This window comes from Triturus cristatus, chromosome 2_1 (genome assembly GCF_964204655.1).
Source record: "Triturus cristatus chromosome 2_1, aTriCri1.1, whole genome shotgun sequence".
In the NCBI taxonomy this organism is placed as follows: Eukaryota; Metazoa; Chordata; class Amphibia; order Caudata; family Salamandridae; genus Triturus; species Triturus cristatus.
Window position 1 is genome coordinate 960,098,780 of NC_140581.1, and position 288,358 is coordinate 960,387,137.

The 288,358-nt window shown below is 43.7% G+C and overlaps 1 protein-coding gene across 2 annotated transcripts; it reads left to right on the forward strand.

Moving 5' to 3' along the window:
- Positions 1 to 86,355: 86,355 nt before the first annotated feature.
- LOC146866124 (uncharacterized) lies at positions 86,356 to 228,309 on the forward strand. 2 transcript variants are annotated; one of them, XM_085640800.1, is made up of 7 exons: positions 86,356 to 86,597; positions 140,540 to 140,698; positions 142,439 to 142,498; positions 150,741 to 151,043; positions 195,874 to 196,006; positions 221,508 to 221,615; positions 227,770 to 228,309. In XM_085640800.1, the coding sequence occupies exons 1-7, from the start codon at positions 86,534 to 86,536 to the stop codon at positions 227,888 to 227,890; spliced, it is 948 nt and encodes a 315-aa protein (XP_085496926.1). In that variant the 5' UTR covers positions 86,356 to 86,533; the 3' UTR covers positions 227,891 to 228,309. The 2 variants fall into 2 exon arrangements, with proteins under 2 accessions (XP_085496926.1, XP_085496925.1); XM_085640799.1 differs by having other exon boundaries at positions 86,357 to 86,597; positions 140,537 to 140,698.
- Positions 228,310 to 288,358: the final 60,049 nt, after the last annotated feature.

Consider the following 288,358-nt stretch of genomic DNA (forward strand, 5'->3'; position numbering starts at 1 on the left):
GGCCAGATACGGGGCATATATCAACTGCTGGAACAAAATTAGACTATCGGCCCCCAAAACTCTAAATCAGCTTTCATGGCAAGATCTTCAGCAGAGGGAGGATTCTACTGCAAGAAGCTATCTTCAGGAGGCTCTTGCATAAACTGGACTCTTGGCCCTTTGGAACACGCAGATCCACCACTCAGCTTTTAAGGAATTAGTGTGAAAATCCTTGAAACAATTGGCGTTGGTGGGGGACAAAGCAGCTTTTTCAGTAAGATCGCATGCCTGGATGACTGTGAACAATTACAAAGTCTTGGCCCCTCAAAAATATTTCAATCTGGGCTACCCGAAAACAAAGAAATTTAAATTCTTAAAACTTCGCCTTGGCTTACTCCCGTGCACTCAGAACCTTCCACCATAGAAGAGGGAGCCATCTCGAACATCTTGTAGTCTGTGTAAAAATGGCCAGGGCGACATTATCCATTTATTATGCTACTGCAAGGAGCAGATACAGGAAAGGAGACAGCTGCTAAGAGTCCCCCTAAACCAAAGGAATATTCGCTCAAGGAGACAAGCAGTTTTGGTATGCTTTGACCCAGTAACACCTCAAGTAAACTGTAGACTAGTGGGATTCCTAGAGGCAGCCGAGAAAAAAATGCCATTGAACGCCTAAACTCCAACTAGGCTAAGGGGAAGCCACGACTACTGTGTGCATTCTTTTAACTATGACATGAGACTGCCACAAATAAGGTTGACTTGGGAAACCTCCATACAAGCACTTGGACTGGACTCTCAATAATGTCCCCTATTGGATAATTGTGAAAAGAAAAGTTGGCCAGAACCCTTAATATATATATATATATATATATATATATATATATATATATATATATATATATATATATATATATATATATATATATATGAATCATGTGATGTCCTGGGTTTGGGGGACGGCGCTCTTAGGTCTGGGGGGTGCGTGATACAGCCGGTAGGACAACCGGTATAGATAAGAAGCAGGAGACCTCTGAGCCCAGAGGTCAGGAGTACACGCACTCAGACGAAATCCAATAGTATAATTTGCAGTTCGTTTTTAATCCAAAAGAAAGTTCATCAGCACAGCCAGCCAACAACAACACTGGCCCAACGCGTTTCGGTTCTCACTCGAACCTTGATCACGGGTTACCTAACACAATGGCCAGACATTATTTATGTCAATTATTGCTGTTACTTTCTGTTTAAGCATTTGCAAAGCATGCTGGTCATTGTAGTCCGTGTATTTACGGATTGTGCTGGTGAATTTACAAAAGCAAAGTTTTACCAAAATTAAACTCAGGTAACTAGGGGAGAGAAAGCGAATGAAATGAGTTGGTCATAATTACAATCCTTTAGTGGACCACTTTAAACAACGCGGTAGCAAGTAAAGTAATGCATTAAGTAATCAGGTTAGCACAAACATAGTGTTAAACGTACTTGATGTGTGAAGACTGATATATGGTTTTTACCCTCTAGTGGGTTTAATGGTAAATTAGACAGTGTATGAAGGAATCAATTGCCATGTAAGACTGAAGGCACACATCATGAGGTCCCATCCCTCTGGTGGGGAAACACACGTTAACTCAAGATTGAAAATCAAATTGAAATAAAGAGATGGCCAAATCTCCTCCCTCTATTGGGTGTTTGGCTAATATTCATTCAAATATGTCAAATTCGGCAGATAAGACTCTTGTATAGGAGATTACTAAAAAATGTATTTGACCAACACTATTGTCTGTACGATAACACAGGGGTATGATACCCAGTCATCACAAAAGGGTTCACAGATGTACAAAGAGTTCCTCATCCTGATTGAGGCCATGAGGAGTCAAAGTTCTAAATGAAACAATATGCTTGGATTCTTTTTGGCGGAGGAGTTTTTCTCGGTTTCCTCCTCGTTCCAAAAATGGCACTTGTTCAATAGCGTAGTAGCGAAGCAGTTCCCATTTGCTGTCATGTGAATTTTCCATGTGCTTGGCAATGGCATTGGAGCGATCTGTGTTGACAGTGGCTCTGATGTGCTCAAGAATACGTTTCTTAATTTCACAAATTGTACTGCCTATATACTTTAGATTACAGGGGCATTCGACAACATACACCACATATTTGCTTTTGCAAGAAATGTGTTGCTGAATTTTCCAGTTTCCGCCACTTCTACCCTCCACCTCTTTTTTGGGGATGCCAATTTTGCAGGCTTTGCAGTTCTTACATGGCCAGAAACCCTCAATGTTAGTCCACGGTTTCTGTGGCTTGATTTTGAAGTGGCTGCGTGTAAGTTTGTCACCCAAATTCGGTGCTCTTCTATAGGTGACATCCGGATGATCTCCAATGAGGTCCGCAATGGTGGTGTCAAGTTTCAGGATGCCCCAATGTTTTTTCAAGATGTGGATTAGATCACTGGTTTCAGTTGAATAAGTTGTAATGAGGCGTATTTTTGTGAAATCATTCTGGGTCGCCTTTGGTTTGTTTTTCAAAATCTCCGTACGATTTCTTTCCTTTGCTTGTTTGAATTATCCTGTCAGGATATTTTCTTCTTTGGAATCTTACTGCCATTGCTTTGCTGTGGTTTTCAAAATCATTATCTGCGGAGCAGTTTCTACGCAGACGTAAGAATTCCCCATAAGGTATGTTCCATTTTTGATTAGTGGGGTGGAAGCTGTCCGTGTGAAGAACTGAGTTGGTAGCTGTTTGTTTTCTGAAGAGGGTGGTTTGTATAGTGTTGTTCTGCACATATATTTCGATGTCAAGAAATTAGATTTTGTTTGGACTGATTTCATAGGTGAATTGTAGATTGGTCTCATTATTGTTCAAGATTTGGTAATATGTTGCAAATTCTTCATTGGTACCATCCCATATTATGAATAAGTCATCGATGAAGCGCCACCATGCAATGATTTTTTGTACATGGTGGTCATTTTCGCTGTTCCACGCAATTTTCTGTTCGAACCACCCCATGACAAGATTTGCAAAATTCGGAGAAAAGGAAAAGCCCATGGCTGTACCCTTCATTTGCTGGTAATGTTTTTTGTTGAAAGTAAAGATGTTATTTTGCAAGCATAGAGTAATCATTTGTAACAACATGGAGTTGTGTTGTTTGTATTGAATGTTGCGTTTGCCTAAAAAGAAGCTGCAAGCTTTTAGGCCTATTTCATGTTCTATGTTTGTGTACAAAGAAACTACGTCCATTGACACTAGTTTATATCGATGGTTCCAGGGTATGCCCTCAAGTTTCTGTAGCAGGTCTGTTGTATCTCTAAGATAGCTGGTTAAATCTTTTACAATGGGAGCTAAAAAATGGTCAATGTAGTTGGAAATGGGTTCCATGATTGAACGGTTGGCGGAAATGATGGGTCTGCCAGGTGGTTTGTTTAGTCGTTTGTGTACTTTGGGCAGAAAATACATGGTAGCTTCAATAGGTTTTGTCACTGTAAGATATTTTTTCTCTTCTTCGTCAATTAGACCCTCATTGTGCCAGACATTGAGGTATTGATTGATGACTGCTTCAATTTCCTTAGTTGGATTGGTGCTGAGTTCTTTGTAGCACGATGTATCCTGCAACTGATGGTTAGCTTCCCATATATAATCTGCTTTATTGAGAATTACAACGTTTCCGCCTTTATCAGCAGGTTTGATCTCAATTGTTGAATCCTGCTGTAAATCTTTAAGCACTTGTCTTTCCGAGGGTGAAAGATTATCCTTTACTTTGCGTTGGTTCAGATGGTATAACTCATGTATGATGGCTTCATGAAACAAGTCAATCTTGTTGCCAGGTAGTAAGGTGGGATAGAAATAAGATTTGGTTTTTTTTCCGCTTGGCGTGACTGCTTTCATTTTCACTCACATCCTTGATGAGGATCATTATAAGGCCCATTGAGGAGCCCAAAAGGTGCTCACCCCATTCCTGCAAGAGGTCCCCACTGGTGTCCTGGTGGCTGGGCATTAATGTAAGGCGTAATCCTCGAGGTATTCGCTTTACGGATTGACCTCTACAAATACATCCGCAAACTCAAACTGGTTAAAATCTTTGCGGAAAAAACTAAACCCACAAAGGAGAAAATCGCCACGACTCACACCAGTGAATTACTAGTTGAAGACGAACAAGCTCTGATCACCCTTATAACAATGGGTGATGTAGAACAAACAGATCCCTGTGACAATCTGGGTGAAATACTTCCACCTCTGGGAGCTGGAATAAGCGGAAAAAAACCCAAATCTTATTTCTATCCCACCTTACTACCTGGCAACAAGATTGACTTGTTTCATGAAGCCATCATACATGAGTTATACCATCTGAACCCCTCCTTGCAGCACTCTGCAAACGTGCCCCCTGGCGAGTTGTAAGTTGGGGAATTAATTCCTCTTCAATACTGAGGGTCCCTGAGGGCCAACTAGCCCAACAGGCATCTCCAGTATGCCCCAGGGAGCTGCGCTGCAGACAGGTGTTCTGAGGCCAAGCCCCTTTTTAAACCTTTCTGCAACGCAGCTCTGTGGCGCTTACTGGAGGTACCTAGTGGTCTAGTTTGACCCTAGGGACCCTTAGGATTCAAGGGGACTTAATCTCTCAACTTAGAACAGCCACAGGGCGCGTTTACACAGTGGTGAAGGGAGGGGACGGGGCCTGAGGTGACGTGTGCAAACACGCACTATGGCACGTTTTAAATTGGGGATATAATTTCCCTTCAATACTGAGGGCCCTTGGGGGCTAACTAGCCCACCAAGTGCTTCCAGTAAGCACCACTGAGCTGCATTGCAGAGAGGTGGTCCAGACTGTGCCACTTTTTACACCTCTCTGCAACGCAGCTCTGTGGCACTTACTGGAGGTACCTAGTGGGCTAGTTGGACCCTAGGGACCCTCAGGGTTCAAATGAACTTAATCTCCCAACTAAAAACAGACACAGGGCGTGTTTACACAGTGGTGAAGGGAGGGGACGGGGCCTGAGTTAACGTGTGCAAAAATGCCCTGTGGCCTGTTTTAAGAGGTAGTTTTAATCCCCCTGCCCTATTATATACTAGGGGCTTACAGAGGAGGTCATGCTAATCACAGGGGGACCCCAAGGCATAATGTTCCCTAGTGTATGTAGGTGTTTTCACTGTATTCTAAGTGTCTTTTAACATAGCACTGGCTCTAGGACTGGTTAGTCAGACTCAGTTACCACCAGTATCCGTCTGAAAAAGTTGAGGGTACAGGATGATTTTGCAACAAGGATTCTTTCTGCTCTACTCTTTGTTCTTTCTGCACGTTATCCTTCTTCCTGCACTTTTCTTCGTCTTTGAGGACTTCTGTTGCTTCTTTCTGCACTTCTTTTTTTTCTTTCTGTGCATTTTTTCTTCTTTCTTCACATGTCCTATCTTTGTAGGCATAGTTAGAAATTAGCATTTAAAAAACCTTTGAAATTCACAGAAAAAAACATAGGTTTCAGGCACGTTATAGTTAGGAATTAGCATTTAAAAAACCTCAGAAATTCAATGAAAAAACCATAGGTTTCAGGGGCGTTATAGTTAGCTGGACTTTTCACTCGTACAAAACCATTGAAATTCCCCCGTTATAGTTAGTTCAGCTAACTATAACTCGCGTGCCCGCAATGCACTGCTGATAACGTCACATATTACATCACTCATGACATGGTCAGTATCATCACTCATGACATCACTGATGACATCTCAAATGACATCATCCTTGTGATAGAGTGGCAGACCTCCTCTAATATAACCTTTGATACACACATTCAAAAATAGAAACTGAAATTTTCAAAATAATGGACATACCAATATCAGTTACAACAACCTATTCAGTAATTCTAAGATCCACATATACATCCACTCATTCACCAACAGTCCTATACAGTCACTCATACATGTACTCACTCATCATATGTACTCATACACCTATACATACTGTTACACAACGCCATTCATCCATAGAGTTACTCACACACATAGTCAATCATGCTAACAAAGAATCAAACATCCATTTACTTGCATATACAGTTATACACACACCACCACACTTACTTCTACAGAAGCTTACACATACTTAGTCTTTTAAACAATCACTTATAGAAACACATACTTATTCATACAGGAACTCTTTCAATCTCTCACTCTCACATATACTCACTTATATACACCAATAGTCACATATACTAGTTTAAAACATATGTAGTTACTCATAAAGACACTATTGAGACAGCCATTCACTCACTAACACACCCATGCACACACTCATCCACCCATACAGTCCTGCGCACATGCTGTCTTCAACACATACAAACAATGAGTCACTCTTTCATGCACCTATGCACTACGTAATACCCCCCACCGAACCATACAGACACTCATACTGATACTCAAAAAACCAACTAATAACCTATATAGATACTCATGTAGCTACTCACCAACCCATGCAGCCACTTATACACAAAGTGAGAGACTGATACAGATATTTACATATTTAAACATTACTCACTAAGCCATGTATTCACTAAGATACACTTAATCAGTCAGTTATGCAATCAATTTTTCAAAAACAAATCATCCATTTAGACACTTATATACCCATTTATTCTTCCATCGACCTTGAGATATAAATATATAAAACATATGTAATTTTCAGAAAAACACACATTCACTGAATGATGTCATCAGTGATGTCATCAGTGATGTCATTTGAGATGTCATGAGTGATGTCATGAGTGATGTCACTGACCATGTCATGAGTGATGTAATATGTGACGTCATCAGCAGTGCATTGCGGGCGTGCGAGTTATAGTTAGCTGAACTAACTGTAACGGGGGAATTTCAATGGTTTAGTACGAGTGAAAAGTCCAGCTAACTATAACGCCCCTGAAACCTATGCTTTTTTCAGTGAATTTCTAAGGTTTTTTAAATGCTAATTCCTAACTATAACGTGCCTGAAACCTATGGTTTTTTCAGTGAATATATATATTACCTACTGGCGGTCGCCAGTAGGTAGTTATAGTTAGGACCACGTTTCCATAGGAAATCCGCAACATTCTATTTTGAATAACTTTGGCGCCGGTCGACGAATCCTCGCGAATTTTTCAAAATAGGTGGGGCGCTACGCTCCGCTCCTACCCTGAAAGTCTCGGGGGGATTCGTCAAGCGGGGGCTGAGATAAAAGGGGGGTCCCAAAACGCGTTTTTCCCATGCATTTTTCCATAGGACCTTTAGACAGGGCTACAGCCCGAACGGCTGAACAGAATTACTAGAAATTTGGCAGAGAGGTAGTCCTCAGGTCAAGGAAGTGCCTTTTGTAGGTTTGGTGTAAATCTGTTCAGTAGATTCTGAGAAAATAGCCTTTAAATCAATATATATATCTGAGCCAGCTTACGGTGCGCTTACGGTACGCTTACCGTACGCGTACGGTGGCGTGCGCGAGCGCGATTCTGATTGGCTCTTAGATCTTAGTAAACATTCGAATCGGCCGAAACCAGGAAGCGGCGGCCGCCATTTTCTCTCTCGCACTGAGAGTTAGGTTTTAAAATAAAGCCCAAAAACATGTAAAGGGGCTGTTTAGACAGCTCCCACACACATAGCCATGTTGAGGGAGTCCACAAAGATCCCCCAAGGGCAAAAATATAATTTTTATTTTTTCGCTAATTTCGCCGATTACGCTTACCGTACGCGTACGGTAAAAAATAATAAAAGAAAAAATTATCCACACTCTCTCCACCCCGTGTGCAAATGGTGCCCGAAGGGCACCATTTGTGCATGGCTTATAAAAATTACGAAAAATTAAAATATTACCTTTCAAAACGAAGTGCATCATATGTCCTCCATGTGCGCACGGTGCGCGAAGCGCATCGTGAGTACATGGCCCATCTAGCGTAACGTGGGCACGCGGTGCGCGTAGCGCACCGCGTGCCCACCGTGCATGCACGGCACTAACTGCGTAAAGTGGGCGCGCGGTGCGCGAAGCGCACCGCGTGCTTACTATGCGCGCATGGTGCGCGAAGCGCACCGTGCGCGCACGGAACGAACTGCGTTAAGTGGGCGCGCACGCCACGAATGGCGTAAAGTAACTTAGCATTTAAAAAACCGTACAAATTCACTGAAAAAACCATAGGTTTCACACACGTTATAGTTAGGAATGAGCATTTAAAAAACCTTGCAAATTCACTGAAAAAACCATAGGTTTCACACATGTTATAGTTAGCGGAAATTTTACTGTTAAAAAACCAGTGAAATTCCCCCGTTATAGTTAGTGCAGGCAACTATAACTCACGCGACCGCAATCTTCTGCTGATGACATATGTGTCTTTATGAAAAAAAAATATTTGTAATATATGTATAGCTAAAAATGTATGGAAGAAGACATGGGTAAATAAGTGTCTAAATACAGTATTAGCATCAGCAGAGGATTGCGGTCGCGTGAGTTATAGTTGCCTGCACTAACTATAACGGGGGAATTTCACTGGTTTTTTATCAGTAAAATTTCCGCTAACTATAACATGTGTGAAACCTATGGTTTTTTCAGTGAATTTGCAAGGTTTTTTAAATGCTAATTCCTAACTATAACGTGTGTGAAACCTATGGTTTTTTCAGTGAATATATATATATATATATATATATATATATATATATATATATATATATATACATTCACTGAAAAAACCATATGTTTCAGGGGCGTTATAGTTAGTTGGACATTTCACTCGTACAAAACCATAGAAATTCCCCTGTTATAGTTAGTTCAGCTAACTATAAATCGCGCGTCTGCAATGCACTGCTGATGACGTCACATATTACATCACTCATGACATGGTCAGTGACATCACTCATGACATCACTGATGACATCATCCTTGTGATAGAGTGGCAGACCTCCTCTCACCCTAATATAACCTTTGATACACACATTCAAAAATAGAAACTAAAATTTTCAAAACAATGGACATACCAATACCAGTTACAGCAACCTATTCAGTAATTCTAAGATCCACATACACATCCACTCATTCACCAACAGTCCTATACAGTCACTCATACATGTACTCACTCATCATATGTACTCATGCACCTATACATCCTGTTACACACCGTCACTCATCCATAGAGTTACTCACACACATGGTCACTCATGCTAATAAATAATCAAACATCCATTTACTTGCATATACAGTTATACACACACCACCACACTTCTACAGAAACTTACACATACTTACTCTCTTAAACAATCACTTATAGAAACACCTACTTATTTGTACAGGAACTCTTCCAATCTCTCACTCTCACCTATACTCACTTATATACACCAATACTCACATATACTAGTTTAAACCATATGTAGTTACTCATAAAGACACTATTGAGACAGTCATTCACTCACTAACACACCCATACACACACTCACCCACCTATACAGTCCTGCACACATGTTGTCTTCAACACATACAAACAGTGAGTCACTCATTCATGCATCTATGCACCACGTAATACTCCCCACCAAACCATCCAGACACTCAGACACTCATACTGATACTCAAAAAACCAACTAATAACCTATATAGACACTCATGTAGCTACTCACCAACCCACACAGCCACTTATACACAAAGTGAGAGACTGATACAGATATTTACATATTTAAACATTACTCACTAACCCATGTATTCACTGAGATACACTTATCAGTCAGTTATACAATCAATTTTTCACAAAAAAAAAAATCATCCATTTAGACACTCATATACCCATTTATTTTTCCATCGACCTTGAGATATACATATATAAAACATATTTAATTTTCAGAAAAACACACATTCACTGGATGATGTCATCAGTGATGTCATTTGAGATGTCATCAGTGATGTCATGAGTGATGTCACTGACCAAGTCATGAGTGATGTAATATGTGACGTCATCAGCAGTGCATTGCGGGCGCGCGAGTTATAGTTAGCTGAACTAACTATAGCAGAGGAATTTCTATGTTTTTGTACGAGTGAAATGTCCAACTAACTATAACGCCCCTGAAACCTATGGTTTTTTCAGTGAATATATATATATATAGATATATATATATATCCAGCTCTCGGGAAGGTCCAACAATTTTGACCGGGTCAGCGCGACTGTTTTACCAAATAAAGCCTTTGGGAAAAGCTCTTTTGTGTTCGATTGCAGCCCAATTGTTGGACCTTCCCGAGAGCTGGATATAGATGCGGCCGTCCTGCCGCAGGGCTGCACCACTTCGTAATGGGGGCCACGGAGTTCCTAATCAGGAGAGGCTTTGTTTGTGGGGCACAGAAGTGGATCTAAACCGCCACGCTGTCCGGGGCTCATGTGGAGCCGTAATCTGCAGTGAATTTGGAGCACCACCATCTGAGGGTTTTAACACGGACTACACCTCCCAGAACACAACGTGAAATCTCATACAGAGTTGTCCAATCAGGACTCACGATATGGTGGAAAAGGAAGGTGTGGCCACATGCGTGCTTCTGACTACACTTACCCTTTGAAAAAGAGAACTCTCGAAACGCGTCAGGGCTGTGGTCTGCTGCCTTATTGACCGGGTCAGCGCGACTGTTTTACCAAATAAAGCCTTTGGGAAAAGCTCTTTTGTGTTCAAGTGCAGCCCAATTGTTGGACCTTCCCGAGAGCTGGATATAGATGCGGCCGTCCTGCCGCAGGGCTGCACCACTTCGTAATGGGGGCCACGGAGTTCCTAATCAGGAGGGGCTTCGTTTGTGGGGCACAGAAGTGGATCTAAACCTCCAAGCTGTCCGGGGCTCATGTGGAGCCGTAATCTGCAGTGAATTTGGAGCACCACCATCTGTGGGTTTTAACACGGACTACACCTCCCAGAACACAACGTGAAATCTCATACAGAGTTGTCCAATCAGGACTCATGATATGGTGGAAAAGGAAGGTGTGGCCACATGCGTGCTTCTGACTACACTTACCCTTTGAAAAAGAGAACTCTCGAAATGCATCACGGCTGTGGTCTGCTGCCTTATTGACCGGGTCAGCGCGACTGTTTTACCAAATAAAGCCTTTGGGAAAAGCTATTTTGTGTTCGAGTGCAGCCCAATTGTTGGACCTTCCCGAGAGCTGGATATAGATGCGGCCGTCCTGCCGCAGGGCTGCACCACTTCGTAATGGGGGCCACGGAGTTCCTAATCAGGAGGGGCTTCGTTTGTGGGGCACAGAAGTGGATCTAAACCGCCAAGCTGTCCGGGGCTCATGTGGAGCCGTAATCTGCAGTGAATTTGGAGCACCACCATCTGAGGGTTTTAACACGGACTACACCTCCCAGAACACAACGTGAAATCTCATACAGAGTTGTCCAATCAGGACTCACGATATGGTGGAAAAGGAAGGTGTGGCCACACTTATCCTTTGAAAAAGAGAACTCTCGAAACGCGTCAGGGCTGTGGTCTGCTGCCTTATTGACCGGGTCAGCGTGACTGTTTTACCAAATAAAGCCTTTGGGAAAAGCTCTTTTGTGTTCGAGTGCAGCCCAATTGTTGGACCTTCCCGAGAGCTGGATATATATATATATATATATATATATATATATATATATATATTCACTTAAAAAACCATAGGTTTCACACATGTTATAGTTATCTGGACATTTCCCTCGTAAAAAACCAATGAAATTCCCCGTTATAGTTAGTGCAGGCAACTATAACTCACGCGACCGCAATCCTCTGCTGATGATGTCAGATATTACATCACTGTATTTAGACACCTATTTACCCATGTCTTCTTCCATTAATCTTTAGCTATACATATATTACAAATATTTATTTTTCAGAAAGACACATATGTCATCAGTGATGTAATATCTGACGTCATCAGCAGAGGATTGCGGACGCGTGAGTTATAGTTGCCTGCACTAACTGTAACGGGGGAATTTCATTGGTTTTTTACGAGGGAAATGTCCAGATAACTATAACATGTGTGAAACCTGTGGTTTTTTAAGTGAATTTGCAAGGTTTTTTAAATGCTAATTCCTAACTATAACGTGTGTGAAACTTACGGTTTTTTAAGTGAATTTGTACGGTTTTTTAAATGCTAAGTTATGTATTTATTAATATTTATTTTTCAGGTTTTTCACCGTGCGCACACCTCGCGGTATTTTGATAAAATAAAATAAAAAAAATTTCGCCCTGGGGGGTCCTTCAGTGATCCCCTGACAAAGGGTAGGGGGTCAGGAACTGTCCACCCTGCCCCCTTTTCACGTTCTCCACCTTTGTTTTTCACTGCCTCAGACTATATATATATATTATCTACTGGCGGTAGATAGTTATAGTTAGGACCGAGTTCCCATAGGAAATCTAAAAATTCTATTTTGAATAACTTTGGCGCCGGTTGACTTAATTTGTGAAATTTTCAAAACTAATGGGGCGCTCCGCTCAGCTCCTACCCTGAAAGTCTCGGGGCGAATCGTCAAGCGGGGGCTGAGAAAAAAGGGGGGTCCCGAAACGCGTTTTCCCCATGCATTTTCCCATAGGACCTTTAGTCAAGGTACAGCCCGAACGGCTGAACGGAATTACACCAAATTTGGCAAAAAAGTAGCCCTCGGTTCACACTCGTGCCTTTTGCTTAAATGGTGTAAATCCGTTCAGTAGTTCCTGAGAAAATCAAAAGTAAAATAACATATATATCTGGGCGGAGCCTAACAACACATCTCATCGTGAGATCAGATTAGCTGTCAGCACTTGATCCAAGAAGTGTTGGCAGCCATCTTGGGACCTATATACATGATAGCACCTCATTAAAAAGCATTGCGGTTAATAGAAGGTTTTAAGACTTTAGTTACATTATAAATCATTTGTTGATGGTACCATACCCATTTTAGGAATTGTGGTGTGTTCTAAGTGATTTTACCATGTGAAAAAGCCTTCTGCTGTGATATCATGAATCATGTTTGCGAGAAAACTATTTTCTCATGCTTTTCCCACAGAGGTTTGGAAGGTGATCTATAAGCTAAACTGAGAGCATATTTTCTGTAAATACACATTATCTTTCTCAGTCATGTGAGAATGAAGTCTGACATTCTCAGTAAAACATGTACATCCAACAAGGGCAGAGACTGTCAGTTGATTCCTTTGTGTTCTACTGCAGCTTCCCAGAGTGTTCTAAAGAACAACTAGAGCGCTAACAGTCCTACTTATGACAAATGTATGGCACACCTGAAGCCATCTTGGTTGGAATAAAGTGGTAACTCTTAAAACATTTAATTTAAAAAGGAACAAAATGAGGGGGTTCATTTTGCCATAGAAAGTAGGATTAGTGCTGCAGAAAGAAAATTTAGGGCACATTTTGAGTGACTTCTCAAATCCTCTTCTATTTAATTAAAAAATTCGGACATGCAGACTGAAACATGCACTTTCAATACCAGCAGCAGACTTCCCTGGTGAGCAGTAGCTTTACTACAGTGATCTAATAAGCAACTAGAGTGCTAACATTCTGAATTTATGGCAAATATGTGACACATCTGAATGCCTTCTTGATGGAATCTCTTAAAAAACTGAAAGTATTTCTTACTGAGGAGACTGTAGTAAATGAGGAAATTAGGAAACATAATAACAAATAAGTCTCCCAAAATGGCCACCAGAGACAAAAGAGCCCAAATGTAGCCCAAATATCACCCAGATGTAGCCCAAGTATAGCCCAATGACAGAATGTCCCAGAGTGTTCTAACGAACAACTAGAGCGCTAACAGTCTTACTTATGACAAATATGGCACACCTGAAGCCATCTTGATTGGAATAAAGTGGTAACACTTAAAACATTTAATTTACAAAGGAACAAAATGAGGGGGTTCATGTTGCCATAGAAAGTATGATTAGTGCTGCAGAAAGAAAAATTAGGGCACATTTTGACTTCTCAAATCCTCTTCTATTTCATTAAAAAACATCTGACATGCAGACTGAAACATGCACTTTGAATACCAGCAGCAGACTTCCCTGGTGAGCAGTAGCTTTACTACAGTGATCTAATGAGCAACTAGAGTGCTAACATTCAGAATTTATGGCAAATGTGTGACACATCTGAATGCCTTCTTGATGGAACCAAAATAAAAAACTGAAACTATTCCCACTGAGCAGACTGCAGTAAATGAGGGAATTAGGAAACTTCATAACAATAAATCTCCCAAGATGGCCACCAGAGACAAAAGAGACCAAATGTAGCCCAAATATCACCCAGATGTAGCCCAAGTATAGCCCAATGCCAGAAGTGTGCAAAACACGTATTTGTTGTGGATTTGCAGTTTTATATAGTGCAGACTTGTCAGGTATTGGAGTGCTTTACATGAGCATTGGTCACATCACACAAGATCAAATTCATTTTGGTTGTCGACATGGGGAGATTAAGTGATTTGACCAGAATCACAGAATGTTGAGCTGAAGCAGAAACTCCAACCTGGTTCCCCAGTTGCAAAGTCTGCAGCTCTGGAAGTAACACCACATCCTCTCCCCTAGGTGCAACATTTAATCAAGTGGTCAACTGGATAAAAAAACATAAAGATTACAAATAATTTAAAAGTTCTTTGTTGCTATTTGAAAACTCCGAAAATATGTCCTCATTTTAGTTTTTTAGTGCACTAACCATAATTTTGATGCAAATAAGAACCTCTCATATATGTAATTTCTAAAGGAAATACTCTAGGTATTACAGTTTTGATTACATCAAGATGACGTCAGGCGTTCCACACTTTTGTAATAAATATAGAATGTTAGCAATCTAGTTGTTCATTGGGATACTGTTGAGAGGCAGAGCCCAGGGGCACGGACTCTGAAAATTGAAGGCAGGTAGGAGAGTGCAGATGGAACAATTTGACCACACTGGGCAGGCAGGAAGGGCAGTGGCAGCACAACAGACTATGGAGGGCAGTGGAAAGGGGGCAGGGGCAACAAACCAACAATACAGTACTGGCAAGAGAGGCTGTGGCAATATAATAGACCATTGTGGGCAGAAGGAAGAGGCAGTGGTAGTACAAACATACATGCCAACAGACCCGTTTCAGCCAGGAAACGTCCAATGTTTTTAAGCTCAAATGGGCTTTATTTGATCTGTCTCCTATCTACAATCTCCTCTTTTTCAATGTAACTCAAAGGGGAAAATCAATACCCAGTTTATTTTCAAAATCTCCCTCTTACCAAGTTTAAAATGTTCGCAAGCATGGTACATTGGATCATGGTAGGCAGGAGGAATTGGGGGCGGCACATGGACTCGGATAACAGAGGGCAGGCATCAGGCTTTGCAGCAGCACAATACACCACACAGCGCATGTAGGACGGGAGTGCAGCACAACAATACATAGAAAGCAATAGGGAGGCGACAGGACCATGCACATGGACAACAGAGAACAGAGGGGAAAGAGGCAATGGTAGCTAGCTGACCATAATGGACAGACAGGAGTGAAAGCTGCAGCATAACAGACCATAAAGGGCAGGAGGGACGGATCAGGGGCATTACAATGGAACAGACAAGCCAGGAGGGAGGAAATAGGGGTCTGCACATGGAAAAAGAGGGCTGGGGGCAAGGGGGCAGGAGCAGCAAGATGACCATGGAGGTCAGGCAGGATGGGCACTAGAAGCAAGACACACCATGAAGAGCAACAGTGAGACTGTGATGGCATACACACAGACCATGGAGGGAAGGTGGGAGGGGGTCAGGGACAGCTAACTGACCACACAGGGAAGGTGGGAGGGGCCATGGCAGCACAGAAGACCATGCATGGCAAGTGGGAGGGTTAGTGGCAGCACAATGGCTATGATGAGCAAGAAGGAGGGTGCAGGGGCATGCACAAAGGACGATGGAGGATAGAAGGGAGGGTCAGGACCTGAGCACAGACAAGAAAGTTCAGGGGAAGGGGCCTCACAACAGACCGCATGGGGCAGGCAGGAGGAGCAGTTGCAGCACAACAGACCAGGGAGGGCAGAAGGGTGTGGCAGTACAATGGACCATGTAGGACAGGAGGAAGAGGATAGGGGCATGGCATGTGGACAGGCAGTGTGGAGGTGGCAGGGACATGTTACAGTCATCTGACAATGCTAGGCAGGTGGGAGGGGAGTGGCAGCTCAACAGAACACTCAGAGTAGATAGGAGTGGCAGGTCCATGGAACATGGTGGGCAAAAAGGATGGCGCAGGGGCATGCACAAAGACATCGGAGGGCAGGGGGAAGGAGAATAGGGGCAGCAAGCTAAGCACAGAGGCTAAGCAGAAGGTCAATGATGGGCCATAGAATTGGGCAATGGAGGGCAGGAGGAGTGGAATGGTACATCATGCTAAATGGAGGGCAGTGGCAGCACATCAGACCATGCATGGCAGGAGGGAGGAGGCTAGTCCATGGATTCAGACAACAGAGGATAGGGAGGAGGTGGATGGGGCAGCAGGCTAACTGTTCAGAGAAGGTGGGTATTAGGAACTTTATTGTTTTTAAAATGTGTGTCTGTGCGAACTACTTAAAATATAAACAAGTATGCAGCATAATCTCACTTTTATTCAGGAATAAGAGGACGTTTGTGACTGTGACTCCGGATTCACTTGGCATAAACACCCCCGGACCCTCCATCCCCATCACAAAATGTAATGCCCGTGAAAAGGGTAGGTGGACGCAGTGTTATATAGAACATAGTCCTGAGAGCACGATTGAAAATGAAAACTAGATATAGTATATGGTATAAACTATGCACCAAAAAGTGTGATATAAGATGAACTGGGGCGTGAAATATAATATGCAATACATTGTGCGCAATGACAGATTCATTGGAGAGCGCGAGATAGCACAGGCACTAGCGTATGCTATGCGATATGCGCCTTGGAGTGTAATATGCACAGGGTAGTGTTGTGTAACCTAACTAGTCTCTAAAGTTGTAATATAAAATATGTGCTGGGGAGTGTAACGTTGCATATGCACTGTGACAAAGATATGGATCCCAGATTGTAATATGTATGGCATAGCGATGTGCATTATAACATAGGCATCGAGGAAGGCACGTTAGATGGGGCAATATAACCCGTGCGAAGGCAAGTGTGGCATGACATATTCACGGGGTGGTGTTACAGTGCACATGGGCTAGAGAGTGTCATAGCATACGCACTAGCTGGTGGAATACAACACAGAGGTGTGAGGCACTCGGCGGGCACTGGTGGGTGTAACACAGCATTGGGCTCAGCCAGGAGCACGCTGTGACTCTCAAGTGAGGTTCGTCTCCTTTCCAGAGAGTAAAATAAAAAGTATTACACATCCGGCGGTGGATGTGTGTTTTATTAACCGTGAGGGGGGTTTCTTGCATAGTTTAGTCGAATTTTTGTCGAATCCGCTTTGAATGGCTTGGTGTGCGTGTATATTAAATGTGCCCATCAATAGCTACCCATGTTTGTATATATAAACGACAAGGGTGTCTACTTGGAGAGTACCCACCGGCGGGGGCGCTGGGATTAGGCCCGGTAGGGCGTCAGACACGTCAGAGCTTCACTAGCGATGTAAATACATTCCATGTGGATTCATTCTATGCATAGTCGCCTTTTAATGAATATCACGCAAATCGTCATGGTGATAGGTACATACGGTTTGTCCAGCATGTCCTAGGTTTTTCTATAAATATATTTATTAAAAAAATAATAAAAAACAAAGGCCGGCCCCGGGGGATGGGAACCCCGGGGCCATAAGTGGCCTGAGGAGGGGGCAACACAGCCCCCTCCTAAAGAATAAAAAATAAAAGGCCATGACCCGGGGGTTGGGGTCCCCGGGGCCGAGTAAGGCCTTGGGAGGGCCAAATTAATTTTTTTCAACAAAAAAAATTAGGGTGCAGGCCCTGGGGGATGGGGTCCCCAGGGCCAGTAAATTAGAAAAAGAAGGCGGGCCACACAGCCCTCCTTCTTAAAAAAATAAAATAAATAAAAGACCGGCATCGTGCCGGAGGCCACGCCCCCTCCGTGCAGCACTCTGCAAACGCGCCCCCTGGCCAGTTGTAAGTTGGGGAATTAATTCCCCTTCAATATTGAGGGTCCTTGAGGGCCAACTAGCCCAACAGGTATCTCCAGTATGCGCCAGGGAGCTGTGTTGCAGACAGGTGTTCTGAGGCCACGCCCTTTTTACACCTCTATGCAACGCAGCTCTGTGGCGCTTACTGGAGGTACCTAGTGGGCTAGTTTGACCCTAGGGACCCTTAGGATTCAAGGGGATCTCTCAACTTAGAACGGCCACAGGGTGCGTTTAAACAGTGGTGAAGGGAGGGGACGGGGCCTGAGGTGACGTTTTCAAACCCGCCCTGTGGCGCGTTTTAAATTGGGTAAATAATTACCTTTCAATCCTGAGGGACCCTGGGGGCAAACTAGCCCACCAGGTGCTTCCAGTAAGCGCCACTGCTCTGCGTTGCAGAGAGGTGGTGCAGGCCGTGCCCCTTTTTACACCTCTCTGCAATGGCGCTTACTAGACGTACCTAGTGGGCTATTTTGCCCCTAGGGATCCTCAGGATTCAAGGGGACTTAATCTCCCAACTTAAAAAACGGCCACAGGGCGTGTTTACACAGTGGGGAAGGGAGGGGACGGGACCTGAGGTGACATGTGCAAACACGCCCTATGGCGCGTTTTAAGTTGGGGAAATAATTCCCCTTCAATCCTGAGGGCCACTGGGGGCTAACTAGCCAACCAGGTGCTTCCAGTAAGCGCCACTGAGCTGCATTGCAGAGAGGTGTTCCAGGCCATGCCACTTTTTACACCTCTCTGCAACGCAGCTCTGTGGCGCTTACTGGAGGGACCTAGTGGTCTAGTAGGACCCTAGGGACCCTCAGGATTCAAGGAGGCTTAATCTCCCAACTTAAAACGGCCACAGGGCGTGTTTACACAGTGGGGAAGTGACGGGCAGGGCCTGAGGTGACGTGTGCAAATACGCCCTGTGGCGCATTTTAAGAGGTAGTTTTAATCCCCTGCCCTATTATATACTAGGGGCTTACAGAGGAGGTCATGCTGATCACAGGGGGACCCCAACGCATAGTGTTCCCTAGTGTATGTAGGTGTTTTCACTGTATTCTGAGTGTCTTTTAACATAGCACTGGCTCTAGGACTGATAATCAGACTCAGTTACCACCAGTATCCGTCTGAAAAAGTTGAGGGTACAGGATGATTTTGCAACAAGGCATCTTTATGCTCTTCTGTTTGTTCTTTCTGCACGTTATCCTTCTTCCTGCACTTTTCTACGTCTTTGAGGACTTCTGTTGCTTCTTTCTGCATTTCTTTTTTTTATTTCGGTGCGTTTTTTCTTCTTTCTTCACATGTCCTATCTCTGTAGGCATAGTTAGAAATTAGCATTTAAAAAACCTTAGAAATTCACTGAAAAAACCATAGGTTTCAGGCACGTTATAGTTAGGAATTAGCATTTAAAAAAACATTAGAAATTCACTGAAAAAAACATAGGTTTCAGGGGCGTTATAGTTAGCTGGACTTTTCACTCATACAAAACCATTGAAATTCCCCCGTTATAGTTAGTTCAGCTAACTATAACTCGCGCGCACGCAATGCACTGCTGATGACGTCACATATTACATCACTCATGACATGGTCAGTGACATCACTGATGACATCACTGATGACATCTCAAATGACATCACTGATGACATCACTGATGACATCATCAAGTAAATGTGTGTTTTTCTGAAAATTACATATGTTTTATATATGCATATCTCAAGGTCGATGGAAGAATAAATGGGTATATAAGTGTCTAAATGGATGATTTTTTTGTGAAAAATTTATTGTATAGCTGACTGATTAAGTGTATCTTAGTGAATACATGGCTTAGTGAGTAATGTTTAAATATGTAAATATCTGTATCAGTCTCTCACTTTGTGTATAAGTGGCTGCATGGGTTGGTGAGTAGCTACATGAGTGTCTATATAGGTTATTAGTTGGTTTTTTGAGTATCAGTATGAGTGTCTGAGTGTCTGTATGGTTTGGTGGGGGTATTACGTAGTGCATAGGTGCATGAATGAGTGACTCACTGTTTGTATGTGTTGAAGACAGCATGTGTGCAGGACTGTATGGGTGGATGAGTGTGTGCATGGGTGTGTTAGTGAGTGAATGACTGTCTCAATAGTGTCTTTATGAGTAACTACATATGTTTTAAACTAGTATATGTGACTATTGGTGTATATATGTGAGAGTGAGAGATTGGAAGAGTTCCTGTATGAATAAGTATGTGTTTCTATAAGTGATTGTTTAAAAGACTAAGTATGTGTAAGTTTCTGTAGAAGTAAGTGTGGTGGTGTGTGTATAACTGTATATGCAAGTAAATGGATGTTTGATTCTTTATTAGCATGAGTGACTATGTGTGTGAGTAACTCTATGGATGAGTGGCTTTGTGTAACAGGATGTACAGGTGTATGAGTACATATGATGAGTTAGTACATGTATGAGTAACTGTATAGGACTGTTGGTGAATTAGTGGATGTGTATGTGGATCTTAGAATTACTGAATAGGTTGTTGTAACTGATATTGGTATGTCCATTGTTTTGAAATTTTTTGTTTCTATTTTTGAATGTGTGTATCAAAGGATATATTAGGGGAGAGGAGGTCTGCCACTCTATCACAAGGATGATGTCATCAGTGATGTCATTTGAGATGTCATCAGTGATGTCATGAGTGATGTCACTGACCATGTCATGAGTGATGTAATATGTGACGTCATCAGCAGTGCATTGCGTGCGCGCGAGTTATAGTTAGCTGAACTAACTATAACGGGGGAATTTCAATGGTTTTGTACGAGTGAAAAGTCCAGCTAACTATAACGCCCCTGAAACCTATGGTTTTTTCAGTGAATATATATATATATATATATATACGGCCCAGCCAGAACCTTGCCCGTTGAGTCTAACTCCCCTTGTTACCCTTTTGGATAATAGCACTGCCCAGACAGAGTAAGGAAGACGGGCAGAACGCATAATTTACAATGATAGCTATGTGTATGATGAACAAAGTATTTTTTATTTGATAGTAATTTAACTGTTTTAAGCTTTTAAGGAGACATGAATTTTTCATATGTGTAATTATTATCTTATCATGAAATTCTATAAATATTAAGGGGCCTGATTGATTAAGGTAGTTGACACTTTTTAGTAAGTTAACACTTTAGAGTGCGTTTACTACTTTTCAGTGTTCACAAACTGCACTTTTGTAGTAACTTACACTTTTGTAGTAAGCCCAGCACTACACATGGCCAACCACTGGTACTGCAACACCCCACCATAGAAAATAATGAAGACAGGGACTTACTCAAAAGTGTAAATATCTACAAAGGTGTAGGTTACTGCAAAAAGTGAAGTTTATGAATGACAAAAAAGTAGTAAACTTACTAAAAATTTAAAGTCACAACAAAAGTGCAATTTGTGAATGGCAATTTGTAAGTACATTTTGTACTGCTGTAGTGCTACAGACTGTACTATAAAGTGCAGTTAGAGAATCAGGCCTTTAGTGTTACCTTATAAACCAAGTTGGGAGTGCTTGGCGGCCATCTAGCAACACAGACTACCAGCTTTGGTTTCCAGAGACTCCTAAGCAAATACAGAGGCATCTGAGCTGCCTACTGACAAATGAACACAATTGATAAGTCATCCTCTGAGTATATGGCCCCAGAATGAACCTGTGGATCCAAGACCAGGCTCAACAAGCTCATGGTCCTCTCAGGGGCTCATCTGTTGAGGCAGAGGCATGTTTTTGCAGAGCTTTATACTGATACCTGATTATAAGTAGCAAAGAGGATTCAGTTTCTCCAACATAGCCAGCCGTTTGCATGTGTGAGGTTGGCCCAAGCCCAGGGTGAAGACCTGCTTGCCTCCCTGCAGCAGTCTTCTTCTGACATAGCTCTAAACCAAAGTGTATTTAAACACTGTTTCTGGAGGCAGCTGCTGCCTGTGCCTGTATTTTGATGGCTTTTCTTCTCTTGGCTGCCCTTTCACTTTGCCCCCTCACCTTCTCCCTACCCCTCTCATTTTTTTCAACACACTAAGTTAAAGAGGCCAAATAAAAAGATGGCATTAAATTTGGTTTCGCCCAGGGTGCTCTCTGAGCAAAGGCCCTCTCAGTTGGAATGGCAGTGGTAGCGACCATGAAGGAAAGGGTGGGCTGAAGTGTGTACCCGGGGCAGGAAAGAATGGGAGAGGGAGAAGTGGATGAAGTATGCACATGCAGTGGAAGAGACCAGAAGAGTATTTCATTGAATGTCAGCATTCGCCAATATCAGACTTGGACCCAGAGCAAGAGAATAAAATAAGAACGAAGTGACTACCAGAGAAAAAGAAGAACCTATATGACTGATGTGACAAGACAATAAGTGTACAGTGGTGGAGAGTGTGGACTGAAGAGTAATCAAAACTAGACAGAGACTTTTGAATTGGCAACCCTGGCATTGAAGGCTCCTGCTCTGAAAAATATAGATAGATAGATAGATAGATAGATAGATAGATAGATAGATAGATAGATAGATAGATAGATAGATAGATAGATAGATAGATAGATAGATAGATAGACAGATAGATAGATAGATAGATAGATAGATAGATAGATAGATAGATAGATAGATAGATAGATAGATAGATAGATAGATAGATAGATAGATAGATAGATAGATAGATAGATACTAAGTAATACCAACAGTATATGCAAATATCACAAGAAACAACTAGAATTAGTTATTATCAGATCAGATGAGCAGCAACGTCACAGAAGTCAGAGAGCAGCATTTCCTAACCTATGGCAGCAATTTGACAAGATATGCACAGACTGTAAACAAAGATGTCACAAAGGAGGCAGATGGGTGGTCTCAAAAAAGTGGCACTAATGTAAGAAGAAATAAACTGAGAGTGAACAAAAATTATATAGGAAGCAGGTGTTAATACTGAGAAAGTTGATGTCAGTATATACATTCATGTATCAAAAATAAATTGCATCTTCATTAACAAATTTGCCTGTTGTGAACTCCATGTCAACCCAACTTTGAAATATGTTGTTAGGCAGTCCTGGAGACCCAGGCCCAAACTCACTGATTGATAGATCACAGATGGGGTGGCACGTAGCCAGCAGACAAATACACGAACAGAAAACTCCAGATCGACCCACAGATAGGCACAGCAAGACCACAATGGTCCAGGGTGATTGGTCCCAATAAAGCACACATGTCAAGAAGTGTATATGCGTTCCTAAAACACCATAAAGTCAGATGCCATGTGAAGTTCGGTACACATAGCCAAACAGGACACAGTATATACACCTAGTGATCACGCGCTCCCATGCCGGACATCTGTTACCCACTGGCCGCATTGTGTCCACAAAAGGTCGAGGCCCACCTGGATTCCTCATCGAGTAAATTAATTTATAGCTCCAAAGACAGTGGTACACATTCCTTACCCAAAAAGGATCGGCAAACTGTTTTATTACATTCAACAGATTGTAAAAACTCTATGACCGATCAATTGTAAGTTGAGACAATCTTAAGACCCTATGCCTGTAACTATTCTTCCATCAACACTGTTCAATTAAACTAACTGTTGCTGTTTTGTTAAACCCCTCTTGTCTCTTGTTTTTACAAGGTATTTCATGTTCAAACAACAAAGGCAATAGCAGTATCTAGCAGATAGTCGTACAGGACATGACATGATAAATAGTAGTAAAAATGCTTATTTCTGGCCCTATGTCCATAAACCATCCATGCAAAAAGTACAATTAGTAAAAAGTATTATACGTACAATTAATCTTCACATTTAAAATTGATACCAACTTTAAAACTGATCTAATAGATATATCAATATCAAGCATGCATAAAACGTTTGTGGGCTTGCCATTATTTTTAGCTAAAATTTATCTTTGCCACCTTGCTTTTCATCAATATTTGGTCACACAAACTGGGTCTTTATGAGTGAGCTTTTGTAGGAGTATTGAACATTCCTTTTAAGGGTTGAATTTTATTTGTTTAAAATTATTAATAGTCAATCTTTCCAAAACTGCATATTAAAGAAGCAAAAAGTAAACATTTTTAAGAAGAGGCCATAGGGGACCTGGGAATGCCTACTATATATACATTGCTTTGCCACGATTTTGCTAGATAGTTAGGGACATATTTATGAAATTATCATGCAGCAAGCCACCTTGCTGCGCTGCACTTTGTGATAGGTAAAGGGCAGGAATGCACTGTACTTAACAATATATGTCACACTCCTGTCATTTCCCAGCACTAGCGCACAATGTGCTGTCTAGTACCAATGCAGGCACTCTTGCACCATGGTGCAAGGCTGCCCGCATTGTAAGCAGGATTGTTTTTGTGCAGGAAAGTACCCCTTCCTACAGAAATTCAATCCTGAGAGGCATTTTCCTCCTTCTATGTGTGCTGCAGAAAAAGTAACAAGGAGCAATAAAGGTATTTCCCCTCATTACACCTCACATGCGAAGGTGTAGCATTTTGATGCATTCTCTGGTCTACCACTGATGGTAAATATCAGACTGCTCCAAAATCCATGGTTGGAGGCATGGATCATCCACGCTCCACCCATGGACCACATCCCTGGTGCAGAGTACCGCAACGCAGCAATTTGTGCTTCTTTGCGTTGCTCTAGATTTAGCAAGCTTTCTAGAAAAATCTAAAATCAGAAGTTGAGTGACAGAGTAGTTTATAGTTATTACAATATATAATGGATATCAATTGTAGTGAATCAAACATCTATAGAGAACTAAACACACAAATAGCTCAATTAATTAAAATGTATTCAAAATTGGCGCACATACAGGATTAAAAACATCACATAAAAAATCTTTTTAATTAAAAAACAATTCATTTAGACAATGTACATATATTATACAATTCAATGTAAAGAAAAAAACAAGTCGACGCTGTGTTTTGGTGAGAAGTGGATCGTTCACCTTCCTCAGGACAGTTTTCTAAATAATAGAGACATCATATTGTTATGGTCGTTACTCTTTGTTATTCATTCACTCAACTACATCAATAGCAATGTGTTGTCTTTTTCTATAAGCTATAACAACATTTGTCACTACTCAACTTCAAAAGAAATATAATAGAAATTGCTCATATAATTGCATAAGTATTTAGCATATAAACTCTATCTATAATGTTGCTAAAGGTCTGCAGATAAAAAGATAACATACCTAGATCATTCTCAGGTCTTAAGAGAAATTCAATCGATTCAGGATGTCCACCTGATATAAAACTTGTAGAATTTTGAGGGAATGAGAATAGTCCACTCAACAATAAGCCTTTATTAAAAAAGGGAACCGGAATAATATAAAATTATGATCGGTAACTCCGAAAAATCTCTTTTTGTTATTAAAGAGTGGAATCCTTTTTATATATATATACCTTAGGTATTGGCCAATAAGTTTGAATATGTTCGTTGGTGCCACCGGTTCAAATTGTGAGTTTCTATTTGACAGCTGATAAAGAGACATTGTTATTAATAATTGCACAAGTTATTTTATTAAGAACATAAACCTAAAACTGATAAAGAGGGCTTACCATAAAAAAGGGCAGGTAAGTATATACACCCACTGGCAGGCTGTAAGGTAGGTGTTGTACTATTCACTTGTGGATTTTCACCCTATTTAATTAAAATTCGTAGGGTACCTGGGCTGATAAAGTCGCTTTGATTTCCGCTATTCCTAGAGGTTAAAAACCTATGATAAAAACATAGTATTATGGGGATATCCATCCTTTAAAAAAGGAAGGAATCTCTATCCTTTAAAAAGGAACATTGTGGTCCGTAATGACCTTCTATACTGTCATTCATTTCTCACGTTCACAACTGTTACAAAAACTATTGCTTGGGTTCATGTTCAAATTATTACACAGTTTAGGACCAAGCAAGTTAGACGTGGGGTGACATAATATTAAGGTACATCCTCTGGTACTGATCACCTATCATATTAACCTACAAGGATTATTGTGTAAAAAAGAACTAGTACCTCGGAACGAGTTCTCGAAAATACCAGCTAAACTCTAACAACCCATAATTCAGGGTGAATAATTTATTACTATCAAAGAGGAATATTTGTCCGAACTGTATTATTGTGGCTGACCAAGACACTAAAGTCAGTGTCGAAAAACGTTATTGCACTTAATCTTAATGTAAAAAGTATAATGATCTAAGGAACAATATTAATTCTTCTTTACCAACTTAGACTATTTACGTACTACAAGCCCTCTAAGAGCACCTTCAGGGTGTTACTCACCTGCACACAGCGATCCGGCCTCCCTGCAACCAACGAACGAGTTCCGGGTTAGGATAAAGATCAGTGTCCAACCCGGAACCGCTTTAATATCCGTGGACGGGAGACACATGTTGTGTTAAACAATTAATGGAACGCTGGACGTGATCAGAATTCAACAAAAGAGTATTGGTGCCAACTCGATAGTTCGTCTCTCACATATTTCCTCAGGCCAACGAATATAAGATGTATATACTAGCCTATCTTTATATATATATATATATCACGCTCCTTTTCTCCACTTTCACCTCTGAGCGGAGCACTCGTGGACGGGTGCAGTTTGCGGTAGTGGACACCGCTAAATGTCAAAGCTCCAATTTCCCTTGTTTGTCAAGAAATAACGCACTCCGGGGGGGGGATCGTCACAGTTATTATTTAATTAACGGTAACTGCAAACAAAACAAACGCGTTTCGGCGTCAGCCTTCTTCTGTGTTCATTACACATTAGTGACGGCATGTTTAAAAAGGTTTGCTTAGTGCTCCTAACATAAAGAAAGGACAAACATTTTATACGCAAATGTCGGTGCCATATTGTAATGGTTAAAATCCTTGTTATTCTGCCGTTTATCGGCTTTTAACCCAAATGTAATTCAAAATATCATTACATTATTCAAAGTAAATACCACATCAATAATACTTTCAACCATACCATGGCATTAGCGTTAATGATCTCGCCGTGTATCGGCGTACATCCTTTCTTGAAGCACTCTTCTCAACAAACTATTGAGTTAACTCATCAAGTATAAATTCACAGTTTTAGCCGTGGATCGGCTGTAACTTTGATATCAGCACACCTTATTATGTTACTTTCTACACAATAACAAAGCGTAAATCCAAATTCAAAACTAGGAGAGAGGTGAGTCTACATAAGACACTTAATCAAATGGCTATGGGGAAAACAGTAAGACCCATTGAACCCAATTCAAAGATGTTAGCTTACCAACCTAAGTGGACCACTAATTCCTCCCCACGGTTCAATCCTCGTGGGAACTTGGTCTGAAGATCTATAATGAAGCTCGACTCAAGTTTTCTCAACTTGCGTGTTCTATTGCCTCCTCTTACATTTGCCGGAACAGAATCTAGGCCAAAATATTGTAGCAAATTCCTGTTACTCTGATGACATTCTGCAAAATGACGTGCAACTGGATAGGCTGCATCTGATTTATCTATGGCTCGTAGATGTTCTAAGATCCTAATTTTGAGTTGGTGTATAGTTCTGCCTATATAGCGCAGTCCACATGGACAAATCAGGCAATAAACTGCAAAAGGAGTACTACAGGTTAAGAATTTTTTGATAGGTCTAGTTATCATGGTATCAGGTATGTTGTAGGACAAAACCTTCTTGCTGGTGGAACACGCTTTGCAGCGTTTACATGGAAAGAACCCCTTCATTTCTTTCAGGGTATGACAACGCTCTGGTATTCTTTCGAGATGACTTTTTACAAGCATATCTTTTAAGGACCTAGCGCACCGTGCGCGCACAGTGAGCACGCGGTGCGCTTCGCGCACCGCGCGCCCACTTTACGCAGTTAGTGCCGTGCACGCACGGTGGTCACGCGGTGCGCTGCGCGCACCGCGTGACCACCTTATGCGGGATGGGCCATGTACGCACGATGCGCTTCGCGCACCGTGCGCACATGGGGGACATATTATGCGCATCTTTGTGAAATTTATTCTTTGTTTATTTATGATCTGTAATAAGCCATGCACAAATGGCGCCCTTCGGGCACCATTTGCACACGGGGTGGGGAGGGTGTGGATAATTTTTTTAAAAAAAAATTTTTACCGTACGCGTACGGTAAGCGTAATCGGCGATTATCCGAAAAAAAAAAAAAATGTATTTGGTCTTGGGGGTTGTTTGGGGACCCCTATATCAATGCTGGGTGGTTAGGATCTCAAGAAACTGCCTCTTTAGACATTTTTTGGCATTGTTTTTGCTGCCCAACTCAGAGAGCGAGAGAGAAAATGGCAGCCGCCGCTTCCTGGTTTCGACCGATTCGAATGTTTACTAAGATCTAACAGCCAATCAAAATCGCGCTCGCGCACGCCACCGTACGCGTACGGTAAGCGCACCGTAAGCGCACCGTAAGCTGGCTCAGATATATATATTGATTTAAAGGCTATTTTCTCTGAATCGACTGAACAGATTTACACCAAACCTACAAAAGGCACTTCCTTGACCTGAGGACTACCTCTCTGCCAAATTTCAAGTAATTCTGTTCAGCCGTTCGGGCTGTAGCTGTGTCTAAAGGTCCTATGGAAAAATGCATGGGAAAAACGCGTTTTGGGACCCCCCTTTTATCTCAGCCCCCGCTTGACGAATCCCCCCGAGACTTTCAGGGTAGGAGCGGAGCGTAGCGCCCCACTTATTTTGAATAATTCGCGAGGATTCGTCGACCGGCGCCAAAGTTATTCAAAATAGAATGTCGCGGATTTCCTATGGAAACGTGGTCCTAACTATAACTACCTACTGGCGACCGCCAGTAGGTAATATATATATATATATATATATATATTATCTACTGGCGGCCGCCAGTAGATAGTTATAGTTAGGACCGTGTTTCCATAGGAAATCCGCAACATTCTATTTGGAATAACTTTGGCGCCGATTGATGAATCCTCACAAAATTTTCAAAATAGGTGGGGCGCTCCGCTCCTACCCTGAAAGTCTCGGGGGGATTCGTCAAGCGGGGGCTGAGAAAAAAGGGGGGTCCCAAAACGCGTTTTTCCCATGCAATTTTCCATAGGGACCTTTAGTCCAAGGTACAGCCCAAACGGCTGAACAGAATAACTTTAAATTTGGCAAAGAGGTAGTCCTCAGGTCAGGGATGTGCCTTTTGCATATCCGGAGTCAATCTGTTCATTAGTTCCTGAGAAAATTGCAGTTAAAAGTACATATATATCTATAGGCGTGCACCGTGCGCGCACGGTGCGCGCACGGTGACGTGCGCGGGCGCAATTCTGATTGGTTGTTAGATGTCAGTAAACATTTGTCGAAATCAGGAAGTGTCGGCCGCCATTTTGTCTCTCGCAGTCTGAGGCAGTGAAAAACAAAGGTGGAGAATGTGAAAAGGGGGCAGGGTGGACAGTTCCTGACCCCCTAGCCTTTGTCAGGGGGTCACTGTAGGACCTTCAAGGGTGAAAACAACGGTGCGCGCACGGTGAGAAACCTTGAAAAAAAAAATATATTAATAAATACATAACTTAGCATTTTAAAAAAAGTACAAATTCACTTAAAAAACCATAGGTTTCACACACGTTATAGTTAGGAATTATCATTTAAAAAAACCTTGCAAATTCACTTAAAGCACCATAGGTTTCACACATGTTATAGTTAGCTGGACATTTCCCCTCGTAAAAAAACAATGAAATTCCCCCGTTATAGTCAGATAATACATCACTGATTACATATGTGTCTTTCTGAAAAATAAATATTTGTAATATATGTATAGCTAAAGATTAATGGAAGAAGACATGGGTAAATAGGTGTCTAAATACAGTGATGTAATATCTGACGTCATCAGCAGAGGATTGCGGTCGCGTGAGTTATAGTTGCCTGCACTAACTATAACGGGGGAATTTCATTGGTTTTTTACGAGGGAAATGTCCAGCTAACTATAACATGTGTGAAACCTATGGTTTTCTTAAGTGAATTTGCAAGGTTTTTCAAATGCTAATTCCTAACTATAACGTGTGTGAAACCTATGGTTTTTTAAGTGAATATATATATATATATATATATATATATATATATATATATATATATATATATATATATATATATATATATATATATATATTAGGAATAGAAAGTCCCTTGTGAACTCTAATTTAAGATTCGTGGCTAATATTTGAAGTATATATTTTTATTTATAGTATGGACGTTCAGAAAAGATTCTATTGTTTCTTTAGCGAAATAATAACCAAGTACCCTCTCCAAAATGGCCGCCATTCGGTACTCCTTCAACTAAAAAGATAGGTTAGTATATACATCTTATACTCGTCGGCCTGAGGAAATATGTGAGAGACGAACTATCGAGAGCCAGAACTCTTAAATACATAAACGCATTGAGAGTTCGTATCCCATACGGATACTTTATGTTAATTTCTGACTAATGAGTCCCCTTTCCAACATGGCCACTACGTTTCACCGTTGTATCGACGAACATCTTTAAAAAAAAAATGTTTCAAATAAAATTTATTTTAATTCACTTAATTATATAGTTGTGATTCGTGACACTATGTCCCAATACCTAGTTGGCACCAATAATCTTAAGTTGAATTCTGATCACGTCCAGCGTTCCATTAATTGTTTAACACAACATGTGTCTCCCATCCACGGATATAAAAGCGGTTCCAGGTTGGACACTGATCTGTATCCTAACCCGGAACTCGTTCGTTGGTTGCAGGGAGGCCGGATCGCTGTGTGCAGGTGAGTAACACCCTGAAGGTGCTCTTAGAGGGCTTGTAGTACGTAAATAGTCTAAGTTGGTAAAGAAGAATTAATATTGTTCCTTAGATCATTATACTTTTTACATTAATATTAAGTGCAATAAAGTTTTTCGACACTGACTTTAGTGTCTTGGTCAGCCACAATAATACAGTTCGGACAAATATTCCTCTTTGATAGTAATAAATTATTCACCCTGAATTATGGATTGTTAGTTTAGCTGGTATTTTCGAGAACTCGGTCCGAGGAACTAGTTATTTTTTACACAATAATCCTTGTAGGTTAATATGACAGGTGATCAGTACCAGAGGATGTACCATAATATTATGTCACCCCACGTCTAACTTGCTTGGTCCTAAACTGAGTAATAAATTGAACATGACCCCAAGCATAGTTTTTGTAACAGTTGTGAATGTGAGAAATGAATGACAGTATAGAAGGTCATTACGGACCACAATGTTCCTTTTTAAAGGATAGAGATTCCTTCCTTTTTTAAAGGATAGATATCCCCATAATACTATGTTTTTATCATAGGTTTTTAACCTCTGGGAACCGCGGAAATCAAAGCGACTTTCTCAGCCTAGGTACCCTACGAATTTTAATTAAATAGGGTGAAAATCCACAAGTGAATAATACAACACCTACCTCACAGCCTGCCAGTGGGTGTATATACTTACCTGCCCTTTTTTATGGTAAGCCCTCTTTATCAGTTTTGGGTTTTATGTTCCTAATAAAAGTACTTGTGTAATTATTAATAACAGTGTCTCTTTATCAGTTGTCAAATAGAGACTCTCAATTTGAATCGGTGGCACCAACGAACATATTCAAACTTATTGGCCAATACCTAAGGTATATATATATAAAAATGATTCCACTCTTTAATAACAAAAAAAGATTTTTTGAAGTTACCGATCATAATTTTATATTATTCTGTTTCCCTTTTTTAATGAAGGCTTATTGTTGAGTGGACTATTCTCATTCCCTCAAATTTCTACAAGTTTTATGTCATGTGGACATCCTGAATTGATTGAATTTCGCTTAAGACCTAAGAATGATCTAGGTATGTTATCTTTTAATCTGCAGCCCTTTAGCAACATTATAGATAGAGTTTATATGCTAAATGCGTATGCAATTATATGAGCAATTTCTATTATATTTCTTTTGAAGTTGAGTAGTGACAAATGTTGTTATAGCTTATAGAAGAAGACAATACATTGCTATTGATGTAGTTGAGTGAATGAATAACAAATAGTAACGACCATAACAATATGATGTCTCTATTATTTAGAAAACTGTCCTGAGGAAGGTGAACGATCCACTTCTCACCGAAATGCAGCATCGACTTGTTGTTTTCTTTACATTGTATTGTATAATATATGTACATTTTCTAAACGAAATGATTTTTAATTAAATATATTTTCATGTGATGTTTTTAATCCTGTATGTTTGATTCACTACAATTGATCTCCATTATATATTGTAATAACTATAAACTACTCTGTCACTCAACTTCTGATTTTAGATTGCTCTAGAAAGCTTGAGTTATAGTTCTCTTTTTTTCTGGGACTCCGTGTGTTTTTCCGAACTATTTACTCTGTCCCTGATTGACAAATAAGGGTACCTCCATCTTTTTTTGCACTAGATTTATCAAGCCATGCAAGGCCAAGTATGTATGTATTGCATGTCTTGACAAATCAAACTTAAGAGTTGCGCTCCTGGTGCACCCTGTACGTGGCACAAGGACGAGGCAAATCTTACCTGCTGCCCACTGCATCACAGCTCTTCTGCTTCCACTGCAGCACAGGCTGAGGCTCCCAGACCCTTACGGCCAATGCAGACATTGCCCTCATGCTTCTGGCAGCATGAGAGAAGAGCTGGGATTGGCATGAGCGCCCTGGCTTTACACTCCAAGAGAGACTAGGAGCCTGTGCCTGCTGTCTCCAACCCGGCATCGCAGCTCGACTTAACGCCGCTGTGTAAATATAGAACTGTATTATGTGTGAAAGGGGCGTGCAATGGATGTTGCTGTGTGTGTTCCACCACAACACCCATTGCTTTTTTACGCTTCCCAGATTTTCAAGGATGTGCAAATCTGAGGCAGCGCCAAAAACGAACACTAAAATATTGTTATTTTCCTTCATTTTTGCTTTTTCTATGTGTGCAGCATTCTGCAGCGCACATAGAAAGAGCAAAATGTCATTAATGATTGTTTATATGCAGGAAGGTGTCCCTTCCTGCACATAAACAATCATTAAATAATGACGATTTTCTACTTCTATGTGTGCTGCATAATGCAGCTTATATAGAAGTAACAAATCGCCATTATTGATTGTTTATGTGCAGGAAGGTACACCTTCCTGTACATAAACAATCATTGCCCGCAACTATGGTGCAAGGGTGTCTGTATTTGCACTAGGCAGCTATATTCACCTGCGCTAGGAAAAACACAGGGGTGTGTATTGTTGTAAACACAGCACATCCCTGTGTTTCAGAAATGGCAGAGCGCGGTGCTGCAAATTTTGCCTCAGCTAGGCCATTTCCCTTGTAGATATGCCCCTTAATCTCTTATATAGTAGAGCGGCCTCTAAACCGGAAAGCCCTTCCCTATCTTACCTAAAACAGATAATTATCTTTTATCACAGTATTATTAAGAAGATTAACAATGTGTCTTAAATATACTTTACATTTATGGATATAAATGTGTAGAAAATATCTTCTTCACAATATTTACATAAAGCAAAAATCAGAAAACATACACTAATTAGCATCATCCGCAGGAAACTTATAAACATACACAATTACATTAGGGTGCAGCTTCACTGTATTTGCCGAAACTACTGATGGGGCATTATTATAAAAAACCTGAATGGTATCCGTTGGTGGGGCTGGCATGGAGACAGTCCTCTTACCAGCTGCATTTGACCCTATAGCCCAGAGTTAAAACGTATCTGCTGCGCAACCCTACTAGCAGCTGGCAGCAGGAAACCAAGAACAGCCTGAGACAGCAGCAATAGTGCATCCAGTAACCACCACCTGACCATTCACTTGTGGAAACAGGGAGCATTGAGATTCTGGCTGCAAACATCACTGTTGTATAGCAAGTCTTTGTGGCCCTGTGAGATTTGTGTGGCTATGTATCAGCGTTGGCAGGCAAACTTTGAAAATCAGCTTTGCTGCGTGAAATAAGTAATCGTACCCCAAAATGAGGGTTCATGGCACCTTCTTGTCTCCCACTATGGAGACCACGCTAAGGTGCAAAATATAGACAGCTTTCTTGATGTGTGCTTTCAAAAATCACATTATTATTAATATATGTAGTTGTAGCATAGTAGCAGCAGTAGTAGTAGTAGTAGAAGTAGTGGTGATATATTTTTTAGATACGCACCCGGCGTCCTGCTCTCTACTGGTTTTCAAGGCTTCATTTCCTTTTTCGCGGCTTCCCAGGCACGTTGGCCCCCCGCTGACCCTAATTCCTCTTGCTCACACTCTTGTTGTCCTGATGATGATCTCTAACAAATGAGATCGCAAACACCGTTGACTTCTTTCTACAACCAAAACTCCTTCATTACACTGAATTATTTGGATTTTTGTTTATTGTTGTCAATGTGATGTATTTTTATATGTCACCAACACCTCACTTCACGTACTTTCACTATTTTTGTGTGAGCACCTGAACTACACCCTGTAATCAAGTGATTCTCCATTTATGCAGTTAATAAATGTGAGATCATTTCAACCTTGTGTCCCGTCATATACTGCGCAGCAAGTACTTATTTATTATTTTTGTTGCTCCCTTGACCTATGCATAATTAAGTAACTGTAGCCTAGGCTACCCGAGGACCTAGTTGGCCTCTCTAGTACCATTGTTCATTTCTACTATATAGATTACCCATGGTCTGACTATTGGGGTCCCCTTGTTTTTGTTAAAATATTTTTTACATAGGCTTTCATACCACACTTTTACCGCTATAAACAGTAGCCATTACTATTACCCCATTTACTGATACTCCATATACTGACCTCGGAAGGACAGAAGGCAGAGGTGACTTTGTTAAGATTCAACCTGATAGCTTCCACATCACAGCAGGTATCAACAAATGATGTTAATTAAATCTTGATGGTATTTCACGAGCCTTTGTGGATAACCAGATCATGCGAATGTCAATTGGAAATTTGTCTGCTTTGCTTAGGCATAGACCTCGGCAATGCACGGTTTTTTAGGGGTGTGCAAAGATTTTTTTTCAGCTCCCACAGTTTTTGGGAAGTTCTCGCTTATTGTCGTGTGACAGATTTGGGCAGTGTCATAATTTACTTTCACCTAAGCAACATTAGTTTTTCCACTGTTCACTCGTGTTCGTTCTATTCTAATCCAACCAATCTGGAAACGGTACAAGGTAGTTTTCCTGAAAATCCACTTTTTCAGAGATTTTCTGAGCTGGAAAGTATTGCACAAGAAATTACTACTGTGTTTTGCGAAGTATATGCTATGAGGAACCCCAGTGCCATTGTTAAAAATTGGTATGTACGAATGCATTTTTCCAAAGGCCATTTTACTCATGTGAAAGTGCAATTCAAAAAACTTTGCCACCCTCACAAAGTCGCAAGGATTTCTTTGGAATGATTGAAAAAATTATTTGCACAGATTAATGTGAACCTGTTGGTACACAGAGGAGGCATTTGGTATTACAGATCGGCCTGCTTCCGTTCCAAAAGTTCCATGGTAAGCAGTAACACCTTGCAACTGTTCCCTTTATTTCACTCCTTGACTGAAAGGCGTTTCTGGGTCAAATGGGTTCCAGGTGAAATCTCCCAAGATATCTCTGCACGAGGGAGCCTGAGTACCCGTTCGATGGACGAGAGTGATGGCAGTTCCTCTGGGACTTCGCTTTCTCCTCCCTTGCCATCTGCTTCTGTGTAGAAACACCCAGTAAAGCCCGCAGGGTGAGGTGATTACATACAAGGAGCAGCATCCGGGTTGCAATCTGGTGAACTGTTGCCAGATCATGTCTCCCTCTCATGCCAAAAGGAGATGTGCATCCTTATGACTGGTGGCAGTGATTTAGGCTGAGTGGGTGGGCAGAAGGTGGTCTTGGGGATCCCCTTTCAATGTTATTTGCTCTATCCTTGACATCTAAGAAGGAACCCTTAGAGAAGGGCTGAATTAAATCTAACAGAGAAAGTCAGATGCATTTATGGAACCACAATTATGTACAGCTTTAGATGGCTGTCAGAGGACAGTTGTTTCCAATACAAGACATATACTTAGAATTAGACTCACCGTCCTTCTCGCGAGTCGATGGCTTTATTGTGTTTGTCTCACCTAGGTGCATTTTGCTCTCACAGTGCTTTCACTAGATGATGTATCCTTCCGTTGCTGACTTTAGAAACTGCAGTGGATGAGAGGGACTATTTCCTTTCTCTCTGCTTCTCCCCACCTTCCTCTTTTTATAACTTCCTCTTTTGCCATCTCCCACCCAGTTTCTACTTGACCCCCTTCCCAGGTGCCTTGTCCTTTTAGCAAAGCCGTCCCTGCTATTGGTGAGTGACTATCCTATTTTTGTTAACAATTTCAAGACGCCCATCCACAAGCACACACAGCAGCTAACTTTGAATGGGCTTTCTTAAAAAAACACACATTGCATTTAGAAATGGTTGCTGTGGATACATGTGCATCTGAGGGGGTCATCTTTGAATGCATTTTCCAGTATCTTAAGACAACCCATTCAAATATGTCCAGCGCAGATCCACGCCCACTCACTGCGACCAGATTAAAAAAAAAACATTGGCTTCTTGACGTTTTGACTTTTCAAATACTTGTTTGTATGAAGAGATGACATTTCATACATAAAAGACTAGAGAAAAAGTATTTCTCCTAAAAAATTAGCAAAAACTCATTCATTAAATAAGTGTATGCTGGAGAAATATGTCCTCTTGCAAGGTACATACCACTCTAAATGATGAACAAATATATGACTCAAGTGGTTGTATAATTCTAGAGAAATATCTGTGAAAAAAGCAGCAAGAATAGCGGCTATGACGAGACACTGAGCCAGTAGCCTGAATATATAATGGAATAATATCGATACAATAAGCATTTTGTAGTTAAGATTAATTCTCGTATCTGAAAACTATTATTTACATGATTAACCAGAGCTCTTCTTTTGTCAAGCATACTAGTGTAACTACTCTTCATTAATCATACTACTGGAAATTATTGTTTCTTTTCAGTAAACTCAATGTTGTGGAATGTTAAAAATGTACACCCCTTGCTAATAAACATGCCTGTACTAACGTTCTGCCTCCTAATTACAACAGGATTCAAACATAAGGTTTTAGAGTGTGGGAGTAGAGGTTAATAGGGTACATACATCAAATACTATACATTTAACAGCATGGATCATTAGATAGATTACAGCGGGGTTGAGCTTCCTAAAATCTTAATCCTTGTCACATTTCAGAGATCAGCAAAATCAGGTATTTACAGTCGTACGGAATGTAAAATGTGATCATTCAGGACGAGAAAAAATGTCTCGCCTGAGATGTAGCATATTTTGAAAAGAAAATACAGTCCTTACAAAATAAATATTACAGGGCCAAAATCATCCAGCTCTACAATTAATAAAGGTTGCAGCACAGTTTTTAACCAGTGTAAGTGCAGCTTAAGTAAAGGGCGTTATGAGGTTGAATGCAAACAAGGCCAACTCGGAGGCTTTCATTCTTTTCGAGGCAGATAAACTGAGAACCATTAAAATCGGTAATAGTATATCATATTTTTATATCACTTACAAAAGGTAGGAACTGCGGTATCAAGCGTTATCTAAAAATAAATCATTATTAAAAGGCAATGTTGGGAAGAATATACCGTTTTCTGCTTTTAGGAAGAATTTGTGTCCTAATATATAGTAGATAAACAACAACTTACAAACAGTTTCATAGAAACCTATATGGTGGATGGTTTTTGAAGTATAAATGAACACCGAAGGATGCACGGAAATCTCTACTGCTCACTGTGCCTTACAATGGTTAATACTTATTTTTGTATATATACATGTATATACACAATATAAGTTTGTTTGAAAAAATTGTCAGTCGAACCACATACAAAAATACCATACTACATACAAGGTTTAAGTATGTATCACTTCACACAATTCAGACACTCTCTTGAAGTTATATCAGTAATCCAAATACCATAAAATAATAACTGCAATACTTTCCACTGGCTATCCATTCCCAGTTCTCTCCCCCGACACCACTGTCCGGACACAGAAATCCTTCCAGGAAACAAACTCGGGCAACGTCATACCGTAAGAAGGCCAACTGCGTGGCATACGCTTCCCTCACATTGGTCTCACAGGGGCCGGTCTTACATCTGTTTGTAAATTGCCCAACCCAGTTACTTGTGATTGCCCTGATTTACTTGGCCCAGGCCTTATATCATAAACTGCCCTCTCCTCATACCCATGTTTTTTATATCACTTTTTATTTTTGTTTGCCTTTTCAGAAGAAGTCTTCAAGATATGATATCCCATTCCCAGCTAAAACAAGGCAACATCAAGCTCCTTTAGAACTGTGCAATCGCAGTCAAGTTCCCTCACCACAAAAGGCCAATTTTTTTTCCTGGAGACATTTTTATCCACGTACCTCTTGATAAATCAACAGTCCAGGCTTAAAAAACGCGTTTCCAATCTCAAGCTCACAGCTTCGCATACTACCGTACTTTTAAAACTTCATAGGTCAAATTCAAAGCAAAAGGTGGCAACTGAAAGAATTTTCCTTAAATTTAAAACAAAATTACAAATTCTGTCTTCTACTCTATTACATATCCACTTCTACTTAGTGAGACTCTTTAATGTATCGCCTCTCAAATTTCAACTCCATATGAAGTTACTGGGAATACCTATTCTGAAAAAGTCTTATTGGAAGAACTGTTGATCCTTTGCCATGAACACAACATTATATCTAGCGTTTGTTTATATCATGGTTTTATGGGTGGCACCTAACTCCCTCTAACTAAGGGGGACATTATGATGGCATGCGGATCGCCAACGCCTGACCGGCGGTGGCGGTCCGCACGCCATAACTCCCCGCCCGACCTCCATTTACCCCCCACCATATTACCATGGCGGGGGGTACAGTGGCGGATGGAAAGACCGTCTGCCGCTTTTCCACCGGCAGGCAATCGTCACGATTGCCTGCGGGCGGAAAAGGCACACAATATGGTGGCGGTGCCTGACATCAATATTATGATGAGTGCGGTGGGCATGCCTTTCCATGACGGAGACTCCACCATGGAATAGGCATGCGGAGAATGACATTGGGGGCCCGTTCAGGGGCCCCGAGAAGGGGTGGGGGGTGGCTGCACTACCCCCTTCATTGCCATACACAAGGTGGCAGGCACCGCAATGTGCCTGTCACGTTGTGCATTGCAATGCACAAAATGCCCCTTCAACATTGCGGCAGGTGCTGTTTACAGCACCGCCTGCTGCAATGTTAAAGGCAAAAATGCGCCCGCCTCTGTGGCGGGCGCATCCTAATTTGCCTCATGGGACCGCCACACCTCTGGCGGTCGGTCCCATTTTCCGCTACGGGGCGGGCGGACTTTCGTAATGGGGCCCTAAGAATGTACCCAAATAATTACGTTTGTTGACCTCACCAAGCTGTTTAAATTCAGGTGAAATTTCCCTGCAAGGTAATTGCCCCCGAATCTCATAACTATGGTCTTTTTTTTAGGGTATTGTGAAGGTCGTTGATTGAAGCTAAATTACCCGTGGCAGAGATGATATACAAGAATCGACAAGAGGTAGAATGAGCCACAGAATTCATGAACATTTCTACAAAGTAAAAAGTAATATCTATAGAGTTGCCTGACAGAATCTTGAGGACAAAAGTATTGTGTCATCAAATTATTGTGGCAAAAATATTGAGGGATGACTATCGAGAAGGTAAGTGCAAGTAGCAAAGGGTCTTATTATGAGTTTTGCCGGTTCTGGAGTGGGCGAAATACCACCACTCCGTTCCAGGACCGCTGAAACTCACCGCCGCAGTAATTATGTGGTCTGGTGCGCGGGCGGCGTGGCAGTCTCACAGCTGAGCTATATATATATATAACAAGCAACAAGGCAGCTGAGACTGCCGAAACGCGTAGATGTTTTTCATCTAAATAAAATCTGAATGAACTAAACCCTCTGGAGTGCTGGACAGCTTCCTTCCTACCAAGGAGAATCTCATTTTTGAAAATAGATATATATATATATATATATATATATATATATATATATATATATATATATATATATATATATATATATATTACCTACTGGCGGTCGCCAGTAGGTAGTTATAGTTAGGACCACGTTTCCATAGGAAATCCGCAACATTCTATTTTGAATAACTTTGGCACCGGTCGACGAATCCTCACGAATTTTTCAAAATAGGTGGGGCGCTACGCTCCGCTCCTACCCTGAAAGTCTCGGGGGGATTCGTCAAGCGGGGGCTGAGATAAAATGGGGGTCCCAAAACGCGTTTTTCCCATGCATTTTTCCATAGGACCTTTAGACAGGGCTACAGCCCGAACGGCTGAACAGAATTACTAGAAATTTGGCAGAGAGGTAGTCCTCAGGTCAAGGAAGTGCCTTTTGTAGGTTTGGTGTAAATCTGTTCAGTAGATTCTGAGAAAATAGCCTTTAAATCAATATATATATCTGAGCCAGCTTACGGTGCGCTTACGGTACGCTTACCGTACGCGTACGGTGGCGTGCGCGAGCGCGATTCTGATTGGCTCTTAGATCTTAGTAAACATTCGAATCGGCCGAAACCAGGAAGCGGCGGCCGCCATTTTCTCTCTCGCACTGAGAGTGATTTTTAAAATATAAAGCCCAAAAACATGTAAAGGGGCTGTTTAGACAGCTCCCACACACATAGCCATGTTGAGGGAGTCCTGAAAGATCCCCCAAGGCCAAAAACTGAATTTTTATTTTTTCGGTAATTTCGCCGATTACGCTTACCGTACGCGTACGGTAAAAAATGTTTTTAAAAAAAAAATTATCCACACTTTCTCCTCCCCGTGTGCAAATGGTGCCCGAAGGGCACCATTTGTGCATGGCTTATAAAATATACAAAAAATTAAAATATTACCTTTCAAAAAGAAGTGCATCATATGTCCTCCATGTGCGCACGGTGCGCGAAGCGCATCGTGCGTACATGGCCCATCTAGCGTAACGTGGGCACGCGGTGCACGTAGCGCACCGCGTGCCCACCGAGCGTGCACGGCACTAACTGCGTAAAGTGGGCGCGGTGTGCGCAAAGCGCACCGCGTGCTCACTGTGCGCGCACGGTGCGCGAAGCGCACCGTGCGCGCACGGAACGAACCCCCCGTTATAGTTAGTGCAGGCAACTATAACTCACGCGACCGCAATCTTCTGCTGATGACATATGTGTCTTTATGAAAAAAAAATATTTGTAATATATGTATAGCTAAAAATGTATGGAAGAAGACATGGGCAAATAAGTGTCTAAATACAGTATTAGCATCAGCAGAGGATTGCGGTCGCGTGAGTTATAGTTGCCTGCACTAACTATAACTGGGGAATTTCATTGGTTTTTTATCAGTAAAATTTCCGCTAACTATAACATGTGTGAAACCTATGGTTTTTTCAGTGAATATATATATATATATATATATATCACATCGCCAATCCTACTTCCCCAAAGAAGAGGCACGCACACCGGTCTGTGAGTATGGGGCTGATTTAATGATGTTTCAGGTCACCCTCGATCCCACAAGAGAGAGAGACGCGTTTCGCCTGCGCAGCAGGCTTTATCAATCCAAATGACACCAGCACATTGAAGATATATATAGCACCCTCCCACTCCTACAAACATGAATAAACATGGTGGAAAGACTAGATGTAACGAGGTCACTGGAAATTTACAATTAAACTTTGCTCAGTGCCAATAATCCGAGTGTCAGCTAGTGTGTAAAGATCACGACATAATGTCTCATTAGCATACTTAGCTGCATACTATAAATGGATAACAGTTCTACAGTGTAATAGCACTGAGATTAAATAAACATCTGTTCATTAGTGGTGGGGGTATATGTTGTTTAGATGTGGTGCCATTTCTCTCATCACATGCTACCCTGTTTAGATGGATAGCAGAATAAAATAAAAACTGCGTAAAATGCAGTGTATAAAATCGGGCTGCACAATATTATGTAATACTCGCTGCACTGGAAATGCGAAGCAAAAAAACCCCCAGCCATCCAATTGTCATCAATTAGTCCCGTAAAAGTGGAGCATAATTAAATTGTCAATATGCAAATATGTTTGTGGAACGGATCCGTTACTGGCATCACATGGGAGTGTAGTCCAATATCCGTGGCGCTTTGGTTTTGCTGTTCCTTGGAACTACAGGACCCATAATTCCCTTTGTTGGCCTTAGAATGTCAAAGTCCGTTGGTGTGTGCCAGCAGAAGAGATTCGAAATTGCAAGTGTTCTTTAGAGATGCCCTAACTGAAACGGGTGTTTTAAATTTGATCCAAGGTTCAGTATGGAAAATAATAGTATCACACACCTGAATTCAGCAGCAGCGCGAAATGTGATTCCTTGATACACATATCATGGAGGTCGAGGGAGACTAGTATACATCAAAATAATATATATATAAATTCAGTGAAAAAACCATAGGTTTCACACATCTTATAGTTAGCTGGACATTTTACTGATAAAAAACCATTGAAATTCCACCGTTATAGTTAGTGCAGGCAACTATAACTCACGGGACCGCAATCCTCTGCTGATGCTAATACTGTATTTAGACACTTATTTGCCCATGTCTTCTTCCATTAAATTTTAGCTATACATATATTACAAATATTTTTTTTTCATAAAGACACATATGTCATCAGCAGAGGATTGCGGTCGCGTGAGTTATAGTTGCCTGCACTAACTATAACGGTGGAATTTCAATGGTTGTTTATCAGTAAAATGTCCAGCTAACTATAACATGTGTGAAACCTATGGTTTTTTCACTGAATTTGCAAGGTTTTTTAAATGCTAATTCCTAACTATAACGTGTGTGAAACCTATGGTTTTTTCAGTGAATTTGTACGGTTTTTTAAATGCTAAGTTACTTTACGCCATTCGTGGCGTGTGCGCCCACTTAACGCAGTTCGTTCCGTGCGCGCACAGTGAGCATGCGGTGCGCTTCGCGCACCGCGCGCCCACTTTATGCAGTTAGTGCCGTGCACGCACGGTGGGCATGCGGTGCGCTACGTGCACCGCGTGCCCACGTTACGCTACATGGGCCATGTACGCACGATGCGCTTCGCGCACCATGCGCACATGGAGGACATATTATGCGCTTCGTTGTGAAAGGTAATCTTTTAATTTTTCAGTGTTTTGCGCACCGTAAGCTGCCACAGATATATATATTGATTTAAATGCTATTTTCTCAGGAACTACTGAACAGATTTACACCAGACCTACAAAAGGCACTTCCTTGACCTGAGGACTACCTCTCTGCCAAATTTCAAGTAACTCTGTTCAGCCGTTCGGGCTGTAGCTGTGTCTAAAGGTCCTATGGAAAAATGCATGGGAAAAATGCGTTTTGGGACCCCCCTTTTTTCTCAGCCCCCGCTTGACGAATCCCCCCGAGACTTTCAGGGTAGGAGCGGAGCGTAGCGCCCCACCTATTTTGAAAATTTTGCGAGGATTCGTCGACCGGCGCCAAAGTTATTCCAAATAGAATGTTGCGGTTTTCCTATGGAAACAGGGTCCTAACTATAACTACCTACTGGCGACCGCCAGTAGGTAATATATATATATAGATATATATATATATAGATATATATATTAGAAACCAATGCCCACTCTCAAAAAGAATGAGCCTGACATATGCTGGCACACAATCCAGGATTTATTCTGCCAAAATTAAAAGCAAAGTTTTAGGAAACCCAGGCAGACGCGTTTCAGCGAGTCTTTGTGCTTTCTTCAGTGCCGGTTCTTGTTTCCCAAAAGAGCCTCACACCTGGGGATTATTTCAAGGTCTTGTGGCGATCTCAGGTCACTACCTTTCAAGTTGTTACTCCCCGCCTCTGCTATTGGCTGTGATGCCTCCCGTGTTGTTTTCGAGAACAGGAGCATGCTGGTTCATCGAGTCCAAAGTGACAACCCATACAGTGAGGGGCTGCCAAACACCAAGTGGCGTGTCTCGGCGACTCGCAATCATCTGCTTTGGCAAAGAGGTAGTCCTCAGTTCAGACTCGTGCCTTTTGCTTAAATGGTGTAAATCCGTTCAGTAGTTCCTGAGAAAATCAAAAGTAAAATCATAGATATATCTATGGCCTCAGAGGATCCGCGCACCCTCCCCGCACCCAGCGCGCACCCTGCCGTGCATGAGCTGTATTCTAATTGGCTGTCAACACTCCAGATCAGGAAGTGTTGGCAGCCATCTTGTGCCTCGGTAGAACCGAGGCACAAGAAACCTAAAAAACAAACGTGAAAAACGCAAAAAGGGGGCAGGGTAGAAACACCCTGACCCCCTTGGCCTGCTCAGGGGGTCCCACAAGGACCCCCAGGGCCAAAAAAAGAATTAAAAAAAAAAAAATGCGCGAATTTCGGCCGAAAATTTTTAAAATATTCAGTGTGGGCTCCCGCGCTGAATATTCTAATTTGCCCCCGGGGGCCAAATCCCAGGGGCATAAAAAAAAAGTGTGGGGGGGTCCCAATCCCCCCCACACTGCCCCGGGGACCACCGCCCCTCGGGGCTCGAAGATTGTATATGCAGGGGAGCTCACCGCTCCCCTGCAGCGCCGGGGACCGCCACCCCCGGGGCTTTGTTAACATAGGTGGGTGGGCTCACAGCCCCCCAGCCCCAGGGCCCGCTACCCCCTGGGGCTTAAAACAATTTGATGTGGGGGGGTCTCTCAGGCCCCCCAAGCCCCGGGGACCGCCACCCTCCATGGCAACTTGTATGTGTGGGAGGGGGGCCATGCGGCCCCCCCTCCTGGAGCCTTGTATTAGCCCTGGGGACCGCCACCCCCCAGGGCCGGCTCCTGCAGTGTCCCGGGGTGCCCACCATCCTGGGACACTGCTGTTTGCAATGGCAGGGCGGAAACCTTGTGGCTCCCACCCTGCCATTGCAAACTGCTTTGCTTCATTGGAGCGAGAGCAGGGAAACCTGCTCTCGCTTCAATGAAGCAAAGCAGATTGTTTTTCCACATGGGGAGCAGCATGTTAGCTTCTCCCCATGTGAAAAAGCAATGCCGGCTCCCGTAGGAGGCAGGGAGCCGGCTGGGACCGTGGGGGGATTGGGGACCCCCCCATGGTCTCCAATGAGAGGCAAGGCCCCGGGGGATGGGGTCCCCGGGGCCAGAAGTGGCCCGGGAGGGGGCCACGTAGCCCCCTCCCCCATTAAATTAAAAAAAAAAAACAATGGCTGGCCCCGGGGGATGGGGTCCCCAGGGCCTTAAAGTGGCCAGAGGAGGGGGGCTACGCAGCCCCCTCCATAATTTTTTTTTTTAAAAAGGCCCATGCCCCGGGGGATGGGATCCCCGAAGCAAATTATGACCTCGGGAGGGTGGCCACGCGGCCCCCTTCCCGATTTCTTTTTTTCATATTTAAAAATTGGGGTTAGGCCCTGGGGGATGGGGTCCCCAGAGCCAAAAAAATAGAAAAAGAAGGGTGGCTACACAGCACCCATTCTAAAATAAAGAAGAAAAAAAAAACGGGATCAGGATGGAGGCCACGCCCCCTCCTTACACCACTCTGCAAATGCGCCCCCTGGCACGTTTGCAGAGGGGGAACTAATTCCCCTTGAATACTGGGGGTCCCTGGGGGCCAACTAGCCCACCAGGAACCTCCAGTATGCGCCAGGGGGCTGTGTTGCAGAGAGGTGTAATGAGACCACGCCCCTTTTTACACCTCTCTGCAACGCAGCTCTGTGGCGCTTACTGGAGGTACCTGGTGGCCTAGTTGGCCGCTAGGGGACCTCAGGATTCAAGGGGACTTAATACTCCAACTTAAAACACGCCACAGGCGTGTTTGCACAGTGGAGAAGGTAGGGGGCGGGGCCTGACATGATACTGTGCAAACACGCCCTGTGTTACGTTTTAAGTTGGGGAATTCATTCTTCTTCAATCGAGAGGTCCGCTAGGGGCCAACTAGCCCACCGGGTACCTCCAGGAAGCACCACGGAGCTGCGTTGCAGAGACTTGTAAAAAGGGGCGTGGCCTCTTAACACCTCTCTGCAACGCAGCTCCCTGGCGCATACTGGAGGTACCTGGTGGGCAAGTTGGCCGCCAGGGGACCTCAGGATCCAAGGGGACTTAATCCCCCAACTTAAAACATGCCACGGGGCGTGTTTGCACAGTGGTGAAGGGAGGGGGCGGGCCTGAGGTGATATGTGTGCAAACACGCCCTGTGGCGCGTTTTAAGTTGTTGAATTAATTTCTCTTCAATCCAGAGGTCCCCTAGGGGCCAACTAGCCCACCAGGTACCTCCAGGAAGCGCCACGGAGCTGCGTTGCAGAGTGTTGTAAAAAGGGGCATGGCCTTTGAACACCTCTCTGCAACACAGCTTCCTGACACATACTGGAGGTATCTGGTGGGCTAGTTGGCCCCTAGGGGACCGCAGGATTGAAGAGGAATTAATTCCCCAACTTAAAACACGCCACAGGGCGTGTTTGTACACGTCACCTCAGAACCCGCCCCCTTCCTTTACCATTGTACAAATACTCCTCTAAAATCAGCCGAACTACAAATTCCGATTTACTCACCAGGAGAGAACCCAGGGCTGCATCTTTTAGACCAGCACTGACCCTGAAAAGTAATTCTAAGCGTACTTCCCAGTAACTTGTATTTCCTTCCATAGGAATCCATTGTGTGGTTTTCAGCAGAAAAGTTTCTAAGTGTCCATTTTTGAAACGTACAAATATTCCTCTAAAATCAGCCGAACTACAAATTACGATTTACTCACCTGTTATCAGGAGAGAACCCAGTGCTGCATCTTTTAGACCAGCACTGACCCTGAAAAGTAATTCTAAGCGTACTTACCAGTAACTTGTATTTCTTTCCATAGGAATCCATTGTGTGGTTTTCAGCAGAAAAGTTTCTAAGTGTCCATTTTTGAATTGTACAAATATTCCTCTAAAATCAGCCAAACTATGAATTACGATTTACTCACCTGTTATCAGGAGAGAACCCAGGGCTGCATCTTTTAGACCAGCACTGACCCTGAAAAGTAATTCTAAGCATACTTACCAGTAACTTGTATTTCCTTCCATAGGAATCCATTGTATGGTTTTCACCAGAAAAGTTTCTCTGTGTCCATTTTTGAAACGTACAAATATTCCTCTAAAATCAGCCGAACTACAAATTCCAATTTACTCACCTGCTATCAGGAGAGAGCCCAGGGCTGCATCTTTTAGCCCAGCACTAACCCTGAAAACTAATTCTAAGCGTACTTACTAGTAACTTGTATTTCCTTCCATAGGAATCCATTGTGTGGTTTTCAGCAGAAAAGTTTCTAAATGTACATTTTTGAAACTTAGAAATATTCCTCTAAAATCAGCCGAACTACGAATTCCGATTTACTCACCTGTTATCAGGAGAGAACCCAGTGCTGCATCTTTTAGACAAGCACTGACCCTGAAAAGTAATTTTAAGCGTACTTAACAGTAACTTGTATTTCCTTCCATAGGAATCCATTGTGTGCTTTTAAGTAGAAAAGTTTCTAAGTGTCTATTTTCCCAAACTAAAAATATTCCTAAAAAATCGTCTGTATGACTTAAACACATTCTTTCAACTGTTTATAGGAGATTCACCTGTGCTGGATCCAGGATCCACCACTGAGTAAGAAAAAGTAACGATAACACTACTTACCTGCTAAGTGAAGTTTCTGCCATAGGATAACATTGGTGATTCTATGTGAAAATGTTCTAAGTGTCAACTTTTAAAATACAATAATAATCCTTAAAAATCACTACTGTAACCAAAACGCTTTAACTCAACTGTTTACAGGACATGTCCAAGGACTGAATCTAGCATCCAGTCCTGTGGTTAGAAAAGCAATCCATAAAGTAACTAATTGCATTTGACTAGAAATTCACAAGGATCTCAAGTGATGTCATTTGAGATGTCATCAGTGATGTCACTGATCATGTCATGAATGATGTAATATGTGACATCATCAGCAGTGGATTACGGGTGCACGAGATGTAGTTAGTACAACTTACTATATCGGAGGAATTTCAATGGTTTTGTTCGAGTGAAATGTCCAGCTAACTATAACACCCCTAAAACCTATTGTTTTTTAAGTGAAATTCTAAGGTTTTTTAAATGCTAATTCCTAACTATATCAGGCCTGAAACCTATGGTTTTTTCAGTGAATTTCAAAGGTTTTTTAAATGGTAATTCCTAACTATATCAGGCCTGAAACCTATGGTTATTTCAGTGAATTGCAAAGGTTTTGTAAATGCTAATTCCTAACTATATCATGCCCGAAACCTATGGTTTTTTCAGTGAATATATATATATATGTATATATATATATATATATATTCACTTAAAAAACCATAGGTTTCACACATGTTATAGTTAGCTGGACATTTCACTCGTGAAAAACCATTGAAATTCCCCCGTTATAGTTAGTGCAGGCAACTATAACTCACGCGACCTCAATCCTCTGCTGATGAGGTCAGATATTACATCACTGTATTTAGACACTTATTTACCCATGTCTTCTTCCATTAATTTTTAGCTATACATATATTACAAATATATATTTTTTCAGAAAGACACATATGTCATCAGTGATGTAATATCTGACGTCATCAGCAAAGGATTGCGGTCGCGTGAGTTATAGTTGCCTGCACTAACTATAACGGGGGAATTTCAATGGTTTTTCACAAGTGAAATGTCCAGCTAACTATAACATGTGTGAAACCTATGGTTTTTTAAGTGAATTTGCAAGGTTTTTTAAATGCTAATTCATAACTATAACGTGTGTGAAACCTATGGTTTTTTCAGTGAATTTGTACGGTTTTTTAAATGCTAAGTTATGTATTTTTTTTTTTTTTTAAGGTTTTTCACCGCGCGCCCAAGTTACGCAGTTCGCAGAATTTTTCCGTTTCTACTGTACGCATACTCCGTGATTTTTCGCAAAAAAATTAAAGGAAATTTTGGCCCTTGGGGGTCCTTCTGGGACCCCCTGACAAAGGCTAGGGGGTCAGGAACTGTCTTCCCTGCCCCCTTTTCACGTTCTCCACCTTTGTTTTTCACCCCCTCAGACTGCGAGTGACAAAATGGTGGCCGACACTTCCTGGTTTCGACCGATTCGAATGTTTACTAAGATCTAACAACCAATCAGAATCGCGCTCGCGCACGGCAGCGTGCGCATACGGTAAGTTTTACCGTACGCGCACGGTGCGCGCTTATAGTTATATATATGCTTTTAAATGCTATTTTCTCAGGAAATACTGAACAGATTTACACCAGACCTGCAAAAGGCACATCCCTGACCTGAGGACTACCTCTCTGCCAAATTTCAAGTAATTCTGTTCAGCCGTTCGGGCTGTAGCTTGGACTAAAGGTCCTATGGAAAAATGCATGGGGAAAACGCGTTTTGGGACCCCCCTTTTTCTCAGCCCCCGCTTGACGAATCCCCCCGAGACTTTCAGGGAAGGAGCGGAGCGGAGCGCCCCACCTATTTTGAAAATTTCGCGAGGATTCGTCAATCGGCACCAAAGTTATTCCAAATAGAATGTTGCGGATTTCCTATGGAAACACGATCCTAACTATAACTATCTACTGGCGACCGCCAGTAGTTAATATATATATATATATATATATATATATAGGGAGAGAGAGAGAGAGAGAGAGAGAGGGAAAGATAGGGAAAGAGAGCGAGAGAGGGAGAGAGAGAGAGATTAGCAAGGTACATATATGTGTGTGGAGTGAAGCATAGTAAAACTTTGCTTACCCATAGAAACTTACCTTCACAAATTTCTTGTCCTCTATATACTTAACTATCAAAAGTAGCAGCATCACTTCAGCTCTAGCCGTCCTTGGTTTGATGTTTCTCTGGTTACGTTTTCGTGTTTTTCAAAAGTACACTTAATTTCAAAAGTTTGCTTTTGTGAAATAAATACGAAGCCAAAACCTAGAAAACATTTTCTCTTAGGGACATTTATTACCTACAAATCTGTATAATACACATTCACAAATATTGCAAACGGTTTTTTCCCCTATGGGTTATATTTTGATTCCCTGTCTCTATTATATTCTATAAAAGTGTGTTGCAGTACTAGTGTTGGGCATATGTGGTGCTGGATTTAGTTTACCACTGACCTGGAGTACGTTTACTACAGTTTTGTGTCCTTTGGGGTTGTAATACCTTTAGAAGTCCAGTTTGTAAATAGCAAGGGGCTTACTTATTCCTGGATGGCAGTATATCCCTCCATAAACCCCGCCATACTCCTCCATAAATCCCTTTTTTGTCCTTCCCAAACTCCTCCCATTTAATAGTATGTATACCTTTTTTCCAGCCACTCATCCTGGTCTCTGCCACATTTACTAATAAGTAGTTAACTTACATGTGTTAGAATCTCTCTAAAGAAAAGATAGAAAAGATAGAGGTGGAGACTTACACTTGTAGGCTTGCCAATTGCATTTTGTAGTAAGTAAGCGGTACTACTGCAGTGCTACTTTATGTACTACAAAAGGTTGTTTGTTAATCGGCTCCTGAATTTCTATCTTCACCTGGGAAAATGCTAGCAAAATGATTCAAAGTAATTTTTTTAATTAATGTAATTTCAGCTTAAAACAGATTGTTGACAATTTAGTGGAAAATAAACTTTATAAAAATGTACTTTGTGGGGGGCGTGGCTTGGCGAGCCAGCATGGTGGACGGCTCTTAGGTGAGCTCCGTCTAGCCCGCCACATATCCTGCACTTATCCTGCTCCCCTGGCCGAGTTTCCCATCGCCTGACACGGCGGAGGCTCGGGGATCGTGGCGCTCCTGTTTCCCGTGCTCCGGGACCGAAAGCGGCGCCTGACGGCAGTGACGGGCTGGTGCGGAGTTGGGGCCTAGAGTCGACGCAGGAGCCGCGGCCTCGATTGCGGGCCGACGGACGACTTTGGTGCGTGGCAGCGGCTACGGAGGGGCTGGGGGCGTCCTGACTGGGGCGCGGCAGGCATTCCCCGACAAGCAGCGGCCACCTGTGTTCCTGGTCGGCGGCCCCTTCCCCCACCGGGGTGAGACTGGTGACCGGTCCGAGGAACGACGGACGCTGTGGGGCGCACCAGCGCTGCGGAGGTGGTCGCCATCTTGGGCCCATGCCGGGGGAATCTGAGGTCTGCGGGCTGCGGGTCGTGGCCCCCACGTGCGGCAGAGCTGATCCAGGAGGGCCTGGCACCTGACGACGAGCGGGCAGCAGAGTTGGCGGGTGGACCCTCGCCCGGCGCGTCTGGCCACCTTGACCGCTGGAGACTGCGCCTGGGGACGACAGCTGAGTCGGGCTGCGGCGCTCGTGGAGGAGCTGCAGGGTGAGTGTCTCGCCCCCAGTGGCTGGGGTATCAGGGCTTCCCCCCCCCATCTCACTGACTTGTATGCATCTGGGGGTTCGGCGGTGCTGTCGGCCCGCGTGGGGGTGCAGGAGGGTGGCCGGGAGACCCGCAGCGCTTCGGGGATAGCCTGGAGGTATATCCTGCCTGTCCCTCTGAGGTATACATTGGACCCGGCGTGGGACCTAGTGACGTCTAAGGCCCGGGCGGCGTGGTGGCACCGGGATCTACGTGGTGACTCTGGGGTGCCCCGTGAGTCTTGGAGAGGCTGCGCGACAGGGAGTGGGGCCGCTGGCTCCGTGCTGACCGGTGCCACTTGGCTGGGGCCCCCATACGGCCACTTCGGCAGTTAAATCGAGCTGCGAGGCCCGGATTTGGTTTGTGGGGTTGGACCGCATCGCACGCGGGGGCCCGGCGAGGGACGCGGGAGCGGCGCCTCTAGAGGGACGAAGGACTGTGGGGAGTCGCCTTCCTCACCATGACGAGAGACAAACCTGGCGGAGGGCCTTCTAAACAGAGCACACTAGAAAAATACGCATGCCCGGGGGGCTCGGCTGGGGCGGTGGCTGGGGCCCCGGGTGCTGTCCAGGACACTGCTGCCATCCTACCAGCCATCTCCCAGTCCAGAGATGCCCTGGACGCCAAAATAGGAGCGGTGGGCTCCGATGTCATGCTGCTGCGCCAGGACCTGCGCAATGCTGTGGCGCGTATTACCGAAGCCGAGACCTGGGTCTCCGGGGTAGAGGACGTGGTGACTACCCTGCAGCAACGAGTGGCGGCCCTGGAGACTTCCCAGAGGGGCCTGGCATCTAGGGTTGAGGATGCAGAGGGTTGGGCCCGACGCAACAACCTCCGCTTCGTTGGCTTTCCGGAGGGCTGCGAGTCTGGGAATATGGAGGAATTTCTCGCGCGGTGGTTGGAGGGTTGGCTGCCTGCGGGCTCCCTGTCCACTTGCTTCGTGGTGGAGAGGGCGCATAGAGCCCTGATGCAGAAGCCTCCTCCTGGGGCCAGGCCGCGGCCGGTGATAGCGAAACTGCTCAATTATCATGATCGGGACGGGATCCTTAAACAAGCCAGAGCCCACGAACCTTTGCAGTTTAATAACGCCCGTATCCTCATATTCCCGGACTATACTAAACAAACTCAGCGACTGCGGCAATCTTTCCTCGCGGCTAAGGCCCGTCTGCGGGAGCTCAAGCTTCCCTATGCTTTGCTATATCCGGCCCGGCTGCGGTTCGCCTACCGCTCCCACACGCTCTTCTTTGACTCTCCAGAGGAGGCGTTCACTTGGATGGATGAGACTGTGCGGCTGCGTCCTCACTCTCCACCGGGAAAGGATCCTGACTCTTCCTCGAGTGGGGTGGCCCGTGGCGGGACTGGTGGCCGGGGACAGAAGTTTCACCGCTCGAGGTCCAGACGGCGGTCCAGGTCTGGGGGGGAGCATGCGGGTGTGGGGCTGGCGCTGGAACAGGTGGATTCCCTTGCATATGTAGGGTCATGCTTCTCGGACAGTCATATACGTTGTGGCCAGGGGAGCTCTGCTTGGGCTGCCATCCCGATTGGTTTTGCCAAGGAGGGATGGAGACTAAGGGTTAATGGACTGTAAGTTGGGGATCCATTGGTGGGCGTGGGGTGGTACCCCCTGTTGGGGTCTGCTGGCACTGCCTGCCGCGACAGGTACTTCTTTGTTCTTGAGGTACGGGGTTGGGGGAGGGGGGTGTAGGGGTTGCGTTGGGGATTGTTGCTGTTTTCTTATCGCACTGTCTTATCGTGGGTTGGGGCCGCACTGCGGGACGGGTCCTGGACAGCTGGGATTTGTCTGGTCTCTGATGTTTTGCCATGGCTGTAGACACGGGTAGATTGCTGGGTCCCTCGGGGTCCCTGCGCGTTTTGAGCTGGAATATCAGAGGTGCACTGGATAAGATTAAGCGTGGTGCTATCCTTAAGCAGGCCAAACGCGCAGGGGCGGATATCCTGATGCTCCAGGAGACACACCTTATGGGGACGAAGGCGCCTTGCTTTCAAAGATTTGGTTATGCGCAGGTGTTCCATGCCGGCTTTGTGCGGGGTTCACGAGGGGTGGCAGTGCTGGTCGATAGGCGAGTTCCCTTCAAGCATGTTAAAGCGAGGAATGATACACAGGGCAGATATATCTTTGTACAAGGGGAATTGTGGGGGGCCCCGGTGATCTTTGGGAGCGTGTACGCCCCACCACCGCTGTCCTGGAGTTTTGTTGAAAAGCTTTTGATTGTATGGGCGGATATACCGAAGGGACTAGCGGTGGTTGGAGGCGACTGGAACGATGTACCGGATCTGGCCCTTGACAGACGGAGGCCCGACGGCGCCCCGGCCGGGGGCGTCTCGACCAAACTCCATTCTCTCATGATAGGTCAGGAATGGGATGACCCGTGGTGCAGGTTGCATGGCGGGTCCCCGGGTTTCAGATACCTTTCGGCGGTCCACGACTCCCTCTCCCGTATTGACTGTATCTTTGTGTCTAGGGACGACGCGGGCAGGGTGGTGGCGGCGGACTTGCTCCTCCGAGGGCTTTCGGACCACTCGCCAGTAGCGGTTACGCTGCGTGTCGGCCCCAAACAAGGACCATTCCGATGGCGTTTCTCTGTCTGGAACCTCCAACAAGCGAAATATAGGGCACACATGGTGGACGCTGTGGATCAGTACCTGCAGCGTAATCTGGGGACGGTGTCGACGGCGGCTTCCCTGTGGGAAGCAATGAAGCCCACGCTCCGCGGGGTTGATATCTCCTACTGCGCCTCGGCACGCAGGGCCTGTAAAGACTCGCTTGTGTGGGCGGAGGCAAAGATTTTGGAACTAGAGGAGCGCAGTGGAGGTCCGGGGGGACGACAGGCCCGCCGCCAGTTGCTGCTGGCGCAGCGGGAGCTCTCCTCCCTTTTGCTAGATGAGGCCCGTCAGGCGTGGTTGGCGACCCGCAGCAGAATTTACCAGTGGGGGGATAAATCCAGTAAACTCCTGCATCGACTGTGCCAGGGGGCGACGAGGCCCCTCACTCTCCCGGGGGCCGTTGGGCCTGAGGGACTGCCGATATCGGACCCGTTGACAATCGCTGAGAGTTTTGCGGAATACTATGCGGACCTCTATGCGTCCCGAGAATGTTTGCCGGCTGAGACTATTGACCAGTTCTTGGATGATCTTCCACCCAAGGCCCTGACAGACGACGTAAGTGCGGAGCTTGACCGTCCGTTCACGGCGGACGAATTACCCTCCGCTCTTCAGGAGTTGCAGTCTGGTAAGGCACCGGGTCCCAATGGATTCCCGAATGAATTCTTTAAGAGATACTCCCAGCAGCTGGGCCCTCACTTTTGCAGAGTGGTGGAGGAGGCCAGGGAGGCGGGCAGCCTGCCCAGGGATTGGCGACACGCGGAGGTCGTGGTATTTCATAAACCCGGTTGGCCCCCTGAACATCATGTCTCGTATCGCCCCATCTCCCTTCTCAACGTGGAGGCCAATGTCTTGGCAAAGGCGCTTGCCAATCGCCTCCGTCCCCACATCTCGTCTCTTATACACCCCGACCAGGCCGGATTTATGCCCCAGCGGGCGACCCGCCACAATATACGCAGGGCACATGCGGTCATATCGGCTGCGGGTCGTTTGGGGGTCCATGCGGCATTATTACTTGCGGATATGGATCGGGCATTCGACTCCTTAAGCTGGACATATTTGTTTGCCCTCCTGCGTCGACTAAATCTAGGGCCTCGTTTCCTCTCCTATTTGACCTTACTCTACACGGACATTACTGCGTCTGTGCGAGTGGCAGGCTCTGTCTCCGCTGTCTTCCCTATTGGTCGCGGCACTAGACAGGGGTGTCCTCTGTCGCCCTATTTGTTCGCTCTGGCGATGGAGCCCCTGGCTGCGTGGGTGCGGGTTGACGTGCAAGTATCAGGGTTCGAGTGGGCGGATGGCCTGTCAGATCGTATTGCCCTCTACTCTGACGATGTGCTATTCTTTCTTACGCAGCTAGATAGGACTGGCCCGCGGCTGCTACGCATTATGCAGGTGTTTGGGGAGACTACGGGCCTGTGTATGAATGAGCGTAAATCTACCATTTGGGTTCTGGGAAGCGGGGCAGGTCCGGGTGCTTGGGCGTCTGCGGTACAGGTGGCGAGTGGAGGGTTGAAATATTTGGGAGTACTCCTGTCAGACGTTAGATTGGCCTCGTGGGAGGGGAATCTGGTGCCTGTGTGGAACAGAGTGCGAGAGGATGTTCACATGCCCCTCTCCATATATAGCCGCTCGGCCATCTTCAAAATGGTTGCCCTGCCTCGGATGCTATACCAACTGCAGAATCATCCATATCCTATTCCCGGGGGTTGGTTCCGCTACTGGGTCAGTTTCTCTGGGGTGGGGGGGTCGTGCGGGTGGCGCTGCGTACATGTTTTAAGTCTACATTTTGTGGGGGACTTGCCACCTCAGATATTCTATCCTACTATATGGCATCCCACCTGCTGGTCCTGAATGAATGGTGGTATGGCGACAGGTCAGATCCGGCATATAGCCTTGAACGCCGCCTAATGGGGGATTATTCGCTACATACACTCCTCTATTCCGCTCCGCTGCGACATTTATTACCAAGTGTGACGCAACTGGTCTTTCAGATTTGGAGGCAGGCGCTGCGGAAGATGGGTTGGTGGAATCGCCTCACGGGGGAGACGCCACTATGGAGAAACGGGGGTCTGCCGCAACTGGCGGCCCTCCCCGGATTTCGGGACTGGGATGCGATAGGGATTTCCACCTTGGGTGACGTTATGAGGGGGCCCATTCTGAAATCCTTCCAGGAGCTCCAGAAGGACTTTCATATGCCGCGTACCCAATTCTTTAAATACTTGCAGTTCCGGCATGCTCTTTCCCCCAGTCTGGTGGGTCTTGAGGAGTTGGACGATTTTAGTCCATTTGAGGCAAAGGTGTTCATGGGGGACCTACGAGACCACAAGATTTCGAGAATATATCAATCCCTGGTGACTCACTGCTCCCCATCGTTGCAGCATCTCCGTGTGGTTTGGGAGGTGGATGTGGGTCAGCTGGAGGAGGAGGACTGGACGGAGGCCCTGGCCTCGCCGCGTGGGGCGGCTGTCGCTGTGAGCCTTCGTCTCATCCAGTTTAAATATCTGCACAGAGTCTATTTCACCAGAGTTAGGTTGTATAAGGCGGGCCTGGTGGCCTCTCCGCATTGCCTCCGTTGCCTGAATGCAGAGGGGACGCTGCTACACACGGTATGGGACTGCCCTGTGTTAACTAGGTTCTGGCGGGGGGTATTGACCTGTTTGTCAGAGGTGCTGGGTTGGGATCTCCCACGGTCCCCCAAATTGGTGCTCCTGCATGTGATGGAGGATATAGGGGGCAATGTCTATAAGCACCATCTGATGCTCCTGGGTTTTACTCTTGCCAAGCGCGATATAGCGAGGGCGTGGAAGGCGACAGTCGCACCTTCAATATCTGTCTGGAAGACCGGTCTCGATTTTTGTATGGGACTAGAGGCCTCCATCTATGTGGCACGGGGCTGCCCCGTAAACATTATAAAATATGGAAGCGCTGGGCGGACTACAGGGGACTGGAATTAGAGCCCATATTAGAGGAATAATTGGATGGGTGGTGGACCATCTCCCTCCAGCTTTAAAGGGGCATGGCACACTGGAGTACCAGGCGCAGCCGGGTCTGGGGGTTATGGGTCATGGAGAGAACAGAATAGTAGTCGTGTATAGATCAGCTGCTTTGCCTAGATGGGCAGTGCGATGGGTGGGGGAGTGGGGTGGGGGTGGTGTTATGTTTTTTTAAGGGAGGGGACTGCCTTGGTTCTGCATGTCTCTTTTGTAGTCTTTATACGATATTTCATGAGGAAAATGTCAAAGCTGGTATGTTGTATCTTGCTATGGTTGAAGTCTCTGGGCCACAGAGCTTCGCTGAATGTGTCTTTGACGAATAAAATGTGTTTACAAAAAAAAAAATGTACTTTGTGCGGCCTGGGCAAAAACTAGGTTAACTGGGTTAAAAACTGTTTTGCTACTCATCTCACATTTAAAGGCTTAATACTAATTCTTGGCTGAAACAGTTACTTTGCTCTCTAGAGGCATTGGTTTAACCTCTTTGCACAGGAAGGCTGGGGCGTTATCAACAACTGGCCACTTAAGATGGATTAACTGCCTCAGAGGGGTTTAAAAACAGCTGGCAAACAAAGAATAGCTTACATGCTACCTCTTTTGACTGGAGATGATAAATGGGAATGGCAGAATTTGCCCTGATTCATTTCAAGGCCCCTATTAGACTCAGTGACTCACTGTCTTCATTAACAGGCACATCACTCTTAGACAATTTTGTTTACGGTCCAGGGAGGACCTGGCTTGGCAGTTCGGGCTGGACTATTCCCATGAGGCACAGGGTCAAGACTGATTTGCATATTGCCAGGTCTAAACTGGGTTGGCATGGTGAGCAAAAGAATGATGAATTTAACCCAGATCTCGTGACTGGGGGTGAATGTTTTGATTTGTTCTGCATTCCATCCATCAATTGTGTGTCTTTTGCTTCCTAGCATATACTAGGGCAGGGGGATTTAAACTACCTTTACGTCCCTAGTATATAAGAGGGCATGGCAGTTTAGAGGCCAAAATTGATAAAATGCAAAATATTGGCATATTAGGTACTTATAAGGAGGACTCCTATAAAAGAGGTTTTATATGCCATATGGATAGATACATTGTACATTTTATTTTTTATTTGGGGGGAGTATTATATAGTGCGAACTAGACCCAACAATTCGGGTATCAGAGCACTTTACAAAGCACCAGTTTTGTTACACAAGGACACTTTCATTTCTTTTTGGCACGGGGAGATTAAGAGATTTGCCCACAATCACAGGATGTTGAGCGTTGTAGCCGAGACTCAAATCCAGTTCCTCAGCTGTGACGTGGACCACTCTAGCCGTAAGGCTACATCCTCTCCCCTCAGTGTAGTAAAGTACTTCCCAAAGTTGACTTTTTTGCTAGGAGCACTGTGGGGTAATGATCTTCATAATTTCTGTATATTCAGGACCCCTAAAGTCTCCTCTAGGTGTCCCTGGGGTGGGGTTCATGTAGTTATAGGAGGGCTCCTTATAAAAGCAGTTACATAGGCCCTGGTGCTGGAAAAACTGAACATTTTGTTTTCCCCATTGTAGATGTTCAGCCACATAGGATAACATTGCAATAGTTTATAAATTCATAAATAATGCAAGGGGACTACTGAAAAATATAATTCAAGGACTTAGGAGAATGGTATTGATAAATCCAATAATATGCTGTTGTTGGATTAATCCTAAAATGTACAGAAAATATGTTATGAGTCTTTCTTGTCTGTAAGCCCAGATTCAGCCTTCCAGTGGTCTCCCCTAATTGGTCACAGTTAAATGGATTTGCCAGGCTGCTTTGATTATGTAAAATGTGGCAGCCAGGTGAGGAGACATCTGGGAGGAGAGGGCTCTGCTACGCAGGAATGCCAGAGCAAGGGGGAGGGGTAGTAAACCATGAGTTTCAAAGGAACAAGGGGACAGGCAGAGGAAGCCAGGTCCATCTACTACCAACACAGACAGCTGGCAGGTTTACGGAAGGAATGTGCAGATGCTAGGGGGAGGGAGACTATGGAGATGAGCCATCCTGGAGGTTGGTTTAGCTTGCTATTGCCTCTCTGCAGAGACTTCTACTATATTGAATTTTGGAAGAATAGTCCTTTCTGAGAGACCATTGTGCCAAATTGTGCCTAATGGTCATGCTTTAGGTGTGTTGCCTTGCACCTCATTGGGCAAGAGTGCCCTCCTGCTTGGCAGCAGATAACCCAGAATCTGAGAGGGGCAGAGCCTTTCAGAGCTTCTGCGGGAAACAACAGAAGTAGAAGAAGGGTCTATGCTGGAAGTTTGATTTACACCAACCAGTCCCTGCACAATCTGGAACTACAGCCCTGTGGACCTAACAGGTTTCAGGAGGAAAAAGAGTAGACTCTCTGAAAGCTAGAAGTTATAAGAGCTCACCTGGACCATCACCCCCAAGAATCCCCAGCCTGGAGTGACTCCAGTGGATTTGTATGGGTTTTGTTCGAGTGGATTGTGGGAACTGGAGTCCCAAACTTTCAAGGACCATCTCAGAGCTTCCAGACCCTTGGAGTAAGTTTTGGACACTTAGGGACCCTCAAAGGAACTTCAGGAAGAAGTTTCAGAAGTTTGGAGCAGTTTGGAAAAAAGCTCCATAAGTGGACCGACTCGACCTGGCCAGTCAAGCCGGCGACCCTCAACCGCGAGCCGGCCTGCCTTCCAGGTTTATCCAACTGAAAAGCTCTGGAGGAATGACTCTCAGAGATTGACCAGGAGCTGGTTGAAAGATAAGCAAGGGAATCCTCACCGAACCCGGCCTGGTGAAGACCATTGAGGGACCCCAGGAAAAAAATGCTCCGTAAAGGTTTCTCTAAGCCCGAAGGTAGAAGTCTTGACCAGCCCCAACCGTGAGAGTCAAGCCACTAACTTTCAAGTGCGAGCTGGCCTGGATCCCTGGTTCGTCCTGCTGGAAAGCTCAAGAGGTCCGACTTACATAGTTTGACCGGAAGCTCGTCGAAAGGCAAGCAGGCGAACCCTCATTAAATCCAAACTGGTGGAGAGCATCGAGGGATGCCAGCAGCAAAAGCTCCAGGAAAGTTTCTAAGTCAGAAAGTAAAAACTTTGACCGAGGCCTACCGCGAGGGTTAACTGCACAGGGCTCCATCACAGTTGGCCTGAAACTTTGACCTTGTCCCGGTCTAGCGCGACCAGATATCCCAATAGACACTGTGAGTTTCTATGTAGTGTTAAATCTTTGAAAATTCATATCTCTGGTTCCCTACATTGGGTTTTTTTACATTTTTGTGTCATTTTAAAGATAAAAGTATTTCCTATTTTTATAAATTGGTGTTGGAGTTTTATTATGTGTTGTGTCTCAACTATATACTGAATTTGTGTTTTTAAATGCTTCACATACCTGTCTCTGAAGTTGAGCCAGCCTGCTCACAGCCAAGCTACAAAGGGTTGAGCATGGGAATAATTTTCTGAGATCTATTCTGAGCCCTAGACTGTGTTAGTGGCCTTATTGCCAGTGGTGGATATATATTTACCTCTACTAATAACCCACTTTCCAACACTGACTCTTTGAAATAATGGTTGACACCTACTAAATTGCATCAGTGGAAAGTTTTCTTAGAGAACCTGGAAATTGGTAACAGCAAAATATTTGCAATTTTCATTTTGATGAACTGCAGTCTGAAACAATAATTTTCAAGAGGAATAAATGAGTCAAAATGGCATTATAGGAGAAGTTGAAGCAAAAACGAAAATAAAACATCCGAAACTCAAAAAGCAGGGAATTAATTGGTACACAAAAGTGAGGTGTGTTTCTAGATGAGGCATGGCCAAAGTAGTATGACTATGAATACTTTCAAACAGGCGTTCCCTTTGTACCTAAGGACATGGCTTACCACATGCAAACTAACATCTTGTACTTCACGCAGTGTACCACCTGATTAGTATTTAAGTGCCTCACTCTGTTTGTTGTCTGTTATTGCTTCCAGACACAGACCTGCACCTTAAGCAAGTCAATAAGTTTGCCTTTGCCAACACTTGTTATCAGATAAATGAGCAACAATATTATTGTGAGAAAATAGAATTGAAATTATTTCAAATTTTAGAACATTTGGAACTGAGGTCTTTAGTCTCTGGAGTGTCACAATCACCCCCGTTTGCCCCTCCACACCACTTTCCTGTGCAGATTTTGTAAAACATCTACACCGTTTTTTTCCCCACGCCTTTCTAAACTACGCCATCTGCATATTTCACTCCTCATCTCTTTTCTCTAACACACTCTCTTTTCACTCTCGCTTTCTGCACATACTTCCTTACATTTGCTTCAATTTACCTTCTCTCACACACATTCACCTGTATGCACTTTATTTTCCTTCACTTTCACGCTGGCAATATTTCAGCAGCCTGTTATAACTCCTTTACACACTTTCGCATATACTCATAATTACAAGTGGCACATGTCATTATTGCTCTGCAGAGGGCCCAGGGACTAGATTAGCATGTGTTTTGAGAACCTTTATGACACACCCACAGGCAGTGCGAGAACTTGCAATGCCTCCAGCCCCATATCCAGTGTTCTCAACTACGGCCCGTTATAAACACCCACCAACATCCTCAGCTCACACAGGCATCTACAGACGACCCAGTGCATTGTACACACAATACAAGATGAATATGCTGCATGAATAATACATAAAACAACATCATGAAAAACAGCAAATTAACAAAGTATATTAAGGATACAAAGGTAAATCTAAACAAGAGCTACCTCATCAATTTGGAGTACCATAATGATTTTTACAGTCATTGTTAAGATATTGTTGTTCTGAAACGGATCAGTGTTTTCCCTCATCAATAGAGCACCTAAGGGATCAGTGTACATTCGTTTTTAATTATTGCTGGGTCTAAGACCCTAAGAGACATGGCACACTTAAAGCCCTGCCTAAAAGAATAATTGAAATGAAAACGAAGCTTTCAAAATATACCAATCAACATCTCTCGTTTTACTTGCAGTTGTACTGCACTTAGGCCATCTGTCTTTCAAAAGTTTTACATCTTTGTGTTGTATTTTCCAAACTAGCTGTTGGCATTAGAAACCATTGCCAAGAGCAGATTCTGTTTTTTCACTAGTAGCTCAGTGGAAGTGCCAATGCAAAATACCACTGCACAAGGTGTATATTTATGCAGTGCTTAATTTGAGGTGGACGACCTAAAATAATGACCTGGGAGAGCCGAGGCGCTTGCACGTGCATGAGCCAAGCCCTGCAAAAGTTTGCTATGTAAATCATACAACAAACATCACATGAAATATGGTCAAGTGTCTTCAAAATCCATACAAGTGTATTTCTTTAACATGAGAAAGTTTTTAAATGAATACTTTAGTTTCAGCTTTGACACTTTATGCGGAAGGATTTCCGTCCATAAAAATAGCATACATATAACAAATAATAAATATTTAATCCAGTTAAATCATTAATAAATATTAGCGAAAGAGAAATGACCAATAGCAGCAATTTCATAAAGTGATAAAGTGCCACGTGCCCTCACAGCATGTCTTAAAAATTAGCCTACATGTAAGCATGTTTCACTATCAGACAATTGAATAACTGATAAAAAACATGGCTCTACACAGCCTGATGTTGTGGTATTTCTTTTTAAAAAGAAGGATCAAGTATAACCTAGTATGAAATTCATAAAATTTACAAGACCATAAAAAGTATGCCATAGTTTGACCTGTTTTGTTATCACACTGGCAGGGAATAGCAGCAAGGTTTGGCTGATACCCAAGAGGGAAGCACAATAAGTGTTTGACGGTGTCAGCTAGAAACCTAAATAACAAAGAGCGCTCCCATCTCCCACAAGGATGCCATAAATAAACGGGGGGAGACACAGAGGCACTCAAAAACAAATATGCACTGATCATGGGTTCCCCTTCTGTGCTTCTGAGATGCCTTTCCTGCACTGATTCATAAAATAATAAGGCTACTTTTCTTTTATTAAAACTAGAACATATGGTTGTCTCTGTAAAAGCCCTCTACATTAAATTGTACTTAATTCTGATTTAATGTATGCCAACCACAGGATTCGGAGGCCATTAACACTAGAGAGGCAGTTGGATATTATATCTCTAGGTACTACTGCCTTCTCGTTACTCCAAATAGATAACCAAAATAGTAAAGGCCTCACGCTAATAAAATCAATTATATATTGTAGGTTTAACTTTTTATGACAGATAATGTATGGAGTGGAAATTGGTACTCAAAGGAGTCGCCTGCAGAACCTATTTTCTTCATATTGTAAGGCTTCGCAGTTGGCAACCCTTCAAATTTCAGAACCATAGGTGGCAATGGAAACACACTGGGATTTATAGATTTGCAGTATGGCTCTCAATTGCCCCCCAAAGGTTCACTCAGTAGCCTATGCCTGGTGCTATCAAAGGTCGGGTGCTGAATACTAAGGCGGCAAAGTTTTTATTCCGCCTCATGCCTCTAATCAACCATCAGACACTCATTGTCTCTTTGTCTCACTCCTGCAGGTTCTTTTTTGTCCCTGCTTTCCACCTGGACACTGTTTTCATATTTTTCCTTTCCTCTTTCTTCCGCCTTTTGTAGTTTTTCCCTCTCTCTTGCTCTGAATAAAAGTGTGTAAAGGAAAAAAAAGTGCCGGTCCTAAAAGTAAGCACCCTTAGGCCCCACCTGCAACGACCGTCACAAATTAAGCACTTTTATACAATCTGGTTGCAGGCATCCGTGAAAAACGTGGCCAATAACTTTCAGTTTTCTACCTCTGTCAGATGGTTCTTGAAAGTGCTGGGATGCAAGGAGAACTGTTTTATGCAATGAACCCTGGAATCAAAGAACTTTTGTAAGGCTCAGCACGAGCCATTACGATTCTTTATCTAGAAATAGCTTTTGATTAAGGTCTGAGATATTCCAGATAGGGATCACATGCTGGAACCTTCAGTACACTTTTTCCTTGTGTAGCTAAGATTTATAAAAAATAATGTTTTGCAAATGCTCATCACCAGGGAGTCAGATGTCTCGAAGTTAACAAGTCATGCGATGGATTGCTGAGGAATTTGACATTCTTGCAGGTATTAACGCAACCAGTGGTGACCTGTGACTACCAGTCACGAGGTTATTTTCACCGCCCTAACGAGCGGCTATCAGCCCCATCCACATTTTTTGTTTTGTTTTGCAGTGTTATAGCCTAAAATCGACCCGAAGATATAGGAGCACTTTACACAAAGAGTGGATTAATTATACAGGGTCACATTTTTGCATATTTTTTTTTTTTAAATCGGCACGGGGAGATTAAGGGATTTGACTGAACTTGGTTTCCCAGTTCCAAGACGGCAACTCTGACCGTTAAGACATGTCATCTCCACTGTAAGGAGCCGAAGAACAGCAGACCAGCCTCAGGGCCTAACATTTCCCCCCGAATCAGCTTAGTGGTTTAGAAAGAAGCAGAATTAAAAAAAAAAAACGACTGGGAAGGGTTTTGGATTTTTGAGAAAAGCGACGCTTCCATGTTTAGCGACCTACCGAGAGGCAAATACTTTGAATTAATTTCTAAACGAGCTGGAAATGGGAGAACACGGTCAGACTGGACGTCATTTCACTTAAAGGGAATCAGACCAGTTTGTTTGTCTGTGGCACTCGAGGGCGCAGAGCACAATAAGGATACAGGCTGAATGGAGCCTTTCTCTTTTTTGTGACTGTAAAATATTTGGTTCGTTTGCCTTTCAAAGGGACAGGGGGGCAGATTTTTGTTGGACTTGTTCCACTTTTACGCCGCCGGTGCGTCACTTTTGTGACGCAGCGGCGGCGTAAACCCTGTGCCCTATTTACATCATGACGCATCTATGGAGATGTAAAGCCCTGCGCCACATGAAACCTGCGTCAGGTTTCATGTGGGTGTTTCTACGCAGGGGGGGCGTTCCGTCGCATGAACGCCCCTGAAAAGTGACTCAGTGAAATCTGCAAGATTTCACTGAGTCACTTTTCCAACGCTGATGCGTCAAAACCCTGCGCCTGCTTGAAGTAGGCATAAGGCTTGACGCACCACGTTACAGACAGGGCAAGTTGGAAGAGTGCTGGAGTTGCGTGTCGCACGCAACACTACTTCAGCACTGCGCCAACTTTACACCCCAGATGCAACACGCATCTGTTTATTCCTGCGCCATGATGCGCCGCATTGTAAATGCGGCACATCATGGGTGGCGCAAGGGTAAACTTGCATGCCGCATCTTTCCTGGCGCATCCCTGCTGATTTGCAGAGATGCGCCAGGCAACATTAATCTGCCCCAGGGTTTTTACAAAATCAGCTATCTGGGGCGTTACCAGCAGCTGCTAATTCAGCCATGCAATAACATTAGGGCTCCCGTTTTCATGGTATTTATTTTTTCAACATATCCGTCTGTATTTATCCATATTTATTTTTGGGGCATTATATATGTATTTATCCATATTTATTTAGTTTTTTGCGTATAAATGAAGTTGAAAAACTGTATTTCCATATTTATTTAACTGATAGACGTGCACTCATAATTTGATGTTTGGTGTGTTTTAGCTATTAAAGCTGTCAAATATTATATACCAATACATCCACTGGTAAATACTAGCTTTATACCATAAATATATGTTGACATATGCCATTATTCAAATAAATTTCATCCTGTTTTTTAATTTCCCATGCTGTTCATATTCTCAGCTGCTGGCCTATAATTCATCAAAGACAGCACGGAGAATCACTTAAAAAGAGCACCATTTTCTGTGTTTATCTACTTTTAAAAATAATGTAGAAATCCGTAAAAACGGAAAACAGGGAGCCTTAAATAAAATCAAAGATTTTGTAGCGTCAAATATTGGCCCCCTCCCAGAGGCGAAACTAGAGCCAAATTTTGGGGTGGGCTAGGAAAAAAGTTCGGGGGGGGGCTAATAGGCAGAGTGGAGATGCAGGGACTCTAAGAAGGGGTGAAAAATCAACAAAGCCTCATTAACAAGCAATTGGGCTTTTAAAGACCTGTGAAGTACTTGGGTGCAGCTGTGTGTGTGCCCGGGAAGCTGTATCAGCCTGGGCTGCCACACACGACGGGGGATCTGAAGCCCTTTGAGCCCAATGGGCGTTGGTCGCCTGCCCTCTTCCCGATGTGCTGATTCATCCACGATTTTCCTTTCAGGGCCACTAGAGCCCTGGCTTTTTCCAGCATGGCCTGTAGATCTGCGTCCAGATCCGGCCCCCCATTACCTCTTTTCCCCTTCTGGCCATTTTGGGGGGCCTCTGGGTGCCCCTGCGCCTCCCTAAAACATGCTGGCAGCCATGTCTCCCTCCCGGCTGCCCCACGTCTTCTTGCCATCCTGCTGCTGGACCTTGTCTCTAGTGGCGGCTCCTCCATTGGGGCGTGGGGTCATTGACTCACTGCTTTCTCGCAGTGCGAGAAGCAGAAACATAAAATGGTAAACCTACCATTTTATGTTTCTGCTTCTCGCACAGAAAACAGAAATGCCTGGTTGGGGGCGGGGAGTGAGTGGTCCTGCTCGAGGGCAGGGGGAGTGGCTTGCTCACTGTTGTGGGTACTGACTGTTTGGTCGGCCCCAGGGCCGACCAAAGCAGTCATGTACATTTTCTCTATTTAGGCTGCATGCAGCCTACATAGAGAAAATGGCCTCCCAACAGGCGCTCGGCTGGGGCGCGGTCCGCTGCACCACACCAATCACAACACCATTGTAGCATTGTGATTGGCTTACGGGAGGGGAGGGAGGCTGCCTAGGTTAAACGCGGCCATGAGCAGCAGGAGCTGAGGCAGCGGCGTGTGATCCGGATTAAGTTACGTTTTTTATTTTAATTACCGTCCCCCCTCACCCCCCGCCAGTCTTGCCGGCCTTGACTGCGGAAAACATTACAAAAGTCCTGATTTTTCACATGGCCAATTCTCATGTGTGATGCATAAAGCTCTTAGTACTGGCATGTATTATTGCGCGCTGTGCAAGCACAAAATTGTCCCGCTGATATCCCAGTGGGACTTTATTTCAGGATTTGTGGTAAGTGATGGACTGAACTTAAACAATAGTAAAATGTTCAAAGGGTCATGACCGTGTGGGATATCCTGCCTCCCCATAAGTCTTGTGTAACAGCTCTTTTGGGGGCCCTAACCTGAAGGGGTAAAGGTGCCTTGTGGTGGCAGCCCCCTTTCTCAGAGCAGACATGGTCTCTGAGCAGGACTTGTGAAAGTTTGGGCAGAGTTCAATTTTCTGTAGCAGGCAACTGGTGACTTCAGCACTTGATTCACAGAAAGTTGGATATCGGCGCAACAAATTTTAGGCCTCTGCATGAGTGCAAATTTCTGACTTTTAGGGAAATTCAGAATAGTTTGCCAGGATACGCCTGGGCCTGCAGCAGTGCACGGGTTTCCTAAGGTAACACGTTTCTGAATTTACCTGTACAACCGCGCGGTGGTATTTCTGAATGTTTAAGTGTTTTACTGTGCATAAGGAACGCCTTCCCAATGTGAAATTGCACCTTTTTTTTCTTCACAGGAAGTGTTTTCCTGTGATGAAACCCCTCTTCATATCTCCATTTTGGGGGTGTTACTTTCGCATTCACACCATGAAAAGGAACGTACTCCTGCTTCACGCCATTAAAAGGGATGTACTCCTGCCCTAGACGAGAAAGAATCTTCAAAAGTTTCCAGGGTGGGAATGTGTCGGAGGGAAGTTAAACTCTCTCGTGTGCTTGGATGCGTCTGTTCTCACATGGCAATCACCCTTAGGGCTCCTAGTCCCCTCACTCGCCCAAAAACAGTCTGCTAGTGAATAGTTTTGAAAATGTCAAACCACCGTTTGTATTGGTGAATTGTTTCCCATTTTTACTTACCTGCCCCTGTATTTAACACACGTCGTCCCGGCAGAGCCGTAAACTTTCAAGGAATTCACGTTGGGGTTCTCTTGGCAGCCCGGGCGGCCACGCCTGGCGCAGAATCAAACCTGCATTTTGTTTTCCATTTTAAATTCAGTTTGCTGAGCTCAAGATCCAAAAGTCTGGATTCAGAGTGAAAGAATGTAAAGTGCCAACTGGGCGGCATGGTATCACTGCGTTGTGCAGCAGCTTCGGGATTGGGAATGTACTTAGGTTCCCATGCCCTCGAAATACCCCTACAGCCCTTATGCTTTAGATGATGCAGAGTATTAGCAAGGCTGCAGCCAAGCAGTAAGCGTTTCCCAGCCATGTGCCATCATGAAAGAATCGCAGAGAAATCTAGTAGCTTGATAAAAACAAACATGCAGAGAAAAGAGAAATGAATTTAAAAAACGGGAATACATTTTCTGTTATATTCACTGCCCCCGTGGCTTTTCTTGTACGTCCCCAGTACTGCTTTGCTAATGGGCAATGAGAAATGTTATGTCCTCTTTCGTTTGGCTTGTGTTTGTTTGGGGTAAGTGGTTCATTAAGGCCCTGCATCGTTTTTATTGTGCGAGCAGTTCCCATTATGGTTCTACTCTTAATCCACTGGGTTTCTTGCTGATTTCTATGCCTACGCACTTGTGTGGTTTTCTCCATCATGGCCATCAGAACCCTGCCAGCAGTCTGCATGCATGGCAAGAGCATTATTTGCTAAGCTTTTCAGTGAGAGAGTTCTGAAGCCACGCCGTGCTGGTAACCTGCATCTTGATTCTAAAACGCGGAATTTATGGTTACTGGATGATTCCTGCTCGGGATTTGCAAGGGGTTGGTTACTTTACATTTCTTCAAAGGTCTTTCTAAGGTCAGTAGGAGAGCTTCGGATAGATCACATTGCGTCCATTTGTGTGAGCAGAGAGGATTCTTAAAGTAAGCGTCCCATCAACATGCAGGTGCTTGGGCCATGCAATGCTATGGAAACTAGTAGGGACTGATCACGTTCCTTAGTGTTCACAAAATGCTGGGGACAGGTCGTGAGGGTTTATGCTCGATAATGGATTGGTGGGGGATTCGGGGGCAAGTGTAGGGAGCGGGACTTCACATCCAGGAGCTGACGGTCCTCGGGATGTCTCCAGAATGATACAAAGAGGGTTAGTACACTGCTTTGACTCTTCCAGTACCTAGAGAAATATAATCAAGTACCAAATCTTCCTGTTTTATCTTCAAAGTTCTGGCATTTGGCTGTAAATCTGTTATTGTTGCTATCTCAGTTGTGAGAAGAAAGCAGTGGGAGGTAAGGGCATCAATTTCACCTCTGTCTTCTGGCTCTGGTTATTCAACCTTCGTCCTCCAGTTCTGGTTATTTATCATCTGTCCTCTGGTTCTTGTTATTTAACCTCCATCCCCTGGCTCTGGTTATTTGACCTCCGTCCTCTGGTTATTTAACGTTTTTTCTCTGACTGTGGTCATTTAACCTCTTTACTCTGACTCATTCTTAAATTTGCTTGAAAATGCACCATTTGCCCACTCTTTTTTCAAAATGTTCTTGGGGGGAGAACCCCCCTGAACCCTCCGTAGGTGGTTCTGATTCGCGAGAGCAGTGCAGTACGACAATTGTTTTACGTCTCACCAACTTCAAATGTCACCAGCTGCCACTGCCTGTCTCCTTTCCCTGAGGTCTGGCCGCCTTTCTCCGCTGCCCCCTCTGCTCTCCTGCCTCCTCGACTGGAATACCAGGTGACTTCTACTGCCCCACAGAGTTTCCAGCTACTGCTGCCTGCTGATCTCCTTACCGGGGCTGAAAAGGGGCCAAATCCATGCTCTTCTCTGCCGAATCGGTGAGGTGTTGACCCCCAAGCCTGCTTAATCACAATGTCAGTCCCCAGCTGATCTCCTTGCTGGGGCTGAAAAAGGGGCAAATCTGCTTGGTAGCAAGGTCCGTGCCCTCTCCAGCCGAGATTGTAATTTCTATCACCCTTGCTTTAAATGCCTTGTCCGTGTAACCTTAAAGGCGGGGTATTCCATTACCCTCACTTGCGGCCGCTGCCCACGTTGAAAGAGGCTCTTGCCCCTTTAATGGTTCTTGAGGCCGGCTCCGCCCTGCCGAGCCTCTGAGGTGTTTCGCTAGGGAGCTGCCCCCAGCTCCCTAGCGTTCTCATCTCTTGGCCTCGCTGCACCAGGCGGCCCCCTTTGCAGTCCTTCCGATGTGTGGTGTCCCGTCGGGAGGATTCACGCTACTGCCACTGCTGAATACCGGCTTCTGCTCCTTCCCGCCAGTTCCAGCCTTCTTCCCGCCGCTCCTTCTTCACGGGCTTCCATGATGGGGTTGGGGGAGAGGGCTTCCTGCCTCCGGGCTGTGTTTGACCCGAACCACCATCGGGTCTGGCTTTGCCCTCCCTGTCCCAGGCTTCGAAAGCTCTGCAGATATTGACAAAGTAGCTTCTCCTACATCTTTCTTAAAACAGTAGAGGCAGCAAACTCCTTGCTAATGTAGGTAAATATTCAAATAACAGAGGTTTCTAGATTAAACTAAAACCTGCCAGAGTCATTAGGTGTGACGCCCATATTGCTTTTGCATTTAACATTTGACTGATAAAGACAAGCAAAGACACAGGCCCAAATTAAGAAAGATTTTTCGGAGAGTTGGTGCCCCAAAATGACAGAACCTGTTCAAAATATCACTTTGGATTTGGTTTTGAGCGCAAACAGAAAAGTTACCTGGTAGTAAAGCATAGCAGCACAAAGCTGTCTGCATCAAGGGGGCGTTACATGGGTGGTGCATGGCAGTTCCCAGGTGTTCACCCATGGTTCTTGATGCAAAATCTTATCTACTATCAATAGTCAACAGGGTTTGGCACTAAAGAATAAAACCATTTGAAAGCAGGCATTAAAAAAAGAAATACTTTTATTTCTCCCAATTTTTCCTACTCTGTATGTGTGCTGCATTGTACACACATCTGAAGTGGGAAACTTTTGAAGGGGCATATTAGCAATAGACAGCGATAAATATCGCAAAGCGCAATTAGCGCTTTTTTATTTATCGCTGGAATTTTTCGCCAGGTTAGCGCGTTATTAACAACGCGTGTCACCGAGGCGATAAAAATTCCAGCGATAGAGGGGATATCGTCGTTTTCCATGGAACAACGCTGGTTTTCCAGCGATGTTCCATGGTAAATGGTGATAACTTTGCTGATACGACCCTGTGGTCGTATCAGCATAATCCACCCCCAATGGTAAGTATAGCTAAGTCAGGATTTTAGCAGAGGTTTTTTGCCAAAAACCAACGTCTGCTAAAATCCTGAGGGCCACCATGTCAATATTGTGATGTGTATGTAGCGATAATTTACAAGGTAGTACGTCAGGGGTATGCCCAGTGACGCCCACTTTGCATCTCATTAGAGATGCGAAGCGAGGCATCGGGAAAACGGGTGCTACATGCGCTAATGCATGTTAGCATCCCCTAGTAGATAGGGTTATAATCTTATCTCCACTTTTTTGGCTTTTAAAGCCAAAACAACGGAGATAAGGCCCTTGTTAATATGCCCGAAGTTTGTTTAGGTATATAATTTGTACAAGAAGGGCACCCTTGCAGTACAAAACCTATCATAGATTCACACAGACACCTTTGCACTATGTGTGCATGGTGCTCGGCAGCCACACAGTACTTTGGCGGAGAGAGAAGGCTAGTGCCATATCTTTGTGGATACGGGGCTTTCTTGCTCTCACCCTGTCATGCAATGCAGTGCAGCAACTTTGGGTGCTATGCTGTGCTGTGTGGAAGTTGTCTTGATCTAGGTCACAATGTCTCAATTTATGAAACCTCCCATGTGATTGCTTAACTGACTGTGAATTCACACGTTTCAATGCAATTAAAGCAAAGTGTGCCCATTTCCTTCGAGAATCACATGTGCATCCAGCAAAGCACATTGGGTTTTGCTTTCTTTAGACCCAAAACCTACTTTAGGAAAAACAACCACATGAACTTTGAATGCCATCACTGCATAAGCAAATTAGAATTGGGGCTGATTTCAAAATTATGGGCCATGAATTGCCAAATGGAGGAATGTCGTCACATATCATAAGGACGAAAGGCCACAAACTCATGTGCTGCTGTACCACTCCACCCATATTTTTCCTTTTGTCCCTGAAGTTACCCAATATTTTATGTTTGTTGGCAATGGTTTTAGGTCCCGGATCCTTACATATTTTTGGTTTGTCCTCAGTTTGGGAGAGCCATCTATGTATCTCCCTAATCTATAGCCTCAAGTCTTAACCTCCTTTCCTTTCCTATGTACAGTCAATGGCTGGTGGCAGCATTTGCCATTTTTACTGGGTACAATAGTGACACCAAGCGGGTCATACGTATTGGTTCTCCTACTCAATTAGGTCTAGTGGCCTGGGACAGATGGGGACTGTAGGTAAACCAACTTTTTCCACGTGCTGACATTTGTGGAACTCTGGGTAGTGAGAGCATGCTGAACACCTATAGCTACTTCTGCTTTCCTCTAAACATGCAGCTTGATTAGGAGATACTGATAGATATATTTAGCCTTTGTGTAAGTACAGGGTAACTATACAACACAACTAAGCTTGCCGCATAAACGTGAAATACACAATGTAGAATGCAGCATGGTATCACAGGACCTAAATGTAAGGTTACAAGTATGGCAAAGGGGATGACAAACAGTTCGAAAGACTGAAGCTGAAGCTGCAGCACTAACATGTCTTACACAACCCCGAGGCACTCAGTTGCTTTTATTACATAGGCCCCGGCACAATTATATTTGAAAAATATTACCTAGTGTTTGAAAAATAAAAATTCCGCTCGTGTTTGGAAACACAAAAAAATCCCATTATTGTGACATGATACTAATTAGACAATATATAATTCCTTACTGAACATAACAATTTAGTACACATGTTGGAAGAATAGTTTTTTAAAATACTAACCACTGCCCTTCCTTAGACACAGTCAAAACCACAGATTGAGGTTGTTGTCATGGATTTTACGATTTCCCTTCAACTCCTGAGCCCAAGGATCGGGTGCGAACTTACCTTCATGAATAGTTCTCTGACGGGAGCATATGATGTTTTTCAAATCACTGGCACTGTCCGTGGGTAGGACATTGGAAAGAAAAGGAAATTTGCTTGCAAGAATCCATCGCTGCTAGGCAGCTCAGCCCTGTATTTGGTAGACACTTTTGAAAGAAAGAAGGGGAAATATGACAGATGAATGGTACTTTGGCATACCAGCTACCTGTTACCCTATACATATGTCAAAGGAAAATCCCTAGAAGAATTATTATTGAACAAGCATTTACAATGCAATGGTCTCGGCATTGTTAAAGTTAGAGCTATTGGCATTGCTCATGACATTATTTTATTATTCAGATGCAATAACATGCAGCTTTCAAAAAGCACCCTGAATTGCACTGCAGGAAAGCTTATTTGCCCCTAAGATTGTGTGCAATTTCATCATAAGGAACAGACATGGCTAGCACGTACCCAACAGGGTCCCAAAACCTTCATTGGCTTCTCTCTCACAACACAGTGTCCCCTAACACCGAATAAGCTGCCGTTTCTATAAAATGCCACCTTTTGGGGTTCAAAAATCATATCTTCGTTTTTAGCTGGTACTTCCTCACTGGCATGCTCAGCAAAGCATGAGATATTGTCTTCCAGGTCTGTCTACAATGTAAGAGAAGCTTTTGCCAACTGACTGCTCCTTCTTTCGAGATGAGACACTAAAGCTCTTTTAGCCTCTGCGCGCACAATTCACAATGGAACTCTTATGTGGCCCATGTCTTTCATACAAGACCTGAATAATAATACAGACCAATCTATGAATCCCTTTTTACTACACAAACATGCGGATAAACAAACAGTAAATGCAAGGACACTAGATTTATAGAGACAGTCAAGCGTGACTCCTTGTAGTCACACGCCCCTGTGCTACGGGTATTCGAAAAGAGGTGAAATCAGCAGACCACAGGTTACTAGTCTAGATCGTACGGAGAAATAACGTGATCATCCCTCCTTTGACCTCGGAGTACCTATACTACCCAATTCCAGAGGCCTTGATTTACCTCTTGCTACTTGTTTTGGCGCTCCTTTTTTGGTCCGCACCAGGGCTAGTCCTCTGTGGCTCACTACTTACCCTGTCCACCTCCAGCACTCCTTCCGTGTCCACCCAGTGCCTTTTACATCTGACTTCATTTGCCATCATCACTTAGCTTCTCAGAACCGCTCATTCCCACCCCCGAACTAATTTCTCATACTTATGATCAACACTACTCCCAATTAGCTTCAGTGCATTTGCTTGACCCACCTTCAACCATTCCCCAATCTGTGTCCCAGTATGTGAACTTCTGTTCTCCCTAATCGGACTTCCAGTACTCTTTCCTGTACCTCTCTAACACCCCTAGTCCTATTCAAAACCTCAACCTAATATCCAGCCTTAAGGAACGTTCTCCCTTAGTACTTTCTGGCAGAAGGCCCGAGTACCACCTTCGAGTTCCAGGCGTTCCTTCTAATCTATATACTATTCTCGACCTTATAAAGAACATCGTCTTGGTGTCTATACAGATCTTTTGCCCTTTGTAGTGTTCTCCTCACCTTTATTAGGACGTTTTACCTGCATAAATTATATCTCCCATCAGCTTCCATCTTTGTTTAACCTCAATACCACAAGCCCCCTAACTTGCCACCCGCCTCATCAGTAACCGTGGTCTCTTCTTTGCATCACCCAGACTCTCTCCGGCCACAAACTCTAAAGTCAGCCAGAACAGCCTTCCATCTTTCTATAGTCGACAAACTGAATACCATTAGGCAGACTAATAACACATCCAGGGAACTTATAGATGACACAAGTGTGGTATAAGACCTACTCAGAGCAACGACATGTCCTCTCCAAATACCCTCTCTAAGCCAAAGTACCTCTCCCTTCTTGTTCTGGCCTCCTGCTCCTCCCGGACCCGGATGCGCTCCTGCATCTCCTGCAAGGAAGGAAACCACTCGTGCTCCTCTTCTTGCAGTTCCTTGAGCTGAAGCGGGCTCGGCCATAGTACTTCAGGCCGCACCCCTGATACATCCCCATGATGTCCAAAAAATCATGCTTTGAAGCGCGGACCCGTTCTCCAGGGGCACTCCGGATCCTCAGGGGGTACTCCGCCGAGACTATGGCGCCTGGGCTGAGTGTGGTACCCGGCAGCACCAGACGGGAAAAGGGCTGGAAAATTGCGAAAGCACCGGTTGAAGGACGCGAGCGCCGCCATTTTGAAAAGGGCGGAAGTAGCAACACCTCCATGTTACAGTGGGAAAAGGACAACTGTTCCCATCTAATGGTTCCGTCATTGGTAGAGCGGCCATCTGAAAGTGGGTGGAAGTAACAGTGAGGAGACGTAGTTTTACGGGTTAGATATTTTAAGTTGTAAAACCCTATCTCCAATGTTAGCTTTTTTGTTTTACTGCTTTTGGGTTGCGCAGCACCGACAGTCCGCAACACCCTTGGGGGTCGACACCTGAGGGGGTGTGTATGCCAACACTTGGTAGCAAACAAATATCTTAAGACTGAAAGAGGTTAAACTATTAGCTACTGACCCGGGTTGGAAATTGAGCTATTTTAGTGACCGAAAGAAGTCTGCAAAAATTGAAAAATAGTAAATGTATTCGTAAGGCAGTCTTAGAAGAATAAACGAAGAGCCAGTATGTGAAAGTTGTTGTTGTGTCTTTAAAGATCACTCGTGCCACGTATATGTTCCTGGAGATTTATTTGAGCAGAGATGAGAAACACTCAACTAGATTTCAGCCAGGCATGCATTTTTATCAAACAGTCGCTTTATTCCAATCCCGCAATAATGTCATACACAGCAGTCTCGATCCGCCTAACTGAGACTGCAGCCATCTCCGCGTGCGCTGACCCGGCTAAGAAAGTCACTGAGAGAAGAGAAGAGGTACCTACCAAAGAAGTACATTGCGACCAGACATGGGAGCCGACAGCAGGGTGAGAGGACGCCAGGAACACCACCGCCTCTCTCCGAGGTGAAGCAGAAATGCCTCGGAGAAACGCAGTGGCGTTTTCGGATTCGGGGGCGTGTTTTTCTTTTTCTCTCCTATTGCCATTGGCTGGAGGAGAGAAAAACACGCTCACAGAAAACATCGGAAAAAACACGCCCCCGAATCCGAAAAGGACGGGGCTTGTTTTGCGAGACAAACCTCTTCTCCAATGGCTGGCCAGCATTTAAGAGGCCAGCCAATGGAGAAGAGGAGAGAAGAGGGGCGGGTTAAAGCCCCTCTTCTCCAAGTCATTAAATCTCGCGAGCAAGACTGCGCATGCGCAGCCTTCGCTAGCCGAGACCTAAAAAGGACTTCCAAAAGGCATACAGGCACCCCACACAGAGGGAAACAAAAGAGAGTGACTAGTCCTGCTGTGTTTTCCTTGATGGGGATACAGCTATCCCTAATGTTCATGGCTAACATGTAGGTGGGTTTACAGCACTGGAAGAACAGAGTCTGGATGCCCCTCGATGTAGCTAATTTAGAAAACCAGAGAATTTTTGTTTTTTGACTGCTTTTTCCTCATAGCAAAGAAAATATTGCAAAAGATGGATAAGGTTTTACATTTATTTTAGCGGTGTTAGACATAGTATCCAAACACTGCTGCCCATCACGATAAAGAGGAGTTTCCAACAACTGGAAATCGGAACACTGCTGGAACCTTGGAAGACAAGAAGAGACTCCTGATGATATATCCCATTCACCTAAGAAAAGAATGAGGACTGAATCTAAATTTCTTTTGAATTCCAAGATCTGAAGTCTATTCTGAGAACCAGGGAACCTGACCTCCAGAGAAAGAGGGTTCAATGTACCTTTACAAGAACCAGTGAGTCCAATTAGGACTGAACCTTGGCTGGAACCCTGGTTGGAAAGAGTGGTTGTGGAGCCTGTCTCCCACTGCAATATTTGTCCCAGGAAGTTCTGGAACAATTGAAAGTATCACAAAGTAGAAGATTTTTGGGGGCTTTTTTTGGTGCAGTTTCCATTACCTGCGGATCAGGACAAGGCGATGAGGCGATCTGATGGAGGAGCACTTTAGGTTCTTGGTTTGTCCTGCTCAGAGCTTTTTGACATAAGGTTTGAGGTTGCTTCAGATCTTCTGAAACTATGTATATGACCTAGTGAAGCTCTGCCTAGCTATGGTGTCCAGCACTTCCCCACTGAAGGATTTCAGCTTTCAAAAAAGAGACATGGTCTCAAAGTCGAGAGGGGGCAAAAGCAGCAAAGTGCGCCTAATGATAACGCAAATTTAGTGGTTACATTTTTTAGGTTTATCCCATTCAGAGATGTTCATATCACACTTCAAAGCTTCAGTCAGACCATGGAATGGCCATTCCCCTCCTTGAAGAGCCTAGTTCAAGTTTCAAGTTTATTTATTTATTTGCATAGTTACTGAAAACCATTGCAATACAATAAACCAACCAGTAAAACCATTATTACACACGCTAGAAAATACAGTACAACACATACATATCTGATAGTGGTACCTTGAGACATAAATTGGCTAAAGTGTAACACGTTATAAAACATTTTGTTATTGCTATGATATTATTAAAAAAAGAGCAGCATTATCAGTAAAGAACTAGACTCTTTGCATTCAGCCAAACACCAGGTCGGTTATCAGGTGCTCGCAGTGGAAAAAGTGCTTAACCCGTTGTGTGCTCATGACGAGCCCAGCTCGTCATGAGGCACAGTGGAGCTGTGCTCATGATGAGCTGGGCTTGTCATCACGGTCGCGCCACTCCCACGCGTAATTGATTCCCCGCTTGTGCGGGAGAATCAATTAGTGGGCGGAGCCGTGACGAGCCCAGCTCGTCATGAGCACAGCTCCACTGTGCAGCATGACGAGCTGGGCTCGTCACGAGCACAGCGCCGCCGCCCCCCCCACCCCCCACGCCGCGAAGGGTTAAAGTGATTTTAAAAGTGCTAATGTCAGGTTTCATTCCCAACATGATTCGGTAAGCCTCTGTGAAGTCAATCGGTGCTGGGTGTAGTGTTTGGAGCTACCACCCACTGAGGTGCAGACTGCCAGTAGGTAGGTTAGGTGAAATTAATTTGCTGAATGGTTGATAAGACCCAGTGCATTAAGAACGAGTAGTTTACAGCAATGGGAATACATAAGGTTAAAATTTACATGTTTAAAATGTCAGTTGGAACATCTTCTTGCTTGTTTCTGTGATGGGTACTCAGTTTGCAATTGTATGAATGCTACTAATTGGCATGGGTTTGAGGCTTGAGAAGGTTCAGTTTCCAAAGATCCCACAGTGGGTGACCTAGTATGGCTTCAATCAGTTTTAAGTTTAGTTTTATTTCATTTGCATAGTTACTAAAAACCTTTGCAATACAAAAAGCATCCTGCAAAGCTCAAGGAGAAAAGTAAAAATGAAGTGTGACTTGCACATGACTAAATGTAGCGCAATGTGTGGGTCATAAAAACATTATAGATTGATTAGGTGAAGTTAAAAAAGTGTGCTTATAATTTAAAAATCAGGGTCTTCACATGAGGGACTCACGCCAAAATCTTTGGCGGTACACACTGTGCAGTGGATTCCTAGTGTACGTTCAGATGCTAGCCTAGCTGCCTCTAACAGTCGGAGACTAGTGGCATTTTTTGTTCAGCTAACATGAGGAATTTTACCAATCTGCAGTTCAATTGTGCGGCCCCTCGATCACAGCATGCCAGTACCGCTTGCCTCCTTGAGCAAATTCCCCTCTGTTTGAAGGGGGCCTTTAGTAGCTGTCTCCTTTCCTGCAATAGCTCCTTACAGGTGCAGAGTAAATACAAAATGTCTCTTGTTCCCTTGTCACACAAGCAGCAAGACGTTTTGGTAGGCGCCCTCAGCCAGGGTGGTAGGATCTGGGCGCACGAAAGGAGGCCCAGACGGTGCTTCAGGAATTTTATTTTTAGTGATTTGGGGTAGCCCAGGTTGAAATATTTTTGAGGTGCAAGCGTTTTGTAATTATTTAAGGTCATCCAGGTGTGGGGTCTGGCTGAGAAGGCGGCCTTGTCCTTCACCAATGAGAGTAGGTTTAAGGATTTCCAAACAAGTTTCTTAAAAGTTGAATGATGAATCTGTGTATTCCAGAGGTCAAAGTGTCCCGGAGTTGCCAAAGATTCATGAAGATAACGTCTTGCAGGCAAGGTATCCCTCTGCTGGAGTTCTTGCCATAAGAGTGGGTTTAGGGTGATTGGGGTGGAGGATCTGATCTTCTTCCAGCAAGTGATGTAGGCGCCGTTCCTGGACAAAGATTGTTTTAATATGCCGAACTCCAGCCTTATTTGATCTGTTGAGGTGTAATTTGGAAGACTGAATAATAATCTGTATGCTTTAACTAAGGTGCTGTCCAGTAGTTTAGCATCTTTGCAGCACTTCGATTCACTGCTGTAGGTTATTGTAGGGAGACGATTGACCTGTGCAACTTTCAGGAGAAGACTTAGTGTGGGCACCATCAATTTCAGCTTTTTGAGCGAGTTTCTTTGTTGTCCCAGGAGAAGACGGAGGTTTGGCGCCCCTGGATAGCGTCTCAGAGATCTTAGAAGGGTGTTTATTGATTTTTTGAGATCCTTTAGTTGATCCTTTCGTGATTTCGACATCCTATTTCCCAGTCTGGGTACTTGGCAAAGAAATTTTTTGGGTGTCGAGGCTTAAAGATCTGATAGTGTAGCAGTAAAACATTCCCAGTTAGATATGTAGCTCTTTGTACCTATTGCTTGTGAGTGAAGGAGCTTTATTGCTGTTGTTGACAAGGAGTTAATGTTTGTCACCACAAATTTGATTCTCTTAAAGTTCGAGGTGTAAGTGGAATCCAAGGCCACTGTTGGGTGAATACAGTGAGATGTGGTTGCTGATAGAAGGGTTTCTTGTGTTCGATGGTTGTTGTCACCTTTTTCCTCCATTCTGAACCTAACTATACAGGGAAACAGCGAAAGGCTTGCAAACGTGTACTCTAATATGGAACATGTTGAGGGGGAGAAGTGCGTAGGCACAGGGGGGTCTCCGCACAGGGGGGTCTCCAGGGAATCTTCCATTGGGAGCCCAGAGGTTAAGATGTTCTAAATCTTCCAGGAGGCGACTGTTCTTGATGATCTTTCTTCCATACGAAGGTGCGCATTGAGTCGGTATGTTACAGAGTGAAGTGTGCACTTCATTACCCCCCAATGTGCCAAAGAGGTATTGGTTTAAGTCCCCCAGCGAGGATAACATTTGGGGTTTCTGTCTCGTTTATGTAGCTTGTTAGTTGGCCAATTAACTTTCCAGAGTCTTTAGCTTTATGTTTTGGATGGATGTATGTGTTAACAAACGCCGCCTCATCTTGTCCTCCTGGAAGAGAGTGGATGATCTTGACTCCCGTAGCGGCCGCTTAGGAGGGGTCGACAAATGCTGCTGATGTTATACTGGACGTGGAAGTATAAGTTACCACCCTTTACGGCCGGTGTAGCAAAGCACATGAAACCATGTAGATGGAGTGGGTCTGCAAGCCATGTTTCCTGCAGCAAGATTATCTCAAATGAGTTGAGGTACTGCAGGAACTCCGGGTCCAAGATTTTTGTTGACAGGCTATTAACTTTCCATGAGCATAGGCGAAATGTGGTTTCCTTGGCCATTGTGTCTCCTTCCTTCTGTGTGTATTGTCCTTGAGTGTCAGAGAGAATGGTTATGGTTCTGGTGATTGCCCCAAGGCCTGAAGGTCTACTTCGGGGGGCTAGTGCTACCCAAGGTCTGTCTTGTTGATTTGCCCTTGGGCTTGCCCTCCATTGAGATGATTGTCCAAAGGCCCCTCTACGCACTGAATTGGTGCACCTGTGCAATTTTGTAGATGGGGGTCTTGGACTGGGGGCAAGCAGTGGTGATGGATATCCTGGGTTTTGATGAGGGGCGATGAAATGACGGGAAGATGACGATATAAATATATTAAGGTATTTATTAAATTAAGAAGAACAGGCGAGCGCCAGGCTACACAGTCTCCTCTCCAGGACATCAGCCAGGATCTGATGTTCTGGAACGGAAACTGAACGGAACCCACAGGGATTCCATGCCACGCTCCACACACAATGTATTGAATGTAAACAACACTGCCATAAGGCATACACTACACATCCCCCTCTCTTGGAGAAATAAAACAAAGAACAAAATGTGAAATACATAACCATAAGAAAGTTACATGACAATATGTATATAATAAAATAATAATGATAAAGATGGATGGAAGAACTTTTAGGAAAACAAAGAATTACCTCTCTAAGCAATGTGAGTATATTCCTTAAAACATTACTTGACATATTCCTTAAGCCATGCCGGTAAAACCCTCAGTCTCCTCTCCAGGACATCAGCCAGGATCTGATGTTCTGGAACGGAAACAAAATGGAACCCACAGGGATTCCCTGCCACGCTCCACACACAATGTATTGAATGTAAACAACACTGCCATAAGGCATACATTACAGGCGATCAGTGGCGGCTCGCCGAGGGAGTGCTGCGGGGTGGTGAGGCAGGATGGGGCAGATTGGGGAGGTAGTGGAGTCCGACATACAACGGACAGGAATAAGGCAAGTAATTAAATAAATAAAACTATTTACCTCGCACACGCTGCATCGTTCGATGTTATTTACAGGCATTAGGTCCTTTTTACTTTTTAAGCGTGGGTTTACTTATGGCGCTATACTGCTTGTTATTTCTTCATTTAAATGCATTATCTTTCTGGTTCCCCTACAAACGTATGCCTTCAACCAATAGGTTTTATACAAGACTCTGCGACCTAGCAGTTTTCCCAATAGAAGGAAGTAATGGAATCGATCTTATTATGGTTGTTTGAATATTTATGTTGCAGGCATTATCGCGCTTTCCTAGCTGCACATATTATGGCACTTTTGTTTTCTTCAAAAATTACTACATCTTTGGGGCGTACCTAGTATGGGTGCATGAAGGCTTTAGCGGTGATTGTGGAGGTTATATAATATTTACATTCTTTGAAGTCTCTAACCCCGAGGGGTCTCCCATAGGCACTTTCGCCAAGCTCTGGATATTCCCTAGGGAGCGACAACTGTATATTAACAATACACCATTGTGGCTATAATACCACACGTGCTCCAAAGTCTGCTGCATATCTCTGAGACCCATCAGGAATACGGATGGACATTTAACCTTTTATCTTATTCTTCCAATTGGATGATTTATTGGCTCAAACAGATGAGGTATGCCCACACATGATCCATGCACATATACTCTGCAATAAGGCTTTCACAGGTCATATATATCTCTACTCACATCTAGGGCCCCTATTGACGGTTCTTTTTTTATTTTCCCTGTCTTATATTTAGCTCAACACAAGGGTGCGACTGCCACCTCTGCCGAACTATACATATGCCCAAGGTTACTACCGCATTCATTCACATCTGATGTTCTACATAGATTCAACATTGGTAGGTACCCTTTTCATTTTGGCTGTATTAACACAGCGGCTAGAACTTTCTCATTGGGGTCCTTTTGGGTATACACTGTCTGGACTATCCTATCAGTAGGTTTCATCACGCACAAATTTGGAGTTTAAGACTTTGGGTTTAATGTTCAAATCATATTGGTCATGGGATGCTGGTGTCTATCCATCTAGTATAGACCACTCATTTACTGTTTTAACTGACATTTATATTCGTCTTTTATTTGGTTTGTGTTAATTTTGGTGATAATTGTCTACACTTTCGATGTCATCAGTGTTATTCTTTGTCTTCGTTTAACATGACTTCAATGTGGTGTTTATGTTCTTGTACAATTGTTCTTGATGTATAAAGTTTTTGGGTTTAACAAATGTTTAGGTATATGAGGTTTGTGGTGTATGGTCTCTTGTTTTAACTTTTTTAAATGTTTAAGATACGATTCTTGTCCGAATGTCCTATGTGATTCTATGTGTTTCTTTCGTGTTGTTCTTTATTGTTCATATATTTGGATCAATGTTGTTTGCACAGTTTTTTGTATTGTAAATGTAGTTTGTATATGTTTTTTAATCTACAGCTTTGAAGAAGTCCTGTGTCTAGGGATGAAACACGTTGGCTGTTTGTCTTTTAAGAATGAATCAATAAAGAAAAAGAAAACTTGATCCTTGTACAACTGCTTCGTGGCATCGTAAAAATCTATTATTCATATGAAATTTGAACATATTTTGTAAAGTGGTGCAGCTCTGATTTAGTTGGTTTTCTTTTTTCACACTGTCACAATGGTGATGGATATCCCATCCACTGAAATATAAATCCCGTATTATCCTATGAGATTTATATTTGGTCAGACAGGATATCTATCACCTTTGTGACAGAGTAACTTGTCCACAAAATCTAAATCAGGCCCATGCTCCTTAAATCATGTAGGAAATCAGATTCCCAGTATGACTCATCAGACCTTGACAGTCCCTTTTATCACACCTCTCAGGATCATGTCTTGAAGTTGGCTCCGTGCCCACAAATCCGTTCTGACAAATTCAACTCCTTCCACATGAGCTTGTGTTTCATCATTCAACCCTTGTACATCAGTCTAGTGTAGTTTCCTCACTCTCATCCTCCAACAATTTTCACACACGCCACTCTTCACTTCAGCTACCTGCTTTTGCTTATTCATTACAGCTAAATGAATGGTCTCTTTGATCACTCTATTAAAATGATCCGCTGCACTATTTCCCATTGAGTGATACACTGAGCCAATAAAATGTCAATACCGTTCTTTGCTAGCTAACCTTCTACCACAACAGATTTAAGCTGTGAACCATGCTGCTAGGGATCCTTCTATGCAGCCCGTCTCTTATAAAATCATGATCTAGGAATTTTATGATTGCTTTTGAATCCACCTTTGCAATGATCTCCAGTTCTACCAACTTAGAATAGTGATACACAATAACGATAATGCGCTCTCATCTAAGGCATCTTTTGGCAATCCACTAATCTAAAAGCCAGTTAGAAGATGCGTAAAGTCTCACAAGACTTGTTAAATTCTGAAAATTCACCCTCAAAACATCCCTAGTAGAAGTCTTTATTGAGTCGCCAATAGAAAACCTTGATTTTTTCCTGCATTTTACAATACCTGTAATGTCCCTCATGACATAAATTCAAACCTTTCTTACTCAAATTCAAAGGAGTAACAATCTTCTAACTCCTCATCATAAATTCATCACCCACATTTAACTCTCCTTTAACCTCCAAAAACATTTGAGTCAACCACTGAGTTTGTTTTTACTGGGCCAACCACCATTTATAAACGTTATCATGTCACATAAAATACTATCCTCTCTGTAGGCATTCGACCACTCCTCTTTATTGATACACCTTGTTTCCTCTGCATCTATAAGTGCAACTTTACAATCTTTACAAACAGGAGTTTCCCAGAATGGTCATATCAACCTACAAACATAATCAGCCACTCTATGTTCTTCTTCTGGCATATTACCCACCTTGAAATTAAAATCCTGTTACCTCAATTACAGCAGAGCAATGCACGGGGAGGCCTTCTGTAACCCACTGGTCGCTAACAATTTAGTATGTGGTTTATGATTTGATCTTATGTCAAACTCCCTACTGCAAGCAAAAGGATGGAAGTGTTCTAACCCACAGATGCATGATAAGGTCTCACACTCAATCACAGAATAAGACTCCTTTGTTGGATTCAAACTTTGTGAAGCAAAGGCAATAACAGTGTCCTTTTTGCAACCATGGCATTTTGGTTGTCTGGGCATCTGAGAACCACGGTACCTTGTGTGGTTTCGTGGTTACCAGGACTCAGGTAATGCAGCATGAAGCCCGTGGCTGTGGGCTGTGAGTTTCACTCACCTGGGACTCCCTTCCCTTGTGCTCTTGGGCACCTAGCTGTTACTCTTTGCTCCTCCAGCTCAAAAATGACCATCACCTGCCTGAGGGTACATAGCTGCTTTTTAAAGCTGCTCTGCAGCTAGTAGGGCTCAGGTTTTCATTCCTGTTTCCTTCCCTTAACCATCATGGCTGTTTCTTCCTTGATTCCTGTTAGATCTGTCATCCTTAGGGTGGTCTCTCCCTCAACTTTTTGCCTTTTACCTTCCATTTTTGCTGTGTCTTTTTGTTCGCATTAGCACTCTGCACACTTTACTACTGCTAAGCAGTGCTAAAGTGCATGCGTTTCTCCCCTAAAACATGGTGACAAAGCTGTAAAAATATCTGCAAGTTTCAGAGTCTGGATGTATGGCACTCACAGCAAATCCTTTTTTTTTTCCAATACAACTTAAATGCATGGATTGGGAGCCAATCATATTAGTGGGAAAACAAAATTACATGTTACAACGCAAACAACTATTGGCAGAACAAGTCAAAATTGTCTGAGGTCACACAGGGCCTGGAATCATTTGGTAGCTGTAGTTGACTACAGGGCATTGATTCTGTGCTACGTTTGGTACAATAGCACATTACTAGACTTAATGCGATGATCATGATATACATTTATGATATTGTAGCTTAAAAGTTTCAGCTGTAATTGCGTAGAACTGTTCATAATTTTAAGTTTACAGTTAAAATCCTGGTGAAGCCTACTCCACTTTGCATCTGTCTAACCTGAATAGAATGACTGTCATTATCCATCAGTTGCCAGAATATGTCATTGGGAAATGGCTAACCCAGTACTAAGGATTCCTTTAACATCATAGTCTTTCTGGTTATTGTAGTTTTCGTTTGTTCCAGTTCATCTACGAGCATACTACATTACACCATGGTTTTGCTCATAGTAGCATGATGTTTGGTGGTCGGACATTTTGTAGTGGCACACTTAGAAATGTTTTGGGCAGCTGCACTTATATTTATTTATTTATTTTATAAAGTAAGCACTTTAGAAGCCCTCTATTGAATGTTTTCGTCCGTGCCCTCTAGGGCTGCTTTTACAACCTGTGCCTTTTTTTCCAACTGTATCTGCAAATTGTCCAGTGAAAAGTACCATTTGACCTAATTATTTCCAAACTTTCTTGAGGAGGACTTCCACAGAAGCCTCTAAGGAAAATCGGACCTGCTTGTTACGCTTGCTCATTTACTGCAATTTAGGTCACCAATTTAAGCTCTACCAGTTTCAAATGTCACCAGCTGCCCTGTTGCCCCGCCTGATTTAGGACAGTGCAGACATCACTAGACTAGAGATGAGGTGGTACCTGACAGAGAAATCAAACAATGACCCCGACACACTGGGAGAAATTCTCCATGGCATTTTGCTAACAAGAAACAAACTTGAAAAGAAAAAACCTTTGCCAGGTGGCCGCAAAACATTAAACACTATCAAAGAATTTGCAAAAATCATCAAACCTTACCTGTTCCGTTATAGAACTGACATCCTCGGGGCGCCGCATTCTCTAAATAGTTTCAGGGAGGTTTTAATTGAACCACGTATGGCTATGCAACCATTAAAGGGTGCTTGTGACATGACAAATACCTCTCTGCCTTTGGCAAGCTCTGCGTCTTCGGGCATTTGGAAGCAATCTGTGACTTTCCAGGGTCTGGGCAGTATGCAGAATCTTGGAGAGTAGTGTTTGTTGTGGAGTCGAGTTGCGGCTCTGTGTGTGCTAAATACCAGGTCCGGGTCCTTTTTGTCCTCCTTCCAGTGAAAGTTGGGGAGTTCTCTTCAGTGCCAGCTTTTGGGTGCCCTGGATAAGCCCATCGTACCTACTTAATCCCTAAAGTCTGGAAGAACTCTTCTAAAAGAAAATGGCAATTGCTGCATTAAAATGGTGCCTTGTTATTGCTGGAATAACGCTCTGCAACGCACAAGGTGAGTCTCAAAAAAGTTATTATTATTTGGGAATATATTCCAGGGGCATTATTTGGCAAAACATTGCGGCAAGCGGCAGAGGCGCGGTAAATGCGCGGCCTTGATAGGTTTCATGTTGAGGTCACAATCTCTCTAATATACTTTAGAAGATTTAACTCCTTCCTTGTGCCCTTGGCATAAGACAAGGACCTGCTACAGCTAGCGGTTAAATGTAGAACAGGCATTGTTCCTTCTGGTGTGTAAATTTGCAACACTAATGGCAACTAATTTAGGAAATGATATGTTGTGTGCGATATTCCTCGATTTATTAAGCATTAAAAATACAGTCTTTGTGTGCAAGAATTTACAGAAACACCCAGGCTGTTATACGTGGAAACGTTATTGGTACGTAAGTTATGCGTGCAGTACAGAGTGTTGCTTCCTGAATACATTTGGTATGGCTTGTGATTTTGATATGACCACCATTGAATAACTGGATTGTTGCCTTTCTCCGTGCACCCATGCTTGAGCAGGCATTTCCGGTTGCCGTTGTTGTTCTGGCACCCACTTGCTGGTATTAGAGAAAGCTGTATGGGGCCGTAGCCTCCTGAGCACCACATAGTTCTCCTATGTTTTCATTTTTTCTTGAGTACACTCATCTTTCATCTGGTTCCGTGTCTACATCTGTCACACACAAAGCAAACAAAGCTCTTTGGGAGACGCAGATATTGTATTAGGTTTTTGGGAAAGAGTTCACTTACTAGCCCATTTATTTCTTTATTTATGGGGTTTTTTATAGCGCGAACTGTACCCCAAGGCGTCAGAGCGCCTTACAGTAATAAATACTTGTTTTTTGGCATAATCGTATTGTAAATTCAATTTGACTTTAATGTTTGTGTGATTTAAAAGCTAAGCACGGTCTTATATTTTGTTTATTAATACGAGGCCTACTTACTGCCCAAGGGCTAGAAGCAGCAGAAGTAGGTTATGGCTTCAAAAAGAACATGCAACATAGGCTATCATGATTATGTCCTTTGTAAGTGCCACGCGGTAAGAACCAAAAGGACCGGTGGACTTTCTCATTCATTGTCAAAGGCATGATGGGTAAATCCAGTAAATGTGGCTTCTACAAATTGAAAAGGTGGTTCAAAGCTTGAAGGATACACCAAACAGGCAGTGCCTGGGTAGTAGTCGTGGATTCGTATTCCTTAGGGAGCCAGGCTCTGCTTTGCCTGCTGTGTCAGTGCTGTGTCTTGGTGGGATTGGTGAACAACGTTTCACTATGTCCAATCTAAACAATTGATATTTTCAAGGGCAAGAGCTGGATACGAGAGGGAGTGCACAATATGATGGGGAGCGCAAGGTGAGTGGATAAGGCAGAGTCCCAGAGAGTTGAAGGTTGCAAGTGCGGGGTCACATGGTGCAAGGATGGAGTGTATGGTGCAAGTGGGGGACTTGAGAGGATAAGCGGACTATAGGGCGCAAGGAGAGAAGCTAACTGCAATGGGGTTTGCAGGATGCAGTGGGGCTCTCTGCTGCTACTAGTCTTTATAGCCGCCACCTTGCTCATCCCTTTCTCTCTGCTGTTCGCTCTCCCTCGCTCCTCTGTCTTTCTTTCTCTTCTGCTCATTTCTCACACTTGCCACCCTCACACCTTTCTGCCCTTTGTCTCTCGCCCACTTTCTGCCATTTAAAATTTTCCAATCTCGCTTTTGTTTTCTGCTTCTTTCCCCTTTCACTCTTGTCCCTTTCTACTTGTTTCATCACTAAATCTCACTCATTTCTGACAGTTTCTCTTGCCACTTTTGCGTATTCTTTTTGTCACTTTTTGCTCCTTCTTGCTCTTTCCTTGTTCTTAAGTCTTCTTGGACCTTTTCCTGCTTTTTCCTCCTTCAATCAATCAATCAATCACTGCATTTGTAAAGCGCGCTACATACCCAAGAGGATCTCAAGGCGCTGGGGAGGGGGGTGCTACTGGTCGAAGAGCCAGGTCTTGAGGAGTCTTCTGAAGGCCAGCAGGTCCTGGGTCTGTCATAGGATGGTGGGGAGAGTGTTGCAGGTCTTGGCGGCGAGGTAGGAGAAGGATCTGCCACCGGCGGTGGTTTTTCGGATGCGGGGGACTGTGGCGAGGGCGAGGTTGGCTGAGCGGAGGCTTCGGGTGGGGGTGTGGAAGCTGAGTCGGTTGTTGAGGTAGGTGGGTCCGGTGTTGTGCAGTGCTTTGTGTGCGTGGATCAGGAGCTTGAAGGTGATCCTTTTGTTGACGGGGAGCCAGTGCAGGCCTCTCAGGTGGAGTGTGATGTGGCTGCGGCGGGGGGCGTCGAGGATGAGTCGGGCCGAGGCGTTCTGGATGCGTTGGAGTCGTCTCAGGAGCTTGTTTGTAGTTCCTGAGTAGAGGGCGTTCCAGTAGTCGAGTCTGTTGGTGATGAGGGCCTGGGTAACGGTTTTTCTCGTGTCGAGGGGGATCCATTTGAAGATCCTGCGGAGCATACGGAGGGTGTTGAAGTAGGACACGGAGACGGCGTTGACTTGCCTGGTCATGGAGAGAGTGGAGTCGAGGATGACCCCCAGGTTGCGTGCGTGGTCCGTGGGTTCCGGGGCTGTGCCTAGTGACGTGGGCCACCAAGAGTCATCCCAGGCTGATGGGGTGGGTCCGAGAATGAGGACCTCCGTCTTGTCTGCCTTCCACACACTCCTTCCCACCTGGTGTCCACAGCGTGGATGCCCCGCTGGCAAGCCAATCTGCATCTGGCCATACACCGTTGACTCAGGGCATCAGAAATCCTAGTCCCCCACCCACCGCTACCTCACTCTGACCCTCCGTTCTCTAAACTCTGACCGCTGCTTGCTACACTTCTACCGCGCCACACCACACAACACTGCAGATGCATTTGCTTGCACCACCTGCAAATTCACATGCACCTCCCAACACCCATTGCTCAAGACTCACTCACTAACCACACCCTACAACCAACTCTCTCTCATCCACACTCACCACCCTCTGACAGCACAGCACACCTCACTCTCCTGCATCCTAGTTAACACCCTTTTACCCATCAAACATTCCAGAAAGGTGTAGGATCTGCTGTACGATCATGCAGTGTACCTGCTATTCCTCACATAGACCTGGCTGAAACCCCAATTGGCCCCAACATTGCCACAGCCACACCTACAAGCTGCCATCATCTTCAAGAATACCATGAACTGCACCACCTTCTCAGAAACAACCCAGAACAACATGGAACACTTCTCCTCCAAATTCCACTGCCAATTTCACCTTCAGACATTCAGACCTCCAGGACCACTCATCGACTTTCGTAATACCGTCACTTCTTTGTTGCTCCCCTCATCCTTGATGTGATCATTATCCTCCTCCTCTTAGACCTGAACTTCCACCTAGAAGACCTTGCAGACCAGAACACAGCAGCCTTGCTTTACAAGCTTGGAAACCTGAGAATCAACTGAGTGACAGTTTTCAAACACTGCATCGGACAGCTCCTGGACCCAATCTTCACCACCTTCTGCAACATCTCCATTGACAAGTCTATGCCTATCACCAGGGCTGACGACGCCCTCATGAAAATCACCATACCCATCCCATACCATCACATATTCACCACCACCAGGCCAGAACACAGAGACTATAACAGCATATCAGATGATGACTGGATGACCACACTCATGAAACACCAGTTTGAACACAACAGCAGCCTACCAGATGCCATCACCAACCACTACAATTGGCTCACCATCTGGGCTGACATCCTTCCTTCCCTTAAACATAGCAAAGCCACGAGATCCAGACCACAAGGCAGCTGGTACACAGAAGAACTCATGATGTCAAAACGTTTTTGCAAACAACCGAAACGTAGATGGGGATAGATCCAAGTTGACCTGGACAGGAACACTGTAACATCTGGTATGACACACCACCACTAGTAAATCTGGGCCACCAAATGCTCTGCTCTAGTGAACTGCATTAATGCCAGCTCCGCAGCAGCAAAGAGACCTTCAATATGGCGAAGAATTTTTATCTCCCCAGCTGTCATCTTAAAAATAATCACCCCTGCACAGCTTGGCTCTCACCCCAATCCTGAATGACTCCATCTCTTCAGCCATTTTCCTGGAACCATGTAATAAAATCACTGTTCTGACTCTGATCAAAAAAGCTTCTGTGGACCCTAGACCGCTTGCTAATTACAGGTCCATCTCACTGCTACCGTACCCAAACCCTGGAGAAGCTCATCAACAAACGCTTCACCAACCATATCAGTGACTACAAACTCCTTGACGTCACTCAATCTGGTTTTAGACCCAACCGCAGCACAGAACCAGCCCTCATTGGTGCTACAGGCTACATCTCCATGATCCCGTCCAGAAGAGATATGTCCTCCCTCATTCTCCTGGACCTCTCTACTTTGATATGTTATCCCACCCCATCCTCTTCTGATGCCTGCATGAGAACAGATTACAAGGACCCACTCTCCACTGGATCTGTTCCTACCTGACCAGAAGAACACAGTCTAGCAGTCTGTCCTCCTTCTCATAGGACGCCCACAACCTCATATGTGGAGTACCGCAGGGATCCTCACTCAGCCAGATCCTCTTCAACATCTACATGATCTCGCGAGCATCATCCAACAACCACAACATCAACGTCCTTTCATTCGCCAATGACACTCTGACAATAATCTCCCTCTCAGTCAAGAACCCAACATCCGGCCCAAGTTATCCGCCAACATGAACAAGATCACAGACTAGATGAAACTGTGTCAAACTCACCATCGACAAGACAGAAATCATGATCTTCAGGGATAACCCATTGTAATGGGACTCCACCGTTGTGGCAGGCCAAATTTGGACCCACTATCGCTCCCACCACCCATGCAAAGAACTTTAGCATTGGCATTGATGAGTGACCCCCCAAAGGCAACGCTGTTACCTTCTGGAAATTGGATTACTGGTTGAGGGGGGTGAAACCCTACACAAGCAGCAACCACAACCTCTGTCCAGGTGAAACACAAGCAAGCCCCAATTTAACCTGTGCTTAATCCTATGATAGCTTGGCACAAAAGCAGTTAGGCTTAACTTAGAGGCAATGTGCAAAATATTTATGAAGCACTTCAAAGAGTAATCAAGTGAAAACAAACCACAAGAAAAAAACAACATCAGTTCAGATGATTTAGTACAATTTAGTAAATTATTTGACACCAAAAAAACAAAAATCCCAACAGTAGAACAGTAGCTGTTCTGATGGATTACAATTTTAATGTGCAGTCCTATGAAGAAGATTCGCAGCAACGGTTCTGATAAATTGTTGCTGCGATGCAAGGCTATTCATTGAGGATACGTAATGCAGTGGCAGTTCCGATGAGCGTTGGCTGCAATGCCAGGATCTGCGATGGGATGCATCATGCAGTGGCCATTCCAACAACCTTACGGGGAGATGCATCACGCTGTGAAGCCTGTTTTGTCCCTGTTGTTTCAGAACAGGAGGTCAGGTGACTGACGCTTGGAGAGTCTTCTTGGAGTCCTGGGACACATAGGCAGACTGGAGTCAGCAGGTCAGGAGCAGCAGGGGAAGAGTTCTGGTGCAGCAAAATAGCCTTTGGGCAGAAAGCAGTCCTTGGTCAGCAAAGCAGTCTTGGGCAGCAGGGTAGACTTGACACAGCTGGGCAGTCATTCTTCTTGCGGGGTCCACAGATCTGAAAGTGATCTGAAGAGTTGGGTCTGAGGGTCCAATATTTATACTTGGTGCCAATTGTGAAGTAGGAGAAGATTCCGGACAATTATACCACCAGAGGTGCTTGGAATTTCCTGCCTCCCTTGTCTGGCCTCAGATTGTCTGGGGTCACAATAGACTAGTGTCAAACCATGTGCGAGTGTGCTTAGGCAGGGCTTTTGTTTTGTTCAAGTGTGATAGTGACAGCTCCTCCCCCTCACCAAGTCAGAGATGCCACCTCTTGTCGAAACCTATTGCCTTTGTTTCACTGTCTCAGAGCAATACACAAGACCAACTGCCAGCTTCACCAAGTCATGTGACCCAGTACACAGGCTACAGGTACCAAATGGGTAGGGCAAAGAACATGACAACTTTCTAACAGTGCCATTTTCAAAATTGTCACTTTAAATCCATCTTCACAATTAAAGAGGGCTTTACATCACAATTACTTAGACAGTAGACTTGGTACTCCTCCCTGCTCCCAAGTGAAAGTTATCACTTATTAAATGTAATAAGTTAACCCAATGTTACCCTATGGGTGAAATAGGCCTCACAATAGTGAAAACAAATTTGGGAGTTTTTCACTACCAGGACATGTAAAACTTAAAAGTACATGTTCAACTTTTTAAATACATTACAACCTGCCCTCTGGGCTGTTTAGGGCCTACCTACTAGGGGTGACTTATATGTAATAAAAAGGGAGCTGTGAGCCTGGCAAGAGGTTTACCTTGCCAGGTCAAAATGGCAATTTAAAACTGCACACACAGGCTGCAGTGGCAAGCATGATACACGTTTAAAGGGCTACTTAAGTGGGTGGCACAATGAGTGTTGCAGGCCCAATAGTAGCATTTTTACAGGCCCTAGGTACACGTAGAACCACTTTACTAGGGTCTTAAAAGTAACTTAAAAGTGCCAATTAGCTGTAAGCCAATATTACAATGTTTAAAGGAGAACTCACAAGCACTTTAACAGTGATTGGCAGTGGTAAAGTGTGCAGAGTCCTAAAAGCCAACCAAAAAGCGGTTCAGGAAACAGGAGGGTGAAAGCAAAAGTGTGGAGATTATCCTACAGAAAAGGTCAAGTCAACACTCTTCCTGCTTCCACACCCTGAAGATGCTCTGGAAAACTTTCAAATGCTCCCTACCAGCACCTGAAAAACCCTCACTCAAGCCTTAATCACAGGCAAATTGGACTACTCAGCAAACAACTGATTAAATGACTCCAAATCATCCAGAATTCAACAGCAAGACTTGCACCTAACCTCCCTTGCCATATGCATATCATACCACACCTCAGAGAACTCTGCTGGCTTCCAATAGACAAATGGGCACTGTTCAAAATCAACCTGCCTTACACAACACAGAGCCTGCCTACCTCAATAGCTACATCTCATTTCACAAACCTACCAAGCAACTCCCCTAAACCAGACTCTTCCTGCAAATATACCACTCATACGCAGAACCAGAGCTGGCCCACGGGCCTTCTTACACATTTCTCCCAAGGACTGGAATACATTTTTTTTTGCAGAGTTTTATATAGCGCGAACTTGACCCGAATCCAATCAGGTATCAGAGCGCTTTACACAGCACCAGTTACATTACATGAGGACACACGTTCAATATTTATTTTTTTGTTAGGCACAGGGAGATTAAGTGATTTGCCCAGAATCACAGGATGTTTTAGCATCGTTACCGAGACTCGAACCTAGTTCCCCCAGGTCCGAGGTTGAGCACCCTAACCGTTAGGCCAACTCCTCTCCCCATCCAGGAATGACCTGCCTTTACACATTCAAGTTTCCTCCTCCCTTCTTGAGTTCTGCAAGAAACTGAAGACCTGACTCTTTGAATTGCCTGCCCGGTAGCCCTCAGTATGGCATGCCGCACCTGTTTCAATGGGGGGATTTTGTGCTCTACAAACACATATAACATAACAACATTTGATCACATATGCTACGTCCTTTAACTTTGCTCTCCTGCCTACCAGGCAGGCTAATTAAGTATTCAGAAAGCCAAAGAGACAGCAGATGAAAAAGGAGCGAGAAGGAGGGAAGGGAGGAAGAGAATGGGGAAAAAAGAGAAAGTAAAAGAGGAAGGAGACAGTGAAGGTTAAAGAGAAAGGGAGTGAAAAATTACTGGATGATGTCATCAGTGATGCCATCAGTGCAGTCATTTGAGATGTCATCAGTGATATCATCAGTGATGTCACTGACTCATGAGTGATGTAATATGTGAGGTAATAATCAGTGTATTGCAGGGGCATGTGTTATAGTTAGCTCGTGTAACGATAACTGCTGAATTTCTCTCGTTTTGTGCGAGTAAAATGGCAGCCTAACTTTCACGTCCCTGTAACCTTTTTTCTCCCGTGAAATTTGCCGTTTTTTAAAATTCTAATTACTGACTATAACGTCCCTGTAACCTTTGATTTTTTCAGTGAATTTCTAAGGTTTTTTCACTCTATTTCCTAACTATAACGTCCCTGTAACCATTGTTTCTTTCAATGAATTTCTAAGGGTTTTCAAATTCTATTTGATAAGGCTCAATCTATAACAACAATCTTTGTTTTGACATGCATGGAATTTATAGAAATATTTGAGTGAACTTTACAGACAAAGGTAAAAGGGTGTTTCTAAGTAACCTGAAACTCTGCATCTGGTCTTATGTGTAGCTGTCCTATATACACTATCAACACAAAGGCTCTTGTCAGAGCCACCCTAGTACCTGCAATCTTGTTATTACTTTTTAATACAGATCCTTTTTTTAGTTTTTGGGGATCTTTGTGATGACGCAATGGTCGCAAATATTTTGCGAAATCTCAAAAACAAAAGCTGACATTCAACAGCCACCAGCATATGCAAAAATAATAGCTACAAAAAAAGCATTCTAAACATTCCACTACACATATTACTACATAAATGGTTTTTTGAAAAACATATTTAAACTCGTGTTTTTGTACTAAGTGCCTTTAAAAACCATCTCTAAAACCTATTTTCCGTTTTCGTGGCTATTCGCGGCATCGTTAACTGTGATGATCGTGCCTTTTTTATAAAGGGTAAAACACATATATGCACACATATTAAAGTTTTTTACATACTAGGGACCCGATTCACAGAATTAACTTAAGACAAAATCCTAAACTTACTACTTTTGGTATTCACAGAATGCACTTACTACTTTTGGTATTCACAGAATGCACTTACTACTTTTGGTATTCACAGAATGGATTTACGACTACTAACTTTACGTCCGCACTCGGGCCGGAAATTCCGGCCCGGAGGCAGGGCTTCCGGCCCGGAGGTGGGGATTCCGGCCCGGAGGTGGGGATTCCGGCCAGTGGTGGAGATTTAGCCATTGCCAAAATGTCCACCTCTGGCCCGGAAGCCCCGCCTCTGGGCCGGAAGCTCCGCCTCCGGACCGGAATTTCCGGCCCGAGTGTGAACGTAAAGTTAGTAATCGTAAATCCATTCTGTGAATACCAAAAGTAGTAAGTGCACTCTGTGAATACCAAAAGTAGTAAGTGCATTCTGTCAATACCAAAAGTAGTAAGTTTAGTATTTTGTCTTAAGTTAATTCTGTGAATCGGGCCCTAGAGTTTTATCACTGTATTGTCTAAAATCATGTTTGTCTAGTGAGTTTCTATAAAAAACATCTTTAAAACCTAGTTTCCGTTTTCGCGGTGACACCGGGCGTTGCGATAACATTGATACCAACAACAATCGTGGATACGTCGTGAAAACTCAAGAAACAGCAGGAATTCAAAAGCCACCACCACATTCAAGAATTATAACTGTATAATTCATGCTAACCATCACACTAGAGAAATCACTATCTTAATAAATCTATAAAAACATTTGTCAGTCTCTCAATATCTCTATAACAGTGTGTATTAATGATTCACTAGGTTCTGTGAGTGGGTGCATAAGTCTCCGAGTGGGTCTGAGACTAGATATATAAGTCTGTGAGTACATTCATGAGTCTTTGAGTGAGTCTGTGAGTGGGTGCAAGAGTGTTTGAGTGGGTTTCTGAGTGGGTGTATGAGTGTCTGAGTGGGTATGTGAATGGGTGTATAAGTGTCTGAGTGGGAATTTGACCAAGTACATGAGTGTGTGGCTGGACCTATGACTGGTTGCATAAGTATGTGGGTGGGTCTGTGAGTGGGTGTATTAATCTTTGACTGGGTCTGTCAGTGGATGCATACATCTGTGAGTGGGTGTTTGAATATGTACAAAAGTATTTGAGTGGGTCTGTGAATGGCTGTAATAGTCTCTGAGTGTGTCTGTAACTGGATGCATACATCTCTGAATGAGTATGTGACTGGGTGTTTCACTGTCTGAGTGGGTATACAAGTGAGTGCATGTGTCTCTATGGATATACAAGTGGGTGCATGAGTCTCTGAGTGGGTATGTAAATGGGCACAAAAGTCTCTGAGTGAGTCTCTGACTGGGTGCATATTCTTTGAGTGTATATATGAGTAGGCACATGAGTCTCTTACTAAGCCTATGAGTGGGTGCAGCTGTGTCTGAGTGGGTAAGTGAGTGGGTGAATGAGTGCATCAGTTGGTACATGAGTGGATGCATGAGTCTTTGGGTATGTGAGTGGGCACATGAGTTTTTGAATAGATCTGTGAGTGGGTATATGAGTCTCTGAGTGCATATGTGAGTAGCCAGACATGTTTCTCAGTGAGTCTCTGACTGGGTGCAAGAGTGTCTGAGTGGGCATGTGAGTGGGAGTATGAGTGTCTTTGTTGGATTGTGAATGGGTGTATGACTGTCTGATTGGGTATGTGAGAGGATATATCAGTTTATGACTGGATCAATGAGTGGGTGCATAAGTGTTTGACTGGGTGTATAACTGTCAGAGTAACTTTCTCAGTGGATGCATGAGTGCATAAGTAGGTCTATGACTAGAAGCATAAGCCTCTAAGTGGGTATGTAAGTGGGTTCATGATTGTCTTAGTGGGTATACGACTGATTGCAGGAGTTTTCTTGTATGGGTAAGTGAGTCAGTGCATTGAGGGGATATTTGAGTGGGCACATAAATCTCCGAGTGGGTCTGTGAGTGGCTGTGTAAGTCCCTGAGTAGGTCTATAAGTGGGTGCATAAGTATCTGAGTGGGTATATGAATGGGTGCATGTGTCTTTGATTGAATGTCTGAGTGGGTGTACAAGTCTCCGACTGGGTAGGTGAGTGGGTGTGTGAGAGTTTTGAGTGAGCTTGTCAATGGATGCATGAGTGTCTGAGTGGGTATGTGAATGGGTACGTGAGTCTGTGACTGGACCTATGAGCTAGTGCATAAGTGTTTGAGTGGGTCTGTCTCTTAGCGGGTATGTGAGTGGAAGCATAAGTCTCTCAGTGGATCTGTGAGTCAGTGTGTGAGTGTCTGAGTGGGTTTGTGACTGGGTGAATTAGTCTCTGACAAGGTCTTTGAAAGGGTGCATGAATCTCTCAGTGGGTGTGTGAGTGGAACCATAAGTCTCTCAGTGGGTCTGTGAGTGGGTGTTTGAGTGTCTGATTGGGTATGTGAGTGGATATATGAGTCTCTCAGTGGGTCTGTGACTGGGTGTATAACTATGTATGTGAGTAGTGTATGAGTCTCTGAGTGCATCTGTGAGTGGGTGCATGAGCCTCTGGATGCTTTCGTTTTTTCCAGTGAATATATATATATATATAAATATATATATATATATATATAAATATATATATATATATATAAATATATATATATATTTATATATATCTTATCAACTGGCGGCCGCCAGTAGATAGTTATAGTTAGGACCATGTTTCCATAGGAAATCTGAAAATTCTATTTTGAATAACTTGGGCGCCGGTTGACGAATCCTCGCGAAATTTTCAAAACTAATGGGGCGCTCCGCTCAGCTCCTACCCTGAAAGTCTCAGGGTGATTCGTCAAGCAGGGGCTGAGAAAAAAGGGGGGTACCAAAACACGTTTTCCCCATGCATTTTCCCATAGGACCTTTAGTCAAAGGTACAGCCCAAACGGCTGAACAGAATTACTTAAATTTGGCAAAGAGGTAGTCCTCAGGTCAGGGAAGTGCCTTTTGCATATATGGAGTCAATCTGTTCAGTATTTCCTGAGAAAATTGCATTTAAAAGTGCATAAATATCTATAGGCGCGCACCGTGCACGCACCATGCGCGCACCGTGCCGTGTGCGAGCGTAATTCTGATTGGTTGTTAGATGTCAGTCAACATTCGAATCGTTCGAAATCAGGAAGTGTCGGACGCCATTTTGTCTGTCGCACTGAAAAGGAAAGGTGGAGAACGTGAAAAGGGGGCAGGGTAGAGAGTTCCTGACCCCCTAGCCTTTGTCAGGGGGTCACAGAAGGACCCCGAAGAGTAATTTTTTTTTTATTTTCTGAAAAAAAATCGCGGGGTGCGCGCACGGTGTGCGCACAGTAAAAAACCCTTAAAAATAAAAAAAACATATAAGAACGTGAAAAGGGGGCAAGGTAGAGAGTTTCTGACCCCCTAGCCCTTGTCAGGGGGTCCCTGAAAGACCCCGAAGGGTGAAAAAAAACATTTTCTTTTTTTTGCAAAAATTGCAAAAATCGCAGGGTGCGCGCACGTTGCGTGCACGGTGAAAAACCCTTAAAAAAAAAAACTTTGGAAACTGTTTATAATTTTATAGAAGATATTAACTATGCTGTTCAACTTTATCCAAATTCAAAAAAAAAAAAGCTGAGCCATTCCAAATTACAGGATACAGTCAATCTATAACTATATACATAGGTAGTTTATTAAAAAAATAATAATACATATATAAATTAGCATTTAAAAAACCGTACAAATTCACTAAAAAAACCATAGGTTTCACACACGTTATAGTTAGCTGGACATTTCACTCGTAAAAAAACAATGAATTTCCCCCGTTATAGTTAGTTCAGGTAACTATAACTCACGCGACCGTAATCCACTGCTGATGACGTCAGATATTACATCACTGATGACATCATCTAGTGAATATGTGTCTTCCTGTAAAATAAATATTTTTTATATATGTATATATAAAGGTTAATGGAAGAATAAATGGGCAAATAAGTGTCTAAATACAGTGATGTAATATCTGACGTCATCAGCAGTGGATTGCGGTCTGCTCCTAGATCTCCTAGACATTCAGACACTTATACACCCACTCATTCTTCAATACGCCTTTCCCTATATATATTAAACATATTTAAACTTTACAGAAACACACAGTCACAGGACGATGCCATCAGTGATGTCATTTGAGATGTCATCAGTGATGTCATTAGTGAGGTCACTGACCATGTCATGAGTGATGTAATATGTGACATCATCAGCAGTGCATTGCGGGGGAGGGAGTTATAGTTAGCTGTACTAATTATAACGGGGGAATTTCTATGGTTTTGTACGAGTGAAATGTCCAATTAACTATAACTTTCCCTAAAACCTATGGTATTTTCAGTGAATTTCTAAGGTTTTTTAAATGCTAATTTCTAACTATAACGTGCCTTGAAACTATGTTTTTTTCAGTGAATATATATATATATATAAAACCTACTGGCGGTCGCCAGTAGGTAGTTATAGTTAGAACCTATTATCCATAGGAAAACCGTAACATTATTTTCCCAATAACTTTGGCGTCGGTTGACGAATCTTCGCCAAATTTTCAAAACTCATGGGGCGCTCCGGTCCGCTCCTATCTTAAAAGTTTCGGGGTGATTCGGCAAGGGGAGGCCGAGAAAAAAGGGGGTCCCAAAAAGTGTTTTCGCCACATTAATTCCCGTAGAAAACTTTAGACACGCCAACAGCCCGAACTGCTGAACGGAATTACACCAAATTTGATGACAAGGTAGCCCTTGGTTCAGAAAGATCCTTTTTGTTAAATAGTGTAAATCCGTTTAGTAGTTCATGAGAAATTAGAAAAAGAAAACGTTTCAATATCTGGGCGGAGTCTAACGACACATCTTATCGTGAGATCTGATTGGCTGTCAGCACTTCATCCTGGAATTGCTGGCAGCCATCTTGGGACCAATATACATGATAGTACCCCATTGAAATGCATTGTAGTGAATCGAAGATTTTGACGGTTACCAAAAGGAGAACTATAAAGGGTGATAACAGACTTTAGTTACATTAGAATTCATTTGTTGATGGTACCATACTAATTTCAGGAATTGTGGTGTGTTCTTAGGTGATTTTACCCTGTGAAAAACCTTCTGCTGGGATATCATGAATCATGTTTGAAAGAAAACTAAAGCTAAAATGAGAGCATATTTTCTGTAAATTCACATTATCTTTCTCAGTCATGTGAAAATGAAGTCTGTCATTTCAGTAAATCATGTACATCCAACAAGGGCAGAGACTGTCAGTTGATTCCTTTGTGTTCTACTGCAGCCTCCCAGAGTGTTCTAAAGAACAACTAGAGCGCTAACAGCCTTACTTATGACAAAAGTATGGCCCATCTGAAGCCATCGTGATTGGAATAAATTGGTAACACTTAAAACATTTAATTTAAAAAGGAACAACATGATGGGGTTCATTTTGTCATAGAAATTATGGTTAGTGCTGTAGAAAGAAAAATTAGGACTCAAGTGGGATCGCAAATATCTTCCTGTTATATTTCAACAGGAGCAGCCTGTCAGTTGATGCCTTTGTGTTCTACTGCAGCTTCCCAGAGTGTTCTGAAGAACAACTAGAGCGCTAACAGTCTCACTTATGACAGAATTATGGCACACCTGAAGCCATCTTAATTGGAATAGACTGGTAACACTTAAAACATTTAATTTAAAAAGGAACAAAATGAGGGGGTTCATTTTGCCATAGAAATTATGGTTAGTGCTGCAGAAAGAAAATTTAGGGCATGTTTTAAGTGAGATCTCAAATCCTCTTCTATTTCATTAAAAATTCTGACGTGCAGACTGAAACAATCACTTTCAATACCAGCAGTAGACTTCCAGTTAACTCCCTGGTGAGCAGTAGCTTTACCACAGTGATCTAATGAACAACCAGAGTGTGACACATCTGAATGCCTTGATGGAATCAAAGTAAAAAACTGAAAGCATTTCCTACTGAGGAGACTGCAGTAAATGAGGAAATTAGGAAACTTCATAACAAATAAGTCTCCCAAGATGGGCACCAGAGAAAAAGAGCCCAAATGTAGCACAAATATCACCCAGATGTAGCCCACATATAGCCCAATGACAGAAGTGTGCAAAACACTTTTTTTTTTTTTTTTTTTCGCAGTTTTATATAGTGCAGACTGGTCAGGTATTGGAGCGTTACATCTTACTTGGACCCCTTATTGCGTATTTTGCAAGAAGTACATGAGATTGATCTTGCGAAACATTGTAGTTTACGATTCTGTTAACCTGAAGTTGCTCTGAACCGGGCTTTGTAACACCTGTTTTTACCTACTGGTTTTAATTAATTCTCACTGTATTGCATTAGGAAAGAGGATTTACTGTTTGTATGTACACTTTTATGATCTATGCTTCTAAATCAGATCGAATAAAGTTTAATGAATTCTATGGCAGGACGGAGGCGAGGATTATGCATATATTTCCTCACTTTATTTGCATAGCAGTTCAAAGTAAACTTAACACAGTAATCATTAAACAAAAGACTACACAACTCATGAACCATTAGGGGGGTAGTCTCCAAGGCAACTATAGTCCAATCATATCACAGTCCATCGTATATAATACCGTGACGTCCCTTCTGCTTCCTCTTTCTTCACTATTCGTCAGTTAAGTGCATTCCTTACATTCTTGGCTTAATCTGACATTGTTGCTGTTTGTATAGCTGTTTCTTGTGCACGTTATTAGCATTATTGCCTTGGTATTGTTTCCTATTCCCTGCGCAGCAGGCTCTTGCCCGAGAGCGTTCTCCCCCTCACAGTTTCTCCCGCTGTGCGCTCTGCGCATGGTGAGAACCTGTCAGGCGCATCTGGTCCGAGCGAGGCAGCTCCATCGAGCGCTCCCGCTGGTCTTTACGCGTGTTTGGGAATCCGATCACTCCTTTAGTGTCCTTTTGATTCCCGACCAACCCTCGCCTAATTTTGACACCGCTACGCGGTAATTTCCCCACACAACCACATTAGTGACCAGCACCACCTGGTGGTGGTAATTGGTATTGCGCCTCAGTCTATTCTTATAACAGCTTTGGGGAAAGCCCAGCTGTTGGAGCACCGGAGAGGGGGCTGCCTTAAGGATTTTAAGGGCATTTGTTCTGTGCTCACACCCTCTGCTATCATGTCTTCTCCAGAAGACCATTTTTACTCCTCCCACCAGGAGGAGGAATGGCCCCCCAACTTCTCCCTCCAGCAGTGGACCAAGCCATCTCTCTGGCTATTTCTAGGGCGCTGGCTCCTCTTAGGGTCAGGTTCATAAGCTGGTGAAAAGCATCCCTGGGGTGTTCAGTGACCCAGATCTGGTGGTGGCAGGTCCCAGTAGCTCCCAGATGGGGAATAAAAGGTCCATTAAGCATAACTCAGGGCACTTAAAAGGATTTGATAAACTTACGGAGACCTTCCTCAAGAATTTGCGAATGCTAAAACATGCACCCGGCCGGGAGGAGGAGGTGTCCGGAGAAAATTGCGACGCTGTTACCCCGACGGTGGGTTTCCCTTAGAGGGAGAGGGTGTATCGGAGGACGATTTCTCCTCCGATGAGGATAAGGACTCAGGCCATCCCTGGCATCCAGAGTCCCACTACTCTCAGTCCAAGGTTGGGGACGAGGTCCACTCGGACATGTTCGAGCCTACCCAAATTTACCATCCTAGGTCAGCGGAGTGGACCCCTGACACCAAAGTGGCAGAGTATGTGGTGGGGAAAATCCATCAACCCCTTGAAAGGGAGGTCAGGAATAGGATGAGGGTAGAATGCCCCAGGCCCTCACTGAAGGGGAAGGTGGCACACACACCTGAAATTGATGAGAAACTATGTACCCTTTTCTCCAAGTATTTGAGGGATCCCAAGAAAGGAATTGCTAGGTCTTGGATGTGGTAGGGCACTTGACCCAAATTATTCAATTGGCGGAGCGTTCAAAAGAGTCAGGATCCCCTTTGTCCATAGATATTGTGGCTGGTTGGGCGCACTACCCTAAACCCTAAAACACTACCCCCTCCACTACCCAAACACCACTGCACTACCCTAAACCCTAAAACACTACCCCCAGCACAACACCCTACACTACCCAAACATAACTGCACTACCCTAAACCCTAAAACACTACCACCAGCATGACTCCCTACACTACCCAAACACCACTGCACTACCCTAAACCCTAAATCTACCCCAGCACAACCCCCTACACTACACAAACACCACTGCACTCTCCTAAACCCTAAAACACTACCCCCAGCATGACCCCTTCACTACACAAACACCACTGCATTGCCTTAAACCCTTAAACACTACCCCAGCATGACCCCCTATACTACACAAACACCACTGCACTACCCTAAACACTAAATCTACCCAAAGCATGACCCCCTACACTACACAAACACCACTGCACTACCCTAAATCCTAAAACACGACCCCCAGCACGACCCCCTTCACTACCTAAACACAACTGCACTACCCTAAACCCTAAAACCTAAAACACTACCCCCAACATGACCCCCTTCACTACCCAAACACCACTGCATGACCGTAAACCCTAAAACACTACACCTAGCACGATCCCCTACACTACTGCACTACCCTAAACCCCAAAACACTACCTCAGCACGACCCCCTAGACTACCCAAACACCACTGCACTACCCTAAACCCTAGAAAAAACCACCCCATGCCCAATCCCCCTTACCTCTCACTCCTCATGGTTCCTCTCTCCTTGTGGTTCCTACCTCACATCGTCTCTGAGGGGCGGTGCATGTCGTTGTGAGGAAACGGAATAGCCTCTGTTTCCTTTCAACAACGTGGATCGTCTACATGTTTTTTAGAATGCATGGTCATTTACCATACATACCTTTACAACAAAATTTGTTTTAAAGGAATGCGTTCTAAAAAAATGTGTAGTAATGACTTTGAAATCTACAACGCATGCGTGGTAATGCATGCGTTGTAATGGTATCGCGAAGTAAAAAAGTCATTGTAACGGCTGTTTACCGATCGAAGCTGGCCCCTGTTCGTCAGTGAGACGTCATCAGTGATGTCATGAGTGATGTCACCGACCATGTCATGAGTGATGTAATATGTGACGTCATCAGCAGTGCATTGCGGGCGCGTGAGTTATAGTTAGCTGAACTAACTATAACGGGGGAATTTCTATGGTTTTGCACGAGTGAAATGTCCAACTAACTATAACGCCCCTGAAACCTATGGTTTTTTCAGTGAATATATATATATATATATATATATATTATCTACTGGCGGTCGCCAGTAGTTAGTTATAGTTAGGATCGTGTTTCCATAGGAAATCCGCAACATTCTATTTGGAATAACTTTGGCGCCGATTGACGAATCCTCGCGAAATTTTCAAAATAGGTGGGGCGCTCCGCTCCGCTCCTTCCCTGAAAGTCTCGGGGGCATTCGTGAAGCGGGGGCTGAGAAAAAGGGGGGGGCCCAAAACGCGTTTTCCCCATGCATTTTTCCATAGGACCTTTAGTCCAAGCTACAGCCCGAACGGCTAAACAGACTTACTTGAAATTTGGCAGAGAGGTAGTCCTCAGGTCAGGGATGTGCCTTTTGCAGGTCTGGTGTAAATCTGTTCAGTATTTCCTGAGAAACTAGCATTTAAAAGCATATATATCTATAAGCGCGCACCGTGCACGTACGGTAAAACTTAACGTACGCGCACGCTGACTTGCTCGAGCGCAATTCTGATTGGTTGTTAGATCTTAGTAAACATTCGAATCGGTCGAAACCAGGAAGTGTCGGCCGCCATTTTGTCTCTCGCAGTCTGAGGGGGTGAAAAACAAAGGTGGAGAACGTGAAAAGGGGGCAGGGTGGACAGTTCCTGACCCCCTAGCCTTTGTCAGGGGGTCCCAGAAGGACCCCCAAGGGCCAAAATTTCCTTTAATTTTTTTGCAAAAAATCGCGGAGTACGCATAGCGTGCGCGTACGGTAGAAAATTCCGCGTACTGCGTAACGTGGGCGCGCGGTGCGCGAAGCGCCCAGCGCGCCCACAGTGCGCGCACGGTGCGCGAAGCGCAAAGTGCGCGTACGGTACGCGCACGGTGAAAAACCTTAAAAAAAAATAAAAAAATACATAACTTAGCATTTAAAAAAATGTACAAATTCACTGAAAAAACCATAGGTTTTACACACGTTATAGTTAGGAATTAGCATTTAAAAAACCTTGCAAATTCACTTAAAAAACCATAGGTTTCACACATGTTATAGTTAGCTGGACATTTCACTCGTGAAAAACCATTGAAATTCCCCCGTTATAGTTAGTGCAGGCAACTATAACTCACGCAACCGCAATCCTCTGCTGATGACGTCAGATATTACATCACTGATGACATATGTGTCTTTCTGAAAAAAAAATATTTGTAATATATGTATAGCTAAAAATTAATGGAAGAAGACATGGGTAAATAGGTGTCTAAATACAGTGATGTAATATCTGACGTCGTCAGCAGAGGATTGTGGTATAACTAAGTGTATCTTAGTGAATACATGGCTTAGTGAGTAATGTTTAAATATGTAAATATCCGTATCAGTCTCTCACTTTGTGTATAAAGTGGCTGCATGGGTTGGTGAGTAGCTACATGAGTGTCTATATAGGTTATTAGTTGTTTTTTTTGAGTATCAGTATGAGTGTCTGACTGTCTGTATGGTTCGGTGAGGGGTATTACGTAGTGCATAGGTGCATGAATGAGTGACTCTCTGTTTGTATGTGTTGAAGACAGCATGTGTGCAGGACTGTATGGGTGGATGAGTGTGTGCATGGGTGTGTTAGTGAGTGAATGACTGTCTCAATAGTGTCTTTATGAGTAACTACATATGTTTTAAACTAGTATATGTGACTATTGGTGTATATAAGTGAGTATATGTGAGAGTGAGAGATTGAAAGAGTTCCTGTATGAATAAGTATGTGTTTCTATAAGTGCTTGTTTGTGTAAGTTTCTGTAGAAGTAAGTGTGGTGGTGTGTGTATAACTGTATATGCAAGTAAATAGATGTTTGATTCTTTATTAGCATGAGTGACTATGTGTGTGAGTAACTCTATGGATGAGCAGCGTTGTGTAACAGGATGTATAGGTGTATGAGTACATATGATGAGTGAGTACATGTATGAGTGACTGTATAGGACTGTTGGTGAATGAGTGGATGTGTATGTGGATCTTAGAATTACTGAATAGGTTGTTGTAACTGGTATTGGTATGTCCATTGTTTTGAAAATTTTAGTTTCTATTTTTGAATGTGTGTATCAAAGGTTATATTAGGGGGAGAGGAGGTCTGCCACTCTATCAAAAGAATGATGTCATCAGTGATGTCATCAGTGATGTCACTGACCATGTCATGAGTGATGTAATATGTGACGTCATCAGCAGTGCATTGCGGGCGTGCGAGTTATAGTTAGCTGAACTAACTATAACGGGGGAATTTCAATGGTTTTGTACGAGTGAAAAGTCCAGCTAACTATAACGCCCCTGAAACCTATGTTTTTTTCAGTGAATTTCTAATGTTTTTTAAATGCTAATTCCTAACTATAACGTGTCTGAAACCTATGGTTTTTTCAGTGAATTTCAAAGGTTTTTTAAATGCTAATTTCTAACTATGCCTACAGAGATAGGACATGTGAAGAAAGAAAAAAAACGCACAGAAAGAAAAAAAAGAAATGCAGAAAGAAGCAACAGAAGTCCTCAAAGACGAAGAAAAGTGCAGGAAGAAGGATAACATGCAGAAAGAACAAACAGAAGAGCAGAAAGAAGCCTTGTTGCAAAATCATCCTGTGCCCTCAACTTTTTCAGACGGATACTGGTGGTAACTGTGTCTGACTAACCAGTCCTAGAGCCAGTGCTATGTTAAAAGACACTCAGAATACAGTGAAAACACCTACATACACTAGGGAACATTATGCGTTGGGGTCCCCCAGTGATTAGCATGACCTCCTCTGTAAGCCCCTAGTATATAATAGGGCAGGGGATTAAAACTACCTCTTAAAACGCGCCACAGGGCGTGTTTGCACACATTATGCGTTGGGGTCCCCCAGTGATTAGCATGACCTCCTCTGTAAGCCCCTAGTATATAATAGGGCAGGGGATTAAAACTACCTCTTAAAACGCGCCACAGGGCGTGTTTGCACACGTCACCTCAGGCCCCGTCCCCTCCCTTCCCCACTGTGCAACCACGCCCTGTGGCCATTTTAAGTTGGGAGGTTGAGTCCTGAGGGTCCCTAGGGTCCAACTAGACCACTAGGTACCTCCAGTAAGCGCCACAGAGCCCCCAGGGTCCCTCTGGATTGAAGGGGAATTATTTCCCCAACTTAAAACGCGCCACAGGGCGTGTTTGCACACGTCACCTCAGGCCCCGTCCCCTCCCTTCACCACTGTGTAAACACGCCCTGTGGCCGTTCTAAGTTGAGAGATTAAGTCCCCTTGAATCCTAAGGGTCCCTAGGGTCAAACTAGCCCACTAGGTACCTCCGGTAAGCGCTACAGAGCTGCGTTGAATAGAGGTGTGAAAAGGGGCGTGGCCTCAGAACACCTGTCTGCAACGCAGCGCCCTGGCGCATACTGGAGATACCTGTTGGGCTAGTTGGCCCTCAGGGACCCTAAGTATTGAAGGGGAATTAATTCCCCAACTTGCAACTGGCCAGGGGGCGCGTTTGCAGAGTGCTGCAAGGAGGGGGCGTGGCCTCCGGTGCGATGCCGGTCTTTTCTTTATTTTATTTTTTAAGAAGGAGGGCTGTGTGGCCCTCCTTCTTTTTCTAATTTATTGGCCTTGGGGACCCCATCCCCCAGGACCTGCACCCTAATTTTTTTTGTTGAAAAAAATTAATTTGGCCCTCCCAAGGCCTTAATCGGCCCCGGGGACCCCAACTCCCGGGTCATGGCCTTTTTTTTTAAAATTCTTTAGGAGGGGGGCTGCGTCGACAAACTATGCAAGAAACCCCCCCTCATGGTTAGTAAAACACGCATCCACCCCCGGATGTGTAATACTTTTTATTTTACTCTCTGGAAAGGAGACGAACCTCACTTGAGAGTCACAGCGTGCTCCTGGCTGAGCCCAATGCTGTGTTACACCCACCAGTGCCCGCCGAGTGCCATACTGCTCTGTGTTGTATTCCACCAGCTAGTGCGTATGCTATGTCACTCTCTAGCCCATGTGCACTGTAACACCACCCCGTGAATGTGTCATGCCACACTTGCCTTCGCACGGGTTATATTGCCCCATCTAACATGTCTTCCTCGATGCCTATGTTATAACGCACAGCGCTATGCCATACATATTACAATCTGGGATCCATATCTTTGTCACAGTGCATATGCAACGTTACACTCCCCAGCACATATTTTATATTACAACTTTAGAGACTAGTTAGGTTACACAACACTGCCCTGTGCATATTACACTCCAAGGCGCATATCGCATAGCACGCACTAGTGCCTGTGCTATCTCGCGCTCTCCAATGAATCTGTCATTGCGCACAATGTATTTCATATTATATTTCACGCCCCGGTTCATCTTATATCACACTTTTTGGTGCATAGTTTATACCATATACTATATCTAGTTTTCATTTTCAATCGTGCTCTCAGGACTATGTTCTATATAACACTGCATCCACCTACCTTTTCACAGGCATTACATTTTGCGATGGAGGGTGGAGGGTCAGGGGGTGTTTCTGCCAAGTGAGCCCGGAGTCACAGTCACAAACGTCCTCTTTTTCCTGAATAAAAGTTAGATTATGCTGCATACTTGTTCATATTTTAAGTAGTTCGCACAGACACACATTTGAAAAACAATACAGTTCCTAATACCCACCTTCTCTGAACAGTTAGCTTGCTGCCCCATCCACCTCCTCCCTATCCTCTGTTGTCTGAATCCATGGACTAGCCTCCTCCCTCCTGCCATGCATGGTCTGATGTGCTGCCACTGCCCTCCATTTAGCATGATGTGCCAGTACACTCCTCCTGCCCTCCATTGCCCAATTCTATGGCCCATCATTGACCTCCTGCTTAGCCTCTGTGCTTAGCTTGCTGCCCCTATTCTCCATCCCCCTGCCCTCCGATGTCTTTGTGCATGCCCCTGCTCCATCCTTTTTGCCCATCATGTTCCATGGACCTGCCACTCCTATCTACTCTGAGTGTTCTGTTGAGCTGCCACTCCCCTCCCACCTGCCTAGCATTGTCAGATGACTGTAACCTGTCACTGCCACCTCCACCCTGCCTGTCCACATGCCATGCCCCTATCCCCTTCCTCCTGTCCTCCATGGTCCATTTTACTGCCACACCCTTCTGCCCTCCCTGGTCTGTTGTGCTGAAACTGCTTCTCCTGCCTGCCCTGTGCAGTCTCTTGTGAGACCCCTTCCCCTGAACATTCTTGTCTGTGCCCAGGTCCTGACCCTCCCTTCTATCCTCCATGGTCCTTTGTGCATGCACCTGCACCCTCCTTCTTGCCCATCATAGTCATTGTGCTGCCACTAACCCTCCCGCTTGCCATGCATGGTCTTCTGTGCTGCCATGGCCCCTCCCACCTTCCCTCCATGGTCTGTGTGTATGCCATCATAGTCTCACTGTTGCTCTCCATGGTGTGTCTTGTTTCTAGTGCCCATCCTGCCTGACCTCCATCGTCATCTTGCTGCTCCTGCCCTGCCCCCTTGCCCCCAGCCCTCTGTTTCCATGTGCAGACCCCTATTCCCTCCCTCCTGGCTTGTCTGTTCCATTGTAATGCCCCTGATCTGTCCCTCCTGCCCTTTATGGTCTGTTATGCTGCAGCTTTCTCTCCTGTCTGTCCATTATGGTCAGCTAGCTACCATTGCCTCTTTCCCCTCTGTTCTCTGTTGTCCATGTGCATGGTCCTGTCCCCTCCCTATTGCTTTCTATGGATTGTTGTGCTGCACTCCCGTCCAGCATGCCCTGTGTGGTGTATTGTGCTGCTGCAAACCCTGATGCCTGCTCTGTAGGGTCAGTTTGGTGCACCTCTCCATGTCCCTCCTGTCCTCTGTTATCCGAGTCCATGTCCCTACCACAATTCCTCCTGCCTACCATGATCCAATGTACCATACTTGCGAAAATTTTGAACTTGGTAAGAGGGAGATTTAGAAAAAAAACTGGGGTATTGATTTTCCCCTTTGAGTTACATTGAAAAAGAGGAGATTGTAGACAGGAGACAGATCAAATAAAGCCCATTTGAGCTTAAAAACATTGGACGTTTCCTGGCTGAAACGGGTCTGTTGGCATGTATGGTTGTACTACCACTGCCTCTTCCTTCTGCCCACAATGGTCTATTATATTGCCACAGCCTGTCTTGCCAGTCCTGTATTGTTGGTTTGTTGCCCCTGCCCCCCTTTCCACTGCCCTCCATAGTCTGTTGTGCTGCCACTGCCCTTCCTGCCTGCCCAGTGTGGTCAAATTGTTGCCTCTGCACTCTCCTACCTGCCTTCAATTTTCAGAGTCCGTGCCCCTGGCCTCTGCCTCTCAACAGTATCCCTATGAACAACTAGATTGCTAACATTCTATATTTATTACAAAAGTGTGGAACGCCTGACGTCTTCTTGATGTAATCAAAACTGTAATACCTAGAGCATTTCCTTTAGAAATTACATATATGAGAGGGTCTTATTTGCATCAAAATTATGGTTAGTGCTCTAAAAAGCTAAAATGAGGACATATTTTCTGAGTTTTCAAATAACGACAAAGAACTTTTAAATTATTTGTAATCTTTATGTTTTTTTATCCAGTTGACCACTTGATTAAATGTTTCACCTAGGGGAGAGGATGTGGTGTTACTTCCAGAGCTGCAGACTTTGCAACTGGGGAACCAGGTTGGAGTTTCTGGTTCAGCTCAACATTCTGTGAATCTGGTCAAATCACTTAATCTCCCCATGTCTACAACCAAAATGAATTTGATCTTGTGTGATGTAACCAATGCTTATGTAAAGCACTCCAATACCTGACAAGTCTGCACTATGTAAAACTGCAAATACACAAAAAACAAGTGTTTTGCACACTTCTGTCATTGGGCTACATGTGGGCTACATGTTGGTGATATTTGTGCTGCATTTGGGCTCTTTTGCCTCTGGTGGCCATCTTGGGAGATTTATTTGTTATGAAGTTTCCTAATTTCCTCATTTACTGCAGTCTCCTCAGTAGGAAATGTGTTCAGTTATTTACTTTGATTCCATCAAGAAGGTATTCAGATATGTCACACATTTGCCATAAATTCTGAATGTTAGCACTCTAGCTGCTCATTAGATCACTGTAGTAAAGCTACTGCTCCCCACGGAAGTCTGCTGCTGGTATTAAAAGTGCATGTTCCAGTCTGCATATCAGAATTTTTTAATGAAATAGAAGAGGATTTGAGAAGTCACCCAAAATGTGGCCTAATTTTGCTTTCTTCAGCACTAATCATAATTTTTATGGAAAAATGAACCCCCTCATTGTGTTCCTTTTAAAATTAAATGTTTTAAGTGTTACCAGTTTATTCCAATCAAGATGGATTCATGTGTGCCATACTTTTGTCATAAGTAAGACAGTAAGCGCTCTAGTTGTTCTTAAGAACACTCTGAGACATTCTGTCATTGGACTATACTTGGGCTACATCTGGGTGATATTTGGGCTATATTTGGGCTCTTTTGTCTCTGGTGGCGATCTTGGAAGATTTATTTGTTATGAAGTTTCCTAATTTCCTCATTTACTGCAGTCTCCACAGTAGGAAATACTTTCAGTTTTTTACTTTGGTTCCATCAAGAAGGCATTCAGATGTGTCACACATTTGCCATAAATTCTGAATGTTAGCACTCTAGTTGCTCGTTAGATCACTGTAGTAAAGCTACTGCTCACCAGGGAAGTCTGCTGCTGTTATTCAAAGTGCATGTTTCAGTCTGCATGTCAGAATTTGTTTATGAATTAGAAGAGGATTTGAGAAGTCAAAAAGTGCCCTAATTTTTCTTTCTGCAGCACTAATCATAATTTCTATGGCAAAATGAACCCCCTCATTTTGTTCCTTTGTAAATTAAATGTTGTAAGTGTTACCACTTTATTGCAATCAAGATAGCTTCAGGTGTGCCATACTTTTGTCATAAGTAAGACTGTTAGCGCTCAAGTTGTTCGTTAGAACACTCTGGGACATTCTGTCATTGGGCTATACTTGGGCTACATCTGGGTGATATTTGTGCTACATTTGGGCTCTTTTGTCTTTGGTGGCCATTTTGGGAGACTTATTGGTTATGAAGTTTCCTAATTTCCTCATTTACTACAGTCTCCTCAGTAGGAAATACTTTCAGTTTTTATTTTGATTCCATCAAGAAGGCATTCAGATGTGTCACACATTTGCCATAAATTCAGAATGTTAGCACTCTAGTTGCTTATTACATCACTGTAGTAAAGCTACTGCTCACCAGGGAAATCTGCTGCTGGTATTGAAAGTGCATGTTTCAGTCTGCATGTCAGAATTCTTTAATGAAATAGAAGAGGATTTGAGAAGTCACTCAAAATGTGCCCTAATTTTTCTTTCTGCAGCACTAATCATACTTTCTATGGCAAAATGAACCCCCTCAGTTTGTTCCTTTTTAAAATAAATGTTTTAAGGGTTGCCACTTTATTCCAATCAAGATGGCTTCAGGTGTGCAAAACGTTTGTCATAAGTAGGACTGTTAGCGCTCTAGTTGTTCTTTAGAACACTCTGGGAAGCTGCAGTAGAACACAAAGGAATCAACTGACAGTCTCTGCCCTTGTTGGATGTACATGTTTTACTGAGAATGTCAGACTTCATTCTCACATGACTGAGAAAGAAAATGTGAATTTACAGAAAATATGCTCTAAGTTTAGCTTATAGATCACCTTCCAAACCTCTGTGGGAAAAGCATGAGAAAATAGTTTTCTTCCAAACATGATTCATGATTTCACAGCAGAAGGCTTTTTCACATGGTAAAATCACCTTAGAACACAACACAATTCCTAAAATGAGTATGGTACCATCAAAAAATGATTTATAATGTAACTAAAGTCTTAAAACCTTATATTAACTGCAATGCTTTTTAATGAGGTGCTATCATGTCTATTGGTCCCAAGATGGCTGCCAACACTGCTTGGATGAAGTACTGACAGCCAATCAGATCTCACGATGAGATGTGTGGTTAGGCTCCGCCTAGATATATCTGTCTTTTTAACTCTAATTTTCTCAGGAACTACTGAAAGGATTTACACCATTTAAGCAAAAGGCACGAGTCTACCTCTTTGCCAAATTTGGTGTAATTCCATTCAGCAGTTCGGGCTGTAGCTGCGTCAACAGCTCCTATGGGAAAATGCATGGGGAAAACGCGTTTTGGGACCCCCCTTTTTTCTCGGCCCTCGCTTGACGAATCACCGTGAAATTTTCAGGATAGGAGCGGACCGGAGCTGGACAAAAGTTTGGAAACTTTCGCGAAGATTCGTCAATCGGCGCCAACGTTATTCCAAATAGAATGTTGCGGATTTCCTATGGAAAATAGGTCCTTACTCTATAACTACCTACTGGCAACTGCCAGTAGGTAATATATATATATATATATATATATATATATATATATATATATATATATATATATATATATATATATATATATATATATATATATATATATATATATAGACAGAGAGAGAGAGAGAGAGAGAGAAAGAGAGAGAGAGAGAGATATATATAGATATAGATATATCTACTTCTATACATATACATATACATATATATATACACACACACACACACATATATACATAGATATATAAAGCGTTTCCATAAGAAGTGCATTTTTTGTGTTACAAGTAATCTTGGTGCCATATGATGAGTCCCCATGCTACTTTTTGACTTGTTTGTGCATGGAAAGTTTGGGGGTAATTTGTCAAGCGGGGCCGAGAAAAAAGAAGGTTCCCAAAATACATTGTCCCCATTCATTTTGCCATAGGAACTTTAGACACAGCTACAACCTAAACCGCTGAATGGATGTACACCAACATTTTCAAAAAGCTACAGTTAGGGCCAGAATGAGTGCTTTTAATGTTTTGTTGTAAATTTGTTCAGTCATTTTTGAGCAATAAATGCTCAAAAACTTTGTATATCTAGGGGCATGGAGCCTCCACAGAGCCCAACAGATCTCAAGCTGAGATCTGATTGGCTGTCACTACCTCAACCTGGAAGTGGTGGCAGCCATTTTAGGATTTTGGACTCAGTCCTGAGTCCTACAAAAAAAGAAAAAAAAAAAGTGATGGGGTAGGAATCCCCTGTCCCCCCAGGCTTGGTGGTGGCGTCCCAGAGGGACCCCGCCTGGGTACAAATGTGTTTTTTTACTTTTTTAAATTGCCTCAAATTTGTGGAGGATCCACAAACCCATGGCAAATTTAAAGAGAATTGGGTGTGCCAGGGCACTGATGCGGGCAGGAAATCAGATTCAAATGTTGCTCCCGCCAGGAGGAAGCAGCATTAATAGCTGTTCCTTCCAGATGGTAGCAATGCTGGCTCCTTCTTCATGCGAGGAGCCTGCCGGGCCATGACCCCCGATGAGTGTATGGTGATTGGACTGAGTGGACAGCGTGTCACCCACCTTTAAGAAGTGTGAGACCACGGGGATGGGGTCCCTCTGGCTGAATATTGTTCAGGGAGGGGGACTGGATGAACCACTCCCATTAATTTTAATAATTGCACTGGCGGCTGGGGGTCCCCACAGCCTAATGAGGCTCTGGGAGGAGGGCCATGCTGCCCACCTCCCCCTTTATGAAACTAAACGGTCCTGGGGGATGGGGTTCCAAGGGTCTGACAATGCTCCTGGAGGGGCCCCCTTCCCTTTAATTTAAAAAATGTAAGAAGAGAGGGTTAAACATGGCCTAACAAGGCTCGGGAGGGTGGACCCATGGCCCCCTTCTTTTTAATAAAAAACATCCCTGGGAAATGGGGTCCACAGGGCCTGAAAAGGCTTGGGGAGGAGGTCCATGTGGCTGTCCTCCCCTTTAAAATAAATAAGACCCTGGGACCCACAAGGCATAATGAGGCTCGGGGAGGGGGCCACGCAGCCTCCTCCTCTTTAAAAAACAGACTCTTGGGGATGGGGTCCCCAGCGCCAGGCCCTGTGGCCAACTCCCTGCCATGCCTGACTGAAGGTCATGTGTAGTGTGGGGCTGGCTGCCTTTTATAGTTATATTTATCTCAAGTAACTATAACTGGTGCACTAAGGTAACTATAACTCGCGCCCTCACCATGCACTATTAATTACATTACTTATGACATTTTCCATACCATCATTGATAATATCACTGCAACATTTGCAGTGAAATTATTGGTGAGAAAACTGTGCATCAATCTCATATTTAATTGAGATATCAATAACTATAACTACCACTGGTGAATTTCTGTGGATTTTAGCGTTTAAAACATTATGTTTTTACTAAACATTTCACCTAACTATAATGTTACTTTAACCTTTGTTTTTTTAGTAAAAAAAATAATAATTATATAAGGAGGAGATTGTATGAGACAGAGGTTTTGCTGTGAAATCAGTCCGTGACTGCACGGAGAGGCACTATCACTGTATGAGTGTCTCCGGATATGTTCCTGTTCGTCATTGAGGGAGAACATAGGGGAACCAGGGAACGGAGTGAAATGTTCCGGATTTACTCATAAGAACACTTATACACCGTGTCGAGGAATAATTAGCCCACTCACTATGAGGACTAGTATTCATGTGGCTAAACGGAGACAATTTTCCCGTCTGTCAAGAAAATGCCTGATGGGATATGCAGTTCGCTATGATGGACTGCCTGTGCTCCATTTCATTGACTGTGTCAGCTGTGCTTCCACCAATGTCAGCGAGGAAGCACTTTTAAAATTGTGGAAGACGAAAAACGCCGGTTTTAGGCATTTGACAAAGGCACACCCGCCGAAACGCGTTATGCCATGACAGCTATAAACCAAGTTCTCCTGTGACCCCGCTGTATCCCCATGTCTGTTTCTGAAAGGAGGAGATTGTATGGGATATTTGCGTGTAAGCCAGTGACATGCTAAGGGGACCCGTTCTGAAAGAGTCCAGAGGTAACATTGGCAAAGCTGTTAATTTAAGTTCCAAGGTATTGGAAACCTCAGGACAACCTCAAGTGAGAGGGACAAAGGTTTCGCTGTGAAATCAGTCCGTGACTGCACGAAGAGGCACTATCCCTGTATAAGTGTCTCTGGATATGTTCCTGTTCGGCATTGAGGGAGAACGTAGGGGAACCAGGGAATGGAGTGAAATGTACCGGGTTTACCCATAAGAACACTTATACACCGTGTCCAGGAATAATTAGCCCACTTACTATGAGGACTGGTATTCATGTGGCTAAACAGAGACAATTTTCCTGTCTGTAAAGAAAATGCCTAACGGGAAATGTAGTGCGCTATGAGGGACTGCTTGTGCTCCATCCATGAAATGTGTCAGCTGTGCTTCCACCAATGGCAGCAAGGAAGCACTTTTAAAATGTTGGAAGATGAAAAATGCCGGTTTTAGGCATTTGACAAAGGCACACCCGCCGAAACGCGTTATGCCATGACAGCAATAAACCGAGTTCTCCTGTGACCCCCCTGTGTCCCCATGTCTGTTTCTGAAAGGAGGAGATTGTATGGGATATTTACATGTAAGCCAGTGACACGCTAAGGGGACCCGTTCTGCAAGAGTCCAGAGGCAACATTGGCAAAGCTGTCAATTTAAGTTACAAGGTATTGGAAATCTCAGGGCCACCACAAGTGAGAGGGACAAAGGTTTTGCTGTGAAATCAGTCCGTGACTGCACAGAGAGGCACTATCACTGTATAAGTGTCTCCGGATATGTTCCTGTTCGTCATTGAGGGAGAACGTAGGGGAACCAGGGAATGGAGTGAAATGTACCGGGTTTACGCATAAGAACATTTATACACCATGTCCAGGAATAAGTTGCCCACTCACTATGAGGACTGGTATTCATGTGGCTAAACAGAGACAATTTTCCTGTCTGTAAAGAAAATGCCTAATGGGAAATGTGGTCCACTGTGAGGGACTGCCTGTGCTCCATTCCATGGACTGTGTCAGCTGTACTTCCACCAATGGCAGCGAGGAAGCACTTTTAAGATGGTGGAAGACGAAAAACGCTGGTTTTAGGCATTTGACAAAGGCACACCCGCCGAAATGCATTATGCGGTGACAGCAATAAACCGAGTTCTCAAGTGACCCCGTTGTGTCCCCTTGTCTGTTCCTGAAACGAGGAGATTGTATGGGATATTTGCGTGTAAGCCAGTGATACCCTAAGGAGACCTGTTCTACAAGAGTGCAGAGGCAACATTGGCAAAGCTGTTAATTTAAGTTCCAAGGTATTGGAAACCTCAGGACCACCACAAGTGAGAGGGACAAAGGTTTCGCTGTGAAATCAGTCGGTGACTGCACGGAGAGGCACTATCACTGTATAAGTGTCTCTGGATATGTTTCTGTTCGGCATTGAGGGAGAACGTAGGGGAACCAGGGAATGGAGTGAAATGTACCGGGTTTACCCATAAGAACACTTATACACCATGTCCAGGAATAAGTTGCCCACTCACTATGAGGACTGGTATTCATGTGGCTAAACAGAGACAATTTTCCTGTCTGTAAAGAAAATGTCTAATGGGAAATGTAGTCCGGTATGAGGGACTGCCTGTGCTCCATTCCATGGACTGTGTCAGCTGTGCTTCCACCAATGGCAGCAAGGAAGCAGTTTTAAAGTGGTGGAAGACGAAAAATGCCGGTTTTAGGCATTTGACAAAGGCACACCCGCCGAGACGCGTTATGCCATGACAGCAATAAACTGAGTTCTCCTGTGACCCCGCTGTGTCCCCATGTCTGTTGCTGAAAGAGGAGATTGTATGAGATATTTGCATGTAAGCCAGTGACACGCTAAGGGGACCCGTTCTGCAAGAGTCGAGAGACAATTTTGGCAAAGCTGTTAATTTAAGTTACAAGGTATTGGAAACCTTAGGGCCACCACAAGTGAGAGGGACAAAGGTTTTGCTGTGAAATCAGTCCGTGACTGCACAGAGAGGCACTATCACTGTATAAGTGTCTCCGGATATGTTCCTGTTAATCATTGAGGGAGAACGTAGGGGAACCAGGGAATGGAGTGAAATTTACTGGGTTTATGCATAATAATACTTATACAACGTGTCCAGGAATAATTAGCCCACTCACTATGAGGACTGGTATTCATGTGGCTAAACAGAGACAATTTTCCTGTCTGTAAAGAAAATGCCTAATAGGAAATGTAGTCCACTATGAGGGACTGCCTGTGCTCCATTCCATGTACTGTCTCAGCTGTGCTTCCACCAATGGCAGCGAGGAAGCACTTTTAAGATGGAGGAAGACAAAAAACGGTGGTTTTAGGCATTTGACAAAGGCACTCCCGCCGAAACGCGTTATGCCATGACAGCAATAAACCGAGTTTTCAAGTGACCCCGTTGTGTCCCCTTGTCTGTTCCTGAAAGGAGGAGATTGTATGGGATATTTGCATGTAAGCCAGTGACACCCTAAGGAGCCCTGTTCTCCAAGAGTCCAGAGGCAACCTTGGCAAAGCTGTTAATTTATGTTCCAAGGTATTGGAAACCTCAGGGACCACCACAAGTGAGAGGGACAAAGGTTTCGCTGTGAAATCAGTCCGTGACTGCATGGAAAGGCACTAACACTGTATAAGTGTCTCTGGATATGTTCCTGTTCGGCATTGAGGGAGAACGTAGGGGAACCAGGGAATGGAGTGAAATGTACCGGGTTTACCCATAAGAACACTTATACACCGTGTCCAGGAATAATTAGCCCACTTACTATGAGGACTGGTATTCATGTGGCTAAACAGAGACAATTTTCCTGTCTGTAAAGAAAATGTCTAATGGGAAATGTAGTCCGGTATGAGGGACTGCCTGTGCTCCATTCCATGGACTGTGTCAGCTGTGCTTCCACCAATGGCAGCGAGGAAGCACTTTTAAAATGGTGGAAGACGAAAAACGCCGGTTTTAGGCATTTGACAAAGGCTCGCCTGCCGAATCGCGTTCTGCCATGACATGACATGAACTGTGGTCCGTGCTCCGTTATTGGGTGGCATTCCCAATGTCAAGATGGAGTGCTGCCATATATATATATGGCTATTTACAGCAAATATGCAATAGGGGCGAGTGTACCATCTGATGTCCCTGTTAGGTTCAAATTGATTTTATAATACTCTGATGTGTTTACATTTTTGATGTTTTTCATTGCGGATTATAAAAATCTCTGACTATTGCAAGTTTTTAAACACTAAAACTCTTTTATCACATTATGTAATGTTAGATCTTAAAACCTTGATTATAGGTATAGATTTGCACACAAGGGTAAGAGTGATTTGGGAAACAGCTTCCTCTAGGCTGACACTGTTGAAATGTTGTAGATAATGATCAAAATTAAGTTTTGGTTTTGAGTATATCTATGTGTTTATATGTGGTACCCAGTGCATTTCCTAATAGAGACATAGAGTGACATAGTATCTTCATACAGCTATCCAGATTATTTTATAAGAATAATTCAGCCTTTTTATGATGTTTAGAGCATTAAGTATGATATTTTCATTTTTTGCACATTATACTGCGGATTTGCACATTCCTTGCTGTATTTGCACATATATGAACAATTTGCTTTATTTGCACATAATATGCGTTATTTGCACATACCCAGAGGGGAATGTTCCCATTTACGGGACTAATTATGACCTAATGCAAGATGCAATGCGTTACAGTGCAGGCACAATATATCAACTTGAGCTCTGTCAACGGTCTAGCGATATTTAAGCAGCATTATGCATTAAGTCTATGTTTATTGAATTTATGATTATGACTAGAATGCCCTATACGAATGTAGATTATTTATATTATTTTTCTGGATATGCCCTGCTATCATTTATATTGGATTTGTCTGTGTAAAGTTTTGCAGGTTTGTAACAACAGCCGGACTGAGTATGTTTTTTATGTCCATAGGAAATCACGTAACTGGGTACTCTGCACCTTTAAATAGTCACGTTCAGTGAAGTGAAGTCATGTGATCAAGACCGCTGTGACGGTCGAAATGCGTCTGGACTGAACCGAACAATGTTTGTCTGAAAATAAACTGAGCACTACTTTGCACCGGCGAATACGTGTCCGTGTCTTTAGTGGTACCGGCTGGCACTACGGAAGGTGGATTGGATATATATATATATATATATATATCAAGCCAATACTCCCTCTCACTAAGAAAGAGTGCGGGACAGCTCCGGAGTGCAGAAAAAGTGGCTTTATTTGTTAAAAAGCGCTGGCATTGCGAGTCCATGAAACGCTGGCAGACGCGTTTCAGCCTTCAATAGCTTTCCTCAGTGCCCGTTTCCATGTTCTCCTTCCATCTCTGGGGGTCAGCTACTACGATCTTTAAATGGCGACCACATCCAGTCAGCTGATCACTTGCCCCTCCTTCCGCCTCTATGACACGGCGGCACCATGCGCAGCTCTTCCCAGTCTACTGCATGCTGGTAGGTGGAGTCCTCAGAGCAATCCCATACAGTGATGGGGTATTGCACAACACCATGTGATGTCCCACTGTGTGGCTGCTGACCCTCACTCCACCGCAGTTGTCCGGAAAGCTCAAGCCATTCTTGGCACCCCTTATCAGGCGGATCAATCTCGCCTCCTCTCTCCCCAGGTAACGATAACGTCCCATTGGAAATCCACCATACCAGGGGGGGTGGCGTGTTGCAGTTTCATGCGACAACCCAAGTTGCAGGCACTACGCGTCACTCCTGACCGAGAGGGCGTCCCGCTACACCAGCAACCTGCACGCTGGTACAACATCAAGCCAATACTCCCTCTCACTAAGAAAGAGTGCGGGACAGCTCCGGAGTGCAGAAAAAGTGGCTTTATTTGTTAAAAAGCGCTGGCATTGCGAGTCCATGAAACGCTGGCAGACGCGTTTCAGCCTTCAATAGCTTTCCTCAGTGCCCGTTTCCATGTTCTCCTTCCATCTCTGGGGGTCAGCTACTACGATCTTTAAATGGCGACCACATCCAGTCAGCTGATCACTTGCCCCTCCTTCCGCCTCTATGACACGGCGGCACCATGCGCAGCTCTTCCCAGTCTACTGCATGCTGGTAGGTGGAGTCCTCAGAGCAATCCCATACAGTGATGGGGTATTGCACAACACCATGTGATGTCCCACTGTGTGGCTGCTGACCCTCACTCCACCGCAGTTGTCCGGAAAGCTCAAGCCATTCTTGGCACCCCTTATCAGGCGGATCAATCTCGCCTCCTCTCTCCCCAGGTAACGATAACGTCCCATTGGAAATCCACCATACCAGGGGGGGTGGCGCGTTGCAGTTTCATGCGACAACCCAAGTTGCAGGCACTACGCGTCACTCCTGACCTAGAGGGCGTCCCGCTACACCAGCAACCTGCACGCTGGTACAACATCAAGCCAATACTCCCTCTCACTAAGAAAGAGTGCGGGACAGCTCCGGAGTGCAGAAAAAGTGGCTTTATTTGTTAAAAAGCGCTGGCATTGCGAGTCCATGAAACGCTGGCAGACGCGTTTCAGCCTTCAATAGCTTTCCTCAGTGCCCGTTTCCATGTTCTCCTTCCATCTCTGGGGGTCAGCTACTACGATCTTTAAATGGCGACCACATCCAGTCAGCTGATCACTTGCCCCTCCTTCCGCCTCTATGACACGGCGGCACCATGCGCAGCTCTTCCCAGTCTACTGCATGCTGGTAGGTGGAGTCCTCAGAGCAATCCCATACAGTGATGGGGTATTGCACAACACCATGTGATGTCCCACTGTGTGGCTGCTGACCCTCACTCCACCGCAGTTGTCCGGAAAGCTCAAGCCATTCTTGGCACCCCTTATCAGGCGGATCAATCTCGCCTCCTCTCTCCCCAGGTAACGATAACGTCCCATTGGAAATCCACCATACCAGGGGGGGTGGCGCGTTGCAGTTTCATGCGACAACCCAAGTTGCAGGCACTACGCGTCACTCCTGACCGAGAGGGCGTCCCGCTACACCAGCAACCTGCACGCTGGTACAACATCAAGCCAATACTCCCTCTCACTAAGAAAGAGTGCGGGACAGCTCCGGAGTGCAGAAAAAGTGGCTTTATTTGTTAAAAAGCGCTGGCATTGCGAGTCCATGAAACGCTGGCAGACGCGTTTCAGCCTTCAATAGCTTTCCTCAGTGCCCGTTTCCATGTTCTCCTTCCATCTCTGGGGGTCAGCTACTACGATCTTTAAATGGCGACCACATCCAGTCAGCTGATCACTTGCCCTTCCTTCCGCCTCTATGACACGGCGGCACCATGCGCAGCTCTTCCCAGTCTACTGCATGCTGGTAGGTGGAGTCCTCAGAGCAATCCCATACAGTGATGGGGTATTGCACAACACCATGTGATGTCCCACTGTGTGGCTGCTGACCCTCACTCCACCGCAGTTGTCCGGAAAGCTCAAGCCATTCTTGGCACCCCTTATCAGGCGGATCAATCTCGCCTCCTCTCTCCCCAGGTAACGATAACGTCCCATTGGAAATCCACCATACCAGGGGGGGTGGCGCGTTGCAGTTTCATGCGACAACCCAAGTTGCAGGCACTACGCGTCACTCCTGACCGAGAGGGCGTCCCGCTACACCAGCGACCTGCACGCTGGTACAACATCAAGCCAATACTCCCTCTCACTAAGAAAGAGTGCGGGACAGCTCCGGAGTGCAGAAAAAGTGGCTTTATTTGTTAAAAAGCGCTGGCATTGCGAGTCCATGAAACGCTGGCAGACGCGTTTCAGCCTTCAATAGCTTTCCTCAGTGCCCGTTTCCATGTTCTCCTTCCATCTCTGGGGGTCAGCTACTACGATCTTTAAATTGGGACCACATCCAGTCAGCTGATCACTTGCCCCTCCTTCCGCCTCTATGACACGGCGGCACCATGCGCAGCTCTTCCCAGTCTACTGCATGCTGGTAGGTAGAAAGACTTAAGACACCGTGAGCGAAACGTCAGCACCCAAAATAGGAAAAATTGTGAAAATATACAGTAAAACACATTAAAGCCAAAATATTGTGACTTACGAGACCAATCATATAGTTCATAATTACATCAGTAAAGAAAAGGAAATCGCACCTGAAATAAGTGCAACCAGACAAGGTTTCAAGATTGCTAATTAACAACAAAATCTCTAACTAAGAACATCTGAATATATTTTCGTATTATCACAAGGAGAATAAGTTTAAGTGTAATTAAAGATCATGAAATGCCAGAGAAAAGGTTCAAAAATTGTAGTCATTCACGTACACAACCAATCTTTCTGATAAAGGGAGTAAAAACCTTTTCATAGAAAGAGGCATATAGAAAGTGCATGTGGTCCACGTAGGATCTTCTGAGTAGAAAAAGTGAGAAAAAATAAGGAAAGGAGGTCGAAGGCAAGACCAAAACATAGAAGTGGACAGATAAAGCGAAATGTGAAACAATCCAGTCACAGTGAAGGGAACTCTAACAAGGAATTACTGAATCTTACCATACAGGCAAAGAACGTGCACAGGTGAAGGATCTAAAAATTAGGAGAAAAAGTATGGGCCTCAGTAAGGCACAAAAAAAAGGTATATTAAAAGGATTCTGTGAACCTACAACTTAGAGAAGACGAGAAAGACACCGGCTCGCCTCTCCGCCGGTTATAATTCCGTCCCGGCTGCGCGGGAAAAGTATAAACATCCCAAATAGGGATAGTAATTAGGGAGTAACCCAGATGAATCAGGACCTATAGAGAGAGTAATGATGCATGAGTCCCAAGGGCTAGTAAACTACTACCACAAATTACATCATGACTCGTAATCATAATATCAAAATCCAAATACTACAGTGACAATTAAACGATGATGTATCCACAGTATAATTCAAAAAGTTACTAGAAAACCACGTTACTTAGTCTAAAACTGTGGGTCATTGTTAGTGCAGAAAGTGTGAGAAACGTAATTAAATAATGCGTCTGTAAAGCGCATGAGTAAAATGCAAATGGTGTCGGTAAAATCAGTAACACTAGCGTCACCACGTTGTATGCAAGGAGTGAGGATAAAGCAGCAGATAAACAAACTTGTCTTAAACAGCCTCAATTATGCTCCTAATCATTTAAAATAGTAGAGTCAGTAAAGTCAGTTAATCACATCATCTCCGAATACACAATTGTACTGCGTTATCAAGGACACCGTTAATCACGCGCAAAATCACTGAAAGAGTAGCGTATGTAAAGTCAGTTATTATATCTTCAAACATCATAATTAAAACAATGGAGTGGGACCTCCAATTGTGCCGCTTCTAAGAAAACACATAGGGAGTCTACTAAATAATCCCAACATTGTGAACAGAAGTCAGAGTAAGCCAAAAGCAAACAATTATTAATACCTCGAAGACGAGTGCATCCGAGAGTGTAGCAGGTATCCGGTAAGTCTACAACCAGAAGTGAATTGTAGTGCACGTTATAACGTTCAGCACACATGGACAACTAGAACGTATTATAGCGGTCGGCTCAATGATATCGGAAGTGAGGAAAAGGTGCAAAGCTATGACCTGCTTACACCACACCCTCATCATAGCATGTGAACGCGAAAATGTATTAATAGCGCAGGGTATTAAATGTCAAATAATTAGATCGTGCGCAGGAAAACCTAAAACCATCATGGTGACGAAACATGTAAAGCAGAATTAACACAAAGGACAACAATTGTTAAAGTGTTGTCAATAGTTAAAACAACAGCGTCCCCCACAATATATGAACGGATTGTAAAACCGGTGGTGAGTACCAGCAGGGAAGGAAAGAGAAAAGGCATGTAAGTATGTATGCCACGAGGAGAAATAGTAAAAGAGAAGGAGTATAGACCAAAGAGCAAGGACAAGAGCAAAGGAGGTAAAGTGTCAGGCTTAAAGGAACTTAAAGAGGCATATTAGACTTCAGGACACCAATGCAAGAGAATTACAACGGACGCCTAACAGAGGGGCTGGATAGATAAACAGGCAAAAAAAGGAATTATTGAAAGTACGTGCCTCTATAGATATATTAACAATTCACAAAGAATACATATACAGGTATGTTAAATGTGAGAATAAAGATTACTCAACAGTGCAAGTAGGGCAACATTCACTAGTTTGAGAGAAATACAGATGTCTCGAGTAATCTAGCGTATATAAGAAACAATTACTACCATATTCATTGTGCATGTTACATGGATGTTATACATTAGCAAATGGCATTAATACATGAAATTAAAACTACTTAAGAAGAAAGTAGAAAAACTGAATATGGCTTAATAGACAGAGAAACCTCATGTAACAAAGGGACGTTCAGATAAACGGAAAAAATTAGCTACCCAAGAAGAATTGCAGCTCATGGTCTGTATTAAGACCCCGCTCCACTGCATAAAGACGCATTATCCAAGTAGCCTCAAAACGTCGTAGTGCTAATTCTCTATTGGTGGTGGAGTGTGTTCAATACCAAAAAACGTAAAGCATTTATATTGACCTTGTGCAGCACTTTACTGATGTAATTATGAACTATATGATTGGTCTCGTAAGTCACAATATTTTGGCTTTAATGTGTTTTACTGTATATTTTCACAATTTTTCCTATTTTGGGTGCTGATGTTTCGCTCACGGTGTCTTAAGTCTTTCTTGCTATGTGTTACATGAATCATTTTGTAACTGTCCTACGTCTACAATGTATCCCTTATGTGTTTTTTTAGCCCTGAAGAAGTCGTGGGTTTCACACCCGGACGAAACACGTGTTGGCTGGGCAACGGAATCATATTAAATCAAGAAAAACGAAACTTGGTGGACTTTGTAATTTATGTCTAGACTGCTGCTCTAATGCTTACTCTCTGTATTGATACAGCTTTATTCACAACGTGTGCATAGGCATCCTGATTTGCTCTCATTGTTAGACTCTTGTCTACTGGAGGGGTTTAGGGTTTGTTTTCCCCTCGTCCTACTTGCACCGTGCCACTCTTCAGCCCTAAACGTTTACGTACAAACTGTGATCGCCATCGCATACCGCACAACCTAAAACCCTGCGTCAGTTTTTATATATATATATATATATATATATATATATATATATATATATATATATATATATATATATATATATATATATATTATCTATATTATCGCCAGTAGATAGTTATTGTTAGGACCGTGTTTCCATAGGAAAACCGCAACATTCTATTTGGAATAACTTTGGCGCCGATTGGCGAATCCTCGCGGGCGCTCGCTGGGGCTGCGGGGGCCTGCTGGGGTCCCCGCAGTCCCAGGACTTCACTCATGTTGGGAGGGGGGTTGCGCGGCCCCCTTCCAGGAGCCCTCCATGTGCTTATAACTTTGGTGTCGTTTGACGAATCTTTACAAAATTTTTCAGAAAGTTTTCTTTTTTGATCAGCTCATCTCTTGAAAGTTTAGGGGTGTATTGAGGACATACAAGGTTGGTTGTTGATTGAAAGCAAATTTATTGTGAGATATTTGCACCCACGACCGGAGCCATCCATCTGCGAAGACATATTACGGCGTGATAGGTCAAGGGGGGGGCTGAGAAAAAAGGGAGTCCGAAAAAGTGTTTTCTCAATGCATTTTCCATAGGAAACTTTAGGCAAGGCTACTGCTGAACGGAATTACGCCACATTTGGCAGGGAGAAAGGTATTTGTCAAGAAAGCACGCTTTTGTTGAAATGGTGTAAATCGGTTCAGTAGTTTTTGAGATATTAAAGGAAAAAAAGATATATATATCTGAACGGTGCCTAACTCCCAAGCACAAGCTTGCCTCTTATTGGCTGCTAATACTTCAAACCAGGAAGTGTTAGCAGCCATCTTGTGCCTCGCATCGAGGGAAAATATAAAAGAAAGGTCCCGGGTTGCAATTTAATATACCAGAGCTCTGTTTGTGCGAGATACCGCTTTCACGCTGCGTCTCCCTAAATCAGCAGGTAACGCACCCTTTTCCACCATCAACAGCATACCTCTAACAACATTCTTGGGCCTGCAAGTCTCCCTCTGCGAACCACTTGTCAGCTCACAGCTCTTCAGGTGAGAGTTCTCAGGTCCGCAGTTGTATCTGTGAAGCCAAGACTGGAAATATACTGCAGGTCTCTCTCTGCGAGATACGCTCTTCACGCTCCCTCTCCCCACATCACTGTTCCGCAGCTATCCCTTTGCAAGCTGACGGCCCGCACCTTTCCCTATACCAGTCGGCCCACAGCTGTTCCTCTGCGAGCCAGCCTGCAGCTCTCCCTCTGCGAACCGACGGGCCGTAGGCTCTCCCTCTACGAGCCAACCAGTCAGCTCGCAGCTCTTCATCTATGAGCCAACCCGCCGGCTCGCAAGTCTCTGGCAACAGATGTAATGGAGCCAACGATCATGCAGGTCAGACACCCAACACTGCTCCGACACCCCCCCCAGCAGCCCCTTGTCCGCCATCCTCCCTCACCCCCCACAAATTGGGTGATGTTCTAAAATTTTAAATATGAAGATGCTTGTGAGGTTGAACAAATAAGACTCTTAGTAATGTATGGATTTACATATACAAACATTAAACATTAAATCAAAACAACAACAAATAGAACTATGTACAGCCATGTCGTGTCATCGCTGGACCATTTGTGAATCACAGCCTGCAAGACAAAAAGAAAGATAAGATGGTGTGTCATGCGTCCAGCAAAGGAGAGAGAGAGAGAAAGAGAGAAAAAGTGAGAGAGAGGAAGAGTGAGAGAAAGAAAGAAAGAGTGACAGATAGAGGAAGACAGAGAAAGAGAAAAAGAGTGAGAGATAGAAAGAGAGAAAGAGTGAGACACAAGGAAGAGAGAAAGAGAGAAACTGTGTGAGAGAGAGGAAGAGAGAGAGAGAAAGAGTGAGAGAGAGGAAGAGAGAGAAATAAAGAATGAGAGTGAGAGGAAGAGACAGAGAAAGAGAGATAGAGAGTGAGAGAGAGAAAGGACGAGATAGAGAGTGAGAGAGAGAGAAAGAGTGTGAGTGACAGAAAGGAAGAGATGGAGAGTGAGTGTTGAAACTGTGCAAAAAATCCTCACAGCTCACCTTTCTGCCACCGGTGTGTCTCCAATCACGTGCCGGGATATAGGGCAGCCCTCAAGCTTAGTCATCTGAAACATAGTATGGAATCAGTAATGGATGAGTACATACAACTGTGCATGCCTAAATCGCTGTCCCGCCTTTGTGTATCCAGGCTAGTGTACCCCATCCACTTCCACTGCCCAGAGGTGTCTACTCGCTGCTGAACACCCAGGCTGCTGCACCTCATCCATTCCCACTGCCCAGAGGTGTATGACAGCCGCTGCGCACCCAGGCTGCTGCACCCCATGGACTCCCACTGCCCGGAGGTGACTGCCCACCGCTGCGCACCCAGGCCCCACTGCTCACCTTTTCACAGAGAGGGCACCCTCCGCATCATGAAGTCCCGCCCGCAGGCTAACAGGTCTCACATTTGGTGCTGCGTCTTGATTTTGCATGGCAGAGGACATACTAGTGCACTTATCATCATCGCAGGTTGCACACTCGCTCAGCCCTTGCGGTGCCACTAACTCAGTGACCAGTGAGGCCACGCACGTGGCAGTAGGCCTCCCTGTTCGGTGGCTCAGGCCTACATGAGGTGTCCGGACCACCGGGACGGGCCATCACTGTGCATGCAGTGGGAGCAACTCTAAAATGGCGTAGTGCATGTGTGCCTGGTCTTTTTTATTGGCAGGGTCACATATCCTGTGATGCCTGTGCTGGATGGGTGTGGTGTGGGTGTATACCAGCCATGAGGGAGTGGCTGTGTCATACTGACATCTAGACCTGTGACCAGCAGACCTTTACAATGAAAATCTGGGCCATGTAGCGTTGCTGTCCTTCCCTGTAAGCGTAAGCAGAGTGGGCTGGCCTGGCATATGCCAGTCCTGCGTGAGGCTGTGAAGAATGACTCCTGAGCTATGGGCATGGCTCTATCATGAGCTGTATGAGGAATCAACTGATGTGGCACTGTTGCCAGATTGGGCTAGATCACGCAAAATTGGGCTATATTTTTCCCAGTTGTGCTGTAAAATTTTGGTTTGTGCTAGTTGCCAGATTATAAATACATATACAGCGCCCCAGCAAACTAGTATGTTAAAGTGCTTTATTAGAAAAATATTTACTTAGCAGCGTGCTGCAACATTAATTCCAATGCATTCACCGCCTGCTTGACGATGTCCCTGCCCCTCCTTCCTTAAAGTAGCAATATTGGGTACTTTGGGCTACTTTTTGGTTGTCTTTGGGCTAGAGAATGCTTACCAAATGTGGCAACACTAGCATGCGGGTGTTCTTGTTGTAGTGCTGCCGTCATCCGGGTCGCAAGCGTCAATGTGTCACTCTGTGAGCCAAGTCCCACAACATGGCTAACATGGAAGGTACGGGGAATCACCGACCATACATTCATCCATAGTTCCACACAAGAAAGATGGTGGATATGACACATCTGTGTGGATGTGAATGTTTATTGCACATTCAGTAGAGTATTGCAGCTGTAGCAATACTGGGCCATGCAAAGTCCAAAATTCAGTTTTTGGGACCTGGAGGGCAGCCAATTAGAGATAAGTTCGGTGTCGGAGTTAGGCTGCGCCAACATATGTACTTATACAATCACTCCGCCAATACCCACGCACTTATAAATTCACTATACACTCTCCTTGCAGTACTGTAATTATCCAGTATTTACGTACGTACTTGTACAATGACCATGACAAAGTTACATAACCAAAGTTTTCTCCCACTGTCAAAGGCAAGTTGGTTGCATACGCTGTCCAGAGCACAATGTAATATAGTAGGGCCCAGGGGCAGCATGTTGCATACATAATAAACACACGGACACGGATAGATAGTGGAACTGGGTACGGGCACGTGCGCACAACTCCTTTTTATTACCAGGGTCACATGTCCAGTGACGTCTGTGCTGGATGCATGTGGGGTTAGTGTAAGCCAGCCCTCTGGGAATGGTTTGTGCTAGCAACAAGTAGAACAGTAATCATTGGATCAGACACAGAGACTCAATCATAAAGGGTCCATGATTTGTGATGCACTACGGTAGGGGCACCAGATGTGAAATAATACACAAAAGATTCTATTGTAAAGGGTCCATCACTTGTGGTACACTGAGGTAGGGGCACCAGGTGTGAAATTATACACAAAATATTGTATCAGAAAGGGTCCATGAGTTGTGCTGCACTGAGATAGGGGCATTAGAAGCATTCAGCGTGTGTGCAACCAGCGATGATGCGTGGTCCGGGTGGGCCGCACTGGGAGCAATGTCTCTTTCCTACTGGACTGAGTCATCTGCATTTTGCGACTCGATGTGAATTGTGAGCCCTGCAGTCCGCAATGTAGATGGAAGGCAGTAGTCAGCAAAGACATTGAGGAATGCTTTTTGTCACTTCCTCTTGACAAAATCCGAGGACATAGAGTACAATTCTGTCTGTAATTAATAAATCATGTCTCAATGTAAATTGAGCTCTGCTGACCACAGTGTAGGTAATAAAAGATGAAATATGTATGGAATACATTGTCGAAATGTGTAGGTTTCAGGGATGTTATAGTTAGTTGCCTACTGGACTCTGAAATTAAAGAATCAAGACTGAATTTGAATTGTGAGCCCTGCTGACCACAGTGTAGGCCGGAGGCAGCGGTCTGTAAAGGCCCACAGTCACGTGGCGTTGACTTTAGCGGCACAGATTGGGAGCATTTGGTTTTCTTAACCAATTATAGTCTCTTTCTTAATTTGCATCTGTACTAATCTTGAATTGTGAGCCCTGCTGAACGCAGTGTAGACTGGAGGCAGTGGTCAGGAAGGGCACACAGCCATGTGGCGTTGACTTAAGCTGTGTAGAGTTAGTGATAGCTGTGGCGCTCAGCGTGTGCACAGCCAGCGATGATGCGTGGTGTGGGTGGGCCACACTGGGAGGAATGTCTTTTGTCTAATGAATTCTGCCTTAATAAGGCCACGTGGCGTTGAGTTGTGGTGCACTGAGTTAGTGGTACCTCTGGCGCTCAGCGTGTACACAGCCAGCGATGATGTGTAGTGTGGGCGGGCCACACTGGGAGGAATGTCTCTTGCCTACTGGACTGCGTCATCTGCAATCACCACACCATCTGAATTGTGAGCCCTGCTGTCCGCAGTGTAGTTCGAAGGCAGTAGTCTGTACAGACATAATTCTGCGGTGCTGTGCTGCTGTGTTCGCAGGGGGCCTGCGTCGAGGAGGCCGGCGGATATGGCGGCAGCTACGTGGTGGGATGAGGGCCGCTGCTCTGGCAGACGCGTTGGCTTTCACACAAGTGAACCACACCCTGAGTCCCGGCCTATTTATTCACACTTCTATGCTGGGTTGGTGTATGTTGGACCAGCCCACTGCGCTTCCGCTTACAGGGGAGCATGATACAGGTACATGACCGAGATCTTCCCCACTGCCTGAGGTAACATGGTTGCGACCACTGTCCACAACACTACAAGCACCAGCAGTATATGTACATATTTAAAGGTTTGTGCTCTGCATATTGAGGTCTGTCCAGCACATCACCGCTACACTTGGTATTGTGGGCATTATTAATGGTGGGTGACTTGCGTCCTTCACACATGTTTGGTTGCCACATCTTGCAACATTCAGCTATTGTGTGGCTGAGGGGCCATGCCGTTTTTGGAAGGTCCACTATCCTGTTGTGTGCTGCCTCAGCGGTAGTAGGGGGGGTCCGAGGCGGAGGTCCTGAGGGTGGTGGCAATGGGTTTTGTGGCCTTCTTGGGTGTCGGAAGTGCATGATCAGTAGCTCTATGACATGTGTTCGTCTGTACAGATATGATTCTGGGCTGCGCTCCCTTTCACACTGTAGGTAGTCGTCCTACTTTACACCAGTAAAAGGCAGATGGTACATTCCAACTGCTAACGCAGTATGTTGCCTGTTTTTGGATCGCACCGCAGATTTGGCTGCTCATTTAAAACATCAGGAAGTGGTGTTTTTGTGTTATTGTTGTACAGGAACGCCTACTCTGCATATTATTTGCGTTAGTTGTTGCTTTCATTTGTGCCAAAAAAATTGCGGAAGCTATTGCTGGAAAACTGGCGATATCGCCTGTTTTCACCAGGTTGAAAATGGAATGATAATTTAAAATCACTGATAAAATCATAGGTTTAATGAACATTATAATTGGAAATTAGCATTTAAAACACCTTTGAAATTCACAAAAAAAAAACATAGGTTTCAGGGACGTTATAGTTAAAAAATTATCATTTTAAAAATCTTTGAAATTCACTGAAAAAATCACAGGTTTCAGGGACGTTATAGTTACAAATTAGCATTTAGAAAACCTTTGAAATTCACTCAAAAAACAATAGGTTTCAGGGACGTTATAGTTAGTTGCACATTTCACTCGAACAAAACCATAGAAATTCGGACGTTACAGTTAGTAGAGCTAACTATAACTCGCGCCCCCGCAATGCACTGCTGATGATGTCACATATTACATCACTCATGACATGGTCAGTGACATCACTGATGACATCACTAATGACATCTCAAATGAGTGAGCTGAAAGATTCTAAGAGCTTCTAGGAGGTAATAAACCGCCGATTGTTCTCGAGAGATGTAAGGGGTATGGATTCAGTGATAGCTGGGGATGTATGGGTACCTCACTTTTCAAAAATGTTTAACCCAAAGGGAATTACCCACCAGGAGGTAAGTCTAGATATCCCATTTGACTTAAGTTCCGCACATCAACTGACTTCTTCCCTGACAGTAGCTGAGGTAGAGGAAGCTCTGGAGAAGGGGATACGCTTGAAAGCCCCAGGTCCAGATGGGGTTCCACTTGATTTGTTTAACCTCCCCTCTGGGCATCCTTCCTGACAAATGTTTTCAGAGCAGCAATAATTGGACCCATTCCCATCATCTTGGAAAGAGGCCATAGTGGTGCTGGTGTTTAAAAATGTAAACAAGGATGACACGGCCTGCTATAGGCCTAATTCTCTAATAGACGCTACTGTTAAGGTTTTGGGGAGGGTTATTTTGGCACGTCTTGAGGCTTGGGCGGATTCCACTGGGCTTATGTCCCAAACACAATATGGGTTTCGGAGGGGCAGGGGGGCGAATGAACAGTGCTTAAATTTGGCATTGATCATGGGCAAGTACACAAAGGCAAGGAGGGGGTAACTCCACCTTGCCTTCATGGACTTGTCCAGCGCTTTTGATATGGTCAATAGGGAGAAATTGTGGGTCCAGATGGGGGAAATGGGCTTTGAAGAGCCACTTATTACCCTTTTACGTAGACTACACGCGTCCACTATGGTCACCATACGATTTGGCCCTGGGGGAGAGAGGACTAAGGCTATCGCTTCTATTGAAGGAGTTCGCCAAGGATGTATACTGGCCCCTTTTCTTTTTCTTTTATATACAAATGGGTTAGAGTCATCTCTGGTAGAGCAGGCCCTTGATTTTCCCAACATTGGAGGCAAGCCTGTTCCTTTGCTATTGTATGCCGATAATACGGTCCTAATGGCTTTAACAGCCAACAGCCTGCAGAAATCTTTTAATGTTTTTAATGATTACATGACAACACTTGACCTAAAAGTAAATTCTACCAAATCCTATGTATTGGTGTGTGGCCCGTGTCAAACCAAAACTAAAAAATTCATAGTCAAGGGCAAGGCCAATGACAAAGTGGCCAATTTGACATATTTGGGGAATGCTTTTAACAATAAATTGAATTGGGATCACCTCATCACGACGAGGGTACAGCACACTAGCCGGGCAGCTGAAGGCTTATTTCGTCTCGCCTGAACGTTGGGTCATAAGCCGGTTGCAGAACTAGTTACCCTATAGAAGGCAAAATGCTTGTCTGTCGCAACCTACGGGGCAGGTGTGTGGGGCCATCAAAAAAGCACCCAGCTTCAAAACAAGTTCATAAAAAGATCGCTGATGACCCCAAAAAGTGCCCCCACGGCCATTTGCCACTCTGAAGTAGGGTTGGGTTTTATTGAGGACCGAATTAACATTGCTCCACTGGTCCTCTGGGTCAAGATTTGGTTGTCAGAGGATCTACAGTTCTCAAGGGATATTATCAGGGACTGCAATGCTATGAATAATGCATTGGCCAGTCCATGGCTCCTACTTGTTAAATTTAAATTTAAAGAAATAGGGCTAGGGTATTATTACAACAACCCTGCCAGTATTCATGCAAACTCAAAATTGATTATAAAAGATGCATATTTTGCAGAGTCAACTAAATATCATCAGCAACCGGGTTTGCTTGGTCAGTACCCTTTACACCAACAATTTTATCTGTTTTTCACTAAGAACATACAGTATTGATTTCTTTTGACTAGGTTTCGACTTGTCACGTTGCACTTTCTTGTGGCCTTCCCCAAACCGGCTGGCTGGTGTGAGAATCTCATTCGCTGCCCTTGTAATAATCGGGCCCGTCAAAGCACCTTCCACTTCATGCTATTTTGCACACTCTACAAAGAGCCAAGGGCAAGATTTCTCGTCCCAATTTTAAGAGAAATGTGCCCTATTAACTATCAGGAGGGTTTTTATATCCTACGCTCTCTGTCTACTGTGGCGATTTGCACTGCTGTATTAAACTTCATTAGATCCGCACTTGCTATAAGGAAATGGTATGGATTGTAAATGTAAATTGTTTTTATTGGTTTTAAAACAAATTGCTTTTAAATCTGTCTTTTAATATCATAGATTTTATGTTGCCGCGGTATGAGCAATATTATGGTATAAATTGGACATGAAATTGAAAGATATTTGTTTGTAAATTACCTTTATGGTCCATTTCTTTGAACCGAATAAAGTTATTTTGAATTTGAATTTGAAATGCTAAGTTGGAACTATAACGTCCCTGAAACCTATGTTGTTTTCAGTGAATTTCAAAGGTTTTTAAAATGATAATATGTAACTATAACGTCCCTGAAACCTATGTTTTTTAGTGAATATATATATATATATACATATATATATATATATATATAAATATTTATATATCTGTTATATATATAACCTACTTGCGCTCGCCAGTAGGTAGTTATAGTATAGTTATAGTTAGGCCCTTGTTTCCACAGACAAAGCGTTTTTTGTTTTGCTAATAATTTTAGTGTCTTTTGATGAATCTTTGAGAAATTTTCAAAACTAGTGTACAACTAACTTCAGCTGCTATCTGGAAAGTTTCAGGGTGATTCGTCAAGCGGGGGTTTGAGAAAAAGAGAGGTCCCAAAACTTATTTTCCACATGCAGTTGCCCATTGGGATTTTGCATCGGACTACAGCCCGAACCGCTGAATGGAATTACACCAAATGCTACCTCTTGGTCTAGAAAGATCCCTATTTGTAATTTGGTCTAAATCCATTCAGTAGTTTTAAAGTTATTAAAGAAAAAAGATGTAGGGATATCTAGGGACGCGGAGGGTCTGCAGATCCCAGATCTCATTTTGAGATCTCTGATTATCTACAACCACTTCAGCCAGGAAGTGGTGGCCACCATCTAGGGACTTGGGCTCAGCCAAGTCCCAAGAAACAAAACAAAAAAAACAAAAGGGGTCAGTCCTGAGGGGACCCCTCCGTGGCCCAAAAACTTTTTTAAAAAATTGTTTTACAGCAAATTCAAGGAGGATCCGCAGATCCGAGCAGAAATCTTTAAAAAAACAAGGGCTGCTTTTGACACCGGGGACCACCACCCTCTGAGGCATGGCCGATATATTCAAAGGGATGGGGGCCTGGCTCTGCACAGAAAACAGGGAGGGGGCCGCCCGGCCCCCTCACTGAGCCATTAAGGGGCCTAGTGGTCCTATCCCCCAGGTTGAGCTCCAGCTATGCCCTGGATTGCCTGCCCCAGGACTTTTATAATTAGGGGTTAGGGTGTTAGGCCTAAGAGCAGCTGGGAGGTCAGGGCTGTTTTAGGGACAGCGCAGGTGTTGAGGTAGTGCATGCAAAGGGGAGGGGTTTTAGGCATCAGGGCAGGGGGAGGGGAATGGGTAGTTTTTAGGGCTTAGGTGCGGGCGGGGTAGGTTTTAGGGCTAAGGGGGAGGGTTGAGTAGTTTTTTAAATTAGGGGTTAGGGTTTTAGGCCTAAGGGCAGTAGAAGGGCTTGGGGATCTTTTAGGGAGAGTGTCGGGATGGGAGGGGTTCAGGGGAAGGTTTTGGATCTCAGGAAGGGAGGGCAGGTAGGGGGTATGTAGCGTAGGCCGGTGGTCGGAGTAGTGGCAACCTTAGCCATGCATACCCCTTTACCATTCATGCCTTTACCATGAAATTGTGTGGTAAAGGCATACGTGGTAAAGGAATGCGAGGGTAAGACGTAGTTGTGGTTCAGGTTGTGCGGTAGAGGCACACTTGGTTTAGCCATGCATGCCTCTATCATACAATTGGCTGCAGGGCCTGGCCTCAGCCAGGTCATGTGACCAACCCCCATCATGCACAGTCGAAAGGCGTGAGCAGCATGATGTTGGCTCCATGTGGGAGGTTGGCAGCCAGGCCCTGTGGGCAACCCCCCACTGTGTTAAAAAAAACGTAGAAATTCACTGGAAAAGCCAAAGGTTACAGAGACGTTAAAGTTAAGAAATCGAATTTTAAAAAATTCAGAAATTAACTAAATCAAGCAAAGGTTACAGGGGTACTATAGTTAGGTTCACCATTTACTCACACACACAACCATATAAATCACCAGTTATATTTAGAGTTATCGCAAGTAACCATAACTTGTGCCATAAAGTGATGTACATCCGTCATGACATCTTCTATGACATCATTGATAATATCACTGCAACATTTGCAGTTGCATTATTGATGAGAAAACTGTGCATGGTGGGGGCACAAGTTATAATTACCTTAGGGCATGAGTTATAGTTACTTAAGATTACTCAAACTGCTGAATTGTTATGGTTTTGTGTGTGTACATTTTGAATCTAACTATAATGCTCCTTAAACCTTTGTTTTTTGTGTGAATATATATATATATATGTATGTGTGCGTATGTGTGTGTGTGTGTGGATGTGTTTCCATGGTTGTAGCATTCTTCCTAGCAGAAAAATCATATAGGGACCTATTCACAAATGTATAAAATGGGAATATTCAGAAAATATTCATTTAAAATTAGTATATATAGAAATGAAGTATGTCATCTTTGTAATTTTACTTATAAAGACTTTTGCATTTCAGGACCGACTCACAAAGGCATGTAGGAGTACGTAAAAGAGTACTCCTGTAGTAATACTTTCAGTAATCATAAATGCTTTTGAAAATCGGCCCCAGTGTGAGTAAAATCACCTGATGATCATAACTTTGTTAATAGATTCAGTGGAACATTGACTGATAGCATTGTTTGAGATGGGAAATCAGTCAATTCTTTTAGGGCCAGATGTATGACCATTGGAAATTGCGCCAATCTGAGACACTGTTTGCGATTCCCAATGGGGTCGCAAATTGCATGCTTTTAAATAAAGCAGTTTTTTTTTAATGCAGTCCCTTTTCCTTAAAGGAAAACGGGATGCATTTATAAAAAGGAAACGTTTTTGTTTCATTTTTTAAGGGCAGGTAGTGGTCCCTGGGACCACTGACTGCTCTGAAAAAATGTTTGCGCACCATTCTCAAAGGGGAAAGGGTCCCCTGGGGACCCCTTCCTGTTTGTGAATGGTTTACCACCCTTTTGAAGAGGGTGGTAAACTGCGAGTGTTTTGCGACTGAAATTGTGGTTGCAAAACATTCTTACATAGGTGTTGGACTCGCTATTAGGAAGGGATATCCTTGAAACGCCCCTTCCCAATAGCGAGTCGCTAACCCTATTTTGCGATTCGCTATTTAATTAGCGACTTACAAAATAGAGTTAGTACATGGGTCACAGGTGTTTTGCTTGCGCAAACGGGTCTAAAACCCATTTGCGCACACAAGAAAGGTCGTACATGTGGACCTTAAAGGCTAGAGATATAAAAAAAAAGAGCAGTAGAGCTGAGGCAAAGTCAGTCATGTCACGTTATTAACTTTGCAAAAGTTCTACTAGATTTTAGAGCCATTAACTTCTCAGGAAATGTTCCTTTTGCCATCACGCTGTACTTGGCATAATACTGTGCGCAATGTCTAGACAGATTGCCCAGAAGTGGTTTGGATTACAGCGAAATGTGTTAGCAGGCATCCGTGTCTCTAAAAGGACAGTAGGAATGGGCAGACATATGTCAGGATCTGCCTGAATAACTTACTCAGCCACCTGACCTTTCAGCTTCATAAGTTTGCAAATGTCACGCTGTGTTGCACATGTCCAGACTGAAAAAAAAAACACAAGACACCACTAACAAGTGGTTTACTGGCCAATGGGTCTGAGAGCCCAGAAGGGCCGCGCTAATTGCATGCATGGCTGTGCACGAGGGACTGGACAACACTCACAGGCCTCTGAGATGCACTCTCACCAAACCATCTGTCTCTATATAGGCCGGGTCGCCTTTGAGAATAGGCTGTAGACGGTCACATGTTGTGTTGCTCTTTTCAGGTCTGAGTAAATATTAAACGAACAGGAAGAAGCATTGTAAACTTTGGGACATCTGCCAAGTTGCAAAGCAGGTCGCTTCTAAATGCAGAGAAAATTAATTGGAGGCGGCTTCGGCCTTCGCTGATGGAAACCCAATAAAAAGTCCGAAAACCACGTTTCCTGACAGAAATATAAACACCAGTAATTCCGGTTAGGATGACTATTAACAGCAATTGTGTTTCCTGTTTTGTTCTGTTATTTCTGCAGTCTATTAGGAATGTTAGCTTTGGCGTCTGGAAATCCAGTCAGGTAGTACATAACCACTAGCAGTTAATGTTATTGTTCCTTTACAAAAGTGACCCAGATATACACTGATGTTTACTACACATGAAACACCACAATGAAAGCACTATTTTGGGAAACAAAATGTGAAGCATATTGTATTTTCTCACCTCTTATTCCACTATTGTAATTTAAATATCACACTTTTCTCTTGGTGACACAATGCGTCGCAATGCCAAGACTGAAAATGCGGTTGTGAGGGAACAAGATAGATGTATCTTTTATTTAGGAAGTCATGACCTAAAATAAGGTCCTTGGTGCATACAGACTTTAACATCTGTTTTAACATTGGAAAATAAAACACTGGATTACAAAGCTGTGATATATCTGTTATTGTATTAACCTCTCACTCGAACTTTCCTTGCAACAAGTATCCAAGCATTATGATGAAAGACATTGATACATTTAAGAATGATATGGGATGGGCATGACACTTCTTTAAATCCCATTTAAGTGTATATTTCAATGTCTCCATGGGTCCAAAGTTAGCTAATATTCTTATATTTTTCCCATCGGGAATATTCAGTCCAATGTCTAAAAACATACCCTGCAAGTGGATGCAGAACAAAGCATCTGGAACTCTTCAGAGTCCACCTGGGTTTTTGCTAAATTGTTCTAAGAAGTACAAGCCTATATATTAACATGATGATCACCTTCCATTTTGGAAATGGAAAACATAAGCAATTTTGAAAATGGTATTTCACAAGAATAATGTGGCAAATATCTGTACAACGTAACCAAACACAGAATAAAGTATATTCGCCTAGACCCCACTTCCATATTGTGACACTAAGCATCGAATAATCCTCTTTTAGGCCCTTATTATCAGTGGCGGTATTTCATCAAGAGAAGTAACTCCAGGGAGAAACCTCTCCGAGTTAATACAAGTAGCCAGGTGCAGATGCGAAGTGAAAAGGCCAGGGACTCTGGTCAGCATCAGATCCTAGCCTGCCCACGACCTAATCCTTTTCTGAGCCACAGACCTCTCTGTCCCCAAACTCCATAGTCAGAAAGTGGAAGTGGGTTTGTCACTGGAATCAAGAAAAAAAAACGAATTGGACTTGGTATTGCCACGCTCATGTGATTATACCCTCTTCAAGGGACAAAACTCTTAATTGCTGGATTTTGATGCCTGAACAGCTGTCAGAATTGGGGACTCTGACGCCATATATCTCTGCACCAAGATTCATATAAGATTTTAATGTGGATATTTTAAATAAAGAGCAAACTTTGAAATCAATGTTATCTTAATGCAATATTTTTTTAGCAGAAAACACCTCCTCAACAGAAGTTTTGCCAACAAAGGCATCAATGTCAGATTCCAGTCTGGCAACTAAAAACACCACGGTATCCACCCTGATTGCAAGCAATGAGAATATAAGTACAGCAGTACCAACAATTCCACAACCAACCAACCAATCTACATCAGGTATGTTGAATGTATCTTTTGATTTATATCATTAGGTTCAATGAAATGTTAATAGGCATTTGAAGTCGGATGGCAATAGAAAACAGCCTGGGTTCTGGAGGTTTGGAAGGAGTACTAAACCTAGCCAAAGGTTCACATGTGAAATTTTCTCTACTTTTAGAATCCCTATGAATAGGACATCTCATTGATCAATACATCCAAGCAATTGGCACTTGCTCTAGAAATCAAAGGATTTCCTATTACTACTAAAGTCTAAACAGGTCCTGTGTCTTTACTTTTACCAGTTAACCAAGCCAACATAAAAACATCAGCATACCTCTTTGTTTCATAAGTTAGGTAGACTGGTGTAAATACATGTTTTATGGCCTGTGGAAAGCACCTCCCCATGTTGTGTCCCTTGGTGAGCTGGTGATCTGCATCATAAATTTTTCTTGCCCAAAACCACAAAATGTATATTACTGCTTCTGGCATATTTTATGACTAAGGCACGGATTTTTGTCTACTTAGATTAAAGACCAAGGTCTAAGTACCCATAATTGTTGACTGACTGCCTTTAAAATAGAGTAAGATTTTGTGAAGAGCCCTGCTCCCCCTCTAATTGCCACACCCTGACCAGTCATTAATGTTCAAATTAGGACTTTTTTATTCTTACCTAAAATGTAATGGATATTGTGTGATGGAAGCTGTTTACCTGCCAGACTTTATGTTTTTTTCTGGGAAAATATTTTGTAGGCTAGGGCATGTGAAGGATTTTTGCACAGTCAACAGCCTCTCACAGAAGCAAGGTAATGGAAAGAAAATTACGCTCTCGAAATGAAGGCTAACAGTTATCAGCACAGAGGTGGAACAACGCTAAACTCCAGTTAGGTCTCCTGCATTATTGTATATTGACCCACTCACTAGCTGCAACATCTGCCTCATTAGAGGACTGTGCCAACAACGATGATGGTGATGAGCGATTTAATGAATACTGTGTCTGTGAAAAAGGTAGAGCAGCTGCCCATTCTGTGTATTGTCCTCATGGTTATACATAAATAAAGACTCCCAACGTCGAGGGATGAAACCTCAATAGTTAGGTCACCAGCACATTGACAATCAACAACTGCAGCAATGAAAAGTATGATAGAGTTCATCAGGTTCTGCTGGAGGTTGGCCTAGTCATAGAGGGCTCAAGTCAATTTGCAGATGCAATTGAGCCTAAGATCATTGCTCTGTTGAGTCTTGCTGAAAGATAAGAAATTGTGTCTCATGTTCAACCCTCACTCAGTGTGATTCAGAGTATAGAATATCTTAACCTGGCACAAACTGAAAGCAAACAATGCCATTGGCTTTAGTTTGGAAAGACAGGTGGACAAAACAAGACATAATGCAAGGTATCTGAATGACAACACGTGGCAAGATTCAGGGGAAAAAGGCAGCCCGTGGGTCGGTGGAAGCATTTTGAAAAGAGAGAAAATCCTGAATGTATTTGCACCACTGTTGTTGCTAGTTAGCAGAATGTCTTCCAAATTAACTAATACTTCATGCCATGATAGCTGGCTGTCCCACAGAAATCACAGGGAACTGCATTAAGATGAAAGTTTTTTTAAATCAAAAGTGGTCTTCTGTGGAACATATTATTGAAGGGTATTGCACATCCTATCCTGTTTCTTAATGGACACCTCATTTCTCAAAAACTACTTAAGTACGTAAAGGAGGATACCAGTAAACAAGTAAAATGGGTTTTCTTCCTTTTCCTAGGACTTGAAGATCTGTTCTCCATGGAGGAGAAAGAGGAGCATCCAACAGGGAAGGGTCAAGGTATGCCATGCTCCTCATTTTCTACTTTCCTAAACATTCCAAGGGCTCTTATTCCTTTCCCTTTGCCATACACCACTTTCGTGTAAGAAAGAAATAGGAACATCAATCGGGAAACTGCCAAGGTATGCTGCCCACGTCCTTGGTCCGCTATTCCATATGGGTTTATTTATTCTTTCTCTAAGTGAAGGGCTTCCTTTCATCCACTTACTCTACTCATGAGTAGATGGGGATTTCAAGCTGCTGTATCTCATATAAAGGTGCAGTCAGAAGAGTTAGGAAGTGCATCTCATCTTCTGGATGGAAAATTCATTCTCAACAATAGAGATGAAGCCTACTTAGTGAAATCAACATGATCGGATTTGGTTAGGATCCTGACCCAATGCTTGAATCCCTACTGTAAGCCAGGATAAGGCCTTAAAAGAATTCTCAAATACAGTTTGTCTCTTGCATGCTTCATCATAAAGTATTTCATCCTGGTGACAATGAATATGGATGGGTTCAACCTCTGTGAGGGAGTTCTTGATTTATTTTAAGGGTCTTATGTAGGAAGGATGTAAGTACCTGGTGGGATATCTCATATGATGTGTTTATTCCTGGGTTCTCTTGCTAAGGTTTACAAATAAACTGGACCTACAAGTTAATGTGGAGAGCAGGCTAAAAAAGATTCTGAATTTGCAAGTTGAGGAGGGAAGCTGTTTAAATATTCTGGCATCATGAGGTCTAAATGTTATGCTTCCTTTTTCCATTAAGGTCATCTGACCAAAAATTCCCTACTAGCTTAAATTTACGAACTCAGCTGTGGTTCATTTTAGGGAATATGAGAGGCAAGCTTTCACACACTCATGCATAAGTATGCTCTAATCTTGGTAAGACATGGTATGGTATACTACCAAGATAATGACATCCAGGTTCCTTTTGGGGTTACAGGGTTTTATTTTATTTTCTTTTTTTGTCCTCATTTGCCCAGATTTTAAAAAAACTAAATTTTGCACTCAGGGGGTCTCCCTTTGATTAGCACCCTCCAGAGTTTTCTAATTCTTTCTAATCTGGAAAGGGTCACTCTACACCTCGCTTAGCATCCCCTATCATAGGAGGCTTTGTTATACTTTTCCGAGAGTGGTACCTCCACAGGGGTGTTTAAGCAAAGTGGTATAGAGGCCTAATCATTGGACAATACACATAGAACTTATTCTTCCTTATTTCCCAGTTCTCCTATGGGAGCCAAAAATCATTTCTCTTGTTTTTGGACACCCGATCCAATCTTTTGATGTATTTAATTGCCCTCAGCAAATCAATTTTATTTGGAGGGGTAACTTTAATCCAGTTCTTACATATTTCCCTCTGGGCAAGCAAAATTAGAAAAAAGATCAATTTCTTAACGTTCTTTAAGAAAGATACATGAATCCGGAAAAACAAGAGATTTGCTTACCTGGAGGCTCTCTCCAAGTACATCATATATGATACAACTCGCATCCAGCCAAAAGCTTTGGGTCTCAGGGCATTCAAAAAACATATGTATATCATCCCCTTTTTCCTTTCCACATTTTGGGGACGTAGATATAGTGCCCCTTCCCATATTTGATAACTTATATGGCGTCCAATGAACCCTGTGGAGACAAAAAAGTTGATTTTGCAGAACGAACTGTGGAGTATAGTATGTCGCAAGATACTTGCCATAAATCTTCCAACTACTCTCCCGGCAATCTCTCCTCCCACAATTTTGATGGTAGATTGAAGTCCTCATCTGCAAGTTCTACTAACAGCCAATACCACTCCGTCACTTCTTTCTTCAGTCTTATTTTGACCATCAAGCTGTCCTCCAAGTCATTTGATATTCCCATACTGGTACCGGCAGTGAGACTCCAGCTTTTCAGTTACATATATTTGAACCTGGACAGTTGATTAGTGGCAATCTCCAACCCATCCTCCTTTGAAATTAAGGCTCCATCGGTTATCAATTGACCCCAGGTTATTATCCCTGCTTTCTTTAATGGGAGAGCCAGACAATCTTTGGTCCATTCCAGGGACCCCGGTGAATCCCAGATGGGAGACATTCCACTAGAGTAGTTAAGCTTTGAGGCTTTCCTAACTTTGTAACAAGTCTCGGCAAAACCAACTAAAGTCTTGAGACGCACTTTTTTTTTAAAGCGTGGATGCCCGTATTTCGGCATGAAAGCAAGCTCTCCCCCCTTCACATCTCGGAGCATTACTCTAAACATTTTACCTATATCAGAACTGTCCACAGTACTGAATAACATCCTTCCTCCTTTCAAAAGAAAAAGCCAGGCATGATAAGAAAGATCTGGCAGTCGTAATCCCCCTTTATCATATTGATGTTTTAACTTTTTCCATGACATTCTATCTGCTTTGGAGGCCCAAATTAAACTAGTAATTTTTGACTGGACTTTTTTGAATCCATACCTCCTTAAAAGCCATGGGGATGTATTGAAACTAAAAAGTACATTTTGGAAGGAAGGACATTTTCACGAGATTGATTTTGCCATACATTGTCAAAGGGAGATGGGACCAGCTGAGCAGAAGTTTCCCACTTCTTTACTAATCTTTTGAAAATGTATTTTGGGTATTAATTCTACTTTTTGAACGATTTTGATACCCAGGTACCTCATTTCCTTTTTAACACATTCCAGCTGTGTATTTATGTTCCATGCCATTACAATCATTTTAGCTTCATTGATCTCATATCCTGAGATACGGCCAAAACTCAATGCTAACTTATATACTGCTGGTAATGCTGTAGTAAGTTCTGAAGTGTACATTATTAAATCATCCGCATACAACCCTACTTTTTTCTCCCAGGACTGATGTTTAAAAGGGAGTATGTTGTCGCTAATCCTTATCTTCTCCGCAAGGGGTTCAATATACAAATTGAAAAGCTGAGGCAACAACGGACATTCCTGCCTGGTTCCACGGTGTATGTTAAAGAATCTTGTGATGTTCCCATTAACTAAGATTTTTTCTGTTGGGTTACTATACAATAGCTCTATTGATCGGCAGAAATTTTCCCCTAAATTGGCTAATCTTAAGTTTTTTGCAAGTAAATCCAATTTACCCGGTCGAAAGCTTTAGTCGCATCAACTGTAATGACTGCCAACGGATTTTAAATATGGATGCTAAATCTATCACCCCGATTAGATAGTACGTTAAATCTTTCATTTCTCTCCCCCTCATAAAGCCTTTCTGATCTTCATTGAGCAGTATACCCACTACTCCCTTAACCCCTTCAGTGCCCATGACGAGCTGGACTCGTCATGGGCTGCGGTGGCGCTGTGCCCATGACGAGTCCAGCTCATCATGAACTCCGCCCGCTAATGCAAGGCGCGGCACTGGGCGGGGAAAGGGGCGGGCATGCAAGGGGTTAAGCCTAACCTCCAATATTTTTGTATAGATCTTGTAATCAGAATTTAACAGCGAGATAGGCCTATAGCAGTCACAGGAAATAGGTGATTTATCGGGTTTAAGTATTAAAGATACAACTGATTCATTCCATGAGAGTGGAATCTCCCTACCTTTATTGAAAATATCTAAAAACACATAACTGGAATTATGTATTCCTCTAATGTTTTATACATTTCCATTGGGACACCATCTGGGCCTGCCGCCTTGTTCGATTTCCCAGAAAGCAAGTCGTACCATATTTTTTTAGCATAAAGATCAATACCTGACCTACACGAGCAGATGTCATAGGGTTATTGAGACTGAGAGCATTGGGCCAATAAGAATTCATGTAATTCCATTAAGAAATACTTGGCATCTTGAGGATCTAAGATATACACAAACAATACACATTTTGGTGATGAAATTCGGAATGGCCTATAAAAGGATTATCTGTTTTAATTGCTTTAAATCATGCATGATTGTTTTCTATTCTATTCAAATGAATTTATTCATTAAGAATATGTTTATCCAAACCAAGCTTACAAATAAAAATAAATTCAACCTTAAAACAGGCAAAATAATCCAGTTTAACATGATTACAAGGTCAAACAGGTAAAATATTGAGACCATAAATTCCACAGCTTAATTGGTGTCTGATAGACTCACTAGAAAAATTCGCAACCATCATGCCTCAGCAGTAGATTGATTTTGCTCAGGGTGTAAAAGTTTGAGAGCAAAAGACACAAAATATTAAGGTGTGTTGAACTGATTGGCAGCCATGATATAGGAATTGCTCTTCAAATAATGGTGGTAACGTCATAGCTCCCCTGAACATTGAGCACAATAACCATATTGGTAGTTTAATTCATGTCACCAAAGTGGTGGCGAGCAGCTTTCCATCCTAAAATGGAGCATAAATGTCTGTCAATTATCCAACTATTGGTTCACTACAGAGCCCAGTTTATTCAGCGGGATGCCAAGTGTGGCTAAGAATCATATCTCCCAGTACTGGGTAAAAGTCAATTAACCACTTAAGTGCTGGGGCTTCCCCTGTTTCTCCCGTCTGCCCACCCCTGGTGGTAAGCCCTTTTTTGGCTACTTGGGTTAGTTTGCGCTTATGGCTCAATAACTTTTTTGCACATAAGGTATCCAAGCTAGATTTTTGTCCTTCTTTTCCAACATCCTGGGGATTCTGAAAGAATCCAAGGTTTGTAGAATACCCTGGAAGGGTGGAGAAGATAGGCAAAATATTGCTACATTCTGAGTTTCTTGGAAACAATAGGAAAATATTACTCTTGATAAAAGTGTTTGGTTTTTTCTCGTAAAAATGGCATCAACAAATGGGTTGCTGTGCTAAAGTCACCATCTTCTCAGCTTTCAGGAACATGCAGAGCTGCTTAAAAAAAACTAATTTTGTAGCACAGTTTTGGCATTTTTGACGGAGCTAGCCCATTTTTTCTATTTTATGTGCTCTCAACCTGCTTCCAGTTTGTGGTTGAAACCAGTGTGAAACCCATGAGTGATCCAGAATACTTATAGATTTCTGAAAACTAAGCACATTTATGAAATCAGTAAGGGGTCATATTTGTAGATCCCTCAAGGTTTTCCTGAATAAACTAACTGTTAAAATTAAGAAATACTGAAAATGAGTATGAAAAAACAGACATTTGTGACAATGTTCTCATCTGTTACTTTTAGTCACAATAGCCAATTTAAAAAATAAATATACCATTATGTCCACTAGGCTCTTCTGGTTGGAGGGATATAAAGGGTTTGTAGTTGTTTCAAGAACTCAAGGTACTGAGAGCCAACAACTGAGTTGCACTGTACAACGGTTTTGATTGTGTACTGAGTATAGACCAATTCATATGGTTAAATATGTAGAGTGAAAAATGGGTATCTAGGAAACCTATGTATTTCTGCAATGGGCACAAGATTTAGAGTTTAGGAGCAGTGGTTATTTGTACATCTCTGCATTTGTGGACAACATATGATCTAGAGAATATTTTTCTTTGGCCACCATTAACCACCCTTAAGTAGGGGTTGGCGGAGGGTGGTCAGATGGGAGGCGGGAGTGACACGTTGGGGGAAGGGGCCACAGGGGCTGCGAGTGGTGGAGAGTGAGGGAAAAAGGATCAGTATAGAAGAAAGAAAAAAAAAAGTAAAACTGAGAGAGCAAAAAGAGAAAGAGCAAAACAGAGAGAGCAAAAAAGAGAAAAAACAGGCACATATGACACCGAACAGGGCGGAACAATAGAGTGCTCGTCCACTAGACCACCAGGGATGAGGCACGGGCAGGAGAACCACGAAAACCTACCTGGCATGGAGCACGGACTCATTGGGCAGTCCCTTAACAGTGGAGCTGCACTGGGGGAGAGTAGTGGCACTGACCAGGAAGGTCAGTGGTCTTGCTCTTTTTGCCACGCAGCGGCCGCCATGAAGTAGAGGTTGGAGTGAGGGTAGTCAGTTGGAAGGTGGGAGCGGGAGCAATATGCTGGGGGGCTGTGGGGGCCACTCTTATTGTCCAAGCTATAAAACTTTGGAGCAGTGGTGCGGCTGCGTATCAATCAGCATAAGTAATTTCTTTTCCCACAGGGGACACTATGCGATTCCCTTTAGGGCGACCTATCTGCACTAGGGCTGCAATGGGAGACAAAAGCCTTTCGGTATTTAGGCATTATAGTTACCCACTCATTGGAGGGGCAGAGCCACTATAATATTGAACCATTGCTGAGAGGGTTGACATGGTCAACCCAGTTCTGGAACACACTACTGCTGTTAGTAGCGGGGAGTATAGCTGTGGCAAAGATGGTGTTCTGCCCCGATGCCTATACATAATTCAGATCTCGCTGTATATGTTGTCATGTGACATTTTTAAGATGCTAGTTATACTCTTGATTTAATTGGTTTTGGCAGAAAAAAAAGCAGAGTTGCACTACCACTACTTAAATTGGATTTGAAGGAAGGCATCATTGGCTTGCCACCAAGTTACAACATGCGCACATTGGGTGGCAGAGGACGATCATTGCCTGGGAGCTGGTCATGTGGGCACTGTTACCATTTAGTCGTATCAGCGCCGTATGATGATTGCGTGGGGGTGGTTGAGGTGCTGTGAAACGTTGGGGAATGTGTACCCCTGGGAGCTGTTCCTTATATTTGCAGAGTGCCTCAAGAGGCTTTTTCTATGGGGTGTGGCTAGTTCCTACAATATGGTAAATTAGCCAACAGGGAACAGCAAATTTGGACGGAATCCTGGAATCACTTCAGCAGACAGATACAGTGCAGGTAATGCTGACAGCTGGGACATCGCAACATTTAGTATCCCTGTTCTATAGGGCTCCTAAATGTGACAGAGTGAGAGTCGATCCCAGAGCCTGCCATGCATGGGAGGAGGAACTTGAAGTCCCCCTGACGGATGGAGAGACACGAATGACTTGTATGCTGTTGAAAAAGGTCTCATGCAATGCCAGGTTCAAATTGACACATTTTAACTACGTCCACCGTTCGTATCTGACCTCTATCAAGGTCCGAAAGATGTACAGAGGCAGGAGTGCTGATTGTCTGAGTTGTGTGGTGGATGTTGCCTCCTTCCTGCATCTGGCCTGGATATGCCCCACAGTGCACACTTTTTGGACTGTGGCGGTTCAGCCACTGAGAGCAGTGATCAGTATTGCCATAGACGAGGGCCCAACACACCGCATCCCAGGGGTCATGAAACCGCATAGATGGAAGAAAATGACCTGGAAGTTTTTGCAGTTGGATCTTGGTCCCGGCTAAAAGGCTAGTAGCAATATGATGGTGGGGCAACATAACACCCTCGGTTGCATTGTGGTATAAAGACACGACAGAGTGGGTACTTGCAGAGGAGGTGCACATAAAGAACAATACACTCATGCAGATACCAGACTTTATGTTTATGGTTTGACTTATAATGGTCCTTTTGTACTTCTGAATGCATTGGGGCTTTAGGATTTTGCGATCACGATCCACAAAATATGCATCACTGGGTTAGTCCAAGGAACCCTGGACTGACAAACTCTGTAAGAAAGAAAGAAAGAAAGAAAGAAAGAAAGAAAGAAAGAAAGAAAGAAAGAAAGAAAGAAAGAAAGAAAGAAAGAAAGAAAGAAAGGTGCATTTATAAAGTTGAATGATCTCCTCATTTCTACACAACCAATCAGTGTGGTGCGCAATTGTGTTCAAGCTAGATATGTAACGGATCCTCATTCGCATTATGGTACAAGACACTATAGAGGCACATTACATTAAAATGCAAAGTACATTAGGCGGGAAAAATTCTATCGAAATATTAAAGAGGTTGAAACTGTAGTCATTACTTAGGTAAGGCTGTAAGTAATTAGCCGGCCTAGTGGAACCGCATGTAATGCTGAAAAATACACACGTTGCATCTGTAACAAGAATACCATTGTATATTAACTTAATACTAGTAATAAATCTTTATTCGGTTATGTATCATAATCATAAAGGATAAAAAAAACATAAGATCTACATAAATGCATTAAAAAATATATATTAATTCCACCATAATAAGCCAGATTGCACAATCTATAAACGAACTTATACTTTGACCAATTTACAGTGACCTTAGAAGAGAAAGAGCAGTTCTGGGTCCCATTTACAGAAATATTTTTCAAAATGTTTAAACTTTGAAAAGGGTGTTTGTTTTGCAATGTTATAATTGCTTTAAATAAGGTAGGGAAAAACCGTGCTTGCTCAAAAAATCAATACCGTCTGACTGGCGGTTGTTCCAGTTGCTCTGACAACTTGAAAGTAGTCGAGCATTCAAAATGTGCAGTTTAATTTACACCTTTGTGCTACATTGTTTCAGGCCTCGTCCAGGACCCCACAGACACCCACTCTCCGCATCTCTCGCACCAGTCTGAAACTTCACATTTACCTCAGGATGGCAACGCAGGGGCAGAGGAGACAAATAAAGATTCAAACGACGTAAATGACATTTTCACTGGAGAAGATGAACTTTTGAACCTTAAGGAGGCAACCGAGAGCCCGGCTCTTGAAAACTCTGTCCAAGAATACGCCGTGACCTCTCTCCTTCTGGATCACTCCGACTCCCAGGACACGCTTCTTGGCGGGATAGACATCGATATCTTGTCAGAAGACCCGGAAACAGGTATGATCAAACCGTTTATCTTTCGATGATGAAGCATGAGAAAAAAAACAGGAGTGTCCCGTGCTTAATTTTTGCAGGTACTGAGTTGAAGCCAGGGCCGGCTCTTAGCCTGGGAGTTGGGCCATGGAGCTTCAGAGGGGCACAGGAGCTGTCTGCAGCAGTTTCCCTCAGAAGTGACTTCAAAGAAAAGTGTGTTACTCACTGTTTCTTAAGGTTGCTCCAACCGTGACTAAATGTTGTGGGGCAGATTTACAAGCCACTTGTGCCTGTTTTACACCGCCGTTGCGTCACTTTTGTGACGCAGCGGCGGCGCAAAACCAGAGCCATGCTGCGGGGTATTTACAACGTCACGCATCTGGGAGATGCGTCACGTTGTAAAGCCCTGCGTCAGAAGTAGGCGTTCCTGTGCAGAGGGGGGCGTTCCGTCGCAGGAACGCCTCCTAAAAGTGGCTGAGTGAAATCTACAAGATTTCACTCAGTCACTTTTGAGCCCATGCTGCGTCAAAACCCTGCGCCTGCTTGAAGCAGGTGTAAGGATTGATGCAGCATTGTGAAGATAGGGCACCCCAGAGCCTTGCTGGAGCTGCGTCGCGCTTGCGACGCAACTCCAGCAATGCGCTGGTTTTACGGCACAGATGCGTCACCCATCTGTCCGTTTTTTGCCCCATGGTGCGCCGCATTGTAAATGCGGCGCATCCATGGTGGCGGAGCCGTGACGCACAATAACTGGCGCATCCCTGCTGATATGCAGGGATGCACCAGTTATTGTAAATCTGCCCCTGTGTGTTTCACCCCTGGCTCTCCCAACTCTTGCCCCTCACTCTCCCTATCCTCCCTCCGTTTTTCAAATCTCCGACTACCAAAGTTAGTAGGCGGGTGGGGTGCCAACATTGGTTTCACCCAGTGTGCTTATCTGGGCAACTCTGGTTCTCATTTTTTGTGACCTGCACTTTTTGTTCAGTCACTGGCTTACATCTTTATTGACGATGTGATAAATTCTAGGTTATTGTCTGAGTCATCTTGTTTTTGTATATTTAAATAGCTAAAGAGATTTCTTTACCTTGTTTAATTATTTTGTTTACCTTGCTTATTTGGCGACAAATACGATAGTGGTTGAAATCCTCTGTACACGTATTTCCAAGTAGGACTTCTACACAATTTGGAAGAGCTTGATCTCTGTGCGTTCTTTGTCATTTGTACTCCCAAATACTCCCTGTACTCCCTGTCATATTACATTTGCGAAGAATCTCATAGATCACATGAAGGATCCCATACACTTCTCTATGAATGAAAAGAACAATATATTTTTTAAAACAGCAGCGAGCAAGTCAGCTGGTGCCTCCAGTCAGAAACTGTTGAGTTTGCCTGAAGTGCAGACATTCCAAGGTACCAGCTGAAGCAAGGTGGCAGAGAATAAGGAAATTATAAATCTATGGTGGTAAGCAATCGACGAATCAGGCGTGTGGTTCATCACCTTTCCCAAGCAGAGGCATCCTTTTACTACCCAAGACTATGCAAATAGTTGAGAAATTATAATTTTTTTTTAAATTAGGTAGAAAATGTGAGGATGATCTGTGTAGCTATGCATATTCCGCCCTGTTGAAATAACTGAAGACATACTTCTTTTAAACTCGTCTTTCCCTCACCTACAAACATCCCCGTCTTCTTCTTGTTAATGTTATTGAAATATTCATGGGGCATCATCGCTGTTCAGCGCTCTGTTGATTTCCAGCTAGGTTTGCCATGTACGGCTATCGCCCTGCATGCATACATTTACACATACACTCCACCAATATTTTCACGCACCACTGTGACAGAGCTTTTTCTGAATTTCGCTAGTAAGTACTAAGACATCGTTTGGCTTGCCTTGTGCCCATATAAAGTAAATGTTTTATTTCTTAAGGCATTCATGACCACTTTTTTTCAAGCTTCTTGAAACAGAAACACGTTAGGAGGCAAACTGGCCACGTAAGTTAATTCCCTCAGTGTGGGTCACCGGCATGCATGGGTTTGGGGAGCCCACGGGTGCTTAAATCAAGGTGGTAGTGGAGTTTAAGTAGAAATGTAAGGTTGATGCTCACATTTGCTGGCACAGCCCACCACTTTCATGCAGGAAATATATATTAAATAATATGTTTAGCATCTGCACACTCTAAGGAATCTGTCAGTGGATAATTGTTGGACATGGCCCTTTCTAGGGTGCTTTCCCTTGACTTTTTGTTTTTCTCCTTCCCAGTTTTCCGCTGATCTGGATGCTAGCCTTAGTACAATGAGAGCGTTTAACACTGGCATTCAGTGCCAACGCGCTGTGCTCGTCATATTTATCATGGTGATTGGTGTATACATGATTGGCTGATTAGATTTAGCTGTAAGTCCCTTGTCAAGGGGTAAGGCATATACCCAGGGCATGTATCTCAAATGCACCTCTGAGGAGCTGCAATTACAAATTACCGGGTAACCCAAGAAGGCCATAGCACCAGGGTAGCATATGGTGTGTAAAAACAATGTGGTCCTTCTGGCACGTAATCAAAGAAAGATGCAACCGTTAGTTAGCAATGTAGATGAGCGAAAAAATAGGATCAATGAATGAATCACACTTAATTCTGAGTCAATCAGTCACATTAAATTTGATGTTTCAAAACGTCAATTATAATATATTTACAAAACCTCCTAGAGTTTATTTCATAATGGTTGCTCCAAAAAGAGTGAAAAGCTAAATGTTTTTTTAGAAGTGCTCATGTGTGCAGTGCTCAGAGTGAAAAGAGAAAGGAAATTAATAACGATTCACAGAGTAATCATAGTTCAATGGCTCTGGCAATGAGGAAACCCAGTTAGCCAGGGCCAAGAAGCCTGTTTGATGAATTTGCACAATCTTTCTTTGCCTCTTGATTATTATTAATCCTCCTAGCCTGGATTGACTATTGATACCCCTGTGGGTTATGGGTTCCATTGAGTCACCACCCACTTATAAACAAGAAGCAAAGAAAGATTGTGTGAATTCATCAAACAGGCTTCTTGGCCCTGGCTTACTGGGTTTCCTCATTGCCAGAGCCATTGGACTATGATTACTCTGTGAATCGTTATTAATTTCCTTTTTCTTTTCTTTCTGAGCACAGCACGCATGAACACTTCTACAATCACTTTTTTATTTTCACTCTCTTTGGAGCAACCACTGTGAAATAAACTCTGGGAGGTTTGATAATATATTATAATTGATGTTTTGATACATAAAATTTAATGTGACTGATTAACCCAGTATTAAGTGTGATTCATTTTTGAAACATGTTTTTTTGCGTGTCTACATTACAAACTAATTGTTGCACCTTCCTTTGATTACGTGCCAGTAGGAACACATTTTTTACGTACCTCTGTGGGCCTGCAGCACTGGTTGTGCCATCCATGGAGGTAGCACATCGACTGTGCCACAAGTTTGCCCTGGTGAGGCCTGTGTGCATAGGTTACTGTTACTCAGCTTGGCATTTAAAAAGCTCCTTGCCAAGGTTCTGCATGTCTCTTGCTATATCAGAGTTCTCCCTGGTCACAGGGTGCAGTGTTGGTAAAAAGTAGAGTATGTGTGTGTTGCATGCAAGGGCCGTGAATGGCACCGGGTGGTGTGTTCGGTACGACAGGGTCTGCTTCTTGCATTGGATTAGCAAGGGGGTATGTAGGGAAAGGCACTGAGCAGTGCTTCCAACGGGCATAGTAGTAGCAGTATAGTGTTTGGTATTGAAGAGTTCGAAATGGTGAATGCTCTCCGGTAGTGTGAGTGGATTCGACATTACAGTGGTGAAAATATTACTTTAGCAACTTGGGCGTTTCCATGCCTGTGGCTCTGTGTGCCTGTCAGCCTGTCTCCAATTAACATCTGGGTGCAAGGGGGATAGCTAAATGTGCGAATTTCTGATAGAAGGACATAAGATAGGGCCTTAAGGAAAACTGAGGACCTCTGACTCGGTGCCTCTGTGGGATGGTTACATGGGGATGGACTTTGCACCTGCATTCCAAAGAGCAGGGTCTTGGCCCCACTAAAGATAGATATCACACCTCCTGGAGTAGGATGGCAGACAGGACAACATTTATTGAGGGCCTGTGCATTTCAAAGGTGCCCTTTTGAACTGATTGGATCTTCAAAGGCCAATGTGCGTATACCTTCTGGGGCTCTGGCCTCCGAAAGTAGAGACACTGTTGGACTTGGAACCACACTACGCTGGTTCAACGCTGGGACATCGACAAAAGGAATCCTTACTGCAGGAGGGACTGCAACTGGACTATCCGCAAACTTGTGGTGGCCTGGAGCTTGTTGTGTTCTAGGAAGGGGACTATCACTTGGTGGATTTTTCCTGGATGTTGCTGGCCTGCAGCTAAGTGCCAACTGTTGTGGTCTGGGTACATCAGTACTCTCCAAGGGCCGGTTTGCTTGCCTCCTGTCCATAAGATCCCAGGGACACAAAATATCTCATGATTTCCACAAGATCGTCAGGAACACACAAGCTGTGGCAAAAACGGGTGAAAGTGATCATTAGTTGGGACAAGTACTGTCCTGATGTACACTGTCATAACACTGTGCATAAGAGTGTTCTCATAAAGATCAGCAGCCACCTGAGGTGCCGGGACGTGAGGAGTTTGAGGAGTGTGGTGAAAGCGTGCAGAGTCCGAGGGATCCGTGCTTGCAACCAAGGGGACCTGTGCAAGCTTGCACTCTGGAGTGAGTGGTGTCCGAAGGGTGTTGGGGGAACCTGATCCAGAAGCTGAAACTGTCTTTGACCTCCAGATCAGGAGGACGACAGTACCTGACATCACGGCATTTGTCCGAGTTCTCAGGCTCCCTCTCCATGGACCCCCGCCACAATGTACTTTGTTGTGGAGAACATTAATACGAGGCCCAAGGGGGTTTTGTGTGTCTTGTGGGAACCTACAGCTGACTGTCCCGGGCTACGGCATTACACTACTCCGCTTGAGGGAAAAACATTTCTCTTGACCAGGGTCACCATCTGTTGTCTACAGAGAGGTAGCGATCCTTCACTCGTGCAGGTGCTGCTGGGTGCCTGGATGTCTAATCTGGATAGATGAAACTAAGTAACTGTTTCTTTCCGTGTTAGGTGGTTCCGACTGTCTAGTGAACGGGGCACCAGTAGGGGCAACATGTATCACTGGTTGGTGTAGTTGAGTGACTGAGAGGCTGCGTCACAAGGCTTAGTCAAGACCTGTTTGACCTTTCTGCTAATGGGAAAGTTTGACAATTGCATATAACTGTAAAGTCTATATACAATGTGTATATCGTTTTGAATTCAATGGGGAAGTTCCACAATTTCATATAACTGTAAAGTGCATATACAATGTGTATCTCCTTTTGATTTCAGTGCGTGTGCAATACAAGGATAAATATTTTATGGTGTTGTGCCAATACTTTACACTTGGACCCTGAGGATAAGCCTGCCTGCTCGATGCCAAGCTACCCAAGGGTGAGCACAGGTTATTAGGCACGAGTATCATGTTCATCCTATCTGGAATGGTGGATTTTGATTGGTTTCAATGCGTCCCAGCCAGCCCGAAACCGCTGGGTCTAGCAATAATCATTGCTGTGTTTGATTTGTTCCTTCAAACCAGTGCAGAAAAAACAATGTTTTTAGGTAGTCTGTAGTATTTCACAAAGGTTAAAAACTCCCTACAGCCTCCCTCCTGCAGGAGCATGTGCATCGCAAAATGTATCCCATATGTCATCACCAAAAGACCAGGAATTTAATATTTTCAGTGGGTATGTTAAACCAGGTACAGGACATAGTCCAATTTCAGGAAGCCTACCATCAATGCTGGTATGAGGGCTCTTACTTGTGGTCATAGAAATGATATCTTTCAATATGTGCACACCTTACGGTTTCCATCTGTGTGTGGCAGTTTTTTCTAACTCAGGTTGGTTGACCAAGAGACCACAGAAAATAATACTGCATCCAATTGTTTACTACATTTTCCAAACAATAACATTGTTGTTCAACCTGACTTATGTTTGACCATGTATATGCACCGGTTGGTGGCCCAAGTGAGAAAAAAATTCACATTTATTGGTTTTCAATGGATTCAAGTATACTAATACATTAAACCGGATGTAACAAAGATGGACACATTTTTAGGGTATTTAAGCAGAAATGCTGGCTTGGACATCCCATTACTTTGGTCACAGTTATCAACTGCTAGGCGTGGGGAAATATATGAAAAATCATATAATTTCAATGTCCATACAATAGTAACAATATATCGCTTGATCACAGATCTCCCTTGACCTGATATGTAAGCCTTGTGTGCACACACTTGCAATTCAATTCATTTGCAACTCAATAGGTCTTGCATTTTTTAGAGTTCAAGCAATTGGCATTGTAAATGGCAATGCCTTTTATATATGTTTTAAAAACAACACCTAAATAAAAGGCAGTGTAATTTACAATGCCAATAGCTTAAACTCTTGCAAATGCGAGACCTATTGCATTGCAAATGCTTGTAAAAGCCCCCCCATGCCAAGCTTTCACTTTAATGGCAGGCGTACCCCTTTCTTTAGACGAGCCGCGTCTAAAGAAAGGTGCTTGGCCGCCACTAAAGTGAAAGCAAGGTATGGGGCGCTTTTACAAAAAAAGATTTGTTTGTTAATTTGACAAACAAATGATTTTTTTTGTAAAAGCACCCCATGCTGCACTTTCACTTTAACGGCATTCATACCTCATTATTTAGATGAGGCTCGTCAAAAGAATGATGCTCGTCCGCCATTAAAGTGAAAGCATGTTATAGGGCACTTTTACCAAAAAAAGCATTTCTTTGTCAAGTTGGCCCTATTGGTAATAAAAATGTAAAAGCGGGTGCTGTGCTGAAACTGTAGCGCAGCGCCTGGGGGCAAAGCAGAAACTCTTGTAGGAAAGCACTTTGTGCTTGCAACAGGGGAAATCTATTAAGGAAAATAGTGCTCACAGACTGTAGATAAAACAGACCATGTAACAACATGAGTAAAATGTCCAGTCCTTCTGGGAAGTTACAAATGAAGACAAGGTGGTACTAAGGAGGGACTATTAAGCCTATTCATGAATCAAAAGCAACCATTTAGAAACATCAGTAACAGGAGCCAATTGAAAAGTTGAACAGAAAATGGGAAGAGCTTCAAATCCATTCCTGAATACAGCATGCCATGCAGAGCAGTGCATGCGCATCCCCGGCCCAACCTAAAAAAAAGCATATTATATATATTCTCGATCTAGACAAACAATATTTATAGGAGATCAGCACATTCTAAAGAATCTATTGGTTAGTAGCAGGCCTCTAGTGCCCTAATGGAGTAATTAGGACAGGCTGCACAGAAAAAAACGATTTTCAATTTCCTATAAATATTTCTCAAATGTGACATTTCCCTTCAGCCTCCATTGTTCAGAAACTTCGAATGTGGAAAAGATCAAGCCACATATCTATAAACCTGGTACTTACAACTGTGACTGAGCTGCATAGGCATATGTAGAGCTGTTGGTTTCCAGCTGCACATAATCATTTCTACACCAGATTTAATGTGTATAATAATGACCCAGCCCTTTACTCATGTAGGCAATAGTAAGAAATAAAAGCGCACCATAAATCATCTAGTCTTTTGCCTCTAAGGAAGTCATAAGTGTGCGAGGTGCCATGTTGGTACTGATTGGCTGTCTAGAAGACCACTCTGATCCTTTGTTTTTTGGGGATTCCCAGAAATCATGACTTATCAGGTCTAACTGGTTCAAAAAGTGCTAACAAGACGTAGGTGGCAAAAACCTTATCCACCTGTATCTTGCAAGTGCAAGGACACTTGACATCCATGGAGGCACAGAGACTGTGAGATGTTGTTGATGAAAACTTTTCCGGACGAAAAATGTTCTTAGTAAAAATGTAGCACATTACAAAAAAATCCATTTTGATGATCGTCAAAGTGCAAATTGTTCACAAGGATGTACCTTGCATAAAAATGTCACACAAAATTGCAGTAGGAGACTAGTTTGAGGAAAAAATGCCTTGTCGACACGAAAAACCAGTTTCACAGTCCCTGAAAGACATTTTCACTCAAATCAGCTTCTCATGAGGGGTTGGAATTAAGGGAAGGGAGGAGGGGTAGGTGTTAAGTGAAAAATTAAACTAACGCAAGATTTCACACATGTGATAACATTTTCAAACGGGCTAATTGTGAACCAACCTACACAAAACTGCTGTCATTCCTGAAATATCCTTTTGGACGTGATGTGGCCACTAGTCCTTTTTTTCTGACGAGCGACATTGCGATTGTAGTGAAAAAGCCAAACCATTTTCTGAGTCTGATCAGAGAAATACATTTAGTGGTGAGAGATGGAAAACTTGATCCTGATTATCCAGGAGATTTTGCACAAATACTGTTTCACAAACTTGCATGAGAAGGACACAGGAACACCATATTCACAAATGACTCCTGGCTAACCAATTAGGAACAGCAACAAATGTACTATTCCTAAGGCTACAAAGAATGGAAAGTATCAGAACAGCAATTATTTATGATGGTGTGGAGGCCAGCCACCCAATGCACACCAGTGCATGTGAAGTATGTCTACCTGCAGAAGACCCAAAGGATCAAATAACTAGGCTGACTTGGCTCTCCAACCTCTACGTTTAAAAGGCAGGCCTCACAGAATTATTAGATCTTTGGAAGTTCCATGCAAAGGAACAGAAAATGCATTTTGATGAGTGTTTCTAGTAAGCCATTCAAGAGTAACGAAGCCCACTACCCATCGTTATAGTCCATAAATTTATCAAATTGTACTTATTTATTTACAGAAACTGAGCATTTGCTTAAACACACAAGTTATCATTAAACTAGTGCAAAATGTCCATTAAGCAGATATAATCTTATGTAATTTGGAAATTTTGCGATACTCAGAAAGTCCGAATTTTTCACCATTCCACATAATGCAAATTTTCACGTTTTTTATTTTACCACAATAGATTAAGATTAAGAGGGTTGGTCCTGAATGTTGAGCTGTTAACTGTAGCGTTATCAGCTTTGGCAGCAAGAGACACAGAAAATAAAGCAAACTCATCTGTATAAAGCAAAACCAGCTTCAGGTTGCCAATGAATCTTAAGGGCAAACAAATCAGTAGTAAGTAAGAAGCCGGAGACGTCAGACTAGAATATATTTAATACAAATTTGTTTAATGAGCAACCAAGGACCTTCAGTGACTGGAACCTTGGCCATCAATACCCTTCTGTCTTACAGGTATTCCACCTTAATATCGACTCCACAATATCATGCTACCAGAATATCATGGACAAAATATCGAGGCCCAAAATACAGTGAAGGTAAGTTTATACAGGTAGGTATAGATTTACTTTACTTGACTCCACATATTTGTACCTTGATGAGATATATACAGCCGCGGTCATTGCAGGTAAGATTAGTGGGGCGGTGGGGCCAGGTGAGGGGATACGACCACGAGGGAAAATTAATTAATTATTTAATGTTCCCTTGTGGTCGTCTCTCGAAATCCCCCTCACCTGGCCCCACCACCCCACCGATCTTACCTGCAGCGGCTGCAGCTGGATATATATATATCTCTTCAATGTAGGTCGACGTGGAGTTAGGAAAAGTAAATCTATACTAACATACATGCACTTGCCTTTTCAATATTTTGGTCCTCGATTCTTTGGCCACGATATTTTGGGAGTACAATGTTTCTGTTGTTGATATTTTGACATATCATTTTCTATACATATCAAATATATGTTCATATGTTAGGGTGCTGCTATAATGGGAGATAAGACATTGCAGATTCTAAATAGTTTTTCTGCAGTTTCCCACCGAGCAGCACCTTGTGGATCCCATCAATGGGGGAGGACGTATTGACATATCAAACATGCATTTTCTATTGTTTGTTTGCGATGCGCTAAGGCAGCATGTGGCTCTGTATAAGGCCAGTATTTTGCCAATAAACATAAGGTGCAAAACCACTTTGGGCTTTGCTAATTACTCTATTTCTAAAAGTCTTTTTTCCAGTGTTGAATCATTGAGAAGCTGTCATGCAAACATTTTGTGGTGCTGTCCTTCCCGATCATAAGTAGAAGTATTCATTAAATAGACACAACTATAAGGGCCTGATTATGGGGCAGGAAGACTGGACTTACCTCATGGACTTCCCATCTACCTGAATCCGAATAGTTAGATTTATCCACATCTGTTTTTCCCAGGTGTGAAGAAACTGATTGGATTTTTCTAGGGGTGGGCGGAATTTGCGAAAGCGACTTTCGCAAATTATCGCGAAAATGTTTAAAATCTCCGCAAACACGCGGAAATATCGCGAAGATGCGGACGTTTTTTTCCCGCCCGTTTGCGGTATTTTCTGCGTGTTCGCGGCTCGCCAACTTAACCATGCTTTTGCTTGCGGGTGCGGCCATCTTGTTTTCACTCTTCTCGCGGTGCATGATCGCGAGAAGAAAGACGTGGTCGCGCGACGCATGACGTTACTGCGGGCGCGAACTGTCGCGAGACAGCGCAAATGGCTACCAACAATCCAACATCTCGTGGAGAGCGCGACCGGATCGGGAAAACTTGTCGGCGAACGCGGGGATTCAGGTAAGGCGATCGCGCGCGCGCGAGAATGTATTATTTTACAGCGCGAGCAAGAACCAAATTATCGCTAAGCTGCGGAATGCGGAAATTTTGACATTTTCGCGCTCTCCGCGGAACGTGAAAATGTCAAATTATCGCAATTTCCGCGAGCGGAACGGAAATTTAGCCCAGGCCTAGATTTTTCCAGCTGGTGAAAAAAGACAGAAAGGTTGCATGAGACTTTGGCTGCAGCAGCAAACAAGTCTAATTCTTGTATTATCTGCCAGGGCAGAGCATATATATCACCCCCTGCCAGAACATAAATTCCTGTTCCCTCCTCTACTTCTCCTATCCCCTTCCTTCCCCCACAAACCCAGTCACAGGCCATCGCATTCATATACTACTTGATTAGATCTGGTGGTAAATACAGCAGCAACACTTCATGAATGGTGAATTGCAGGAGGTTTATGGCCCAAACAATGTGTTTCACATGGTATGTCTCAGTTCTTTTGGGGTTTGATCGCACCGCATGGTATAGGTGAGAAATTACCACACAGTCTTAGCAAATACGCAGGCAGTTTTATAGTTACCCCTGTACAGTGCAATTTATAATCAGGGCCTAAATATTGTAGTCTACTCTGAAATATACATTTTCAGAAAGGCTATACTCATACTGCTGAAGTACACTGCTAGGGGTTAAGTTGGATTTTGTTAAGCTTGACCACCACATTTAATACCACCATAAGAGCTAGACACCTCAAGTTGCTCTTCTTGAGTCTCTTCCCTCATCTTTCCCTAGCCACCTCATGAATATGACTGATTCCACTGCAGGGGATGAAGCATAATGAGTTGCAATAATTTCTGCCCATAGTTTTGTTTCAATTCTCACATGGTAAGGAGAGCTTCAGATATTTATTCCATCTGAAGGTCTGTAAGAAAATGTTTACCAAAAATGACAGGCAGTCCTGTGCTGCAACATGAATTATATATCCACACAAAACATTTACCAGAATAAAGGTTTATTTTATTGTATCAGAGAACGATAGTCAGCTTTATTGATTTCATACCAGTTCCTATGGTCAGCTGACTCAGTGGTTTCAGCTTAAACTTTGACAATTGCACAAAAAGAGAACCAAACTCTAGCAATAAAACATTTGTTGCTCTGGTGCTGGAAGTAGCATTGAGCATCCATTTTTAATATTAGTTTAGGGCTTGAAGGTACACCAAAACATCAGGGCTCCAAGCAATGCTGGAGGAAGCACCAGGTGGAGGTAAAGTGAAACAGAAGGATGTCACAATCAACAGTCATGTACTATCAGGGTGCTAAGAGGATATGGAAGGTGGGTTACCACCTCACAGGTGAAACCGAAGTGTGACGGGTTATTTCAAAGGATCGTATGCTGGTCACAATTTTATGATGCATGTGACACTCCCTGGTCCAGTGACACCTATTAAAACTGTTATGGCCACCACCTAGTTTACACAGTCAGGTGTTTCACAGCACATCCCAGGGGCAGGTCTTTTTGGGTACGTTTGTGGAGATGCAAAAAGTTGGTTCCCAAAGCTTTTAGGGCTGGGGGGAATCACAAGTGATAAAATGTAATAGAGCTGTAATGAACAAACATAATTTAAGACTGTTGGTAAAAGGAAACACATTTTTCAACTAACTGCATATTAATAGATTTTGAACGCACATTGCAATCTATCTGGAACAATCCAAAAGGTTCTGGCGCAAGCCAGAAGGTTCAGGAACAAACCAGAAGATTCTGAAACAAGCCAGTAAATGGACATTGACAGCACGTGGCAATCAATCTGGAACAAGCCAGAAGGTTCTAAAACAGCCATGTGATGGTGGCAGGCATCTTTGATTTCAAGAGGGTATAAATACCACTCCCTTGGACCACACCCTTTTCTAGGCAATCGGAGTTCCAGTGAAGCTATCACCTGTGTTTCTCCCGCCAAAGCAGCTTATATGAACATCCAGGAAATATTCCTCTGTGAACCTTGCGCATCCTGAAGAGAGTTCTCAACAATCTGCAAGAGATGAAAGAGACAAGAGAAAGCTAAGTACATTTAATGTTTAAGTCCTTCATACGCACATCCAAGTCAGGAATTTGAGACAAAGGAATCATGATTGAGCATCAGTAAAAGAACCTGTTGGACAAAAATGCAAGATACTTCATTCTTTATAAGGTACTTAATTATTAATTTGTGAATTGCGCAATCTGCGCAAACCAGAGAGAGACATTAAGGAAACCATGCAGCATGCGCCAATTCCAGAGACTAGTTTTATTCTAGTGAACAAAAAATTAGAAAAGAAAGAACTAATGTTTTAAAGGATTCTTGTGTCAATTAACAGGTATATTGAGTCTAGATTTAGAGAAAAAATGTAAATGATTGAAACTGTAAATCAAAAGTTGGAAAGGTTTTTTTAAAACTAAATATTTGTTCTTGTTGTTCAGACACTCGCACTGAGAGGCAGATGACAGATGAGCCTGAAGGGTGATACAAAGAAGCTGTCATACAGTCAGCAGTTAGCTATCTTCTTATTTTGTCCCATTTTTCTTGGTGTTCCTCCAGAATGAGTGCTGTGTGCAGCTCGCATGGTTGAGCATCAGGGGGTGTGAAAGGACAAGCATCATGCATTACATCTGCCAGGACGGTTATCACAGCTTAGTCACTCTCTGTTCAGTAATAGTGGTATCTGACAATAACAGAGTTCACCAATCAAGGAATGTGTCAAGTAAACAAGTGCTGTTCATTGCTGTTGGGATGGGATTGTCCCCTACAAGGAAAACAGGCATGTTCTCATGTCAAATGGATTTCCTTACTTGTTTTTTGGCCCTGCCATCACCCTAATCAAGTATGTATACATAGGCATAGGTCCATCACTGGTACTGCAAGGTTTAGAATCTGTTCTGTTATCTGGAGGGGTGACTTAATGCATGTCATGATAGTAGGTATAGGAACTGCTCTCCATGCTTCGGGAATGTCACATAAAGCAGTGGTGGAAGTGCATTGAGTTTTAGTTAAGCATTACTTATGACCAGACTTTTTTCTGTGTTAGAGTGTGATCTACTGACTAGGGGTTGGAGGTGAACTCCTTTCCACTGGCGGAACTTGCAATGTTTTTGCCACTTCGCGCTCCACTTTTAGCATGAAGTTTGTCAAAAAACTCTGCCTCCCACATAGGGTAGCACCTGCCGGCAGCCCACCCCTAAAATAGTTGTCAGAGTTCATCTGATAGACAGACAAGCCTCCCACTTTTCTCAAAACTTTGCTTGACGTTGTAACACCACCTCTTTCTATTGTCTCACCTGTATCCCAGCGACAGGCGCCCGTACCAGAGATCAGAGTCATGGATGAGCATGTCTCCAAGGAAACCATCAACGGTTGTTCTATGTGTACGGAGGCTGTGACCTGGCTCCGTGCACTGGAGCTCCGGGTCTGGCGGTGCGGCCCTCACCGACTGACAGTAGCTCACGCCTCGGAGTCTCAGATAGATCTAGCATGGGTCTGAGTCCCCGAGGACACGGCGTTTCGATAGTGCTGACAGGTGAGCCAAGGACGCAGGCATGGCAACGGGACTGCTATAAACTATCGTAAAACTTGCTGGGCTTCTGAGAGTCCTGTTTATTCACAGCTCCTTTTGATTTCCATTGTTATAGAAAGCCACTGTTATTCTAGAAAAGTCTTCACACTTTGTAATTTAAAGGTAAGCACTTTTTATTCTAACGCTGTCATTCAACTTTTCTATCCTTCTGCTGTCCTGAGAGTGAAGAGTTGTAGGAAAATGTTTAAAATGTATTTTGACTTAAAATTGCCCAGCTGGCTTCATGGGTCCTCTGTCAGTTACATGCTCAAGGAGCGTGACCCCACGAATATGTGATGTTGCATGGTTTGTTAGGGTTCTTCCTCTAAAAGAAACTTCTGCCTGCCTTGTTGAAGCCAGTTTCTACAGAGCATGGGTGGACTGATGCTTGGTGTGAAGTGAGCAAGGAGGGAGTTGGAATTGGGATGGTTGGGGTGAGCGGACAAGGGTTGTGCAGGGTGGTTGGTGTTGTGGTATTACACGGATGATGTGCCTTGCAGGGTGGGTGGGTTGTGACATTTGGTGCCAGGGAGAGTTGGAGCAATTGGGTGGGGGCGGATGAAAGGAGGGCAGGAGATAAGACGAGATTGTTGGGATGGTCCGCCTCAACAGTGTAGCTTTAATTTGAATTAACTGAGCCTGGGGGCCAGTTATGGAAGACAAAGTGAAGTGCTGTTGAGTAGTAATTCACATTCTGGTAGTCCTTTTATATCTGCCAAATTACCATAAACTTCACACAGGTTGAATTCTGCATTTGATCATCCCACAGCCACTGTACACTATTACAAGAGCCAAAGAGTCAGCGTTGGCAGACGGAGAATAGCTTAATAAAACTGGCCTATTGAAAAAGAATGCATTATTTTCTATCCTTGGCTGGGCATTCATCACAGAGGGCGTTTACCGTGCATATAGTCCATGTCAGGTTTTTGTCTAGAGCGGAGCAGAGCTCAGCGGAATTCAACTAAGTTTTTATGCAACTCCGCAGCATTCTGCATAGTGCAACTCCGCAATCACAGCCCACTCCTGCTACTGACCTCACTTGTTTAAATGCTCTGCTGAATGTCAACCCAAGGCCCTTGCAGACATTCTGTGTGCATTTCAAGTCACCACTGCAACAGCGAGAGAAAGAGGAGGATGAGAAATGTGTTGGAGTATGGGTGTCTGCTAGAGCTGAAGTTGGTCTACACTTATGGGACCCATAGAAGGAAGCCCGGCCCAGGTCAGCAAACGAGGGGCTAAAAGAAATTATGTTAGGCAGAAGGGGGGAGTGCTCCTTAGTTAGACCATGAATCCAGAGTAAGGAGCTCTCAAGAAGCTAGTGATTTCCATAGTGCAAAGGAAATTCATGAAGTGCCTTTAGTAGGTCACTTGGACATACATAAAAGACCAAGGAGAGGTTGGACTGTTTGTTTTATTGACCGGAGATGTGCCTAGACACAGAGAGGCTCTGTAGAACCTACCCTACTTGCCAATTGGGTGGAAAGTCAGAAGGTAAGACAAAGCCATTGTTACTACAACTACCAGTAGTAGGTGTTTAATTTGAGCTGGCGAGCATAGCAATTGTTGGTCCATTTCAACCACCCACCTCCCAACGTCAAGCAACAAGTGTTAAAATGTAATAGAAATGTAACAAACAAACATAATGGCTTAGCTATGGTGGATCATGCACCCAGGTATCCAGAGGTGGTATCTATGAAAAGCTCAACCTCTAGGGTAGTAGTTAGGGGCCCACCGCATATCATTTTGGGGTTGAATTTCCAAACACTGTGGTTTCCTACGAGGGACCAATCTTTGTCTCCTCTTATGAGAACGGTGAGGGAGAAGGCTCACCTTACCTTCCTTCTCAGCTCACCATCCATAGACCAATGGGTTGGTGAAAAGGTTTAACAAGGCCCTTAAGAGCATGGTGGGAACTCTGCTAGAGGACATCGGGAAGAGGTGGAATTGTATCCATCCCTGTCTTTTCTTCATCTACAGAGAAATATCACAGAAAGAAATTGTTGTCAGTTCTTTCAAAGTTCTGTCTGTGTACCCGGAGGATCACTCATTCATCTTAATCAGGGAAGGTTGGAAAGGAATGTCAGAGTCATCTCAGCGGATAGTAAGGAAGTTGATGTTGAAATACATGAGCCAGTCAAAGAAAAACACCCAAGCAAACCAATAGCTGATGAAAGAATGGTATGACCAAAAAGCAATCCCTACTCAGTGCCAGTAGAGTCAGGTGGTGTTGGTGCTGAAACATCTTTGTCGTAGAGCTCTGGAGGATAAAATATGTGGGCCATACAAGGTAGTGCAGAAAGTATCTGGAGTAAAATACTTGGTGAAAAAGGGAGCTCAAGATGGTGTCCCATTTCAAGAGGGTCAAACCTTACCTCCTGAGAGACTTTACAGTGAACATCCTGACAATGAGCGATGAGGAAGATAGTAAACCTCTTCCTAATCTATTCCACAGTGATGAGAAAAATGGTTATGTGGATGGGGTAAAACTTGTCCCTGAACAACTCCCGAGCAGCAATTTTCAATCTCTTTTAGCGGACTTTGGGGTTCGCACCTGTGTACATGACATAGACACAGGGGACAACTTTCTAGGTGAGAATAAGGTTAACAAGATGTCAGACCAAGTGTAGGTATACAACAAATTGAAGGTTGCTAAAATGTTGGACATGGGAGTACTTGAGCATCTCCATGGTCCTTGAACTGGTTTAGTAGTTTTCTTCCTTGGAAATTATCCTTAGACTTGTGCTTATGTGGGGACTTCCAGGCCCTAATGAGCTGACAAAGATGCATAGATATATATATATATATAATATTCCAGAGCCAATTAGTTAGTGGGCAAACCAGGTGGTGCTCACTTCTTAAGTCCCTTTAATCTGATCTGTGACTATTGGCAGATCATATTAGCACCAACTGTCAAGGAGAAGATGCTATTCTCCATGCCAGAGGGATTGTACGAATTTATCGCCATGCTTTTTTGGGCTCAAGTAATCTCAAGCCATTTTCTCTTCGTTGTAGTTCTTCATGGCCTTCTTGTTGGTTAGGATACACAGAGCAAAACCAACAATCAAGGAACCAAGTGCCAGGTGGGTCAGTTCTCTTTAGTGTACCTTGAGGATCAGTTAATGCATGTAAAGATCTGCCCATTGGATGCTAAGGTGCATTCTATGTTTGGGTGGGAGGTTCCCACCAGCCAGTTTCAAGTGAGAGTCTGATTTGGAGTGCAAAGTGTTGAAGGCCTTTGAGGACTTAAATGCAGTGGTATGCAGTGTCCTTGTGTTGAAGGCACCTAACCATCAATCAATCAATCAATCACGACATTTGTATAGCACGCTACTCACCCGTGAGGGTCTCAAGGCGCTGGGGGGGAGGGGTACGTTACTGCTCGAACAGCCAGGTCTTGAGCTGCTTCCTGAAGGAGAGATGGTCTTGGGTTAACCGAAGGTGGATGGGGAGGGAGTTCCAAGTCTTGGCTGCCAGGTAGGAGAAGGATCTTCCTCCGGCAGTGGCTCTGCAGATGCGTGGTACGGTGGCGAGGGCGTGGCTGGTCGATCGTAGCTGGCGGGTGGGCATGTAGAAGGTCATGCGGTCGTTGAGGTACTTAGGGCCCAGGTCGTGGAGAGCCTTGTGTGCATGGGTGAGGAGTCTGAACGTGATTCTCTTGCTGACGGGGAGCCAGTGCAGGTCTCTCAGGTGTCCGGGGATGTGGCTTTGTCGGGGGATGTCCAGGATGAGTCGTGCGGAGGCGTTCTGGATGCGTTGGAGTCTTTTTGAAGTTTGGCTGTGGTTCCGGCATAGAGGGTGTTTCCGTAGTCCAGTCAGCTGGTGACGAGTGCCTGGGTGACGGTCTTCCTGGTTTCTGTGGGGATCCATCTGAAGATCTTGCAAAGCATGCGCAGGGTGTTGAAGCATGATGAGGAGACGGCGTTGACTTGTCTGGTCATCAAGAGGGAGGAGTCCAGGATGAAGCCCAGGTTGTGTGCATGGTCTGTTGGTTTGGGAGTGGTGCCCAGGGCAGGGGGTAATTGTTGCACTATCCCATCCTGGGTAGTGTCCCTCTGTACGCACAGCGCTAGTGGGTAACGAAGTTACCAAATATAATACCAATGGTAATTGAATCAAAGTTCGTTTATTCACGATATAATGCTCTTTTTACTTGTGTTTAGAATTTCACATATTATTTCAATAGCGGTACCAACGGAAATCCCCAATGCATTTCGGGTTGAAACCCTTCATCAGGAGGAATCCTATAAAAGAAATAGGAGACGATGTAGCATACCCCGTCAGGGATTCAAAAAATCAGTAGTAAAAACGAAAGCTGTGAGAGTCTCTAAAGTAAAACAGTGTAAAACTGGAAATAAAAGGCTTAGTTGTGAAGAATCACAAGGAGAGTTTGAAAATTAGACCCAAATATCCCGATGTGATCAACTTAACGCGTATGAACACGCCGGAAAGTGCACCGAAATGTAAGTGGTGGCAAGTTGAGGAGATAAACCAAAGGGTGGAATAGACCCGAGTTCCAAAACCAGATACGAAAATTAGTTAGAGAAATTACCTCGGTTCACGCGTTAGACAGGCATCATCAAAATGCTCCGATACGGAAAAGTGTTGTTGTGCGTGTGGCCGAGTTATACGCGGAAAACGAGTTGTGAACAGAAAGAGAGGCCTGAAAATATGGCGGCCATCTTTGAAAAGGAAAATGCGCTTAATGAAAATTTGACGATGTCAAACCGTGACTGTGACAGGAATTGTTAGAAAAAAGTGAGTGTGTGTTCAAAAGTAGTACAAAGTTCCGGGGTGAGGTGGAATGGTTAAAATATGGGTAGTAAAGGAATAGAAGTTCAAAATATAGGTTCAAAATACAGTGTGTTAGTTTAAAAGAGGTTATAGCGAGAACAAAAAAGTTAAAGAAAATCAGAAAAAAACAAAAACAGATCCGGGAATAGTTGGAATGAGATTGCTAATGCAGAAAATGAAGAGTAAAGTGAGATGAAGTTATCAATGATACTAAGAAGAGACTGACACGTAAATTAAATAGGAGTAGGTTAAGAGTGAATAGACAAATAAAAATAAAAATAAAATAAAAGTGAATATCATTCAAATGAAATTAAAAACAGAGCATAGGACATTTAAACATTAAACGTTAACACAGGCACCTATACAAGGTCAAATAAAGCAACTGAGTTCGATACGGTCATTCAGTCCAAAGGGTACCATGGAGTTCATTTTGTATATCCAAGATGTTTCTCTTTGGATCAAAAATTTTTTGTTGTCACATCCTTCTTTTAATGGAACAGTCTCACACACTAGAAAGCGCAGTTGGCTGACGTTGTGTTTGTGTTCATTGAAGTGTGCAGCTACGGTGGATTTAGGGTTGTTATTGCGAATGTTACTCTTGTGTTCATTCAACCGGGTTTTCATTTTTCTTTCAGTTTTGCCGATGTATGGCAAGCCGCATGGACACTTCAGCATATACACAACGTTTTTAGAATCGCAGGTCGCTGAAACAAAAAGCTTGATGTTATGGCCCTTGGTTGGATGTTGTATGCTATTGCCTAAGATGATGTTGTTGCAGTTTCCGCAATTGTAGCAAGGTATGGTACCCTTGTATTTAGAAAAAACCTGTGGGGAGCATGTTGGTTTCAATAACTCCATAAAGTTTTTGCTCCTTTCGTAGGCAAACAATGGTTGATCCGAAAAGATCTGATTGAAGTCAGACTCCATTTGTAGTAGAGGCCAGTGTCTAAGAACAGATTTCCTGATGTTAAAACTTTCAGTTGAATATTTTGTGACCATAACGATTCTTGTGGACGATTTTGAAGATGTTGATTGTTTTTCCAACAGTGTTTTCCTTTGTTTGTTTAGAGATTTGTCAATTGCTTTTGCAAAAATTTGTGATGGATAGCCTCGTTCTAAAAAGCGTCGTTCCATGTCCAAAGTTTGTTGTGTGAGTTGTTGGGGTTCAGACGTGATTCGTTTTATCCTGAGAATTTGTGAATATGGTAGGTGACGTTTGAGTGAAGGCTGGTGAAAACTGAGATAGTGTAACAAGTTATTTCTGTCCGTGTCCTTCCTGTAAAGTGTTGTTTGGATGTGTTGATCAATGATGTAGATGGAAACGTCCAATCTGTGGTGTCTTTAACGAAGGTAGACATGGACTGCACTAAAGGTTGGAGGTGCCTGTCCAGATATTTACCAACAGGTTCATGAAGCGAGCCTCTAGTTGAAACGATAGGCCGCATGGGAGGATCCAACAGATTTTTATGTATCTTAGGTAACATCCGTAGAGATGGGCTTCTAGGGAATTTAGAAATTAAGAATTTCCTTTCTGTGTCTCCAATGGTACCTGATAGGACCGCTTTATCCACGAGGTTCTGCAATGTTTTCAAAATGTCCATTGTAGGATTGTAATCAAGTTTAGAGTAGGTGTTGATGTCCAATACGTGTTCATCAAGTTTTCGTGTGTAGTGTATGGTATCCATCGCAACAAGTGCGCCTCCTTTGTCAGCATTAAGGAAGATGATATTGGGATTGTCAGCCAGTTGTTTAGGTAAAGATTTGTCCTTGGATGTGAAGTTCGGATGTCTGGGTTTGCGATGTTTGAATACAGACTGGAGATCGTGCTTAACCAAGGTCTCAAACGTATCCAGGATCTTATGACTCACTGGGGCTAAAAAGGTGCTCTTGGATGTAAGGCCTTTTAACGTATTTTCTGTTTGAGTCGTAGGTTCAGTGAGAACATTATCAAAAAAATGTCTAAGTCTGAGCTTCCGCATGAACTTGTAAAAACTGACTTCTGCTTCCATAAGGTTGCTTGAATAGGTTGGAACAAAAGATGACCCCTTTTGTAATAAACATAGTTGAGCTTTGTTAAAGGTGGTTTACGTTGGCTCCTTGTCGTTCTTTTGTCCATTGGTGGAACCGTTTTTAAAAACGGTTCCACCAATGGACAAAAGAACGACAAGGAGCCAACGTTAAATGACCGTGACAACTTGGTCATCAAAATTTCCACAACCACCTTTAACAAAGCTCAACTACGTTTATTACAAAAGGGGTCATCTTTCGTTAAAGACACCACAGATTTTTTGAACATTCTTCTCAACTTCAACACCCCATGGGAAACTGACATGTACCTTTGTACGATAGATGTTACTTCCCTTTACACTTCAATCCCCCCATGATTTGGGGTTAGAGGCTACGGAACATTTTTTGTTACAATCACAGACACCGTGTGATTTACAGGTTTTTTTGATGGAGCTACTACATTTTACACTGTATCACAGTTACTTTTGTCACAACAACCAATTTTTTCTTCAATTGAATGGAACATCCATGGGTAATTGTGCAGCTCCTTGCTACGCCAACCTGTTTATGCACAAGTTTGAGTTGGATCACATACTTCACACCACACCTTGGGAGAGTCATTTGTTACTGTTTGTCCGCTACATTGATGACATTTTTTTAATTTGGAGAGGTCCCAAGACCACATTGACCGAAGCTATTGTGAATCTCAATACCATCAACGACAGGTTGAAGTTCACCTCTCACATCAGCGATACACACATAAATTTTTTGGACGTTTCCATCTACATCATTGATCAACACATCCAAACAACACATTACAGGAAGGACACGGACAGAAATAACTTGTTACACTATCTCAGTTTTCACCAGCCTTCACTCAAACGTCACCTACCATATTCACAAATTCTCAGGATAAAACGAATCACGTCTGAACCCCAACAACTCACGCAACAAACTTTGGACATGGAACAACGCTTTTTAGAACGAGGCTATCCATCACAAATTTTTGCAAAAGCAATTGACAAATCTCTAAACAAACAAAGGAAAACACTGTTGGAAAAACAATCAACATCTTCAAAATCGTCCTCAAGAATCGTTATGGTCACAAAATATTCAACTGAAAGTTTTAACATCAGGAAATCTGTTCTTAGACACTGGCCTCTACTACAAATGGAGTCTGACTTCAATCAGATCTTTGCGGATCAACCATTGTTTGCCTACGAAAGGAGCAAAAACTTTATGGAGTTATTGAAACCAACATGCTCCCCACAGGTTTTTTCTAAATACAAGGGTACCATACCTTGCTACAATTGCGGAAACTGCAACAACATCATCTTAGGCAATAGCATACAACATCCAACCAAGGGCCATAACATCAAGCTTTTTGTTTCAGCGACCTGCGATTCTAAAAACATTGTGTATATGCTGAAGTGTCCATGCGGCTTGCCATACATCGGCAAAACTGAAAGAAAAATGAAAACCCGGTTGAATGAACACAAGAGTAACATTCGCAATAACAACCCTAAATCCACCGTAGCTGCACACTTCAATGAACACAAACACAACGTCAGCCAACTGCGCTTTCTAGTGTGTGAGACTGTTCCATTAAAAGAAGGATGTGACAACAAAAATTTTTTGATCCAAAGAGAAACATCTTGGATATACAAAATGAACTCCATGGTACCCTTTGGACTGAATGACCGTATCGAACTCAGTTGCTTTATTTGACCTTGTATAGGTGCCTGTGTTAACGTTTAATGTTTAAATGTCCTATGCTCTGTTTTTAATTTCATTTGAATGATATTCACTTTTATTTTATTTTTATTTTTATTTGTCTATTCACTCTTAACCTACTCCTATTTAATTTACGTGTCAGTCTCTTCTTAGTATCATTGATAACTTCATCTCACTTTACTCTTCATTTTCTGCATTAGCAATCTCATTCCAACTATTCCCGGATCTGTTTTTGTTTTTTTCTGATTTTCTTTAACTTTATTGTTCTCGCTATAACCTCTTTTAAACTAACACACTGTATTTTGAACCTATATTTTGAACTTCTATTCCTTTACTACCCATATTTTAACCATTCCACCTCACCCCGGAACTTTGTACTACTTTTGAACACACACTCACTTTTTTCTAACAATTCCTGTCACAGTCACGGTTTGACATCGTCAAATTTTCATTAAGCGCATTTTCCTTTTCAAAGATGGCCGCCATATTTTCAGTCCTCTCTTTCTGTTCACAACTCGTTTTCCGCGTATAACTCGGCCACACGCACAACAACACTTTTCCGTATCGGAGCATTTTGATGATGCCTGTCTAACGCGTGAACCGAGGTAATTTCTCTAACTAATTTTCGTATCTGGTTTTGGAACTCGGGTCTATTCCACCCTTTGGTTTATCTCCTCAACTTGCCACCACTTACATTTCGGTGCACTTTCCGGCGTGTTCATACGCGTTAAGTTGATCACATCGGGATATTTGGGTCTAATTTTCAAACTCTCCTTGTGATTCTTCACAACTAAGCCTTTTATTTCCAGTTTTACACTGTTTTACTTTAGAGACTCTCACAGCTTTCGTTTTTACTACTGATTTTTTGAATCCCTGACGGGGTATGCTACATCGTCTCCTATTTCTTTTATAGGATTCCTCCTGATGAAGGGTTTCAACCCGAAATGCATTGGGGATTTTCGTTGGTACCGCTATTGAAATAATATGTGAAATTCTAAACACAAGTAAAAAGAGCATTATATCGTGAATAAACAAACTTTGATTCAATTACCATTGGTATTATATTTGGTAACTTCGTTACCCACTAGCGCTGTGCGTACGGAGGGACACTACCCAGGATGGGATAGTGCAACAATTACTGTCATTTACCGACCTTGGTTTAGAGGTCGCTCCTCTCTCAGCACGCCATTACCTGTTCAAGAATCATCTACATTTGGATACAAAAACGGTGTGCGTGATATTCCAACTTCTGATTTTCTACTTCGCCCAGGGCAGGGGGCCACCAGGAGTCGTCTCAGGCGGAGGGGGATGATCCCAGGATGAGGACTTCCGTCTTGTCTGAGTTCAGTTTCAGGCGGCTGTTCTTTATCCACTCGGCGACGTTCTTCATCCCTTCGTGTAGGCTGGCTCTGGCGGTGGCGGGGTCGTTGGTGAGGGAGAGGGTGTTGAGGTTGTGTTGGCGTGCGATGGCTGCGAGGGGGCTCATGTAGACGTTGAAGAGGGTTGGGCTGAGTGATGATCCTTGTGGTACACCACAGATGACTTCGGTGGCCTCGGATCTGAACGGGGGGAGGCAGACTCTCTGGGTTCTTCCGGCGAGGAACGAGATGATCCACTCCAGTGCCTTCTCTTGGATTCCGATGTTGCTGAGGCGCTGCACTAGGGTGCGGTGGCAGACAGTGTCGAACGCAGCAGAGAGGTCCAGGAGGATGAGGGCCGCCGTTTCCCCATTGTCGATCAGGGATCTGATGTCGTCGATGGCTGCGATCAGGGCGGTCTCGGTGCTGTGGTTGGCCCGAAACCCGGACTGCGATGGGTCGAGGGATCCGTTCATCTCGAGGAAGGCGGCGAGCTGTTTGTTGATGGTCTTCTTGATGACTTTGGCAGGAAAAGGAAGGAGCGAGATGGGACGGTAGTTCTTGAGGTCGGTGGGGTCCGCCGTTGGTTTCTTCAGGAGGGCGCTAAGCTCGGCGTGCTCCCAGCTCTCCGGGAAGGTGGCGGTGTGGAAGGAGGTGTTGATGATGTCCCGGAGATGGGGTGCGATGATGGCGTCGGCCTTGTTGAAGACGTGGTGGGGACAGGGGTCGGTGGGGGATCCGGAGTGGATGGTGTTCATCGTGTGGATGGTGTCTTCGGTGCTGATCGGGGTCCAGTTGCCGAGGGTGGTGGTGGCAGGCGTTGGTTCGGTGGTAGGGTGCATGGTCTGTGTGTCGAAGCTGTTGTGTATGTCGGCGATCTTGCGGTGGAAGAACGAGGTGAGTGAGTTGCAGAGGTCTTGCAAGGGGGTGATGTCGTTGTTTCCGGCGCAGGGGTTGGAGAACTCTTTGACGATGCTGAAGAGTTCCTTGCTGTCGTGGGCGTTGTTGTCCAGTCGATCTTTGAGTGCTGTCTTCTTGGTGGCGCGGATCAGCTGATGGGTGGTGTGCTTGAGGGCGGTCCTGTTGTTTGTGGTCTGGTCGAGCCGCCAAGCTTTCTCGAGGGTGCGGCAGTTCTTCTTGGAGTCCTTGAGTTCGCCGGTGAACCAGGGGGTTTTCTTGCTGCCGGGACTGTTGGGAGGGTTCTTTAGTGGTGCGAGGTCATCGGCGCAGGCGGTCAGCCACTTGGTGAGGTTGCTGGCTGCTTCGTTGGGGTCCGTTGTGCTGGTGGGAGGGTTCTGGCTGAGGGAGGCGGTGAGCTGCTCGGCGGTGATCTTGCTCCAGATCCGGCGAGGAACCTGTTGCGGGTGGTGGTGGTTCATGGTTCTTCTGAAGCTGAAGTGCACGCAGCTGTGGTCAGTCCAGTGGAGTCCGGTTGAGTGGCTGAAGGAGATGTGCTTGCTGGATGAGGAGACGGGGTCAAACGTGTGGCCGGCGTAGTGGGTGGGGGTGTTCACCAGTTGCTTGAGTCCGAGGTTGGCGAGGTTGTCCATCAGGGGGGTGGTGTTTCTGTCATTGTTGTTCTCCAGGTGGAAGTTGAGGTCCCCTAGGAGGATGTAGTCAGCGGAGGGAAGGGCGTGCAGGCTGATGAAGTCTGCGATGTCTTCGCTGAATTGTGTGCGTGGTCCCGGGGGTCTGTAGATGAGGGTGCCTCTGAGGGTGGTCTTGGGGTCGGTGTGTATCTGGAAGTGGAGGTGTTCGGCGGCGGTGAAGGTTTCGTCGGAGTTGGTCGAGATGCGGATGGTGTTCTTGTGTACGATGGCAATGCCTCCTCCCGTCTGGTTGGCGCAGTCCTTTCGGGTGATCTTGTATCCATCCGGGATGGCTATGGTGATGTCGGGCGCTGAGGAGGCGTTCATCCAGGTTTCAGTGAGGAAGGCGACGTCTGGTGCTGTTGCATGGAGCAGGTTCCAGAGTTCGACGGCGTGCCTGTGGATGGAGCGGGTGTTGAGCAGGATGCACTTGAGGTGGTTGTTGCTGGTGTCTGGCTTGGCGGGAGCGTTGTAAGTCCGGAGGCAGGAGAATTTGCAGTCTTGGCAGGTGAAGGGTCCGTGGGTGCGTCTTGGGGTGGCTCGGTAGCAGGCGGGGTTCCGGCCGGTGTCGAGTTGAGGGTGGTGGGGTCGTAAGTCTGTCGTGTTGTCTGGCGTTCTCGGGGGCCAGGGGTCCTGGCGCTGGGCACGGTGGCGCGCCAGCGGCGCACCCGCTGCGCGTGGCCACTTCGCGGCCTCCATATAAGTGGGAGTGGGAGGGAGGGGCAGCTGGGAGGGGGGAGCGGGGTGGCGAATGGGGCAGCAGGGGGCGTGGCCGCAGGGTTCAGTGGCGGGAAGTTGGACGCTCGGGGGGGGGCGCGGGCTGGGGCGGGGTACACAACGAAGAGTGGGACAGTGGGGCACAGAGCAGGGCACAACAATGCGGGGGGAGCGAAAACAACGGGGTACAGAAACAAGCAGGTCACTGGGGCACAGAGCAGGGCACAACAAAGCGGGGGGAGAAAAAACAACGGGGTAAAGAAACAGGCGGGTCACTGGGGCACAGTGCAGGGCACGATGAGCGGGGACTCACTAGGCAGTGGCGGCGGCGAGAACAGGCAGCAGCAGGGCACAAGGAGGACCGTGTGGCGGCTGGGGGGGCGACCTACCTGCAGGCAGGGTCAAAGGTCGCTCCCTTCAGTGCTGCGCGGCCTCCATATAAGTGGGAGTGGGAGGGAGGGTCAGCTGGGAGGCGGGAGCGGGGTGGCGAATGGGGCAGCGGGGGGCGTGGCCGCAGGGTTCAGTGGCAGGAAGTTGGACGCTCGGGGGGGCGCGGGCTGGGGCGGGGTACACAACGAAGAGTGGGACAGTGGGGCACAGAGCAGGGCACAACAATGCGGGGGGAGCGAAAACAACGGGGTACAGAAACAAGCAGGTCACTGGGGCACAGAGCAGGGCACAACAAAGCGGGGGGAGCAAAAACAACGGGGTTCAGAAACAGGCGGGTCACTGGGGCACAGTGCAGGGCACGACGAGCGGGGACTCACTATGCAGCGGTGGCGGCGAGAAAAGGCAGCAGCAGGGCACAAGGAGGACCGTGTGGCGGCTGGGGGGGCGACCTACCTGCAGGCAGGGTCAAACCATGCTCAGCCCTTCATTGTACAGACCGGAGCTTCTGACAAGGGATTTGGAGCTGTCCTGGCTCAACTTGACAAGGGCAGAGAGGTTCCAATGGCATTTATCAGTTGTAGACAGCTTCCCAGGAAACAGGACTAGGCCACTAATGAAATGGAATGCTTTGCCATAGCGTGGGCTCTGAGGAGGGGTTCCAGTTCTACTAGTTTGGTACCAGGTTTGTGGTCAAAACAGGTTATGAGACTTTAGACATTGAAGTCAAAACCTCATTCTGGAAAATAAGTATAACAATGGGATCCAAACCACTTCATTTTATTCCAGTTCCAAGTTCTTCTTAATCAAAGAAGGCAGTACCCGTCAGAATACTTGAAATACTGCTCCGTGACCAGGTTGCTATTTGCCTAACAGTCAGTCTCCCAGATGTGAGGAAACATCACCCAAACTTTGAAATTTACAGGAGAAGAACAGGGCCTTCATAAAGTGCCTAGAAGCCTGCCTCCTGCCTGTACAAAGACAGAACAAGAGTGCCTGGTCCTGAAAGAGCAGAAGCCCTGAGTGTTCCAAGCATGAGGACTATACTGACCGCTGACAGGGAGCAAAGCAGGTACTGACCCGAAGTGTGAGGGGTACTCCAGACTCCAGGTGCAGTTCCTGACTTAAATTGTATAAAACATTGTGCACTAACTTGTCATATTACTGCTCGGTATTTCCACCCCAACTCGAAGGTCTGGGCTGAAATCGCCATTAAGAGGAGTACATTATACATGAGCAACTGCATCGACTTAGAGACTACAAATGCAAAAAATAAACACCCATCTGCATAGGCAACAGAGGTTGCATCTGCTGATGATGAACATACTCCTGCAATTGACCTAGAGGCTGCAACAGCGGCCATGCCAGTGAATTGCATTTTAAAACCCAGTGATCATAGGAGGTGCTCGACCACTATCCCCAGTCTCCCTTCTCTAGCACTGAAGCCCAGGAGGATGACCTTTGCCGCTGATTCACCACCCCGCTTGAACCGGAAATGCAGGGCTTCACCTACACAAACTGAAAGAATGGCCCTAATATGCAAAAATACGTTTGCTGCTAGAAGGCTAAGCATTACCAATTTGAACTTGTTGATTTTAAAGAACTATTGAGCTGACCGACAAGTTGGCATAGGGGATTATTTATAGTGATATGTAGCTGTGCCTAATCTATACTACACCAGTACTTTTGCCTATGTAATCCTAGATGAAGAGGAATTTGCCAGTGAGAGCGCAAACTGGAAGTGGGCAGTATAGAGGTAATATCATTTCACTGGACCTCGAAAGGAGATTTCAACCCTATACCTGTACCATATTTGGCGTGTGTAATATTTCATTTTGCTGAATGAGTAAAGTAAGATTTTTTAACTAAAAGATAAATAATGGGCTGGAAATTAGATAAATGTTTCTGTTGTTTGACTATTGAGTTCTGAGCACTTGCCCCCACAATAACTTGCTGCGATTTTGACAGTTCACCCTCACTTCCCTGCGATGGAAGTGAGAGAAGAGTGTACCTGGCCCAGTTTAGAGAGCCATAATTGAATGGACCCAAGGCACCAGTTTTATCACTCTACTACCACAGTTGGGGAACAGTAGCCCCTTTGCCCTTTCCCAGCCGTCACCCTTGCCACTGGGTAGTTATAGTCAAGATTGTGTGTCCTTGAGAAGTTTTTATGTTGCTTATAACTTTGGCATCATTTGACGAATCTTCACGAAACTCTCAAAAAAAGTGCTACGTTTTGCCTAGTTTGCACCTAGAAACTTTCAGGAGGATCCATCTAGCGGGAGCCGAGAAAAGGGGGGTGCCAAAATATGTTTTAAACATTTATTTTTTCATAGGAATTTAGACACATATATAGCCCAAACCACTGAACAGATGTACAGCACATTTGGAAGAAAGCTAAATCTTGATCTTTGTGATTTGGTGAAAATCTATTCAGTAATTTTGAGCAATTAATTCTCAATATCTTTGTATGTATATGTCATGATGCGGAGCTCGGCAGACCTGACAGATCTCATGCTGATATCTGATTTTCTGCTACCACATCAACAAGGATGTGGTGGCAGACATCATAGAACTTGGGACTAAGTCCTGAGCCCCAGAAAAAATGCTCAAAAAATAAATATGGGGGAAGGGTAGGATTACCCAGACCCCTGAGGCTTGGCGGTGGAGTCCCAGAGGAATCCCATCTAGAGTCATAAAACTTTTTTTTTAAGTGTTAACATGAATGTGCAGAGAATCTGAGAATCTGTGGCAAAATCTTTTTGAAAAAAAAAGTGAGCGCTACATATTATTTAAAAAAAAGAGGGGGACATGACCAGGGGGAGATGCATTCATGATGTAGAAAAAAAGGGGCATTCTGCCCCCTCCATGATCTTCTAAGATTCCCCAGAAAACTCTCCCCCAGTGCCCTTAACTTATAACATGGGAGGGGGTCTGCAGGTCCACCCATCCCTGAACCATATTATGGTCCCAAAGATCCATCTCCCATGGATGGCCCAGGGACAGTTTTCAGAGGTCCCCAACTTCCAGGACTCCATCTTTTCCCTGCCTGAGAGTGCAGGCAGTAAAAGAGTAATCCCTCCTACCCAGTGGGAGAACAAAGCAGCTCTCACCAGGTGGGAGCACAAAACGTTTCCCTGCCTGCGCTCTAGTGCAGGGAAAATACACTGACCTGCCCCTGCCTTGTGGGAGCAAAAGAGAACTGCTCCCGTGGGGTGAGAGCAATGCCTGCTCCCACTGCTCCCAGAATGGGCAGGTAGGGATCCAGCGGGCTGTGAGGGACCTGATTCTCACCTCGCAGACCCCAATGAGGAAGCAGCTGTGAGGTGCCCCGGGTGGGCACAGGAGTACCCCACTTAAAAAGAAAAAAATAAAGCTGGCTCCTGCAGGAACAGAGAGCTGGCGAGGCCGTGGGGGCCCTGGGGCTCCCTTCAAACCCCCAACAAATGGCATTGTCTTGGGTACCCTGGATAGGCACCGGGCACCCTTTATATAAAATAAAAAAATGCAGCCTCCTGTGCAAATTTATAGGTCCACTTGCAGGGAGCTGGTGGGGCCGTCTGTGTCCTGAGGCTTCCCATGTGGCCCCTAAGGAAAAAAATATATATATTGGGTGTCCCGGGTGGGAATGGGGCATCCAGAAAAAATAAAAAACAACTGACAAAAGTGAATTATAAATAAGCGGACACAGTCACTCATTTATTATTCACTGTTCCTTCGAGGAGTGTCCACGTTTTTTTGGGATGAGCACTAAAATGTATTTTTTTTATTTTGTGGGGGGCTGCTGGCTGTCCTGCTGCCCCCAAGAAACATCAGAAAAAAACAAGTAAGTCTCCTGGGTCACTAAAACCATGACCTCAAGAGAAATTACCATATTTATTTAGCACTTTCCAAGCTGGAGCTTTTGCTTTACAGATGAGAGTGCAGCACACTCTAGGGGCTGGTATCATGGATGTGTTTTATGTGGCCCAAAGATGTATAAAATATACAAGGGATACTTGTGATTGTTTTATGATTGCTTCTTTTGTGTTGAAAAATGTTAAAAGAAATATTCAGAGACATATTTATTTGATTTAAAACAAACATATATATATGTTTCTGACTATTTATTATCACATCTTTCACCCACTAAATATAATCTAACAAGCATTTGCAATGCAATAGGTCTCGCATTATTAAAGTTTGAGCTATTGGTGTTGCATTATTTAGCAATGCCAATAGCTCAAACTTTAATAATGCAAGACCTATTGCTTGTTGATCTTTTTAAGAAATATATACGTTCGTAATATTCTGTGTTTCCGGGTTGCATGAAAGCAAATCCGATTGTTGGACAAATTCTGTACGCCCCTTGAGTGTGAGAGAGTTGTAGTATGTAAAACGATCTATGATTGGAGCTTTCTCGGCATCTCAGCCAATCCCGGTGCATGCGTGGAACTTCTAAACGCTAATCGGCTGTGAAGCTACTGCTAGGCGTGAACACTTTCTCAGCTGTATACTCTCCGGTTCGGTGGGTGCCACGCAGGAGGGAACTGGCTGGCTGACCAGGTGCTAACATTTGGTCTGTAGGGCATGCGCGATACCGGTCACTTTCGCGTACCCAGTGGCGGTGCGTGCAGCCGGTGAAGACAGCGCCTGTCCCCTTCCGGGGCTCCCGTGGTGAAGAGGGAGCCCCGGCGCCAAAGAGGAAGTGCGGGAGCAGAAGTCCCGGGTGCCAGGAGGGGGCCTGGGTGAAGAGCGGCCAGTCGCTGTTCAGGAGGATTCCCCCCGCAGACTGGGTGAGTGGGGGATTCTCCATTCGTCCAGTGGTTTCTTTCCTGAGCGGAGCGGAGTTTAAAAAAAAAGCAAAAGTGAAACTGAATGCTGGCTTGCGAGGGAAGGGGGACAGGAGATGTGCACGACGCCAGGCGAGACCTAAAAACGATATAAACTGAAAGAGTCACAGATGTATTTTAATAAAACTTGATTAAATATTTCAATATTAATAAACATTGCATTGTGTGTATTCTTGAAACGTTCATTTGATTGACATTATCAGTGATTATTGGAGAAAGATGATAGATGTGCATTAAATATAAGGGGGTTGGGTGAAGGGGTGGGTTTGGTTGCAGGGCTTGGCCACATGCCAACCCCCGCTGTCCATGGCCAAAGGTCATGCGCAGAGGGAGGTGTTTGTCCGTGGGGTTGGATGCAGGTTCTGGCCACAGGTCAGGGCCTGTGGCCAGCCCCCCACTATGCTAGACCAAAGGCCATGTGCGATGGGGGGGTTGGCTTTAGGTATGATAATAACATATTACTTTATGTTTTAAAAAAACCAAGAAATTCACTGACAAACACAAAGGTTAAAGTGACATTATAGTTAGGTATGATAAAAATATCGTACTTTGAATTTTAAAAAACCTCAGAAATTCACTGGAAACACCAAAGATTACAGGGATATTATAGTTAAGTGAAAATGTCAGTTAAAACAAACTGTTTTAAACAAAAAAACACTGAAAATCATCAGTTATAATTATCTAATGCCCTAAGTTAACTATAACTCGCTCCCTCGCCATGCAATGCTAATTACCTTAAATATTACATCACGTATGACATCTTCTATGAAATTATTGGTAAAACATCACTGCAATAGTAAATTATTCCCCTCCGCTATCCAACACTTTCCCTACTGTTGCACTCCCTGGAGTGGGAATAGTAAATTATTCCCATCCACTATCCAACACTTTCCCTACTGTTGCACTTGCTGGAGTGGGAATAGTAAATTATTCCCCACCGCTATCCAACACTTTCCCTACTGTTTCACTTGCTGGAGTGGGAATAGTAAATTATTCCTCTCCGCTATCCAACACTTTCCCTACTGTTGCACTCCTTGGGGTGGGAATAGTAATTTTATGCTCTAGGCTATCCAATATTTTCCCTACTGTTTTAGTTAATGTAGTGTAAAACATTGTTTAAGGATAAATATTTGTTTTAATATTTTATTTTATTATATATAATTTATTTGTATATTTATCTTACAGGTTTATGTATATACATGTATATGTATTTATCATTTTTATTATGTTTTTAACTTTTAATAATGTAATTATTTATTAATATTATTAAGTAAATATATATAATTTTTTATAGATATATGTCTAATTCTTTTTTATATTACATTTATTATTTATAATTTTTAACAGTTTTAAATAATTCTATGTTTTTATTAATTATGTTTATTATTCAATGTATTTTATATTATTTTTAAGACAGTTAAAAAAACGATAGTTTGAACAATTATATTTTAAACAACGATATTTTGATTTCGATATTTTTGTACTTACTTTTGTAGAGATAGGATGTCGATATTTTGTCTATCGATATTCTTGACACGATATTCTGGTAGGTCGATATTGTTGTTGTCGATATTATGTCAGTGATGTAATTTGGCCTAGGGTGGGTGATCTGCCAAGAATCCCTGCTGGGTGATCTAACTCTCCATTACATGGGGGCAAATGTCATCAGATTGTCCGTCTTAGCGTAGAGCAGAAAATCCCTCATGGAGGAGACAGGAATCAGCTGAGCTGTAATTCCAGCGTGTCGAAACCTTGAAGTTTCAGCAGAGTGCTCCTCTGATTTTAGCAAGGAAGTATATTCGTATATATAATGAAACAGTGCCTAGGCACTCATGCTGAGGTCTTTACCAGGCCTTTATGTTAGCTAGATAGAGTCGTCATCTACCGGGTAACAATAAGCCATGAAATTTGTGTAGTGAACTCTATACATTGTACAGAATGCTCAAGGTGTCATGATAGTGTGCCTACGAAGTTGGAATGTAAGCAAATACATTTTCAGAGAATCCTATCCTGCAATGTCACATACAAGAATGTATGTCAACAGTCAATGTGTCGCAGAAAGAAGGCAACTTAAATGTGAGCATAAAGATGGCATAATTTTTAGACAAGACACATGACAAAACCATACAGTTGTCTTCCCACTTACCCATCTCCCCTCTTCGCTTTCTAATGTTACCTCTATCAAAGTAAATAACAGCACTACTATGGACTTGCAATCAGCCTTCATCCTTTCTTCTTTTGCTCCACTCTCTGGGTGTGAATATGCTAATTTTTTAACTCATAGTCTAACCCCACCCCTCCTCCTTCTAACTCACTTCTTATTATACACATTATACCTGTCTAACATTCCTCTTTTATTCCATCAGACCTTCTTCTTTGATCAACACTTATGTTTTCCATCGGCATTTAATTATGTGGCTGTTATTTCCATACTAAAATTACCATCTTTCGATCCTCCACTTCGTTACTGCCTCCAGCCCACTTTTTTTTTACTGAAAAATAGACCTATTTCAGCACATCCACAAATAGTATATGAAAGTCCAACTGAATAACAAATAGTGAAGAACCTGCGTTATTCAGAGTTCGATAGACATTTGTATACATCAAGAAATAATCAATAGAGGTCCCTAGTTCAAAAATGTATGATGAAAGGTCCACGTGGTATAGGTGGAAACTGTTCTTTTTATTCCATAGCTGAGTGTAAGTCCAAGAGAGCATACAGCCAACACGTGTTTCGTCAGTACTTATTGGTACTATTGACTTTCTCAAGGCTATTGATGGAAAATACGGGCGAATGTAAAAAGAGACAACGAATGTAAATATAGTGGTTGGTCCGCGTCAAGTTGAATGTAACAAGCAGGGAAGTCTTATAAAGTATAGAGGAAACATGGCCACAGGTATAGTAGTATATATCACCAGGAGGACAAAGTTCCTACAGGCAGGTGCAAAAAGTCACCCTGGCCCTACAAAAGAAAAAAGGAAAAAAGAGAGTGAAAGGAATCCTAGTTAGAAGACCCACTAAGGTAAATGGAAGACCACTCTATGTCCTCTGTTGCCCTCACACACCCAAAGGGTGTCATGCTTCATCATCGGGTGGTTGCTCCTCGTAGGGCCGGCGCTGCAATTCCCTACGGGCCCCCGAAGGGTCACTTTCACGGAGATCTTTTAAGAACCGCCGGATGGTGCATGTGGGTGTGTGGGGAGTGGGTTCTATGTAGAGGGTAAAAAGTAAAAAAGGTTCGTGCAAAATTGGTGAAAAGCATGGAGGGTCATCATGCAGCTGATTATATAGATGTACCCTGAGCAGATTTGGACTGCTCAAAAAGTTTTAAACCTGAAAGCACTTTATGCCCAGGGATCATTGATCATAGGTCAACATGTTTCGTGCCTCTTTCGCCCAAAAGGGTCGGTGGCGCTTCGTCAGGACCAGATTCTTAAAACAGAGTGCACGTGAAAATAAGGTGAAACAGTTTAAAATACCCTCCTTAACGGCCTGGGCAATGGCCTGTCCAACCTCAGTATGGTGACAGGTCGATGGTAAAAAAGGGTTTGTCACTGGCAAACGCAGGGACAGGGTCGATATACCGGTGTGTCTGCCCAGGCCTAGTTCCAGATAATATGCGGGTGGTTTTGGCGCTAAGCTGCTGGAGCACGTACTTCTGGCCAGTCAGATATTGAACTGGAGCAAACCTTTTTTTTTACCATCGACCTGTCACCATACTGAGGGTGGACAGGCCATTGCCCAGGCCGTTAATGAGGGTATTTTAATCTGTTTCACCTTATTTTCACGTGCACTCTGTTTTAAGAATCTGGTCCTGACGAAGCGCCACCGACCCTTTTGGGCGAAAGAGGCGCGAAACATGTTGACCTATGATCAATGATCCCTGGGCATAAAGTGCCTTCAGGTTTACAACTTTTTGAGCAGTCCAAATCTGCTCAGGGTACATCTATATAATCAGCTGCATGATGACCCTCCATGCTTTTCACCAATTTTGCACGAACCTTTTTTACTTTTTACCCTCTACATAGAACCCACTCCCCACACACCCACATGCACCATCCGGCGGTTCTTAAAAGATCTCCATGAAAGTGACCCTTCGGGGGCCCGTAGGGAATTGCAGCGCCGGCCCTACGAGGAGCAACCGCCCGATGATGAAGCATGACACCCTTTGGGTGTGTGAGGGCAACAGAGGACATAGAGTGGTCTTCCATTTACCTTAGTGGGTCTTCTAACTAGGATTCCTTTCACTCTCTTTTTTCCTTTTTTCTTTTGTAGGGCCAGGGTGACTTTTTGCACCTGCCCATAGGAACTTTGTCCTCCTGGTGATATATATTAAATTAAGGGAGCATGGACACTGGACCTTTTTTAGCTCCCAGATCCCCCATCTTGTGTGTTTTATACACAGGTATAGTAGATCAGTATAAAGTGCCAGAGTGTTGCTGCCACATCCTCAAAAAAGAAGTTAGAAGTGTCCTCCAAATACAAGCGCTTGATAACGCTCCCGAGTGACTTTTTTTTTACTACCCAATCTATCAATGATTTTATCAGTTATACCATTTTCTTTCAGAGCACAATTTACTTCCTTTATCTCAGTTGAGTTTCCATCCAGGTCAGTCTGATGAGTTGGCGCTACTTGCAATATCTAACTTCATTCTTCCTTCTCTTCAGAAAAAGCTGGCTTTTATACTGGTACTTTTGAATCTTACTGCTTCTTCTGACCTGGTGGATCATGTTTCCCTTCTGCCTTCTCTTCGTTATGTGAGAATTTGGGGCTCTGTTCTTTCACACATCTCTTCTTATCTATTTGGTCATCCATTTACTGTATCTTGAAGAGGTTTATTATCTATTTAATATCTACACCTACCTGACTAAAGCAGTGGCAGCTGGCAAGTAAGGAGGGTGGTGGACAAAAATAAAAAGTAAAAAATAAGTTCGAAAAGTCATAATTCCACTTATCTTCCTGGTCGCGACATCCTTCTTGCTCAGGTCTTCTCCAGGCAGGCATGCTCCAACACGGGACCCAGGAAACTGCAGTAATCTATCCTGGCACTTCTCTTATGCAGCATGAAAGAACCACCAGGATTGGCGGGAGCGGGCTCCTTTGGCGCTCCAGAGGACACTGGAGCCATATGCTGTCTCTAACAGCTGAGTTGGATAGGTTTAAAATGTGCATGTCTGGCTGGTGGTCGCAAGACGGCTGGTCAAAAAGTAATGCGCACTTTAAACTTAAAGTCCCCTGGCCATCACTGCTTTCTGCTGCTGCCTGACTGGCAGCGGTAGAAATCAGAAAGCCCTGTCCCCTATCCTGGCGCTCAGCTCGGGGTTTTGATAAATAAAATGGTAATAAATTAACTTTATTACCATTTTATTTTTACATCACAGGGGGCAATTTTTTTGTGGGGCGACGCTCTTCCGCCTTAACGGAGGAGCTGCCCCTGGACTACAATATGGTGTTCTTCAAGGTTCATGCATAGCCAATGGCCTTTTAAGCTCTACTCAGTTCCACTATCTTCTGTCAACTCTTCTTTAAGTTTTCACACTCATTGGTATGCTTGTGACGCGTAGGTTTTTTTATTTCTCATTTTCAATGTTTACTGCTTCTCTACATTCTTGTTTGTTAGTGTTTACTTCGTTGTCTATCCATTAAAAAGAGAATGACATGCCACATTCTAAGTTTAAAACAATCTAAATCATAAATACTTTCTTTCCTGTTACAAATCTCATTTTGGCACCCACTCTCTTTTTCGTTTATTTTGATTGTGTGGAAGTGTGAAGTCGGTGTGGAAGTGTGACGTCGCGGCCAGGGCGACTGACTCCGGAGTCTGGGGATCCCGGTTCGATCCCTGGCGCCGGCGGCAGATTAGCCCAGCACCATGTGACTCTGGGCAATAGCTTGCTTAATCTTCCCGACGGCCCCAAGCGCCTAGAGACCCTCACGGGTGATTGTTCGCGCTTTACAAATGTGGATTATTATTATTATTTCCATTACATATACCAAGATTGTACTTGAGTGCAAGAATATTAAAGTCAGAAATATCGACTGTTCCTATCACTCTTTTTAATGTGTATGCCCCAACTGGGATTGACAGATTATTTTGGCCCTCTATTTCAACTAAGCTGTCCTTCCTTTCTGGAGATTACATACTTCTAGGGGGAGATTGTAACCAAGTTGTTGATCCCTTCCTCGATCGTCATTCCAATGTTAAATTTGTCCCCTCTAGGATGCACTCTCAATTTGTTAACACCTTTCAAAATAATGCCTTGGTGGATATCTGGAGATTGTGTAATCCTGATCTTAGAGAATACAGTTTTTACTTCCCTCCACATCAATCACAATCCCGCATTGATCATATCTTCCTTAGTAAATCCCTATCCCAGCACGCTATACGCTCTGACATTGGTTCCATCCTAATCTCGGACCATGCTCCGGTTCATGTGGACCTTGACCTACTTCCTTTTTCCCCTCACTCTGGCAGATGGCGTTTCAACAATGCTTTGCTTTTGGAACCTACTTTTTGTTCCGAATTTACTGCCTTTGCCACTGAATTTTTCCTTTTCAATCATACCCCTGATTCCTCTTTTGTTACTGTTTGGGATTCTTTTAAACCAGCCTCTAGGGGTTTTATTATTAATTTTGTAGCCCGACGAAAGAAACTTCGAGAAGCCAAATCCGAACGCATTTTAGCTAATATTAAGACTTTAGAGCTTGATTATCATGCTTCTAAATCTGAGATTTCTCTTAAAAAGCTTATTGATGCGAAAATTTCCTTCAATAAATTTACAACTGATGCTGCCTCTAACCTTTTGCTAAAATTTAATTCCAGGTATTATGGAGGTAAGAACAAAATGGGAAAACTTTTGGCCAATTACTTAAAGATAAGAAAGGAGCGTACAAAGATTGAGTCCATTAAGACTTCCACTGGGAACTCTTGCTTTAAAGATAAAGACATTCTCTCTGAGTTTGTGAAATTTTATGACAATCTTTATACCCCCGAACACCTCCCGGAGACTACGGATCTTCTTTCATATTTTCATTCGCTTCCCTCCCCCCCCGGCTTCTCAAGTTGATTTTTTTTTTGCCCTAGAACAGGACATTTCGCTTTCTGAAATCTCTCATGCTGTTTCTAAATTGCGGCACGGTAAGTCTCCAGGCCCTGATGGTTTCACTATTGAATTTTACAGCCACTTCCCCTCTCTACTTCTCCCTAAACTATTATTATTATTCCGATCCTTCCTTGCAGCGGGTTCTTCCAGCGGCTCCTTCCAACAGGCTTTAATCTGTTTAATTCCCAAAGAAGATAAGGACCACTCATTATGCAAAAATTACAGACCAATTTCACTGGTCAATACGGATTATAAAATTCTGGCAAACATTTTGGCATTGCGCATGGATCCCCTTTTACCCGATCTCATTGGCCCTGAACAATCAGGCTTTGTCAAGGGCCGTCTCTCATCTGACAATGCCCGTGTTTTTCTTAATATACTTAGCAAGGCTTCCTCTTTGTCACTTCCCTTCGCGGCTATTTCTTTAGACGCGGAGAAAGCCTTTGACAGGATTGGATGGGATTTTATGTTTCAGGCCTTGCGCTGGATCGGCTTTTCTTCCAAATTCATCTCTATTATTTCTTTACTCTATTCTAATCCCCAGGCTTCCATTTATGTCAACGGGATGACCTCGGATTATTTCTCATTACACAGGGGAGTGCGACAAGGCTGTCCTCTATCCCCCCTACTTTTTGTTTTAGCCTTGGAACCCTTTCTTACTAAAATTCGTCTAGACAACAGTATTTCTGGTTTTAAATTTGGTTCGCGGCAAGTTAAACTCTTGGTCTATGCTGATGATATTCTTTTTTACTGCTCTGATCCTGTTTCCTCTATTCCCTCTTTTCTCCAGCAGGTGTCTTCCTTCTCCGCGGTCTCTGGTTATCGCCTAAATGCTGATAAGTGCGAGATTCTACCTTTAAATCCTATTTGTCAAAAGCATCTTTTTTCCCAAACGAGTTTCTCCTGGCAACCATCTAGGATCAAATATCTGGGTGTTTGGTTCGCTCCTCTCTTGTCTGATACACTCAAATTTAATTTTGATTATGTCTTCAAGAAAATGGACACGGCTATTCAACGCTGGAACCCGCTCTTTCTGTCTTGGTGGGGTCGGCTCAATTCTATAAAAATGATGTTATCCCCTCTTCTTCTTTCTACCATTTCCATGCTGCCAGTACACATTCCAGTTTGCTTCTTTAAACGGATTGATTCCTTGTTGCTGAAATTCTTATGGAATGGCAAGCGGTCTCGGATAGCTTTGGCTTCATTGCGCAAGGATAAGGCTCAGTCTGGTGTGCGCTTTCCGAATTTCAGAGAATATCATCGAGCTTTCTCTTTGAAACAATCGACCCGTTGGTTCTCTTCTGATCTTCCGCACTATCCGCCCGTCTGGTTAAGTATGGAATCTTCCTTTCTATCCCCCTTTACCTTTCGCGAGTTCTTATCCTTCACGTCTTCTTTAGTTTGCTTTCGTACGCCTGTTATTTCTCATTGCCGCACTCTCCTTCTCCCTTACATAATATCATCTTATCCCTCCCTCCTTTCCATTCACGAACAACCGATATGGCACAACTCTCTTTTCAAAATTCGTAATCGCACCATCTTTTGAAAGACATGGCATTCTCGAGGATTGTGTTGGATCTCTCAATTAATTTCCCAAGATACCCCTCTCTCATTCCAGGAACTTCAATCCTCTTTCTCACTGCCCTCTTCTGCTCGTTCGCAATACAATGCCCTTCTCCCAGTGCTGATCTTATATCTTCGCTCTTTGGCGCCATCTACCGATATTCCTTTGGACCGCAAAGCTACTTCATTATTATTGGAGACGTCTCCCTCAGCCTCTGCTATTTATAACTCTTTCCGGCACTCCACTGACAGACTAAAATCTAAAATCGAGAATGCATGGGAATTGGATCTTTCTCAGGGTTGGCCAATACCTTTTTGGGACAAAATATGGGCTAAGCTTCATAAAGCCTCTAGAGCTGCTAATACTACCCAAACCTTATATTTCATTTATAACAGAACTTTATGTACTCCACAAGCTTTATCCCGTTTTTCACCTGACACATCCCCTATTTGTTGGTCCTGTTCCTGTCCCGTCGCAGATCTCAAACACATGTTGTTTGAATGCCCTCCTATCTCCAAGTTCTGGCACCTAGTATGGACGCAAATACAAAAGATATTTCAACTTCAAATTCCCTTTTCCCTTTCGCAAGTTTTTCTAGGTTCCCTATCACCGACACTCCCACAATCTCCTTCCCATTATCTACTACTTGACCTTCTAGTTGCTGTGGCTTTCCATACCATTACTTCTAATTGGAAACAGGCTGCAAATGTCTCCTACCAATCTTGGTGGAATGCAGTTTGCTTCCATCATCGCCTAGATACTAATTACGTATCTCCCATTTCCCTGGCAATTAAACGCGACCTGATTTGGCTCCCTTTGGTATCCTATCTCACCTCCTTTGCTCCAGTGCACGCCTCTCCAGATCCTAACACAGTTGAGGTGCGTAAGCCACCATGATTTTCTTCTTTCTTTAATGCCTTTTTTGTTATGATATCACGTTCTACTATACTATATGGTATTTTTCATTCCTATACGTAGGCTCTGTTCATGTAAGCTTCATGCTTGTTATAATTGCTTTTAATGAGAGTTTCTATTGAATTGCTTATTTTTTGTATATGTTTATCATGATGATTATACACCGTTCCCCTCCCTTCTCCTTCCCTTCTTTATTTCTTCAATAAACTCAAACTTAAAAAAAAAAAAAAAAGAAATATCGACTGGCATAAAATTGTGTGTCCTAAATATTGTTTACAAAAATATCATGTCATTGGGTGTAGATTATTTATTACTAGCTGTGAAGGGGCGATATTTTTGTAAACAATACTTAGTGAATTTTATTTTTGTAAGAAGATGTTCTGACTACAATATTGGATACCATACCAACAGTAGTTATGATCTTTGACTATCTTTTGAATGTAGTCTTACTTTTCAGAGTCAAATGTCACTACTTTCGACTATACAGTAATTAATAAAATCCACTTTCTTCTCAGTCAGACTTGGAATCCACAATATTTTTCAATTTAATTTAGATTATTGTTGTTTCTCTGTAAATATGCCTTTCACTGTATGCACTACTTCCACTACAATTAATGTATCTCTCCTATTTTGTACTCTATTTGGTGTTGAAGTTTGTGATCACGTTACACCTTATTTAGACTAATTGCGTTGTTTACCTCTTGTTTTTCATTTTCAATCTCATTATCAAAGCATAGTTTTCAAGTGTGTTAAAGTCTTGCTTCAACTTATCCGATTTTCTTTACTCCTCTCATCCTACTGAGCACTCTCTTTTAGCCAGTTAGGGTCTCCTGGCATGTCTTCAGCTTTCTGAGAACCTTCTCATTAAAGGTGGTTTACCTTCTTGTGTCCAAACCTCTGCAGTGACCTGCTGGTTTCTTTGAGACTTCCCCCTTCTCTGAGTGCGTGCAAATCGTGTTGTGATGATCATCTGTTGAACCTAGTTTTCCCTCATTGATAATGTTCCTACGAAACTGATGCCTTACATCATTTGTTGTTATCATCATCATCATCAAATATCTTTATTTCGGTCGTTGAGACCATAAAAGATTGCGTCATAATACAATAAAGACATTACAGTATAAAAACATTGCACAATTATGATAAAAGTATTAACTCAATACAACATCATTACTTGATATGGTTTTAAGAGGACGTAGACGTGTAAACCACATAGACGTTAAAAATTTGGCAACCGCAAAGGCAATTGGGGGCGAGATGTCAGACTTAAGTATTCTAAAAGCGGGGGAGTATTGTTTAAAGCCCATGTTTCTAAGTAGTGGACAGAGCCAGTACTTCCTTGCTCTGCTGTACACCGGACAAAAGAATAAAACATGCAAGTCTGTCTCTTGTGTCTGCTTGCAAAAGGGGCAAAGACCAAAGTGCAGTATATGCCCTCAGCGGGAGAGTGTTATAGCGCCATTGCATATAGAGCTTTCTTGTGAGTGTGGGACCCATATCATTGTAAGTTGACTCTAGGTGGTAGAAGTCTTTAAGAGCCAGGAAGTGGGCAGTGTGGGAGCCCTCCCTCGCATTCCTTATAGCATCTTGTAAGTGATGCTCACGAAAAGCCTTCGTGATAAGTTTGCGTGAATCCCTGGAACATGCAACCTCAGGCTCATGCCACAAGTCAAGTCTACCCAGTGTCTCACAAGTATGCTTTATGTAACTTAGCCATGGTATTTGTATGTTGTTACGAAGGCGCAAAATCTCTTGCAGCTCTGCTCTGTATTTAGAAAGTTCTGGGGAAGACCATATTTTACACCATAGGGTTAGGGGTTTTAAGCCCAACTCCTCTGAAAACGGTCTTAAGCCCAGATCTAATCTAAGAGGCAAAAGAGGTGTACTGGCAGGTAACGCTGTCAGCTGCCTGAGAAAAGTATTCTCTGTTACCTGGAGCTTCTGTGCAGACGTGTGTCCCCAAATTTCTGCACCATAGATAATGGCCCCCCGGGCCTGGACCTTATATATTTGTATGCGTGGGCCTAGGGGCCTGTATGTGAGGCCTTTTGTCATCCTAGCAATGCCTCCCACCAACTGGGTCAATTTCATATTTGCCCTTAATTTGTGTGACTCCCAGGTCATGCGCTCGTTAATAACTATACCCAGATATTCAAAGGTAAAGACCCTCTCCAACCTGGAGGACCCTATACTGGGCGACGCTCGTGTGGTCGGGGGGGGGGTTGTTGTTATCAAGTTTGACTCGTATACTGTACTTATGTTTGTTACAAGTGCTTTGGATAAAATCACTGAAAATTCAAGTAAATAATACAATAAATGCATTATTTCAGGATGGATAAGCAATTGCTTCCCATAAACTCTGGCTGCTCCCCTGCTTACTTTGCAATGCCATTATCACTGTTCTCCATTTTGCCCTATTTGATACCCATCAATTTTACCACCACTGTCTGTCCAAAACTTTTAGATTACACTGGCAAATAAATATACATACACACCTTCTCACCTTTCCATCCATTTTCTTCCATAAATTCATCATTCATACGCAGACATGTCTCACCTCATACAGGTCTACGTTGTTCAAACCAAATCTAGGTATCCATTGATTACTCACCTGAACCCATTACCTCCTTCACCTATCCCTATTTATTCCTTCATACCCCCAGTGCCCAAATCCATGAATTCATCCATTCAGCTATATGGCCACACCAATGTATATACCAACTACATTCATCCTGCATCAGTGAATGCACTAAATCTACCTTTTCATCCATGGGTCCATCCACAAACACTCACACTTCCATTCATTAAACTGTGCATGCATGTATGTGCACTCTGTATGTATGTGTGTACAAATAGGCCCCAAGACCTTTCTGTGCTTGTTTGCGCACATATGTGCCTCTGTATGTGGTGCCTCTGCATGTGTATGGTAGTCACCATGGCCCTTATTACGAGTTTAAGTAGTATTTAACACCTCTGATAAATAACAATATAGCAGAGTACGTTATCATAATAATAAATAACTCTTATTACGAGTTGTTGTGAAATAACTTAGATTTTGGTGTCTAACGCACCAAAATCCGCATGATACAGGAAACACAGTACATATTCCCCTGTTAAATTTCGCCAGGTTTCACCTGCCAAAATGTAACGAAGCTTGAGATACTTAGCACATCCGATAATTATCAGATGCATTAAATACATTTTAACTCATAATTCCAACCTATGTGTAAACAGGGGTTTATGCAGCGGCGGAATATAACAACCCACTCATAATCAGGCCCTTTGTGTGTTGACTGGGCATGACTATGTTGCTGTGCATGGTTGCATGAGTGTGTGTTCATTTATGCAAGTATGTGTTTGGTCAGTGTAAGGATGTGTTTTTGTCTGAGATGCTTTCTCAATGTGTTGAAAATGTTTCTAGTTGTTTGTCTCTGTACTTGCATGTGTGTCTGCATGAGTGCATGTATGTGTGCTGCCATCTGGCATATCTCTTTGTATGTCGTGTGTTTCTGTATGGCTATACATTATACACAAGTCTGTCCAACTAGCTTTCCAATGAATTGCTTGTTTCACGTGTTTGTTTGATACTTTGTAAATTTCCATGATGGTACTGGAATACTGTTACATGCTTTAACTGTCATGATCTTAACTATTTGTGTTCCCAGGCTCCGACACAGAACACGCATCACATGGTCTAGAATCTTGGAAAATTGGAATAATCTCTGCCTCTGTTTTTCTGGTTCTGGAGGTAATCGTGCTGATCATCTACTGCCGAGTGTGTCGCAATAGAAAGAAAAGGTAGGCCTGGAGTTTGACTGTTGTATTTTGTGCATGGAATCTGCATGAAAAAGCACTTTATGACTAGATAAAAATATTCTTGACTTTGTGGCCCAGTTACAAAGAACCCTTCAGACATAAATATAACTTTATGGTCTAAAAACCTTGTTCATGGCTGCCTGGAAATCACAAAGGGATACCTGGAATAAATGCATTCACCTCTGTGATGAGTGTGGCGAAATCCACTGTAAATTCCACTAAAGCGGTAGAAAGTCTGTGTTCCAAGCATGGTGGAAGTTTGTAACAAGGAATATACACAAACTTCAATCTGACTTCTTTCCACCCTTCAAATCGTCCCAGGTTTTCTGTAGGCAAGGGGTGAATTATTTCGATTCAGGATGAAGAGGTGAACGGAACATCCACAGATTTGCTGGGGATATTAAAGAATTAAAGACGAGTTTTATATTTACACAGGTGGCTACATCCCGACTGTGCAGATTTGCCTAATTACAAACTAGGCTGCTCAGAATTAGCACCTGGGGAAAATGAACACACATGTTATGTGTTAATTTCGCTCCTTCTGATATGAGTTGTGAGGTTTTTCTACACCTGGTTTTATCGGGTGTGGGAAACCCTGACCTGATTTTCCAAGCCGGTAATTCTGGCCAGAAAAATTGCATAAGGCTTTTGCTACAGCAGCAGCCAATCCTCTCTCCACAATCCACATTTTCTATCAAACAGGGTGGACACCACCTCCCTCAACCACCACCCTACTCACACTCCTACGAATACATTTACCACCTCCTCAGAGGGAATAGTAAATGTATGCAGTAAACCCCACTTAAAGGCGAATCCTGTGCGGTTTTGTGACCAAACATTTGTCCCCACACGGTAACTCCACATTCACCGGGTTCAACTCGAAATTACGCGGTACTGGTGTGGTTTTACATATCAGTAATAGTAAAATGGCATGAAATTTTAAGTGTGGCCCCCAGTACCGTGCATCTCGTAAGTAGGTTTAAGGAGGAATCCTCTACACCGGAAGTAGGAGCTCACGAGAATTGTAACATGCAATTCCCAGTAGTATGCCTGGAAACCTGCGCCTGGCACAACTGTTTAGGCATACTACTGGGAATGTTGAAGAAAAGGGAAAAAAGGTGTAAGTACATTCAGGGAGGGATGTAAATATCTATCCATACTTCTACTTTCATTTAGTGACATGTTGCATTTAAATGAAACACACTGAAAGAGAGATGTACCAAGTCATTCAGAACCATTGAAACGATACATTTTCAGTCGAAAACTTCATCTAGTATTTTACGCACATAATCAAATATTTACTTAAATATGAATGATTATTTCTCGAACTGGAAGTTATCAGTTGTTTTAATCATTGATTGGGGAATAAAGATAACTGGTGACAGGGGTAGTAGTTTCAGTCAGGACAGCATAAATGAGCGACATCTTCCTGTATCATGTAGGTTGCCAAAATAGGGTTGCCTGCTGAAAAACAGTGAAATTATCCCTCCATGCTCCAAAGGTCACCTTTCTAGCTTTCTTATATATAGCTTTAAAAAAAAACAGCCACTCACTGGCCAGTTTTCAATACTAATTTCAGCTCACACTTTACAAGCCAATCTTTCATTATAATCTCAGAAATCACAAGTTTCTTAGCCAACTCTCCAAACAGACCTTGCTGTCCTCTTCCCTGAAGATACGTCCCTTAATTCAAGAATACAGATACATAAAGCATTAGTAACAATAGCAAGCCAACACATAACAGATAAATGATGTCCTACTTGTATAAAGTTCTAGTTGTATGGCCTCAGCCAGAATACTGATTTGAAATTGCAAAGATTCTCAGGACAATACTGCTTCCAACTTGCCAACCATTTCCTACTCCATATACAGTCATATTAAAGCAACACACACCGTATCAAATTCATGAATATCATTGGTTAAGGGGACAGAAGCGAAAACAGTATACTGTGCATTAAGTTCCTTTAAACTTTTTATTGCCACAGCCGTGCAATATCCGTTGTCAGTCAGACCACAACTGTGCAATGTACTTTGCCATTCAGCCACACAATCCACTTTTCTTCAATAAGTTCCTTGCTTTTTACTCCTTTGACCAATTGTCACGATATGAATTTTAATCTGGTTAATCTCCAGTCAGTTCACACAACATGCTGCTAGTTTGTCTGTCTTTGCAGACCTAAGAAAACGTGAACTAAAGCACCGCAATATCAGAGACATAAAGTACCAGGATATGTTCTGCATTGAGCACAGGGAGAGGAAGTGTTTACTCCACCACCTACTCATACATACTCAAAATATAGAAGTTGAAAGGAGGGAAGTCAACAAGAATCCTTGCCTGTGCCTAATTTGCAAGTAAGTGCATTCAAGGACCTTTCTCAAGAGGGCATTGCAGCTTTCGCCACCCATTGGCCATTCTGCTGTGGCAATGTCAATGCCCCCATAACTCCTATCACACTCCTTCAAGTTTGACAAATCCAGACTATTCCTGGCCACTCAAAGGTATAAGAATGGCTTAGGCAGCAGGTTTTATTTTTTATTTGCAATGAATTTGTAAACACGCTTGTTGTGCTCATTTCAAAATTACACAAACAATGCCACCATGTGGTGAGCTATTATAAGTACTGGTGTTTAAGAATTAAGTGCTAGTGCCCAGCACCAGCAAACACCGGTGCAAATTAAGGACTGATTGCTTCATCCATGAGTAGTGCTATATTCTCCTTGTGTTTTTTCTTGTTCGCCCTATTGAGCAATAACCCTTGTTTAATGCTATTAACCGAGGTGGGAAGCATCCAATTTAAACCATAAACAACCTTTATCATCCTTTCAAAGGATACAGCAAAGCCCACAATTATGCAATCCAGCTGCATCAAACTTTTCTTTGTTGATTTCCCACGCATTAAATCAGTGATGTTGCATTATACGTCTGTGAATCCACTGCATACAACTGATCTTTTGGGGTATGGACAGATTTGGGCATGAAGCAGATGGGCACTTGTATGCTATTCTCCTACATCCAAACATGTATACATTGGTGCCCTATGATCCTTTAATATGCCTGGACACCTGTATGGAGCCACAGAGTCACCTCAGTCTCAAATGATGAGGTAGCAATCTCTCGTGAACCAATATGAGCGGTGAGACCAATAGGAAAGGCAGCCTGAGTAAACAGGAGGTTACCATCTTGGAGTACCAAAATATTGCCCAAACACTGATGTAGTAGCCTTTGATATGCCCTGGAGCAGAGGAGACCATGACGAAAGTGGGTAAATTGAAAGTTAGAACCCAAAGCAGGCCACAGAGTTTCCTGATGCACCCCACTGTTCGAATAGGAGCCACAATGGAGGTGGGACTGAGCCTGCCCACAGAACACTGAGAGCAGAGACAAGCAGTAGGACAGGACAACACCAGTAGAGAGAATAGCCACCATTGTGAGTAGACGTGACTGGGACTGAGCTTTGTGACAGAGCACACCGACTTGAGTAGAGACTCAAAAGTGATGCTGAGACTGATGCAACAGAGGCCAATGGTGGATTGGACAGATAATGCCCAGAGACTGGAGCTTATCAAATTCTACATATATAGAGACATCTGACAGACCACTGGTACAAAGGACTAAAAGTGAAAGTGATCAGACCAGTGAGTAAAAAGGTTGAGCACCAGGATATCAAAATGCAACCCAGTGAGATTGGGCAGCAGCTCAGAAACACACATATGTAGTAGCAAGTTGGTGAACCACATTGACCATATAAAATAGGGCTAAGGTATACTCATCACTACAGCATACTCCATCAAGAGTAGATCTAGTGTGTATCGCCTTGGCACTGAATTGCTGTTAGGAACAACAGGCTACAGAGTAAGTGTGGAAGACAGGAAACCACATTAACAAGAGAGAAACTTCAAAGAGGTAGCAGGCTGCAACTGGAGGTCTGACGACCCATCTTGGGATTCCCAGGGTAAAAAGAAAAGAGAACCGAGAAACAAATAGCAGAGGTTCACATTGGAAAGCACGTGGCCTGGTACTCTGAAACTATGTGCTAAGGCAAAGGGATGTCAGAGCTTTGGGACAAAAAGTCAGGCAAGACTTGACAGAGACACAACTGACCTTTTGTTGGGCATATAGGCCAAACAACGCAAAATAGTTCGGAACTGCAGGCTTTATTGGACCTCCACCCCATTCCTTGAGAGGAAGTGTATGAAACCAGGCAACCTAATTGCAATGATAGAGGCCCCATGATAAGAGACCTAGGGCCATATGTAGGAAGCCAAATACCGGTCGGTAACGGACGATTTTCGGTAAATATCCCGTTACCGACCGGTATTTAGGCATTTGCTATGTAGGGGGCATATTTCAGGATTCGGTAATTTACCGAATCGGTAAAATTACCGAATCGGTAATTTTACCGATTCGGTAAATACCGAATCCTGAAATGATATGTAGGTAACACTCAAATGAGTGATGTCTAGGAAAAAGAATTCGGTATTTACCACCAAATATAGGTTGGGGATAAATACCGAATACCTAGCAAAACGTGATATTTTGCTGATGTCAAAGTGCCATGTGGCAGACATACATGCCCTTAGGGCATGTATGTGCGCCACATGTGCACACATGGACGAATCAGGGGTGCAACAGGGTGTCAATGTGACACCCTGCCACCCATGATACTGCCTCCCCCATTACCAATTCGGTATTTACCGATTCGGTAATGGTAACTGGCTTCCCATTGATTCCTATGGGCCTCCTGGCACATAGGAATCAATGGGAAGGTATGCATCATTACCGAATCGGTAAATACCGATTCTAAATTACCGACCCTTTCCGAATCGGTAAATATTACCGATTGATTACCTACATCACATTTACTGATTCATAAATACCGAATCGGTAAAATTCGGTATTTATGAGTCGGTAAATTTGACCCTACCTACATATGGCCCTTAGTCTACACCAAGGAAGAGAACTATATGTGTGGAGTGTACCAACCTTCTGGGCCTACTGCAAGTACAAGAAAAGGAGAAACATGTTGGTCAGCAGGGGCGGATCCGGCCCCTTAATAAAATATATGCTGACAGCCATGGGACCAAAGGGTTTTGCACATGGCAAAACCCTGGGAACATCCTGGTTCTCCCCAGAGAGGACAGGAGTGGGGGCAGCAACCACAAGGACCATAAAAGAGACCCATCAGCACTTCTTTTCAGATATAAAAAGGGAAATCAGCATGATGAAGAGTGACCTGAAGGCTTGTCTTCACAATCTGCAAAAGGAAGAAAAAAGAACCTTGAAAAAATAGTTTATGACTGCTCAGAAGAAGAAAACTGTTTAGGCTACAAAGTCCTTGAATTAGAAGAACAGTGCAATGACTTAGTATTCAAGTAACAAGATCTAAAAATTGATTCAGATGCAATATCATAAGAATCAGGGGAGTACCCAATAATAGACCATGTGCTGGAAATCGGTTACTGGCTGAGGGGGAGGGGGACACCCTACTCATGCAGTAACGACAGTCCTTGTAATGGTGAGAAACAAGCAGAACCCAAATTAACCTGTGCTCAACCCTCTGGTAGCTTGGCAAAAAGCAGTTAAGCTTAACTTTGAGGCAATGTGTAAAGCATTTAAGCAGCACGTCAAACAGTAGTAACGTGAAAACACAACACAAGAAATATCCCCAACCAAAATAGAAAAATAGAGACAAATGTAATATATGTTTTGAGACCAAAATGACAAAAACCCTATCAGTAGAACTGCAGTTGTGCAGATTTGAAGATTTAGGTGAAAAAGATGCCTAAAAGCACAAAGCATCACCTGTGGTTATCTGGTCGTGCAGGACCAGGACAAAGTCACCAGTTCAGGCTGCCTGAGATGGAGCAAGAGTCATATAGAAGGGCCATGTTAGACCCGCTGAAAAAAGTACCTTAAATCTTGGTTGTGGAGCAATGAGAAGTCCCGCGTCGAGGACGCATCGCTAAGCAGCGGTAATGTGAGGCCTTGTTTCAGAGATGCATTGTGCCGTGATGCTTCCGATGGGCTGTGGGAGGCAATGCAAAGTCCGGTGAGGAGATGTGTCATGTAGCAGTGGTTCCAAGGGGCTGCGATGCAAGACCCTGCAGCATGCAGCAGTGGTTCTGATGAGCTGCAGGTCTGCGATGCAAAGTCCTGTGCCTGGGATGTGTTGCACAGCAGTTTCGGTGCAGAGTTTTGCGAGGCGATGCATTGTGAAGTGCCAGTTCTGCTAGAACTACAGCTCGGCTGGTAAAGCACCTTCAGACCCACTTCCAAGGTTTGCAGGACTGGGGTGGCACCGCTTTGGGGGTGGGACTCACATCAGACAGAGTCCAAGTGCTGAGTTCAGGGTGGTTGCAGCCTTTTTTGTCCCTGATGCTCTGATCAGGAGGCCAACCAACTAGCCCTTGAAGACTCTCTGGTGGCCTTGTGTTCAAGATGCAGGTCCAGTCCTTCACTCAGGCAGCAAGGCAACAAGCAGCAGGGCAGCAGGACAATAGAGTAGCAGTTCTTCTTGCAGTGCAGTACAGCAGTCCTTTTGACTCTTCCACAGGTCCAGTGGTGCACTGAAGAGTTGGGTCTGAGGGTCCAATATGTATATCTAGTGCTCCCTTTGAAGTAGGGGAAGGTTCTAGAGAATTCCCTTTGAAGTACTTGAAGTTCCATGCCTTCCAGATCATGGCTCCAATGTGGCTCTATGAACAATGCAGTGGTGACAAGTCCTTTGTGTGATGGCAGGGCACAACCTATTCAGTTGCCAGTCGGGCTGTGCCCAGCTCCGCCCCCTAATCATGCCAGTTAATGGCCTATCCAGGCACCTTTAATCCTTCTAATCTGTGGCTCTCTGGGAGGAATAAGCAAAGTTTAACTGCCAACTACATCCAATCATGTGACTCTATTACTGGCTGCAGGCCCAAAATCGGACATAAAAAAAAGGCCCGAAATGTATTGGGATATGATGTTAACTCTAGTTGCTGATCATGAAATATTTGTACCCACGTGATGCAGTAAAAGGCCCGGATGCGAATAATTGCACCATTTGAAAAAATTGTGACTCTAACCCGCCTTATCGTGAACAGAATAGTAAAAAATAGTAAAATGTGTTGAATCAAAAAGAATATTCAATAAAATTTGATCAAGAACCAAAGAGGTTTTGCAACTTGTGCTTTCTGGCAATGCGATTGGAATTGCAGCGCATTCACGCTACATATGGCTATGAATTTCTTCTACGTGCCTTGAGGTGAGGCACGATTCCAGTCTGCACACAATGTGACAAAAATTGAAAATTTTGAGTACGTTGAGCAGTAAGGTGTGCATTCTGCCATCCATAAGCAACTTTCTAGAAGTGGCATTTTCAAGATTGTAACTTAAAATCCGACTTTACCATCAAAGAGGACTTTTACTAACAATTTATCAGACACTAAACACAAATCATTCACCTGTTACCAATCAAAAGTTAGCACTTATTAAATATAATAAAGCAACCCCAGTTATCCAATGAAGGAGGCAGGCCTCATAGTAGTGAAAACTGAATTTAGGAATTTGTCACTACCAGGACATGTAAAACTTAAAGTACATGTCCAACTTCTTAAATACACAGCACTCTGCCCTACAGGTGTTTGGGGCCTACCCTAGGGTAACTTATATATATTAAAAGGGAAGATTTGGGACTGGTAAGAGGTATATCTTGCCAGGTTGAAATAGCACTTTAAAACTGCACACACAGGCTGCAATGGCAGTCCAGAGACATGTTTACAGGGCTACTTAAGTGGCTGGCACAATAAGGGCTGCAGGTCCACTATTAGCATTTTTATATACAGGCCCTGGGTACATGGAGTGCCACTTTACAAGGGACTTATAAGTAATTTAATCATGCCAATTGGATGAAAGCCAATTTTACCATGTTTCAAGAAGAGAGCACAAGCACTTCAGCACTGGTTAGCAGTGGTAAAGTGTGCAGAGTCCTAAGGCCAGAAAAAATGAAGTCAGCAAAAACAGGAGGTTGGAAGGCAAAAAGTTGGGAGAAGCCACGCCAAGGATGTCAGGTTGAACAGCATGATATTCATTCATATGTGCAATGTCTCCTACATCATGTCAGAAACAGATGGGAGGGCCCATCCGTATGGCTGAACAGAATGCACAAGGTTGCAGTTCTAGGAAGGCAAGCAGGGAGTACACTCTGAAGTACTTCTTGATATTTTTATCCATGTGGACTTCTATGGGAAAAGAGAAAAGGGGAGAACACTTGGGCATGCACCAGAAACCATCATGTATGATGGTCACAGGCTACAGCTGTCTCACAAACTTACAGCATCCATCCTGAAGAGAAAGAGAGACTTGATACAAATTACAGATCACCTATCTGAACATAAGTTGTCATACCAATGGGCCCATCGGTTTTGGCCCATCTTTGAATGGGATAATAAGCAAAGTTTCATCAACAAAGACACCTGCACAGTGCTGCGCACCCAAAGCAAAGAGGATGGCTGAGACATCGCCCAGGGACTAAATAGCCTTGGCTGGCCTCAAAAGGAATGGTGATCCATCAGACATGAGCAGTAGCATGGCGTATCCTTCTGCAAAAGAAAATGAGACAGCCAGAGAATAAACAGTACAATAGGTGGGATGCCTCACTGATCGATCACTAAAGGAGGTGGGGAAAGTTGACATGTGAGACAGCGCTGTCTAACTTTGAATAAGAGAGCTATAACACACTTTATTGAGCCAATACCTCAATAACCAACAGGAGGATCAGCCGCACATTGGGATGGGGTAGAGCATGATCTGGACTACTCCCAAAGAGAGACAAGCTGGCTGTCGCTGCTCAATGAGGGGGGTAGTGTATGGTAATAGTAGGTCTGGGAAGTATGGATTGTCATATTATACTTGTTAAAGTCAACAAGTGTGATGGAAGGGGAACAATCTAGGATTAAAATGCCCTTATGGGCACAAAACAAATGTCCTTCATTGATAGGACATGGGGTATAGTTCACATTACTGTGCTAAACCTAGCTATCAAGACTTTTTCACAATGGTAATGGTTGTGAGCTCAAACATTTGAAGGGCTCAATGCACCACCTAGTAGAATATCAGTTATCAATCTGCTAAAGCTTTAAAACAGAGAGATATGCCTCATCCGTGAAAGCATCTACATAATCTACATAATTGGGGCTGGGGTAGGCTACAATCCAAATTGTTCCCTAAGCAGTTTTCACCTAAGACTCCCATATAAAAGCAGGATGGCAATTTTATGTGAAACATCCGTCTCAGAGGAAGTTATACAGATCATCCTGGACTTAAGTGGCAAGAGCACTACGAGCAATTGTTAAGATCGGTTTGCAGATGCTGATGGTCGAGCCACTCTACTAAAGCAACACAAACTAGGAATCCTTCATGAAAAACACTATATCAGACACACTCAACGAGAGTGAGTTCATCAGAGGAGATGTCCTGATGGCTCAGCACAGAGCCATGGAGGAGCATATGCAACCACAACACAATTCAGAGAATGGCTGACATTCATGGGGCTGTTATACACATGTATGACACAAAACCCAGAGGAACTGGAATTTTCATATTTATGAGCTGCACCTTAAACATACGTCATAGTCAAGCATTTCCTGGCACTTGCCAGGCATCTTGTATGACTGATGCTTTGGTTCCATAGCACTATCTGCCCAAGCACAAATTGCTGTCACATTCTTAGCCTTCTTCACTCGAAGACAGAGATGGGGCTGGCACCTCAAAGATTTCATTCTTATGAGAACTTTATGCTGTAGACGATCCACCAATAATGACACTCTGAGACAAAATGAAGGTAGTGCTTTGTGGCATGATTATATCAACATTTGCTTATCTCAACAAACTGCGGATCAACAGAGGACTGTAAAACAGTGGGATCTGGCAATGCTAGAAGCAAAACTTTAAGAACACCAGACCCCCACAGCATGGTGCAGGATTATGCACATTGACAACCTCCTTAGTCTAGAATGATTCTAAGGTCTCTGATGCTGCCCAGATGGCAGATTCTGTACAGGGCAAAAATGTGGAACATAATTGGGTCTCATCAGGAGGATGACTGAGTTCTGGATATTTGCAGAGTTTCTTACTAACTTATCTTTCCAACATTGTGGTTGGAAATGAAGAAAGAGATCGGGTGGTAATTGCTCAGATTGTTAGGATCTGGTGAGGGCTTCTTTAGTAGTATCTGGCCCTTGGCATGTTTCCAAATGAATCTGACTTTGGGGGTGTATACAGAGAGTTTAAAAAGATTGGTCGGAACCCATGTTATCTACTCTAAGATGATAGTGAAGAAATGGGGTAGGCGGGTATAAATTGGAGAACCTGATTTAATAGAGATATTGTGAGAAATAACTGTGTCAGTAGAGAGGTTCTCGAAGCTCAAGTAAGGATGAAAAGTAGTTAAGATCTCTGCAGATTCAGAAATGAATGGTTTATCAAACAGAATCATGATGATTTTAGCATTTAGGGTGGGACCCTTAGTTTGCTCCTTGCAACCCCTTGTGACCCCTCACACCACCCTTGCAACCCCTGATGATAAAGCAAAATGCAGAGCAGAGGACAAACATGATGCTGATGAACCCTGTTTACTTTCTGTAACTTCATATATCACTTACTTTCTATTCATCAAATACATGTATGCATTTTGTACTAAATGAAAAAAAACTGCTCATTGCTGAGCCTGCTGAATAAGGCCGGGCTGGGAGGCCTCCATTTGACCTCTCATGGAGAAAGGTGGAGGATGGGCGCAGCAAGACCTATTGCCGCCCTTGTTGGCCCCTGAGTTTGCAGCCCATAGCGGCTGTGTGTAATAGCGAGGGGTGGGGGCAGCGATTCCTGTCCTTGCCGCCCCGCAATGGGTGACAGCCACAGGTAGGGGATGGGGGAGGCTGCTAACAACTAAAATCATGCCGCCCGGGATGGACCGCTCCTCCTTTTCCAATTCTACTGGGGTGGGGCATAATAGCTTACCAACATGGAGATAGAATTCCAGAATAACAAATGTGCAGCAGCAGCAAAGCTTGTTTCAATTGCTGTGCTCAGTTTGGCAAGTGCCTGTGCAGGTATTTGAATGTGCATAGCCAACCTTTTTCTAACCCGGGAAATGAAGCTGGCAAGGAGTGGCATTGGACTTATCTCGACAACTCTTCGACCTCTCAAGCTTTCTGGAAGTTTCTGTAAGCCACAGTAAGCCACAGTCTCCTTGGCCGGGTGCCTTGCAAAGATTAATATACACAAATTATCTTTTAAATGTAAGTATTTATTTAGCTCTGCTCATCTGGCCACTGAGAAGCATGTATGTTAAAGCTGTTATTTTTGCGGACAGGCGTAATACGTGCACTGAGATAATCATGTCAGAGCAACCGAGCTTGGTGTTCTAATTTATTACATGGCACTCTTCGGAATTTTTGCAGGCACATACATAGCTGCCAGAGGCCCCGTGTCATGGGAGATGCTGTCAAGCAGTCATTAAATGTATTCAATAAAGGTTTTTATTCAGGGACTTGTAGTTTTCGTTTTTCCTTAATAAGCATGAGTGTAAAATCACAGCATGGAATCTGCTGGTGGATAAAAAGCAAGCTCGCTTGGAGGTGCTACCCATGATATTGTGTATCTTGGCATATTTCTTCACCAACACTTTTAATGCTGCCCATAGTGTGAACTTTTTTTGTGAGGAGTCTTGATTTGTTAATTACTCCTGTCCTGTACCTAGTTGGTAAATGTGGCTTGTCCTGCTGCTATACACATTGTACCTGTTATGTTGACGGATATTTGCAAAGCTGTTGCCTGTGGCTTCTAAACTGTTGGGGTGGCTTGTACTGCTGTTTGTCCCAGTGCTGTCCCTGTTTTGGGAAAGACACTCCACAGCTGCTGTACAAGATTGTCATCTTTTGTGTTAAGGAGGCTTATGCAACTCTCCTGGACCCATTTTTTGAGGGAGGCTTTCGTACACTTCTTATGGAATTCTTAACAACTATGTCAACTTCAGTGATGGTAACAGGGCCAATGGTCATGTGATGTTACTTCCTGTCATGTCTTTGAAGTCAAAGGTTGTGTGATGTTACTTCTGCTACCCCTGGCATTTTGGTGAATCAATGCCCATGGTTCTGAGGTTTTAATATATTGATTAGTGACCGAAGCTTTCATATTGGAATAAAATCAGTAGGTCATGTGTAGAGGTTTGAAGAATGTACAAGCATGCATGTGTGAAGTTTCCTTATATAACCATCCTCACAACTTCCAAATAGTATTTATCGCAATAGTAATCTTGCTATTTTCAACATAATCCAAAATGTAGTTATTTGATAGAGAGGAGCGAGTCGTAATGGCCATTACCAGGATTAGGAATTGGGGTATGTGATCACTTTCGAACTGCTCCATTACATGGAAGTGGATGACTATAGCACAGTGTGAATCCATTATGTGAGTATAAACAGTCACAAATCGTTGAGACAGAACTGCTGGCTTACCATTCTATCTATATAATAAAGACACGACTAGCCCTCCTAGATAGCTCCGAAATTGGTAGAGGAACTAGAAATAAAGATTCATCTCAACCCAAAAATAATATCTTGTTATTTTTTTCATGACTGTCAAATAATCAGGATGATTAAATCTCAGACATGATATGTATTTTCACATAATTGGAAAAAAACACAAACCTACATATCAATCATAGAAGAAAAAGACTTTATGAGAAAATACTTAATTGCCAGCTGCATCTATGCAACATACCGAAATACCAATATTCAGTAAAATTATGAAAATTCTTATGAGTGTGATGCGCCTTTAAGTGGTGCTCCTGGCGAGGACACAAGTTTGACATATACATCACTCCCTGGAAATACCTAACTGAAGAGAAAAAAAAAATTGTGTTGGTTTTTAGGTTATTGTCAGTGAAAAAGGCAGGAAACTTTAGGTTTGCTGTGGCAGCCATCTTGAGTCACTTTAAGGTTTTGGATGTGTAAGAACATGTGGAAACTCTATGCAGATAGAGCGACGTTTTTAATCTGTGGCCCTGGCGACCTTTGAAATTATAGCTTCTGGTACATCCAGGTGCCAATGCCCTATCTCCCCTCTTGCTTCTGACCCCCAACCCCGTTGTGCAGGGCTAGTGAACTTCTTTGGGCTTTGATTTTATAAAGGTCTCTTCTTTGAACAATAGGTCAGTACAGCAATTTCGCCCTGCTTTTTCCAGTTAAAGATCATAACGAAAATCCTCTCTTTTATGCACAGATGTGGAAAGTCCTAGTGGCAGACACGGCTATCTTCTCTGGACTGAAATATACAAATGCATGCTCCCTGGTGCTTTCTGCAAAGATGCTGGTCAGACTACATATTCTTCAAAACATCTATGTAAGGCTGGTTTACAGGTTACAATGTCTCCTTCATGGAACTGCAGCCCATCCTAACATACACAGGTTACTGGTGAAAAGAATCAAGTTTAAGTCCCTGTGCCTCTTTTATTGAGCATTTCATGGCACTGAAGCATTGTCCACTCTGGCCAGACTCTCGCAAAACAGCTCTCTGCGCTCCCGTCACTCAAGCTCACCGTATGCAATGGGTGCTCATTGTAGGCAGCCACATCTGAGAGTCAGAGCCCTTTTGGTACAGACTCCAAAACATTGGAACAAATGGACGTTTCCCCATTGGGATCACCGATCCCAGCTCCTTTTTTAAAGCTTGAAGAACCCATTGGTTCCAGAAGTTTTAGCTCTTTGGCCCGAACCTAGAATCTTGTTCAGTCAAACGGGAAACTTTCCTAGGTATATGTGCACTGAAAAATACCTCATTCATTCATTCATCATCAGGACAGAAGATAGTTGCATGGCATCTGTGAAAAATGTAAGACAGTACTGATACTGTTAAGTCCCTTGTAATTAGAGTATTTGAGGTTAAATCGGTGGTGACATTACAAAGGTAATAATGTTTGCATAATATTCCTGAAAGCAAGTGTATACACACAGCAACGCGCTAACATTTGAAATCAGGTCTACTAAAAGTATATTCAAGGCTCGAGAAATCTGATCTTGAAAAAATTACTTAATGTAAAATAATATTTGGAAAGTTTGGACACGTGCTCATCGGTAAAAGTGCGGGGTTAAATAAAGCACGTTGTACCGTGTGGCTTTGGTTAATGAGAAAAATATGAAAAACATTGTAGTGGTTGTAAAATGCAACATTTCTGCACACTTTAATCGGTAAAATAAAGGTAAGGGGTTAGTGGTAAGAGGACACAGAAAAAGTAAGCAAATTTTACCCTATTTCATGCATGAAGGAGAATGAATCACGTCGGAAAAACAATGCATCTGAGAAATTCTTTATTTATGCATAGTCTAAGGAAATATAAAACACGAGATAAGTTAAAAAAATGCTAACCAAAATATTGCAGACCTGATTAAGTGGAGCCATCGCCTAGCTGCTGGTTGGCAGGGACCAGAATGAGTGTACAAGGCTTCATTCATTGAAATGGTCGCCTCTGGTGAACACACATCAGCATTGATTGCTGCCCCTGGGCAAACGGGTGAGACATCATGGCATCAACCAGAAAGACAACAAGAACTAGCATGTCTAATGTAGCTAAAAATATATGAAAATATTGAAGAATTTACTAACACAATTTTCTCTCGATTTTTGCAGAAAACCTCCGAAATTTCCATAAAAGGACACGTTGGGAGATTTTGTATGAATTCTCTGACTTAACGTCACATAGCAGTCACTCCAAATACCTTCGTTTGCTCATCAAGATAGAGAACATAGATTTATTTATCTGCACAGGCTCACAACAGAATATTAGTTCAACGAAAGAGAGAAAAACATGCAATACCACAATAGACTGTATGAGGTTACATTTTTCCTCAGCAGTGTGTTGATTTTGGAAAATTTGCATTTGTGAAACTGGGCGAAGGTTTTCCACTTTGCCAGACTTTCTTGATATGAAATGGCGCTGCCCACAGATGTGCACACCAGCATAACTGTGCTGCTTCTCAACTGCAGTATATCCTGTCTCTGAAGGGCAGAAGAGAGGGGGATCTGAAGCCCTGGGGGGTAGGAAATAGTTTGCAAGGGGCATGACTGCATGTGAGGAGGCTTGGGACTGAGTCTGTAGCTGGAGGCTCTGAAGGAGGCGTACCACCGAACAATGGCAGACCACAAGCTAATCCTCCAGGCCTCTTGAAGGAAAGGTTTTGAGCACTCATAAAGGGCAGCTGAAGGTCACTCACAGCATAGAGATTTTTATAAAATCGTTGAAACAATTCTGTGTTACTCCCCATAGCCGTTTTGCACACCACTGTACATCAGGAACACCTTGAAGAAAGCATTTAACACAAGGAGAATTATAAAGGGAAGGAAGTAGCATCAGTACAAGTCATAAATACATGAAAACGTTTGATGAACAGCACAGTAAAGTTATATTGACAAGACGTACACGACCTCACAATTAGGACAGCCTGCCTAGAAGTCCTTTCAGGATACAAATCATCCAACTGGTAAAGCAGTACCAATGGATTTATTTGACAGCAGGCTGTAAATTCAGAGCAAAGAGATTTGAAGCGAAAATCATACAAAGCATATGTTAGAAATGGGATTGCTTTTTGGCTAAGGTATGTGCCCAGACAAGGCAAGAACCACCACTCGATTTATTTATTTATTTTATTTACTTGAGATTTATATAGCGCTGGCTAGACCCGGAGGTATCAGAGCACTTTACATAAGGACACAGCGAGTTACAAGTTACAAAAGTTTAACAGTAGTTACATAATGGATAAATAAACATTACAGGAGTAAATTAGCGAACACGAAAGTCAGGATAGGAAAGACCAGGGACAGCAGGTAATCCAAAAAATCCGATTGGCCGCACTCCGCTCGTCCTACCAGCATGTTACCCCAAAGCAGGTAATCCACAGGTAGGAGACAGCAACGGGGAAGAATACGAGACAAATGTCCGTGATCCAGCTGGGTAGGTGACGGCCATAGCGGTGTGCCAGGGCCAATCTCCCTTATAGCTGTTGGTGCAGCTCCACTGGGAAGCAACCATGTATGCATTTAGGACTCCGCCAGTGAAGAGTGAGGATCAGGAGGGGATCAGAAGGCTAGAAACCAAAGAAGGGTGGTAGGCGCTGGCGAGGATGGCAAGGTAGGAGAAGGAGTGTGGTTTGGGCAGCCATCTTAGAGTCAGGCACGTCAAGTCTATTAGTCGCCATGGCTCAGTGGCTAGTTCTAGTTGCCACCAGTTATAAAGTTGGTTAAAAAGCACAGTGCCAAAAATCCTGGAAGAAACATCAGGACCCTGGTCTCAGAGAGACAGCTGGAGGGGAGCCAGTGTAGCATTCTCAGGCAGCAGCGATGGTCTGGGATTACAAGACGCTTCTGTGAGGTGCTGGGTGTGTGCTGTTCTTTGTTCTGCCAGTGAGAACCAGTAGCTCTGGCAACCCATCTCTGAGTCACCTTGGAGTGGGTGGATCGGCAGCCATGTACCGGGCTGCAGGTGATAGCATGGGGAGGAGCAGCGTGTCTAGCTGCATTTTAGGGGATGTTTGCCATGCAGTGTAGCAGTGCACGGCCAGTGTCCGTGTACTTCCAGGCTTCGGGCATGGTCCCCACAATTGGTCCGGCCGCGAGGGAAACCGCAGGGCAAATTCGCGGGCCCCTGCCCCTCCCTAGCCGCACCGTGCCTCTCAAATCGCGCAGGCAGGCGAGGTCTGCAAAGCAGAGTTTTTCTCCCCCGGGGAGTCTGCCGGAAAGTCGGTGATTCGGGAAAATGGGCAGAGGGGGGGACAAGGACGCTATCAGCTGGAAGATTGGAGGGCGGCAACAATGCAGCTCGTCACTGTCAGCCTCCAGGCGCATTTCCATAGTTCTTGGGGCGCCAGCTTGGCTCACTGGCGCACGGGGATAAAACAGCACATATCTCAGACACTCAGGATCGGGGAGAGGCGCTTGTTGGATCCAATTGATCCACCTGAATTCCAATTGCGGGCCAGTTATTTTCGGTGGGAATACAACGCGGCGAAGCGCCACTCCGGAAGCTGGTGTGCAGGTTCATCACAGAGCTTCAGCTCCGAGCGGCCATCATGGCCGCAGGCCCCGCCTCCAGTCACCTCTGGTCAGGGTAAGCTAGATACACATTAAAGGATAAGATGGGCTCACCATCTGGTAGCTTGGCACAGAACAGTCAGGCTTATCTAAAGAGGCAATGTGTAAAGTATTTGTGCAACACACACACACACGGTAACACAATGAATACACCACAAAAAGTCTCCACACAATGTAGAAAAATAGAATATTATATTCTGAACAAAACAAGAGCACAACATCATCAAATGTATAGAACTTGAGATATTGAATTTTAAAGGAATAAATGTAGTGAAGCACTTAGAAGCAAGTAGCGCTAAAAAGGTTACTGTTAGAAATCGTGGTCTCTGGTTGGCAGTTGTTTGCAAACTATCCAAGCAGGGACTCACACTAGTCAGAGTAAGTAGGTTATACCCTTGGAATAACCCGTGCTCACCCCCTTGGTAGCTTGCCAAGAGCTATCAGGCTTAGCTCAGAGGCAATGTGTACAACACACACACACACCCACACACACACACACCCACGCACGCACACACACACACATACACGCACACACACACACACACACACACACACCCACACACACACACACGCCCAAAGTACTCCACACCAGTTTAGAAAATTAGCCAATGTTTATCTGATTAAACAAAACCAAAATGACAAAAATCCAACTTGCACAAACCAAGATACGAATTTTCAAAGATTAAATGCAGTTATAGCACATACAAACAAGATAGTTCTAGCTGGAGTTATACAACGTGCTTGATGAAGTTGAATCTAACAGTTCGGCACCAACCGCGATGGAGTGTGGGCGGCTATGGAGTCACATGGGCTCCAGTTACAGAACCCTGGAAAACAATGAGATACAAAGAGGTGTGGTGTTGGTTCCTTACTGATACAGGGGAGGTGAGGCATCGGTTCCTTACTGCCAGGCAGGGGAGGTGATGCATTGGTTCCTTACTGATACAGCGGAGGTAATGCAGCGTTGGCAGCAAGGCGGCAGTTCCTGATGACGGTGCGGGGTGGGTGAGGCTCCGAAGGTCAAGCTGCGAGGCGTCGACTTTGCAGTGTTGATGTCACACCACGAGGCCACATGTGCTGCGGCGGAGTTAGAGTTGGGTGTCATGGATCTCAGTGACATGGCACTTGGGGTTCACACTGTGGCAGGACCTCTGACCTGCGTTTTAAGTCGCGGTTATTTCATTCAGTGGAGTCCGTGGCTCCGATGCAGGCAGCAGTGCTGTGTTGAAGAACGATGCCGGCTCCAAAGTCACACTCAAAGTTTATGTATTGGTTTCTACTTGGTTATCTCAATAAACACACTTCCAAGTGCTCAGGAACTGGACTTGTCACCACTTGGCAAGTTAAGACTTCCAGCAGAGGAGCCCAGGTGCTACAGATGAAGTCTTTGATGGCCTTGAGACTTCCAAAAGCAGGTAAGCTCAACTCTAGCCCTTGGAAACCATGGAAAGAAGTATGTAGAAAGCAAAGTCCAGTCTTTTCACTCCCAGAACAGAAGCAGCAAGCTGCAGGCCAACACAGCGAAGCAAACAGCAAAGTGGCAGTCCCTTCTGACAGTTATCCAGCTCTTCTTCCTACCAGAATGTCCTTACCCCAGAAGAGTTCTGAGTATATGGTGTCAGAAGTCCATTACTTATACCAATTTAAGCCTTTGAAGTAGGAAAACTTCAAAGAAAAGTTTTTGTAGTGCACAAGACCCAGCCTTTCCCTGCCCTGGCTCCAGACACACTTCGGAGGAGTAGAGACTGGTTTGTGTGAGGACAGGCACAACCCTATTCAGATGTGTCATCTCGTCCCATCACTCTAGCTCAGGAAGGCCCATCAGCCAGGTAATAGGCCATCAGGATATGCTGGGCACACCTCAGCTCCCTTTGTGTGAAAGTCTAGAGTGAATGCACAAACAGCCCAACTGTCCGCCTGTCCCAGACGTGTATTCAGAGACAGGCAGAGGAACAGAATGGTTAAAGTAAGAAAATGCCAACTTTCAAAAAGTGGCATTTTCAGACCTGCAATTTTAAAACCAACTTCACTAAGAGATGTATTTTTAAATGGCGAGGCCAGAGACACCAAACTCCAATTTTCTATCAGCTCCCAGTTGGCAGATACACTTGTAAGATGTTACACAGCAGCCCCAATGCTAGCCATTGGGAAAGCTAGGCCTTGCTGTAGTGAAAAACGAAATTAGCAGTATTTCACTACCAGGACATGTAAAACACAACAGTACATGCCCTACATTTTAAGTACATTGCACTCTGTCCAGGGGATACCTTGAGCCTACATTAGGGGTGCCTTCCATGTAATAAAAGGGAAGGTTTGGGCCAGGCAAATTGAAGCACTTGCCAGGTCGAACCAGCAGTTTAAAACTGCACACGCAGACACTGCAGTGGCAGGTCTGAGACATTTTTGCAGGGCTATTCATGGGGGTGGCACAATCAGTGCTGCAGGCCCCCTATCAGCATTTGATTTAAAGGCCCTGAGCACACACAGTGTACTGTAATGCGAATCATGGAGAAATCAAATGTAAGTACATTTTAGACAGGGAAAGTGCCCAGAGTCCTAAAACCAGCAAAAAACAAAATGTAGCACACAGTCAAAAACAGGAGGTCCGAGGCATAAAGACAGGAGAGACCCCACAAAAAGATGTCAGGTCTAACGGTTGGTCACGCTGGACCAGGGCAAAGTAAACGCTCAGGACGACTGCAATGAAGCTCCAACTGGCTATAGGACCCACACAGGCCCCTGTAAACAAAGCACCTTTCCTGGTCACAAACAGCAAGGCTCACAGGTGCAGGATGCTTCAATCTTCTCCATGCAGTGAAGGCGATGCTTCAATTCTGAAGATGTGTGGAATGTATGATGCTACATCGCAAACGTTTACATTGCATACCTTAACATCGCTGTCTTTACATCGCATGCACATTCACAACGCAACCTTTCACAACGCAAACCATTACTTTGCTTCCCCATTGAAATGCATGCAAAAGACATTTACAACGCACACAAACACCCCGCATGCTTAAACATCGCGATTGTTTCCCCGAAATAACCCCCAAACTAATGCACTACCGTACATAACACACACTTCACAACACTAGCATACAGTTCAAAACAATACACTTCCCTGAACCCTAAACCCTAACTCCTAAATCCTTAATTACTACCTTACACTACAACCCCCTGACCCGACCCTAAACCCTAAAACAGTACCCTACACTTCCCTAAACCCTAAGCCCTAAACCCTAATACACTACCCTACAGTAAGACCCCCTGACACTTTACACTACGACCCCCTGACCCGACCCTAAACCCTATAACAGTACCCTACACTTCCCTAAACCCTAAGCCCTAATACACTACCCTACAGTGAGCCCCCTAACACTGCCCTAAACCCTAAACACTACACTCTAAACACAATCCCCAGACACTGCCCTAAACCCTAAACACTACACTCTAAGCATAATCCCCCTTACCTCTCTCTCCTCGCGTCGTCCAGGTGGTCCTCCACCTCTTTCCCGGTGCTGGTCTGTGCAGCCCGCCTTGCGTCAATTACACCACATGCGATTTAAAACCTTATGCGTTTTAAATGTTCATGCGATGTAATGGTACGTGGCATAATGGTCCGTGTTGTAACATCACTTGCGTTGTAAGGCTTGCGACGTAAACGCATGCGACGTAACGCATGCGTTGTTCTGGATGTTCCCCGATGGGTGCCGGAGTCGAAAGGCGTTAAATGATGTGCCAGATTCTGCCACGCAGTTGAGGGAATGCGTTGCTCTCACCAAGCTGCAGCGGTGGTGATACGCTGTCTGATGCGTCAATCTCTGGAGGCAAAGCACCGGTTCCGATGCGATGAGCCGATTTTCTCCTGCAACCAGGTCAATGTGACGGTTGGCGATAGGAGATGTGTCAAAATTCGTGTTCTAAGTATCCAGGCTAATTCCAGTGAGCCAGGCACAATAGCAGGGATAGAGGCTTTGATATCCCTGAGCCGCAAGCAACAGTAGGCAAGTGTGTATTTTAGGGGGCCAGAGACCCAGTACAAATACCCAATAGTGCCTTTAATGTGGGGGTGACTTCAAAGCACCTCTCTGAAGTCCACAAGTATCACTTTTGACCCAGTCCTGTCTGCCAGACTATCTGTAGGATGCAATCAGTCCTTTGAAGTGAAGTCTTAGCCTCTCCCTTCCATCCTGCTGGTGGGGGAGTGGTGGGCACTTCTTTCACTGCACATGAGGTGTTTGGCCAGCCGTCTCAGGCAACCCAAACCCCTCATGCGCACTGAAGCTCTCTCCAGTCCGAGCTGTATTGCTGGGGCTGGAAAGAGCAGGCACAGGCTCCCAGTCTGCCTGGGAGCGCAAGTTGCCGGCACTCCAGCCAATCCTGAAGTCATAATAAGAGAATGAATGTCCCTGAGACTGCCATATCACCACCACTGCACGGGCTGCAACAATGGCCAACCATCAATTATTCTTCTCATGGAGCCAAGGAGCATGCCTGAAGCACCTAATGTTATGACACCCTGCTGTGCACAGTTCTATATTCACATCAACACATTTTTTACACATCAACGTTCTAATGTTTTCACATAAATGCACAATCAGGTACTTCCAAGATGGCCACAACAATACCTGTTGTCACTGTGCTCAGTATTCCATTACGAACCATGACATAATGCATGCAATGCATGACTTTGAACTTTTTTATGGATGTTAACAGAAGGACCACATACCTGTACTGTGCCTGAGTACCCACCACAGACCACAGCACATAGAAATACTGGTCATAGTATGTCCTTTACACAGGTTAGATCTCTTAACTGTATCACCATTGATACCACAAACCTTCATCGGTGCAACTCTTTGACCCTTGGATATTACATGCCTATGTATGTATCCTTCCAACAATCAGCTGCACTGCTGACAAGTTCAAAGCAATAACCATAATGTCCTACCACTGTTGGCATATGTTGATATTGAGTTGACAGTGTGATTTTTTTATGTAACTTCTATGACGACCGTGCAGTTTGATGCATGTTTTAGCCTGTGCTTGTTTCCCTTAATTGATCTCATAGAATGGCGATCATAGACGTCCTTTTTACACATACATTTCCTAAATATGCTCTACCTGCCAGCTCCCCTCCACATCTCAGCTCTTTTACGTTTCTATATAAAAAGAAATGAATAAGAGATAATGTATTATTAACATACCCAAATGTTCTAGCAGAACCTTGTTTCTTTTTAATAGCCAATATGATAAATTAAACGTTTTGCATAACTGGAAGTTTTACTATTTCACATAATTCTTCATAATAATTTGTCATGCCACAGTGAATCTGCAGTGATTCAACCTGTGTGTGTACAAGGAATTGCATAATGAACTGTGTGGCCTTCATTTATGAGGCCTATACACAAAGACATTTTGGAGCACATAAGGTAGTGCTACAGCAGTATTCACTTAGACATGGGTATTACAGTTATTGCAGATATCATTAAGTTCAGACCACTTTTATACTCGTGCAGAATTTGGCAGACAGAGGATCTAGCCCATTATATAGCGTGATTACAATAGCTTATACCTATTGACCATCATTGCACAAGACTGTGACTTAATTATGTGCAATCTTGACTGATGACCCTGAGACTCCAAGAATTGTGGGCCAAACCTACCATTATTATATGGGGTTCTTGCAATCTTTTAAAGTCATATTTTAGGTTGCATGTAAAGGAGTCTGCTGTCAAACAGTGAGAGCTGGAAGTATAACTGACCATTTTCGTACACTAGGAGCTCGATTACGATCCTGTCTGGAAAGGGTCCAAACGGGATTCGGAGTATCCGATTTGGAACCTATGTTTCCAACCGAAACGGACACCCTTCGGATGACCGATTACGATGCAAGGACATCGTTTGGGCTGCTGAATCCATTCCGCATTCGGACAGAACAAGTAGTTCGGAGCCGATTCGTACAGCTCTATGGACACGGTTTCCGAACAAGCGATTACGATGACCGATTCAGACATCCATTTCGATTCGGTTGATCCGACAAGGATCAGCTGTCAGAATCTGACTTTGAAGGCCCATAGCGGGCACCCCTTCACCTGAGGGCCTCCGAATCGGGCCCGTGGGGGTACCCATGGGTCTCCCTTTCCAACTATGCACTGTGTGGCAGGCACCTTGGGGTGCCCACCACAGGGTGCCCTATTTTCCGCAACCACCCCTTTATTCAATGTGAGCCTGTGTATTCGGTCGGAAGACAGGCTCCCATTGAAGTCAATGGGAGTCCGACCGAACGGTGTTTGGAACCATCGTAAGCGTTCGACAGACTCCCACGAATCCCATTTGGTCGGAAACCATTCCGAAATTGATTCGGTCAGAATTGTTTCTGAACAATATCGTAATCGACCCCTAAATATGTTCCAAAGTTTGAACCATTTTTAGATGAAATTACTCCTTTTTCAGCCAAAAATGTATATATAATATTCAGATATGGACATTTACCCTTAAGAGGTTTTCCAAGTAATTGATCAGCTTCCACCCCTCCATTGCTCTCTGATTGTTGTCCAAGATGTGTCTCGCAGAAGGAAACTGAGGCACATTCTCTCTTCTTCTACCCACTGTACATGGTTCGACTGAAAAGGTGGATTATACCAATATGCTGTTTCCTGTGAGGTGCACAGTACAAAGAGGCGTTGCGGGTAATGAAATTATACACAAGAAGTGCAATAGTTTTTATTTTGCCTAGTTTTTCACAAACAACATGGCATACGCAAAGCAAAAAATTACTATGATGCAATGAAATGTGTGCGTGCATATATATAAAAGCCAAAGGTGACAGATTATAGTTAGGATCAGATTTCACTTGTACAAAACCAGTGAAATTCAGCAGAGATAGTTACCTGAGTTAACTATAACATATGCCCCCGTAATGCACTGCTTATCACCTCACATCATACATCACCCATGACATGGTCAGTGACATCATGATGACATCACTGATTACATCATCCAGTGAATATAAATGTTTTCTAAGAATTTATGAGTGTTAAACATATATACTAAGCTACTCCAAAAGTTTAATCAGTATACTAGGTGCACTACTAATGAGTGATACTAATTTTAACATATAATAAGTGAGTGGATGTGTATATCTGTGTGCAAATGGGTGTCTGAGTGGCTATTTGGGGTTGTGAGTGAGTGACTTTATGGGTGTATAAGTGGGTGTATGATCAGCTGTGTGGGTGAGTGAGTGGCTGTGTGAGTGGCTGAATTGATGAATGAGTGGGTGTGTCAGTAGCTGTATGGGTGGATGAGTGGGTGTGTGAGTGATTGCAAGGGTGACTGAGTGGGTGTCTGAATGGTTGGATGAGTGAATGGGTGTGTAAGTGTGCTGTATTGGTGAATAAGTGTCTCTTTGAGGGGGAAATTAGATAAGTGAGTGGCTGTGTTGGATAGTATATGTCTGTCTGAATGACGTGGTTTTGAGCCTATAAAGTATTAACCTAACTATAACCTCCCTGTAACCTTTGTTTTTTGAAGTAAATATATGTATAATTTAGGTTTTATTGTATACATTTTATATATTTTTAAATATGAATTTTAAATCTAATGTATTTATTTCATTATTGTCTTATGGGGAATACTCCCTAAATAAACATATTCAAACAAGTATTCTTTTACGTACTCAGGCATGACTTTAAGAATCGGTCCAAAAACACCTAAGATGGGAAAAACCAGGATATAAGGGAATAGTTATATACAGTGAGTTCAGATGCAAAGGATTGTACCCTCTTTGCACTTTTACTAATAGGGAATTGGACACTTATGGTTAGATTAATAAAGGCATGTGAGAGTAAATAAATTAGTACTCCTGCTGTCCTACTTCCTGCATACATAAATGCTTTTGTGCATAAGCCCATATATCTTTTAATTAATTACATCAGAGTTCTCCGTGTTTCTGCTGTACTTTTACCTCTGAAGAGAAAGGTCAACTTAGGACAGAGGTTGCAGGACACTATTAGCTACCTACTACTGCTACTATTTGGCTATTTATGAGGGGTGTCGTACACCTTCAACTCTTTTTCTAATAATACTGAATTTCACCTTAGGGTTCTAAATTTCTGGCAACCAACAGACTAGCTAGACCTGATGAATCTGCTGTCAAGGTTTGTTGAGTCCTGCAATGCCCTGAACAAGTAATTCGCATAGCTCTGAATATACAGTGGTAGAAGCTGGAACCTGGGCGAGCATTCTTCTCTTTAATACATTTACTGTTGATCTGCCAGTGTCATATTTATCTATTCCCCTTACATAATCGGAAAAGCATGGTGACATTTGTATCCTTGTAACCTTTATTTCATTTATCCATAGGACTGTCATTATCAGTAAGACCTGTGAGCAAGACAGTGAAGCTGCTGAAACAATTCATGCAGAGTCCAATGAAAATACTTTTTCTGGGGAGGATGGAACACTTAATTTGTAAGTTTATATCAAAAGGATAGTATGTTTATTACCACCTAATATTTGAAGATGTTAGTATTTCATAAATTTCAGTGAGACCCCAAACTAATTGTACTTTTATACTAATCAGATGGTGCAAATATTCCTTGGTCTTGATTGATGACAACATGCTTGCAAAATATCACAATTGTTCACCTTATCCTTTTTGGCTCCTCAAGGAGAAATACCACAATTAATACAGTTAATTACTACCTTTTGACTTGTCTTTTCTCAAGGAACCTGGGAACCTAGTGGGGGCTGGGAAATGTGTGTGACAATTATTTCCTACTACCTTCGAGACACTAGTAGCTAAATACTTCACCAAGCTCAATGAAATACTACCTTTTTAGTAGTCTCTGAAATTCAGGGAAGTGAGAGGTTGAACTATTCAGACATAGGGGTAGATTTGCTGTTTGGAAGACAGGATACTCCAACACAAACATCTGATGGAGTACCCTGTTCATCAAATTGATAGTCCTCATGCCCTATCTAGAGTAAGGAGGGCCACCAGTGTCAATGAACATCAGTTGGTTCTGTCAACAGAAAGCTTCATCTAATGGCTCAACAGAAAAGGGGGCATAAGAGGAAGGGTGTTACACCACACATCGTATTTAGGCAGAACATTATGATGCCCTTTTTTCTATCTCTCACCAGCAGGTAACACCTAAAACATGTATTGTCTAGTCAAAGCAATGTAAATGGATTTTCTTGAAGTACAGAGAAACTTACCTTGCAGTTTTAACAAATACATACAAAAACATAAAAGTGCCAACCATACAGTAACCATCCAATAACACAATAAGCAACAAAATACAACATAAAAATGTAAGAACATCAAGATATCGTACCATCAAGTAAAATAACAAGTAAGAAACTAAGATCTGGATATACTCTTTCTGCTTATGCTTGAAGGAGGTGGGTGGAGATGTGTTCCAGTGGCCGAATGACAACACATGACTTTAACTGTAATCTTGGGTTCCTGATAGTGTGCTACTCACTGCAAAGCACTTCAACACCTCATCAGGAATAGTAAGAGCTAAATACATTCAATTTATAATTACATTGCATGATGCACCTCCAGTAACACACAACATTGCATCCTACCACAAATGTTTTGCATTTATCTGAGCAATGGCCAGATGTTGATCAAAGTTCTCTGGTATGTCTTGAATTTTAGAGATAATCTGTCAAATATGTAGGACCAAGCAGTAAGACACAACATCGCATCCTACCACAAATGTTTTGCATTTATCTGAGCAATGGCTAGATGTTGATCAAAGTTCTCTGGTATGTCTTGAATTTTAGAGATAATCTGTCAAACATGTAGAACCAAGCATAGGAACTGATTTACTAGAAGAACCAGAACTATGGGATGTGTGATCTCCATTATACAGTGATTTGATAAATAGTCTTGCAGCTTATTGAAGCTGTGTTTTGTAGTGTTCAGATAGGTAGCTAAACAAAACATTAATCTGGAAACGACCTCAGTTTGATTCTCAGCAAGATTAGATGAGAATCTTACAACACTGGGGGATCTCTTTACAGGTTGGCAAAATGAAACTGTGGGGGCATAATTGCAGTAGACATCTTAATATCAAAGGAAAAAGAGGTATTAAACAATACAGCAAACATCCTGATTAAGTGGACTGGAGAAGGGAAAATACTAAACTCAGGAGGGCAAAACTCAATACTGATTTGCTTGGAATTTGCAAATTTCAGTTTTTTATGACTAAGGCATCATTAACTTTGGTCATCGAATATCAGACATTAGTTAAGCAACAAAGCACAGTAGAAGCAGTGAAATACTCAGCAAGAAGGTCAACCAAAATCTGTGTTTTATCTGCATACATTTACTAGCAAATACCATGGGCTGTAATTAAAAGTATGAGAGCAATCAAGTAGATGTTAAACTGTGCCAGGAGAGAGCAGAACCTTAAGGTACAGCAGGTACATGGGTTAGGGTGACCAACCGTCCGTAAATTTCACGGACAGTCCGTAATTTCGGCCGTCTGTCCGTTGTCCGTGAAGGATTGTTTAACGGACGCCATTTGTTCGTGATTTTAACCGGGCACCGATCGCACAACCCTAAAGCCGGCACAGCTTTCACCCACCTCCCTTCTTGACTCCGATGCTGTTGAGGTCGGGTGTAACCGACTCCGATGCAGTACCAAAGCTCAGATCCCCAGCAGCATTGGAGAGGCGCAGCGTGATGGCAGCCCTCACACCTTCAGCCCTTGATGAGCTGTTAAGAGGTGCTTGAAGGTGACTGAGAGGGAGGGGCTGCAGCTTCAGGCACAGGGGCATCTATTCAGATGCAAACACCCCTGAATGAGTCATGTCTCTGCAATTTAGAGGGGCCTCACACATTCCTTTTCTGCCCACGGCCCCAAAAATCGTAGAACCGGCCCTGATTACACCGAGGCAGCACGTGGTTCTCTTCACAGAGCTTAATTACTGTTACTAAATTGTAAGCAAACCTCGGTTCTTAAAACATGCAGTCTATAATGTAATAAAATTAAGAAATGGCACTGTCGCACCCACACTGATTAACAAAGTATGGAGGACAATCAGTTAAATCCGTTCTTTTGGAGTATCTCCTTTAAGTACTGTACATCACAGTGGGGGATGGCAAATCTAATATTTTAGAAAGAGAGCCTGTCGTCTCGTTGTCTTGTCCATGAAGGGGTGAAGAGCCCTACCCCACCCTGGAAGAGACCAAGATGATACTAGAATACTGCATGCCCACCCCTGTGCCCACCCTGGTGGATCCTGTTCCCCCTCTTGTGATGGCTCCTGCCCCCCAACCCCAGTGATGGCTCCTGTCCCCCCATGTGGTGGCTCCTGTCCCCCCACCTGTGATGGCTCCTGTCCCCCCTGTGGTGGATCCTGTCTCCGCCCTGGGTGGCTTCTGCCCAGTCCTGGAATGGCTCCTGCAGCGAGGGTGAAGTTCTTGATGGGCCTCTTCTCAAAAAGGCTCAGCTCAAAATTAATATGAAAAGGTGAGCGAGTGAGTAAGTGAAGGGATGGGTGGATAGCTGGATAGCTGGATGAATTAGTGAAAGGGTAAATGGATGAATGAAAGATTGATTAGATGGATAATGAGAGAGGACTGATGAGTGAGTGGAAGGATGGATGAGAGAAAAGGTAAATAGCTGGATGTATGGGTCGAAGGGTAGCTGGATGGGTAAAAGGGTGGATGGATGAGTGAAAAGGTGGATGATGAGTGAGTGGGTGGATGGATGGGTGAAATGATGGATGGATTGATGAATTGATAAGTGCAAGGGTGAATGGATGGACGGATGAGTGAAAGGGTGGATGTAAGGATGGATGAGTGAGTGAAAGGGAGGGTAGGTGGACAAAAGGATGAATAGATGAGTGAAGGAGTGAAAGTATAAATGAATGAGAGAAAGGATGGATGAGTGATAGGGTCAATGGATGGATTCATGAGTGGATGAGTAGATGGATGGAAGGAAGGATGGCTAAGTGAAAGGGTCGATGAAGAGAGAAAGGGAGGATGAATGGATGACTGAAAGGGTGGATGGGTGGAAGGATGAGTGACTGGGTGGATGGATGAGTAAGTGAAAGGATGGCTGGATGGGTGAAATGGTAAATGGCTGGATGGATGAGTGAATGGATGGATGGGTAGAAGAGTGGATGGATGAGTGTACAGATGGATAGGGTGAAAGAGTAGATGGAAGGATGAGTGAAAGGATGGATGAAGGGAGGGATGAGTGAAATGATAGATGGAAGGATACATGATGGATAGGTTTGCAAATGGTTGAATATGTTTGGATATGGCTGGGCTTACTTATATACTATTGCGCGACCTCCTCTGTCTGTAAAACGTACCTATTGTCCTGAAGTTTTGTCCTGAATTTTGACCTCTTGTCCTGAATTTGTGTCCTGAATTTTGACCCTTTGTCCTGAATTTTTACACTCACCGTCCTGAATTTGCACCAATGCCAGTTGGTCACCCTAACATGGGTACAAGAGGTGGGAAGTTGGACTACAGGAGTACTCTTTTACATGCTCTTACATGTCTGTAAATCGGCCCCTAAATATCCAACTCTCTGTTAGTAAACATGGAAAGAGGACTAAGTCAATTCTTTTTGTACTAATTATGTAAGAATATTCCTATATGAATGCTACAGGTGAACTACTTTACATACTCCAAAATGCCTTTGTGAAAACGCCTCTATGTACTTGGAAAAAAAAGAAAGTGGAACCACTGAAACTCTGTCTCCCCTACTACTGATTGTAAGTTCTGTAATTATAGCCCATGTTCCGTGGTATCCAAAGTGGAAGATAAGTCAGCAACATTAAGAAAACTGAATCATCCTGATCATGCAAGATAAGAGCATTAGTTGTCTTCTATTCAGCATTGCACTCTGAGCCTCTAAGTGGGCGGAAACCTGACCGAAAGTCAGATAAAATATTTTACATTTCAATTAAGCCCCAGCTGGCCCACTTCTAGGGTGTTTGTGATTATCACCAGTTCAGGAAGGGTTGACATTGACATATAATTTGTTGGCATCTTTGGGTTAAGAGTAATTTTTTCACAGTGGGCATCACTATCACACTTTCCTTTAAAAACAAACAAAAAAAACTATGGGCCCGATTCACAGAACTAACTTAAGACAAAATCCTAAACTTACTACCATTTTGGTATTCACAGAAGGCACTTACTCATTTTGGTATTCACAGAAGGCACTTACTCATTTTGGTATTCACAGAAGGCACTTACTCATTTTGGTATTCACAGACGTTAGGAGTCCTAACTTTAGGACTCCTAAATGCCTTCTGTTAATACCGAAAGCCTTAAAATTAGGATTTTTCTCAGTTTAGTAGTAGTATAGTTAGGACTCCTAACTTTAGGACTCCTAAATGCCTTCTGTGAATACCGAAAGTCCTAAAATAAGGATTTTTCTCAATTTAGTAGTAGTAAAGTTAGGACTCCTAACTTTAGGACTCCTAAATGCCTTCCGTGAATACCGAAAGCCTTAAAATTAGGATTTTTCTCAGTTTAGTAGTAGTAAAGTTAGGGGTCCTAACTTTAGGACTCCTAAACTGAGAAAGATCCTAATTTTAAGACTTTCGGTATTCACAGAAGGCATTTAGGAGTCCTAAAGTTAGGACTCCTAACTTCTGTGAATACCGAAGTGAGTAAGTGTCTTCTGTGAATACCAAAATGAGTAAGTGCCTTCTGTGAATACGAAAATGGTAGTAAGTTTAGGATTTTGTCTTTAGTTAGTTCTGTGAATCAGGCCCTATATGCTTAATGTCCCGTGCTAAATTGCCTATTTTGTTCTTGATCATTGCTTCAGCAAAAAAATGAATTGTCTTCTCTGTGTAATCAATTAAGAACGTTCTGCAAGCATATCAGTTCAGTCTTACATAAATGGAGAGGCATGTGGCACCACCAGGGTCACTTTGGGGTATAGCCATCTTAAAGGTAGATTATGGTAGATTTTGCTGTTGGACCGCATGTTTCATGGCTGATTCAGATTACCAAGCCTGACCGTTTTATGCTTGGCTGATTTATGTATCTGCCGCCTGGATGCATTTTGAGCATCCATGTTGCAGACATTCACAGTGATCAGACAGAGTCCCAGACATAGATCCAGGTCAGTCTCCATTACAATGTCATAAACTCTGCAAATCTGGATTTCATTAATTTAACTATTTGATTATTCAAAAGCCACATCACTGTGAAAAAGCTGTGATAGTTGTACTGTAAGAGATGCATAACCATAAATCAGGTTATTTTCAGAATGAAAGGATGTCACAATTGAAATTCAAATTCATATTCCTGTATATATAATTGCAATGTATATTCCATAGTGGACTCTTTAGATGACAAATCATGCACAATATTCATTTATTGTAATTAACGTTTTATGCCTATCACCACGGGAGGGGTAATCATGCTTTAGAACGTCATACTAGGAAACCTTATGTATCCAAGCAACGTTGGGCATGCTCCGCCTGCAATCTGAAGTAATAACCTTTATTCCTTCAGAAATTTCACTTGTGAGTGTAGATTTGTGTCCCTTTCACAGACCTACAGTATGAGGCTGTATATGCAATTCTCACTCCATGTAACGTATTTACCCCATGACCTTCTACATTTTAGGGTTTCAATAAAGGATGCTCTGGAGTTCCCGGAGATTAATGATGCTGACAAAAGAATAGACTGTCTTCTGAGCCCGAACTCTCTTCATCCGCAGTCTGAAGAAACAACTGTTGAACTTTAAAGGCATTCATTTGGTTCATTTACACATGGTTTAATACATACTATAAAGTAATACTTATACAACAATGGTATACTCAAAATAAAAGGCAATTTTGAAAGCTGCACTGTTGAATAAAACGCTATGATATTGGAAAATGTGTCCACCATCCCATCCCATGAAGTGGGTTTTTCAGCCAAGCACTCTTGACTCCTGCTGTCATCTGGCAACATAACAAAAAAGAAACAATTGGCACAAATTCTTTCTAATCAGAGATTTCTTATTGTTTGGTGGTTATCGTGTGCACTCATCGATGCAAAAGATGCCCTGATTCATAGGACTGAGTTTGAAGCTTAAGTAAAACATCATATGTGTTATAAATCCTAAATTAACTAAAGACATCGGGCCCGATTCACAGAACAAACTTAAGACTAAATCCTAAACTTAGTACCATTCTGGTATTCACAGAATGCACCTAGTACTTCTGGTATTCACAGAATGAACTTACTACTTTTGCTATTCACAGAATGAACTTAGTACTTTTGCTATTCACAGAATGGATTTACGACTCCTAAACTTACGTCCGCACTCGGGCCGGAAATTCCGGCCCGGAGGTGGAGCTTCCGGGCCAGAGGCGGAACTTCCGGCCCGGAGGCGGAGCTTCCGGTCCGGAGGCGGAGCTTCCGGCCCGGAGGTGGGGATTCTGGACGATTTAGCTATGGCCGAGATCTCCACCTCCGGGCCGGAAGCTCCGCCTCCGGGCCGGAAGCCCCGCCTCCGGGCCGGAAGCTCCGCCTCCGGGCCGGAATTTCCGGCCCGAGTGCGGACGTAAGTTTAGGAGTCGTAAATCCATTCTGTGAATAGCAAAAGTACTAAGTTCATTCTGTGAATAGCAAAAGTAGTAAGTTCATTCTGTGAATACCAGAAGTACTAGGTGCATTCTGTGAATACCAGAATGGTACTAAGTTTAGGATTTAGTCTTAAATTTGTTCTGTGAATCGGGCCCTGTAATTCCAAACATTCTATTGATCCTGGGAGGTTGTACAGAGGAAACATATGTATTAGGTTGTAGCAATCCACTGTTTGTGAAGGGAAGATGAAAACAAGGCTGAAGCAATGAATACTGCAGCAAGGACAGAAGTCATGGGTGTGAGGGGCCATCCGCATACCAGTTATGGATGTCTTTGACACAATTACTGGGGCATAAGAGGACTTTTTTCGACTGACTTGTGACTCATTGCACCCATGCCTTACCACTGCATAGTAATATTTTCTTTGTAACCTTATAAACCCTTATTTAGAGTAGTCCGCTGTGTTCGGCCCTTTGCACAAACCGCAGCTTGCAGAGGGATCAGATTTTCAAAGTAATTCGAATTGTATCACTGGTAATTACTAGAGTGATAAAGTTTGAATACCCTGATACATTTTGGCAGGTCAAGCCTGTTGGAATTTAACAGGGGGAAAATGTCCGGTAATTAGCATATCCGCATGTTATTACCCAAAAAGGTTTTTTAATAGGTTTTGTTATATCGCACCCAATGAATTCCGATGCCTGCGGGTGCAATAAATGTTGCTACCTTTCTAAGCCAGGACAACATAAAATTAGCTGCTGAAATATTATTTTCTAGTAGTGCATTGCAATTTAAAAATCTGGATATCTAACCATAAGAAATTAGAAAATTAATCGGCCCAGTCTGCGTCTAAGAACGTTTCATCTTAGAATACATTTAGAGAATACTTTCATCAAAATGAAAACAAATACGGATTGCTGGACAACAAAAAAACGCGCCACAATTTAGAAGTTATACATCAATTAATTGTGAAGCAGTACATTATACAAAATTCAGCAAAATAAATAGCAGTACACAACGTTTGTTTAAATGTACAATATATTACACATTTGTGTGCACAACTGTGCGAAACGCCCTTTGTAACGCTGGCTGAGCCACGTGTGGCATTTACCGCAGGCGGAACCACGCTTGTCTTAACCATGCATATGCCTTAAAAATGCATTTGCGTGTTTAAGGCAATGTGTGGTCTAGATGCTGGGATGGGCGGGCACAGGAAGAGGAAGGATCAAGAGAGGACGCAGTCTGGTAAGTGGGGCTGGGGCCAGGTTTTGAGAGAGGTGCATGGTAGTTTTTAAGGGTTGAGGTAATTTTTATGGCTCAAGGAGGGTAGGGTAGTTTTTAGAGCTCAGGGAGGGGAAGGGTCGTTTTTAGGGCTCATGGGGGGTCAGGGTAGTGTTTAGGGCTCGGGTGGTTGAGGTAGTGTTTAGGGCTCAGGGTAGTGTTTAGGGCTCTGGTGGGGTTGGGGTAGTGTTTAGGGCTCAGGAAGGTCAGGGTAGTTTTTAGGGCTTCGGGGGGGGGCGGTCAGGCAGTTTTTAGGGCTTAAGGGGGCTGGGGTGTGATCGTTACCACACGTCCCTTTACCAGTCTTGCCTTTACCACGATATTTCGTGGGAAAGGCATATGTGGTAAAGGAATGCGTTGCTCTGATGCATTCATTCGTTGGGCTGCGTTGCAGAAGCACACATGGTTTAGCCATGCATGCCTCTGTCATACAACCCACAACTGTTTGTCTAAAGACTCATGTCCAGTTGCACTTTCGTTTTGGCATGTCTCTATAGTCCCAGTTTGCAACTTTGGCAGGACAATGTCACAGATGATGATACAGTAGAGATCTGAAGACAGAGAGGATTAGGAAATTAGAGGGGGGCATCTATTCAGTTACTATTTGATCTAGTAGAAACTTGTTTCTTTAGGCCTGATGCAGTAATCTCAGATCGCATTGCAAATGCTATAATTACGCAGTATCCACAATACTGAGTAATATTATGTTTGTGCTGCAATACATGTACAAATCCATCACATTGTAAAAACGTGGTAGGATTGACAGAATGTTTGCCCCAGTACTATTCATTAGGGAGGCATTCCGTTGTGAATCCCTCCACATGGCTGTAAATGAAAGTATGGAGGCCTGAGAGGAACAAGAGACCTCCATCCCTACATTCACATTTGCAGTAATTATTTTCCATAGCCTCACCTTACCTTTAATAGAGGGGCATATCATGCAAACAATCTCTGGCATGTTTAATAGGGGATTTGGGTCCACTGAACCACTGTAGGCTCACCCAACACCCAAGTCCACATACATAAAGTGGATGTAGTCTCTAGTGGACACCTTTTCCTTGGTGGATAAAATGTCGCCCCATTTGAAAATGTGTTATGTCATGAAAGGATAAAATAGCGGCACATACAGGTAGTCCATTGCTGCCCAGATGCAGATGATTGTAAAAGTCTAGTTTAAGGCATATGGCGGTGGGTGCAAATAGCCCCCACCACTGCCACAATCTTCCTGTTTGCTTTGTGGTAGTGGGGCTTTGAAGAAGAAATGAGCACCGAGGAATACAACCAGGTGAACTGCCTAGTTATTCCCTAATGCCCACTACGCCTGCATTGCAGGAGATGACAGCAGATGCAGAGCTGTGAGTGCTCCCCAACTCTCCTCATTGCAGCTTAGGCTTCGAGCCAAAAGCTGAACCGGAGATGGCTGACAAATTAAATTTTGGAAAATGGGGGCATATGTATGACTAAGTGGCGGAGCGTGTCATTAGCCTCATGGGCTTAACAACACGCTCTGCCACTTCAGAAACGCAAGGCTGCACCATATTTACAAGGATGTAGTGCAGCCTTGCTTTTCCCCCTGCGATGGCGCTAAGTTTCACAACTTAGCGCCAATGCAGGCACCCTTGCACCAGAGTGCAAGGGTGTTGTGTGCAGGGGAGGATGGGTTGTGTGTAGGAAGGTGTTCCTTCACATAGCCAATCCTAAAATGCCATTTTGTAACTTTCATGTGTGCTGCTTCATGCAGCACACATGAAGGTTTCAAAATGGCACTTTTAAAAAGGTTTGTTCATGTACAGGAAGAGACACCTCCGGTACATACACAAACCATGGCATTTTGATTTTTCCATGTGTGCTGCCTTGTGCAAAAACGAGGAGAACCATTGCATTTCTCCTCGTTTCGCCACCTTAAGACCAGGGTTTTCCTGGTCTTAATTTTGGCGCTGCCTCCTATGTACGCCACCCTTGTACAATCGGAGGCCTATGGGTGAAGGGGGGCCTGCTATGGTCCCCCGAAGTCAGATTCCTACAGCTGTTTAGTGCCGGACAAACGAATTTGGAACGGCTCTCAGAATCGGACATCATAATCGCTTTTCGGAAACAGTCTCCATACAGATGTATGATTCTGCTCCAAAGGTCTCGGTCTGTCTGAATGCCAATCGGAACCGATTTGGACAGCCCGAACCGTTTCCTTGCATCATAATCAGTCATTCGGACATGTATCCGATTCCGTTGGAAACATAGGTTCCACATCGGATTCGCCGAATCCCATTCGGAGCCTTTCCAAACACCATCATAATTGACCCCTATATTGTGTGTGAAGACATACAAATCATAGTTTAGAAATATCATGTTAACAACTGAGAATATTTGACAATTGTAAATGAGTGTACAAGATACATTTTTCTGAATGAAGTCCAGCACCATTTCCTGAAGCCAGTCAAATACAACTTGAACTTTAAACAATTGCTATTGGGGTACTCCTCCAGGGGATGTGGGTCCAGAATATCAAGTAGGAAATATCGTTTTAACTTAATATCATAGCCAAAATATTGAGGGAAAAAATATCAGCAGGTAAGTATGTATAGATTATCTTGATCCAATGCCACATGTAGTTACCTTGACAATATATATACATTGGTGCCTAATTTGTACAAGAATTCATGCCAGGGCCCAAAGTTTTGCTGAGGAGCCCATGGTCAGTACCATCACATGTTGGGGCTGCCAAATATCATGGCTGTGCTGCCCTGATTCCCCTTCATTCCTCTTTCATCCACCATCATACACTCCCTATCCCCTTATCTCAATCATTCAAGTTCTTTTTGGTTTCTGCTTTTTTTGTTAGCATTCTTTTTCCTTCTTTCTTTCCCTCCTTCTGTACCATTTTGAGTATTTCTTTCTCGCTAGGAGCTAAAATCATAAGAGGAGAAATAAGAGCCTAGAGCCGTCCCCAAAAATGAGTGCTGGTGGGCCCCACCAGCAATTACTGCATCAAGTTAAGCACTGCTCTAAATATACTTATTCCAGGTACAAAGTTGTGCAGGTAAGAATAGTAGATCTGTACTTTCCTACGTGGTCCTACCTTGCGATATTTTGGGTCTTGATATTTTGTGGCAATATTGAGGTATCATAATCCTACCTACCCGATATTCCAGACTACAACCATCAAGGGCAAAAGAGGAACTATTTCAAATTGAATATTAGCATCTAAATGTACGGTTTATGAGTTTATGGTGCCAGAAATGTTTATAGCACTAATGGAAGATACACAATTGACCAATGGACAATGTTGGTCACGTTAAACCGATGAAATAATCAAACAATGTATTTTGATCACACAGTAGCTATTTTTTTTCTTTAGTGATACGATTACTAAATGAAAGTCTATGAATGTATTGTTTAGTATGTTCATTGAAGAAAAAATAACTCACGACAACCAAGTACTTAGTGGATTTTTTGGTCCTGTATAACTATTTTAATGAAGGTTTTGCAGATTACATAACATTGTAAAATATAGGTTCATGAAATGAGTTTGAATATAGCCTAGAATTTGGACTTCTCCGATGATCAGGAATGTTAGAACTTTTGACTGCGTGCCAATATTTTGTGTACAAAAGAATCACAGTTACATTCTAAAAAGTGTAAAATCGTAGTACCTTTTTAAAGATGTGAGCAATTGTGAAGCTATGATAGCTGCCTATTGTGAAAGTATAAAAAATGGAAAACAAATTTATAATATGTATTTTGTGTATTAAATAAATATACTATGACAAAATTAAGCTACCAAGATTCTTTTATGTTTTGTCATTTGTAATCGTCCAATTGAAATAAATCATTTGAGGGACTCGCGCTGAACATATGATAAACATATTGTTAGAAATGGGATTTCTGGTTGGCTAGGGCTTGCGCCAAAGCCAGGCAGAAACCACCACTCTAGTCAGGGCAAGGGAGTTACACGCTGAAGATAACCCCTGCTCACACCCTTGGTAGCTTGGCACGAGCAGTCAGGTTTATCCCAGAGGCAATGTGTAAAATGGTTGCCCTACACACACACACAGTAGCAACATACTAGGCACACCACAAAAAGGAACTCCACACAAGGTTATATAAAGAATAGCCTTTGTATTTTCATAAACACATTAGGATCATAATCACACATATACACTGGGCCAACTGGCACTAGGCAATATTCACAGGGGATTATATACAGGACGAAGCCAATCGGGCCACGGTCAGAACCATCAGAACAGGTAAGTAAATGTAAAACACAACCAGTAACTACTGGTACCATAATGACCTAAGCATTATCACATTAGCATTAGACACCATCCTAAAATATCATAGCATGCCATTCGGCAATAAATCACATTAGGCCCACACCTCATTAGCATAAACACATTACGCATTAGGCCTCACCAGCATAAACACATTATGCATAAACATCCTAAACATAAACACATTGGGGCCGATTCAAATCCGGGTCGGAAGGGCACCGAACGCGATCCGGCCGGAAAAACTACGAGCCGTACGCGTGGTTTCCGGCCAACTCGTACAGCTGTACGAGCGAGCAAGTATGATGCGAGCTACATGAAATTCACCGACCGAGTCGTTTCTGGGTCCAAACCGCTCCGTACGTCTCGGTAGTAAGCCAACCGTGGCGTGCAATGGATGCGATTCACAACCGAGCCAGTACGATGCACGTGTTGGGCAGCCTGTGCGAGCCGGAGTGTCCGGCTCGCAAATCGTCTGGGTGGTTGCCTTTGGGGGTCCGCGTCGGACCCCCTGTCACCCGCAGATCTACGACTCGGACACAGGGGGAGACCCATGGGTCTCCCCAACACAGGCATGTACAGTGTGGATGGCACCAACGCGTACCCACTGTAGGGGGCGCACTTGTCTGCGACGTACCCATTCAGTCAATGGGAGCCCATGTACGCATCGTACGACCGGCTCCCATTGACTTCTATGGGAGTCTGACTGAACCGAGTCCGGCAGCATATGGCTGCATCGTACTCGCTCGGTTGGACTGCAGGACTCCGGCTCTGTCGGAAAACACTCCGGGTCCGGCTCGGTCGGAGTGCTTTCCGACCCGGATCGGAATCGACCCCATTATTTTATAGGCATCACAAGCATAAATCACATTAGGCATAAAGCATATTATGCAATCATCATATTAGACGTAAAAACATTATGAAACACCCTTATAAGCCTAACCACATGATGCCACCTCTGCAGGCATTACCTTAGGGCATTGCGCCCTACCAACACGCAGGTATTCACAATGACCCCCAGGCCATTTGGTCTTCCACTCGGGCTCAAAATGCCCTCTGTCCCAAAATGTCATGCAGCAGAATCCCAAAAGTGCGCAATTGCGCAGGCTTAAATGTGGCAGCTGCCGCTAATTACGGTGCAGCTGTGAAGAAAGCTGTAGGCACTGGCACTCACTGTGCCCTCTGAATCCCCCCACTGAGACTCTCTAAAACAACTGTGGCAAAATGAGCACCGGCAATGTGCCCCGATCGGCACCACCTTGGACTAACAACACACAAAAATGCCCCCTAAGGAATGAGCACGGGCAGTAACTGTGCCCTCTTTAGTCCCCCTGGGGACTCTAATTAAAGGCGGCCCAAATGTTGCAGCTGGCCACTGTCGGCGGGGCAGCTGTGAATAACAAAGAGGCCTGGCACCTGTTGGAGCCCCACTCGGGGACTCTGGAATCAGAAATGCCCAAAACGTTGCAGCTGCCCACTGTCTGGTGGGGCAGCTGTGAGACAACCAAACATGGCCACTTTTGGTGCCTCTTTCAGCACCCACAATACATCCAAGAGTCCCCCCCACTCACTGGGACTCTTCTGGCTGCCCTCTGGTCTCCCGACGGCAGGGAGAAAGGCACCAACACTGCCTCGAGCAGTCGCGCTCTCCTGACTTCACCCGGGACTTCTACGTGAGGCAGGACCACGAGGGCGGGGTGGGCTCCTGCTGGACCAAGGCTCTCCTGCTTGCCATCACACGCGTGGCTCTCCTCATTCTTCCAGGAGCCCCGCCAACAACAGCAGCACCTCTCAGCACCTCCTCACTTCCGGTCGGCCCGCCCACAGTCACCGCCGGATTTCTTCACCGCTCTTCTTCCCCGGGTCGTGGCGGTGATTTACTTCAGCGCTTTCAGAGTGTGGCGGCAATGCGGGGGTGGGCACCCGCCAGCAACATAAAAGCAGAAGCGGAGTGGGCACATTTTATTAAAATAAGCATCGAGGCGGGGTGGTCACCCGCTCCTCATGACAAACTGCGGGGTAGGCTCCAATTATTAAAATAGGGATCAAGGCGGGATGGGCACACGCTCCTTATGACAAACTGCGCGGTGGGCACCCACCAAAATCAGTTGCATAACGCGGGGTGGGCACCCACCGAAAGTATCCATGAAGCGGGGTAGGCTCCCGCTCTCCTTAACAAAACGCATGGTGGTGCTAAGCTTTACTAGCGTAGCACAGGGAGGAATCCCACACGTCGGAATCCCTCTCAGCCTCATGCTGCCGAGACCAGCTCCTCTCCTCAGCTGGCAATTTAAATATAGTGCTCACGATGCGCTAGATGTTAAAAAAATCCTTAAGGTTCATGGGGCATAGCTGGGCTCATGGAGGCCAGCACACAGGGCCCTCCATCAGGGAGGCAAGCCCTTGTGGCGGTTCCTCCTGGGCAACCAGCAGCAGCAAGCCCTCAATAAAGGAACAGCACAACACATGGGGTCACAGCCCCTACATTTATATTCCATTCCTCCTTTGTCTGCGCTGGCACAGGGGCTTGGGGGAAGCAGCCAAAACTGGTTCAGGGGGGAATTGGAGCACTCTTTTTACCAGTCTACTCTTCCCCTTTGTCAGGTGGGGGCTCGGTGATCAGACACACCACAGGGGGTGGAGCCAGCATTGTACAGGGTAGGCATAATCCTATTCAGGGTCAGGGGACTACTCCTCCCACTACTCCAAATGCAGATGTCCTATTCAGCCTAGTGCTGACTCACCCTGTCCCTCCTGGAGCCACACACACCTCCCAGCCCCTGTCACTCAAAAGCCAGACATGCAATTCACATCAGGCAGGCAGACACATAGCACACAGAAATGCCAACTTCTAAAAGTGATACCAAAGGGGAAAATGGACAGAGCGTTTGAGCAAATCAAACACTCACCCCCAGTCAACTGATCTGGGTTTAATCCATCATAATTCTTTAGCTCACTCCACCACCCCAGTTCAGACATGGCCATATGCAAATCAGTCTGACCCTGTGCCTCATGGGAACTTCTAAAAGTGGCATTTCCAAAATAGTTATAATAAATCAGCGCACACCATTGCATAGCATTTAATATTACTATTTCAAACATACCAAACTTGACCACGCTGCTCCTCTCATATCAGGAATTACCACTGAAACACTTATCAGGGAATCCCCAATGCATTCCTATGGGAGGGCAGCCCCACAGTAGTGAGAAACCAAAATGGCTGTTTGTCACTACCAGGGCATGTCACATACTTAAGGTACATGTCCTATCTTTTACCTACAATGCACCCTGCCCATAGGGCTAGCTAGGGCCTACCTTAGGGGTGACTGACATGTAGTAAAAGAGGGGGTCACAGACATGGCACACACTTTAGGTGCCACGTCACAGCGGCAGTGACACTGTGTGCACAGGCCCTGCAATGGCAGAGGCCTGAGATAGGTTTGCAAGGCTACTTTGGTGGGTGGCGCAATCAGCATTGCAAGCCCACCAGTAGCATTTAATTTACCAGCCCTGGGTATATGAGATACCACTTTACAAGGGACTGACAGGTAAATTAAATAGGCCAAACAGGTGTAGATCAATCTTACCATGTTTATCACAGAGAGCACACACACCTTACACTGAACAGCAGTGCTAAAGTGCCCAGAGTCCTAAAACCACCAACACCATGTCAGAAAAAAGGCTAGGAGAAAGGCAAACATTTTAGGGATGACCCTGCAAAAAGTGCCAAGTCCAACACATATCACTATTGACAATTTAAATGAAAAAAACAAAGTGCCTCAGCATATATCCAGAACTGGTAATCCTTTTTTCTTAGCTTTTATTAGATAAAGTAAGTCATTTAGAAACCAACAAAAAATGAGACCATGGTAAGGAGAATTCTGCAGTAAGCTTGGCTGGATGCCATCTGGTCACAGGTGCTGAGAACATTTTCGGCCCTGGCCAGTTGGTACAAAACATGTGCAATGTGTGTTTTTTACTTGAAACTTGTCATCAGGCCCCAGGACACAGGCATAGGTAAAAAGAGTTGTCATTAACTATAGTGAGAGAAACAGATCTTTTCAGTTATGACCTTATCACTCAGGGTACAGACAATGATAGATTTGATAGTTTTAAACTTGGAGTATCCCAGCATTTACCTAGGCCATCTCAAATAATCAATGTATCAAATAGATTTGGTCCAGACTGCGGATATTAGGATGTTTCTCTTAAGTAAGCAATATACAAGATATAACATTTCGGCAAATCATGAAAAAAGGGTAGAAGGTGGTGCTAAAAGAGCCTTTACAGCAAAATTGACTAAAGTATATTCTGTTCTTATTCCAAATCATAATTAATCAGCTCCGGATCGGGAAATCATGAAAGTAGATCTCTTTCCACAATAGAGAACTTTGTGTAACATTTGTTTTTGCACTCTACGCCAAAAAACTTTGCAAATTGTGACAGCCGAACTTTACTAGCAACTAATCACATCATATTGTATAAGCATTGTATAAATATCTGTGACCTCCTAGTCAAATGTCTATGCAGGATTTCAAATATAAATATTGAGGATATCATTCAAAAAAGTAAATGTCTAATAAACATAGGTTTACAACCTTTTTATGCCTATCAAAAATTCAGACAAGGATCACTGGCAGGCGTCAATGTTTAAATTAGTGCAGATTTCTCTGCCACAGGTGTAGAGAAATCTACACTTCCAAATCCTGCTCAAGAGACATGAAGGGGGTGTTCCAAGGCATGGCTAGCCTTGGAAGTTTGGAATGCCCACAACCATGGACACTGTCAAATTCCTCCCTGACCTGTTTCCACCATGGAAATAGTCAGAGATATACTCCAGCCAAGTTCTGGCAAAACTTTTCATCCAGGGAAAAAGGCTCAACCCCTTTTACACACACACACACACACACGTGGAGGAGGTGGGAGAGAAGGATAGAGAGAATGTTTTTTTTAAAGTGTGAATTTGCATGAAGTTTCATTCCCTATTTGCTGACTTCTCAGCTATGGAGAACTTCTCTCAGAGGGCATAGGCCCTTGTCGGTGGGGTCACATTTCCTGTATTACGCCTGGAAACCTAATTTTGGCACAGTTCTCCCAGCATACCACTGTGAGATACCTTGGTCAACAAAATTTTAAAAAGTATTTATTAAAGCAAGATTTGGCTATCTCCAAGTATCAAAGCATGCAATGCCATGGCTGCGACCATCTAAACTGACTCCTTGCAGACTTTTCAATCAATAGGAAGAAAATATGATCCACTAAGTTAGTATATGTACAGAAATGAAGGTGGAAAGAAAGAGATATTTAAAAAACTATTTCAATACACAAAGAGTATGAACTTGTAGACAAGCTCTGGTAACTTGTTTTAAGCCATCTGATATAATCATAAATGCAAATTAAAAAAAAAATCTTGATTTTAACAAAAGAGAAACTTGAAGCTTGTGATTTGAATATAGAAAATTTGGTAGTTTAAATCAGTTAAGATAGAAATCTAATTTACACAGGATAATTTGCACATCATTTATGATTTTATGGGTGTAACTTGATTTTTATTTAAAAAAAGCAAAGAATTGTAGATTTGTAATATAGTCACATTAAATTTGTCCACATTATCTTCTCTTGGTTCTCGGAATTGAGAAATTGTTCCTATTATAGCAATGTAATTGATGGTTTCATATTGTATGATTTTAATTAATCAAGCAATTAAAGATTTGAATTTGATTCAGTATACCACTGAAATAATAGTGAATACCAGAAAGTAGTAAATCTGTATCGGCATACAGGTGTGAATTTTCAAGGGCATATGTACTACGCTTATTTTCAATTGGGCATTTAATCTTCAAAGTACAAGTGAAGTAGTTGAATAATGTTTCAGACACTTCTTAGGGCCCTACGTATGGGGCAAATATGGTACAATGTTGCCTCAAAGCCAAATGTCTTCACATTGTTAAATCTCCCTTGCTAACATCAGTGGAGGTTTATATTCTATTAAAGACACAAACAGAATACTATGCATTGACATATTTGTTAAGAAATAGCAGAGGGAAAAACATGACATTAAAATTCAATGAAAACTAAATAATAGACAGTCTATGTTGATTTAAGGCCGTATACTAGGGGGTGTTGCATGCCATTTAGTCTATTGGCTCCTTTCTAGTCCTATACGGTTTCAGCATCAGTTCCTCTTCTTTGATGCTCAGAACAACCATATAAAGAATACCAAAATGTAAAAAACTACCTCATAGAACTCAAACACAATCCATATACTTCAATGCTTTTTTTCCAAATTACCTGATTTGATACTGAAAAATAGACAACATTAAGGCAGAGATGTCTTCCGAAAAATGTAAACCCTCTCCAATGTTAGAAAATTCTGCACTGTATTGCATTCTGTCTTTTATTAAATGGGCAAAAGGTTTCTCATGCATGTTTAAAGCACATGTACATTTTAAAGCACATGTACATGTACATGTACATGTTTAAAGCACATGAACAATTGGTTCATTACACAAAATCTATAAAATTGACTCAAGGTATCAGTCTAAAAAAACATTGGGCCATATGTATCAAACTCCCTTTTTGCGATTCTCAAAATGCGATTTTTCGCGAATCGCAAATTGAGAATCGCAAAACGGTATGTAGATACAAATATTTGCGATTCAGAAAAAATCGCTATTTCCATTGCGATATGTAAAATAGCGATTCCTTATAGCAAAAAATCGCAAAATTGCAAAAATCGCAAATTAGAGAATCGGAAACTCGGATGCAGCATGATGACATCACAACCAGGAAGTGTGACTACCTATGTTGCACCTGAGTCTCAGAAGCACAGTGAGAGAGAAGGAGTGGAGGTGAGGGATCACTGCAGTGCAACAAACAATGGCAGAGCTTAGAGAAATGGCCAGTAAGGACAATCAGCAGCAGGGGGAAACACCCAGGAAAAGAAAAGAAAGGTTTTCTGAAAGTGAGCTGGAGGTCATGATACAGGAAATGGTCGTCAATCACGAGCACCTCTTTGGAGAGAAGTCCCTGTGTGTTCCTGAAACACGCAAGAGGAGGATTTGGGCTGATTCCCAGCGAAAGGTAAACGCAATTGGTGTCACCCACAGAAGCGTGGAAGACCTCAGGAAGCTCTGGTACGACATGCGCCAGCGCTCCAAGGAGAAGGTCCCTGCCAGGTTGGAGCAGGAGAAGAAGACCGGTGGTGGGACCTCCACTGCCACCGCCTCAACACCACTCGAGGAAATGGTTGAGGGGACCCTGCTTCCGGAGAGTGTAATGGGCGTGGCAGACCTTGACAGCTCTGACCCCCCGGAACCAAGACAAGGTAAGAAGCATGCCCTCACACCCCTACTTCTCCCACACACCCAGTAGAGTCCCAGGGGCACCACAAAACTCATAGTCCAGTGCAGGTACACAGGAACACACAGCAATACATTATGGGTGATGTAGTCACATACACATAACAGTGGAGCATTGCCACCCAGCCAGTCCTAAACAACATGTGTGCATCACGAAAGGCAAAATACAGACAGACAGGACCCATGTAACTCCAAACAGTGAATTTGAATCCATGACAGATGCAAGTCAGGACAGAAAATTAATGTGTGCATTTACGTCCACAGCACCATCAGAAACATAGGGAACAGTCAGTGGAGGAGAGGATGCATCCCCAACGCCGAGGAAACAGGGCAGGAGGAGGAGGGAATGGAGGAGGAGGGCAGCCCAGTCATCCCCCCAAAATGCAGCAGGTGGAATGCAGTGCCACCATTGCCGCCGCTGGAGGAGGAAGCTCAGGACTCTGATGGCGATGTCCAACCAGTCCCGGAACAGCCAGAGCCCCAACACTGTCATCAAGCACGTGCTGATCCTATCCCGCCAATCCCATCCAGGCGCAGGGCACGTGCATCCACCAGTGCAGCAGTCCCAGGAGAGGACACAGTCTTCAGAGGGCTGGAGGGGCACATGTTGGAAGTCCAGCGCCTGCAGGCCAAAAACATCAGGTCAATACAGTGGCAAATCAGGGTTGGCTTCATGGGCATGACGGGTGCCCTGGAGGCACTCTGTGGTGAACTGAGGGCGGATCGTGCTGCCAGGTGCAGGGAGATGCAGCGCCTAGACCTCTACACCAGGGCGGTCAACCGCCTTTCCTCAGCAACCAATATGCTGTCAAGGCGCTGCATCAGTATGCAGCGTGAGGTGGCACACAACAGCCAGGACGTGGCAAGGGCCCTGGTACAGGTGACATGTGCTGTGGATGAGCTGCACGCAGCTCGCACTACTGGCCCAGGAGCCCTCACCCTGACAGCTGAGGATGCCCAATCTGACAGGAGTAGCATTACACCCCCGCCCCCCGGATAGGCGCCGTAGAGTGCATCACAGAATGGCTTCTGGGACAGGTGCGGAGGGCATTGCGCACCCACAGCCAGGGGCTACAGGTCAATAGCGCCGCATTTGAGGTCCTCAGACTTGGACAGGGAGAAGGGTGCATCAACCCAGTGTACATGGACACTTGCTCCCGATTGTTAATACGCACTGTGATCCTAACATGTGCTGGGCATTGGACAATACATTGTGTGCTACACAGGCTGTGTGCAGATATTAATCCTGTAGTAAAGGAAATAAAACACAGTCTCGTAATTGATAGTTAGCATTGTGTCATATTTTCTTACCTAGAAATAGTTCTGTGTGATCTCATCTCGCCTCTGGCGCCCAGCAGCTGCACCAATTACACCAGCTAGCATGCGTCCTGGCGCAGGTCCCTCCTCATTGATGAATCAGATTCACTGAGCTCCACTGGTGTGCCTTTCCTGGTTGCAATGTTGTGCAGCATGGCACATGCAACCACTATCTTGCAACAGGTCTGGGGGCTGTATTGTAGTGCCCCTCCACTCTTATGTAGGCATCTGAATCTGCTCTTGAGAATCCCGAAGGTCCGCTCAATGGTACATCTGGTTGCTATGTGGATACTGTTGTACCTCCGTTCCCCAGCGTTGGCAGGATTCAGGTAAGGAGTCAGTATAAAATCACGGACCGCATATGCACTGTCACCTGTAAGGTGGGACCAATATGGCTAAACACTGTCCTGCCAATGCTGTCCTTTACTAGTGTGTCCTTTGTACAAATGCTATTACCTAGTAGGTATCCCTCACCAAACTCCCCACTTGTGAGTCGACGGTGTAACCCACTGTGGAGGAAGATGAAAGCGTTGTGTGTGCTACCTGGGTATTTTGCAACAATGTCGGTGATGATGTGCTTGGCATTACACACCACCTGTATGTTCAGGGAATGGTAGGATTTGCGATTCCTGAACACATACTCGTTCAGGGAGGGGGGGATACGGCAACATGTGTCCCATCTATGCATCCAATGACGTGGGGAAACTGTACAATTGGCTAGAACTCCTACTTGGTCTGGTCTAGTGCCTGTGGTGTGCTGGGGAAGTGGATGTGGTGATGCAGCCTCCGTACCATGGCATCAAGGAACAATGCACTCTGTGAGACCCCTCCTGCTGTGGCTATCACACCCTGGAAGCTACCTGATGCTAAGAGGTGCAGTGAACACAAAACTTGGATATGGGTGGGGATGGTGTGTGTCCTGCATGTGGGGTGTTCAAGTATAGGTTTGAGCTCCGCTATTAAATCCAGGATGCTCTCTTCATCCAGCCTGTAGGTTGTATGGATCTCCTCCTCAGTCCGCTGGAAAAAGGTTATGCGCGCATGAAAGATCCTTTCCTGGTGTCTCCTTCTCTGTGCAGCAGCCCTGAGTCGCAGCCTCCTGGCTATCACATACAGCCCAGCCATTGTTGAAAAGATCTGTTGCATTGTGGGCCTCCTTAAATAGTTTGCACCTGGTTACCACCTGCTCATACTTGGTGGTAATTGCCATTCTCAAAAATGCGAATTACGGAAAATCGCAATTAGCGATATTTTCATGCATTCCGTTTTGCGATTTCGCAACTTGCGAGCTCAGCAATAGGGAAATTCCCTATTGTTGAGTCACTACTTGCGTATTCGCAAATTAATCGCAATGGCTTATTAATCGCAAATTTGCTAATTGCAGAATTTTTGATTAGCAATTTTGCATACAGAATGTTTCTCTTACATAGCAAAGCTTTGTTTTGCGATCGCATACACTGTTTTTTTTGTGATTCGCAGTGTATGCGATCGCAAAAGTGCTTCATACATATGGCCCCTTATCTCCCTTATTCCTCGTTTTAGTACCATCTCACTGCACCAAGGTCCTCCCATCACTGACAAACATAACGAACGAGCTATCTGCTCTACTGCAAAATATAGCCTTTCCATTGTTTATAAGAGCTAACAAATACAATAGGAGAAGACCTCGTGCATTGCAAAATCTATCCCTCCTGTTATGACTATATTGCCATGTACAAGACATGAATTCAGCTCTCTAAAATATATCTGTCAGTCCTATATTGCTTCTAACATAAACAAATGTCTATCATAAGCAATTTAAAAACAGAGCCTCTAGCACAATAGACATTGTAGGACTGGGGGAGATAAAAGTTTGCCCTATGGAGACCTCCATTGCAAAGTAAAAATATATTGTATTTGGCTATTGTGTGTGCCTGGTTGGCTCTAAATTAAAACCCTCTCAAATATTTAGAGACTAAAACTGTCCAAAGAATATTTTCAGATCACTCACACTCCAAATGTTAACCCAAAAACACTTGGAGTTCAGTTTTAGAAAAGTTATACATTTACTTACATGTAACACAATCCCTGCTGTTATCTGGAATTGTGGAAACACATGCACCTGCATCTCTGCCCCGTGCTTTAGAGAAGCATCCAGAGCCGTTGTCTGTGCGTCCAGTCTTCAATTAAAAAACAGAGACTACTTCCCGTTGAGGTGTGTGCTGAACATATCCCCTTGAAGAGGACTGCAGAGAATTTTGAGGAGACTTAAACACTCCTGGTCTATAGCCTAATCACTCCTAGAAAAACCTGGAATTCTAGTTTGCCAATGCACTGGTGTGATGAAGAAAGATAATTTCCTTGAATAATTTTTTATCTCCGTAAAATTTATAAAATCAGTTAGCTTCTGTGGATTTGACCCACCTACCCTAATTTTGTTCATGTCGTACACAAAGGATGCGGAAGATTCTTGGTCCATTAGGAAAAACCCATAGCAATTCACGGTGTTGCTGAGCAGATGTTCTACTGTTCAGAAACCAAGAAACATGACTTTGAACAATAGATTTGACCGGCTTTTTTGTACTGGCTATTGCCCTCATATGGCCAACTTCTACACCTTGATTCCCAGCTGTCTTTGCCAGGTTTGACTCTAATTTGGGTCTGGCTTTTGATCTTGGTAAAAAAAGGATTTTCTATTCCCTAATTCCACCAGCTCATCTCATGTGCTATTTCTGAGATCGATTGTTTCCACAGTCTGAAAAGACCGCCAGTCTAGGAATATTAAGAAGATTGAATGAATTGATGCACAAAGCATCTTCATAATCATGATTAATCTCCCGTGAATAAATCCAAGTGCTAAACCCACATTTAATATTTGGCTGAAATTGCACCAGGCAGTGAATGTGTAGACCAATTCCGATATGTGCCCAATAAATTTAACTGAAAAGCGAAGCCCCTTAACCTCCAGACCAGCATTTTATCAGCCACATCAGTCAATATTGGATCAAGTCTCATTGACCATGCTCCATTCCAACACACTCAGATGACAAAGCAATAGGGTAGGTAGTAAAAGCTCATAAGGCAGTGTGCATGGTATTTAAAAAGTAGGACTTCATTGGTGCTGTTAGACTTGTCAGCCTTAGGGTGGTCTTCACCCAAACCATTTGCCTACTTACGTCCAGTTTTTTCTGGATTTTGTTCTAGCTGGCCTTAGGATTCTGTGCACTGTACTACTGCTAATCAGTACTAAAGTGCTTGTGCTCACTCACCTAAACATGGTTTGATTGGCATATCTAATTAGCATCTTTAATTTACTTATAGATCCATTGTAGAGTTGTATACCATATACCCTGGGCCAATACATTAAATGCTACCAGTCAGCCTACAGCATGTATTGTGCCTCCCACTTAAGTAGCATTCTAAAACATGTGCCTGGCCTGCCATTCCAGCTTGAATGCAGTGTCACACTGCCATGCTGAGTTGTTAACTAAACCCCCTTGCCAAACCTTAAACACCCCTTTCATTAAATATAAGTCACCACTAAAGTAGGCACTAGTTATCCCATAGGGCAGGGCTCCATGTAATTAAATGGTTGGACATATACTTTTAGCTTTTACATGTCCGGATAATGAAAAATTCCCAATTTCGCTTTTCATACTGTGATGCCTACCCCTCCCATAGGATAACATTGGGGGTTTCTCATTATATTTAATAAGCTGTAATTCCTAACTGGTAGAAGTTCGATATGTCATGTTTGGTATCTATGACATTTTAGTGATAAACCGTCTTTAATAGTAAAGTTGGATTTTTCATTACAATTTGGAAAATACAATTTTTAGAAAGTTGTCTTTTTCCTGCCATCACTCTCTTGTGGCTGTAGCCTGTCATGGGTCACATGACTGGGTGTAGCTGACAGTTAGACTTTGTGAATTTCTACAAGACAGTCACACAATAGAGGGATTAGATGAGCCTCAATGGGTTATCTGCTGACAGTATGGGGGCAGAGCTAAGCACAGCCCCACTTACACCTGAATAGCATCTGCTCTGCCTTCAGACAAAGGGTCTAATGATCCTGTAATGTCACTACTGCCAGCTTGGAGCCAGGGCAGGGAATTCTGGAAATTCCATGCATTTCAAAGAACCTTTCCAGAAGCTTCACCCACCTTCCAGAAAAGGGTACCAGGGTATAAAAATAGCAACTTCTAACCCAATCTTCAGTTCCCTACTGGACCTGCAGAAGGACTCTCAGAGGACTGCCTGCTGGTGTGACCTACTGTGCACGCTGCCAGATGCTTTACCTGGGAGGACTGCTTTGCTGTCTGGATCCTGCTCTGAACCCTAGAGGCCAGCCCTGCTGTTGAGCCGTGCATCATCACTTGCATCCAGGACTACCAGAAGTGACTCCAAGGTCCCACCAGTCCTGGACCTTTGGTTTTGGTGCTAAAGGTGCCCAGATGCCCAATTTCTGAAACTGAAGACTTAGACAAAATTTGGCCACAAAGTGTTCTGAGAACCAGGGTGAGACCTGCTTACTGATGAAGTTGGATTTAATATTACTGTTTTAGAAAAGGCACTTTTAGAAAGTGGACATTTCTCTCTACTTACTGCTCTTTGTGCCTGACAGCCTATCTCCAATACACGTCTAGGTTGAGTGACAGCTACAATTTTTACATTCCCTCTAGACAGGCACAAACACAGGAAGCTGAGGCTCGTCTGCATTCTGAGCACTCATCTGCATTCTGATGGGTCTTCATGGGCAGGGAGGAATGGGAGGGGCTGACACTTACACCACAATAGGTAGTGTCCTTTACACACAAAAAGCACTGATTTACTACCTACAGGTAGCCTGGCAGACAGGACTAGGTTGAAAGGGAACCTTGTGCACTTCACAGAGATATTTTGTATTCACCCCCTACATGAAAGTCACTTCTGAGGTATAAGTACTGGGTCTCTGACTCCCCAAAATCAGACACTTCTAGATCTTGAACTGGAATCTGTCAGAAGGACTTCTGTGCTGCTTAATGTACTCAACTGGACTGCTTTTTTGAAAGGACTACTTTTCTGCTTGTTGTCCTGCTGCCTGTTGCTCCCTGACTCTGCCTTCCCTCCAAGTGATCTCCAAGGTCTTTCTGGCTTGCCTCCCATTTTCTGAAGTCTCATGGACACAAAAGCTTTCCAACAATTCTGCTTGTGCTGCTGGACTCTGACTTCTGTGAGCCCTACTCTTGCCAGACGTGCCCCCTCTGAGCTCTGGGCCTCAGAAGTGGGCTCTGGAGCCATTTTCATCAAAAACCGGTGAAGTAAGTGCATCAGTTGTGTGAGAAATTCCACTGCATCGTTCTTCGACGCAGACTCAAAGGCTACCCAACCACAGTGGTTCCACACCTTGCATGGCCTGAAGACGATGCTTTGTGCAGCTTCACAACGACACATTGCCTTCACTTTAATGGAACTCGACGATGATGCAGGGCTCCCTTTGCAAGGTTCGACAATGACACAGTAGGCTCTAGACATCAAATCTTGCTCCACCCAAAACCTTTCTTCAGCGGGACCTGCCTGGGACCTTTAGCCAGCCTGCCATCAATCACTGTCAGCCTGAAATTTGGATTTGCACCCGTCCCTCACAACCTTATGTGACATTTGACTACTAGTGATATCTAAGTAGAATTTTAGATTTTTTCATAAATATCCTCTATTTTCTAAACCTTTTTGGAGTCTTTATGTGGTGTATTCTTTGTGTTACTGTGAGTGTGTTGCACAAATTCTTTGCTCATTGCCTTTAGATAAGCCTGGCTGCTCTGTGCCAAGGTACCAGAGTGTGAGCACAGATTGTCTCTTATTGTGTATCTAGCTTACCTTGACTAGAGTGGAGGTTCCGGCCTGGCCTGGATGCATACCTCAGCCAACCAGGAATCCAATTTCTAACATTGGTGGCAGCGGTGGGATAGGAATAGTGTTTGGGCAATACCATATCGTAACTCTATACTGAGACCAATTCGAGCAATTTTAATTCTCCCTGTTCTGACAAATTTTGATTTTTCCAAAGTCCGTTTGCCCAAGTCCCATTTTTCTCTGCAATACCTGGCAAGATGGAACTCGAGCTGGCCAACCTGGAAGTATAGACAGAGGCTAAGCTCAAGGAGTTTTGCCAGGAGAAAGGGGTGTTTCACAAGGGAAGTGCAAGGGAAGTACAAAGAAAGCTGAGCTTAGGAAAGCCTTGAGATGATGGAGAGAGTCCCACCCAGAAGGAGAAGTGGATGAGGAGGGATCTGTGTCTGAGGAAGAATTAGAGTAGGACCCGACAGAGGGTCTTGAAATGCAGCCTAGTCCACTCTAGAGCAGGCAGTAGTGTGTCTTAAAAGAGCCTGACCCCAGAGGAGCTGGAGGAGAGGCGGCAGGAGAGGAAACTCAAACTACATCTTGGCAAGATTGACAGGGAACAAGCTCTAGAGAAGAGGAGGCTAGCCATGGAGGAAAAGAAGTTGGCCTATGAGCTAAGCCTCTGAAAGTTGAATATCAGAGCCCTCCAAGTTGGGGACAACATCAACAATAATGATGGCAACATATCTGCAGTGTCTGCAAGTGAGTCCAGATTCCATACCCCAAAAGATATGGTGCCAAGTTATAATGTGCAGAGGACATAGATAAATGGTTGGTCACCTATGAAGTGGCTGTGAAAGTGCAGAGAGTGCCAGAGGTGTTCTGGGGGGAGTATTATTTGGCAGTACATGCCCACAGTGGGGAGGGACACACTCCTGACACTAGAAGTTGGGGACCAGGCCAACTACACTGCCATGAAGACCATTTTGGTCTGTAGGTTTGGGTTGACACCTGAGAAGTACAGGCAACAGTTCGGGCTGGTCACAAACTCTCTACACAAACATGGGTAGATTTTCTGGATTATGCTGGTAAGGGCTAGGAGAGTGGCAGCAAAGTCAAAGATTATGGAAGGTTGAACACATTTTCGTTTGAAGAAGCACATTCTTGATACTTGTTTTCAATAGCTGCACCAACACCTGGTTGATAGCAAGCTTTCTGAAGCCAAGAAGCTTGCTGAGGAGGCAGGCCTCTGGGTCAGCACCAGAGTGTCCAAAAAGGTATCTGGGGGGACTCCCAAAAGAGTAGTCATTGTCCCAACCAAAAGAAGGACGGGAAGAGATAAAAAAGACTGAGTTATTTAAAGGCTGACAAAACTACTGACAAGGGAAAGGGTCTGGTTCACATTCCCAATCTGGCCACCAGAAGAACATTTACCCTGACAAAGGTCAGCAGCCCAAGCCCATCAAGGGTTATGAGTGCTACAAGTATGGGCACTACAAAGGGGATCCCAAGTGTCTAAAAAGAACCCCACCTCCCACTGGAGAAAAGATTCCAGGGGTGGCTAGCATAGTGCTAAGGGAGGAGTTTGTCCCAGTTAATGGGGGGGGAGAGGTTACAGAGTTTACCCTAGTGTCCCTGGGTGACAGCAAGATAGTTCCTAAGATCCATGTGAGCTAACATACTGAAAAGTATAGGCAATGGGTCACCATCAATGGGCAAGGTGTTGAGTCTCTGATTGATACAGGAGGCAGTATAACTTTTTTCAAGGATTTGACTGGTTTCACTAGAGCAAGTAATTCCTAACGCATTCCATCAGGTTGTGGTGACTGACAACAGATAGGGTCACTATCCTGTGACCCTGGTTCTGTTTGACTGGGGTGCAGGTCTTCTTAAAGTTGCAGTGAGCCCTGCCAAGCCTGTGGAATGTTTGTTTGGTAATGACCTGGAGAACAGTACCCGGAAGGAAGTGGAGCTTGAGGCTCATGCGGAGATGTTAGGGTTACCTGAGTGGATCTGTGCAACAACGAGGTTCAGAGCTGCCGGGAAGGGAACCAAGAAGGGCTGGAGCCTGGAACAATGGTCCAGCCAGCTGGTAAGAAGTGGAAAAGCAGAGGGCGTGGCATGTGGAAGGAGGCCACGCCAAGGAGGAGTTCTGTAGGGCACAAAGGGAGTGTCCAGTCCTTGTGGGCATGAAGCAACAGACTGAAGCCCAAGCAGCAGGTGATGCTTCTGGTAGTCACCACATTCACTGGGAGGACAACCTCCTGTACAGTGAGCTGAAGGCTCCTGGGCATGGGACGCCAAAGGCCCTGGTGGTCCCCCAATGCTACAGGGCTTTCCTACTGGAACTGGCTTTCGAGAATCCCCTTGAAGGATACCTAGCCCAAGACAAGACTTTTGCAAGGTATGTCCCCCACTTCTATTGGACTAGGATCAGAAATTACTGACTTGTGTGACCTGCCAGACCAGCACAAAGACAGGCTTAAAGCCCCCTTAATCCCTTGACTGTTGTTGGCACTTTGAGAAGGTGGGCAACCCCTGGCAGCCATCCAGAACAGCCGAGCAGCCATGTGGTAAATCACTGAATTAAGTACTCCCATGCCACTCATATCTAAGGAGATTATGGCCTTTTCTATTGAGAGTCAGGGACTACGACAGAGCTGCCTATTTTGGGCACCCCAGGTGAGCTCTGAGAATATGGATCTAAGTTTGCTGGAGAATGCCTTAGGTAAACTAAGGGAGAGGGCCATAAAAAAGTAGCATAATTTGACAAGAACAATCACCTAAAATATATACATCTGTCCCAGCGGTGAATGGGGATGACGGAGCCAGAAAGGACCCATCCCACATATAGCAGTGACAGATTCATCTAAATTGCCACACTTCAGATCTTGTTCTGAATGGCAAACCTGGACACCCATGTATTTAAAGGTTTGGGGTTCTGAACACAAGAGGCCTCTCAAAAACTAAAAGCAATTCACCGTGGCTGTGGGCTGAAAAGGAAACAAGAAGAGTTATCCCAATTTAGCCGCAGGCCCAATATCTCCCCAAATATCTCCAACAGTATCTCTAGTTGGGGGAGGGCCTCTTTTAAGTTCTGCAAAAAACAGTAGGGTGTCAACCCCATATCACACTGCTTCATGATATCTGGTCCCCACCATGATCCCTTTCTCTGGACCCTTATCTCGAACAATGCATGGTAAGGGCTACAAGTCTAAGACAAACAGGATAGGGGACAAAGGACAACCCCGTCTGGTAACCCTATGCCAGAGAACACCCTGCAGGTACTTACACAAGTCATGTGTTTTGTATATAGTAGTTGTATCTATTGCATCATGTTCCCCCCAATCGCCAGTGCCCAAAGCACTACAAACCGATAAGGCCATAGTGTCGTATCAAAGGCTTTTTCTATGTCCAGAGAGGCTACAAACGGTGTTCTTTACATGAAATAAGCGTTGGAGATTAATATTTGTACTTTGCCCCAAAACAAACGTATATTAGTCTAGGTGTACTAAGTCCAGTAGATAGGTAAGCAGATGACTAGTTATAACCTTTCCAAGGGTCTTATATTCTGTTGTGAGGAGTGACAGTGATCTGTTAGATCTACATCCAGTGGATCCCGGCCTTGCTTGGGTAAAAACACAACGGAGGGTTCTCTTGTCGATTCCAGGAACTACTTTCATTGGAAAGCTCCTTTGTATATAGCATGCAGTTTGGTGGCCAGTCTAGATCTGTAGGCCATATAAAATTCAAAGGGAAATCTGTCCATTCCCATCCATTCATGGTGGCTTCTCCCTTGCTATCTGGTCTATTTCTAACTTAATCTCCTGCACCCCTAGGTATCATTCAAGGACTTTGATTGGGTAGCCGTCAGCATTGGTCGCATTGTGGATGCCAGGAAATGTTTGACGTCAGCAGTTGGAGGGTTGATGTCAGCTGCACATAGAGTCTTATAGTAGTCCAAATATAACCCATTAATCTCTAACTGCGAGGCAACACCCATCCCTCATGAGTCCGTAGTGGCCTCTACAGGCTTATGTGGAGTTTCTGTCACCATCAACCAAACCAATAGGTGTACTGCTTTCTCCTCCTCCCTATGATGGCAAATGAGGCGTTCTTTATAATGCATGCAACAGAGTCACTCTAATAGTGACTGGTATGTTTAAGTCAGATCTAGTAGTCTCAGCCTTTTTGCTGGGTTCTGAACTGCAAGGTGGAGATCGGCAAGTTGTTGCTCTACCGGTAACACCTCCCTCAGCAGCCTCTTCTTGACGTCATAGGAGGTTTTGATACAGATACTGCGGATTACAACTTTGAAAGCATCCCATTTGACTTTTGTGTGGGTGGCTATGCTATCATTGTCCTTAAAATAGTCATCGATTGCTTCCCCAACTGCGGTTTTAAAAGGGGTTCTAATAGTGCATCAGGTTGGTGACGCCATGTTGGTATCATCCTCATTGTCCTATCTAGACTCACTGTTAAAAGGATGGGCTTATGATCAGAATCCGTGCAACACAGATATTCAATGTTATGGATAGAGGGGATTAGGTCACTCGATCCCAAATATCTGTCCAGTGTCATGTGCAATCCATGTAGTGCATAGTGAAAGGAGCACTTGTGAGTTTCCAGGTGAGATTCCCTTCATGAATCCAATAGTTCCCATCGTTGGAATCCCCGCACGAGCTTTCTCTTTTGACCTAATAGGAGGGGCATCAGCAAGTGATCCAGGTCACAATCAAGAACCATATTATAGTCCACTTCAGATATCCTATGCACCTCAATGGCCCTAAGGAGATGTGGGGGCAGTGCATTGAGGAACTGTAGTTTCCTAGTTTTGTATGTGTACATGCTTGCAACTGAAAATGGTCTCCAATCCAGAGTGCCATCCAGTATTGTGCATGTGCCCTTCAGGTGGATGGATGGACCTGAAACTGTGAAAGGGACCCCTGGTGCCACCCATATCTGGACACCCCTGTCGTAAACAGAGTACCCTGTGCCATATATCTGGCCCTATCATAATTTCTGCAGTTTTGCAGTTCAGGGTTCGTCATGTTTGTTTCCTGAAAACAGAGTATAAGTATTTTACATCTGCGGATAAAGGAATAGATCCTGTGTCATTTCATTGGGGAGCATAGACTCCTGACATTCCACAACAGAAAGTTATAACTATGCATAATATAAGATCAAGGCTGTAATAAAGTGTCTCATAATGTATGTCCAGGAAGAAAATGAGGTAATGTCGAGGGCCATCTTACAATGTGCAGCATATGCATGTCTTAATGAAAAGTATGCCTTGGTTGCTTGCAAATGTTTCCCTCTCGTCCAGTCAAGGAATAACATACCTTGTCCATCTGTATTAAACTAAACAAAACCACAAACAACAATTTAATCCAAATCCCAAAATACGTGCATATCTGGATTGTCTCTTAGGGGGTTTACCCATGAAGAGTCAGTCTGTTTTAATCTTCTCCACCGTGAAAAGGATGAAAGTGGGTTCTTGAGGTGTCCCAACCAGTGCATACTGTATGACATGAACAACAACGAGCCCATTCTTGTAATTGTTTTATTATTGAATCAGGTCATTTCCTGTTCTGGGTGACAGAAGGACCTTTCAGTGGGGATACCCGTCTCCCAGTTGATGTTGTATCCGAGTCTCCCTCAATTGTGTGTGCATAACCTATTCTGGTAAGATCAGGGGTGCCCCTTAGGGCACATATGTCACGACCAGGAATGCTCGCTGCTCTACTGGCTGTTCTGTGGTTAGGACTTGCAGCAGCCGACGCATACCTCTTTTTCTGGGCCGACGTTTTCAGGCAGTATTCAGCCCGGGCGTCCATGCATGGGCTATGTTTTGCCCCTACTCTTCTAGCCATGACTGCACTTCATCCTGGGTGGTAAAGAAGAGCGTCTTGTTACTGACCATTATTCAGAGTCTCACTGGATAGATTGGTCCATAGGCTATACCTAGGGTTTAACTGCCCGTTTGGGGCCAGAGAAGTAAAGCTGCCGGTTCTGCACCTGGGTTGTATAGTCAAGGCAAATCTGTATTTTGTGACCATCAAAATCCCAGGCCCCTGTGGGTGTGTGCCCACTGTAGGATGTCATCACGTTACCGATAATTTAACAGTTTGACAACCATCAATTGCAGGGCCCGCCTGGGGCGGCAGGCATGATGGCAGTCTGTAGGCCCTCTCAACTGTGAAAAACTTGGATCGTGTCCCAGAAATAATTTCTCCTATGGGCCCTCCGCACACTCGGGCAAGCCCACAAGTCTGATATTATTGTTGTGGGACTTTCCCTCAGCGTTCTCCCTCTCTCTCCTGTAGTATTAGCAAGTCACAGCACATGGCCTTCACCGGTTGTTGCAGGGCCGAGACCGTTTGCTGCAAGGAGGCAATAGTGTACTCATTTTCCCCAACTCTGTATGACAGCTTTCTGTGGCCTGCTCTAAGTAGGCCTTTATATATGGCTATGGCCTCAATTTTCTGCTCTGGTGCTGTGCAGGTTTAACACATGGCCTGTAGTGTGGTCCACATGTTACTGCTGTGTGGGGTGATAGTCTGCACCTCTGAATCTGTTTACACAAACCCTCAGCCTTTTCCATGATCTGCCCAGTCTGGATTTGCTCATCATGTCCTTCACACTGATGCCAGTGGTGGGGTGGTTTTGCCAAATCCCACCCAGTTGGGCTTTGGTGTCTATACTATCCTTAGGGAATCAGTGAGGGCAGACCAGGATGCCTCACCTGACATCTCATATAAGCCTTCATGTTTTGTGCGAGGGGCCCCTTTGAGAAGTCTGTCACGTCTGGTGTGGGAGACCCCCTTATATGGGCCTCCTCCATCTTCCAGGCCCCAATAATGAGGAGTGGGAAGGGGGCATCCACAGACACAGAGACTGGTCCTGAGTGCAGTCCGACCCCTCACCCACCACACAAGGCATTGCTGATGTGTGGCCCTTGTGTGTAGGCCTCACTCCTCAGGATGAAAGGATCAGCATCTCTGGGGCATTCAGCCCATCCACTTCTGCTGTGGGCTTCAGTGCAAGTATCCTCAATCTCTGTCAGGACCCATCACTTCGCCGCTCACCTTTGGGGATGTGTCTCCCACTCAGAGGCTTCTCCGGCACATCAATTAGCAGTCTGTATGTCCGATCCAACGCAGCAGGCTCTCCACAGCTGCCCCCAGGAGTCTATTGTCATCACTTCTGTTCTTACCTAGGGTGTCTCAGGGGCAAAGGCAGGCAGTCCAAGTAGTGCTGGCCAGTTATTGTCTCTTCCAGGTCCTAGCTTGAGGCAGGATTTATATAGTGGAGTGGGAGCACTGAATTCACATGTCCGCCAATATGCTCCTCCAGGCCAAACCTCCCCCTCCCCCACAGTCAGTACTGTTATAATGGATTGGGAGCGTGAACCACAGGTATCTGCTTTTAAAGCTAAGGTCTGTTGCTGTGGTAGGAGCTCTGGGCTGGTTGCACGTGAACAAGTGCATACACGTGCGCATGTGTGGGCTGAGTGAATGAGACTACTGTCTAATTCAGCCCAGTGTCCATGAACTGGTAGCCTGTTGCAGAGGGGACACTTCAAGGATTGGTACTGACCTGGAAAGTTCCAGTATGAGTGGGCATTCGTAGTCCGTGTATAAACGTCTATAGTGGTTTACTGAAAATTGTGTGGGCTTTAATGTAGTGCATTCTATGGACGAAATATGTACCAGACCACAGTTTTCCCATAGTTAGGCCTAGAGACTAGGTTGACACATCAACATTATAGTAAATCAGAATCGTAAATGCAGATTTGATATTAATTTCTTTATATCTGCACTGCTTGTGGCACTTATAATTTCATGTGACTCAGCTCCTAATTAGATTCTGGCTCTCCTTTTATGTTTTGAAGGGAAGTGACGAGGCAACTGTGGCAGTCAGTGGAAGGGCTTAGGCTCTCAGAGGAGGTCTTTCAGCAGAACATATGAAATTGCCATCTTGAAAATTCCCAAAATGCTATGCAGGAGGTTTGTGGCAGGGGTGATGATGTGTCACTTTAGGAATGGGTAGAGGCGCCCACCCACATTTTTGAAATTCCCACCCCCACTTAAAAAGACTTTTCGCAAGGGAGAGATGTTTGAGAACATTCCTGGACCCGGGAATACTCCATCTGAAGAAGAAGGCCCAGCCTGAAGAAGAATTCTGACTTCTGACCTTTGTTGGAAGAAGAGAACTCACAAAAGGACTCAAGTACTCCTAAATCCTGGTGGCACTGAGTGACTGGAACTGCTGTCCCTCTCCAAGGGCACCTGCTTCCAGGACCAAAAAAGCAGGACTCCTGACTCTAAGAAGACCCAGCTGAATAAAGAGTACTAGACCCTGCAGGAGACTTGGCTTAAAATATACCTAGTACCAATAGCCTTCCTCTAAGTAGGTAGTGGGTTGCAGGACTGATCAGGAGATGTTTTCTTAGCAGTTGGAGACTAAGGGCTTGAGTTCCATATTTGACAGACAGAGTACTCTGTCGCAAATGTGTGATGGACTACACTGTCTGCCAAACCCTCATTATGCTCGTCTTCTTTAGAGACATGCCCTCTTTTTCATTCTCATAGCCCCTGCTTTCTCTTTCGACAGAATACGTACCCCAATGTTTTGACAGAATACAGACCATTGAAGGAAGAATATTACACCATCTGTCCTGTTTAGGGTGATAATGCAATACCCCTTTCCTTGTCTATCACTGCCTAGGAAAAATTAATAATGACCCCCACAATCTGTGAGAATATTGCCAGGCTGTGGAGGCCATTAGATTTTTTTGCTTTTTAGAAACAAACTCTGCTTTGGGTGCTTGTTTCTGAAAAACAAAACCTTTGCAAATGTTTGCTAGATATCTGTCAAAACCAGCAGTGGCCGTTCATTAAACTTTTAGTACATTGAAAGGAAACGCCATCAAGGAGGTTGCTTTTAATGCACGGGGATGACCACTGGCCAGCGGTCATCTCTACTCCATCCACCAAACTCTAAATCAGGTCCTAAGTCTGAAGTTAAAACCTTTGACCTTAACAATCCGCTTGGTGTATCCGACCTCCACTCCATTGTGTTCGGTTTGAAATTGCACCTAAATCCTAATCCACCATGAACTTTTATTTTTTTCTACAGTAATTGACTTTTTCCTAGATATTTTTTGCCTTAAAACTTAAAAAAATCATACATTTTGTTCCCCTTAATCTGTTTTGATGTTTTTTATGTCCTTTTTCTCTCATTAAATTTGTCTCTATTTTCTGAATTGGTCTGGAAATGTCATTGTATGATGTTCTTTATTTTAAATTGTTGATACTGTATGAAATTAACATGCACTCCACCGGGGATTGCCTACTACTTGTGTTATAGCTACCAAGGGTTGTGCTGAGATTCTCTCAGAAGTGTGTTTTGACCAAAAAAGAGTGTTTTGTTTAGTGTGTAGCAGTGCCTCCCTTTCAAATTAATAACCCAATTTCTGACAGTCTGTATCTCCAAAGGTGCTGTGGCTTGATCTTTTGTGATAGTATGGCTTTGATAGTGTCTCTTATTGATATGTTTTAGTTTGTTATTTTTGCCTTTTATTTGTGGTTGTAGTCATATATGCCATTTTTCTATTGTCCACCATGTGTCTATACTGTGTACAGTTCCATCTTTGTTACGTACCCAGCAATATGCAAATGTGTTCATCAGCCACCCCGATTTTGCTAGACTATAGGGGTGTAGAACCATTTATCCAGTGACATCTTAGGGATTTTGGGGGTCCAGGGCCAAACGTATTTTAGGGGCCCTTGTTTGTAACAGATTTAAATTTATGATCCCGAGTCAGCTCTTTCATGCCCGCTTTGGTCAGGTCACTGACAGTGCACAGGCAAACACCCCCAAATTCTAAATATATTTACATCTAATATTCAGGGACAGTGATGTGTGTTTTCAGTATTAAAACACAGCAGCAGAACACTAATTTTACTGCAAATAATCTCTGTGACTCCCTCCCATTTCTCATACATGAGGCCCTGTTTTGTTCTAAAAGGAACTTTTATGGATGTTGCATGAAACATAAACACAGCATTTCTCTGCAAAATGTCTGCAATAGCCTCTTGCACAGCATCCACATTAAAAATTAATTAAAGAAAAACAGCATTTAAAACAATTTGTTTAAGAATTATTCAAGGTCATCAAGGTAAGATTCTCTGCAGAACAGAGCTGGCTCTATCAAGGGACCCTCTGAAAGGCTTGTGCCCTGAGCCACAGCCCACTTTGCCCATGTATTAAGACTTCTCTGCATATATCTACACTCAGCTGGAAATCTATGTTTATTCATTGTAAGTACTGTTTATTCGGATATATACTAACTCCAATAGGCAATCTTCTAGGTGTTACTAGATGATCTAAAGCAGATGAACCTTTGTGAAGTGGGCCCCTTACATTTTGGTAAATGATGGTGACAATGGCAAAATCATATAGCGCATTGAAAGGTAGAATCTCTTGCTGAGGACCCTGTATTCTGCATGAGAAAGAAGGGAGCTAGAATAACTAAGCAGGTAGATTTTAGTGAAAATCTAAAAGTTGGCATAGCAGCTCCATCAAAACAAAAGTATAATGCTTAATTGGCCTGACTATGAAAACATTTGCCGCTAGTGATCCACAACTAGATCAGCCTCAGCAGACAGTACTACAAGATATTACATTTCAGTTATTCAATGTATGGTCATGGTATTCAATACATGACAATTAGGGGCATTGTCAAATATAGGCTTTACCTTAAAAAAAGGACTTAATAGAAACTAGTTTCTCACCATTTAACCAAAGGAATCCCCTCTCAGTAGTCCTTATGTGGTCTCGACAACTGAGCCATGTAAACATTTTGACCCAACATTCTATGACATTTGCAGTCTTTGCAGCAGGCCAAGAGAAGTAAGTTAAAATAATTAACTCTGGCATTAAACATCCTTCCAATGACTGGGATAAAGCATATGCCTCTGGTGAAACATGAGAGGACTTTACCAGATACAGTGTGCAGCCTTGCCACACTGGAGAATTTCGAGTTCCATTTTAGAGACTAAGTCACAACATAAAATCTTTGACAGGGAAAGCCAGCAGTTGTATGTGATATCATAGCAAAGCGAGTTCATGGAATACCAGTACTGAGAAACCATTTCACCTAAACTGTTTAATTGAAATTTTCAGAATGAATGATATTTGCCATTTCATACAAACTAATTCATAGGATGTATTTTTGTTTGCAATTGGCTTTTGCATGCTTATGTTTTGAGGGGTAAAGTCAATGTTTGCAGGTCTTACTTTTACAATTACTGCAGATGCTTTCAATTCACTGACCCCTCAACTCCCCCTAAACATCATCCATCCTAGCCCCTAAACACACCTAAACTAAACACATCCCTGAACCCTAAAAGCCATTTTTACCCCAAAACTCCACCCATTTCTGAATCCTAAAAATCGTTTTGTACACCTAAACCCACCCATCTCTGACCCCTTAAAACCTCTCATCACCCCCAAACTCCACCCATTCCTGAACCCTAAAAGAGCTAATCATCCTTAAACACTACACATCCATGACCCCTAAAAATACCTCACCACCCCTAAACCCCATCCATTCCAGAAACCTAAAAAAAACTCACCACCCTTTAAACTCCCAAAAACCCTTTCTGTGCCTGAAATTACCCCTCCCTGAACCCAAAAAACACCTACTAGTCCTACACTCGATCCAAGTTTAATGTAATTTTGTAATTTTCCCTAAAATTAACTCTCCATTCAAATGTTTTCCTTTCATTTTTGATTTGTTTGTATTTCCTTAAAACTGTCTTTCCTTAACCCCTTCAGTGCCCGCCCCTTTCCCAGCCCTGTGCCGGCCGTTGTATTAGCGGGCGGGGTTTATGACGAGCTGGTCTCGTCATGGGCACAGCGCAACCGCGGCCCATGACGAGACCAGCTCGTCATGGGCATTGAAGAGGTTAAAATTGGTTTTCCATGATTCGGTTTCCTTCAATGTGGTTTCTATATTTTCATTTTGCCAAAAATTCACATACATCAGTCTGACCTCCGCTCCATCACAGTCGGTCTGAAGTCATGATTAGGTCCTGGTCAACTGCAAACAGTGACGTTTGAGTGGTGATTTCCTTTTTTTTCCAATTTCTGCCTTAAAACTTAAAAAATTCATATCTTGTTCCCGTTTTTGGATTTTAGTCATTTAGGTGTTATTTATCCTATTTTGTCTTCTTATTAAAGTCTTCTCTAATTTTAGAAATTGGTTGTGGGGTTGTATTGTGTTGTTTTTTACATTTTAATGGTCTTGGTACTGCAAGATAGTTTACACGTTAACTCTGTCTGCTCTGTGCAAAGCTGTCAGTGGTTGACCCATGTTTATTTTACCAATGCAGAGGAGATGCAAACAAATCATGTAGATGTAACGCAGATGACCCACAAGGAAAGATGTAATGTAATAAAAGAATAACTCACCATCTGATTACTGTGTTTATTTTACCCTGAATGACTTATTGATGACTTATTCTCATAAAATAAACCAGTTATCTGAAGGCCTCTTGATAGAAATGTACATTATGCTTCACATTCCCAGCTTTAGTGGCAGAGCAAGTAGCAAACGAATGCCTCATTGACACAGGGTCAGTTGCTGCAGTTATATAATACAATGCAGGTTGAAGAGCCAAAGCTATTAAAATCATCCTTTTGGCTGTAAAATAAGTATGTTTATAAGTCACCGACCTGTACTTTTAAGTTTCTTGTAGCGAGAAAGGAGGACTACATTATATGAGATGTATATGCTCTAGAAACTTCATAGCATACCGTTTCTAACCCAAATTATCCTCCTTGTTGACATAGAACTAATTGTCAGATGTGAAGAAAGTGTAAAATTGTTTTGTTTAGTTTTATTACATATATGGCATGTTTATAAGCAAGGGTCACCGCCAATGAGTTAATAACATGATTCAATAAAAAAATTATTCGGACACAACAATCCGCAAAACCTCACAAGTTTGTAAATGTTGAAAAAGTCGAAGTTAATATGAAAAGCGATACATTTATGTATGAGACTGAAATCATATCTTTATTAATGAATTTGCCCATTGAGAACTCTACATCAACCCTGACTCGCAAACATGTAGTCAGGCAGGCTCTGAGACCTGGGTCCGAGGTCACTGATTAATAGGTCACAGGTGAGGTGGCACATAGCCGTAGACCAACACGCAAGCAGGAAATCCTACAGATAGGTGCAGTGACACAACAATGGTCCAGGTAGAATGGCCCCAATAAAGCAAACATGGTTGGAGGGGTATGCGCGCTCCCAAGAGATGCCACATACGTTCGAACATATAGCTAATCAAGACACAGCACACACAGTGATCACATGTTGCCCATGCCAGCCATCTGGACATGTTACCCACTGGGCGCATTGTGTCCATGAAAAGTTGAGGCCCACCTGTACTTTACATTAGACAATTAATTTATGACTCGAAAGGCAGTACTACATTCCCTACCTTTCATAGACCTCCAGAAATACTTTATTGCATTCAATGAACATATATTCTTATCTTTTTATATGGATAACACATAGGAAGTATGCGGTGTTGCTATTCTTGCAAAGCCTATAATTGGTGATTCTAATCGTACATTGGCCGATAAACATGGCAGATGGGCTATAGCTCAACTAAAATCTGGTCTTGTAATCTGTGCAATTTACGCCTCAAATCAGGATGATCCCTTACTTTTTACAGATCTAGAGCTAGAACTGGCCTCTTGGTCTGGACCTCTTATTCTATGCGGGGATTTTAACATTGCTGTAGGGAGGCGTTTTCATACTTAAACATCTGCACATTATAAGGGACGTAAGCCTAGGGTATACAGGGCCTTATGCCAATTGATGGATAGCCATAATCTACTAGATGTATGGGGATTAAGGAAGAAAAACGATGATGGATTTACTTATTTCTCATATCCACACAAAAGTATGTCCGAATTGATTATATTATGTCATCATTAGAGGACTCGCTTTTGCTAGATATAATTAAATCCCCCAAAACGATTTCAGACCACAATGCACTTACCCTTATTTTTGATTTGCCAAACTGTGTGAAGTCGAAAACGCAATGGTCCTTTGATAGAAAGTTACTAGTTAATCACCAATATATAGCCCATATAACATCATGGGCCAAGGAATTTTTCGATTGCAATCAGTTTAGTGCTTCTAGACTAATTGTGTGGGACTGTTTTAAAGCAGCATTAAGGGGGGAGACTATTGCGTTTGTTGCTAAACGCAAAAAGATAGAGGACAACATTAATATGAACCTAATGCGCGAATTGTCTAATCTCGAGACTTATCATGCTACCCAGATACAACAGGGAGCTCCAACCCTCGATACCCTTCAAAAAATACTGGTACTAAAAGCCGAAATTAACAGTACTCTAACTCAAAAAGCTGTAGAAACATATGAAGCCAATAAAAGTAAATTATATGAATCCGGAGAGAATGTAGGCAGATATTTAGCCCTTCGAACACGACAAAAACAATCTCAAAATAAGATCCAGCGGATTGAGTATGAGGGCCAGGAATATTCCTCCTCATACGATATCGTGGAGGTATTCCGAAAATACTATCAAAAACTATATCACAGCGACAACTCATATCCTGATGGCGCCTTAAAAACTTTTCTTAAAAATTGGCTATCGGATCAAGATCTTAATCCTTCGGTAGACGAACTAGTTAAAGAAGATCTCGAAAGAGAAATTTCAATCTTGGAACTGGAGATTGCACTTTCTGATCTTGCAAATGGTAAAGCAGCAGGCCCGGATAAAATCCCACTCGATCTGTATAAGGTGTTAGGTAAACAAATACTCCCATATTTACTGGACCTGTTTCTGGGGGTTCAGTATCATTCACTCCCACCTGAATCCTGGAAACATACCAATACAGCCATTTTTTTAAAAAAAGGAAAACCCCCACATCTCCCATCCTCTTACAGACCCATATCTTTAATAAACTCCGACTCAAAACTCTATGCCAAGATCCTAGCTAATCGGTTGAGTGGAATCGTCGAGCGTCTTGTCTCCCCGTGGCAACATGGCTTTATCCCTGGTAGGGGTACTACGGATCACACACGGAGAGCCATCACCCTATTTGACATCATGGGCAGCATGGGGGGGGGGAGATGTCGATGATCCTTCTCGACGCCGAGAAGGCATTTGATCGTGTTTCATGGAGCTTTCTCTGGAGCATCCTGGAATTTAATAACTTCGGGAATAAGTTTATTAGAGCTATAAAGACCCTATATATAGATCCTAAGGCAAAAGTTTCCATCTGTGGTGTTGAGTCGGAGTTTGTTGAGATACAGAGGGGCACGAGGCAGGGCTGTCCCTGCTCTCCTATATTATTTGCTCTCTATATTAACCCCCTAATTGTAAAATTGCTTTCCTCACCCTGTATTCGGCCCGTTGATATTGGTGTGTCCTCAACGAAAGTCTTGGCTTATGCCGATGACGTGGCCGTCTTAACAACAAATCCTGCTGATGCAGTTCAGGAAATTGAACTAATCACTCAGGCCTTTGGTATCTTTTCAGGTTATTCCCTTAATAGGGATAAAACAATGGTTCTTTGCACAAATAATACGGTTTTTGACAGCCCTCTTAAAGTAAAGCAAGCCACCTATTTAGGTGTCTGCCTCTCTTCTGATGTGAGGGAAATTGACCATCTTAATTATACTCCCTTGATTAATAAAATAAAGACTGACCTCAGGAGAGTAGATAATTTACATCTTTCTATAATTGCCAGGGCTAATTATTTAAAAATGAATATCTTCCCAAGGATACTCTACTTGTTTCGAGCAATTCCGATCCTGCCTGGAGGTAGATTTATTAAGATCATTGACTCCTCCATGTCCAAGTTTATCTGGAGCTTTGGAAAGATCAGAAGAGCCCTACCTTTTTTAACTCTACCCCAGAAGAGGGGCGGGTTAGGCGTTCCCAGTTTAACATTATACTTATGGGCAACATTTCTTCAACATATGGGCCCATTACTCAGCTATAAATCAACCACCTCGCTTAGTATGGAATATTTTATCCCTTCCATTTATGAGCTGAGTCTTGGGACTAAATGTCAAGGCCTATTTCTAAGGCAGGTTGAACCACTATATTATAAAAAGAATTAAGCTAAAGGTAGTCACGGAAGCTTGGAAGGTATGGAAATCTGTATCCAAATATTTAGTAATTCCAAAATTCACAAAATATACCCCTTTATGGCATAGCGCTATCATTCCTATTGGTCTTAATGACTCTACCGCCCGCAGGTGGCAATTCTTAGGTATTAATACAGTGGGTGACTTTCTCGGCCAGGATATTACTTCGTCATTTGGATGGCTGCAGCAGAAATTTACTATTCCAACTACTGATTTTCTGAAATACCTTCAGGTGTATACAAGCATTCGTGACTGTATCCCTAGAATTAAATTGGATAATATCAATCTGTTTGCTATTATTGGAAAACGCTCTACTAGGATCGGCACTCTTTATCAATTGCTGATCCAAAGTACTCCAGATGATGTGGAGCGGGTTGAGCAGGCTTGGGCCACAAGGTTAGCTAATCCAAATGTTGATATCGATCTCTGCCTGGCCCTTTCATCTGAGCTTCTTATTGCATCGAATCTAAAAGCCCAATACTATAGAGTTCTTTATAACCTTTACTTTACGCCCGCAAAGTTATTTTCCTGGGGCCTACGGGCTGATGATAGTTGTCCGAGATGTAGCCAACCCCAAGCGAATTTAATCCATATGTTCGCGGATTGCCCCAAATTAGATTTATTAAAGGCCACGTTTATGGGATTCTGGGCTCAGGTATTTGGTCATTATATCCAAGACTCAATAACTCTTTATTTAATGGGACATGACGACTCTCTTGGTCATAGCACTGAAGAACAAAGGATACTTTTTTTGGGCACCGCTATCTTTCGTATTATTTTAGCTGCGCGGTGGAAGGATTCTGAATTACCCAATTTTCAGATGTGGCTTAGCCGCTTCTTGGCAACATATAAACAGGAGCTTCTAATATATAGCTCCAGAGGTAAAAAAACTAGGCTCCTTGGGGCTCAGATTTGGGCTCCTATTTCCAAATGGTATTTAAAACATAGGTCTAATGACATATCTCCCTTGAACTGAATGATCTGTTCTCTACCTGATTCCTTTGTCTTTAGTTTTTTGCTTTATACAACTAGTCAAATTTAAGTGTTCCTGCTGGGTTTTATATCTATGTAAACCGTTTGTATGATTTTCTATTTCAGATTTACTATTGTATTTTCTGTATATTTTGTGATATATTAGGTTGTATGAATTTTGCTCAATAAAAAAAAAAAAAAAAAAAAAAGGAAAAGGGTCAACTAAATATCACCTTATTAGATGTAACTGTAGGATTACCGCCAAACTACATTTAACTGATTATGGTTTTGGTTGTTGCTTGAGACCAATAAATACCATCGGAGACTGGCTCAGGAGGTGTTGTCCCTGTGCCATTCCCGTAACCCACATAAACATTTATAAGGGTGCTGCTCTTCCCCCTCCTTGTCACTCCCCTTTTTTGTTTCCCACTTGGCTTTGTACTTACTATCTTGTAAGCCTTTGGAGTGTGTTGTCTTCTTGCACCCCAAACTAGTTGTTAAGTGGCTTCCAAGGCTACTTCTTTGATGATAAGAGATACAAAGCATCTTGCCTGGGCTTTTTCAGTCTAACTTTCATCTGTCATTGATTTTGTGAAAGTTACAGGGTTATTGTGTCTCTCCTTCAATTTTGGGAATGGCTTGTAGGACTTGGGTTTAGGATATATGGCATTCATTTATATGATTGTTGCAGGTTTTTATCTAAAATGCTTTTTCTCTCCACTTTTATTTTTCTTATCACTTGATTCGTTCTTCCTATACTTTTCCCTTTATTAGCAACCTCAATGTTCATTGTAGCATTTAATACATTTTGTAAAGAGCTTCGCATAAAATGCAATAATAATCAAATAAAAAGTTAACCATGAAAAAAATAAAAAAATAAAAAAAAGGAAGTATCCAAAGATTACCTATCCTCCCTGAGTTCTCCTTGGACAGGAATATTTTTTCTCTTCCCTTGTTTTACCCTCTTGCCCCATTGCATCATTCTTTGCTTTGACAATGTTGTGCATTGTGGTGGGTGAAAGAAGTTGGGACTTGGCATCAGTCCTTGCATCTCGCTCCTGCGGAAATTCCAGGTGAGAGTTACAGTTTCCATAGGAAGAGCGTTTTTCCATTTGCCAATAACTTTGGTGTCGTTTGAATAATCCTTGCGAAATTTCAAAACTAGTATAATGCTCACTCAACCTGCATTCATGAAAGTTTTGTGGTGATCCATCAAGCGGGGGCAGAGAAAAAAGGAGGGGTGCCAAAATGTGTTTTCCCCTAGTTAATTCCCATAGAGATTTTAGACATGACTACAGCCTAGACCACTGAACAGAATAACACCAAATTTGAGAGAAAGGTAGCTGTTGGTCCAGTAAGTGTCCTTTGTGCAAATTGGCATAAATCCATTCAGTAGTTTTTGAAATATTAAGGAAAGACCAAATTTGTATATATATAGAGATGCGAAGGCTCGCGTACTCTCCCGATCTAATGCTGAGATCTGATTGGCTGCCAACACTTCAATCCAGGTAGTGTTGGCAGACATCTTGGGACTTGTCTTTAGCCTAGTACCAGAATAAAACAAGCATTTGCAATGCAATAGGTCTCGCATTATTAAAGTTTGAGCTATTGGCATTGCTAATAATAATGCAACATCAATAGCTCAGTAATGCGAGACCTATTGCATTGCAAGTGTGGGGGGTATGAAAGGAGGGTAGGAGTACGCTCTGTGTCTGGGGTATGCTAGGTGGGTTGGGATACACTGCGTGTGTGGGGGTATGAGTGTAGGTTTGGAGTGCACTCTGTGTGAGGGGTATGCAAGGAGGGTTGGGGTACACTGCGTGTGTGGGAGTGTGCAAGGATGTTTTGGTATAAAGTGCGTGTGTAGGGGTATGATGAGATGGGTTCTGTGCATAAGGGGATATGCAAGAAGGTTTGGGGTACGGCGGGTGTGGAGGTGTATGCGAGGATGTTTGGGGTACACTGTACTTGTGTTAGGGTAGTGGTGGAAACGAGAACAGTTGAGGTAAATCTGCGGGCTGAAGGTAAGGGTAGTGAGACCACATGCAGGTGGGTTGAGGTTCTGTATGCTGAAGTGAAGCGATGGTGGGAGCAGAGGGTGGGTGAAGAGCGGGTGCAATCACCCATGAATCCACGTCACGCAAGGAGGCCCCGGTCTTCCTGAACCATGGTCATTCTCCAACTGGGACTAGAAGACAAGTTGTAAGACTACCCTGCATTTGTTTACTCGTGGTGCTGTGTCTCCCAAGACTTTAAAAGCTCTGAGATGCAGTTCGCACAGGATGTCTGTTTCTAAAATCCTGTCATTCTGTTGCTTTACTCTGTGCACCGGCATCTGTTTTATTTAAGTTCGCATGGTGCAGTTTCTTTACACTGTGCTCCGAGTGTCTGTTTTCTTTTTTAAATTCATGCCATGACGCTCTGATGTTGAAAGTCCACAACGTCTTTTCTCTGTGTTTGGTGTCCCAGTACACAAAGACCCTGAGTACCAGTTTGGTTACACTGGTTGCTGGGTAGTTTTGTTTTGAAAGACGTGATATGCCGTCTCTCGACGACGTTGTTAATATCCTGGTTCGCAAAGACCCTGACAGGTATTTTGTTAGCAGTTCACTGTGTACGCTGTGTCTGTTTTGAAGCTCCTGAGATGGGGTGTTTTATAGCAGTGTGCTTGGTGTCTGTATTGACAGTCCCCGATATGCCGTTACTCTAGAGTTAATGTATTGTTAAATGCGCCTAAGGGCATGAACAGCGCCGCACTGCCTTTCGGCGGGTTTTGTGCGATGAAATGGCCCTTAAGGAGCATTAAAGCCTTATATAGCGCTACAGTCCAGGATGGGCATTGAGTACAGGCTGAGGGGACGATTTGGTGGTGTGTGTGAGCTCAGCGTTCCTCGGTGGTTGCACTGCCGTGTGTGGATTCAGTGCAGTCAGTGCAGGCTGGGAAGCAGCACTGTGAAGTACACAGGTTGTGCAGTTGCATAGCCTTTGTGCAGAACGGAATTGTAGATGCGAAGCGGGAGTTGCGTCGTACCTCAGCACAGACGGGTTGCTGGCACAGTGCTCTTTTCAAGGTGAATATATTCCCTTCGTTCGGTCAAAACAAACGAGGATGCATATAAATTCCTCTTATCTTTAAAACTAGCAACGAGGGACGGGGAAAGGCACGAGCATAACAAAAACAAGACGGAAGAGCTGGTGTGTCAAGGCAGACACTGAACTATTCGGCAGAAACGGGTATTTTAATTTCCGTGCAAATGATCAATGGACAGAAACTCATCTCTTCTTTCTAGTTACACAGACATCAGGCAGCGCCAAGTCTCGCTTTCGTAATCTGATTCCACATGGGCTACGCTGGCAAAATGTAATTTAAAGGTGCGAGAGTCCGAGTTGCCAGAGCGCAGCCAACAAGAGGTTTACATTCTAGAAATGCTGACGTTTGAGCCCAAAGAACCCTGAGTCACGGTAGAGGGAAATCAAAATATAACATGTTTACTACAGGAACACATGGGAATGCAAAGCCATTAATCAAGCAGGATGGCTCTGTCTCCCTTCACGCCCAGGGAGGAGGGAGATGCGAGCAGAGCATCAAAGGGCTGGGTGAGAAGGGAGGGGGGAATGCAAGGGTCAAAGCGGTAAAAGTGAAAGTAATCGAGCAGAGCATCAAAGGGCTGGGTGAGAAGGGAGGGGGGAATGCAATGAGCAGAGGAGCAGCTGTGCACGTGCATGTGATGATCGTGCACTCAAGGTTCAGGCCAGCCAAAAGACTGTGGGTAGCACTTTGAAAATCCCACATATAAGCCTTTGGCTCGCGAGACCTAAAAAAAGAAGAAAAGGTGGCAGGGTATGAATGTTGTGACCCTTTAGGCCTCTTGGGGTGGACCCAGAGGGATCCTACCAGGGAAACAAACATATTTAACAATGATTTTGCACTGGAACCGCAGCTTCAGCCAAAAAATTAAAAAAAATAGAGAATAACGGGCTCTCGCACTCTGGGTGGGCCAGGCCCTGAGAGCATGCGGCCATTATTATTTTATTATTTTAAGTACATGGGGGGTCTTGTTGAATCCCTTGTGCCCCGGGGACCACCACCTCCCTTGAACTATTAGATTTGTAATAGGAGAGCCTCATGGACCCCCTCAGCCCCGGGGACCACCACCTACTGTGGGCCAAATTATTTTTGATATATGAGAGGAGGTGCCAGGGACCATGACCTCCCTGGCACTAGCCATAATACAACAAAGGAGCGGGGCTCCCTCCTGGATCCATAGATGACACTGGGGACCGCAGCCTCCTAGGGCCAGCTCCTACTATATCTTGGGGTGCCTAACCCAGGGACACGACTATTTTCTGAGGCTTGGTGGGAGCTTTACCTCTTCCGCCAAGCCACAGCAAAAGTTCTGCTTACAGCAAGCAAGAGCTCAGAAATACTTATGCTTGCCGGAAGTGGAGTAGAATTGAATTTCAACCACAGGAAGCTGCATTTTTAGTAACTCCCGATGTCTGAAAGCAATGCTGACTCACGCAGGAAGCAGCGAGCTGGCAGGGACTGTGGGGGCATTCATGCCAGTTGAGACTGGGTGCCCTAGGTGCACTCAGTACTAATGGCCAAGCCCTTTGAGGTTGGGGTCCCCATGGCAGAAATCGGCCCGGGGAGGTGGCCATGCAGCCCCCCTCTCCTAGTAGTTGTAAAAAAAAAGGGCCAAACTGTGGGGGGTGGGGTTCTCAGGGATAAAATCAGCTGATGAAGTGGGGCCACTCATCCCCCCTCCCCTATTACAAATTGGCCAGGCCCCAGGGGATGGGGTTTCTGGGGTCAAAATCGACTACAGAGGGGGGCCATATAGCCTCCCTCCCCCATTGCAAAAAGGCCTGTTCCTGAATGAAGGAGACTCTGGGGCCGAAATCAGCCTAGAGAACGAGGGCAATGCGGCACCCCTCCCCTAATAACATTTTTAAAATAATAAAGGCCCCCAGCCCCAGGTAAGTTGCTGGGGGCCTGCCCCCTTTCTCAACCACTCTGGAAACGTGCCTTCTTGAGGGCCCTTGGGGGCCAACAACCTCCAATGTGACCTTCAGTAAGTCCCACACAGCGGGATTACTGAGAGTTAGTCAGATGCCACAAAATCTTTTCTCTACAACTCTGCAAATGCGCCTCACGGCGCCCTACTGGTTGGGGAAAAAAGTCCCCATGGATATTGAGGGTCCTTGGGGCCAGGAACCCATCATGTTACATTCAGTAAATCCCTCATAGCGTGATTGTAAGAAAGGTCATTCGTGGCCCTCCCCCTTTGTCCAACACCCTGCAAATGCGCTTCCTGGCAAGCTACTAGTTGGGGGATGAAGTCCCCCTTGGCTTCTGATGGTCGTTAGGGGCCAAGACCTGTTACTGTTGCCATCCGTTATTCCCATATAGCAGGACTGCTAAGACCTTGTCGGAATGCACCACCCTTGGGGGATGAAGTCCCCCTACTGAGGATTGTTGAGGGCCAGGAACCCCCAGTGTTGCCACAAGTATGTGCCCCACAGCAGGATTGCTCAGACCTTGTTGGAGGTCCTGTCCCCTTTCTCGATCACTCTGTAAGCATGTCTCCTGGTGCACTACTGGTTAGGAGATTAAGTACCCTTGGCTGCTGAGGGTTGTTGGGCACCAAGAACCCTTAATGTTGCCAGAAGTAAGTCCCCCACAACAGGATTGCACACACCTCGTCAAAAGCCCCACCCCCTTTCTCAAACACTCTGCAAATGCACCTCCTGTGTCACTACTCTTGGAGGATAACGTCTAGGGGTGAGAGCGCCGGTAAACTCCTCTCTGCCCGTGGTTGGCAACGTTTTATGGAGCTCCACGTTTCGAGCAGAGCGCGGAGTGGCAAAACTCAGCAAACTCTGCTGGTGGAGTGAAGTTTCCCACCCACCCCTATCAGAGACACACACCTCCTCACAGACCCACTCAGACAATCATAAGCCAACTTACAGCCCCACTCATACTCTCTCACACCCACTTACAAACCTACTCAGACACTCATACTTCCATTGAAACACTTAACGCCTCTCTCCACCACTTCTGAAATGCAAGGCTGCACCATATTTACAAGAATGTGGTGCGGCCTTGCATTTCCCCCTGCGATGGCTCTAAGTTTAGCAACTTAGCCCCAATGCAGGCACCCTTGCACCATAGTGCTAGGGTGTCTGTGTGCAGGGAGGATTGTTTATGTGTAGGAAGGTGCCCCTTCCTGCACTTGAACAATCCTAAAATGCCATTCTCTCACTTTCATGTGTGCTGCTTCAAGCAGCACACATAAAAGTGACAAAATTGCATTTTTTTAAAGATTGTTTATGTACAGGAAGGAACATCTTCCTGTACATAAACAAACCATGGCAATTTGCTTTTTCCATGTGTGCTGCACAGGGCAGCACAGTTGGAAAAAGAAAAAACGAGGAGAAATAAGGCATTTATCCTTGTTTCGCCAACTTAAGGCCAGGGTTTACCTGGTTTTAAGTTTGGTGCTGCCTCCTATGTATTCCACCCTTGTACATAGGGGTCCGCGTCAAACTGAATGGGTGTTGCGGTGGAACGCCAACTGTAACACCCACTGCCCAGTCCTTTCACACTAACCATAGCATGAAAGGGGGTCTTCTGTACAAGGCAGTAAAAGACAACAGGAGTATAACCCTTAGACCAGGTTGAGATCTGGGTAAGTAAGCGTAATTTACAACAATGTCTCAACCGGATTCAATGAGGAAAGTAGATACATATGTATGTACATGACATTACAAGGCAGATGAAAAAAGGGGAGACTCCCAGTATTCTTTCAAAAGTGATCATGACATCATATATTTAAAATCTCAGTTTATACAAAACAGTTATTGCAGCACTGTGAGCATAAATTGAGAAGGCAACCCAAAAGAACTTTGTGCACGTTGTGCTCATGATGCAATGAGTAACGGCGCAAGTGACAAGTGAAAAACGCAGCGAAAGACGCAAGGTGACAAGGTGATGAAAAAATATGTACATGTTCAGTAGATTTAGTTCTTGTCAGTAATTAGACAAGATATATAACTTTTTATGAACCAAAGTTGAGTATGCGCAGTGAGTTGCGCTGTAAGATCGGTCGACGGCGTTTCGATCCTATTTAGTCAGGATCATCTTCAGGACCGGGTTGCAAAATTTTTGGGTGCTCTACGGTAACAAGGAGAAGCTGACAGGTATGTCCACTGGTTGGTCAATGGCCCCGTGTGGAAGGTGGCACCGTGGATACGGTATGTCCGAGGTCAGTGGAGGCTGAGTACAATTGTGGTGTTCTCCGTAGAGGGCCGGGAGGAAGTTGGTGGCAGGGTCGGGACCCCGATCCACTGCGCGGGTCCCGGAAAGGGTACCTTGACAGAGAAGGATGTAGGTGGCAGGGTCGGTGCCCCGATCCACTGCACTGGTCCGGGAGAGGGTACCTTAGAGGAGAAGGAATCAGTCCAGGTAATTAATCCGGAGGCCGCAGGGATGCTGTGATTAGGTCCTGGCCGCCACGGTCGTGTGCGGTCTTGGCCAGTAATTCGAATTAGAAAAACCAGTGAAATTTAGCAGTTATAGTTAGCTGAGCTAACTAATAACTTAGGCCCCCATATTCTACTTCCTAACTATAATGTCAGCGTAACCGTTGTTTTTTCAGTATATATATATATATATATATCTCTCTACACACATATTTACATACATACATACATACATAAACCCTTTCAGGCATAGAGTGACGCATAAATTATGCAAAAAAAGAAGCCGAGGACTATGGGTAGTTCTCATGTTTAGGTGGAAAGCAGCACCAATACAGAGCACTCTCAACACCAGCGACACTCTAAATTTGCTCACCTCAAATTTGCTTTGCTATCAAAGTCTTTAGGCATAGAATTAGCACAGTGCCATCCATGCCAAGATTGAAAGGGACACAGTCTTTTGCCATTTCCACATTAAAGTCTTTAAGCATAGGATTAGCAAAGTGCTATCCATGCCAAGCTGTAAAATGGCAAAGCCTTTTACCACTCCAGGCACAGCATTACAGCTTTGGGTTGGTAAAATACCATCCAAGCAAACCTGAAATGAATAGAAGCAACCCCTGACACATGTTTCACTCTCATTAGAGCTCTTTAGAAAGGTATAGCTTTGTCCAGACACAAGGGAGAACCCAGTATAAGACAAAACAAAACCCTTTCAGGCATAGAGTGACGCATAAATTATGCAAAAAAAGAAGCAGAGAACTCTGGGTAGTTCTCAGGTTTTTGTGGAAAGCAGCTCCAATATAGAGCACTCTCAACACTAGCGACACTCCAAATTCGTTCACCTCAAATGTCTGCTTTTCTATCAAAGTCTTTAAGCATAGAATTAGCACAGTGTCATCCACACCGAGCTAGAAAGGGACAAAGTCTTTTGCCATTTCCACACGGATAACCCCTACGTTGTACATCTTGCGAGTGCGCATGGGTTATTTAAGAAGAAGGACGGCGAGGAAGGAGAGTGGCCATGGTGAGGAGGAGGCAGCAACAGCAGGTAAGTGCTTTTTTAATTACTTTATAATTACTTTGGGAGAGGAGAGGGGAGGGGGCGGAGTGGAGCAAAGTTCCACTGAGTTTTTTTCCAACTCTGTGGAACTTCACGTAGAGGCACTACGCCTGCTGCGCCGAGGGTTACAAACTAGACATTTAATTTGAGTAAATGTGCTGTAACATTTTATTTTATTGTTCCTAGATTAATAATAATTATTTTAAAATAATTTACATTATTTCACTTAAAATTATTGCCAATATATAAATATATTTTTATGGCTTAACCTTCTTATTTTTCTTGTACTTTTGTAAACTCAGTCTTAGATATCTCCACCCCGTATCTGAGGGGGTGGATACATGTAAGTCTGCACTAAGGTGTACATCTACAATCAGGAATGGTTAACAATGAAAAAGGTTGACTTACAGTTAAGAGCAAGAGTAAATGTGCATGTGAGTAAATATACACATTTAAAATTACTTTTGTGAATAGGGCCCGGTGTTTGGTGGTCCTCTTCCAGTGAAACTGAAAGTGTTTTTATCAATTGCCTGAAATTGCTACTTCAGTATTCCTAGGGTTTGGAAGAGATTAGAGAGGCATACATGGTGATGTGAACTTGTGCCCGAGAATTTAAGAAGGTCAGGTTGTGTCACTTCATTTTCTTTGGAACTTAAGTACAGAAAGGGTTTTACCAACTGGTAGAAATAGGATTCGAGGTAGATTGAGGTTGAAGGAAGTGGCCTGATTAGGGTCACCCGGGTCACTAATTACCACCTCTCAGCTTTCCATACCAAATGAAGAGTCGGTCAGATAGTAGAGAATACAAACCAATAACTGTTTATTCATATACACTCAGAGCGGAGCCCAGTCTGCCCAGCCGCTAAGAGTGTTGCAGAGGGACTGAACTCGACAAGCATAAAGATACATTATGTACGTTTCGCAACTGGGCTAAATCACACTCATAGTGGAATCTTCCAGGCAGGTGCAGCTAAGCAATGGAATACAAAGAACAAAACAGTCTCAGAGCTCATATCTTACACAAAGTTGCGAATTCCAAGGTTGTTCCAGTTGGGCCCATCACCAGAAAAGTGGGAGAGGCCCTCTATTGGGTGAGAAAGGTATGCGCTAATAGGAACAGTGTGCTCATTACGGGAAAAGATCTGCATGGCAAAAACGAAACTCAGACTGAAGCATTTCTCGGAATTAAACTAGATAGGTTTCGAACAGCCTAAAATGGAGCCTGCAAATAAAATGACATAGCGAATGCTTACTTACACAAAGCAACACGGAAATGTGAACATTTCTAATTTAACAGACCCTCCTTTTAGTATGAGCTAAAACATTTTCTAGCAACTACAAGGAAAACAGAGAAATCTTTAAAACAGGAAACCACAAACAATAATACCAACAAACCCTTATGTGCATTCCCTGTTGTCTGTATCAGGGAAGGAAACTGTGAGGAGGGAAGAAGTCTTGAAAATACCCTCATAAATGTTCATGAGGTTGTCTCTTTCTGCACCATAATTGCAGCATGAATCAATATTTTCCATTTAGGAGTGAGAACAGTGGTGCAATAGGAGCAACAGAAGGGAAGGCATTGAATAAGAGCACAGCAAAGCACCAATATCACAATAATTTAAATTATCTTTTCATGAATCCAACCCCAGCCACCAAAGAGAGACCAACTCCAATTTCCACTTTCCATTCCCTTGACATTCTCGAGGATGTCTAGAATATGCTTGGTGATAGTCTTTTGCATATTCTTGATCCCGATTACACATTGGTCACCCACTACCTTGCATACACCACCACTCTTAGCTAAGATGAAATCTACCGCATATCTAGTCTGCTCGGAATATAGTTGCATACTTTCAAACTGAGTAGTGATGTCGCGTAAAGCTACCACGGTAGTATTGGATAAAATTTGCAACTTGCACCCATAGCATTCTCTAGCCTTTTCACCCCTGGCCATAGAAGTACCACCCAAAGTGAAAATAGATGAAAGAATGTATCCAAAAGTGATCCCATTACTATAATTATTGATCACTATATCAGTCACTCTCTCACAAAATTCCTTGGTCAGAGTCCTTTTAACCCAGGAGACATTAGGCTTAGTGTATTTGCAGGGCACGCCCAAAAGCAACACCATCCCAAGAGCCACATCGTCTGTGCAATTATGAACATTCGAATATGTGCCATTAGACAGAAAGTAGAACCCTGGATGTGCATAAATTGGCCCTTCATAATCTTCTGCAGCATATCTAGTGTTCATTCCGAAAGTGCTTGGGTCTTTGTCATTCACTAAAGGGATCGTATTTGTACAACACTATTCCAGAACAGTTGATATATAAAGAGGTGTCTGTGCTATTCGCAATAGGACAACAAGCAGGATAATAACCAGCCTCCCGGGTGACTATCAATTCCTTGTAATGCCAACCCAGCAGTCTGACATTCTGTTCTTCCATATAAAAGTTGTCACAGTATGTGTTAGTATCACAACCTGCATAACCCATTCCCAGTGGCTTTCTATAATATAAAAAAGGTCCTGGATAACCAAAAACAAAAACTCCTCTTACTTCTGTAAATTGCGGTGGATGAGTATATATATAATTGACAAGGGACAATGGATATGCATTCCATAAACTATAGACAGATTCAGTGGGGTAACAAGCTGTCCCCTCTCCAAAAATCATTTGTGTGTATCTAAAAATATATTGCTCGGGCTGTCCTTTTATTTCTTGTTGGGGAGATAACCTCAACCTTGGTATGTAAAGGCACATCTTGATCATTCTCCAGAACCCATGACAGCCCGCATAATATCATTAACAGCAAAACCATAAGAATGAAACATATTACTTTCTGTTTTCAGGTCCACACCATATTATGTTGAGCAACAAGAATCATTGGCTGCTCTTTCTCAACAACCGGTCTACCGAAGGGTTGCATAACAAATGATGGAAAAAGGGGGCAAAAGGCAAAGAAAATATACAAGTTCCCAGTGTTCATCAGAGCCTCACTGGTACAGGCTCCTATTGTTCATCAATACGTTGGCGCTCTTGAGCACTGGCGGTGGAGCTTCCTCTGTCATAAGCTTGTATCTCACGTTGATCATGATAGTATACCTTCAGAGCATACTTCAGTCTTCCCTATATAATGTTCAAACTACCAAAATAAAGCCAGCAGAAATCTTCACTAATCTCAACTAATTCTGTTGGTACTATGACTTAGTACAACTTGTCTTGCGCAGTCCATCCCTAATCTCTTTTCTCCTTAGACACAGTTTCCCTCAGCCAAGGGCGCAAATTATACCTGGTAGCCCCAGGCACCGTGTGGTCAGTGAACAGAGGCTCCTGGATAGTTTGTATTTCTGGGGGAACAGCCTCATTCAATACCACCTCATTCTCTTTGTCCATCTGCATCCACGTTTGCTGGGCATCACTGAATTGGACGAACCGGGGCACATGCTCACACTCTGAATCCCCAATTCTGTCCTTGACCCACTGGTTGTAGGGTAGGGGTAAAGGAACCCTCCGACAGTGGATCGCATGGACCCAGTTCTTATGACCAGCAACCTTCACAGCAGTTAGCGTCACCAACAGGACCTGTTCTGGGCCCTTCCAGAGCAGCTCCAAAGTTTTCTCCATCTGCAAATGGCGCACCAGGATGTAATCTCCGGGCTGGATATCGTAGACGGGTCCCTCAGGTGTGGAAGGTAGGGACTCACGTACCTGTTGGTGAATAGAACATAAACTTTCGATTAACTGGCTGAGATAATCGAGCAGTACAGGGTACTCAATATCTGAAAACCTAAGGGGATGCGGGACGCCCCAGATATTTGCTGGGTAACAAAACACAACCTCGTAGGGTGACAATCTTGTCCTAGAATGTGCTGTCATTCTTGTTGACAAAATGGTAAAGCATCTGACCATTGTAATCCTGTGGTTTCCTGTATCTTTGACAACTTCAGTTTGAGAGTACCATTGCACTTCTCAACTAGACTTGCTGACTGTAGATGATTGGCAGCATGGAATTTCTGGTTTACATGGAGACCCTCACGAATAAATTAAATCACTTTCGCATTAAAATTACTTCTGTTGTCACTCCAGATAACTCGGGGCAAGCCAAAAGGAGGAAAGAACTCTCTCAGGAGTACCTTTGCAGTCATAATGGCTGTATTATCATTATTATCATTAGAAGGGTAAGCCTCAACCCATTTACTAAATGCACACACAACCACTAACACATATTTAAGATTGTTGCATCTCTCTAATTCAATATAGTCCATGTGCAGGACCTCAAACGGAAAAGTGGGTGGTGCGAAATTACCAGATACAGTTGCGGTACCCTTCCCTGGATTATGCATCAAGAAGACCATACAATACTTCACTAAATGCGCAGCTGTCTTAGAAATATTATCATTCTGCCATACAGGAGCAAACGGCTTACAAAGGCCTTTTGCACTGATATGTGCTGGACCATGTGCCATAGTAACCACAGGAAGAACATATGCATCTGGCAAGATCCATCTCTGTTTCCCTGGTTTATCGATCCAACATCCTTCCTCCTTCAACTATGACGTACTCTCCTGCCATTTCGCTAATTCCTCCATAGTGGCTTCACTTTGTATCTCTTTTACACTTTCAAGGGTATTCACAAACATAACAACTTCAGGAACCCAACTAGCTGGACCTGCTACAAACATACACTTGATCTTTGTTCAGACTGTTTCCTTGGCCGTTTTTATCTACAAAAGCATTTCCCCTTCCCTACTTCACCAGTAATCTTTCTGTGGGCTCTACATTTAATAATAGCCAATTTCTAAGGGAGTGCTAGAGCAGATAAAAGCCTCAATATGAGGTGCCCATGCTGAATCTTGGTACCATGGGAAGTAAGGAACCCCCTCTCTGCCCAGAGTCGCCCAAAATAATACGTGGCTCCAAAAGCATACTGTCTGTCAGTCTAAATATTGACAACCAGTCCCTCACTCAATTCGCAAACTTGAATAAGAGCAACAAGCTCAGTAGCTTGAGCTGACTGATAGGGGACCCGTGATGTCGCTACCACTGTGCGTAACGTAGTGACAGCATAAGCTGCCGTCGTGATACTGATCCAGCGGTTTACAAACAACAGATACTCTACTACCATAAACTCCCCTGGGCCCATCAAACACACAATTTGAGTAAAACCGCTGGGTGTCCAGTTTATATGTTTTTACAAATATTCAGGATTAGTCTAGAAAACCTTCACTAACCCTTCACAGATCAAAACGTTCTTTCCTCTGGTCAATGGACCATTAGTTGAACTAATTGATGGTGATAATGACATAAAGCTAACTTACTTATACTTTAAATTGAAATAACCACAGACTCCATTAGCGTTTTAAAATGTTATCTAAACTTAGAGCATGTGAACCACTTCAAAAATACAATACAGACACTCTCATTTGTTTGTAAAGAAAATTCAATTAACCATTAACACATACTTCGAACACTTGCAAGGACTTTTACTCAAAAAGGGAGAGGACAGAGAGAAAAGTTCATCTGCAAATATCATGAAAAATAAAATTACCAAGAATGGTGTGAAGACCAAACCCCTGGCCAAAGGGCTGGTAAGTGTCCCCCGGGATAGTGCGGGTGACAAAGACTTCAGGACAGGATAGCTATCTCTCTAACACCGATGATTGCATCGCACCCCTCTCTAACACTCTTCCTCCTAGAGATTCTTCCGCAAGTCTTCTTCTAACCCAATTAAATTAGGAAAGTAAGATCTTCTTCAGATTCTACATTCGATTCTTCATCAATATCTCCCAGCATCCCTCCCAGCATCAACATCACCCGTTACACCGACAGCATCTCCCCTCTGCAGCATTCAGCACTTTGCGCTTCTTCTTCTCTTGTACTCACTAACTAACTAAATTTACCTCAATTATACATTTCGTTCAGGATGTTCTACCCATTAATTGTTCAATATTGTAAAATTTGAAATCTAATTGGTCAGGCAAGGGGAGGATGATCATCACACCATGCTTACATATCACTTTTTCAGTTAGCCCATTGCTAACAAACCCAACCTCTTAATTTGTATTCATTCACATTCACATTTCATCTGCAACAAATGCAACAAACATGTAGACTCATTCATTTAGTTCTCAGGCTCAGGCATACTGCGACCTTGTCCTCTTCCCGACCCGCCTGTCATTCTTCAGGACTGACTTTCAATTGTCATGAGCAAAACCCACATGACTCAGCTCACCTCAGACATACTCGAGAGGCCCAAATGCACACTAATGATAAAGTCAAAAGACAAATATTAGTTTCAAGAATAAAGTGGTCACACTGTATACCACCCACCTCTACTCTATTCCCTTTTACTTATTATTACTTTCCCTGCATTAGCATTAGTATAAAAGCTTGTTTTCTTTCCAGCAAAGCAGATGCCATGCACGCGAGCCTTCACGCCACCATATTAGTGCCTTCTGCTCATGCGCAAGAATTTCCCTCCAAGCATTAAAACGTCATACTACGTAGATGTAGTTGACGCATGCGCAGTAAAGATTTCCCGTTTAGAGCATTTTAGTCCTTCGTTCATTCTGTTAACGTTAGTAAACACATAGGCAAGCTTCACTGATTCATTTGTTTATGTGGTGCGCGTTAGTTTTACACAAAACAAAGTCAATAACAGGTTAGTAAGTTAAAGGAGCAGATTGCGTACGAGAAAGTCTCTATTCTACGATTCCTTGCTCCATCAGTACCACCTGGTAATTTAAAACAAGAGCCATCGACATATAATTCTCCTTGGGTGTCAGATAAGGGAACATCAGTCAGGTCTACCCATACTTTGCCTCTTCTTCCGTCCGATAGATACAGTCATGTTTGTCGACTGCATCGTTCTCCGAAGGGAGGGTTAGTAATGTGACTGGACTCAGAGTGGTACATCTTTTAATTGTAATATGCTTAGCAAAGAGGGTCAATTCATAGCCAGTGAGATGTGGACTGCTGAGGTGCTGTGTCTTCATCTTATTCAAAAGTGTATCCACAGCATGGGGTACTATAACTGTGAGGTCAGTATCAAGCACGAGACCAGCCGACTGCCTGATTGAAGTGGCCACAGCCGCAACCGCTCTCAGACAGCTCGGGAGGGCCCTCACGATGGGATCAAGCACAGCAGAGAAATAAGCACAAGGCCGTTGCTTATCCCCAAACATTTGTGTTAGGACAGAAAGCCTGAAACCTGCCGATCTCGTGGACAAAGAGCACAAACGGCTTGCCATAGTTAGGAGTACCAAGCACTGAAGCCAAACAAAGCACAGTTTTCAATTGCTCCAAAGACTGATGACATTCAGGCGTCCAAGGCAAAGGCTCATGCACTTCATTCATTGTTAATGCAAGCAATCATTTGATTAGTAACGAGTAATTAGGTATCCACTGCCGACAGTAGAAAGTGATACCTGTAAAAGCACGCATATCTGTCTGAGTTTGTGGAATGGGCATTTTAACAATAGTACTGATACGCTCAGGCATCAAACTCCTACCCTCCTTCAACAGTAGGTGGCCTAAGTAGGTGGCCTCCGGTTGAAAATAATGAAATTTTGAAAGCGAAACCTTATGTCCATGATGGGCCAAATGTAACAACAATTTGACTGTACTATCTTTGCAACCCTGTTCCGTATCAGAAGCAATAAGGAGGTCATAAACATATTGCACTAATATATTACCTGGAGGAAATGACAGGGAATGCAAATGACCTTTTAATGGTTGACCATAAATACTAGGACTGTCTGTATAGCCCTGAGGAACACAACAGAATATAAAGCTTCTACCATCTAGTGTGAACCCAAACAAATATCTACTGTCTTTATGAACAGGAATACAAAAAAAGCATTTTTCAAATCAATAACAGAAAAGAATTTAGCGGGAGAAGGAATCATCATCAAAAGTGTAGTAATATCAGGAACCACCAGAAACTGTGGAACTACTATTTTATTAACCTTGCGCAAATCAATCACAAAATGATAAACATAATCAGCATCTTCAGAGGAGCCTGAGGGGGCCCTTTTAAGAATCAGAAGAATAGAACTTTTTCAGGTATTGCCAGATGTTTCCTCAACTACTCCCTTTTGTACTAAATCCTGAATGATCTGAAGGTGAGCCCGATCTCCTGCCAGCGGTATCCTATACCGAGCAATACGGGGCAAAACAACATTCTCCTTAACTTGTATAGAAACTGGTGGTATATTCAACAGTCCTACATCTGTGGCACCTGTAGCCCATCGAGTGGGTGGGACATCAGCAAATTCAACTGGAAGTGGTGCATTCTGAGACAAACATTGTCCATATTGTAATCATCATGATAATACTGTCCATCATGAGGGTCATCAAAGTATTTATTATCAGAGCGACCCTGTGAAACCGTAGCATTCTGAGCTCTCTCAGTCCCCCTAGCTCTCCCACCAGAATCTCGCCCTCTAGGAGCCACAACTTTCTGTAAAAGCACCGGGCACTGGCTACGCCAATGACCTTCTTCCTTACAATAGGCACACTGATTTGGTCCTAAGGGTGTTGTTGAGGGCTGCCTGCTGGTATGCGGAAGGTGTCTAAGAGGACCACCTCCTCCCCTATTATTGCCCCTAATCGCTTGCTGCATCAACACCTTCGTTTTTAAATCCTTATGTTCCTTATCAGTCCTATCCTTTTCCTCCTGATCTCAATGTTCATAATTCTGGGCCATGTTCAAAATAACAAAAGGGGAAGAGGGGGACCAAGTACTCTCAGAAGCCTGTAAGTGAGTCGCAATTTCAGGAATATGATTAGAAACAAATCTGTCAACAAACAAACAAACTCTTCCCTCGATTGACATATCCTGCCCACTATAATCCAAAAATGTATCTTCAAACCAAGTAAAAAAATAAGACACACTTTCATCCTTCTTCTGCCGACAAGCCGTCAATTTGTCCCAACTTACATTCTTAGGTGGAATAAGGGAATTCATATATGTAATAATGCGGCCTGGCAAAGCAAGTATCTCAGCTCGGGGTTTATCACCTGACTTCCTCTCCTGATTCCATCCCTTAATCACATCCCATGTACCACCCAACTCCGCGACATGATATTGAGTATGAACCTGTCTCCAAACATCAACCGGAACAAGGAGACCAGAAAACATTTTAATATCAGCAAGTCATTAAAGTAGAAGAGGCAGCCTCTGTCAATTCCTTATAATAAGCTGTAGGATTCTTCCTAGGATCAGGTAAATGGGCTTGAGGGCTAAAACCTCCCTCCTTTTCCATGGAGTATAAACCCATTGTTCCTGAAAACGAGCAGCCCCAGCTGGTCTAGTAACCATCCCTTGCTGATCTGTCAACCTGATTTGAGCTCCTCTCATGTAATCTACCCCTGTAAGCAATGAAAGTTGTAATATTCCCAAATACCTGGCCTGGCTCCAAGTCAGCCACATATACGCGATCTTTAATATCAAACAAAATTTGAGGCGCTTCTATCCCAATGTGTTTCTGCCAAAGATCAATCGACGTGGCGGACATGTGCTTATGGTCATGTTGCTGTATAAAGGGTTCAAAATCTCGCATACCTTCCCAAACATCCTCCACACTATAAATCACATTAGGAACCAACTGCGCAGCCTGGTCAGCTATTACTTGTTTCTCTTCATCCCCTACCCCAGATTGCACTAACCGACCTATTCGCTCCTTAAATGTCATCCAATCTCTATCCTTAAATCCACGAACCGGCGTCTTGACATTCTAAGGTACTAGAGGATGAAAAACCATGGAAGGAGAAACAACAGTAATGTCAGGTACAATCGTTGCTGGCGCTTGCACCGGAGGAGAAAGAACAGAAGATACAGGAGTCAAAACAGCTAGGAGTCACAGTAGTCAAAAATGGCGAAGACAAAGAAGGAGCATGAGGTGCAGTAGCCAAAGCCATCACAACAACCGCCGTAGATACAGGAAGAGTCAGAACAGATGAAACAGGCTGCTGGGGCTGTAAGGGAACAACAGGATTTATGCTCTGTGGGGCACAAGGAGGCAGAGGTCAAGTATCTAACAATTCCTCTGCAAAAGTATCACCTTCCTCTTTAGCTAAATAAGACTTATCTATAGGCAAACACAATCTTCTATCTTCACATTCAATTCCAGACTTTTGTTTTTCTCTATCATATGCCACAGCTTTTTGCGTCAATGTCTGCTGTTTACCCTTCCGTGCACCTCTTTACATTTTTAAACCGTCTCTGTTTAGCCTCCTTCTGCCAGGGTCTGAGGAATCAAACATAGACTGTCTACTTCTTTTCGTAAATAATTGCTCCTGGAAAAACCCAAGTTTTTGCTCATCAAAAGTGCCAGTCAGCTGCCTCTGTAACTCTGCATTGTCCCTCGTATATTTGTCCCATAATGTATTAAACATAATGGGGCCAAAACCATGCTTCACATAAAATACAATTATTGCTCCCTTCAGGAGGCATCGGTTGAGCTTCTTCAAAACGAACATCTGCAGAACAACCACGACAAGACAAATATTTTTTTTTACTAAGGCTGGGCATTTTAAGAAGAAAACAAGTAGGTAATTTTTACCTAACAAAATAATTACAAATACTTTTACCAAAAGCGGTCCTAAGACCGTACCAAACTCAAATCACAATAGTACCATATTCACAAAGAACCGAAACAAACTCACCTGTTATCAGTAGCACAAACAAACCAATTGTCCACTGCCGACTCTTCAGACCAAACGGTCATATCCAAGGGTTTCGCCATTTAGGACTCTGCTGGGCGAGGCACCATCCAGCAGGACAGAAGGGGCAGCTGCGAGCAAATATCACTCTTCGTGTAGGGATCCCTGAACAATCGGTTCGACCCAACGATGTCTTCGGCCTCCCCCATCTGCGGAAAGGGGATGGATCAATCGCCGGAAGGAGTCCCTGTTTGGGCACCAACTAAATGAAGTGGCCTGATTAGGGTCACCCGGGTCACTAATGACCATTTCTCAGCCTTCCATACCAAATGAAGAGTCGGTCAGACAGTAGAGAATACAAACCAATAACTGTTTATTCATATACACTCAGAGCGGAGCCAAGTCTGCCCAGTCACTAAGAGTGCTGCAGAGGGACTGAAATCGACAAGCATAAAGATACATTATGTACGTTTCGCAACTGGGCTAAAACACGCCCATAGTGTAATTTTCCAGGCAAGTGCAGCTAAGTAATGAAATACAAGGAACAAAACAGTCTCAGAGCTCATATCTTACCCAAAGTTGTGAAGTCCAAGGTGGTTCCAGTCGGGGACATCACCAGACATGTGGAAGAGGGCCTCTATCTAGTGAGAAAAGTATGCGCTAATAGGGATAGTGTAATCATTACGGGAACAGATATATATGGCAAAAACAAAACTCAGACTGAAGCATTTCTCAGAATTAAACTAGATAGATATTGAACAGCCTACAATGGCGCCTTCAAAGAAAATGGTGCCATGAATGCTAACTTACACGGAGCAATACGTAAATGTGAACATTTCTAATTTTACAAGGTATGCACCCAGGCTTATCTAAAGGCAATGTGTAAAGTATTTGTACACACACACACGATAAATACACCAGTATTTGTACACACACGCACACGATAAATACACCACAAAAAGACTCCAAACAGGTAACATTTCACTGCTGTGTGCTTAACTCAATTCTTGGCCTACATTGTGCTGTGTGCAGGGCGAGGAATTATATGTGCCAGAGAGATGGTACAGAGCAGAAGAAATAGCATAACAGGCTGTGTGTGGGCATGGGTGTTAGAAATGGGGGTCTCTAGTTGGAAGTGGCTTGCACCCTGGCCAAGTAGGGACCCAGCCGTCTAGTCGGTATAAGGGTATTACACGCCTAAGATAACCCCTGCTCACCCCCAAAACACACACAGTAACACAGTGAAAACACTATAAATGAACTCCACATCAGATTAGAAAAATAAAGTAAGAGAATGTACCATCTGAAGCATTTCTCTACTCAGCAATGCACATGGCAGATTTCAGGGCATCAAAAGAGGTCTGACAGGCATCAATCCAGATCTATTTCCATGGCTGCTTCGTCAGCTCAGCCAAGGGCCCCACAATGGTGCCATACACCTTGACAAATCTCCTGTAATAACTGGTGGGACCTAAAACGGCTCTCACCTCAGTCTGTGTCTTGTGGGGCTCCCAAGCCAGAATGGTGTCAATTTTCAGTTGTAGGGATGCCACTTGGTCGCTTTCTACCTGGTGCCCTAAGTACATCACAGATCCCTGCCCTATCTGCCACTTACTGGCCTTAAAAGGGAGGCCTGCCTTCTGCAAAGCATTCAACACTTCCCAGAGGTGGCGCAAGGGTTCTTCCCAGCTGGAACTGGACATTGTGAAGTCATCCAGATAGGCAGCACTGAAATCTTCCAGTCCAGCCAACAGCTGGTTGACCAACCTCTGAAAGGTGGCAGGGGAGTTCTTCAACCCAAAGGGCATCATCCAAAACTGGTAGTGCCACTCTGGTGTTGAGAACGTAGACCTCTCCTTAGTCCTATTGATCAAGGCAATTTGCCAGTACCCAGATGTTAAGTCAAACATACTGAGGAACTTGGCAGCTCTTAGCCGCTCTAGGAGGCCATCAGCTCTGGGGAAGGGGTGACATCAGTCCTGGTGACGACATTCAGACTACGGTAGTCCACGAAGAACTGCAGTTCAGGTGTGGCTCCGGGTGCAGCAGCCTTTGGGACCAAGACCACTGGGTTGGCCTAAGGACTGTTGGAGGGCTCTATCACACCTAACGCCAGCATCATAGAAACTTCTGCTTGGATGCTGGCTTTTACCCTGTCATCCAATCTGTAAATTTAGTGTTTTACAGGAGGACTGCCCTCAGTGTCCACATCATAGATAAACCAATGGGTGATACCTGGGATGAGGGAAAACAGGGTGGCAAACTGTTCCAACAGCTGGTGACAGTCACTCTGTTGTTCTGGGGTCAGTGCAAGGGAGAGGTTCACACCTTCCACTGACCCATCTTGCTCCTTGGCAGACAAGAGGTCAGGGAGAGGTTCACTCTCCTTTTTCACCCAATCATCTGTTGCCAAGAGCATATTCACATTAGACCTCTCAAAGTGAGGTTTGAGGAGGTTCACATACACGACCCTTAAAGGGTTCATTGGAGTCTGTAAATTCACCAGATTGGTGACATCACTCTTGCGCTCCATCACCTCAAAAGGCCCAGTCCACTTGTTCTGGAGACCCTTAGGTTCGACGGGGGCCGTGACCCACACTTTCTGGCCATGTTGAAACTCAACCATATGGGGCATTCTGGTCATACTAGCATTTCATTTCATCCTGGCTGCCTTCTAGGTTCACCTGGGGGGGTTTCCTGAAGCGTGCAGTGTGGTTTCTGAAGGCAAGCATGTAACTAAATACATCCTGGGGAGGTTTACTGAGAGCTTTCTCCCAGCCTTCTTTCACCAGACTAAGAGGTCCTCTTACAGCATGCCCATGCAGCAATTCAATGAGGCTGAACCCTAAGGACTTTGGTGGTACCTCTCTGTTAGTGAAGAGGAGTAATTGCAAGAGGATGTACCACTCACACCTCATGGGGTCTGCCAGAACCTTAATCATGCCTTTCAGGGTTTAATAATTGAATCTCGCAACCAAACCATCACCTTGAGGGTGGTATGGGGTGGTGAACTTGTAGGTTATACCACACTCCTCCCACAAAGATGTCATTTAATTGGATATGAAGATGGTACACCGGTCAGATACCACTTCTCTGGGGAAACCCACATGGGAAAAGATCTGCATCAATGTCCGTCTCACCACAAGGTACCGGTGGCATGATCCAGCAAGACCAGGATGTACCTGTTGTCCATTGGCCCCACAATGTCAATTCCCACCTGTTCAAA

Bases quoted from the DNA above. Each gene is read 5' to 3' on its own strand.
- LOC146866124 (XM_085640799.1), top strand. From the start codon at position 86,534: ATGGCAATTGCTGCATTAAAATGGTGCCTTGTTATTGCTGGAATAACG. The intron at 140,699-142,438 runs GTATGTTGAATG...TCCTTTTCCTAG, and splicing joins AACCAACCAATCTACATCAG to GACTTGAAGATCTGTTCTCC. The intron at 151,044-195,873 runs GTATGATCAAAC...TTGTGTTCCCAG, and splicing joins GTCAGAAGACCCGGAAACAG to GCTCCGACACAGAACACGCA.